This window comes from Rhinopithecus roxellana, chromosome 5 (assembly GCF_007565055.1).
Source record: "Rhinopithecus roxellana isolate Shanxi Qingling chromosome 5, ASM756505v1, whole genome shotgun sequence".
Lineage (NCBI taxonomy): Eukaryota > Metazoa > Chordata > Mammalia > Primates > Cercopithecidae > Rhinopithecus > Rhinopithecus roxellana.
This window is the reverse complement of record NC_044553.1, coordinates 6,629,632-6,917,989: the sequence shown is the minus strand read 5'-3', so window position 1 is coordinate 6,917,989 and position 288,358 is coordinate 6,629,632. Positions and strand designations below refer to the sequence as shown.

Sequence of the window (288,358 nt, the reverse complement as noted above, 5' to 3'; positions counted from 1 at the left end):
GATGTATAGAGTTGAGAGAAATAATTGATGGTCGTGGAGAAATTCATTGGCAAATTGATGAGGTGGGAGAATGGCTGGAATGGGAGGACTAGAATAAGTGAGCTGAAAGGATAGGAGGTAGTGATTAGGAAGGAAATATAATGTTAGTTAGGTCAGAGAATGAAAAGTCAGAGTAGTTCCAGATACAGAAGTCACTAAGAGTGGTAGAGGCAAGAGAAGGGATAGAGAGGAAACTGTGAACCAGGGGTCATAAAATCTTAAAGGAATAAGGATGACTGGCTAGGCACAATGGCCCACGCCTGTAATCCCAGCACTTTGGGAGGCCGAGGCGGGCAGATCACGAGATCAGGAGATCGAGACTATCCTGGCCAACATGGTGAAACCTCGTCTCTACTAAAAATACAAAAATTAGCCTGACATGGCAGCGCGTGCCTGTAGTCCCAGCTACTCGGGAGGCTGAAGCAAGAGAATTGCTTGAACCTGGGAGGCAGAGGCTGCAGTGAGCCAAGATTGCACCACTACGCTCCAGCCTGGGCAACAGAGCGAGACTCCATCTCAAAAAAAAAAAAAAAAGTATATGATACCTACAGGAAGATAGGGGGTGATACGTTCAGTCCTGAGCATCAAAGGAATCTTAACTTTCACCATTCCCTCTTTATACCTTTATATTCCCTTAATACAGGATAGTTTTGCTCCTTTAAACTGCCCATGTTTTCTCTTGTCTTTACACCTTTACCTGGAATTTTGCCATCCATAATCTCTTACCCACCTTTCCTCCCAGGAAAGTCTTCCATTAGGTCTCAGTTTAAATTTGCTTTCTCCTGGAAACTTTTTCTTCAGTCTAGTTTGACTGAGCTCAGAATCCTCCAAGGTTGACTTATATCATCTTTGAGAGCATTTTTCACACTATGTGGTATTTACTCTTCCCTTCTCTGTCTTTCTAACTGATAAAAGCTTTTGGAAGACAGAAACTGTTTTTGTTTCATTACATTCCTAGTATTAACATAGTACCTGGCACATAATTAAGTATTAAGTAATGTTTGTTGAATAAATGAACCAGTTAAAAACAGTATTTCGGTCGGGACTAGTGGCTCACGCCTGTAATCCCGGCACTTTGGGAGGATGAGGTGGGTAGATCACTTGAGGTCAGGAATTTGAGACCATCCTGGCCAATGTGATGATACTGTCTTTACTAAAACTACAAAAAAAATTAGCCAGACCTGGTAGTGCGTGCCTTAGTCGTGGCTACTCAGGAGGCTGAGGCACAAGAATTGCTTGAGCCTGGGAGGTGGAGGCTGCAGTGAGCTGAGATCACACCACTGCGCTCCAGCCTGGATGACAGAGCAAGACTCGGCCTCAAAAAAAAGAAAAATGAAACAAAACAATAACAGATAAAGCAATGTTCCATAAAGTATTGGGTATAGAGGTTTTACAGCCTATGACATAATTGACTTTTCACTTTTATTGTGAATGAATCAGCTTTGTATTTTTCAAACCTTATGTGTTCCTTCTTTTGTATTGTAGATCATGTTCTTGAATATGGAATACATAATTATGACTCTGAGAAGCAGTCACTGGCCACTGGAGATAGCTTGTTAAAAATATTGAGATGTCTGGATTTTCTGATGTTATGTTATAGAAGAAAGGGGCATGTTTAAAACGGAAGCCCACAGTTGGCTTAATGGAAAAGTTTTGTGACCCTAAAAATATGATGGAAGAAAGTTATCTGGGGTAGGATGAGAAGAACAGTGAAGTAGAATACAGGAGCTTTTTCATTTTTCTTCATGATGATGGTCTTGATTGCCATAGCTTTTAGATGGCTGTCCTTACTTGCCAGTTTTTTTTTTAGCCCCAGTTTATAAAAAATTACCTTTCAACTTCATGAATACTAGGATGTATTACTATGTATTGAGTCATATCTTCCAATTCTATGTTGAAACCTTGTAGGTAAAATGTTTAGACTTTTCCTCGTTAATTTTTAGTTTTCATTAAAAATTTTACAGCATGTAGAAAAGTTCATAGTTTACAAAACTGGCAATTGCATAATATTAATGAAGTAGAAATGGCTTAATTAACATCTTTCAATTTTTTGTTTGTTTGTTTGTTTAAGTGGAAATCCACAGGTAACTTTTAACTATTAGTAAGACTGAAGACTGGAGGGCTTTAGTTGAAATACTTCTTTAGTAGTAAATTGACTTGGAAATACGAATTAAGAGATGAAAACGAAATGCATTAATAATGTGAATAGAAAATTAATTTAATTGGAATGATTCTATTGTGGATTTTATAGTGATATTGATCCCTTTTATTGTGAGTTTATCTTTTCTACCTAATAATTTCAGTTCCTGATTAATAAGAGTTAAATAAGACCTGTAACTGTACTATGTTTTACTAGATTTCTAGGTGTTTAGTATATCTTAAGTCTGAGTATTAGTGTATACCAAAACCCTACTAACATGAATAGGAATCAAAAATACAGTCAGATCTTTTTTGTATAGTTGCCGTGGGACTCCAGTTAGTTCCTTTTGTAAATATAATACAAGATCTTTCAATTCTTGTGTGTTAAAGTTAAAAACAAAAATAATTGAGAGTATCATGTTTAACTTGTTGGAAAGAAATGTTGGATTTCAAAAACTGGTACTCCAAAACTCTTTTGGATTATAGGGTGAATTTGTGTAGTTAAATTTCTGAAAGCTCTCTTTAGTAAATTGAATCTGTAAGGTCTCTGTTTAGAAGATCTCTTTTTCTGAAAGCCTCTTTGCCTTTCATTATAAAAGAGCCTGGTACTGCTTTCTGTTTTAAAAATCCAGCTGGAAAATTACAGAGTACAAACATTTACCCATCAGTTCTTCACTTGGAGAAAACAGAAATGTGTCTTCAAAATAGAGGCTGACATTTAAGTATTTCTTCCTATCAGTGGGAGCTGTAGTTTGTATTTTTTGCTTTTTACTTCTGTAACTACATATAATATAACTTGGCTTCTGCGTAGTGTAACTGTAGAACACCATCTTTATTTTATGTCATTTTGTGATTGTTGTTCAAATCCTCCAATGATCTGTTTCTTTCTGAGCCCCTCAGAGTCTCTAAAAAAATCAAGGTATCCTTGCCTCTTCTTTTTGACTCTATTAAATTGAAACGTAATATAAATGGGTTGATTCTAAAAATAAAAATGGGCTCATAATTGTGTCTGAAAATGTATTCTTTTAAAAAATAATTTATCTTTAAATTAATAGGCTTAATTTTTAGTGCAGTTTCAGATTTACAGAGTAATAGAGCACATAGTACATAGAATTACATTTAGCCAACCCCTGAATTCTTGCATATAGTTTTGTCTTTTATTAATATCTGGCATTAGTGTGGTACATTTGTTATAATTATTGAACCAATGTTGATATTTTATTAACTATAGTTCATAGTTCATAGTTTACATAAAGATTCACATTTTGTGTTATATAGTTTTTTGGGTTTTGACAAATACATAATGACATGTGTCTACCATTACCATTTCACACAGAATATTTTCACTCTCCTAAAAATCTCCTGTGCTTCACCTATTTGTTTCTTTCCTGCCTCCACTAAACCCCTGACAACCATTGCTTTTTACTGTCTCTGTAGTTTTGCCTTTTTCGGAATGTCGTATAGTTGGAATCATACATTTTGTAAGGCTTCTTAGACTGGCTTCTTTCACTTAACAGTATGCAGTTAGGATTCTTCCATATCTTTTTGTGGTTTCCATTTTTTTATTATTAAATTTAATTTTTAAAAATTGAAAAATCATTGTACATATTTATGGGTGATTCATAATGACTCATAGTGATGTTTTGATACATAAAATTTGTAATAATCAGAGAAATTAGCAAATCTATAATCTCAAACATCTATCCTTTCTTGGTGTTGAGAACATTTGGTATTTCCCTAGCTATTTGAAACTATGTGTAGTATATTATTGTTAACTATAGCTATCCTGTAGTAGTGGTATAGAGCACTAACATTTATTCTTCCTGTCTAGCTATCGTTTTGTATCCTTTAACAAATTTCTCCCTATCTCTCCCTTTCCCCTACTCTTCTCAGCCTCTAGTATTCTCTGTTCTACTTTTTACTTTTATGAGATTAACTTTTTTTAGCTTCCACATGTGAGTGAGAACATGTGATGGTTAACTTTCTGTTCCTGGCTAATTTCACTTAACATAATATCCCCCAGTTCCATCCGTGTTTCCTCAAATTACAGCATTTCATTCTTTTTTATGGCTAAATAGTATTCCATTTTGTGGATATATATATAAAATCACATTTTCTTTATTCATTGTTGTTGGACACCCAGGTTCATTCTGTGTCTTGGCTGTCATGAATAGTGCTCCAATAAACATTCCACTGTATGGATTTACCACAGTTTGTTTATGCATTCATCTATTGAAGGACATCTTGATTGCTTCCAGTTTTGGATGACTGTGAATAAAGACTGCTTTAAACACTTATGTATAGGTTTTTGTGTGGACATAACTTTTCAGCTCAGTTGAGTACATGCCAAGGAGTGGGGTTTCTTGCTGGCTCATAAGGTAAGACTATGTTTAGCTTTGTGAGAAACTGCCAAACTATCAATGTTTGTGTTCTGTCCGTATGTGTTCTTAAGACTCAACCTAATTAACAGTTTGGAAGGATATGCTCTAAACCATTAACAACACTTATTTTGGGAGATGAGATTGGGATGGAGGGGTACTGTCATCTTTCACTGATTTGTTATATATTGTTTTAATTTTTCTACCACAAAATCTTACTTTTGTAGTAAATTTTTACAAATAATTTTCTTCAAAATACTTTAATTCATAATATGACTCAACATAAGTGAAAAAAGTAAGACTATTTAAAACAGTATATTGTCAGTTTCATAGCATTTTCTAGTTGAAGATTTTAATTTTTTTAAGAGAGCAGTAACCTTCCTACAACCATGATTGTCTATTCAACAAATTTGTAGAGCATCTACCATGTGGCACAGCTTTCAAAGGATCATGCCTAGAGCTAAGATGACAACACACTTAATCCAGCCTTAGGATACCAGGGAGACTTCCTAGAGGAGATGATAACTAAACTGAATCCTAAAGGACAAGTCAGAGTTAACCAGGCTAAACGGGGAGGGAGGCAGGGAAAGGAGAACGTAGCAGAATGAGGACAGTTTTCAGACCTGAGACTGAGCTATTCACTTCTGATTAATCTGACTAAAATCGGAATTAATTGTTCCAAACTCTCAGAGAAGCATATTAGATCTTTTCATGTTGTTGACTCTTGTTTAATAATTGGCAACCGAGAAGAATGGAGTCATTTTCTTATGATTTCTGAAAGTAAGTGGCAGTGAATGGCAGAATGCATTGCCCAAATGCCCGTTTTTTGCTTGGAATAATGAATTGCCTGAAGATATTTTCATGTTGGAAATGTGTTAGCATCAGTCATGTCATATGAGTTGAACATTGTATTCCTTACCTGAAATGTATAATCTTGAGTTTTTCAACCGTCACAATTTGTGAGTGTACTTTTGTAACTTTCTTGTTCCTTTGTGGTACTTATACTTAAATCTTTCTTCTCAATTTGTAAACTTATACTGTATGTCCAAAGATGTTTTTCTGTTTTCTATAGGATTCCAGTGAAAATTTTAAATGAAAAAAACAATGTAAATGATCACTTAGGTGGATAGGGAAAGGGGGAAAACCAGGGTGCTGACATTTAGGCATAGAAGTGGCTATTGTGTTTGCAAGATTATGACATCAGTGAGTTAAAAGAAGAGTTCATTAAATCTGCTCTTTTTTTTTTTATTCCAATTCTTTATGATGGATTTTAAGCATATTAGAAGGCTGCTGTTTTATTCGGTGTTTTTTTTTTCAGAATGTTTAGAATACTACTGTTTTCCTTGGATCAAATTTTAACTCTCAGATTATTTCTTTAAGACATTAAATGTGTAATAGTTCACCTTCTGTTACATTGAAAATTATCGTGGAGAAATTTAATGTGAAAGAGGACTAGTATATTGCTTTGTTAATCTGTTTTCAATATTTTGTTAGTCTGTTTCAACAAAAGTTACCACTGTTGCTGATCTGTTAAATATTACACAATTAATACTTTTCTCTAGTATCTGTTGCATTTAAAAATGAAATAGAGAATTCTCGAATTCTGAAAAGGAGCAGTGAAATATTGTCATCAGAATAAACTTGGATTCTAACTCTTTTTTTTTATACTTTAAGTTCTAGGGTACATGTACACAGCGTGCAGGTTTGATACATAGGTATACATGTGCCATGTTGGTTTGCTGCACCCGTTAACTCATCATTTACATTACGTATTTCTCCTAATGCTATCCCTCCCCCTGCCCCCCACCCCACGACAGGCCCCCATGTATGATGTTCCCCGCCCTGTGTCTGAGTGTTCTCATTGTTCAATTCCCACCTGTGAGTGAGAACATGCGGGGTTTGGTTTTCTGTTCTTGTGATAATTTGCTCAGAATGATGGTTTCCAGCTTCATCCATGTCCCTGCAAAGGACATGAACTCATCCTTTTTTATGGCTGCGTAGTATTCCATGGTGTATATACATCACATTTTCTTAATCCAGTCTGTTATTGATGGACATTTGGGTTGGTTCCAAGTCTTTGCTATTGTGAATAGTGCCGCAATAAACATACGTGTGCATGTGTCTTTATAGTAGCATGACTTATAATCCTTTGGGTATATACCCAGTAATGGGATCACTGGGTCAAATGGTATTTCTAGTGCTAGATCCTTGAGGAATCGCCACACTGTCTTCCACAATGGTTGAACTAGTTTACACTCCCACCAACAGTGTAAAAGTGTTTCTATTTCTCTACATCCTCTCCAGCATCTGTTCTTGCCTGGCTTTTTTTTAAATATATATATTTTAAGTTCTAGGGTACATGTGCACAACGTGCAGGTTTGTTACATATGTATACATGTGCCATGTTGGTGTGCTACACCCATTAACTCATTTACATTAGGTATATCTCCTATTGCTATCCCTCTCCCCTTCCCCCACCCCACAACAGGCCCCAGTGTGTGATGTTCCCCATCCTGTGTCCAAGTGTTCTTGTTGTTCAGTTCCCACCTATGAATGAGAACATGCAGTGTTTGGTTTTCTGTCCTTGCAATAGTTTGCTCTGAATGATGGTTTCCAGCTTCATCCATGTCCCTACAAAGGACGTGAACTCATCCTTTTTTATGGCTGCATAGTATTCCATGGTGTATATGTGCCACATTTTCTTGATCCAGTCTATCATTGATGGACATTTGGGTTGGTTCCGAGTCTTTGCTATTGTGAATAGTGCCGCAATAAACATACGTGTGCATGTGTCTTTATAGCAGCATGATTTATAATCCTTTGAGATGGAGGTATGGAGGAAGATCTACCAAGGAAATGGAAAACAAAAAAAAGCAGGGGTTGCAATCCTAGTCTCTGATAAAAACAGACTTTAAACCGACAAAGATCAAAAGAGACAAAGAAGGCCATTACATAATGGTAAAGGGATCAATTCAACAAGAAGAGCTAACTATCCTAAATATATATGCACCCAATACAGGAGCACCCAGATTCATAAAGCAAGTCCTTAGAGACCTACAGAGAGACTTATACTCCCACACAATAATAATGGGATACTTTAACAGCCCACCATCAACATTAGACAGATCAAGACAGAAAGTTAACAAGAATATCCAGGAACTGAACTCAGCTCTGCATCCAAGCAGACCTAATAGACATCTACAGAACTCTCCACCCCAAATCAACAGAATATACATTCTTCTCAGCACTACATCACACTTACTCCAAAATTGACCACATAGTTGGAAGTAAAGCACTCCTCAGCAAATGTAAAAGAACAGAAATTATAACAAACTGTCTCTCAGACCACAGTGCAATCAAACTAGAACTCAGGATTAAGAAACTCACTCAAAACTGCTCAACTACATGGAAACTGAACAACCTCCTCCGGAATGACTACTGGGTATGTAATGAATTGAAGGCAGAAATAAAGATGTTCTTGGAAACCAGTGAGAACAAAGACACAACATACCAGAGTCTCTGGGACACATTTAAAGCAGTGTGTAGAGGGAAATTTACAGCACTAAATGCCCACAAGAGAAAGCAGGAAAGATCTAAAATTGGCACCCTAACATCACAATTAAAAAAACTAGAGAAGCAAGAGCAAACACATTCAAAAGCTAGCAGAAGGCAAGAAATAACTAAGATCAGAGCAGAACTAAAGCAGGTAGAGACACAAACAACCCTTCAAAAAATCAGTGAATCCAGGAACTGGTTTTTTGAAAATATCAACAAAATTGGATTCCAACTCTTGACTCACCCCTGCCAGCAGGATGCCCTTGAGCAAGTCACCTTTACTAAACTAAGTCTTTTTGTATTTAAATAAATAGAATTAAGTAAAGTATATGAAAGTTTCTGCAAACTGTAAAGCATTACAAACATAATTGTCATCAGTATTGTGGAATTTGTCTTCTAACACACATTTTATGATTTACGGAACAAGATTCCCAGGAAGTCAATTATCATTGCTTGTTCTGGCCATATTTCTTTTATACCCGAGTCTCACTGGCATGTGAATTGGCTGAGAGGTGGACAGGCTAAATCTATGTGCACATATCCTTTTATGACCCAAGGGAAATTTTAGGAACTAGAAGAAGACCTGAGGCTAACAGACAATTCTTATGTCCAATGGCAGAAAGGGGAGAGGGTAGGAAGGGTGTGAAGCTTCTGGCTGACCATTGCTCCCCTTTTTGTAAATGTGTTCATGGTTAGGAGAGAACTAACTATAACTATGAAAGAGAAGAGTTAAAATGCCTGCTCTTCTTTCCTGAAACCCCTTCTTACCCTGTTCACTAGATTTAATGAAGAAAATGTGAACTTACCACAAAGTAGTTGCAACTTCTGCTGTTGAAAATTCTTTTCTTGCCAGGCCTGATTGTTCACTGTAATCCCAGCACTGCAGGAGGCCAAGGTGGGCGAATTACTTGAACCCAGGAGTTTGAGACCGGCCTGGGCAACATGTCAAAACCCGACTCTACAAAAAATACAACAATTAGCTGAGTGTAGTGGCAGGTGTCTGTCGTCTCAGCCACTTGGGAGGCTGAGGTGGGAGAATCACTTGAGCCCAGGAGGCAGAGGTTGCAGTGAGCCGAGATCCTGCTGCTGCACTCCATCCTTGGTGATAGAAGTGAGACCCTGTCTCAAAACAACAAAAAACAAATAAAAAATAGATTCTTTTATTTTTCTTTCTGTTTGTGTCTTTTCGTCTGTATATCTCTCCCCCATTCTATTCTTTATCTCACCCTCTGTGTGTCATCTTTAAAAGGATCTCTTTGAAGGCACTCTTCCCTACTTTATCATTCTTCTATTCCTTTCCCTTTTTCTCTTCTTTCCTCTGATAATTTGACTTATTTAATTTGGCAAATTAGTATAACTATACTTTTCTATTTTATCATGTCTTTTTCTTGTTTTTTCTGCCATTTGAAAGTTGATATTCAAATCTAATATAATAAATGAAAAAGGTCATAAATTAGTAAATTCCATTTCCACATATGATATACCACTGGGTACGATGAAAATTAGCACTCATATTAACGAAGAGAATATAGTGGTAAAATGCTTTTAGACTATTTGATGGTATGTGTTCATATTCACAACCTTTGACCTAGTAATATCATATCTTAGAATCCATTTAAAACAAGTATATCTTAAATAATGAAAAGACTATATATAACATCCTTCATGTCCAGCAATAAAGGACGATTATTATATGGACTATGTTATAATCATTTAATTTTTACCTACAGTAAGTCTTGGCAGACGTGGATTTGACATCCGAGGTCGATGACAATATAAATTTACACAGTGTTTTAGAGCAATATGGCAACATACCCATTATAAGTCCACATACCTTTTGATCTCACAATTGTATGTCTAGGTTGCCTTCCTTATAAGCTGATCTATGGTAAACTATTTGTAGTGATATTCATTGTAGTGCTAATTATAGTAAGTTTGTTGACCTTTTGTTAAATAGTAAATAGTTTCTCTTCTAGGCATTTAACTGAAGGAATTAAGGCTGTGGATAGATAACAAAGCTAAGATATATTTATCCCTATTTTTATAACTTGCAAATAATATTAAAATTGTAAATGTCCAACAATAGAGGGTTGGTTAAATTATATATCCTATCAGTGGAAAACCAGGCAGCATTCGCAATCATGTCATCAAAGACTGTGATGGGGTCATCTTCCATAATGCACATGCATATACATATGTGTACCAGGAAAGAGATGCGTATACACTGAAGTATTCACTGTTTTTCTCTAGGTAGTTAGATACAGATGATTTTTAGAAAAGTTTAATGACCTATGATTATGTTTTCTGATATAAATAAAAACCATGAGATTTTTAAAATTAAAAATATTAACCCAAGGCTGAAGAAAAGCCTTAGAGGAAGTAGACCAAATTTTAAACAGTAGCTGTTTTTGAGTGGTGGGACTAATGGTAATTTTTAAAACACTTTTGTGTCATATCTATATTTTTCTTTAATGGGAAAATGAGTACGCTCATTTTATTGGAAATATTTTGTTTTTTAGTTTTGATAAAAGTATGGTTGATAAGCAATTAACATAGTACCAAGTAATTTTAATGTAATTAACAAGCTTTTTAATTAACAAGATTTTTGTTTTCATATTATTTTTAGGCCAGAAATGTACACACAGGAGAGTTGGCTGCAGTGAAAATCATTAAATTGGAGCCTGGTATGTATTAAAACCCTCAAGACAATTTTTGAACAATTTTCTCATGCAGTTCATAACTATAGGTCTTAAAACTATTTTCCGTATTTCTTTCCTTGTTTCCCTTCTTCCCAAAAGAAGTCTTTATATGTTCTATCAGGTCAGTAGAATATCTTCAATTAAATTCCCCTGGAGGTGGTTAGTTAAAGGTGAGTTTGACATGACAGTTTTGTTGCCAAATAAAATTTGACATGTCCACATTCAAAATTGGAAGACACATTGACATTGTTAATTTGCTTTTAAGAAGATAGTGAAATGTTTGAACCTCAAGTTTAGCTTTTATGAGAATTTGGTTAGGAAAGTATTCAGTGATTTTTTTGGGGTGAATATTTGGTATAATGACATTTGTTTGTCAGCTATTCCCTTTGATTGATTTAGGTTTGTTAATTCTGGTTTTAGCTTAGTACTTATTTTATTAACACTTCTGTGTGTCAGAAGACTGCTTGTTTCAAAACACACTGAATAATTTGCTTTGAAAATAAAACTGTAATCTTGAAACGGTTTTATGATTTTGGTATCCTAAAAGTTTCTAATGAGTGCAATAGTAGTTTTTGACCAGGTAAGTGAATATTTGGTGATATGTTCATTTGCTGGTTCATAAACTTAGACATGTAGGGTAAGTTTATGACCATAGTTATGCCATTTTCTTAGTTTGAGCAGTTAAAATGACTTTGCTTTTGAAACACAGTATTTGAATCATTATACGTGTGACTCATTAAAGAGATAATAGTACTGAGGTAGCATATGCTGGAACACTAAAAATAAGCTTTCAGATATGTCCCAATGTCTTTTTTTTCCTGGCAAATAGAAATTGTTATTATAATACTCTTTTAGGATCCTCTTATTAAATGCCACCTAGTAAGTTTAAAATGATTTCCAAAATGTCACTAACACAAATAGGGAATATAACAGAACTATACAAGCATTTGCCTCTCCTGGAAAAGTCGCTACAGCAAATATTCAAATTATGTTCAAGGATGGTTATTCAAGTTATGTCCAAGTACTGGCCTGTGCTCTCAGAGAAAACGAAGATATTTATCCCTTTTCTGTCTTAAGTGAGTGCAGTGGGCTTGTTACAGCACAGTTTCACTTATTTGACTTGAGGGTATGGCTTATTTTTTATTAGGTTGATGCATAAGTAATTGCAGTTTTTGCCAACCTAATTTAATGTTCATTATAACAAATTAATGAGTATATTTTTTACATCCTGCAATTCTGAATGCTCAGTAAACCATATATTAGAACTAACATAAGAAGGCAATTCAGTAAAAAAAGAAAAATATGTGTATGATTACTTAAAATGTAAGGATTAAATGCAAGGATCATAAGTTAAGACTCCTTTGAAAGGCTAGAATTTCTCACTGCCTTGTTTTGTAAAAGCTACTGATTATTTTATGTTAGACGTGACCCATGTATTAAGATTGAGTAATATTTCAACTTGTCCCCCAAAAAAGAATAACATAGAAGTTCTGTAAATATTGATGAAGTGATCTTAGTATTTGGCTATTTAAAAATTTTGTTGGTTGCCTATTCTTATGCCTTGCCCCAGTCCTATCAGGTTATTTGTATTTTATTATTGAATTTTAGACGCTGTTTGCACTTTGAGGATAGTGACTCTTTATCGTGTATTTTACACTTCCCACAATTTGTCTTCTTTCACTCTGCTTATACTTCTTTTTTCCATGTGGAAGTCTTCTTTTTTCTCTCAGACAAATTTGTCAGTCCTCCTTTCTCTATTCCCCATTTCCCTGTACTTAGGCCTTTTCTCCTAGATAACTATAACAATTTAAAACTGTAATTTCTTCCAGTTTTTCCTATTTTTCTTCCAAAATTTAAATATTTGCTCAATCAGGAACGAGTTCATTCTAAGGGATGAAAGAGAAATCTCTCTATATATTTTTTCAAATGGCTGCTTTCCCAAAGCCATTACTATAGATTCAGTCTCTTATCCACAGATTTGAAGTGCCTTGGTTGTCATAAACTAAATTTCCATATAAGCATAGATTTTGTGTTCTGTTCCAGTGATTTTCTTTTTTCTATTCCTACTTCAATACTATCGTGGTCTTGATTACTATAACTTTTGTTGCATGTTATAGTCTTCATTCCTTTTATTTTTCAGATATTTCCTTTCTGTTTGTAAAATTTTTTTCTTCAGGAGAACTTCAAAATCATTTTTATCAAGGAGAAAAAAGGCACATAGATTGATGTGGGATATTTGGCATTTTGACAATAGTAAAGGTTTTTTCTTATTCAGGTCTTTAGGAAAGTTTTTGCCACATCTTCATATTTACGGTATTACTCGCTATTGGGGTGGCTTCCTTTTTCCCTCTTACACTGTCTAACTGGTTATCATAGATATTTACTTCAGACATTGATTTTATTGGTTATATTTTGTCTCTGGCAGTCTTACAGAATTCATATTTTTCTGGCAGTTTTCAAATGTTTTTCATTGTTTTTTGCAACTGTACAGATATATCATATAGAATGTTATTTTGGCCTGGACTTTCACATTGTAGGATAGTGCTTCCAGTGTTGTGTTTACTCATTAAGTGTTAACCCATTTATGCTGGAGTTTGCAGTTTTTTGAATTGCAGACGTGTGAAAAATCAGACCTTGGCAATGAACTTGAGCCATAGGATGTAAATAACTCTCACATGCTTAGCGTTCCAATAATGGAACACTGGGCATAAATGGGTTCTGACAGAAGTGTTGATCATCTTCCACTAGAGTGATTTTGTCCATTTCTCCTTCCATTTGTGGCACATCTGCTTAATGTATTATATGTGTATCAGTTGACCCATAAAATTCATGTTTACCTTATATTTTCATTTCTTAATAAATATTTATTGAATACCTAATATATGCCAAGCTCTATTCTAGAAGGTAGGAATGTAGAAGAGAACAAAAAGGCAAAGACCTTGTTCTCATGGAACTTGAATTTCAGTGGGGGAGATAGAATAATGGAATAAATGTATAATGCATTAGTCACTCATATTGGTCAATGGCTTCAGTCTTTCCCTTACTATTGTGACTTGTATCTTTCATCTTTAATCATTCACTCCCTTAATGATCTTCGATACCCTTTTTACCTTGAATATAACTTTATCCGACATTGATATTGCCAACCCTCCTTTCTTTTTGTTTATATTTATGTGGCATACAACAAATGGATAGACCTGGTGTACCTGGGCCTATCATTATACTTTAATCCTTTCTGGGTCATTGATGTTTCTCTTGTAAAAAATTATGTTTGACTTTTGTTTTACAACTCAATCTGAATCTTTCTTTTTTTTAAATATGTGAATCTGTCCACTATTATATTGTTTAGAGAGATTTTTAATTTTACTTCTGTTGTTGTTTTTGTTTTTAATATTTTCTTAAATTTTTAAAAAAATTATGGCTGGGGGTTTCTTTTATTTTTACCGCTGATAATTTGTAAGATACAATACTGTAGTTTTGTCAGAGAATGACTTGTAAGACCTTGAATAATATACTTACATTTGTGGGTGTTTTAGTTTATCAGTTTAAGAAATAAAACAGTCATCTATTGAATTCTTGGGTTTACAGATTTTGAAATTTGCATATTTATACTCTTCTTGCCTCATCATCCCCCCAATTTTCAACTGTTTGTTGGTTTATTTGGGGATTTTAGCCCAGAAACTTTCTGATTGCACTGGGGTATGAGTATGTATTAGTATGTGTACCTTCTTTTAAGAAATGTAATATTTATAATTTATAAATGCCACAACCAATTATTTAGATTTAGGTTTTTATTTAATAGATTTACTACCCACCACTGGTCTTTTTATGCCATTTCCTTTGCATTCTCACCTACTTAGTATCAGCTATCAATAGGCTAAATCATATTGTCAAAAAGATTTTCCAGTATTAGGAATATTGTAATTTAAATCCATAAATTGATTATTCTTCTCAAACCTGCTTTTCTTTCCCATTTTGCTAAGCGGTTAACCCATCCAAAAATGTAGGCATTAACCTCAATTTCTCTCTTATTTGTGCTCAAGAATCAGTCTGTCAGCAAGTTCCCTCAGCTCTACCTCCAAAACATATCCTGAATCCATCTACTTGTCTTTATTACCCATCTCCACCCTTCTAGTGTCTGTTTCCTCACCTACACTTCCCATTCCCCACCATCTGTTTTCAAGAAAGCCTCTGGAGTGAACTTTTTAAAACATATATCATGTATCATCGCACTCTTCTGCTTAACACTTCCCTGAAGCCTTCATATCAACTTAGAAAAATACTCAGATTTTTAGCCTTGTTTATAAAACCCTACATGATCTGCTCTCCCCACTTCTCTGAGCTCATCACGTATGTTTCTCCCTACTCTACTATGCCTCTATTTTCTTTTTATTTAAACAGTCCAAGATTAAAACAATTCTTCTCTTTTGCCTGAGGTAGCTGTTTTTCAAGACCTTTGGTCTGAAGGCTCCTGGTCATTCAGACTTCAGCTTAAATAAATATCATATCCCCAGAGAGGCCAATCCCCTTGTTATTTTAGTTCGCTGCATAGGACACATGAGTGCCTGATACTTTTCTTGTTTGTTTATATGTATATATTGTGTTTGTCTCTCTCCTAGAATGTAAGAGCCATGAGAATAGTGATTATCCTCACTGCTGTATTTCACCACTTGGGACAGTGTAAGCACATAACGGACACTGCAATAAATATTCTTCCTACAAAAGAATGTTGTAGATGTCTTTCTGTTGCCTTTGAATCAGAATGACAATTTGACTAGGTATAAAATGATTGCATCACGTGTTCTTCTCCCTCTATCCTCAAAAAACTCTATAGACATTTTTTTCCCTTGAATATTGTTGGAAAGAACTGTAAGGCCTACCTGATATTTTCCCCCTAGTAGGTAACTTGCTGTTACTACTTGATTGTAGCAAAAGCTGGCATTTCTTTCTTTGTCTTCAAAATTAGTAATCTCAACAGAATATAACTTGGTCTCAATAATTTTCTACAGATTTTTCTCCCTGAGACACAATGAGCTGCTTTTTTCATCTGCAGTTTTGATTTTTTCTCCATTTCAACAAACTTTTTTTTAAGATTCTTGAATTTTTTTATTTAATTACTTTGGAAAGTAATGAATTTTTAGTCTGCCATATCAGTTACTTTTTTTTTTTTTTGAAACAGGGTCTTTCTCTGTTGCCCCGGGCAGGACTACAGTGGCATGATCTGAGCTCACTGCAACCTCCACCAACTGGGTTCAGGTGATTCTCGTGCCTCAGCCTCCTGAGTAGCTGGAATTACAGGCACGTGCCACCACACCCGGCTAATGTTTATATTTTTAGTAGAGACGGAGTTTCGCCATGTTGTCCAGGCTGGTCTCGGACTCCTGGCCTCAAGTGATCTGCCCGTCTAGGCCTCCCAAAGTGCTGGGATTACAGGCGTGAACCACCCCACCTGGCCCCCAATACTGCTTCTATTCCTTGTTGGTTCCAGTGCTTTTATTAGTTCTATACAAGTATTATTTCTACACAGCTTTTCCCCCCTTAACTCTACCAGCATTCTGTTTCATTTTGTTGCCTTAATTTACCTGTACTCTTTTTTCTCCTTTCATATCCCTGAGAGTTTGAAGGACTTACTGTCTTAAATTTTCTTTCAAAACAAATTCTTCATATCTTCAGCATCCTGTATTTGTCTCTTTTTTGCCGTGGAATTTTTGTGGAAAATCAGTGGACTTTTAGCATTGTCAGTAAAGCCAAAGTAGATGGTATTTTTCACATTTTTGGAACAGACTTAAGGGAATCTTTAGATTAAAAATATGATGGTATGCTAATGAATTTTCCCAACATTCAGTTCAGATACTTCAAATAATTTTGGAGACTGCTGTATTTCAAAAATGAATTCTCAACTGTATTCAGCAGCTTTCAAAAACTTGCACTAAAGCCAGCATAATACAAAAGTGTTTTCTTGTATTGATTTAACAGATGAACTGGTTTAAAATTGTATTTAGACATGAAAAGATAATTATTTGCCAATATGACTTAGAAAAAAAAAGTCTAGTAAAACATAAACAAAAATTTTTTTAAGTAAGTGAAATTCCAGCTGTAAACTTAACGTGCTTTTCCCTGTGGTGAAAAATAGGATATTAAAGTTTATGGTAATTTTAGAGTCCTAGACTGTATTTACTGACTTGCCCTTGGCAATTTAATTTCATAATGTTGTATTCAAAATTTTACTGAAACAGATTGCTTTTGAAGGTCTTCCTAACCGTCAAGAAATGCTACAGTAAGCCTTAGAGTTGACAATAGGTTAGCACAGAAAATCGCTTTTATTAATTAGCCACAAAAATATTTGTAAAAGAAAATGAAGTCAGCATTCCTTCCTTTGTCTGTATGTTCTTGTTGCTCTTTGTAGATACAGGCAAAATGGTTATTTTCAGGAATGATTTAACCATTTCTTTCACATTTTTATAGTAGATAACTTACTAAATAAAGTCACCACCTTACAAATGGTAACATTAAATAGAGTTTGACTTACCAGTGATTAGCATTGAAAATAATACCACCAGTGATACCATTGTGAGTTTTAGTTGCATTTTTCATCTCTTTGGTCAGACATCCAGAGTGCCCTGTAAGACCAGGCAGATAATATGATGGTTCTTGCCACTGTGTTTTCCTGTCTTTTGTCTGAATTTCAGCCTACCATCTAACTCATTTTACAGGTGCTCAGTTTGCTGAACAAGTCTGTAGCTAGTGGTGGCCAACAGCCAGAACAGGAACAAAGTTTGTGGGGAAACTTACCATCAGAATCCTACTTTCCCTTCCCTCTGTCTTTCTTCCATTACCCCTCTTTTATAGTGAAACTACAAAATAATATTTTAAGCTTATGAAAATTACAGTTTGTTAAATATTGTCAGCCTTGCTTACAGGGATAGAATTTAATGCATCACTACCCAGGATGATTAATGCAATACCCTTTTGGTTTGTTCCCTTGCTTGTCTTTTAAAATGGCAAATTAGAAATACTTATAAAATAGTTTAGTATTTTTAATAAGTTAAATGTATTTCTGTAGACAGTTTTCAAAATAAATAGGAATCTTTAAATATCTTTCAATAGATGTTTAAAGCTTTCCTTGGACTTTCAGGGGATACTTTATCCTGTTTCCTGAAATACACGCAGAGAAAGTAGTGTAAATCTGAAAAAGTCAAGAAGTATACGGAGGTTTAAACCAGCCATTTGTTTGCCTTGTGAAAGTTCTTGAAAGAAATCCCAAGGTAGGTTGTTTGGCCAAATAGGACAAGTGACATCTATTCTGGTTAGGTGGTATGTTCTTTTCAGAATTTCTATTCAAAAATCTAACAACCTTGATTTTTAAAAATATTATGTAAAGTAAAATATTTGTACCCTGTCTTCACTGTTTGGACATTTCAAGTCTGAATTAATGGGAAATGTTAATTTGAAGGCACAAATACATGCCCCAAATGTCATTTTATTGGTTTTAAATAATAGATACAGAAAATGAATAAAGGTTAGTGTTGTTTACTAATGTCCTCTGTTTAACATTCTACATTCATTACACTCAATGAAAAAAAAAAGTATTGTTATGAACCAAAACAACCATATTCACAAGATTGCCACCATTGTGTCACTATATTTTTCATGATTGTTTAAAAATTAGCTGATTGAATATTTAGCATTGGATTAATTGATTTTCTGAAAAAGTACTACTAATTAATTCACTGTACAGTGAACTACCACTAAAATTAGTTTTCGTTTTGATACTTTAACATTATTTCATAAACTTCAGAAGTGGTATCTAGTACTTACTAGTACGGAAAACTTTTGCCATTGCACATATTAGGAGATCTAATTTTTACATTGTAATTTTGCTGTAAATGATATACAAATTTTTAGGTTACTGCATATTTATTTTAAATACTTGTTTTAAAAGTTTTTATTTATTTATTTTTGGTCTGGGAGTGGTGGTTCACATCTGTTGTTGTCTCAGCACTTTGGGAGGCTAAGGTGGGAGGATCTTTTGAGCCCAGGAATTTAAGACCAGCCTGGACAACGTGGTAAGACCCCGTCTCTACAAAAATTTTTAAAAATTAATAGACCATGGCAGCCTGCTTCTGTAGTCCCAGCTACTCAGGACACTGAGGCAGGAGGATTATTTGAGCCCAGGATGTCGAGGCTTCAGTGAACCATGTTCACATCACTGCATTGCACCGTGGGCAACAGAATGAAATCCTGTCTCAAAAAAGAAAGAGATTTATATATATATATATACATTTAAACATCCAGCTGTAGTGAAATGATTAAATTAGGCTATGTTCACATTTTAATATTTTTAAAATTTCAGTAAAAAACACATAAACTTTACCATCTTAACCATTTTTGGTTTTTTTGGTTTCTGTTTTGTATTTTTTTGAGACAGGAGTCTTGTTCTTGGCACCCAGGCTAGAATGCAGTGGCACAATCTCGGCTCACTGCAACCTCCAGCTCCCGGAATCAAGCCATTCCCCTGTCTTAGCCTCCTGAGTACCTGGGATTACAGGCTGCCACCACTACACCCGACTAATTTTTTTATATTTTTCGTAGAGACAGGGTTTCACCATGTTGGCCAAGCTGGTCATAAACGCCTGACCTCAGGTGATCCACCTGCCTCGGCCTCCAAAAGTGCTGAGATTACAGATGTGAGCCACCATGTCCAGCTGTCTTTACCATTTTTAAGCGCATCATTTAGGAGTTTTAAGTATATTTACATTGTTGTGAAACAGTTCTCTAGAATTTTTCATCTTGCAAAACTAAAACTCTATATTCACTAAACAACAACAACTCTTTGCTGCCCGCCCCTCCCCCACAGCCGCTGGTAACCACCATTCTGTTGGTATCTATGAATTTGGCTCCTTTAGATACTTTATATAAGTGGAATCATACAGTATTTGTCCTTTTCTGAGTAGCCTATTTCACTTAGCATAATGTTCTCAAGGTTCATCTATGTTATAGCATGTGGCAGGATTTCCTTTTTAAGTCTGCATATTTTTCATATACTACAGTTTTATTCATTCTTTTGTCAATAGACATTCTGTCAAACTGGGTTGCCTCTACCTCTTGGCTATTGGAAATAGTGCTGCTATGAACATGGGTGTACAAATCTCTCTTTGAGATCCTATTTTCAGTTCTTTTGGATATAAACCTAAAACCATGATTATTGGGATCATGTGATAATTCCACCTTTAATTTGTTGAGAAACTGTTACACTGTTTTCTGTAGCAGTCTCACTGGTTTGCAATATCAACAACAATGTACAAGGGTTCTGGCTTCTCCACATCACCTCTAACCAGTTTTATTTTCTGCTTTTTTTTTTTTTTTTTTTATTGTAGCCATCCTAATGAATGTGAAGTGATATCTCATTGTGGTTTTATTTTTCTCTGATTAATGATGTTGAGCCTGTTTTCATGTGCTTATTGGCTGTTTGCAGGTCATCTTTGGATAAATGTGTACTCAAGTCCTTTCCCATTTTTAAAATCAGATTATTTGATTTTTTGTTGTCCTAGAAGTCCTTTTGAGTCCTAGGAGTTCTTTATATATTCTGGGTGTTAAACCCTTCTTAGATACAGGATTTGAAAATATTTTCTCCTATTCCATAGGTTGCCATTTCAACTCTGTTCATTTTGTCCTTTGGTGAACAAAAATTTTTTTAATTTCATGTATAGTCTCATCTGTTTTTTGTTACCTGTGCTTTTGGTGTCATATACAAGAAATAACTGCCAAATCCAATGTCATGAAGCTTTTCTTCTGTGATTTCTTCTAGGAGTTTGATAGTTTGGGGTCTTACAATTATATCTTTATTTCATTTTAAGTTTTGTGTATGGTTTAAGGCAGGGGTCCAACTTCATTCTTTTGCATGTGGATATCCAGTTTCCCCAACACCATTTGTTGAAGAGACTGCCCTCTCCCCATCAAATAGTCCTGATACCCTTGTTGAAGATCATTTGACCATGTACTACATGAGAGTTTGTTTCTGGGCTCTCTGTTCTATTCCATTGGTTTTAAATATGTCTGTCTTTATGCCAGTACCCTGCTGTTTCTATTAGGGTAGCTTTTAGTAAGTTTTGAAATCAGGAAGCATGAGTCTTCCAACTTTGTTCTTCTTTTTCAAAATTGTTTTGGCTATGGAGAATCTTTTTAATTTTATACAAATTTTAGAATGATTCTTTTCTATTTCTGCAAAAAAAAAAAAAGTTACCAGAATTTTTCACAGGGATTGTGTAGCTATTTATATCACTTTGGGTAGTATTGACGTCTTAGCAATATTAAATTGGGTTGGGTGCGGTGGCCTCACGCTTGTAATCCCAGCACTTTGGGAGGCTGAGGCAGGCGGATCACGAGGTCAGGAGTTTGAGACCAGCCTGGCCAATATGGTGAAACCCGTCTCTACTAAAAATACAAAAATTAGCCCGGTGTGGTGGTGCGTGCCCATAGTCCTACTCGGGAGGCTGAGGCAGAAGAATCACTTGAACCCTGGGAGACGGAGGTTGCAGTGAGCCAAGATCGCCCCACTGCACTCCAGCCTGGGTGACAAAACGAGACTGTATCTCAAATAATGATAATAATAACATAATAATAATAATATTGGTTTTTAAGAAAAGATATTGGTACTTTAGGACATATTAAATGTAAGGTACTAGCAAGACATTCAGTAATAGGTATATAGTGAAAACTGAAGATAAGATAAGGGGCTCTGTGGTTCTCAACTAGTCTCATCCTTACATTGCCAGGGTGTGAAGAATAAAATTTCTCTTCTTTAAGCAAGTACCCTTTTTTTGGAGACAGGCCCTCACTCTGTTCCCCAGTCTGAAGTGCAGTGGTGTGATTATAGCTCACTGCAACCTCAAACTCTTGGGCTCAAGCAGTCCTGCCACCTCAGCCTCCTGAGTAGCTGGGACTACAGGTGCGTGCCACCATGCCTAGCTTATTACTTTGTGAAGACGAAGTCTCTATGTTGCCTAGGCTGGTGAGCAACAGGGCTGGAACCTACAAGCCTAAGTTCTCTGAACCTAGTGGATTTTATGCCACATCTCAGTGGAAAGTAATATTATTTTGGCTTATCACCCAATTAAAAGAATAAAACCAACTATCCAAATTTCAGATTATTTTTATGAGGCTGATATAGGCCATCAAAGAATAGCTACATCTATGATAACCATATTTAGCTTACCTACCTCTCAGGATAAACTACAAAAATATTACCTTTATGTAAGTCTCTTCCGTGGTATAATTTCAGTTCACAGAAGATTTTACTCTCTTTGCATTAAAGTTTCAAATAATATAATAGTGAAGCAGATATATGAAGAATGTATCTGAAGCTGGAGTTCAGACATCTGAGTTATTAATAACCTGTGCTTGGGAATTCTTGCTTCCAGCTACAGCTGTAAAAAGTTGTCATTCACTCTCACCAAGACCTCACCTTCCCTGGTAGAAACCTCACATACCTGCTGCTGGGAACACAGTTGTGGGTGGAACTGAGAACTCAAAACTACTACCAAGAGGTAGTAGTTTGTTACTAGTAGTATTAATTCAGCCATATTATTGACTTTTACAGGTCAGTTTAAGAATTTATACACGATTGAGAAGTTAGGCACCATATGTGAAGCTACTCGAGAAAATCTGTTCTAAATCCCAGACTTAACTGAAGAATTTTTCAGCACAGCTCAGATATAAGGCTTCTGTGCACATTTAAAAGTGAGTAGGTGGGAATCCAAAGAATAACATATTGATATGGTTAGGCTTTGTGTCCCCACCCAAATCTCATCTTGAATTGTAATTCTCAGGTGGCGAAGGAGAGACCTGGTGGGGGGTGATTGGGTCATGGGAGTGGTTTCCCCCATGCTGTTCTCATGATAGTGAGTTCTCATGAGATCTGATGGTTTTGTAAGTGTCTGACAGTTCCTGTAACACACACACTCTCTTGCCTGCCACAATGTGAGACTTGCCTGCTTCCCCTTTTGCAATGATTGTAAGGCCTCCTGAGCCATGCAGAAGTGTGTAAGTCAATTAAACGTCTTTTCTTTATAAATTACCCAGTCTTGGGTAGTTCTGTATAGCAGTGTGAGAAAGGACTAATACACATATGTTAACAAAATTATGTGCTGCTTTACTCTTCTTTCCTTTATAATTCATATTTTTTCAAACATGAAAGATGGGCTAGAATTTAGCCCGTTTGAGGGAAATCAGCATGTGTAAAGAAGAAATTATAATGCTATGATGGAAAAGGCTCAGATGGAGGAGTGATATAAAAGAAGAAAGTATTCTGGTTCCCGTGAGTGAACACAGAAAGCAGGGCCTTTCGTCTGCACCTAGGTAGGCAGACTTTCTACTGTTACCTCCAGGGCTTACTCACAGCTTCTGCCTAAGCTGATAATGAGTAACAGGAGATCATCTTCTATTTTGGATTATCTCCTTTGATCCTCTTTTCTTGTCAAACCTTTAAGAAGTACATTTTCAGTTGTAATAAGTTGCCATTTGTGCACTTATGTTTAGAGTATATGTGACCATTTATATAATACACGGTTTCCCAGTTTACAAATAAAAGCTAGATTATCTTTAAAGATTTTCTCTTAGACGTTTATTCAGTTAGAAGATTGTACCCTTGTTTGGCTTTCCTAACCCTTTAAAATTGTTAACATGAAATTCTGTAACTGAACTATCAGTTAATGTTTACATGAATTGACTGTTAAAAAAAATGCTCTAATGATTATAAATAAATGTGGCATATTAATAGTTAAACTAAATATATGTGTGGATTTTTGTTTTGTTTTGTTTTTGAGGCAGAGCCTTGCTCTGTCGCCAGACTGGAGTGCAGTGGTGGCTCTCTGCTCACTGCGACCTCCGCCTCCCAGGTTCAAGCAATTCTCCTGCCTTAGCCTCCCAAGTAGCTGGGACCACAGGCACCTGCCACTACACTGAGCTAATTTTTGTATGAAGCTAAATATATGTTTAAACCACATCAGTAGTGATAGGTTCTTTAAAAGCTTTTAATGGCATGGCAAAAATATTTAAAGCTCTATTTTGGTTTTGAACTGAAAAAGTTGAAAGTATAAAGGGAAAAAATATCTCTGACTTGTGTGAAGATTTTGTTTATTTATCTAAGACCTAATTGCTGAGTTTTTCATTCTTGGCATTGTATGTTTTTCCAAGATGACTTTGAGTTAGAGCCAGAGTCTGTCTGGACACCACTGAACTTTTTTTTAGTAGGGGGAAGAGAGGCTCACTATGTTGCCCACTGATTTTAAACTTGAAGTTGCTTTTCAAGTTTGAAGATTACAGGTGCCCACCACCACACCCATCTAATTTCTGTGTTTTTAGTAGAGACAGGGTTTCACCATGTTGGCCAGGCTGGTCTCGAACTCCTGACCTCAAGTGATCTGCCCACCTTGGCCTCCCAAAGTACTAGAATTACAGGCATGAGCCACTGTGCCGGGCCTAATGTAGCTTTTTCTAATTAACTTATATGGGTCTGTGATAGACTAATTGTAAAATACAGACCAAAAAGGAAGAAAGCAAAGTTACTTTTGAAATACTTTTTCTATATACTAAAATAATATATAATCTCCTTTTTCACATAATATAAACCTATTTTCATGTCACAACACACTGTACTGTAATTTATTTAACCATTCTTGCATTATTAAACCATACTGTAGTAAACATCTGTCTTTGTACATGTCTCCTTAAGAAAAAAAAATTTGTAAGTGAAATTGTGGGTTCAAAGATTCTGCATATTTTAAAGACTTCTGACTTTATGGAAAGATTCTACCGGTTTGCATTTTCACTGAAGTGTTAAGAATGCCTAATTCCTCATCTATAATATTTATTATAAAATTTTCCTTCCTTCTTTTCCTATGTAGAGATTTTGAGTAACATGATAAACAACTTATTTTGTTTTCCAGGAGATGATTTTTCTTTGATTCAACAAGAAATATTTATGGTTAAAGAATGTAAACATTGTAACATCGTTGCCTACTTTGGGAGTTACCTTAGGTAAGAGGGGAAAAAAAGCATCATCTCTCTCTGTATTTTATATACTCTTTGCTACTACACTCTCTCCCTTCCATGCAAGTGCTACTATATATGTATGTTTTTAAACACTGCAAAGTTCTAGATTTTTTAGAATCTTCCTATTTCTAGGGTTTTCCCCTAGTATATATTAATAATGGTACTCCCATTTTTACAGTTGTACCTTATCTGGCAATTTTAATGAAACATTATAAGTGATTACAAGTGTTTTAACTTATAAAACTGATGATATTCTAAACCACTTAAGTTGGGAACAAAGCTGAAATTAATGTGCTTTTCTGTATATTGTAGCAAGATTGCATGGCAGTTTCCTGTTGCACTTTGCAGTCCATCCTGAACCTTGGTGTGCTAAAGAGTGAGAGCCTTAGAGTATTTCAGTGATTGGGGATTACTAGCTAATAAAATTTTCTTTCTTTTTCGTATTAGTCGGGAAAAACTGTGGATTTGTATGGAATACTGTGGTGGCGGATCACTTCAAGATATTTACCATGGTACTGTTAATTTGACTTTACATTTTAAACAGACTTTGGTTTTAATGATTGTTGTTTGATATTTCCAGTTAACCACGGATATTAACAGGTAGACTTACTATTTTGTATTCTTCTGTTCCCGGAGCACTGCATAACAGAAATTGGTATTTATTTTTTATTGGTTAGTCAATTAAACTTGCCTGAGCCTGAACTGAGAAATGCAAAAGTATTTATATAATCCAGATTTTACTCTTTAAATATAATCTCTAGGAAAGTGTTTTATCTACAAATGAAACTTCCTAAATTTCCTTGTAAAAAAAAATTGAAATGCAAAGGGTAACTCACAGAAAGGAAGTTACATGTTTGTCTTAATAATTTAATCTGCTAACCAGAAAAACAATTTACTTGTTACTGTAATATTTTTGTATTAATATGTATTGTTTTAAAGTTTCGAGTATTTTATTTAGTATTCCATTAATTTAGGCAGTTTTCTGAGCTGAATTTGACATGACATTCTAATACTGTTAAGACAGTTTTAGTTTTGGCTCTACTGTTTAGCTTTTAATTAGTTTTGTTGCTGCTGGCAATTTCTTGAATTTCTAGAATTTATGAGACTAAACGTAGATCCTTATAATTTTTCTTCTCCTTGTTTGACATGGATATGGGATAGTAAAACTCCCATTGTAGCTACTCACTTTATAATTCGTTTTGAAGAATTATGTGAAATATTTTTAAAGTTTGTATGCTGAAATCTTTATATTGGAAACCTTATCAAAATTTAGTCATGCAGTTTACAAATGCAGCCACAGTAGATATAAAAACAGAAGTGCTATTTCATTTCAAATAATAGGTTGTAACTACAGAGCTTAGTTTTAAAATGTCAATCAATAGAGCACTGGTTAAATAAACTACTCTTCAACTTGTAATATGGAATACTGTGCGGCACTTAAAAAGATGAAGTTACTTCGTAATTATTGACCTGGGTATATATCCCTAAGGCTTGTTTTTAAATGGAAAAATTGAATCATGAAAGAATATGTATAACATACTTGGTCATACTTAGGCTTTTAAAAATTATGTTCTGATAAGTATAAATATACAATGTAAATGTATAGCAAAATGAAAGAATACCTACCAGTTGATTAAGTCATTACCACAGCAAAGGGAAAGCAAAACTCAGAAGTAAATTTTTAAATTATAATAAAAACTTATCAATATAGTACTTAATTATCAATTTTAAAATGTCATAATTATCTAATTTTGTCACAACAAATAATCCATAACAACAAAAACTCTGACTGATGCCTAAACACTGATCACTACCTCTTTATTAACAAAAATGTTTAACATCACAAAACTGTTACAAAGACACAAATTATTATGATTCAGGCTATCTCTTATGCATATGGATTTAAAATTCTCTGTGCCACTGGATTTAATTTTTTTCTGTGATTTTATAAAGAATTGCTATCTTCTCATGCCTGTAATCCCAGCACTTTGGGAGGCCGAGGTCAGAAGTTTGAGACTAGCCTTGCCAACATGGTAAAACCCCATATCTACTAAAAATACAAAAATTAGCTGGGCGTGGTGGCAGGCACCTGTAATCCCAGCTACTTGGGAGGCTGAGGCAGGAGAAATCACTTGCACCCGGGAGGCGGTGGTTGCAGTGAGCCAAGATCATGACACTGCACTCCAGCCTGAGTGAGAGAACAAGACTGTCTCATAAATAAATAAATAAATAGCTGTCTTTTCTATGAAAAGTTTTTATTCAGTAATTGTAATTTTATCCATTCACATTTTTATAAAATGAGAGCACTCATAAGACTATATGGATAAAATCAAACTATATAGCTGGCTCTTTTTTTTGAAACTTCTAAGTTTAAAGAATAGCTTTGAAACATTAATTTTATTTTTTCACGAAAGTTTGACTTTGTCTTATTAAACCTGATATTTGTTGAATTAAATTGAACCTAAGTAGTACCCATCCTGGTAGTTAGTATACTAGATAGCATAATAATCAAGAAAATCTACACTTATAATTAGATGTTGTTAATAAAGTGACTTTTCTTCTTTTACTACTATTTATCATGTTACTAAGAATCAGAAGTTTATTTTCCTGAATGAGTAAAGAGAGCCAGTGGTTAAAATATGCAGTAGAATATTTCTCTAGGTGAAGAATACACATGATTACCTGATTTGGTTGCACTGTCAGCAGATACTACCCCAGAATTACTCTCATGGTATTGAAAGGCATAGTCACAAAACCTCTGGTTGAGTTCTTGAAATAAGAATTTTATATTTCATATTAGGGAGAGATCTGGTTGCCAAAAGTGACATGGTTATTTTTTAAATTCTTAGGTAAGGTACTAGATCAAGCCTCTCTGTTTTGATAGGTGTGGTAAAGAATTATACTGAAGAAATAGCATCTTGATCTTTAAAAAAGTATATGATGCCTTTTAATATATTGGAACAGTCAATCTCTATGGTTCTCTGTTTCTCTATATAACTAATTAGTTATATGCATTTCTTCATTTTTGAAAAATTATTCAGGTTTGCTTTCTGTAGACCTTCCTATGATACATACCACTATGCTTTGCACATGAGTGCTTAATATTTTCACAGACCAAAGTTGTATGGAGTTAAATCTTTCATTTTTAAAGTACATTTGAAAAAATTCTCAGTGTTACCTTTCGTTTTTGTCTCTTGATGACAAAAATAATACATCCTCACAATCAGAAGAGAAGTCATCCAACTGTATAAATAGAAGTTGTTTTATAATAGTTCGTCTGTTTTGTTTTTTTTTTCCCGAGACTATGTCCCGTTCTGTTGCCAGGCTGGAGTGCAGTGGTGCGATCTCAGCTCACTGCAACCCCCACCTCCCTGGTTCAAGCAATTCTCCTACCTCAGCCTCCCAAGTAGCTGGGACTACAGGTGTGCACCACCACGCCCAGCCAATGTTTGTATTTTTAGTAGAGACAAGGTTTCACCATGTTGGCCAGGATGGTCTCGATCTCTTGACCTCATGATCCACCCGCCTTGACCTCCCAAAAGTACTGGGATTAGAGGCGTGAGCCACTGCGCCTGGCTTAGTTTGTCATTTTTTAAGTAGACTGTTTTTAATCTGTTAGGTTTAAATGTATAACATTGTGGTCTCTTTTTGTTTCTAGTTACTGGACCATTATCAGAATTGCAAATAGCCTATGTATGCAGAGAAACTTTGCAGGTACTGTATTTTCTTAATGTAGTTAGAAAGGCAATTCTAGGTTGACAATTGATAACTGTAAAATGATAGTCTGTCTTAAAGAGAAAGGGAAAGGGTAAAACAAAATGATTTTTCTGTTAATCTCTTATATTATAATTCTGTAAAACTAGTTATTTTTCTTTCATGAATGAATCACATGAATTCATTTAAACTGATGCCGACATATACAGTGATCATATGTGGACTTCCACTTTGATGCTGATGCACACCATGGTCATGTGAGGTATTCTGCTTTATAGCACTTAGCCTTCAGTTGTGTAAATTGGTTTTCAAGAATGAATCACCAGACCTCTCAATTGTAACAAGTTGTCTAAGCGTTCTTTTCAAGTTTATGGCAGTAAAAGGAATCTCTTCCATGAGACATAGGGGCTTTTACTATTTCTCTTGGAATAAAATAAATTAGCACAGCATTAACCCAAGGCATTATCTAAAAACCCTAGTTCTATGTGATATTAACAGGTGTTATTGATAGCAGAATCTCTTTTTGTAAGTTTGGTTAACATTGCATTAAACAGATTTCTTTACTTCAGGGCCTGTGAGAACTTTAAGTATGCTAAAATAGGTTATGAATATTCAATAAAGATATAGAGTATGTGGTATTTCTCCCAAATTATTTATTTTTTTCAGTGCCCTGAAAGACTACTCACTGAGAAAATTAGTAATTAACAATTTTGTTCATATACTTTAAGGCATTTAAATTAGGAGGAGGGAATAAGTAGTAGTGATTGTGGTTTGTATGTTTGTAATTTACAACTGATAATTGTTAATTAATGCTTCTATCCCTAAATTTCCTAGATTGTGTAGTGTGTTTAGAAATGAAATTGATACTCTATGCGTTGTTCTTTCATATTTTTCAAAATGGGAGAGTGGGCTGATCTAGGAAAAAGTTCTAGTCAGTTTTGAAGAGTTGGTTCCCACATGCCTTAAAAGACATAACAACTGCCAAATCTTAGAGATAAATCAGATTAATTTATCTGACATATATATATTTATATGTAGAGAGAGAGAGAGATAATATATATGTGTATATGTGTGTGTATATTCCTATAACATTTGCATAACATAGAAACCTACTTTATTTTATCTACATAAAATACAAACTTAATCATACACTCATAGTAGAGAATTATTGACAAATTCATTTTCTTTGTATTTTAATTTCCAGAGTTCATTGTTCCCCTAAGTATTAAACAAAGTACAGAGTGGAGGTGAAAAATTTAAAAAAAAAAACAAAGATCGATTTGTACTCTGGCGCTGGTATATGACCGTAACCATTTATATAGTTCTAGTTCCCAAAATACAATGCTGCACTACATAACATTTCGGTCAACAGTGGGCTACATATACAACAGTGGTCCCATAAGGTTTTAATACTATATTTTTAGTGTACCTTTTCTATGCTTGGATATGTTTAGATACACAGTAATTGCCATTGTGTTACAGTTCCTACGATATCAGTACAGTAATGTGCTGCACAGATTTGTAGCTTAGGAGCAATAGGGCTATACATAACACCCTAGGTGTTTAGTAGGCTATATGTATATACCATCCATGTTTATGCAAGTGCCCTCTATGATACTTGTACAACAAAATTGCCTAACAATGCATTTCTCAGAATGTATGCATCCCTGTTGTTATGTGATGCATAAGTATATAAAATGAGGCTTATTTGCAAGAACATAGATGGAACTGGAGATCCTTGTGTTAAGTGAAATAAGCCAGGGACAGAAAGACAAACATCACATGTTCTTACTTATTTGTGGGATCTAAAAATCAAAACAATTAACTCATAGACATAGAAAGTAGAAGGATGGTTACCAGAGGCTGAGAAGGGATTTGATATGGTGGGGGGGGAAGTGGGGATGATTAATGGGTACCAAAAAAAAGAATGAGTGAATAAGTCCTAGTATTTGATAACACAACAGGGTGACTATAGTCAGTAATAACTGAATTTTATATTTTAATATAACAAAGAGTGTCATTGGATTGCTTGTAACTCAAAGGATAAATGTTTGAGGGGAGGCCGGGCGCGGTGGCTCAAGCCTGTAATCCCAGCACTTTGAGAGGCTGAGACGGGCGGATCACGAGGTCAGGAGATCGAGACCATCCTGGCTAACACGGTGAAACCCCGTCTCTACTAAAAAAATACAAAAAACTAGCCGGGCGAGGTGGCGGGCGCCTGTAGTCCCAGCTACTCCGGAGGCTGAGGCAGGAGAATGGCGTAAACCCGGGAGGTGGAGCTTGCAGTGAGCTGAGATCCAGCCACTGCACTCCAGCCTAGGCGACAGAGCGAGACTCCGTCTCAAAAAAAAAAAAAAAAAAAAATGTTTGAGGGGATGGATACCCCTTTCTCCATGATGTGCTTATTTCACATTGCCTGCCTGTACCAAATAAATACCCCATAAATATATACCTACTATTTACCCATAAAAAATACAGAAAAAATTTTTTTAATAAAAACCTAATATGAAGCTTAGGAAGGGAATACCTCCAAGATTATTTCCAATTTTAAAATTCTGTTGCCGGGCGCGGTGGCTCACGCCTGTAATCCCAGCACTTTGGGAGGCCGAGGCGGGCGGATCACGAGGTCAGGAGATCGAGACCACCCTGGCTAACACGGTGAAACCCCGTCTCTACTAAAAATACAAAAAATTAGCCGTTTGTGGTGGTGCGTGCCTGTAGTCCCAGCTACTCGGAGGCTGAGGCAGGAGAATGGCATGAACCCAGGAGGCGGGGCTTGCAGTGAGCCGAGATGGTGCCACTGCACTCCAGCCTGGGCAACAAAGCGAGACTCAGTCTCAAAAAAAAAAAAAAAAAAAAAAAAAAAAATTCTGTTATGCAGATAAACTTCCATATCTGGTCAAAATCGAGTAACAAGAAGTAGATTTACCATGCCACCCAAAACAATCAAATAAAGTAGGCAAAATATATGAAACAGTGATTTTCAAGAAACTGAACGTCAGGTAATGAAGGACAGTGAGGCCTGAAAAATAGGAAACAAATCAAGGAAGCCATATAATTGCCCCAGCTTATGGCCTTTGGAAAGTTTTCAGGCCACAGTATAGGGAGAAGGAACCCAGGTGGGGTTCCAAGCCAGTTAGAGTATTTAACGTAGAGTATTGGAGAGTACTTTGGAATATTGGAGTATTTTTGAAAATTCAAAAATATACAGCCCCAACAAAGTAAAATGCACAATGTTGGGAGTGTACTCAAAGATTACCAGACAAGCAAAGAAGCATAATAAAATGAAAATCAGTAAAACCAACCCACACTGACAGAGATGCTAGAATTAGCAGACAAAAACTTTAAAACAGTTATAATAACTGTTGAAGATGCTTAACAACTTGAGATATGGAAGGTATAAAAAAGGCCCAAGTCAGACTTCTAGAGATGAAAACCACAGTGTCTGATGGAGTTAGCAAAGGACGAAATTAATAGATGATTAAATATTGCAAAAAATGTATATTAGTTTGAATTTGCGGGCATAGAGATGGAAAATATTCAAAATGAAACATGGAAAGAAAAAAAAATTTTTTCTAAATGAAGAGTATCATTAAGCTGTAGGACAATTTCAAATGGCCTAATATGGATATAATTGGTGTCTTTGAAGGGACAACAGAAGAAAAAGGGACAAAAATTAGGAAAAAAAAAAAAAAAAGAAACAGAGAGACAAAGAGAAAAAAGGAAAACGAAAGAGAAAAGGGAGACAAACTGAAAAGGGGAGATGGCTGAAAATTGTCCATATTTGATGATAACTGTTAATATGAACCCACAGATCCAAAGTGCTCAACAAACCCTGAGCACAAAAAAAAAAAAAAAGAAAAAAAAACTATACTAAGACACATGAATCAAATTGCTTATTTGATTAGAACATCTTAGAAGCATTCAGAACAGGACTCGTGATATACAAAAGAACAAAGACAAGAAAGATTTATTGTTAGAAATAAGTGAGAAGACAGTGGAAAATCTTTAAAGTACTGGAAAGAAATTGTCAACCTAAAATTCTATTCCTCAAGAAAATCTCTTTCAAAAACAAAGACAAAATAGAGTTTTTCAGACTTATAAACACTGAAAGAACAAATCACCAGCAGACCCATCCTACAAGAAATGTTTAAGAAAGTCCAACATTATGCTCAAAGAAAATGCTCATTGGAGCATTTTGTATTTTCTATTTTCTGATTAGGGATGCATAACCAGTAAATATTCTGCAAGTACTAAAAAATCTGAAATCTGGAATATTTCTGGTCCCAAGCATTTTGGATAAGGGATATTCAGTCTGTACTTACAGGGAAATGTATAGCACTAAATAGAAACTCTCAAATTAATATCCTCAGCTTCCACCTAAGAAGCTGGAAAAAGATGAGCAAATATAATGCAAAGTAAGCAGAGAAAGGAAAAAAAAAAAAGATCAGATTAGAAATAAAAGAAATGGAAAGGAGAAAAATAGTAATAGAGAATATCAATGAAATAAAAATCTGATTCTTTGAGACGAGCAATAAAAATGATAAACATCTAGACAGATTGATCAGGGAAAAAAGTGAAAAGAGAAGAAACAAGTGGTCAGCATCAGAAATGAATGATGGGGTATCAAGACAGAATTTACAAATATTAGATAACAAGACAGTATTATGAACAGTATTATGCCAATAAAGCCTACAACTTAGATAAAATGGGCAGTTTCAACAAGAGATACAAACTACCAAAGCTCACTCAATTATGAGTAACCTGAATAATCCTATATGTATTCTCACAAAGAAAACTCCAAGCCAGGTGATGCCATACAGTCAATTCTACCAAACATACAAGAAAGAAATAATGCCAATCCTATATATACCTTTCTAGAAAATTGAAGAGTGAGGAATAACTCCCGAATTATTTTGAGTCAGCATTATTCTGACACCAAAATTAGACAACAATCTTATAAGAGAACAAAACTACAGACTAATGTTCTTCATAAACCTAGGTGTAAACATTAAATATAAAAGGTTTAGCAAAGGTAATCCAGTAATATATTTTAAAAGTTTTTTTTTTTTTTTTTTTTTTTTTTTTTTTTTTTTTTTTTTTTTTTTGAGATGGAGTCTCGCTCTGTCGCCCAGGCTGGAGTGCACTGGCCAGATCTCAGCTCACTGCAAGCTCCGCCTAAACAAGTGGAATTTATTTCAGAGTGCAGTGTTGGTTTAATATCCAAAAATCATTTTGTCTTAACAACTAAAAAAGAAAAACCACATTATCATCTAAATACGCACAGAAAGGACATTTAGCAAAATCCAGCAGTCATTCCTGATAAAAAATTCTGAACACGCTAGGAATAGAAAGGAACTTGGTCAACCTGATAAAGGGTACCTGTGAAAAACCTATGACTAAATCATACTTAATGGTAAAAGACGGGATGTTTATTCCTCCAAGCTCACTCAAACAGAGTGATGAAGTCTGCCTTTATTACTACTTTTCAACATTGTCCTAGAGGTTTCAGCCAGTGCAAAAAGAGAAAATAATGAAATAAAAGGCATCTGGATTAGAAAGTAGGAAGTACAACTCTCTTTATTCACATACCACATCATCATCTAAATAGAAAATGGAATAAAATCTATAAAGTAGCTACTAGAACTAATAAGTGAGGCTAGAAAGATTGTAGTATTCACTACCAATATACAAAAATCAATCAGATTTCTATATACTAGCAACGGACAATCAGAAGTTGAAATAATACAACATATAATAACATAAAGAATATGACATTCTTTGGGATAAATATGACAAAAGATGCATAAACTCCTGCATATAGAAAACTACAAAACTGCCAAGATAAATTAAAAACCCAAATAAATGGAGAACTATACCATGTTCACAGACCAGAAGACTCAATACTGTTAAGATGATAATTCTTCACAAATTGATCTACAGATTCAGTGCAACCCCAATCACAATTTGAGGAGGCTTTTTATTAAAGAAGTTGGCATGCTGATTCTGAAATTGCTGTGGAAATGCAAAATACCTAGAATAGTCAAACAACTTTGAAAACCTGATCTATAGTGCCAGAAAGCAGATCAGTGTTTGTGAGAGTTGTGGGGAAGAATGGGAAAATTATAAAGGAGCATCACATAAGGAAACTTTTAGGGGTAATGAATATGTTCGGTATCTTGATTGTGTTTAGTGAAATATTTCTGATGTTTATCAGAAAATAAATTAGAAATCTTTAGGCCGGGTGTGGTGGCTCACGCCTGTAATCCCAGCACTTTGGGAGGCCAAGGCGGGTGGATCACTTGAGGTCAGGAGTTCAAGACCAGTCTGGCCAATATGGTGAAACCCCACCTCTACTAATACAAACATTAGCCAGGCGTAGTGGTGCATGCCTGTAATCTCAGTCTCTTGGGAGGCTGAGGCAAGAGAATTGCTTGAACCCAGGAGATGGAGGCTGCAGTGAGCTGAAATCGCTGCCGCTGCACTGCAGCCTGGGCAGGAGAGTGAGACTGTGTGTCAAAAACGAAAACAAATCTTTAAAATACAGTAAACATTGATTCACTTACCTAGGTTTTTTCTCTCCAAAAAAGACAGTCTAGTTTTTCTTATTCGATAAGAATTTAGGAGTCACATTTACAGTTTTGCTGATACATTCTTTTCTTTTTTTTTTCTTTTTTTTTAACTTTTAGGGTCTTGCCTATTTGCATACTAAAGGCAAAATGCATAGAGATATCAAAGTAAGTTCATTTAATACATTCAAATTGCCAATTCTATTGGAAGAAATTTTATGATGCTAATTTAATAGTATTTGTGTTTTTTGTTCTAGGGTGCTAATATTTTATTGACAGACCATGGCGATGTAAAATTAGGTATGTTAAATTTTTATAAAATTTTATTTTATTTTATTTTTTTTATTATTTTATTTTATTTTTTTTTATTATACTTTAAGTTCTAGGGTACATGTGCATAACGTGCAGGTTTGTTACATATGTATACTTATGCCATGTTGGTGTGCTGCACCCATCAACTCGTCAGCACCCATCAATTCATCATTTATATCATGTATAACTCCCCAATGCAATCCCTCCCTCCTCCCCCCTCCCCCCTCCCCATGATAGGCCCCAGTGCGTGATGTTCCCCTTCCCGAGTCCAAGTGATCTCATTGTTCAGTTCCCACCTATGAGTGAGAACATGCGGTGTTTGGTTTTCTCTTCTTGTGATAGTTTGCTAAGAATGATGGTTTCCAGCTGCATCCATGTCCCTACAAAGGACGCAAACTCATCCTTTTTTATGGCTGCATAGTATTCCATGGTGTATATGTGCCACATTTTCTTAATCCAGTCTGTCACAGATGGACATTTGGGTTGATTCCAAGTCTTTGCTATTGTGAATAGTGCCGCAATAAACATACGTGTACATGTGTCTTTGTAGTAGAATAATTTATAATCCTTTGGGTATATACCCAGTAGTGGGATGGCTGGGTCATATGGTACATCTAGTTCTAGATCCTTGAGGAATTGCCATACTGTTTTCCATAATGGTTGAACTAGTTTACAATCCCACCAACAGTGTAAAAGTGTTCCTATTTCTCCACATCCTCTCCAACACCTGTTGTTTCCTGACTTCTTAATGATTGCCATTCTGACTGGTGTGAGATGGTATCTCATTGTGGTTTTGATTTGCATTTCTCTGATGGCGAGTGATGATGAGCATTTTTTCATGTGTCTGTTGGCTGTATGAATATCTTCTTTTGAGAAATGTCTGTTCATATCCTTTCCCCACTTTTTGATGGGGTTGTTTGTTTTTTTCTCGTATATTTGTTTGAGTTCTTTGTAGATTCTGGATATTAGCCCTTTGTCAGATGAGTAGGTTGCAAAAATTTTCTCCCATTCTGTAGGTTGCCTGTTCACTCTGATGGTAGTTTCTTTTGCTGTGCAAAAGCTCTTTAGTTTAATTAGATCCCATTTGTCAATTTTGGCTTTTGCTGCCGTTGCTTTTGGTGTTTTAGACATGAAGTCCTTGCCCATGCCTATGTCCTGAATGGTACTACCTAGATTTTCTTCTAGGGTTTTTATGGTATTAGGTCTAACATTTAAGTCTCTAATCCATCTTGAATTAATCTTCGTATAAGGGGTAAGGAAAGGATCCAGTTTCAGCTTTCTACTTATGGCTAGCCAATTTTCCCAGCACCATTTATTAAATAGGGAATCCTTTCCCCATTTCTTGTTTCTCTCAGGTTTGTCAAAGATCAGATGGCTGTAGATGTGCGGTATTATTTCTGAGGACTCTGTTCTGTTCCATTGGTCTATATCTCTGTTTTGGTACCAGTACCATGCTGTTTTGGTTACTGTAGCCTTGTAGTATAGTTTGAAGTCAGGTAGCGTGACGCCTCCAGCTTTGTCCTTTTGACTTAGGATTGTCTTGGCAATGCGGGCTCTTTTTTGGTTCCATATGAACTTTAAAGCAGTTTTTTCCAATTCTGTGAAGAAACTCATTGGTAGCTTGATGGGGATGGCATTGAATCTATAAATAACCTTGGGGAGTATGGCCATTTTCACGATATTGATTCTTCCTATCCATGAGCATGGTATGTTCTTCCATTTGTTTGTGTCCTCTTTTATTTCACTGAGCAGTGGTTTGTAGTTCTCCTTGAAGAGGTCCTTTACATCCCTTGTAAGCTGGATTCCTAGGTATTTTATTCTCTTTGAAGCAATTGTGAATGGAAGTTCATTCCTGATTTGGCTCTCTGCTTGTCTGTTACTGGTGTATAAGAATGCTTGTGATTTTTGCACATTAATTTTGTATCCTGAGACTTTGCTGAAGTTGCTTATCAGCTTAAGGAGATTTTGGGCTGAGACGATGGGGTTTTCTAAATATACAATCATGTCATCTGCAAACAGGGACAATTTGACTTCTTCTTTTCCTAACTGGATACCCTTGATTTCTTTCTCTTGCCTGATTGCCCTAGCCAGAACTTCCAACACTATGTTGAATAGGAGTGGTGAGAGAGGGCATCCCTGTCTTGTGCCAGTTTTCAAAGGGAATTTTTCCAGTTTTTGCCCATTCAGTATGATATTAGCTGTGGGTTTGTCATAAATAGCTCTTATTATTTTGAGGTACGTTCCATCAATACCGAATTTATTGAGCGTTTTTAGCATGAAGGGCTGTTGAATTTTGTCAAAAGCCTTTTCTGCATCTATTGAGACAATCATGTGGTTCTTGTCTTTGGTTCTGTTTATATGCTGGATTACGTTTATTGATTTGCGAATGTTGAACCAGCCTTGCATCCCAGGGATGAAGCCCACTTGATCATGGTGGATAAGCTTTTTGATGTGCTGCTGAATCCGGTTTGCCAGTATTTTATTGAGAATTTTTGCATCAATGTTCATCAGGGATATTGGTCTAAAATTCTCTTTTTTTGTTGTGTCTCTGCCAGGCTTTGGTATCAGGATGATGTTGGCCTCATAAAATGAGTTAGGGAGGATTCCCTCTTTTTCTATTGATTGGAATAGTTTCAGAAGGAATGGTACCAGCTCCTCCTTGTACCTCTGGTAAAATTCAGCTGTGAATCCATCTGGTCCTGGACTTTTTTTGGTGGGTAGGCTATTAATTGTTGCCTCAATTTCAGAGCCTGCTATTGGTCTATTCAGGGATTCAACTTCTTCCTGGTTTAGCCTTGGGAGAGTGTAAGTGTCCAGGAAATTATCCATTTCTTCTAGATTTTCTAGTTGATTTGCGTAGAGGCGTTTATAGTATTCTCTGATGGTAGTTTGTATTTCTGTGGGGTCAGTGGTGATATCCCCTTTATCATTTTTTATTGCATCTATTTGATTCCTCTCTCTTTTCTTCTTTATTAGCCTTGCTAGCGGTCTGTCAATTTTGTTGATCTTTTCAAAAAACCAACTCCTGGATTCATTGATTTTTTGGAGGGTTTTCTGTGTCTCTATCTTCTTCAGTTCGGCTCTGATCTTAGTTATTTCTTGCCTTCTGCTAGCTTTTGAATGTGATTGCTCTTGCCTCTCTAGTTCTTTTAATTGTGATGTTAGAGTGTCAATTTTAGATCTTTCCTGCTTTCTCTTGTGGGCATTTAGTGCTATAAATTTCCCTCTACACACTGCTTTAAATGTGTCCCAGAGATTCTGGTATGTTGTATCTTTGTTCTCATTGGTTTCAAAGAACATCTTTATTTCCGCTTTCATTTCGTTATGTACCCAGTAGTCATTCAGGAGCAGGTTGTTCAGTTTCCATGTAGTTGAGCGGTTTTGATTGAGTTTCTTAGTCCTGAGTTCTAGTTTGATTGCACTGTGGTCTGAGAGACAGTTTGTTATAATTTCTGTTCTTTTACATTTGCTGAGGAGTGCTTTACTTCCAATTATGTGGTCAATTTTGGAATAAGTGCGATGTGGTGCTGAGAAGAATGTATATTCTGTTGATTTGGGGTGGAGAGTTCTATAGATGTCTATTAGGTCCGCTTGGTGCAGAGATGAGTTCAATTCCTGGATATCCTTGTTAACTTTCTGTCTCGTTGATCTGTCTAATGTTGACAGCGGAGTGTTGAAGTCTCCCATTATTATTGTATGGGAGTCTAAGTCTCTTTGTAAGTCTCTAAGGACTTGCTTTATGAATCTGGGTGCTCCTGTATTGGGTGCATATATATTTAGGAGAGTTAGCTCTTCCTGTTGAATTGATCCCTTTACCATTATGTAATGGCCTTCTTTGTCTCTTTTGATCTTTGATGGTTTAAAGTCTGTTTTATCAGAGACTAGGATTGCAACCCCTGCTTTTTTTTGTTCTCCATTTGCTTGGTAGATCTTCCTCCATCCCTTTATTTTGAGCCTATGTATGTCTCCGCATGTGAGATGGGTCTCCTGAATACAGCAGACTGATGGGTCTTGACTCTTTATCCAGTTTGCCAGTCTGTGTCTTTTAATTGGAGCATTTAGTCCATTAACATTTAAGGTTAATATTGTTATGTGTGAACTTGATCCTGCCATTATGATATTAACTGGTTATTTTGCTCGTTAGTTGATGCAGTTTCTTCCTAGCCTCGATGGTCTTTACATTTTGGCATGTTTTTGCGATGGCTGGTACCGGTTGTTCCTTTCCATGTTTAGGGCTTCCTTCAGGGTCTCTTGTAAGGCAGGCCTGGTGGTGACAAAATCTCTAAGCATTTGCTTATCTGTAAAGGATTTTATTTCTCCTTCACTTATGAAACTTAGTTTGGCTGGATATGAAATTCTGGGTTGAAAATTCTTTTCTTTAAGAACGTTGAGTATTGGCCCCCACTCTCTTCTGGCTTGTAGAGTTTCTGCCGAGAGATCTGCTGTTAGTCTGATGGGCTTCCCTTTGTGGGTAACCCGACCTTTCTCTCTGGCTGCCCTTAAGATTTTTTCCTTCATTTCAACTTTGGTGAATCTGGCAATTATGTGTCTTGGAGTTGCTCTTCTGGAGGAGTATCTTTGTGGCGTTCTCTGTATTTCCTGAATTTGAATGTTGGCCTGCCCTACTAGGTTGGGGAAGTTCTCCTGGATGATATCCTGAAGAGTGTTTTCCAGCTTGGTTCCATTTTCCCCCTCACTTTCAGGCACCCCAATCAGACGTAGATTTGGTCTTTTTACGTAATCCCATACTTCTTGCAGGCTTTGCTCATTTCTTTTTCTTCTTTTTTCTTTTGGTTTCTCTTCTCGCTTCATTTCATTCATTTGATCTTCAGTCGCTGATACTCTTTCTTCCAGTTGATCGAGTCGGTTACTGAAGCTTGTGCATTTGTCACGTATTTCTCGTGTCATGGTTTTCATCTCTGTCATTTCGTTTATGATCTTCTCTGCATTAATGAGTCTAGCTGTCAATTCTTCCACTCTTTTTTCAAGATTTTTAGTTTCTTTGCGCTGGGTACGTAATTCCTCCTTTAGCTCTGATAAGTTTGATGGACTGAAGCCTTCTTCTCTCCTCTCGTCCAAGTCATTCTCTGACCAGCTTTGATCCGTTGCTGGCGATGGGCTGCGCTCCTTTGCAGGGGGAGATGCACTCTTATTTTTTGAATTTCCAGCTTTTCTGCCCTGCTTCTTCCCCATCTTTGTGGTTTTATCTGTCTCTGGTCTTTGATGGTGGTGACGTACTGATGGGGTTTTGGTATAGGTGTCCTTCCTGTTTGATAGTTTTCCTTCTGACAGTCAGAAGGACTGTCTGTTGGTCTGTTGGAGATTGCTTGAGGTCCACTCCAGACCCTGTTTGCCTGGGTATCAGCAGCAGAGGTTGCCGAAGATAGAATATTGCTGAACAGCGAGTGTACCTGTCTGATTCTTCCTTTGGAAGTTTCCTCTCAGGGGTGTACTCCACCCTGTGAGGTGTGGGGTGTCAGACTGCCCCTAGTGGGGGATTTCTCCCAGCTAGGCTACTCAGGGGTCAGGGACACACCTGAGCAGGCAGTCTGTCCGTTCTCAGATCTCAACCTCCGCGTTGGGAGATCCGCGGCTCTCCCCAAAGCTGTCAGAGTCGTTCGCGTCTGCACCGGCTCCCGCTACTTCCCCTGTTGGTCTTCAGCTGTGCGCTGTCCCCAGAGGTGGAGACTACAGAGACAGGCAGGCTTCCTTGAGCTGCTGTGAGCTCCCATTTTTATAAAATTTTAAATGAGAATTAACGTTATACACTTTTCATTTTCATATCAAGAGTCGCAATAATGTTTAACTTTTGATCCAGTAATTTTACTCCCAAAACTCATTTTAAGGAAATTAAACCTAAAGATGGAAAATCCATATTCACTGAAGCATGAACCATAATATTACTTATGGTAGAAAAAAATGCAAACATAAGTCTAGCAATAGAAAAACTGTTAAACTGTGATAAATGTATTCAATCATTGATATCTATGAATGTGTAAGAGTAAAATCTGGTGTGTTAAATGACAAAAATGAACTGTATATTTATTTAGTATTTTACAACCACGTGTTTCTGTGTGTTATTTTGTTTGTTTTGAAAGAGATGGTCTCTGTCATGCAGACTGGAGTACTGTGACTCAGTCATAGCTCACTGTATACTTGGACTCCTGGCCTCAGGCGATCCTCCCACCTAATCCCAAGTAGCAGGGATTATAATACAATCATGTTTAACTACAACAGTTAAAAAGTTTATATATAGAAAAAATGACTGTAAAAAAAATAGTACCAGAATGCTATCCTTGTTATATTAGGATAAAAGGAATTTAGGTGTATGTTTTTCCCATGTGTTTTATTTTTTGTGCTTTTTTTTCTCTTTTTCCCAAATTAACTTCATTGTGTGTATAACAAAAATATTTTTTGTTAACTTCATTCTTAATAAAGTACATTTTCATTCTAATAAAGTGCCAATAAATTTTTTTTAATAAGTGTGTTGTGAACTAAGCAAGAAGAGATTTCAGTATTCAATTTATGCACATTTTTCTAACATTAATATTTGAATTATTAATACTGCCATGCCTAAGGGTGAAAGTAAAAGTGTTATTTGATGTATTGTAAAGAACTAAAATTTTCTGGTTTTTTCCTCACCAGCTGACTTTGGTGTGGCTGCAAAAATAACAGCTACCATTGCAAAACGAAAATCTTTCATTGGCACCCCTTATTGGTAAGACATTACTGTGATTGAATTTGATCCATTTTCATTTCTTCATGGTTTAGTGATCGACCTCGATACTTGATAATAGAAGTGATTATTAAAAGTAGGGAGATTTGCATACTCCTTGATACTGTCATAAGTTCTGGTTGGGTTAGGGAACTTTGATGCTCATATTCATGGTTCAGCCTTCCCTCTGTTGAAGTGTTAATAGTTTTCACTATCCGTTTCATTTTATATTGAGAGGACTCTTAAGTATGAAATTTTCAAAAGATTTGCCTCCTGTAATTTTCTTACCCTTTTTTCTAGCGTTGATTCTGTTTTAATCTAGGACTTTTCCACTTTATTTTATTTTAAGTTCCAGGGTACATGTGCAGAATGTCCAGGTTTGTTACATAGGTAAACATGTGCCATGATGGGTTTGCTGCACCTATTGACCCATCACCTAAGTTTAATCTAGGATTCTTCTTCCTGGTTGTTAAAACTCTTACATCCTACCTACTATTAGTCTTACCAGCCACCCCACTCTTAGTGCATTCCACTGATTACTGACAAAATAATCTTTCTAAAACACTGCTTTCATTATTGACAGATGATAGAAATAAAAAGCCTCATAACAAAACCTTAATATTTAAAATAGTGAATGTTATAAAGGTGACATTTGCAGTTTGTGTGAAAGGTTGGATTCTTTTCTTTTTTTTATTTTCTTCTTTTTTTTCTGAGACGGGGTTTCGTTCTGTCACCCTGGCTGGAGTGTGGTGTCTGTCACAATCACAGCTCACTGCATCATTGATCTCCCAGAGCCAGATGATCCTCCCATTTCAGCCCCCGAAAGAGCTGAGACTACAGGCATGCAACATCACAGCCAGCTAATTTTTTGTAATTTTTTTTGTAGAGACAGGGTTTCATCTAAAACTCCTGGGCTGGTCTAAAACTCCTGGTCTAAAACTTAAGTGATCCACCTCCCAAAGTGCTGAGACTACAGGCTTGAGCCACTGTGCTTGGCCAATTTGGATTCTTTAATGTGCAGTGTTTGGATAATTTATTATTTGAAAATAAATTTAAGTAGCTCTGTACCTCATACCTGATGTCAAAAAATGGTATGTGCAAATAGTTAAGTATAAAAGTGAAACCAAAAGAGCCATCAGTAACTATCTGCTCTAAGAGCTGAGGAAGCCTTTCTAGCCATAAAGCATAAAACCTGAAAAGGAAATGCTGATAGATTTAACTGCATGAAAATTTAAAACTTATGTATATCCACCGGCTTAAACAAAATTAAAAGGCAAGTAAAAAAACAGGAAATATTGTCTAAAATATGCCAAACTAGGTTTAATATTTTTAATATATAAGTTCTTTTAAGTCGATAAAAAGAATGTCTCATTAGAAGCAGTTAGTAAAATAATACATATTAGGTATCATAAAGTATGATAATGGATCACAAGAAGTTACAGATTTTTTTTTTTTCTAATACCAACTCTATTAGCCAGAAAAGTGGCATAGACTTATTTGTGTCAAAAGAGAGTACTTTTTCCATAAAAAAGAAAGGTAGAATATATCTAATAGGTGAGGGGTAACCAAAACTTTTCACATGAGGCCGGTAAGAAAATCCCCAAAATTAACAAAGACTCAGTTTCCAATGACACATTAATCACAGACCAATTAAAAAGCTACATAAAAATCTTACCTACATATTAGAAATACATTTTTAATTCATCCATACATAGATCCAACAACCTTTTAGAAAAATAAAGAAAAATTTTTATTAACTGACAAGAAAACACTACATATTGAATTCACTTAACTGTCATTTAAAGGGTGTCTACAGAATTCTCACCTCAATATTTTCATGGAAAATAAGTGGAAATCAATAGTCCAGAGATCCTCATTAAGAATGAGCCACTGATAAACACAATATATTTATAATTTGTATAACATTTCATTCATGTGCATGTTTTGAGCATTAGTCAATGTTTAATTTGCATCAGGCTTTCTAAATTAAATTTGTAAGATTTCTTTTCAATAGGCATTCTCAGATGACTTTTGAAATAATTATTAAAATGGAAACTTACCTGTTTTGCCAAGTACTAGGATTTAGATGAAGAATACATTCTTGTAAGATTCATCTCCAGTGTGCACATATCATGTGTCTTTGAATGTACCTGAGAGAAACAAAGGCATCCCCACATTCCATATGTTTACAGGGTTTTTCAGAAATGACTTCTTTCATGTCTTCAACTAGAACTGGAAACACTGAGGACATTACCACATTGTTTACGTGCATATTTTCCCCCGAATATGAGTTTTTTATATTTTCAAAGGGAAGTGGCAAAAATACATGCCTTCCCATATTCTTTACATTCATAGGTTTTTCTTCAGTATGAGTTTTTTTATGTGTTCAAAGGGAACTAGAACATGCAAAGGCTTTACAACATTTCTCATATACATATGGTTTTTCTCCAGTATAATTTTTTTCATGTTTTCAAAGATAGCTCAGATAATTGAATGTCTTCCCACATCCCTTACATTCCCAGGATTTCTGTGAAGTATACGTTATTTCATGTTTTACGTACAGAACTGGAATATCTGAAGGCTTTATTGCATGTCTTACAATCATAGAGTTTCTCTCCAGTATGAATTCTGTCATGTGTTTCAAGGTAATTGAAATGATTAAAGGCTTTACCACATTTTTTTTTTTTACCTTTTTTTTTTTTTTTTTTTTGAGACGGAGTCTCACTGTTGCCCGGGCTGGAATGCAGTAGCCAGATCGCAGCTCACTGCAAGCTCCGCCTTCCGGGTCCAGGCCATTCTCCTGCCTCAGCCTCCTGCGTAGCTGGAACTACAGGCGCCCGCCACCTCGCCCGGCTAGTGTTTTGTATTTTTCAGTAGAGACGGGGTTTCACTGTGTTACCCAGGATGGTCTCGATCTCCTGACCTCGTGATCCGCCCGTCTCGGCCTCCCAAAGTGCTGGGATTACAGGCTTGAGCCACCGCACCCGGCCTTTTTTTACCTTCTTAGAGTTTCTCTCCAGTATGAGGTTTTTCATGGGTTCGAAGGGAACTAAAATGTCTGAAGGTTTTACCACATTTTTCATATTCATAAAGTTTACCACCAGTATGAGTTCTCTCATGTGTTTGAAGGCAACTGAAAGGACTGGAGGATTTACCACATTTTTGACATTCATAGGGTTTCTGTCCAGTATGAGCTCTTTCATGTCTTCTAGGGGAACTATATTGATTGAAGGCTTTACCACATTTTTTATAGTCACAGAATTTCTCTCTAGTTATGTGTTCTTTCATGTCTTCACATGGAGCAGAAATGACTGAGACTTTACCACATTTCTTACATGTATAGGGTTTCTGTCTAGTAGTATTTCTTTCATGTTTCTGAAGGGAGCTAGAAAGAATAACTCCCTTACCATATTTCTTACATGTAAAAGATTTTTCACCAGTATGAGCCCTTTGAAAGCAACTAAGACAACTTAATTATTTCACATATTCCATACGTTCATAGGGTCTCTCTCCAGTATGAGCACTTTTGTGGTTATGAAGATAACTGGAATATCCAAAGGCTTTATCACATTTCTGACATTTATGAGATTTTGCTCCACTATGAGTTCTTTTATGTTTTTGAAAAGAACTGCAGAATCTCAAGGCTTTACCAGATTTCTTCCATTCATGGGGTTTTTCTCCAATGTGAATTACTTCATGTCTTTGAAGTAAATAGGGAAATGTAAATGTTTTCTCATGTTTCTTACACTAAGTAATGGCCTACAGGTCATGGCTAGGGGCATGCAACCCCTACAGACTTCTTTGTTCCTTCTTTGCTCTCAGTGCTTCACTTGACTAACCTAAAAATATATATATTCTGAATAATGTTTCCCTTGATGAACAAGTTAAATGACTTTTTTCTATCAAATTGGAAAATGTTTGGAATTATGGGCATACTTATTATCACTAAATATTTGGCAGTGAGAGTAGAAATTGGTAGAATGGGGGTTGGGAGGGAGAGCATCAGGAAGAATAGCTCGTGGATGCTGGGCTTAATATTAATACCAACGTGATGGGTTAATCTGTGCAGCAAACCACCAAGGCACACATTTACCTGTGTAAAAAACCTGCACATCCTGCACAATTACCCTGGAACTTAAAAGTTGAAGAAAAAAAAAAAGAAATTGGTAGAACAATTTTGAAGCATAATTTGATGGTAATGTTTACCAGTAACTTTAAGCAATGTTTATCTTCTTTATTCTCAGTAATTCCACATCTAGTAATTTATTAGAGAGGCATACAGATTTATATATGATAAGCTTTATCACACTATTTTAGTGATAAAACTTGAGGGAAAATAATATACAACAGGAATTAGTTAAGGGAATTACATTTATTCAGTTCAGTGGAATAATATGCTGCTGCTCATGATATGTTGTTAATTTTAAAAAGCAAGACTCCAAGTAGTATATGCAATATGATTCCATTTTATAAAAGGGGTGTGTGTGTGTGTGTGTGTGTGTATAAAAATCATGGATGAAAATATGTGAAACAGGAACTCTTTTTGAGTGGGATCATGCTTAACTTGTTTTCTTCCATATTTTTTCATATATTCCAAATTCTTTTCAGTCAACACATATCACTTTAACAGAAAAAAAGCCTCAATAAGTATCAGTTAAATAAAAGTTAAATGAAGATATAAGTGAGTTAGATAACCTATAGGATTTCCTTCGTCACATCAGAGTCCCTCACTGTCTATGACTGTCCTTTTTGTGAATACTCTTCTAGTCTAAATTGTCTATTTTTTGTACCCTGACTGTATCAGGTGAAATACTACTGCTTTAGCTTTCTTTACTGCTTCCCTAAGTTACCCTTTTTCTGTGTTTATCTTAAGGTCTCCCCATTCTTAAGAGGGCCACGCTTCTACCTTTCTATACCTATGGCCAACTGATTGAATACAGTTTCCCCCTGAGCCAGGAAGTGCAGTAGTCGTAGTCAACTTGACATTCTGGTTAGCCACCACCACTAACTGATTCCAGTGGATAGAGGAGATGAATCCTGTTTGCTTTCTCTGGGCTCCACCTCAGCCTCTTTCCTCTGTGAAACTTGCCTTCAGTTATCTTGCTCCATAGTAATTGTTTACTTCTCCTTACTCCTATATCTATTATTATGTATGTAGCACTTGCATATAGTACACATCTACATGTTCACATTTTTAGTATACATACTTTATATCCTAACCACACTTAATTTGAGAGACAGTGTGTTAATATAACTTTTTGTAGCCTAAGTACATATAAAAGCAACTTGTCCCTTATGGATATTTAATTCAAATTAATTGAAGTTAAGTTAGTAAACATTTGAAAAGATAAAAGAATATTTCCCCTGAACAGTATTATCTATACTTTATAACTTCAGATGCCTTCTACAGTACTGATTCCCAAACATATAACTCCACCTTCAGTCTTTTGTATATTCAGCAGTTGTTCAATAATAGCTCTATTTCAATATCCACAAGCATTTCCTCCTCAGGTCTATATCTTAAGTTAACCCCTTTCATTCTGTTCCCTTTGCTACTGCTTTTGAAAAGTTCTTGGGGGTTTTTTTCCCTTGTATATTTGAAACAGACTTCTAACATATCTGCCTGACTGGTTTCACCTGATTTCACACTATCCTTCATCTTGCCATGAAGTTTTAGATTGTTTGCCCTTGTAATTAAATCTTTCACTGGGTCCCATCATTTTCATGATAAAGTCTAACCTTTTTTGTATAATCAGTAGATGATTTATAATCTAGCCTCTACTTCTGAGGTTTCTTTTCCAAATACTTTCTAGACTTTCTCAAACCAGGTGTTACTTCCTGTCCATTACAGACTTATTTGTAAAATAAGATAAAAATGAATGTATGCATTTGGACAAGCATAAATGCTTACTCTCCATTTCTGTATTTACTACAGACTGGTAGCCAGCAATGTATGGCCCCTTATCAGTTTGCAGGTGATACATTGAGCACTGTCCTGTCAGCTTTCCTGGTCTCCCTAAATTTGTACTCGTTTCCTCTCACTGAAATGTCCAGGCTCCCCACCTTACTTAGAAGTCTCACCTCCTTTGGGAACTTTTCTTTGACCTTCACAAGGGATTTAAGTATTCTTTTTCTTTTTGCATGTTATATAACAAGATTCACAAAAACAGAAACTAAACTAAAACAAGGTTTTTTCCTTAGAACATAAACATTCAGAGGAGGGCATTCAAGATTCTTAATTAGTTTTAAAAGTGTGTGTGTGTGTGAAATAGAGATTTAAGCCTTTACTTAGTAATGTTTCTTCTTTCCTGGTAAACACCTCTCAGCCTCCTTCCCTCCAACAAGCCTAGTGATTATAATGGGAAGTAACAGATTCAGATCAATATTTAACAACAAAAATGTTGTATTCATTGATTCCTTCTAGGATGGCCCCAGAAGTTGCAGCAGTAGAGAAGAATGGTGGCTACAACCAACTCTGTGATATCTGGGCAGTAGGAATAACAGCAATTGAACTTGGAGAACTTCAACCGCCTATGTTTGATCTCCACCCAATGAGGTGTTCTCATTATTTATAATTATCCAGTTATTGATCAAGTCTATGGGGAAGTGAAATGCTGATAACTCAGCATCAAGCTCATTTTTAAGAATGAAAAATAGTAAAGGTCTTGTAAGGGATTTAGGGATAATCTCATCCAAAACCTATTGTGGGCTAGTCCGAAGATTCATCTCAATTCATTTTTCACAATTACAGGTCAAGCTCCTTGTTCTGCTCTTCTTCTCCTTCTCACTACTGTACTTGACTAGTCTTTAAAATAAATAAATAAAACCTGTCTTGTATTGCTGCTCCTAAAACAACATAAGAGTAAATTGTCCATACTGTTTGAAGCTTTTCCATAAAACAAATTTCCTTTAATAATCACACTAGGATATGACAGTTAACATTATTTTAAGACTTTTTGAGACTTCCTGTTCATTCTTTTATCAATTCATCTTTTTTTTTTTTTTGTCCTATGTGGAATTATAAGTAAATGATAGAATGCAGGTGAAACTTTTCTAGTTATATTTGATTTTGTTTCTTTTTATTTTGTCCAGGAATAGTGAAGAGGTATCTGTGCTGAATATAATTATCATTTACATTCTAGGATGTATTGTCTCAGAAAAAAATATTTGAGGGCTTCTGAAAAGTTTTTTGATACTTTGAAGGAAAAGATAGATTAGGCTAAAATTGACACTTTAAAAGTAAATGATATGAAGCTAAAAAAAAAATTAACAGAATGGTGAAAGTGTTTTGCTAACATAATCGGCAACTGATTAATATATACTATATAAGGAAATAATTCAAAGACTACAAGCAAAAGATAGATTAAGGTTTATGAGCAAGTACCAGATATGGGAATCTGTTTGACCTCATAAGCAGCTAAAGATAATACATGTTAAAAGATACCTACTTTTAGCTAGAATGCTGATACGTACAGACCTTTTGGAAAATACTTTGATGTTATTTGTTAAGGACAATACAAATGTTTCAGTGATTCCACTGTTTAGGGGATTATACTTCAGAAATAATCTAAGAAAATGCTAAGAATTATGCATTTCAGGATAACAAGAGAAAAAATCTAAATATGTAGTAGTTGGTCAATTGCTAATCTAATTATTTAACAGTTAAGGGTAGCCGTTACATATATATGAACCAAAGCAAAATGGAAAATTGATTATTAGTGAAAAAAATTATAAATACTAATGTAAATACAATGTAATTGGTAAGCATTTAGATAAAGACTAAAAACATTAGAAACATTTTTTTTAAAGATTAGAAAATTTTAAATAATGGTGGGAATATAGATTTTTTAAAATTTTTCCTTTGAATCATTTAATTTTTAAAAAGGAAAAATGTATTTGTTATACTAAAAAAGAATAAGGAATTTGCTTAGAAACCTGGGATTTTTGTAGGAAATGCTGAAATAGAGCATTTTAGAACTACTTCTTAAATCCTCTATCATACTACCCCCATAGCCCACAAGAAAATGGGTCACACGTGAGTTTATAGACAAAGTTCTCTTGTAGATTGGTTTATGTATTTAATATACCAAGAGAATATGGGAAACCATTGTCCAAAAAAGGAAAACAATCAGGAAATGGATATAATTTGCCTGTACATCCAAAATAAATATGGAGGCCAGTCTTTGGTTAAATATGCAACCTAATGTTAGGGGAACGTGTCATCTCTATGTATTAGATAATTATATACAATTATATAGACATGTGCTTAAGATATAATACAGGTTACATATGTAACAGTATAGTAAGAAAATGCTTTTCCAGTATTTGATAGGTTTGCTTTGTGAATAAGGGCTTGTTGGAAATTTTAAAATCTTCCCTGTAGTCAAGAGAAATTTTTTGTAGGCTTATAAAATATTAAAAATTTAATTTCTATATCCCATAGTAGTTTTTATCATTGCCCACTTATGTGGTAGTCTTGTATAAATTCATTACAGAGTATTCATTCTAATTGTTAGATGTAGTAAGTTTGATATTGTTCTTTAACTGTAATTTTTATTTCAGGGCTCTCTTCTTAATGTCAAAAAGTAATTTTCAGCCTCCAAAACTAAAGGACAAAACAAAATGGTGAGTTAAAGAATATATAGTTTTATAGAATTTTATAATCAAAAGAGTATAGATTCAGTTCCCATATTTTATAGATGATTAAACAGAAGTCCATAGACATTAAGCAGTTTTCTCAAAGCTACACAGCTGATTTGCTTGCAGACTTATGGCAAGGATCTAGATTTATTTTCTGGTATTTCTTTTTTTTTTTTTTTTCTTTGAGACAGGATTTTGCTGTGTTATCCAGGCTGTAGTGTAGTGTCATGATCATAGCTCACTGTAACCTCAAACTCCTGGGCTCAAGAGATCCTCCCTCCTTTGCCTCCTGAGTAGCGGGGACTATAGGATGTGCCACCACACCTGGCTAAGTTTTGTTTGTTTGTTGTAGAGACAGGGTCTCACTATGTTGCCCAGGCTGGTCTCAAATTCCTGTCCTCAAGGGATCCTCCCACTTCAGCCTCCAAAAGTACTAGGATTACAGGTGTGAGCTACTGTGCCCAGCCCAGTGTTTCTTTCTTTCTTTTTTTTTTGGAGACAGTGTCTCTATCGCCAGGCTGTAGTACAGTGGCGCAATCTCGGCTCAATGCAACCTCTGCCTCCTGGGTTCAAGCGATTCTCCTGTCTCCGACTCCCAAGTAGCTGGGACTGTAGGCACATGCCACCACACCCAGCTAATTTTTGTATTTTTAGTAGAGATGGGTTTTCACCATGTTGACCAGGATGGTCTCGATCTCTTGACCCCGTAATCCACCCACCTCAGCCTCCCAAAGTGCTGGGATTACAGGTATGGGCCACCTCACCCGGCCCAGTGTTCTTTATAATCCAATATTCTCATAAAATTCAATACTTAGCTCTTTGGCAGATTGGGTGAGAAGTGTGGTGAGGAAAGAATTAGAAGTGAATACGTGAAGATTTTGAAGAATCATCTATTTTTGCCCTGTATTCCTTTACTTCCATTAATTTCACATTGACTTTCATGGAAGGTGATATGAAAAGGGTTCCCAGATACCACGACACTTAAAATCAATCTCTGATGGTTTTTCCCTCTCTTCCTTCTGTAATACTCAAAAAGATTATTACTTATTTTCATCTTGATCTCTTCTTTCTCTTACAAAGTAAAGCAGTTTACCTATCTTTATAGTCCAAAAGGATGTCATCAATTGGTTAATACAAATTAAAGATTGTTTTTCTGGTAATATCTTCCCCATACATTTAATAAAAGAAGCCGTGCAAGTAAGTTTCTGAATTCTTAAATTCTGAAATTCTTTATCTAGATTACATGGATCTTTGAGGATCTGTGAGCCCCCAAAATTCTGTATATATATCCATTTTTCTGAGAAGACAGTCCATAGCTTATTTCAGCTTATTTCTAAGAGGCCCCTCCCCACAAACAGGTTCTCAACCACTGCTTTATGTTTCAGTAGTCTGTCTTAGCATAGTTTTATTTAGGACTCAAGCCATTCTGGGGATGATGACAGGAAAGAACGGCAAATCACACTGTGTAGAGAAAGGAGTTTATGTTCTGCTACTAACAGTATTGACACTGGGTCCTTCCTATTCCCTGTTGCCCTAAGTTCCTAGACATCTGGAACTGAATGGTTTTATGGCAGAAATGACTGATATTCATTCAGGAATGAATGTTTGCTATAAATGCTAAATTCACAGTTAGATTTCAGAGCAGTTGTTACCATTGGAGAATCTTTGCCAGTCCCGATACTGTCTGACTCCATGTTATCTCTGTCACAAGCCATCAAATGTGATGTAGTGATTTGATTTCTCTGCAGAGAACTGCTGTGTGGTTGTTGTCATTGCTGATAACTATGGTTATTTCATCCCTTTAGTTCTTGTCCATTCTCTCCAGTGGAATCTTGGCAATGGCAGAAATACCTTTTTGTGTCATTTATCAATAATCAAAATGTGATACCTTTAATTTATGTCTTCTCTCTTTCCCCACTTCATCAGTGAAGGTGGCCAAAAACCCTTCTGGTTGCTAAAATTGCCCCCTCCTCTTTGCCTTTTTCTCTAAGAAATTAATTAGCCTCTTTGGGATTTAAATAGTCTCTTATATTACCCCGTGCCTACCTTTTGTGCCATCCAACTCTTTTGGTATAGCACAACATTTACATACTAGGTAAATTATGCAATGAGAAGAGGACATTTTGACTCCTAAGTAGTACCTAGAAAAGAAGGTCATATATAAATGACACAGCCTATCCATTTCTGATTGTTAGTATAATTTTTGTGGTTGTATATTACTGTTCTATTACTTAATCGTATTTTATTTAAAAGATAAAACTGACACAGATGTTTCCAGAGAATATATTATACTTTAACTAAGTGACTCAATAAAAAAAACATGGTGTTTTAGACTTACTAACTGTTCCTAAGTTAATGTTATTTACTAACACCAAAATGTAGTAGTGAAATATTTTTGTACATCTCTTTTTATTTGAAGGTCATCAACATTCCATAATTTTGTCAAAATAGCACTAACCAAAAACCCAAAAAAAAGACCAACTGCTGAAAGACTTCTGACTGTAAGTCATTGAAATTACAAGGGGATTTCCTATAGTCATAAATTAGACATATCAGTAGAACAAAAGTATTTAGGTTTTTAATGTAAAAGTGTTAGCAATCTCTTACAGCAGGGGTCAGCAAACTTTCTGTTTTTTTTTTTTGGAAACACGGTCTCACTCTGTCGCCCAGACTGGAGTGCAGTGACACGATCTCAGCTCACTGCAACCTCTGCCCCAGCTACCCGGTATCAAACTGTTCTCCTGCCTCAGCCTCCCGAGTAGCTGGGATTACAGGCACGTGCCACTACCACCTGGCTTATTTTTGTGTTTTTAGTAGAGACAGGGTTTCACCATGTTGGCCAAGCTAGTCTTGAACTCCTGACCTCACGTGATCCACCCGCCTCAGTCTCCCAAAGTGCTGGGATTACAGGCATGAGCCACCATGCCCAGCCAGCAAATTTTCTATAGGCAGTTCACATAGTAAATATTTTAAACTTTGTGGGCCATACAGCCTCTGCCACAACTACTGAGTTCTGCCATTATAGCCCAGAAGCAGCCATAAACAGTGTACACATGTGGGTATAGTTTTAATACTCAATAAAACTATTTACAGAAAGAGGTGGTCAGTGCACTAGATTTTCCCCATGGGCTGTAGTTTGCTCACCCCTGCCTTAGAGAAAACTAAAATGTTGCCCTTAGCTAAAATGAATTACTTTTCTTGGCTTCTAATATGAATTTATAGAATACTCTGCATGTGTATGTGTATAAAACACTTTTATATTAGAAATAGTCAATGATTACAACAACCTAAGAAAGCTTTACTGAAATGCCATTATTCAATTATATACGTCTTTGTACATTAACATAATTTTACAGAATTAAATGTATGCAAATATAAGATATACATGCTTTTTTCTTATTGTGGTTATGGACCATACCACAGTATTCATTTGCATCCGTATAGTGATATGAGTAATGAATGTCATTGATATAGCCATATCTAATCTATATAATTTTAGAACTTAATATAGATTAGATAACTTTACAAAAAGAAATTACTTTCTAAATTTACCCTACAAAGGCTCTTCAGTTTTGTATAATTTGTAACTATGGATTCTCTGATGAGTATTTTTACTAATACAGTTTATTTATAATAGTAGACTCCCATATACTTGTCTCTGCCAGTTACCGAATGAAAAAATGAAGATAGCATTTTCTTTAAACCATAGATGTAAAGGCATGCTCATGAAATTTCATTTTGTTTTCTTTTAGCACACTTTTGTTGCGCAGCCAGGTCTCTCTAGAGCCCTAGCAGTTGAACTGTTAGACAAAGTGAACAATCCAGATAACCATGCACATTACACTGAAGCAGATGATGATGACTTTGAGGTAAGGAAGTGTTTGCAGTCTCATTGTTGAAAACAAATGTTTTATAAGGACTTAAAGTTTGCTTTTTTTCTTTGTTTTCTGAGTCCATCTTTTCGCTTAGTTAAAACAGGCTTAGCTACAGAGATTAATAGTGTAAACTACACTTTTCCTGCACATAATTATCAGTGATACTTTTTTTATCCTAGTTCTCTTCAGAAGTAACACTATCTCTTTTTATGTTCTTAGTTTGGTTAGCCTGAAGTTTTGGTAGCTGAGATTGAAATCAGGTGTCCCTCTGCAGAAATGCAGAGGTGCTTTCCCTTTTGGTGATTGCCCTTCTCTCTAGACCTCAGCTTCTGTAGTGAGTTTGATCTTTCTATGGGATATATATAAAGAACATCTGTTTCCAAGGAAATAAAGGTTTTAAGAGCCTTGCTTTCAAGTAAGGGAAAAAAAGCATAGCCACAACACATATACGTATTATTTTTCCTGAAAAAGACTTCTTAGAAATCCAGCTGCTCATTTTTGTAGTTGAATTTGTATTAACAGAATACAAATAATTTTCAAGAATGAAGCTGAGGTTCCTGTTGGAAAATGTTATCCTTTTCAGTATTTCAAAACTATTATTTCTTATATAATTAGTTGTAGGGCTATTCATAACTATGCTTGCCTTCTGTGAAAACATTATAAAATTATTTTTAATGTATTTTCTTTTTTCTTTTTTTTTTTTTTGAGATGGAGTTTCGCTCTGTTACCAGGTTGGAGTGCAGTAGTGCAGTGTCGGCTCACTGCAGCCTCTGCCTCCTGGGTTCAATTGATTCTTCTGCCTCAGCCTCCTGAGTAGCTGGGACTGCAGGCTCCTGCCACCACATTCGGCTAAGTTTTGTATTTTTAGTAGAGACAGGGTTTCACCATGTTGGCCAGGATGGTCTCGATCTCTTGACATCATGATCCACCCACCTCAGCCTCCCAAAGTGTTGGGATTACAGGTGTGAGCCACCGTGCCTGGCGCGTAATGTATTTTCTATGACCAACACAACTTGTCAGGAAATCAGGAATGAGAAACTTCCTCTTCATTAACAGGTGTCTACTTATGACTGTATATAGCACAACTATATTTTTTCACCAGTCTCTTTCTCTCCTTGTGTTCCTTCTTCTCCTTTTATGATTCCATTTTTTTTCTAAGTTTTTCTGAATCTGTCTCTTCATGTCCTTTTTAGCCTTTATTTCCCTTATATCTCTACCTTCACTAAAGGGGAATTTTCTATTTCCTGTTCTTCAGTTTTAAATTATTTCCTATAAATATCATACTATGGGCCAGACACGCCTGTAATCCCAGCACTTTGGGAGGCCAAGATGGGCAGGTCACTTGAGGTTAGGAGTTCAAGACCAGCTGGCCAACGTGGTGAAACCCTATCTCTACTTGAAAAAAATACAAAACTTAGCTGGGTGTGGTGGCAGGCACCTGTAGTCCCAGCTACTTGGGAGGCTGAGGCAGGAGGAGCTTTTCAACCCAGGAGGCAGAGATTGCAGTGAGCTGAAATTGTTTCATTGCACTCCAGCCCGGGCAACAGAGTGAGACTTTTGTCTTTAAATAAATAAATAAATATTATAGTAACTACTAGCACTCATTGGGTACTCAGTGTGTGCCAAGTATTAGGCCAAATAATTTCTATGTTAACTCATCTAATATCAAAACAGTCCTTTGTAGTAGGTACCATTAATGTCCCTGTTTTATAAATGAAACGAGGGACAAAAAATGGAAGTAATTTGCCCAGCATCATATGGCAAATAGGAAATGGAACCAGGATTTAGATCCAGGCAAACTCCAGAGCCTACTCTCTTAGTTAATACACCATCATATCTATGTATGTATTTAATAGAAATAGTCATTAAACAATCTTTAAACTCCAATCTATATTTCCCCGTTGCCTGGTATATAGCATAATCCTGTCATGTTCTGAGTACCCAGTGCATATTTAGTTGAATGTTAAATGAACTTGAAGTAGAAATATTAAATAAACCAGCCATACATAAAATTGTTTTCTACTTGAACCATTGTTTGCAACTTGGGATTAATAAGTATTTTAATTGTTTAAAGGTCCATTGTTTAAAGAAAGTAAAGTTATTCTTGCATAAATGTAGAGTTAGATATTAATTCTCCAATTTGCCTTTCACTGGTTATGTAAATAACCAAACACCTATTTTTTACCACATTTTGCTGGGCTTCCCAAATCTACTCTACTTTCTGAATTCTCTATTTCTGTTTAATGATGTCACCGTACTTTTCATTTCTTGAAATGCAAAATCACGTGCCAGGCAGTTGGGGGCACAATGGTGTATGAGACTAACATTATCCCTGCTTTTATAGTGCTCATAGTATAGTCTCAAAGGAAATTCAGAAATACCAATGACTAATTTACACATGTGATGGAATGGGAGGTAAAAGGTGCTATGGAGGGATATTATAGGGGCAGGAGAAAACTCATATTATAGAAGTGACATTTAAGCTGAAAACCTGAAAGATAAATCAGAATTCGAGGAAGAGAATAAATGTAAGTGGCCTGAGCAGAGGTGTTAATAACATGTTTGAAAGCCTGGTGATAAGGGAGAAGGCACTGTACATAAGGAACTAAAGAAAAGACAGTCTGGGTCGGACGTGGTGGCTAACATCTGTAATCTCAGCACTGTGGGAGGCTGAGGCGGCTAGATCACTTTGAACTCAGGAGTTCAAGACCACTCTGGGCAACATGGCGAAACCCCATTTCTACAGAAAATACCAAAAAAATTAGCTGGGCATGGTGGCACACGCCCGTAGTCCCAGCTACTCAGGAGACTGAGTCTGGAAAATTGCTTGAGTCTGGGAAGCAAAGGTTGCAGTGAGCCGAGATCGCGTCTCCACACTCCAGCTTGGGTGACAGGATGAGACCCTGTCTCAGGGGAAGAAAAAAAAGAGAGAGAATGAGAGAGAAAGAAAAGTCAGTCTGACTAGAGCAGAAAACAAGGAAGAAGGAAGTGGTAGAAGATAACGATACAGAGCTAGATACCGTCTACCAAACCATGTTTAAAATGTTGGGCTTTAGTCTAAGGGTAGTAGAAAGCCATTAAAGGGTAAGGGAGTGACGTAATCAAAATGTACATTTTTTAAAGATCTCAGTGACTTCAGAATGGTGAGTTCATTACTGAAAACCTGTTAAAAGACTGTTGAAATTATACAAGATAAAAATAATGGTAAACTAGGATGGTAGAGCAAGGATGGAGATAAGTGGATTAATTTAAGAATTGTATGAGAGAGTTAATGATTGGATGAAGACATGAAGGTAAGGAATAAGAAAAGAGTTACTACCAGATTTTGACTTGAGCAGTTGGATGGATATAACCATTTACTAAGATAGGAACACTATGGTAAAATCAGGTTTGGGAAGAAAGATGAGTTACATTTTATACTGAAGAAGATGTTGCATAGAACTTCCAAATGGAAATGTCTAGTAAGGAGCTAAATATGTCACTGTAGCTTGGAGAGAAAAGTTTGGATTAAAAATACAAGTTTGAGGTTGGGTATGATGGCTAATGCCTGTAATCCCAGCAGTTTAGGAGGGCCCAAGATGGGAGGATCACTTGAGCCAAGGAGTTGGAGACCCACCTGGGCAACACAGTGAGACCCTGTCTCTACAAAAAAATTTTAAAAATTAGCAAGGCTTGGTGGCGGGTACCTGTAGTCCCAACTACCTGGGAGACCAATGTAGGAAGATCACTTTAGTGCAGGAGATTGAGGCTGCAGTGAGCCATGATTGTGCCTCTGCACTCCAGCCTGGGTGACAGAGCAAGACCCTGTCTCAAAAAAATAAAAGTAAATAAAATAATAAAAATATAAATTTGAGAGTCATTAGATATACATGTAGTTGATGCCTTAAGAGTAAATGTGATCACCCAAGGGAAGCATATAGAATGAGAAGAGAGCCTAGCACAGAACCTGAGATTTCTCCCAAAATTTAAGGATCAAGTAGGCAAAGAGCAATAGCAAAGGAGATTGATACGGAACATTGAAGGAAGAAAGGAGAGTTTCAATGAGAACATAGAAATTAAGTTAAACTAGTTTTTGGCTTTAGGTGGTTAGTGTTTGATGAGTTTAACAGGGATAATTTTCTAATAGAGGAGGGGGAGCTAGATTTAGTGGTTTGAAAGATATGTATTGCAATTCATTTGTGAATTTGAGCTGTGAAGGGAGGGATAGGGTAGAGCGGTAGCTGGAAGAGAATAAGCTGGAGAAGGATTTTTTTTTCATGTGTTTTTTTTTTTTTTTTCATTAAATGCTCATAATACTGTCCAATAGATAGAAGAGTCAAGGGAAGCAAGATGGAAAGGCAGAGTCCATGAGAAGAAAGCAGGGAGACGCAACCCTGCTCTTCCATTAGAGAAAGGGATGGTTGGTAATGCAGTGTAGCTGGTGATTTCTATTTTCTCTGTGAAGTAAGTGATGAGGTGATCTGTACGGGTGAAGGAAAATGGGCAGGTTTGAAGAATGTGAGGAAGGTATGGAATAGTAATTGAGGGGAATGGAGGGTTAAATGACTAGAGTCGGAGCTCAGATTAGATGAATTTTCAGTGTGTTCTACTGTATAATTTTCCTCCAGCATGATTGATACCCCAGATGTGTAAACGCAAAGGTAACCAGTTGAATTTATCCAGGATTGGCATTTTGCCGTCACAGTCTACTAAAAGACAGTGGGGCAAAGGGAATTTAGGATTTTTGCAAGAAATCACTTGAAATTATGTGCTACCAGACATAGACTGGATAAGGAGAGATGTTGATGGAGAGTGAGAAAGTAATGGATCAATGGACTTGATATTCCATTGGGAACATTGAACAAGTGTAATGGGAGTAAGTGAGAGAGGAAACTCAAAACACTGGAGATTTGTAATATAGAGGAAATTCATGCATCAGAGTTGATGACAGGGTCTAAGATGTGATTTTTAGGAGTTGAGAGTGCATTGAAATATATGAGAGTGTCTTTGAAGATGGGGTCAGAAAATAAGTCTAGAACAATGGATCCTTCTGGAGCTTTGAATTTATTTGGTGTGTTGGTGGCTATTGAAGTAAGGGGTGAACAGATGAGCCACTTTCAGAGCCATCAGTGAATGAGAGTGAGTCATCAGAAATTTGGTAAACAGGGGTTGAGCTGAAGGCCTAACTTCAAAAGAGCAGGAGGTTCTGCACAGTGGGTAGAAGTAGTATGCTTCTCACTTGGCTTACTACAATATTCTTACTCAATCTCCCTGTATCCAATATTTCTCCCCTCCATAGTCTCATACATACTTAATAGATAACTCTTAAAGCTGACACTGGCGATGCCATTTCCTTGCTGTAAAGTCTCCAAAAAAATTCCTTTTGCCAAGAAACTGAGGTGAAGAGCCCCAGACTGACATTCAGAGCCTTTGATGATCAGGCTCACCCTCACGGTCTGTCTTTCCATCTTTGTCATCTCATCACCTAATCTTCACTGCAACCAAATAATAACCAACCCCCACTCCCTACAAACACTCCACAATTTCCTGTTACTTCTTACCTCACTTTGTTCATATTCTTTCTGCTGTCTAGAATGCTTTTCCCACATTGCCGCATATTCAGTGCCTACTGGTACTTCAGGGCCCCAGATGAGATTACAGCTTTCGTGAAGAACTATACCCCTTCAGGTCAAAGTCATTTCTCCCTCCACTGGGCTTTACGAGTAGTCCATTTATCCTCTTAATGAAAGGTGCTTGCCATTTTCTTATCTGTGAGTATTTGTGTGTCTTACCTTCCTAGACTATAAGCTCTTTGAGGACAAGATGTGTGTCTGTCTTTGAATCTCTTCAGTATTTTATACAGTATAAACATGGAACAAGTGAAAAAACTTTCAAAGTGTTTTAGCATTCATTGTATTTGTTTTATGTTTATCCTATAATTTACTAGTAGATATTCATATTTATCAATAAATGATAAGAGAGTTTGACCTTTTAACTTTATCACTGAAATTTGTTAAAGTATATATATTATGCTTATATTCACAGCCCCATGCAATCATTCGTCATACCATTAGATCTACAAACAGGAATGCCAGAGCTGAACGGACAGCTTCAGAAATAAATTGTATGTGTTTGGTTTACATTTTCCGTTGGTGGTCTTGGAGGGTTGTGCTGGGTGTTCTTGTATGTTTTGTAGAATAATAAAATTTCAGACTAATTAAGACTACATACTTCAACATATCAGAATACTTCTAAAATAGGGGTTGCTTTTCTGGTTTCAATGGAATTCCCTTAGTTTGTAATTTTTGAATAATTTTTATTTTCCAATTATGGACATAATCATGCCCATTGCTGAAAATCTGCAAGAAAAAAATAGAAAATTAACATTGCATACAATCACATCACCCAGAGCCAACCCATAGTTAATATTTTGCCACACTTCTTTCATTTTCCATGTGTATTTTTACATGGATGAATTTATACTATGCATAAAATTTCACTTAATAATATAATTAATTTCCATATATTAGCATAGACTTTATAACCGTTCTGTTTAGCGATTGCATTCTGTTTCATTAATTGATATATTGTAGTTAGCCAGTTTACTCTCACTGCACATTTGGGTTGGTTTCAGGTTTTAAAAATCCGATTAGCACTAAGATGAATCTTTTCTAAAGGAAATATTTCAAAAGAGAGATTGGTTTTTAATTTAATAAATTAACCATTGACAGATGAAAATTTCCTATCAGTATTTGTCACCTTAGCCAAATTAATTTAGAACAACAGATTCGTAAAGAAGTTTTAGTTCTTCTCTGGTTTATTGCCTTAAATGAATACTTGTTCTGAGAGATTTAAAGTAGTTTACAGTAAAATAAGGTTTATGACTAACAAAATCAATAAAATTGTAAACCATACTAGAGGAAGATAATTCATTAAATATTTGAACTATTTAGAATTATTGGCAGTGTGCATTTTGTTTAAGTCTGAGTTTTCATAAACCCAAACATCTCTAGCTTTCTGGACGCAGCTTTAAAACTCTTAGTCACTGGAGAGCATCTTTCCCTTCTCAGTTGTTTCATAATTAAGCCATAATTAATGTCTTTGTTAGTGCCTAGGTCGATGATATCTTCTTATGCTGTTCTCTCCTTTTATAGTCTGAGATGAAGTCTGTGGGCCTCAAATATTAAAGAGAAAAGTAGCAAAGTTGATATTCCATTGTAACATATTCTTTATTTTATGTAGTTCTGTAGTATTCCATTAATGTAGTCTATTTTATCTGTCTTTTCTCGTATAGTTTTGGGGTTTTGTGTCATATGTAGAAGGCTTTCTCGATTCCAAAGTTATAAAATAATTTTCCTATTGTTTATTGTGTTTTTAGTTTCTTTTTTAATATTTAAAAATCTGATACAAATTATTTGGTAGAAGGTATGAGTGTGGATTGCAACTTGAGTTTCTTTCTAGATGACAACTCAGTTTCATTATTTGTTGAAAATGCAGTCTTTCTACTCATGGATTTGACATGCTATCTTTATACTGAATTGCCATACATATTTTAGGGTTGTTTCTGGAAATTCTATTCTGTTGCATAAATGTCTGTTTTTGTACCAGTAGCATACTTTTGATTATTATATCTTGATAATATCTGTTAGAACTAATCCTACTCCTACTCTCTGCCCCTCCCCACCACACACACATGTACCTTGTCACACTTATTTTTCATTATGACATTTGGCTATTGTGCCTTCCCCACATAAACTTAAACAGCTTATGTGGTTTTAAAAACAAAAAACAAAAAACTGTTTTTACAGAGATCTTATTACTTTGGAAGAGTTGACATATTTATGATATTCAGTCTTCTTAACCAAAATAGGCTTTTTCAGAGATAAGATCAAGATTTAGTTCTTTTATATTCCATGATATTAGCCCAAAATACTAATATCCTCATAGAGTGAGCTCCATGTGCTTAAAGCACCAGACAGAAAGTGGTAGAGTAGAAGGTCACTTTATTAATGACTTGTCTTTAAAACTTCTTTGTATTTATCAGGAGTGTTTTATCACTTTGCTTTTGTTTGTTCAATAGATTTTATGCTATTTATTTCTACTCTGTTTTTGTTTCAGTGTTTTAAACTGAAGTGGTAACTTACATGTAGTAAAATGCTCAAATCTTAATACTCAGGATAAATTTTTAAATATATGCACTCATATAGCTACCACCCAGCTAAAAATACGAATGTAGAACATTATCAGAATCTCAGAAGTTTCCCTTATGAGAGCCTTCACAATCAGTATTCTTAAATTCTATACTCGCCTGCCCTCCCTCTCCCCAGGCGAGTTACTATTCCGATCTCTGTCACATAAACTGGCTTTTACCTGATCTTGACCTTCAGGTAAATGAAATCATACAAAAAGCACCCTTTTGTTCCTGGCTTCTTTTACTCAACATTATGTCTGTTAGAGTCATTCGTAGAAGTAGTTCAGTTTTCACTATATGGTAATACTCCATTGTATGACCATACCATAATTTATCCATTCTTCTGTTAATGAGCATTTGATTTATTTCTGGTTTTGGGCTATTATGACTACTGTAAGCATTCTTACCATGTATTTTTAGTGGACATAAATGATTATTAGGAATCACACCCAATCAGTCTAAGACCACCAGGGACAAACATGTAGTCCAACAAAGTCAGGTTTACTGACTCCTTGCAATGAGAGAGAACACACACCAGAGGAACCAAACCATTCAAGATTTCATCAAACAAGGGAAAAGAAATACAGGATTTTGGAAAGAGTGGAATTCCGGTGAATTTTAAGTGATGACTTAACGCAAAGTAGGGATGTGTATGAAAGGGTGAATATCAGGTCTCTGCTCATACTCCCCAGGAGTATGTTTCCTTGGAAACTTTTTGAAGTGTTGTGTTCAAAAATGCCTTTATTTGAAGCTCTGCATCTGGATTGGAAATTGAGTTCTGTTTCTCTGTGTCAGTGATTTAGTCCAGGCAAGAATAGGATGATTCATTCTTTTTTTTTTTTTTTTTTTTTTTTTTTTTTGAGGCGGAGTCTCGCTCTGTCGCCCGGACTGGAGTGCAGTGGCCCGATCTCAGCTCACTGCAAGCTCCGCCTCCCGGGTTTGCGCCATTCTCCCGCCTCAGCCTCCCGAGTAGCTGGGACTACAGGCGCCCGCCACCTCGCCCGGCTAGTTTTTGTATTTTTTTTTTTAGTAGAGACGGGGTTTCACTGTGTTAGCCAGGATGGTCTCGATCTCCTGACCTCGTGATCCGCCCGTCTCGGCCTCCCAAAGTGCTGGGATTACAGGCTTGAGCCACCGCGCCCGGCCGATTCATTCTTAATGTGATTTCATATAGCAATGTTTCTGGCAGTCAGTGATTTTAGAGAGAGAGATTTCTCAGAAAGCAAAATAACTCAGAGGGGGTCATTGTATGAAACTTTACATGTACAAAATATCCTTGGGAGAAACGTTGTTTCTTGTTGACTTTGCATTTGGATTTGTGTCTGTCCTTTCAGCCTCATGAATGGCAAGAAAGATTTCTTACTTTCTCAGTCTGATTCAGGTATGAGTGTATTAGCTAAATTACCTAATTTTTTTTTTTTTTTTTTTTTTTTGGTTTGTCATCTGAAGAGTGTATTAGTGGTTGAGCCCAGTTACCTAGGAAACCAACTGATTACAAGGAATTGGCACCAAGGGAAGATAGGAGGTATTCACAAAGAGTATAAGCCTAACAGTTAGTTTAGTTGTATAATTTTAGCTGACTCACAAGTAAATTTCAGCCAGGTGTTAGACTCATACTCCAGACTGACTAAGGCTGCAAAGGGCAATAGTAAGAATAGGGACTCTACAGGTATCTTAATAAAGAAGTAACAAGTATCTGTCAACAGTCCAAAACCTCCAGCTAGCAAAAAGCTGGGGGAAATGTGACTAAGAAAATAAAGTACTGTTGTTGCAGGTTAAAGTAACCAGCAGCTCCCGTTATCTTTCCATGGGTCTTGGGCAGACTTTCCACTTCATGTAATTATCAGTTTTGGTACGACTGACTTGGGTGGAGGCTCTCTTCTTTTTGTAGTCATCTGCTTCAGAAGGATTCCTTGTCACCTCTTTTTGAGGTGCCCTGCTGGGACAGTCTTCCAGCAATTTAAGATTGGCATATGTCTCTATATTAGAGAGACATGAATACAGGGATCAACACCCTGTTTTACCATTGCATTAGTTATTAACAATACCTGGCAAAATTCTATGTATTGAGTTTAGAGGGCAGTTTTCCAGAAGACAGTCTCTGAATTTTAATGTAAAGGTTGTTTCAGAGGAAATGTTTCCTGGACCTGTTTGAATGGAAAACTGTGTGTACTCTGAGTTCCAGTTAATAACTGGAAACGTAATAAACGTGGTAACTTGAGTTAATGGCAGTATTCCCAGATGTATAGGATGCCCAGATTTTTTGGTTCATAGAGTTAATGAGCTCCAAGGGGAACTGCTGTCACTTGACATTCAGGCAAAGGAGAAAAACAACAACAACAAAAAACCCTTTAGGCTAAAGAAGTCTAAAGGTTTCTGAAAGTTTAACCAACTTCAGTTTGAGATTTCTATTTGTCCTGTTCATCTTACCTGAAGGCTAAGAGTGATAAAGGCAATAGAGATTTTGAGTAAGATGTACAGATGCGCCCCGATTTACGGTGGGGTTACGTCCTAATAAACCCATTAAAGTTGAAAATATCATAAGGCAAAAAAATCATTTAACACACCTAACCTACCAAACATCGTAACTTAGCCCAGCCAGCTTAAACATGCTCAGAATATTTAATGTTAGGGTAGCTGACTGGGACCTGCGGCTTGCTGTCGCTGTCCAGCATCTCTCGAGAGAGTATCATACCATATATTGCTAGTCTGGGAAAAGATCAAAGTTCAAAGTACAGTTTCTACTGAATGCATATCACTTTTGTACCACCAGAAAGTCAGAAAAATTGTAAGTCAAGCCTTCGTCGGTTAGCAAGCATCTATATTGTCTTACAAATCTGTTTAGTAACAGTTCTAGGGAGGTAAGTGTTTCTATCTCCGGAGAAGTAATCACAGATTTCCCAAGTAGGAAGCACAAACTCAAGACACTTTTTTTTTTAACCATTGGTATAGTTGAGGCTTTTTGACAAGCTATATTCATCCTAAAAATAGACATATAACTGCCAAATAAAAACCTATATTGACAGAATAACTATTTTTAGGAAAAAAAAAAAAAAACCTGAACTGTAGCATACCTGTATGTTCTTCTACATGAGTATTTTTTAAAGCTGCCAGTTACAACCCAATTCATGACATCAACTCAGCTTTTTTAAAAAAGGTATGAGGTACTGCAGTATGGAACTTTTGTGGGTTTTGGTTTTTTTTTTTAAGCAATTTGTGATGTGTCTAACTGCATTTTTTCGTGGTGTTCTGTCTTGGGCTCATTGAGCCTCTTAGATCTGTAGGTTAATATTTTTTATCAAATTTGGAAAATGCTTGGCCACTATTTATTCAAAATTTCTGCCCCAGTCTGTCTCCTCTGCTTCTGGGACTCCAATTATATATGTAAGAACACTGAATGTTGTCCACAGGTCATGGAGGCTTTGTACTCCCACTCCATTCTTCTCCCTGTATCCACACATAAGTTTGTTTTTTTTTCTTCACTGTACTTTCAGTTTTGTTTTTCTTGCCGTGACTTGAAGCTCATTGATCTTTTTTATAGTATTGAGTCTACTAGTAAGCCCATTCAGTGAATTTTATTTCAGGCAAGCATTTTTTGGATCTAGACTTTCAGTCATATATGTAATATACCTGTATATACACATACATCCATATATATAATTTCTGTTTTTCTACTGAGCTATTCCATCTGCTTACTTACTGTGTTTATCTTTTCTCTTAAATCCTGGAACATATTTATAATCGCTGTTTTGAAATTCTTGTCTGCTGATTTTAACATCTGTGTCACCTCTGGGTCTGTTTTTAGTAATTTGTTTTCAGCTGGTTATGGGTTCCTATTTCCTAGCTTCTTCAGTTGTCTTTTTTATTGTATCTTGGACCATGTAATACAATGTTGAGCATCTGGATTTTATCCTCCTTCTTTAAAGAGTTAATTACCTGGTATGTCTACTTAATCCTTTCAAGGCTTGTGTCAGGTTTTAGTAGAGTATTCAGCAAGGTCTTTCCTCTGGTAGAAAGCCAAATTTTTCCTGGTACAGTGGGATCTCCAGAAGCTCACAGTGCTCTGTTAGCCATTTTCTGAGATACCTTGCATACTCTGGGTTTGCTCTTGGTATTCAGCCAAAGACTTAAGAAAACCTCTTTGCATATTTTTGGAGTTCCTCCTTTATACAGCTTTCTTATTTTGGGGACTGTGCCCTCTACCTAAGCAGCGCCAAATTAAAATCCTTGTCCCTTCACCTGTTGAGACTGTTATTTTCTCTTTGGGCTCCATTTTCTTGTGTCCTAGTTTGGAAAGTGCCCCCAGGCAGAAAGTCAGGGTAAATATGGCTCTTACCACCATGTATTTTCCTTCTTTTAAGAATCACAGGGCCGGGCGCGGTGGCTCAAGCCTGTAATCCCAGCACTTTGGGAGGCCGAGACAGGCGGATCACGAGGTCAGGAGATCGAGACCATCCTGGCTAACACAGTGAAACCCCGTCTCTACTAAAGAATACAAAAAACTAGCCGGGCGAGGTGGCGGGCGCCTGTAGTCCCAGCTACTCAGGAGGCTGAGGCAGGAGAATGGCATAAACCCGGGAGGCAGAGCTTGCAGTGAGCTGAGATCCGGCCACTACACTCCAGCCTGGGCAACAGAGCGAGACTCCATCTCAAAAAAAAATAAAAAACCCAAAACTTGGGTGCAGTACACCAACATGGCACAAGTATACATATGTAACAAACCTGCACATTATGCACATGTACCCTAGAACTTAAAGTATAATTAAAAAAAAAAAAAAAAAGAATCACAGCCTTATGGTGTCTGTGGTGCATTGCCTTCAAACAGTTGCTTTAGTTTGTACACACACAAACATGCAGACATGTATATGTATTACATGTAGATAGTTGTTTATACAGAAGGGTAAGTCCAATTTCTGTTATTTAAAAATGGCCAGGCGTAGTGGCTCACACCTGTAATCCCAACACCTTGGGAGGTTTAGGCAGGCAGATCACCTGGGGTCAGGAACTCCTGAGGTCAGGAAACCTCATGAGATGGTGAAACCCCATCTCTACTGAAAATAGAAAAACTAGCCAAGCATGGTGGCATGCACCTGTAGTCCCAGCTACTTGGGAGGCTGAGGCAAGAGAATAGCTTGAACTCGGGAGGCGGAGGTTGTAGTGAGCTGAGATTGCACCACTGCACTCCAGCCTGGGCAACAAGAGTGTGAGACTCCATCTTAAAAAAAAAAAAAAGTAATATATTATTTTCACATTTATGCCTTTTATAATGCAGCTCTAGACCTGCTTGCCAGTGTTTCTGGTTGTCACAAAAATAAACCTTAGTTCATCCCTGTTTCAAAAGACTAAAGAGGTTCTTTATGAATTATAGTAGTAGTTCTTGAATTCAGATGTTTTTAATTATGTTAAATAAGTCATTAATGACCAAGGACTTTTTATTTTAGATTATGTTTTAAAGTAGATACTATATTTTATGGAATATCTTCCAAACTTTTATTGAAAAATTTATGACATACTGTTTTTGTTTAATGTGATGAGTTATGTCAGTACTTTGTATTTGCTTTTTACAAATCTTGTTTTTAGAAATAAGGACAACTGGATCCTATTTGAAAGTGCTTTTTAAAAGTATTTTGTTTGCTAAGATTGTATTTAGGAATTTTGCATCTCTATGATGCAAGTATGAGTGTTTAAAAAAATTTGGAGGGCTTTTAGTCACATTAGATTTTAGAATTTTTAAATTTTAAATACTTTATGAGGAAGTAATAAGCCCTCCTTTTCTCTGTTTTAGAATATTTTATACAAAAGAAGTTACTCTTTGAATATTTTGAATAATTCTGAAGTCAGTATGACTAGGTCAAATAAAATACATATTTAGCAAAATATATCAGATTCCTTGTGACATTTAATTTAATAGAAGTCATTTGTTCTTTTTAGATAATTTATAGGTAGTTTTTCTTAGTTCATCTCTGTTATGAAGCTGTAGCTTAAACTGTCTCAAAACAGAGTCTACAGTGTAGAGAAAATCTTTAAAGTTTTCACTTAGTCATTTACTTTTGATGAATCTTTGAAAATCTCTTTTATACAAAAAGAACTGTTTGTTTAATTTCCTGATTCCAACCAAGAATTAAGTAGAGATGTTAGGAAGATCCCAGTTTGTTACTTACTTTTGGTAAGCATAACAAAGGGATACTCTTGTAGTCAAGAAAGAAGATATTTTTTGTCTTCTCTTCTTTCCCCTCTTCTTTCTCCCTCCCCCACCCCATATACAAACTTGCCATTACATTTCTGAGATGAACCCTGAGATGCTGAGTTTGTACATACCTGTTATATATTTTGCAGTTGACAAATTACAATTTGAACCTCCTCTGAGAAAAGAAACAGAAGCACGAGATGAAATGGTAAGAATTAATTTTTAAAGCATTATTTTCACATTAAGATTTGAGAAAACTTTTTTTTGAGTTAGTTGTACTTTGATTAGAAAACAAAGTAATACACTCTTTTAAGCATTAATTTTGATTTTTCCCATATTAAAGTTTTTAAAAGTTTATAGTTAGTTGTATTTTTACTAGAGTACAATGTAATACACTCTTTCAATCATTCATTTTAACCTCGTTAGTCTTTTGAAGGTTTTACATGATGTCATTAAATACACAGAATTTGATTCTCAGCTTTAAGCTCTCAGGACCTTTTTTTTTTAAAAAAGTGATTCTGTTTAGTTTATAGTAAATTCTACATTCTGTATTGCCTTACTGTTTTTTAAATGTATTTTATTTGTTAATATAGTTTCTTTTTTAACCGTTGCTCGTATTTTGAATTTACTGTTTAGTTACCTCTTTCCTTATCTAAAATGAAAAAAGTGGTTGGGCACAGTGGCTAATGCCTGTAATCTCAGCACTATGGGAGACGGAGGTGGGTGGATCACCTGAGGTCAGGAGTTCCAGACCAGCCTGGCCAACATGGCAAAACCCCATCTCTACTAAACATTCAAAAATTAGCTAGACATGGTGGCATGTGCCTGTAATCCCAGCTACTCAGGAGGCTGAGGCAGGGAGAACTGCTTGAACCCAGGAGACGGAGGTTGCAGTTAGCCAAGATCAAGCCACTGCGGTCCAGCCTGGGCAACAGAGCAAGACTCCGTCTCAAAAATAAATAAATAAATAAATAAATAAATAAATAAATAAATAAATAAAGGAAAAAGTAATGAAGCAAGATATTATTAGAGTTAGCCTAACCTGGCCTATTGAGTTCATCCTTAACGTTTGAAAGTAGTGCTCTTCTTACTGTAAATGTTGCTGTATGATAAAACACCAGTTTCCATGCTAGTAGGAAAAAGTAGTAGCACCAATAAATTCATGACAGTTTAGTAATATGATATTTAGTTTTCCATGCTAATGGAGTGATGATGTAGATAATTCAGTTGTTTATTGTTTGCTTTGGAATATACTCACATATTGATAGAGAAGGTTTGTCACATTTGAAGCTACATTTAGTATGTTTATGGAATTTCTTAAGTTCAGGTCAACTGATAATGAGTCATTGACTTAAATATGTCAAATAACAAAGCAAATCTAGCTAGAGATTAAAAAATTGATTGAATGCTGAGATGATTAATAATCATGATACTGGAATGTTTTCTTGAATCAAATAAAATGGTTAATACCTGTTACAAAGTCACATTTTAAACTATATTTTTATCTTTACAGGGATTGTCATCAGACCCAAATTTCATGTTACAGTGGAATCCTTTTGTTGATGGTGCAAATACTGGCAAGTAAGTTGTTTTCTAATTTAATAACTATATTTTATTTGATTATATAAGAACAGTATGGGGTGTGTGATTTATTCTAGTAAGTTTTAATTTGCATTCTTGAAAATGCCTTTAATGAAGGTAAAGCTTTTGACTTTTACCAAAAAGCATCATATATTGATCATTAAGGTTTTTTATTTGTTTTTGTTTTTAGTCAGAATATATTATGTAATGATAATATACTGAAAGGTGAGTCACATGATGTCATGGGAAAAAATACTGTAACAGAGTTAAAAAGCCCCAGTTTCATCTCTCCAGTATAGTTACCTCAACAATTAAGTGAGGGGGCTGGCCTTCATGAGTTGTTCCTAACCTGTCTGTGCACTGCAGTTACCTACAGAACTCTTTAGAAATGCAGATTCCTAGGTTCCCACATTAGGCCTATACGTTTGGGGTTAAACTATGGCAGCCCACAAACTAAGAATAGTAATTACATTTTTAATGGTTGAAGAGAAATCAAAAGAATAATATTTTATTACACATGGAAATTACATGAAATTCGAACTTCAGTGTCCATAAATAAGTTTGTTAGAATGTAACTATGCTCATTAGTTTATGTATCGTACATGGCTGCTTTCACACTGTAACAGCAGAGTTCCATAGTCACAACCACTGTATGCCTCGCAAAACCTGCAATATTTACTCTCTGGCCCTTCATAGAAAAAGTTTGCCAACCTCTGGTATAGATAGAGTCTTTGGGATTGGATCTAAGAATCCTGAAAGCCACATGATTGATTTCAATGACTGTGGATAACTGTGTGGGACCAGTGGACTGGATAAGTGCTTCTCAAACTTCTTGACCTGGAGAACTTATTAAAAGGAAGATTCTGACTTAGTAGGTCTGGAGGGTGCATTTAGAAAAGTTCCCAGATGATGCCAGTTCTGCTGGTTTGAGGACCTACTTTGAGTAGCAAAAGGTTTGATGGTATACCCACTTGAATCTATGGGTCCGAACTCTAAAATTCTGAATCAATTTTTTAACCAAGAAGTTAATTTAGTTTTTATTACCTATGAAATATAGCAAAGCCTGTAATCCCAGCACTTTGGGAGGCCGAGACGGGTGGATCACGAGGTCAGGAGATCAAGACCATCCTGGCTAACACAGTGAAACCCCGTCTCTACTAAAAAATACAAAAAACTAGCCGGGTGTGGTGGCGGGCGCCTGTAGTCCCAGCTACTCGGGAGGCTGAGGCAGGAGAATGGCGTAAACCCGGGAGGCGGAGCTTGCAGTGAGCTGAGATCCGGCCACTGCACTCCAGCCTGGGCGACAGAGCGAGACTCCGTCTCAAAAAAAAAAAAAAAAAAAAAGAAATATAGCAAAGCATAACCATAAAGTAAAATAAGACTTTGTGTCCACTTTTTTACATCTTTATAGACATACTAATACAATTTGACAATATGAGTGAGGTCTTAGGCCTTCCTAAAGATTTTATACTCTGCATTGTGATCTGTCTTTTATATCCTCTGTATAGGAACTGATTTTAATACATATTTAACAGTATCTGTGTTTTCGGTTATGGTCATTTATCATCATCTAAATTGCATTTCTTCTTTGTATTAGATCAACCTCAAAACGTGCAGTACCACCTCCCCTACCTCCTAAGGTGAGCTACTTAATGATTTTGAATGCTAAATCCTTATTTAAATAATAAATTTGTAAAATAATTTTGAGTTTTTTCAGAATTTTCTTAAATGTGTTTTAGATGAATACAGTTTTCTTCAAAAGGAGCGTATGATGGTATAAAATATATAGTAAAGAAGATTTCATGAGGAATACAATATTTGTAATAGCTATTTTAAAAAGGCAGTCAGGCGTGGTGGCTCACCCATATAATCCCAGCATTTTGGGAGGCTGAGACAAGTGCATCACTTCAGATCAGGAGTTCGAGACCAGCCTGGCCAACATGGTGAAACCCTGTCTCTACTAAAAATACAGAAATTAGCTGGGCGTGGTGGCGCATGCCTGTAATCCCAGCTACTCAGGAAGCTGAGGCATGAGAATCACTTGAACCCAGGAGGCGGAGGTTACAGTGAGCTGAGATTGCACCACTGCACTCCAGCCTGGGCGATAGAGCGAGACTCCATCTCAGTAAAAAAAGAAAGAAAGAAAGAAAAAGACAAAAATAGGTTATTGCTTATTGAAGAAAATTCTTCACTACATGGAGGGGAAACAAGAGTTCATTTATCATTCTTATGACTACAATTTGACGTGTTAGTGGAGTCATTTTTCTTGATTGTTTCTAGTTGTTTTGTGGATTTTTATATAATTAGTTATAAAATTTTTATGAGTTTTGAGTTAGGGCTGATTAAAAATCACATGGCAAGTCGGTAATTGTGTTGGGGCAGTAACTCACCTCTTACTTTGCTCACTTAGCCCAGTGAATTGAACTGTATAGAAGTAAGAAAAACGGTGCATTTCCCTTTCCCTAAAGACTCTGATGTGTAATGATAACTGTTAAAGTGCTTTTTTGTCTTTGTACCACTAGCCAAGGATAAGCAGTTACCCTGAAGACAACTTTCCGGATGAAGAAAAAACATCAACCATAAAACATTGTCCTGATTCAGAGAACAGAGCTCCCCAAATTCTCAGAAGACAGAGTAGCCCAAGTTGTGGGCCTGTGGCAGAGACTTCCTCTATTGGTATGGCTAGCAGTATCAGCAGCCATGGAGTACATATGGCTAGATATTGTTATCTGGGTGAATAAATCAAAGTGAAAACTGATACGGGAGTCATTTGTTCCTATTTCAAAAAATGTCTTTTCTATTTAGTCAGTCCTATTACAGCTTAAAGCTTTGTAAAGGCTCTTTAATTCCGCATGGATGGGCTAGAAATAGATTCAGTTCACTTCAATTCTAATTTGAATCCTTACTAAATGTTTATTATAGGATCTAGAAGGGTGAATGCATGTTTCTGCCCTCCAGAACTTCAGAGTCTATAGCCGAAGGTATACCCACAGAAACATAACATTAGGAAAGACAGCCTATATAAGTGTCTTCTGAAATAATTACCTGGATGTAACAGAAGACCAGAGATTTCTGAGGGAGATAAAGATAGGGAATAAAGAAAGTAAGCTCTTGCAGGAATTTTTTTTTTCTATAGAGACGGGGTTTCGCCATGTTGCCCAGGCTGATCTCGAACCCCTGAGCTCAAGTGATCCGCCTGCCCTGGCCTCCCAAAGTGCTGGGATTACAGGCATGAGTGACCGCACCTGGTCCTTCCTGCAGGATGTTAAAGGGCTTGATGAGCCTTCAGTGGGTAGATCAAGTGCACTAAAGCTGGGAAATCTGAATTATGCAGTCTATTATAATAGTTTTAAAGGGTATATACTGGAAGATACAACTCAAAAGGTGAATTGAAGTTCAATTATGAAAAGCCTTGCATATCAGTGCCAGTAGGTCAGATTTTTTTTCTTCGTGATACAGAAAAACATGGATGAAGACCACTGCTAAAGATGCAATGCTGCCTCTGTAGAATCTAGAGAAGGGCACCAAAGATAAATTAACTTACCTGAGAGTAGAGAATATTCTCCAGTAAAGGATCATCCAAGTGGGAGACAAATAGTGGGAGAAAGGGGAAATAATTTTTCAAAGAAAGTACTTATTTGTGTGGTCATTCAACTTTTAACATGATTCTCTTTAGGAAATGATGATGGTATTTCAAAACTGATGAGTGAAAATACAGAAGGATCAGCACAAGCACCACAGTTACCACGAAAAAAGGACAAACGAGACTTCCCTGTAGGTATAACAGGAATTTAGCGATTAGTTGTAAATAATACTATATTTATCATGCAAGGGTCATGGTCTGTTTAATTCGGTAATTCAAGTAGCCAAAGTTCTAAATGTCTCAAGTTTTTCTTTAAGACTTAGGAGGTCTTACACTATTAAATTTTATTTTTCCCATAGAAACCAGCCATCAATGGCCTTCCACCCACCCCAAAAGTTCTGGTAAGGAATATTTTTATGTGAACTGTTTGCCATTTTTTCTCTCTTTAGAAGCAGCAATATATTGGCTATCAGTATACTTGAGCCTTTGAAAGTTACGATATCATAAAATACAAAGATATTGGATGCATTTGGATATCTCATAAATCATATCATGCATTCTAATTTGAGTGCATGAATTCGAATTGGCAGTGTTTCACTTTTTGTGAATACTGGCAGTTGAGTCATCAGATTAGCCTACAAAGGCCTATTTAATTTTAATGTGATGATATTAATAGTACTGTGTCCTTTTCTTGATGTGGATTAAATATCTTTCTACCTCTAAAGTGATTTTCACATTGGACTATATACAATGAAAAGGAAGCAGGGAAGCTTATATTAATGCTTTCTTCCTGGCCAGTCAGTGGAACTTATCTGTGAATGGGAACCCCATTGATCCCATGAATAGGATGGAAACCAATCATGTGAATGGGATGCTTTATACATTGTCCTTTTTTATTCAGTGAAGGTCTAATGTATAATATAAATATCAACCTTTTTGTCCCTTATGACTATTAAAGAGTTATACTGCAATTGTAATCACTATAATGTTACTGAATAAAATTATCCATTGTGTCACATTAATAATTGTCAGTCCTAAAAAATAGTATTAACTTAAAATTCCTAGACTATATCATTCATGTATGTAGATCTTTTGGTAAATTTGATATTTTTGCCATAAAATAGTAGATTACAAAAGGAAAGAATATGAGACTCTCTTTGGTAGTAGGGGTTTAATGATGTCAAAATATTAATTTTGTTTTGGAATGAAACAACAAGCATAGGCAAATAAGAGTAAATTTAGTATTTCAGTGATGTTAGCTATTTTCCAAGAATATATGAAATTTTCTAATCAAATAAGTCAACATTTCTTTCTTTATAAATAAGATGGGAGCATGCTTTTCAAAAGTTTTTGATGGCTGTCCTTTGAAAATTAATTGTGCAACATCCTGGATACATCCTGATACAAAAGGTAAAATGTTTGAATTTTATATACATCTCCAATAAAATATTTATTATGGGAAAGATCTTTATGATCAGTGACTCAAAGTTGTTTATTTTAAAAATACGACTTTAGAGACCTAATGGTATAGGAACCTGCAGCAACCTAAATAGGTTGATAGGGTTTTGGTTTAAAGGCATTAAAATTTAGGAGTGTATAGGAACTATTCTTAAAGGACTAAAGAGAAATCACAACTGATTGCATCCTTAATTTAGAATTTTCTTTTACTATAAAAGGACATTATTGGGACAATTTATAATCTCAATTAGTAAGGATTATAGATTAGATAACATTGTTTATTGTTTAAGTATTAATGTCTTGTGGTTATATGACTTTTTTTTCCTTAATGTACACAAATACTTCAAAGTAAAGAGGCATCATGCTCATAAGTTATCTTAAACAGCTCAGAAAACAAACATTTACATAAGGAGAGAGAAGGATCAAACAGAAGTAGTCAATGTTCAACATTTGTGGAATTTGTGTTCCAGGTATTTAGGAATTATTTGTACTATTACAACTTTTCTGTAAGTCTGAAATGATATTAAAATAACTTTGAAACTTTAGACTATGTTTTTGAAGTAAGGAAACATTTTTAGAGGCAAAAATTTGGAATCAAATAGATCTGGGTTTGGATTCCCACTCTGTCATTACCATGTGACTTCGAAAACAAACTTAACACCTCTGCTTTTCGGTGTGATCCTTTGAAACACAAATCACTCCCAATATTTACTTTGTTGCAAGGAAGGAACAAGCCTACCCCAGTGTCTGGCAATTAGCTATTAGGCAGTAGAGGATTTCAGGAAATGTGTGTTTCTACTTAAACATAATAGTAAAGGCAGGTTATAATGATTGGCTTTACATGCCGCTATTAAACAGTATGACAGAGGGGGAATATATATATATAAAATAATTTTTATTAGAGACAGAGTCTTGTTCTGTTGCCCAGGCTGGAGAGCAGCGGTGCGGTCATAGTTCACTGCAGCTCAAACTCCTGGGCTTGAGCAATGCTCCTGCCTCAGCCTCCCAAATAGCTGCGACCATAGGTGTATACCACCTCTCCCAACTGATTTTTTATTTTATTTATTTATTTATTTATGTATTTATTTATGTATTTATTTATTTTTGTAGAGACAAGGTCTCATTATGTTGCCCAGGCTGGGCTCAAGCAATCCTCCTGCCTTGGCCCCCCCAAAAGTGCTGGGATTACAGGCATGAGCCTGTGCGTAGCCTGAAAAAAATATTTTTATTGAGGAATTTGTTGTTGTTCATAACCTTTTAATTGATATGATTTCAAACATACAAAAAAATTATAAAAATAGCATAAGAAACTCCTGTATATTCAATCATCAGGCAAAAATCATCAAATTTTGCCCCATTTGTTTTGCCACTTTCTATCTATATATACTTTTTTTTTTAATACTTGAGAATAAGTTGGAAATATGTTCCTCTCCTCTACTCTTTGTACTTCAATGTGTACTTCCTAGGATCAAGAATCATATAACTGCAGTACAATTATAAATATCAGGATATTTATCATTGATATACTACTACTTTCTAATCCAAAGTCCATAGTTGGATTTTATTAATTGTCCCAATAATATTTTTTATAGTCTCAATCCCATTTGTATTTTTCCAGTCTAACATCCAATTCAAGATCATATGTTGCGTTTACCTTCCATAGCTCTTTAGTCTCTTTTAGTGTAAAACAGTTCCTCAACTTCTGATCTCAACATTTTTGAGGCCACTTATTTTGTAGAATGTCCCTTAATTGGGGTTTGTATAATGAGTCCTCATGCTTGAATCAGGTTATGCATTTTTTATGGGAATAACACAGAAATGTTACTGTGCATCTTCTCAGTACATCATATCAGGAGATACATGATACCAGCTTGTGCAAATACTAGTGATATTAATATTGATGTCTTGGTTAAGGCAGTGTTCACTAGCCTTCTCCATTCTCAGGTTACTGTTTTTCCCTTTCTGATTTATAGGTAATTAATATGGAGATGCACTGAGATTTTGTTTATAAATATTCTCTTGCTCATCAGACTTTCACTCACTCAGTTTAGCATCCATTGACAATCCGTTGATATCCATTGACAGTTTCTCTTCTTTCCTACTTATTCATTTGTTTGTATCAGTTTAAACTTATGAATTCTTATTTTATTCTGTGAGATATGATCTATCTCTATTATTTATTTTCACACATAAATTGTCCCAGAATTTTTGAGCAGTGGGAATGCCTGTGTTCTTTTGTTTGAAATGTCCTCATCATTTTTTAACACTACTTTCTGCCACAGCAAGATTTCTAGGCTCAGCATCTAATTTTATTGCCCCAGAATTGTAAGCAGTCTTTCTCTAAGAAGCCCTGGTTCTTTTTAGTGGAAAGTAATATTTAGAAACCAAGATCTGGATACTAGGTGTGCTCATTGTTTCTGGTGTGTTATGATTTATAATTTATTTAATTTTTTGTTTCCTTGGTCAAAATATTTGAGGTGTCTTGCAAAAATGTGTAACTATAATTTAAAAATCTTAAAATACAAAAATTATATTGAAAGGCAGGGTTATATAGTAAGATAAAGTCAGAGTGAGTTAGTCTAACATAGAATATATCTGCTTTTAAAAAATCAGAAAGGAACTGGGGAAAGAGGTAAGGTGACACAAATTTAAGAAAATAATTTTATTTTGGATGGATAGGTGGCTAATTCTTAATGCCATTAAAATGCAAAGTCATTATTTTAGTGAATGATTTCAGAAGATGATAGTAAATTCTGGTAATTCATCTCAACTCTTTTAGATCAGTACATTATTTTTGGAACTGAAGATGGCATTTACACACTGAATCTCAATGAGCTACATGAAGCAACGATGGAACAGGTAATTAGGCATTTTAACTCAAGAAATTAAGCAAATTGAATAAAGAAGTGTATTAATTTTAATTCAATCTGTGTAGGCCCCAATTTTAATTTTTATGACTTAAATATTTAAAGGGATAAAATTGTACTCTTTACATGTTCATGTTGAAAGATTTTTTTTCCTAAGGGTTTAGTAATTACCTGAAAGTTAGAAAATAGTTATTGTTATACAATTTCAAAATGTTGGAATTTGGAGCTTTAAGAGATTAAAATAATGACAACGAGAGAATCTTATCTTCTTTTTCTTAGTTATTTCCACGGAAGTGTACTTGGCTGTATGTTATCAATAATACTTTAATGTCATTATCAGGTATGTATGTGATGATGAAAAATAAACCATAGATAAGCAGAGAAATGTAATTTTAATATACACCATTTTTAATTGTTATTTGTAATTCTGGATGACTATAATCTAATATAGTAACACTGGGACTTATGGATATTTGTTACCCACCTAGAATGGGAAGAAACTTTGGGAAGGGATCCTGTCTTCACTTAGGGCTGCACTTTCCAAACCCACCCAGCATCTGAATACCTGAAGGATATCACAGTGCTTATCACTAGAGGCCGTTCCTTCCACTCAGCCTCCTCCACCATCACTATCACCACTCCTGGCCTCCTTTAGGAATTAACAGGAAAGAAGCAGAGGATCACACTATTTTCTTTCTCTGCGATCTTGAGCAAGTCACTCTCTCTCAGCCTCATTTATCTTAATTATAAAATGAGGATGATGGGGTAACAGTACAGCCTCATGAGGTTGTGAGAGTTAAATGAGATAATATCCAGAGTGCTTAGTAAACTGTATAGTCTTACACAGGTGTTTGCTGGTGAAAATCATGTTGTTCTGGACACCTGTTAACTGTCTTGGACTGATTCTTTAAGGTTTTCTGAACAAGATTCCAGAGTAACCTAATTTTGTTCTTTCTTGGTTATTATTAGGGGTGAATGGGTAGGTAGGTGGTGTTTTAGGCTTTTTTTTTTTTTTTCATTCTTACCTATGAAAAGAATATTTTCTTATATTTTAGATTTAAATGACTACCAAGAAGTTTGCTGATTGCTTTCATTTTGGTAGTAGAGTACAAGATAAGTTAATTATTATTTCTCTCTAGTAGAGATTTTTAAGTGTCTGTATATTTGAGATAATGACACTGTTCATGGAGAGTATATTATTTAGTTGTGTGTTAAATGGCTTCTAAAAAGTTGGGGTCCTCAAAAGAATATTTAATATCTTTTAATTATGCTTCCCCCGAATCTTTTTTACTTTTGTTTGGTAAAATATTAATATATTAATATTTTATATTACTATTATGAAAATAAAGCCAATTCTGTTTAACAGTTATGAATTGTATACATATAAACTTACTTTTCTCTAACTCTCTTTCTGCTTTTATCCCTACTTATACTTGTCTTTGGAAATAAGCTTAAAAATTACACAGGGTACATCTTAGGTAGCAATGCTCTATAGGAGGCATGTACATGTGTGTTTAGCTGCCTGGCTAGCTGGGTAGCAAACTATGTAGAATAGGGAAATGGAGAAAGGAAAGGTGTTTAATGTTTAGGCAGAATATTTCTGTTCTGAGAAAATACAGATAATTTTGTTGAGGATAAAACTGTGTATAGGCCGGGCGCGGTGGCTCAAGCCTGTAATCCCAGCACTTTGGGAGGCCGAGACGGGCGGATCACGAGGTCAGGAGATCGAGACCATCCTGGCTAACACGGTGAAACCCCATCTCTACTAAATGCAAAAAAAAAAAAACTAGCCGGGCGAGGTGGCGGGCGCCTGTAGTCCCAGCTACTCCGGAGGCTGAGGCAGGAAAATGGCGTAAACCCGGGAGGCGGAGCTTGCAGTGAGCTGAGATCCGGCCACTGCACTCCAGACTGGGCGACAGAGCAAGACTCCGTCTCAAAAAAAAAAAAAAAAAAACTGTGTATATGTGTGTGTATATATGTATTCTAATAATAAAAAGATAAATATTGTTTTGTATTGTTATATTATACCATATATAATGAGAAATCAGAAGATGTTTACCATATCCATCCCTCTTACTTAATACAGCCATATTTTTTATTATATGGAATTGTAGCCCTGTTATCCTTATATCATGGCTTATAATATTGGTTGGTTTTACTTTTTTAAGTATTTCAATCTGTTATATTTAAGACTTCATTCACAACGATTTTTAATCCAGGGTAATTTGCTAAGTTCTTGATAAATAGGTCTATCCCAGAGAAATAATGATAATATAGCTTTATAGAATTTTCCATATTGTATTAAAATAATCACATGTATGTCATTGTAACTCAATCAATAACATAAGATTTTGTACAACAGTTTCTCTTTTTATGTGCTGGCATCATTAAGATTTAGTCTGCCCAGATCACCTATTAGTACCTATATATTATGAATTAAAATTATCTATTAATTTAAAAAACATTTTATCTATTGTCTTTCAAAATAGTATTAACTGAGGGTTTTTTGTATGTGTTTTTCTATTTTGCTTGGCTTTTTGAACATTACTGGACTCCTCATTTTAGAAGGTAATTATGTTTTCTTTTTCTTGAAAATTGTATTTCTTTGCTGTAAATGATCCTTAAAAAGGTAACATGTTTTTCTTTTATAGGAAAAACCTTTCAGCTCTATTCTCACAATCTTATAGCTTTGTTTGAACACGCCAAAAAACCAGGATTAGCTGCCCATATTCAAACTCACAGGTTTCCAGACCGCATACTACCAAGGTATAAAACATCATTTTGATTCTACGGGGAATTAGTGTTTATTTCTAAAATAGCCAGTATTTCTTGCCCAGTAAAAAACTTTGTCTTAATTTTCAAAGGTAGTTTACACTAAAGTGTATTATATCTGGAAAAGCTGAATGTTTTCTGAACTTGACCATGAGAATCAACTGTGGAAGTTTTATAATACAGACTATCAGGCCCTTCCTCAGTCCTATAAGATCAGATAGTGTGGTGTTAGGATCCAAGACAGTTTTTTAAGCTCCTTTCTGTCAGATTCTGATGCAACTGATTTACAAATCACTGTAGTGTAACCACTACTATAGAGTACATTTATATTGTCTTACGTTTTCAGAAAATTCGCTTTAACAACAAAGATTCCTGATACAAAAGGCTGCCACAAATGTTGCATTGGTGAGTAAATGGTATTTCTCAAACTCAATGGTTAGAACTGTTAAGATCTTTAAAATTATCTGAAGCATCTTATGGAAACAAATAGGAAGGAGGGTGGGTTTTTAAAGTTTGTTTTTAGTAAGAAGTTAAGCTGCCACTGAAGTACAAGAATATAGACAGACATGGCATAGAAACGCTTAGAGATAAAAACCTTAGTGTTTTCTCAGAGCATAGTGTTCCTAGAGTTTTGTAACCATAGTTCCTGAGACTGTTTCTTTGCTAGTATTCTAACTTTCATTTATTTAGTATTTGCCATCTACCAGTTACTACCCATGTTTTATGAACATGTTTACAGGAGTTGAGCCAACTATGCTGTTAGAAGGAACAGTTCACACAAAAACACCCTCACTTATGATACCAATTGCAAATTGGGGGATTCCCAAAACTACGCCCAGAATAAAAAAATTCACTAGAAGGTATCACAGAACTGGAAGCAGTTATAGTTACGATTACAATTTAGAACAGGGAAAGAATACAAATTAAAATCAGCCAGGGAAGAAGTACATAGGGCAGAGTCCAGGAGAAGTACCAAACATGGAGCTTCTGTTGTCCTCTCCCTGTGGTTAATGGGTAGCATTACTTTTCCAGCATTGGTATGTGACAGTACACACAACCATTGCCAACCACAAGCTTATTCGAACCTCAGTGTCCAGAGTTTTTACTAGGGCTTCATCCACAAAGGCATGATTGACTGACCACCTTGCTGATCTCAGTATGCAGCCCCGCTAGAGGTCATCTGATGTTGCATGATCCAAAGCCCTCACCCAAAATCACATTTTTGGTATTTCTGGCATGACCAGCCCTCATATTAAGATTATCCAGTGTGGCCAGTCCCCACCCGAAATCATTATTGTTATATTATCCAGTGACCAGAGTCCCCCAAAAACAGTCCTATCAAGCATGACGTTCCAAAGGCTTAGCAGTTACCTCCCAGAAGCAGGACAGAGACCAGACCTCTTTTTGTGTGAAGTTAAATTCTTTACTACATAATTACCTCATTTAACCATTAAACAATTCCGTAATACTAATTATGTCACTAGTAAGTAACAGAACGTAGGAATCAGATTCAGGTTCAATGACTTCAGATCTTGAGTTCCTAACTTCCTATTTATTCTTTTGTTTATCAATGAACTTGCACATTGATCTTTGTGCCACATAATAGTTTCACAGCATAGTCCATACTGTAAAACAAAAACGTTTAACCACAGATGTGCTATAAATATAAGCACATTGTATGATTGTTTTTCTGGGGAGAATCATGTCAGTATCTATTATCAGATTCCCCAGATCTGTGATGCACAAAAGGCCTAGAAGCTTATAATCTAAGATATAAACTCATAAATAATACTTTAGAGTTTAATACAAATAACTATTCTTATAATCAATGATTATAATTATTAATGGAAATCAAATTTGGGAGAAGGAAAGAGCAATATGAATTTTTATAGATTTGAGTCAAGGACATTATATCAAGATGAATTAATACATACAAGATAAATTATTTTCATCTGGAGTAGACATCTGTACCCTACTATACCAAAACGAGGTGCTTTTCAGTTGCCTCCTAGACCTTGTCAGAACTCATTCTTGTAAATTTTCTTAGTAAATTCAATTTGAATTTACTAAGAAACAGCTTTTTGGGGAGGCCAAGATGGGAAGATTGGTTGAGCCCAGGAGTTCAAGACCAGCCTGGGCAACAAAGTGAGACCCCACCTCTTAAAAAAAATTGAAAAATTAGCTGGGCATGGTCGCATACACCTATAGTCTCTGCTACTCAGGAAGCTGATGTAGGAGGATTGGTTGAGCCTGGGAGGATGAGGCTGCAGTTAGCCGTTATTGTGCCACTGCATTCTAGCCTGGGTGACAGAGCAAGACCCTGTCTCTTTAAAAAGAAAAAGAAAGAAGGAGGACGGTAAGGAGTGAGGAAGGGAAAAAAACAGCTTTTTAGGTTGCATATTAGGTTGTTATTGTGCTTGTAAAAAGTTCTTATGTATAAGAACCTAGTATATGAAAGTTGTTTGGAAGTAAACGTATATAATTTAAAATCTAGATAAGAAAGTAAAACGGAAAAGGCAATGAAGCCAAAAGAAAAGACACAATCTTTTTTTTATTTTCCGCCCACTCTTGTCATCCTAGTTAACAGATACAGTAAAAGTATTCAGTATTTTGAGTGTGTCTGGGTTTTTTGTTTATTTCTTTCCAGTCAGAAACCCTTACACGGGACATAAATACCTCTGTGGAGCTTTACAGTCTGGAATTGTTTTACTTCAGTGGTATGAGCCAATGCAGAAATTCATGTTGATAAAGGTATTATTTTGTTCACATTTTTCTCCTTTAGAAAACACTAGTGTATAACTGAAGCTAAAATTAAAAGATCCCAATACTACTATCTAGGGTCAGAACATTTATAGTTATTTGTAGTTGTTTATTTGATTTAGGGCTTTTTGTGTTCTTAGGATTTAATGTTTAACTGATGTTAATAACTTCCAGAACCATCAGTCATAAAGATTAATATGGCCAATTCTCTAAGACACATTTTTATAGAACATTTATCCTTCTTATCATCTTAGAGGTAATCCTTTTTAGAACTAGATAAATGAAGAAGATGGGAGTCTTTCTGTTGAGTTTATTCAACAATGGTATGAATGGGGAGATTGTTTCTGAATTATGGCTCTATTGTTTATTTTTTTGCAGCACTTTGATTTTCCTTTGCCAAGTCCTTTGAATGTTTTTGAAATGCTGGTGATACCAGAACAGGAATACCCTATGGTCTGTGTAGCGATTAGCAAAGGCACTGAATTGAATCAGGTAGTTCAGTTTGAGACAATCAATTTGAACTCTGCATCTTCATGGTTTACAGAAATTGGTGCAGGTAAGTATTTTTTACCTTATGTTAGAATATTGATACTTTTGCGTATAAAAGAAGCAAAACACCAGTGTGGGCTCTTTTAAATATTCAAAACCGTTTCCCAAGTAAGCCCATAGAATCGTGTACATATATTTATGATGTCTATTTGCCAGAGGTAGTTTGATACAAATTATTTAGACAAAGGAAATTTTTAATGATTTCTGACAGTGAAAAGTCTTAGTTGTTACCAGTGAATCTTTGGACTTGCTAAGTAAATACATTTTCTAAGCAGTTCTTAAAATTTTATCAACTTCTCAAGCAAAGAGCGTCACTTATCCTGTTTTATCCTGTCTTCCTCCCTCACTTCTTAGAATCAGTGAATGTGGCTTTCAGACTTGAATAGAAGCTTCTTGAATAGAAGCTTTCAGACTTGAATAAGCAGCTCTTAGTTGTTGCTTCTGAGCCTTTCCATTTAAATGAGACATATCTCAGTGAAAGATCTGAAAAAAAATGGGAAGTTTATTCCTAGACTTTAAAATTAGAACAAATCATTCAATAAATCATTTTTTAAATCTGCATAATATGTGAAGTGGGTGGGGAGGGGTCTCCATTTTGCTAGTTTCCTGTTTGTTGTGCTGGTGTATTTGGTCATTTATAATCCAGGTTTATTAGGCCATTTTTACATGTGCCAAGCAAGCTTTAGTTATGGCTATTTCATTACTCACCACTGTTGTATTCTTTACCGCCTTTTGAAGAAGTCTGTTACATGTATTATAAGTTTGATGCTTAATGCTTCTTATTAAATAACCTTTGGCTTTTGATAATTTATAAGCTAAGTTACAAGAACTCGTTATAATATAGAACCTACACTAAATTCACTTTCAAAATAAGAATCAGTAAGAACCAGTGATATCCTGGTAAATGTCTAACAACAGGCTCTTGAGGTGCAACCATTTATTACAGTTGCCTATTTTTGTGGTATAAATACTCCACCCATGGCCAATTTCGAACAACCAACCTGATGTCATTTGGCTCACCAAATTCCTGAAAATTTAACTCAGTACAAGCCAGCTCCAGCATGCACTATTCTATAAACATATTCTTTATGGACCAGGTCACATTCTGTACCCTTCTACCTCCACCTGCACTCTGCCTTTTAAGTCTGTTGATCAATGCTTTAGGTTGAGTTGGATGTATGCCCTGCTGTTATAGCTAACAGAAAGGTACAAATGTATTGCTTTATTATCATGAGCTGTAAACTGCCCAAATAGAAATATTTCCGCAGGCCGGGCACAGTGGCTCACACCTATAATGCCAGCACTTTGGGAGGCCAAAGTGGGTGGATCACCTGAGGTCAGGAGTTCGAGACCAGCCTGACCAACATGGTAAAACCCATCTCTACTAAAAATACAGAGTTAGCCGGGCGTGGTGGAGCATGTCTGTAATCCCAGTTACTCGGGAGGCTGAGGCAGGAGAATCGCATGAACCTGGAAGGCAGAGGTTGCAGTGAGCCGAGATCGCACCATTGCACTCCAGCCTGGGCAACAAGAGCGAAACTCCATCTCAAAAAAAAGAAAAAGAAATATTTCCCTGTTCTTATCTCTCAAAGGAAAGGTTATGGGTCAATTTATTTAAGGACAAGTTTTGGCTGACAGCCCAACTTCTTTTTTTTTGCTCATTAGCATGGTATAAAGCAGGTCATTTAATACAACTATGTAATGTATATTTGTGACCACTTTCTTCTGAATGATACATTAGAAGGTTACGTTGTTCAAGGCAGGAGTTCAGTGAGTCCTCTTTTCAAGTTTTGGGGTATGTTTGAGTTTGGGGGTTTTTTTTGAGAGTTTTGTTTGCTTTGTTTTTTAATGCGTGAGGCGTACTATTCTACCTACTTTTAACATTGTCTTGGCTAAAATTAAAGTAGACCCCCAACTACTGTCTGCCTGGGATCAAGGCTCTTTAAAGACCCAAATTACTTCCTGAGGGAGGGACAGAACTCTGCCTGAGGGTAATCATTGAGGTCACCTTCAGGCAGAGGTGAGGCAACCTTTCTAGTCCAGCACTTTGTCCTCATTAGGTTTCCCCATTTTTACAAGTGATTTGTTAATCCAACTCCCAGCTGTGTTCATTGTTGAACAAAGAGGCTATGCCTTGAACTGGCAAGTTTTAACATTAAAATAAACGCCTATTCAAGACTCTTTTAGGCTCAGTCTGATTTATCATTGCTATATCCTCGTCTCTAAGGATGGTGCTTAGCTTATGGTCAGCGCTTAGTAAATATTTGTTGAATGAATGCCTGAACATAGAGTAGCTAAGAAAAACTATTTTTGAAGTGTTACATGAGGGACAGTTTATCGATTCTGTAGATCTGGATTCTTCACCATGTATAAGCTTTAGAAGGTCCACAAACACCCCAAAATATTATATGAAATTCTGTGTTTATGTTTGAATGTGCAGTTTCCAAAGGAGACAATGCATAGGCTTCCCAAAGAGGTATAGTTAAGAAGGACTGCTCTAAATAATCTAAAATATTTTCTTAGATTCAGCTAGACCATTGACACAATCTGAGTGCTTAAAATGCAGTTTTATCAGAAATTTTTTTTAATGTTATTACATCTATCAGCAGATGTTAGAAGCAGCCCATTAAATATCAGCAAAATGATGAGAGTTGCATCCTGCAAAGATGTTCTTGACAATATTGTTCATCATGTTACTCAGTGTCCTCTATGTAAAAGACCTCCCACCCACCTATAAACACATACCTATACCAGGAAAATGTCTCTGTTATTACAGATTCATTAATCCTGTGCCCTTTTGAATCACTGGCTTATTTTTAATTTAGGTTTGCTGTGATTCACCCAGCTGATCTTGTTTCTATCTCCCATTGGCTATATAAAGTGCAGAGCAAAACCTAGCCATTGTATATAGCATGCATCTTACTTTTCCTCCTCATATTTTACCTTTGCTTCATTTTATTTTTGTAACTCACCTTTCTAGACCTAGCTGAGGTATTAATTAAAGGTAATACTGACGTTTTTTTCAGCTGAGTTAGCCATGCTTAGGACATACCTGTCGTCTTAAATTGATTTACATGCATTTTTTGAAAGATAACATCACAAAATATAAATTGTGTTAAATTTCAAAGATCAGTTTTAAGTCACAGCAAAAGTCAGAATTTGTTTGTTTTCTAGACTCTAGGTTTTAAAAGTATAATTGTAACCTTGTTTTTTACTCCCTAAGGCAGCCAGCAGTTAGATTCCATTCATGTAACGCAGTTGGAGAGAGATACCGTTTTAGTGTGTTTAGACAGTAAGTACTATTTTTAATTTTATTTTGCATATAGTACTTGATAAAGCAATTTTTTATTCTATTAAACCATAATTCAAGATTTTCACTTTGTTTTACTGAAAGTGTTACTTATGTGTAATTTATAAAGGAAAAAAAAAATCACCTCTTACGGCACCAAGGTAGCCATTTTTAAAGAAGTGTACATTTTTAAAAATGAGTGTTAATATTCAATATATACTGTAAAAAAAGAAAAGAAAATAATAGCAGAATTACCATTTACCAATGGAGGCACTCTTACAGTATTTTTTGCCATTTGGCATACTTGACTCAAGATAAATAGTTGAACGTTATTAAGAATATTATTTGATATCCATGTAAAATCCACATATATCAAGTTGCATTTATTTTAGCAGATTTGCATGTCCAGTCTTGACTTGTTTATTTTTTTTTTTTAAGAATTTGTAAAAATTGTAAATCTACAAGGAAAATTAAAATCAAGTAAGAAACTGGCCTCTGAGTTAAGTTTTGATTTTCGCATTGAATCTGTAGGTAAGTCTGCTTTTTTCATAAATCAGTTTGTGGTACTTATGATTATTAAAATTCATTCTGTACTTAGGGTTGTCTAGACCAGCACTGTCTAACAGAAATTTCTGTAAAGATAAAAATGTTCTACACCTGTAATCCCAGCACTTTGGGAGGCCAAGGTGGGCGGATCACAAGGTCAGGAGCTCGAGACCAGCCTGGCCAACATGGAGAAACACCGTCTCTACTAAAAATACTAAAATTAGCTGGGTGTGGTGGCGGGCGCCTGTAATCCCAACTACTTGGGAGGCTGAGGCAGGAGAATCACTTGAACCTAGAAGGCGGACATTGCAGTGAGCCGAGATCATGCCATTGCTCTCCAGCCTGGGCGACAAGAGCAAGACTCCATCTAAAAAAAAGACAGAAATGTTCTGTATCTGTGCTCTTAAATACATTAGTGATTAAACACATATGGCTGTTAAGCACCTGAAACATGATTAGTGCTACATTTTTGTTTTTTAGATTTTATTTCAAATTTTAATGTAAATAACAACATATGGCTAGTTGCTCTCATATTGCACAGTGCAGGTTCAGACCATCATAAATCTTTTATTGTTTCCTGAATATTTAAAACTTGTAATCACTTTTAAAATTTCTGTTCATTATTCCCTTTGCTGCATTAAGTGAATTATACTTCCCTGATTCTTTCCCAATCAGGAAGGTATTTGTGTGATGTGATAACAGTGTTAGATATGCCATAATTCTTTGCCATGTAAGATTGTGGGTGGTGGGTGTTGATATTACTGCTTTTGGATCTATTTTTATGTAAATAGCTAGTTCTCACAGGACTTGTAAACTTTTATGCCATTTAATTTGCTTCCTTGTCAATGAATGTTTTACTCTCTAATACTCATTGGTTTTATGATGAAAGTTTTTACTGTTTATTATTGTTTGCATGCTCATTGATCATATGTCAGTATTTTCCCCAGGAGTGACAGAACTTGTGAAAAAAATCATGAGTGGAAATATTTTTAAACATTTCATGACGTAAGTCTGCCATATATCAAAGGCACTAAAATGAAGTTGGCAATTTTTATTTGGGCCATAAAAAATAGCATGTACTTTATAATTACATACTTTTAAAAACACGATTTTCATTACTTAGAAAGTTTTTTATTTTTAAAAAGCATTTTAATATGTATTTCTCAATTGGAGTTTTACCCTATCACAAAATAAGTTTGTGCCTCTGTGTGACATTTTACATGAAAAATAGTTTACTTATGATTGGGAAATTTAATTCATTAAAGCAGAAAACCTAAACATTTCTGTAAATGTCCAGACAAAAGGAATTTTGGAAACTAGTTTTTCCTTTTACTCCTTGTATTACATTTTTGTAATATAAATTTTTTTGAGAGAGATTCTGACATAGGAATCCTTAATTCCTCTTCACTTTCATTGAAACACACTGATACCTCAACTTTTTCAGATGTGCCAAATTATCTTCGTAATTTTAATTGTTACACAAAAGTTTGTTCCTAGGCTACCATCTTTTCTTGCCAGTAAACCTTGGAATAATTACAAGCATCCTCCTGGGGAAAAAAAATGGCTTTACAACACCTCTTAAAAATAAAATCAGTAACTGGGTTTTTTATTTGTCACAGTTAGTGAAACACATGTGATTTGTCATTGTCAAATACTTTCATTTTTATTGAGATTAATTATGTTCCCAGAACATTCATACATTAACTTTTTACAAAAAGTCAGTAGTCTAAAAAATAATTAATTTTCAGTTACTTTCTTCAATCACCTTTAATTATGCTTTTCTAAATCTGTCTGTAATACTTACTTATAATGGTTAAATACTAAGAATTTTATGTAAGAATTGACTCACAGATCCTAAATATTCAATGCGTGGTAAAATGTTGGATTGTGGGGCAGGTTTATTTTATTTTATTTTTTATTTATTTATTTTGTTTGAGATGGAGTCTCACTCTTTGGCCCAGGCTGGAGTGAAGTGGCGTGATCTAGGCTTACTGCAGCCTCCACCTCTGGGGTTCAAGCAGTTCTCCTGTTTCAGCCTCCTGAGTAGCTGGGACTACACACACAGGCCACCATGCCTGGCTAATTTTTGTATTTTTAGTAGAGACAGGGTTTCACCGTATTGGTCAGGCTGGTCACGATCTCCTGACCTCAGGTGATCCACCCACCTCAGCCTCCCAAAGTGCTGAGATTACAGGGATGAGCCACCGTGCCCAGCCAGGTTTATTTTTTAAAATTTCTTTTGTTACAGGGAAAATGTGAACATAAATTAAAAATGCTTGTTTAAAGCTACTTCTGAATATGTAACAGTATTTAAACAACAATGTTTTTAATGCAAAAACCCAATTATATATGTTTTTATGATTTTATTAATTTAAGACAAAAGATACACTGTATGAAAGAAATGAATATGCCAACATCCACCTTATCTGAAGTTAGTTCATGTTTAAATGAATGGCTTTTGTATGTATCTTCGAAGACTTGCATAACCCTACCTCAGTAAATGACTTGAGCTTAGGCATATCTTAGCCACAAAAATGTTGAGAAATAATGGTCCAGACAGTGGAATTTTGCACTAGACACTCAAATAGGCTTATATTATCATTTATTAAAAATAGAGAAAATTTATAGTGAAATGCTCTGTGGTTTATATTAGTTTCACTTCTCCCTTATCATTTTTAGTATGCCTTCAAGACAGTGTGTTGGCTTTCTGGAAACATGGGATGCAGGGTAAAAGCTTCAAGTCAGATGAGGTAAGCCTTCTCAGATTACCTCCACTGACTCCCACTAACAATTTTAAATGTTGAAGCACTCATTGTATGCATTTCCTCTCTGAACCTACATTACTGTGTTTAGTGCTTTTCATGCTATGAACTGGTAGAACAAAAGAGCCAGTATTTTCCCTTCAAATATGTTCACTTTTGTATCATAATTCAGAATTCTCAGTGGCCACCAGGAATTGCAAAATATAAGTGCACACAATTTCATTTATCTAATTTGTAATTTGTAAATGTGATTGCTAAGTTTGTAAAACTTTTCTAAATTTAATATGTGTTTTCCATAATGTATAAATATGTAGCTGCTTTTTAAATATATTTTTAAATCTACATGCTGGAGCATAGGACTAAGGGAAATCTAAGAAAATTGACTCATTTAGTAACTATTGAGTACCAGCTATGTTCAAGACACTTATTGTAAACATCAAATAAAACCTACTGTGTTCCAGGTACTTTACAAATATTTGCTTATTTCAGGCTGAAAATAACCCAGTAGAGGTAGATACTATTCATATTGCCATTTTTACAGATACAGAGTGGTTAAGTAACTTGCCCAGAGTTACATAACTAGTGAAGTGGAAGAGTCTGGATTTGACGGGTCTCTTTTAATCACTTCTACCTGAGATAATTAGGATACATTTCATGCAGCAGATGGGATTTGGGCCTCCAACTTGAGGAATGAGTCCTACTAGCTAAGATAATACTAACAGAGACATTTCCCATTTATGTGAGTACTTCTGTGATTCTTCTAACCATACTTAAAGCTCAAAAACTTCTTCTCTTTGCTTTTACCTTTAGTTTTATCCACACTCTTATTTATATATAAATGAATATTCCTATCTCTTATATGAATGCAGAATTAGAATGCTTCCAGGAAGAAATGATATAAATCAGCTGTCTTTGAATATATAGGTTTATCTTGTTACTGATACATGTCACTAAATGTCACCAAGTCTCTTCACTTGATGAAACCTACAGTCCTACTTATTATCATACAGTTAATTATTCTTAAATGCTATTTTCATTTTGTCACTCCTGTGGTTAGAAATCTACAGAAGGTCCTTGTTTCTTACTATATCAAATATTGATTCCATTTCCTAAATATCTATTTTTAACTTATCTTTTTTTTTTTTTTTTTTGGAGATGGAGTCTAACTCTGTCACCCAGGCTGGAGTGTAGTGGCACGATCTTAGCTCACTGCAACCTCCGCCTCCTGGGTTCAAGCGATTTTCCTGCCTCAGCCTCTTGAGTAACTGGGATTACAGGCATGCACCACCACACCTAGCTAATTTTTGTATTTTTAGTAGAGACGGGGTTTCACCGTGTTGGCTAGGCTGGTCACAAACTCCTGACCTCAGGTGATCCACCTGACTTGGCCTCCCAACATGCCAGGATTACAGGCATGAGCTCCACGCCTGGCCTGTTTTTAACTCATCTTGTTTACCCTTTTTTCAGCTTATGTTCTCATCCTTCAACTTGGGTCTAGCTGAAGTCTTGACCTCTTTCATAAAGTCATACTCAGTCGTTCCAGTCCACAATGATTAGAACATCTCTGAACTTAATACTCTGAAAAATCAGCTCCAACTAGTATAACACCTAATTTACTTTCTGATTCAAGCTTATTAATTCTATTTTCCCAGATAGACTGCAGATTCCTTGCTAATCAGACTTTTTTTTTTTACTTATTTTATATCTAAAATAATGTCTTAGTGTGGGTTCCTCTAAAAGTAGACCCTAAGACAAGGACTCAAATGCAGATAGTTTATTTGGGAATAGATTCCAGAAAACAAGTGATGGAATGAGGAATGGAGAATAAAAAGGGGCAAAAAGCCAATAAAGAACACATTAATAAGCTAGTGCCCACAAAGAGCAACTGGGGCTTAATCCAGTAGGGACCACTGAAGAATGGGGTAAAATACACCTCAGAATTGACTCATTTGTAGGTGAGGAGGCTGGAGCATTTATGCAGCAACTGCTACCCCATGTTGGTTAAGGCCTGCCCCCCGGTATACAAACTGCGGGCACTTTGGGATAGCACCTGCACATGGCTGAGCACGCTCTGCAGCTTTGCAGAAAACAGACTATAGAGGGTCTTGCTCTGTTGCCCAAGCTGGAATGCAATGATGCAATCATAGTTCACTGTATCCTTGAACTCCTGCGCTCAAGCGATCCTCCTCCTTCAGCCTCCTGAGCAGCTAGGATTACAGGCATGCACCACTATGCCCAGCTAAAATTTTTTAATTTTTTTTTTTTTTTTTTTTTTTTTTTTTGAGACGGAGTCTCGCTCTGTGGCCCGGGCTGGAGTGCAGTGGCCGGATCTCAGCTCACTGCAAGCTCCGCCTCCCAGGTTTACGCCATTCTCCTGCCTCAGCCTCCCGAGTAGCTGGGACTACAGGTGCCCGCCACCTCGCCCGGCTAGTTTCTTTGTATTTTTTAGTAGAGACGGGGTTTCACCGTGTTAGCCAGGATGGTCTTGATCTCCTGACCTCATGATCCTCCCGTCTCGGCCTCCCAAAGTGCAATTTTTAAATATTTTTGTAGAGACAAGGTCTCACCGTGTTGCCCAGACTGGTCTCAAATCCTGACCTCAAGCCTTGTCCCCCAAAGGAGCTCTGCAGTCCAACAAACCTGTATTCAAGTCTTGAGTCTACCCATTATATGACCTTGAACAACTTATTTAGCCACTTGGAGTCTTAGTTTCTTCTTCAATGATACGAGAATTATAATGCATATCACAGAGTTCTTCTAAGTAGAGTGCCTGACCCATACTAGATGTTCCATAAATGTGGGTTCATTTCTGATAATATGCAGTCAAAAAAACTTAACTGAAATTTCTTTTATTTGAGGAATTAAGTCTACCAAAAAGTATTTATTGTGTTAATAATTGCTCTATCTAAATTAATTTTAAATTATTATTAAGGCAATATGAAGAGTAAGATGTTACTGATAGGTATTTTTCTTTCCTAGGTTACCCAGGAGATTTCAGATGAAACAAGAGTTTTCCGCTTATTAGGATCAGACAGGTAATAGTTTGGTTGTATTAATTTAATTACCAAAGAGGTTCAAAGATCATACTCTTAATTATACTGTCAGTCTGTAATTGTTTCAAACAAAACTCTTAGAAGCTCATTGACTTAGATAAATTTCTCAGTGTCTTTACTGAGAGAATTAGTAATATTTTAATAAGTTGACTAGCAATCTTTTATCAGTATAAGGATTGTCATTCTAGAGACATTTATATTCAACTGAGACAAAATGTGTTGGTATAAATGTTGATGTGTCCCTAGTACCATGAGAGCTATTCTGGGCCCCTTTGTTTTCATTTCTTCCTGGTGTGCTACCTTCCGTCAACTATTAGGAATATGTACCTCCTGATGATACTTGCTTTTATATTGGAAAATGCCTGATTCAGTTTCTAAAGTTAATCTAAATTAAAAAGAATTATGTGGTCTCTTTATACCCCAAATAAAAGACAAGTTGCAAAACTGTCATCTTATGAAAAAAATGTAGTAGCTGTAGCTTTTGATATCCAAAATCTACTGCCTACTTTTTTTTCTTTTTTTTTTTAAAGACGGTTTCACTCCGTCACCCAACTGCCTACTTCTATAACTAATAAAATATCTATTCCTTCCTCTTTTCCCACCAAAAGTTGTTACTAAAACAAAATTGGCTATAGTGGTATGCATTAGTCCTGAGACAAGGATTGGGAACCTCTGGTCTTCAGGTTCACATTGCTTCAGTTTTAGATACTTGAGGAAGGAGGGGGAAATGGAGTCATAACTCCAAAAAAATTGTGGAGAGAGTTTTATAGGAGAACAGAAATTTTTCAAAAAATGATGACTACCTTAGTGAATAGAAAAGGTTAGCCCACAAAGCATGGCAACTTAGTGAGTAGTCCAGCCAACAAAAAGAGTATTTGAGAATCATCTGGTAAATAATTCTAGAACTAGAATGAGAGGCTCTTTGCTTTTCCAGGAAGGGCTGAGAAAAGAATTGTGGGCTGAGCGCGGTGGCTCACGCCTGTAATTCCACCACTTTGGGAGGCCAAAGCAGGTGGATCACCTGTCTCTACTAAAAATACAAAAAGTAGCCAGGTGTGGTGGCGTGTACCTGTAATCCCAGCTACTCGGCAGGTTGAAGCAGAATTGCTTGAACCCAGGAGGCGGAAGTTGCAGCGAGCCAAGATCACACCACTGCACTTCAGCCTGGGCAGCAGAGCAAGACTGTCACAAAAACAAAAACAAAAAAAAAATTGTGGATCATCCATTGATGCTGGTGTAGATAATCCTTTAATGAGACCACGTGTGAGAGAATTCAGCTTGGTAGAGGGTTGGCATTAGAGGCCATTTCTCTCGGTTCCTTTTTTCCTTCTACCTTCTCCACCCAGAGCTTTCTCTATCACTTTCCCTTGCCCGTTCATATTCTCTGTCCACTCTATCACTATTTGCTCCAAAAAACTATTTCCTTCAGATTATTGCCTTGCTCTGCTTGTCTTCTTACATGGGCATCTCCTTGATTTTAAGATACATATCTAAACAGAGTTTTTGTTTTATCTTTAAAAGTGTTTAAAAATTTATTTTGTTGCCAGGCACAGTGGCGCATGCCTATAATCCCAGCACTTTGGGAGGCTGAGGCAGGTGGATCACCTGAGGTCAGGAGTTCGAGACCAGCCTGACCAACATGGAGAAACCCATCGCTACTAAAAATACAAAAAAATTAGCCAGGGTTGGTGGTGCATGCCTGTAATTCCAGCTACTCGGGAAGCTGGGGCAGGAGGATTGCTTGAATCCAGGATGTAGAGGTTGCAGTGTGCCGAGATCATGCCATTGCACTCCTGCCTGGGCAACAAGAGTGAAACTCCATCTAAAAATAAAAAAAATAAAAATAAAAATTATTTTGTTGCTTAAGTATAGATATTTATGTCTAGGAAAAAAAAAACTAAGCATGTCAAAATTTTAATAGCGGTTAACTCTGGGCAGTTGGATTATAGGTAATTATATTTTTCCTTTCTACTTTTCTGTAATGCCTAATATAAAGTATCTATGACTTTTTAAAAATGTTTTCATTATTAAAGTAATAACATGCTAATTATAGAAAATTCGGCCGGGCGCGGTGGCTCAAGCCTGTAATCCCAGCGCTTTGGGAGGCCGAGACGGGCGGATCACGAGGTCAGAAGATCGAGACCATCCTGGCTAACATGGTGAAACCCCGTCTCTACTAAAAAATACAAAAAACTAGCCGGGTGAGGTGGCGGGTGCCTGTAGTCCCAGCTACTCGGGAGGCTGAGGCAGGAGAATGGCGTAAACCCGGGAGGCGGAGCTTGCAGTGAGCTGAGATCCGGCCACTGCACTCCAGCCCGGGCGACAGAGCGAGACTCCGTCTCAAAAAAAAAAAAAAAAAAAAAAAAAAAGAAAAGAAAATTCATACACTAGAAAAATAAGTGTTATGTGCAAATTTTTTCTCCCATTCCTCCTCTAGAAACTTTTTTCTCTGCATGGGTATATTATTTTTTATTTTGTTCTCAAACTCTCTTCCCCACAATTAAAATGTTTGGAATAGCACTTGATTTTTTTTTTTCCTATCAGTCCTTCGGACTCTTTCTCCACTTTTGTTCCAGCAACTAGGGAGAGGGGCCCCATTTCATACTTTTTTTAAAAAGCTATTTCAAATACCTTGAAGAACAGTTTGGACGAGTGTCTCTTAAGAGTCCTATTTTATTCTCTTGGCTCTTCTTCCATCCTCTTCCTGTTAGTGTAAATTCCTAAAGTATTATATTATACCTTTTGTTGGCATAAATGAGTAAGCAAATTTTGTTTGTTGTTTTTTGTTTGAGAAGGGGTCTCACTCTCTCCACCCAGGCTGAGGCGCAGTGGCACAATCACAGTTTACTGCATCCTCAAACTCCTCGGCTCAAGGGATCCTCCTGCCTCAGCGTCCTGAGTAGCTGGGACTACAGGCGCAGGCTTCCACACTCAGCTAATTATTTTATTTTTTTGTAGAGGTGGGGTGTTGCCATCTTGCTCAGGCTGGTCTCAAACTCCTGGGCTCAAGCGATCCCCCTGCCTCAGCCTCCCAAAGTCCTGGGATTACAGGTGTGAGCCACCACACCCAGCCCAGATATTTTAGTTGGAATAAGATAATGAGACTATCCCAAAATGTCTTCAATATTTTATATTAATCAATTCTTATTGTGTTTTAAAGCTGTAAAATGTAAAGCTGAATTTGATTATGCATCTGTGATCATTATGTAATCTCACTGAAATGTGAACAATTATATTCTTTCCTAGTTTGATGTTAGTATTTGACGTATGAAATCTGTAGTTACTCTTAAACAGGCCCTTTGTTTTGGTTTAATTACAGGGTTGTCGTTTTGGAAAGTAGGCCAACAGAAAATCCTACTGCACACAGCAATCTCTACATCTTGGCTGGACATGAAAATAGTTACTAAGCAACACAAACTGATCTCAAATGACAGGAAAATGAATATACTCCACTGAAAGGAAAAATAAGGAAACTCAATACAAACTGCACTATGATTTGCTTTAACTGTTATGGGTTATATTGCAAATGATCTGTACTTTAGGGTAGAATTCAATATTTTCTGCAGCTGGAAACAGCTAGTCTATCTCTTGCCACTGTGTGGTGGTTATATCAAGTTTGCTTAATAAAAGCTAAGAGACAAATAGTCCTCTAGTTCCAGGAAACACAGTCTTTTTTTTAAAAAAAAAAAAAAACAATAATGTTTGGAACAAGGGTGTCATGGTATTTTTAGATAACTCATGATTATCTTAAGAGAGAGAAATTTAGTGATCATTTTATACCATGTCTTATTCCTTCTTAATGAACATAATTTGATAAATTCTCAAGCAAGGTTTTCACTTTTATATTGGCCATTCTGTATGTTTTTGTAAAATAGAATATTTAATCCTTATTTATTAATCTCTTGCTGGAGTGGTGTAATGTATCTAACTTTTGGCAAAGGAGGGTTGCAGAGCAGCTTAAATTTTTTTATAATGTATAAGAATTTTGTTTATCTTTTAAGAGTAGTAAAGTACTTTGAGTGTTTGGGGTTCAACACACACATGCAATTTTGCTTAACAAAAGTATTTTATAATACAGTTTCATACAGAATTACCTTAAAAGGGAGTTTTATGTTTTCAACTACAGATAGTTGTAAGGGATCATACAGAAGATATTGATGATAGTTGAAATATTCTTAGAAGGGGTGTGTATATCTAGGTGTGTCTACCATGTGTATGTATTCTTGACAAGCAGTATAAAATACCTGTGATTTTTCTTTACATTAGGGATAATGCATAAGGAATTAATCTTCATATATATTATCATCCCTAATGTAGAGGGGAGAAGTATTTAACTGCCCATGATATGTATTTTACTTATACTATGCCAGAGAGGAAACTGTAAAGTAATTACACATGTAATCTTGGGTTTTTCACATACGTAGGTATTCATTTTGAGTAGGTTTAAGAAGAAAAAAGATCTTTAAATGAATTGAATTCCTGATGGGATAGTATCATTAAGTATTTAAAAGCCAGTATTCTAAAAATAATAAAGGGTAGGGTCATTTTTGAGTTTGTTTTTCTTTTGCTATTGTTAATATTCAAAATTAAAGTGTTACATTGGTACCTGTTGTCTTAATGCATTTATTGAGAACAGCATTGAGATGATGAACAAGGGGTTAGCAATAGCAAACTATAGAATTATTTTGACTAATTAAGAGGAAAACAGTATAAGTATCTCATTCAGTATTTAGCAATTCTGTAAAATAAGTATTATCTCCATTTTTCAGATGAGGAAATAAGGGTTTAGCAAGGTTAAGAGATCTACCCAATTTACACAGCAAGTTAGCAGTTGAGCCTGACCATGAGTCTTCTGACTCTGTTCTTTTCACTATGCAATATGCAAACAATAAAATGTTATACAAATGGAATATAAAGGTATTTATTCTTTTAAAATGCACATATGATATGATTTCACTAAGTGTGTGGCTGTTTATTTTGGATATGTTAAGAATACTGGATACGGTAGATGACAGGGGGACCATCCTCAAAACAGAGGACATTTACATGATGGATAAGAAGGCCAGCATCCTCCTTTTCTTACTGAATCCTGGAGCCAGATCTTTAACATTCCACGACGGAATACTGAAGAGTCTTCTCTGTGAAACCTGACCAATGCAAGTGAAGAGGCCTAATTAAGATCTTGATGTCAGCCATGTCCCGGCTAACCTGCCCAGCTACAAAACACTACAGTGAAAATCATAGTTGGCATGCCCACTAGCCCACGCATTGTGTCTAGACCTTGCAGTTAGTCTTTTAGTCCTGTGCTCTTAAAAATGAGCAAACAACCAAGGATTATAAATAAATGAAAGAGAAAAAACAGTCTAGGGAAAACACTTAGAGGAAACAGACTATGAAGGGTAAGGAGAACATCAAAAGAAAAAGTATTTTCAGAAGGATGTTGCAACCATGAGTCAAGGGCAGGGGACTTTTAAAAAGTTGGGTTTCAAAAAAACAAAAAGAGCTCTTAGAAAATAGTATGATAGCATAGCTGAATAATTCAATTAGAAGACTTAGAATATAAAGTTAAAATTCTCAAAAAAATTTAAAAATGGAAATGTCAAAGAAAAAAGTTAAGAAAATTGACAGCCCAGGAGACCTAATATGTAATCTTCCAGAGTTCCAAAAAGAAATCATTGGAGTGTGTCAATCATTTTTTCAGTATTAAAAGAATATCAGATTCTAGATTGAAAGAACACAGTGGATGAAAAAGACCTTTACCAAAGCACATCATTATGAAATTTCAAGGACACTGGAGTCAAAAAGAAGATCTACATTTCCAGAGAAAAAGGTCAGGTCAGATACCAAGAAATAAGACTCAGGATACCTTTATTTTTATTTTTTGAGGCAGGGTCTTGCTCTGTCACCCAGGCTGGAGTGCAGTGGCACAGTCTCGACTCACTGCAACCTCCGCCTCCCAGGCTCAAGCCATCCTCCTGCCTCAACCTCCCAAGTAGCTGGGACTACAGGCGCCCATCACCATGCCCAGCTAAATTTTTTTGTATTTTTTATAGAGACAGAGTTTCACCATGTTGCCCAGGCTGGTCTCAAACTCCTGAGCTGAAGCATTCCGCCCACCTCAGTCTCCCAAAGTGCTGGGATTGCACGTGTGAGCCACTGCATCCAGCCCCGAATAGCTTTAAATTTCAACAGAAGCAATGCCTTCAAACTTCTGAAAGAAATGTCCAACCTAAAATTCTATATCTGACTAAATGTAACATAAAGGTCAAATGAAGAGTATAAAAAAATGTTCCTCCTATATATCTTTTCTCAGGAAGCTACTAAAGGATGTGCTTCATAAAAAGGCATAAACTAAACAAAATGACACAGGATGCAGGAAATGGGATTTAGCACAGGAGAGAAATGAAAGAAATCCCCAGATGATGAGGAGTGAATATCCAAGGATGACCACTACACCAGGCTCAGAGAGTACATTGAAGCACATCAGAAGATCCTGGTGACACGTGTTTAGAAAGATTAATAAAATATCCGATGTATCTTAGATCTTAAGAGTGAGGCAACCAGCAAAGTAAGAGGTTCCTCCTGAAACAACGCCTGAGTCAAAAACATGGGTTAGTTTATTTTAGAGATCCCAGAAACTAGGAGTGAGGGACTTGTGATGCTGCGAAGGAGAAAAGGGAAAAGTCAATATAAAACATGGTGTATTACTGAGGTCATTTCTGTGTAAACAGTGGGAGCTTGATTCCACCAGGTCCTCAAGCTATGTGATAGCTCCCCGAATTGCCTCCTGAAAGACAAGTGGCTGGAGCATTTATCTATACACTGTCATTTTTCACTCATCAAGTTGCTGCCAAGGGCATTATCTCCTTGCACATGGGGCAGTTTGCACATGGGCATAGTGGGCTCCGTGTCAAAGAAGACCCTGAGACAGAAAGCTGAAAGAGAGGAAAGGGGTCTTCAGTTCCCACGGAACTGTCCACTGATACTGGCTGGAATCAGAAGGTGGGTGGAGGAGATGATTTTCAAGGCTCCAGGGTTCAATCAGAGATGACAGTGATTCTGAAGAAAAATTAGCCAAACCAAACAAAAAACTGGCAGTTAACTCCAGGAAAGCAAAATGGGCAGAAAAGAAAAATTATGACCAGTGGTTGAATGGCATAATAATGTTAACAAAATATTCATCTAATCAAAATGACAGCACCTATATTGGGAGAGGACATGGTATTGTGGAGGTTAGAAAAGTTATCAAATTCTCATTTTCCACAGTAGGAAATCAGTGGATAATATGTAAAAATTGAAAATCAAGGGATTACATCAATCTAAAAATCTGCACAGCAAAGGAAACAGTCAACAGAGTGGGAGAAAATATTTGCAAACCATACATCTCAAAAGGGGTTAACATCCAAAATACATAGTGAAGTATACTCATGGCAAGGAAACGTCCCAATTTTAAAATGGCAAAGCCAGGTTGGGTGACCCACACGTAATCACAACACTTTGGGAGGCTAAGGCAGAAGGATCTGTTGAGACCAGCCTGGGCAACATAGCGAGACCCCATCTCTACAGAAAATTTTTTAATGAGTTGGGTGTGGTGGTGCATGCAGTCCTAGCTACCCAGGAGTCTGAGGCAGGAGAATCACTTGAGCCCAGGAGTTCGAGGTTCAATGAGCTGTGATTGTAATACTGCAACGGAAGCCTGGGCAACAGAGCATGAAGACCCCCGTCTCCAAAAGTAAAAGCAAAGGACCTGAATAGACATTTCTCAAAAGAAGACATACAAATGGCCAACAGGGCCAGGTGCTGTGGCTCACACCTGTAATCCCAGCACTTTGGGAGGCCAAGGCGGGTGGATCAGGAGGTCAAGAGATTGAGACCATCCTGGCCAACATGGTGAAACCCCGTATCTACTAAAACTACAAAAAAATTAGCTGGGCATGCTGGGCGCACGCCTGTAGTCCCAGCTACTAGGGAGGCTGAGGCAGGAGGATCACCTGAACCTGGGAGGCAGAGGTTACAGTAAGCCAAGATTGTGCCACTGCACTCCAGCCTGGCAACAGAGCAAGACTCCTTTAAAAAATAAAAATAAAAAAAAAAATTGCCAACAGATACATGAAAAAATACTCAATGTCACTAATCAGGGAAATGCAAATTAAAACTACAATGAGATATCACCTCACACTGTTATTATCAAAAAGATGAAAGAGGCTGTCTGTGGTGGCACATGCCTGTAATCCCAGCACTTTGTGGGGCTGAGGTGGGAGGATCGCTTGAGGCTAGGAATTCGAGACCAGCCTGAGCAAATAGCAAGACCCTGTCTCTATTTAAAAAAAAAATTAAAAATTAGCTGGGTGTGGTGGGCATGCCTGCACTCCCAGCTACTTCGGGGACTGAAGTGGGAGGATCCTTTGAGCCTGGGAGTTTGAGGCTGCAGTGAGCTATGACTGCACCACTGCACTCCTGCCTAGATACCAGATGAAGACTGTCTAAAAAAATAAGTGCTGAGAGATCAGGAAACCCTTGCACACTGTTGGTAGGAATATAAATTAGTGCAGCAATTAAGGAAAACAGTATGGAGGTTCCTCCAAAAAAATTAAAAATAGAATTACTGTATTATCCAGCAATCCCACTACTGGATATGTGTCCAAAGGAAATGAAATGAGTATGTTGAAGAGTTACCTGTGCTCCCAAGTTCATCACAGCATTATTCACAGTAACCAAATGTGGAATCAACCTAAGTGTCCATCAGTGGATGAATGGATAAAAAAAAATGTGGTATATATACACAATGGAATACCATTCAGCCTTGAAAAAGAGAAGGAAATCCTGTCATTTGTGACTACATGGATAAACCTAGAGGACATTATGTTAAGTGAAATAAGGCACTGACCAACAAATACCACGTGATTTCACTTACATGTGGAATCCGAAAAAGCAGAATTCATGGAAGTAGAGAATAGAAGTGTGTTACCAGGGCCTGGAGCTGTGCTGGGGATCTTAGTTTGGGGATGGGGAGATGTTGGTTAAAGGATACAAATTTTCACTCAGGAGGGTTTTTTGTTGTTGTTGTTTGTTTGTTTTTCTTTTCTTTTTTGAGACGGAGTCTCACTCTGTCGCCCAGGCTGGAGTGCAGTGGCTCGATCTCAGCTCACTGCAAGCTCCGCCTCCTGGTTCACGCCATTCTCCTGCCTCAGCCTCCCCAGTAGCTGGGACTACAGCCACCCACCACCACACCTGGCTAATTTTTTTGTATTTTTAGTAGAGATGGGGTTTCACCACGTTAGCCAGGATGGTCTCAATCTACTGACCTCGTGAACCGCCCATCTTGGCCTCCCAAAGTGCTGGAATTACAGGCATGAGCCACCGCGCCAGGCCAGGAGGGTTTTTTTAATCAAGAAGATTATTTAGTGGCATGGGGATAATATAATCTGCCAAAATAATGAAAAGCTGTTTTTGAGGAGAGAGGTGGAAGGGCGTGCTTTGTAGTAACAAACTTTTACGGGTCTGTTTGATTATCTATGCGCATGCATACATTTGATTTTTTTCATGTTAAAGAAAAATGTAACTTTAAATAAAAGCATGAACCCCTGCATGACCAAAACGGTGTGACAAAGCCAGCTTCTTACACTGTGCTTTACACACAGTAGGCATTCAATAAATATCAATTGAGTGTAGCTAATGTATGCATCATGTGGAAGGAGGCAAAAATAGCTGGGGACAAAAAGCTAGGTGAAGTAAATCCCATAAGGTCTTGTGAGAAAACGTATTTTCATCAAACTTCTTTTCTTTGGCTAAGCCTCCTCTCCAGCCTTCTCTCCCACTATTCTGCCAAGCACCCTAGGATACTGGCACATAGAGGCCATGATCACTCCAGCTTCATTGCTGGGCTCATAATGGCTCTTCCATTCTGCAGTTCTGATTTATTTTATCAAAACTTAAATCCTTTACCTTAATGATACTCAGTTCAAGCCATAACTTTTCTATGACAGCTCTGACCACTTAATCCAAACCGTTTTCTCTTTCTCAGAATTTCTACACACATATGGATTGTACATTTCATTGTAACATTCAATTCTTAATTATTAGCCAAACCACTCAGCACTTAGCACTTACCTTAGACAACTTACTCAAACCTGTCTAGGCCTCCATCTTTTTATCTGTTGTTGGAAATAATGGCCACTTCATTGGTGGTTAGGAGGATTAAAGGACATAATGTAGATTAGTTTCCTGCTCATAGCAGTAACTCAAGGAAAAAAAAAAAGTTGGCTTATTTATTTTTCATCAAGAAGTTCACTAAGGGCATAGGGTATATTTTCATTCTTTAATTGTTCCTTTCAGTATGTCACATATTGGTGGACTTAGCATGGAGCTTTTAAATTTTTTTTCTAATTCCTTATATGCCTTTTTGTTGGGAAAATAACCAATATCTATGTCAAATGTTCAAGAAACACTCCCATACCACCACTAGCAGAAGGGATCATTCTAGGTTTTACTGAGAATTTCAGACTGTTCCAAATGGATCTCATTTAGGAGAAAAGCAAGAAATATTTGTTAAGGATTTATTATGTTGGCATTGAGAACAAGTCAAATATTCACATTCTGACCACTGATTAGTCAACATACTAAAAGTCCTACTCAGTTCAATAAACAAAGAAAGAAACAAAAAAACTTAAGAAAAAGATAAAAGATCAAAGGTTTGGAAAGGAATAAAAATGCCATTATTTGCAAATAAACTGTTAGCAATTAAGTAAATTTGGAAAAGCAGCTGGATGCACCATCAAAATTTAAAACCATATATACCAGCAATAAACAAAATGCAACTTTAAAAAGAATACCATTTACAGTATAGAAACCTATCAAATAAGAATAAAATGAAAGATGCAAGATCTCTACACTGAAAACTGCAAAACATTACTGAAAGAAAGTAGACCAAAATAAATGGCAGATTATGCCATATTAATGAATTAGAAGCTTTGGTATTGTAACGATGTCTGTGCGGTCCCAACAGATATTTTGTGGAAGTTGACAAGTTGATTCTAAAATTATATAAAATGCAAAGGACCAGGAGTAGTCAAGGCAATCTTGAAGAAGAAAAACAAACTTAGGAGTCTTAGGCTACCAGATTTCAGGAGTTATTATAAAGCTACTACAACAGTTAAGAGAGTACGACTTTGGCACAAGACAAATGCAATACAGTCAAGAGTCCAGAAACAGACCCACATTTCATCACTTCATGGATGACTAAGGTACCCTGCAGTGGAGTGAAAGAAAAGATGGCCTTTTCAGTAAATTATACTGAAAATTTATTGAAAACAATAATGGAAAAATCAAATGAATTTTGACTGCTCCCTCACACAAAAGTAAATACCAGATGGATTGGAAATAATCTCAAGTATAAAACTAAAGCACTTCTTTTTTATTATACTTTAAGTTCTAGGGTACTTGTGCAGAACAAGTGCAGGATTGTTACATAGGTATACACATGCCAGGGTGGTTTGCTGCACCCATCAACCCATCATCTCCATTAGGTATTTTCCTAATGCTATCCCTCCCCTACCCCACCTTCCCCCTGACAGGCCCTTGTGTGTGATGTTCCCCTCCCTGTGTCCATGTGTGCTCATTGTTCAACTCCCTCTTATGAGTGAGAACGTGTGGTGTTTGGTTTTCTGTTCTTGTGTTAGTTTGCCGAGAATGATGGTCTCCAGCTTCATCCATGTCCCTACAAAGGACATGAACTTACCCATTTTTATGGCTGCATAGTATTCCGCGGTGTATATCTGCCACATTTTCTTTATCCGGTCTATCATTGATGGGCATTTGGGTTGGTTCCAAGTCACTGCTATTGTGAATAGTGTCACATTCATAAGTCTTTATAGTAGAATGATTTATAATCCTTTGGGTATATATTCAGTAATGGGATCACTGGGTCAAATGGTATTTCTGGTTCTAGATTCTTGAGGAATCGCCACACTGACTTCCACAATGATTGAACTAATTTACACTCCCACCAACAGTGTAAAAGTGTTTCTATTTCTCCACATCCTCTCCAGCATCTGTTGTTTCCTGACTTTTTTTTTTTTTTTTTTTTTTTTTTTTTTTTTTTTTGAGGTGGAGTCTTGCTCTGTCGCCCAGGCTGGAGTGCAGTGGCTGGATCTCAGCTCACTGCAAGCTCCGCCTCCCGGGTTCCCGCCATTCTCCTGCCTCAGCCTCCCAAGTAGCTGGGACTACAGGCGCCCGCCACCTCGCCTGGCTAGTTTTTTGTATTTTTAGTAGAGACGGGGTTTCACTGTGTTCGCCAGGATGGTCTCGATCTCCTGACCTTGTGATCCGCCCGTCTCGGCCTCCCAAAGTGCTGGGATTACAGGCTTGAGCCACCGCGCCCGGCCTGTTTCCTGACTTTTTAATAATCGCCATTCTAACTGGTGTGAGATGGGAAAAGCATTCCCTATTTAATAAATGGTATTGGGAAAACTGGCTAGCCATATGCAGAAAGCTGAAAGTGGATCCCTTCCTTACACCTTACACAAAAATTAACTGAAGATGGATTAAAGACTTAAACGTAAGACCTAAAACCATAAAAACCCTAGAAGAAAACCTAGGCAATACCATTTAGGACATAGGCATAGGCAAGGACTTCATGACTGAAACACTGGCAAGGCAGTGTTTCAGGCAACACTGAAACAAGGGCAATGGCAACAAAAGCCAAAACTGACAAATGGGATCTAATTAAAGAGCTTCTGCACATCAAAAGAAACTATCATCAGAGTGAACAGGTAACCTACAGAATGGGAGAAAATTTTTGCAGTCTATCTATCTGACAAAGGGCTAATATCCAGAATCTACAAAGAACTTAAATTTACAAGAAAGAAACAACCCCATCAAAAAGTGGGCAAAGGATAGGAACAGACAGTTCTCAAAAGAAGACATTTATGCAGCCAATAGACATGAAAAAAAGCTCATCATCACTGGTCATTAGAGAAATGCAAATGAAAACCACATTGAGATACCAACTATAGCATTTTTAAAAGAAAGTATCTTCATGAACTTGAGGTCTGAAAGATTTTTTTGAACAAAACATTAAGTTTTGACTATAAAAACGTTGGTATGGTGGCTCACGCCTGTAATCCCAGCACTTGTAGGAGGCCGAGGTGGGCGGATCACTTGAGGTCAGGAGTTCGAGACCAGCCTGGCCAACATGGTGAAACCCCGTCTCTACTAAAACTACAAAAATTAGGCAGGCGTGGAGGTGGGCACCTGTAATCCCAGCTACGCAGAAGGCTGAGGCAGGAGAATTGCTTGAACCTGGGAGGCGGAGGTTGCAGTGAGCCAAGATCACGCCACTGCATTCCAGCCTGGGCAACAAGAGTGAGACTCTATCTTGGAAAAAAAAAAAAAGTCGGTAGAACAGACATCATTAAAATTAAGATTCTCTGCTCAAGATGAGTAGAGAAAATCTTCATTTTATAAAAATGAAGACAAACCACAGAATGGAAAAAGAGACTTGTATTACATATAGCCACAAAATATCTCCCAGAAGACATAAAGAACTACAATCAATAAGAAAAAGGCAGACAACCCAGTAGAAAAAGGAGCAAAAGATTTCGAGCAGGCATTCCACAAAAGACAGCATCCAAGTAATCAATAAATATGTGAAAATGTATTCAACTTAATTGGTTATCAGATAAATGCTCCCTTCAAATCGATGCTGGACTGCTAAAAGCACCAGATGTCCTGTATACTATAAACAACCACTCGGTGAAGCTTAAAAAAAGCAAAACCACTCGCCGCATTTGAGTGAAATGGTTCATTAAATCATTATGATATTCAACCACATATTCTTTCCTCAGTAATTTTGCTAAGTGTAAGATTTAGCACACTATAAATGTGACATTTGATTTTGGGTATATGACTTTATCCTGGTCATGTTTCTTAAAGCTAAGTCTGCCTGGACTAGTTACCTCACCATGATTATCTTACAATAACTAAAAGACACAAGAGAATCCAGAGATGTCTGTTGATCATGGAGCACCTGTGAGGGTGCCAGGGCATCTTGGCCATTTGACATGTAAGTGATCTACATAAAGCACTGACTCTGTGTCAAGCTTTCAAGTGCATAATTACTTCTCAGTTCGTGGTTTCTGAAAACCCACAGTGAATAACAATGTCCATTTAAATTCCTTAAAGTCCAGTTCGCAAATCTCCTCCAGTGTTTCACAACCTTGATATGGTTTGGCTGTATCCCCAACCAAATCTCATCTTGAATTGTGAATTGTGGCTTTGCAACTTCTAAAGACCAGAACTTAAGCTACAGTAATAACATGGAATTTTATGTTAGACTATTAGGGGGGTCATAGAGCTTCCTTGAGGTTCCTAAAATTGTATTATACAGCTGCCTACACTAATAGCCTTATGTCACATCAGGAAGTGATGCTTACATTTTATTGAGAGAAAAGAGAAAAACAACATTATTGGCACCTGCTCTGGGCAAGGCACTGTGTTAAACATTTTACCTGAGAGATCTCATCTCATCTTCAAACTGAGTCAGTGAGGCAGCTATAATTATCCGTATTTATAAATAGAATAGAAAAATACAGCAGATGCTTCTCATGCTTTGTGTTTGTCTTTGAAAACCCTTCCAATATAGAGTAATTTCCCACCTTGTGACTCTCGTGTCTCCAAAGAGGAAGCTCAACTCCCTTTCCCAGCACCTAGCAGCTAGGGTGCAGGCTCCTCCAACCAGACTTACACAAGTCTCGGTCTGAAACAGAGCAGCACAAGGAAGCAAGTGCTGTCCTGAACCATTTTTCTAGCATGGCTGGTGGAGAGGAGTCTGGCCTTTGTAGGTAGGAATGATGCAGAGTCATGTGTATGGCACCCATCATTAGCAGAGCCAAGTGCAGTGCCGGCAGCAACAGTGGCAGCTCTAACGTCTGGCTGAGGCAGTCTTGCAGAACAGTTTTGTTATTGTTTCTAACTGTGTAGGCTCCACATCTGGCTTTCTGACCCTTCTGGAGATTCCTCAAGCTATTTAATATCCTTGAATAAATCCCTTTCTGCTTAAACAAGTTGAAGAGACTTCTGCAGTTGTCAACTAAGATCCCAGAATATACAAATGAAAACCACATTGAGATACCAATTCACACCCACTAGGATGGCTACTATCAAAACAAACAGAAAACAAATGTGGGTGAAGATGTGCAGGAATTAGAATCCTTGTATACACTTTTGGTGGGAATGCAAAATGGTGCAGCTGCTGCATAAAATAGCAGGAGTTCCTTTAAAAATTAAACACGGAATTACCACATAATCCAGCAATTCTACTTCAGATATATACCCAAAAGAATTGAAAGAGGGTCACAAAGACATTTGTACACGTGTTTATAGCAGCATTCATCAAAATGGGTAGCTTGGGTGGAAGCAACCCACGTGTCCATTGGCAACTGAATGGTTAAAGAAAATGTTGTATGTACATGCAATGGAATGTTGTGCACTCTTAGAAAATAAGGAAATCATACGCTACCTGTGTATACCTTGGAAAAACACAGTTGATCTTAAGGACATTAGGCAAAATGAAATAAGCCAGTGACAAAAGGACAAATGCTGTATGATGCCACTTACAAGAGGTACCTATAGTAGTCAAATTCATAGAGACAGAAAATAGAATGCTGGTTCTCAGGGGTCAGGAGAATGGAGAATTTTCTTTAATGGGTACAGAGACTTAGTTTTGCAAGATGATAAGAGATCTGGAGATGAATGACAGCGTTGGTTGCACAACAATGTGAAAGCATTTAATACCACTGAACCGTACACTTAAAAATGGTAAAAATGGCAAATTTCATATTATGTGTATTTACTATGTTTGTTTGTTTGTTTGTTTTTGAGACAGAGCCTCACTGTCTCCCAGGCTGGAGTGCAGTAGGCAGTGGCACAATCTCAGCTCACCACAAACTCCGCCTCCCGGGTTCTCGCCATTCTCCTGCCTCAGCCTCCCAAGTAGCTGGGACTACAGGCGCCCGCCACCACACCTGGCTAATTTTTTGTAGTTTCAGTAGGGACGGTGTTTCACCATGTTAGCCAGGATGGTCTCGATCTCCTGACCTTGTGATCTGCCCGCCTCGGCCTCCCAAAGTGCTGGGATGACAGGCGTGAGCAACCATGCCCGGCTAACATATTTTTTTTTAAAATAAAGGTTGACAGTACCAAGTGCTTGCAAGGATGCGGAGCAACTGAAACTCTCATATGTTGTTGATGGGAATGCAAAGTGACACGCAATTTTGAAAAAGCATATAGCAATACCTTAGAAAGTTAAATATCTATTCACCATTCAATCCAGCCATTTCAATTCTTGGTATTTACCCAAGAGAAAAAACACATATGCCTACAGAAAGACTTCTTCAATAGCCAGGGGTCAGGGATGGGGGACAGGACAACACGTGGTATGCTTGTGAGGGAATGGTTCTACATCTTGACTTTATCAATGCGAATATCCAGTTATAATACCGTACTCCAGTCTTGCAAGATGTTATTACTAGGCGAAACTGGGTAAATAGTATACAAGATCTCTATGTGTGATTTCTTTTTTTGTTGTTGTTTTTTGTTTTTTGAAACAGAGTCTCTCACTTCCCCCCAGGCTGGAGTGCAGTGGCGCAATCTCAGCTCACAGCAACCTCTGCCTCCCAGGTTCAAGCGATTCTCCTGCCTCAACCTCCTGAGTAGCTGGGATACAGGTGCCCGCCACCATACCTAACTAATTTTTGTATCTTTAGTAGGGACAAGGTTTCACCATTTACCATGTTGGCCAAACTGGTCGCAAATTCCTGACCTCAGATGATCTGCCTGCTTCAGCCTCCCAAAGTGCTGGGATTATAGGTGTGAGCCACCATGCCTGGCCCTCTATGTGGGATTTCTTACAACTGGATGTTTACAATTATCTCAAAATAAAAGTTTAATTAAAAAAAAAAACACCTTAAAAGCCAGGTGTGGCAGCACACACCTGTAGTACTAGCTACTTGGGAGGCTGAGGCAGGAGGATTATTTGAGCCCAAGGATTTCAAGGCTGCAGTGAGTTGTGATCGCGTCACTGTACTCCAGCCTGGGCAACCCAAGCAAGATCCTATCTCTAAAAAAACAACAAAATTTTAGACATATTCTTGACCAACACACAAAGTAACTTTCCTGATTTCACTCAGCCAAGGAAGGGTAGAACCCAGATATGAGCCCGGGTCTGGTGGGCTCTCCGGCCCTTGCTCCTCCACCATGTGCTGTCTCCTTTCTAGAGATTCCCCCTTGAGCAGATGCATGATGTGTTGGCAAGAGTACTGCTCTGGCATGGGAAACATTGGGTTTCTCCAACAGAAACCCTGGGAGTGTGGATTAGGACTCTGAATGACTAAATAAATGTTTTTCCTTGATTGCTAAGCCTGAAATGAATCCCTAAACTTAAAATTTACATGGTTTTCAGTGGAGTAGGGAATACATTTTAGTAGTAAATAAATTTCTTATCTGAGCAGAAAAGAATACACAGGGATTATCATCGTCATGACGATAAAAGCTAACATGGGGCTGGGCGTGGTGGCTCATTCCTGTAATCCCAGCATTTTGGGCGGCCAAGGTGGGCAGATCACAAGGTCAGAAGATCGAGACCATCCTGGCCAACATGGTGAAACCCCGTCTCTACCAAAAATACAAAAATTAGTTGGGTGTGGTGGCACGTGCCTGTAATCCCAGCTACTCGGGAGGGTGAGGCAGGAGAATCGCTTGAACCCAGGAGGCGGAGGTTGCAGTGAGCCAAGATGGCACCACTGCATTCCAGCCTGGGCAACAGAGCAAGACTCCATCTCAAAAAAAAAGCTAACATAGATCTAGCACTGAATCCTCACAAGAACATGAAGAGGTAGCTCATTTCAATGTTGCAGACGACACATATGAAACATCAGGATTCAAGGAACTTGCCCAAGTTCTCACAGTTACTAGCAGAGCTGGATTTGAACCCATACAGTCTGGCTCCAGAGTTCACACTCTCATTGGCGGAAATCAGGTCAGACGATATTGTAGAAAAATTAATAGGCTGTTGTTTAAGGTGAAGGATTTATGTTATTATTTTGGAGGAATACTGTTTAAACGCGTATTTTTTACAAGGACCTACATGTGGATTCACTTTAGATGCCTCACAATAAATATCTCACTACTAATATTTGACAATGAGCCATTCTTATGAAAGCTATTTACAGTAATAGAACTTTCACATGTGGTTTTAACTATGATCTTCACAGAATCCTTGGCATGCATGCAGTTTAGAGATAATCTTATGGAACTACGTAGACTTTTTTGATCAATACATGCCTAAAAATTCAATGGCTGTCATGGAAAATGTATCTTGGGCACCAGAGGTTTTTGTTTGTACAACTAGTTATATAGACACTAATGAATAAGTATCATGGAGTTTCTGAAAGGGAGGAGAAAGGTGATAGGACTTACAGTATTAACTCCATTTGAAAAATAGATACATTTCTTAGAAAAAGAAATCATCCTAAAATTCCCAGGGAGTCTCAAGGGGCCCTAAATAACCAAAACAATCTTGAAAAAGAAGAACAAAGTTGGAAGCCCCACACTTCCTGATTTTATAACTACAAAGCAACAGTAATTAAGAAGGTGTGGTACTGGCATAAAGATAGATGGATTCGTTCGTTCTGACACTGGTATAAAGATACTACCTGAGACTGAGTATAAACTACCCGAGGCCGCGCGCAGTGGCTCATGCCTGTAATCCCAGAACTTTGGGAGGCTGAGGCAGGTGGATCACCTGAGGTCAGGAGTTAGAGACCAGCCTGGCCAACATGGTGAAACCCCTTCTCTATTAAAAACACAAAAATTAGCTGGCCGTGGTGGCGGGCGCCTGTAATCCCAGCTACTCGGGAGGCTGAGGCAAGAGAATGGCTTGAACCCAGGAGGCGGAGGTTACAGTGAGCCGAGATTGCGCCACTGCGCTCCAGCCTGTCGACAGAGCAAGACTCCGTCTCAAAAAAAAAAACAAAAACAAACAAAAACAAAACTACCAGAGACTGAGTATAGGCTTTCTTTATAAACAAAGGATGTTTAATTGACTTACAGTTTCACATGGCTGGCGAGGCCTCAGGAAACTCACAATCATGGTGGAAAGCAAAGGGGAAGCAGGGACCTTCTTCACAAGGTGGTAGGAGAGAGAAGAAAGTGAAGGGGAAAGAGTCCCTTATAAAACCATCAGATTTTGTGAGAAGTCACTCACTATCAGAGGAACAGCATGGGGGAACCACCTCCATGATCCAATCACCTCCCTCCCTTGACACATGGAGATTACGGGTTCTTCCCTCGGCATGTGGGGATTACAATTCAAGATGAGATTTGGGTGGAGACACAGAGCCAAACTGTATCAATAGACATCCATAGATCAAGCGAGCAGAAGAGAGAGCCAGAAATAAACCCTTGCATATCTGGACAAATAATTTTTGACAATAATCCCAAGACTACAAAATGGGGAAAGGGCCGGGCGCAGTGGCTCACGCCTGTAATCCCAGCACTTCAGGAGGCCGAGGCAGGTGGATCACCTGAGGTCGGGAGTTTAAGGCCAGCCTGACCAACATGGAGAAACCCTGTCTCTACTAAAAATACAAAATTAGCCGGGGTGGTGGCGCATGCCTGTAATCCCAGCTACTTGGGAGGCTGAGGCAGGAGAACTGTTTGAACCTGGGAGGCAGAGGTTGCGGTGAGCCGAGATCGCGCCATTGCACTCCAGCCTGGGCAAAAAGCGAAACTCCGTCTAAAAAAAAATAAAAATAAAAATAAAAAATGGGGAAAGAACATTCTCTTCAACAACTGCTGTTAAGAAAACTGGATATCCACAAGCAAAAGAATAAGGTTGGAACATTATCTTACACAATATACAAAAAGTAAGCCAAGATGGCCAACATGTAAGCCCTTCATGTAAGATCTAAAGACCTAAATGCAGATCTTCAATTATCAAACAAAGACCTAATGTAAGATCTTCAATTATTAAAATTCCAGAAGAAAACATAGGAGAAAATCTTTAGGACATTGGATTTGGCCATGATTTCTTGGATATGGTACCAAAGGCATAGGCAATGAAAGAAAAACTAGACAAATGGGACATCAAACTTAAACAAACTGAGTCCAAGGAATCAGTCAGCAGAATGAAAAGGCAGCCTACAGGAGCAAGTAATTGTAATCTGATAAGAGATTAATGTGCAGGGTATATTAGGAATTTCCACAACTCAGTAACAACAAAAACAAAACCAAATAACCCAGTTAAGAAATGGGCAACAAACTTGAATAGACATTTCTCCAAAGAAGATAAATGAATGGTCAGTAAGCACATGAAAAAATGTTCAACATTACTAATCTTTAGAAAATGCAAATCAAAACCTCAATAGAATATCACTTCACATCCATCAGGATGACCACTATCAAGAGAACCAAAAATAACAAGTGACGGCAAGGATGCAAAGTTAGAACTCTTGTATACCGTTGGTGAGAACGTGAAATGGTGCAGCCACAGTGGAAAACAGTAAGGCAGTTCTTCAGAAAATTTAAAATATGAGGCCGGGCACGGTGGCTCAAGCCTGTAATCCCAGCACTTTGGGAGGCCGAGACGGGTGGATCACGAGGTCAGGAGATCGAGACCATCCTGGCTAACATGGTGAAACCCCGTGTCTACTAAAAATATACAAAGAAACTAGCAGGGCGAGGTGGCGGGCGCCTGTAGTCCCAGCTACTAGGGAGGCTGAGGCAGGAGAATGGCGTGAACCGGGAGGCGGAGCTTGCAGTGAGTGGAGATCGCCCCACTGCACTCCAGCCTGGGTGACAGAGCAAGACTCCATCTCAGAAAAAAAAAAAAAAAAAAGAAAGAAAAGAAAATTTAAAATATGGTCACCATATCATCCAATAAGTCCACTTCTGGGCATATACCCAGAAGAATTCAAAGCCAAACCTTGCAGAGGTGGAAGCAACCCAAATATCCATCCACAGATGAATGAATAAAGAAAACGTGGCCGGGCGCGGTGGCTCACGCCTGTAATCCCAGCACTTTGGGAGGCCGAGGGGGGCAGATCATGAGGTCAGGAAATCGAGACCATCCTGACTAACATGGTGAAACCCTGTCTCTACTAAAAATACAAAAAAAATTAGCTGGGTGTGGTAGCGGGCGCTGGTAGTCCCAGCTACTCAGGAGGCTGAGGCAGGAGAATGGTGTGAACCCAGGAGGCGGAGCTTGCAGTGAGCCGAGATCGCACAACTGCACTTCAGCCTGGGCGACAGAGGGAGACTCCGTTTCAAAAAAGAAAAAAGAAAAAAGAAAAGAAAATGTGGTGTATACACACAATGGAATATTAAGCAGCCTTAAAAAGAAGGAAATCTTGTCACATGCTGCAACATGAATGAACCTTAAGGACATTATGTTAAGAGAATTAAGCCAGTCACTAAAGGACAAGTACCATATAATTCCATTCACACGAAGTACCTAAAGTCATGAAAATCATAGAAACAGAAAGTATGAAGGTTTGGGTTAGAGTAAGCAAGAGCTAAGGGGAGAGGGAATTCCTGTTTAGTCAGTATAGAGTTCCACTCTTGGAAGACGAAAAAGTTCTATAGATCTATGTATGACAACGTGAGTGTAGTTAAACTATAAAACTATACACTTCAAAAGGTTAAGATGGTAAATTTTGAGCCTGGTGCAGTGGCATGTACCTATAGTCCCAACTATTCAGGGGGCTGGGATGGGAGGATCACTTGATTCTAGGAGTTCAAGACTGTAGGCTGGGAGCAGCGACTCACACCTATAATCCCAGCACTTTGGGAGTCTGAGGCAAGTGGATCACCAGAGGTCAGGAGTTTGAGACCATCCTGGCCAACATGGTGAAACTCCGTCTCTACTAAAAATACAAAAAATTAGCTGGGCAGTGGTTGAGGGCACCTGTAATCCCAGCTACTGATGAGGCTGAGGCAGGAGAATCGCTTGAACCCTGGGGGTGAAAGTTGCAATGAGCCGAGATCACGCCACTGCACTCCAGCCTGGGCGACAGAGCAAGACTCTGTCCCCACCCCCCGCCAAAAAAAGACTGTAGCGAACTATGATCTTGCCTGTGAATAGCCACTGCACCTCAGCCTGGGCAACATAGTGAGACTTCATGTCTAAAAAAAAAAGGTAGTAAATTTAATGTTACGTGTTTTTCACCACAAGAAAATATAATGAAAGCATTTCAAAGAAAAAAAAAGGAATGGATAAATTTCTAAGATAATTTGTATGAAAAGAAATCTAAGTGTATTTTATGTAAAGTGAGAAATATTTTTAAATGCAAATAATTCATACTTCCTGCCCTTTCCTCCCCTCCTCCCCATTTCATCATAGAATATTAAGGATGTTTCTATTTTAATATTGGGTTCCCTTAAGGTGGATTTATATTTCTTTAACCAAAATTAGAGCTACCTAATTTGAAGTCAACAGCACAGTAGTGTGAGAAGAATACAACTTGAAATTGAGACCCAGGTTCTAGGCCTGTTTGTTGTCGCAAATTTGCTTTTGGACTCTGAATGAGTCATTGAAATTTTCTGTATCTGTTTCCTCAAATGCCAGATGTGCCCTCTCTCCTTCACAGACTCTTGCGAAGTGTTTTTCAAAACAAAAAGTACAATGTAAACACCAGCCCTCTAAGTCTTCCTATCTAGTTTCCTCCATGGAGGAACCCCTCTGAGGGGGAGGCAGGAGGGTTTGCTCTGCAAGGAAACACAGTGTTTCATCTCTACAAAGTGACTTCTGAGTCTCCAGTGCCCAGCATGGTGTCAGCAGGAAAAGTTGGCTTTCCAAACTGCTGATTCTGTGTTACAGTTTTAAGCTAAATTCAGAAAGTAATTAATATTCTTTCCTATTTATTCAATCTCAAAAAGTTACCTTTTGCAGGGCTTTTCCCTAGAATATAACGATGCCAAGGTCATGATAATGCAGAAATGTTCGTTGATAGCCTTATGATTAAGTATGGTTAGCAACCAACTGTCCAAAGTGGCAAATAGATGTGCAACTTGAGGTTTTGAGACTTATTTCCTGGAGAGGATCATATTCATTGACTCACTCACTGGGAGCCCAGGGCTAGCCACATAAGCCTTCCAGGGCTTTAGTGTTAATATTGCTGAGCTCTCCTGGCATGTGGGTTTGTTGATGAAAGTACTGGGTGGTTCTTTGAAAACCTGGAAATGCAAAAACAGTGTTAATAAGACTCAGAAAAGAGGCCAGGTGTGGTGGCTCACATCTGTAATCCCAGCACTGTTGGGAGGTCGAGGCAGGCAGATCACTTGAGGTCAGGAGTTTGAGATCAGTCTGGCCAACATGGTGAAACCCTGTCTCTACAAAAAACACAAAAATTAGCTGGGTGTGGTGGTGCACACCTGTAGTCCCAGCTACTTGAACCACTGTACTCCACCTTGGGTGACAGAGTGAGACCCTGCTCAAAAAAAAAAAAAAAGAAAGAAAGAAAGAAAGACTCAGAAACAAAAGATTTTAGGAAAAAAGTTGCTTTAAAAGCTCACCATATATAAAGTACCATAAAGGCCAGGCGTAGTGGCTCATGCCTATAATCCCAACACTGTGGAAAGCTGAGGCGGGTGGACAGGAGTTTGAGACCATCCTGGCCAACATGGTAAAACCCCATCTCTATTAAAAATACAAAAATTAGCCAGGCATGGTGGTGCATGCCTGTAATCCCAGCTACTCTGGGAGGTGGAGCTTGCAGTGAGCTGAGATTGTGCCACTGTACTCCAGCCTGGGTGACAGAGCGAGATTTCATCTCAAAATAAATAAATAAATACAATAAATATTTAAAAGGAAAAAATACATACAGAATAACTAAGGTTAATCAGAGAATGGAGATATTTTACTTTACTATTGGCTGAGCCTATTTATAAAATCAGAGATGATAGGTTCCTTTTATAATTTATTTTCCCATATTTACATTGATTCAGCAGTCTTTTTTTTTTTTTTTTTTTTTGAGATGGAGTCTTGCTCTGTCACCCAGGCTGGAATACAGTGGTGCAATCTCGGCTCACTGCAACCTCTGCCCCCTGGGTTCCAGTGATTCTCCTGCCTCAGCCTCCCAGGTAGCTAGGACTACAGGCATGTACCACCATGACTAGCTCATTTTGTAATTTTAATACAGACAGGGTTTCACCGTGTTGGCCAGGCTGGTCTCGAACTCCTGACCTCATGTGATCTGCCTGCCTAGGCCTCCCAAAGTGCTGGGATTACAGGCATAAGCCGCTGTGCCTGGCCAATTCAGTATTATTTTCTATCTCCAGGTAAGGGGAAAGTTATTTGCATGCCTGGCTTTGTAACATTCTAGCAGTGACTGGTCAAGAAGAATGCAGCTGACATCTAGCTCTCTTCAGGATGTTGTAAATTTGGATTGGACCAGTAGGTCTGCCCCGCTGTTAGTTCTCTAGGGCATCCAAGGACAGAGGATCCTTCTCAAGGCATTCTTAGTTGTTCTAACTCCATTCACCACCGCAAGAACATGGGCTTTGGAACTAGGCAGAGTTGGGCTTGAAACCTGTGTTCAGCCCTTGATAACAGGGTGACTTTGTCTCTATTGATCAATCTCTCAGAGCCTCAGCTTCTTCTTTCATAAAATAGGCCAGTTAATAATCCCAGTCAGTTAACAAATCCATGTAAAATTGTCATAAAGATCAGAGATAGGCCGGGCGCGGTGGCTCAAGCCTGTAATCCCAGCACTTTGGGAGGCCGAGATGGGCGGATCACGAGGTCAGGAGATCGAGACCATCCTGGCTAACACGGTGAAACCCCGTCTCTACTAAAAAAATACAAAAAATTAGCCGAGCGAGATGGCGGGCGCCTGTAGTCCCAGCTACTCGGGAGGCTGAGGCGAGAGAATGGCGTAAACCCGGGAGGTGGAGCTTGCAGTGAGCTGAGATCCGGCCACTGCACTCCAGCCTGGGCAACAGAGCGAGACTCTGTCTCAAAAAAAAAAAAAAAAAAGATTAGAGATAATGTGGATACTGAGACTGAAATGCGTCCCTAAATGGTACTTATTAGCTTTTGTCTGTATGGACTCTGGAATCAATTTCTTTCCCAATTCCACTTAAAACAGAGATAGTAAATTCAAGTATTTCCTCAAGCTGCTGTAGAGTGTCATTTTAAGATGACATTGACTCAACTCCCCTTTCCTTACAACATAACTGGGAAAAAAAATAAAAGCTGTCCAGGCGTGGTGGCTCACGCCTGTAATCCCAGCACTTTGGGAAGCCAAGGCAGGTAGATCACGAGGTCAGGAGTTCGAGACCAGCCTGGCCAACATAGTGAAACCCCGTCTCTACCAAAAATACAAAAAATTAGGTAGGCTTGGTGGTGTGTACCTGTAATCCAAGTTACTTGGGAGGCTAAGGCAGGAGAATCGTTTGAACCCGGGAAGCAGAGGTTGCAGTGAGCCAAGATCGCACCACTGCACTCCAGCCTGGGCAACAAAGCGAGACTCCATCTCAAAAAAAAAAAAAAAAAAAAAACCACGCTTCAAGCATTGGCCCTGGGTTCTGCACTCAGATGAGGCTTCAGTGTTCTGCCCAATCTCATGGAAGTTCATTCTCCTGGTGCTGGAGCTGCACACACATGAAGTTGCTGAGCTACCATGAGAAGGGAGCATATAGACAAGACTCATCTTCCCAGTAGCCTAAAAACAAAGAAGGAAGGTGCCACACTGTGCATCATTTTAAGTGCTTTGCGCCAGCTCTCAATGTCCTACACATTAACTCAATAATCCTGACAACCACCCCAATGCATTAGATACTATTAGTAAAATGGTTAGGAGAAAAGATTCTGGAGTCAAACTGCCTGCATTCCAATATTGACTTCACAGTTCACTAGCTGGGTGTCCTTAGGCTAGTTACTTTTCCTCTCCGACTCAATGAGAGTCATCTGAAAGCTCAGGATAATATTACTGCCTATCTCCCGGGGTTACTGTGAGGCTCATGGGTCAAATATTCTTAGCATAATGCCTGCCACAAAGTAAGCACTCATTAAATAATGTTGTTGTTGTATAGGCAATAGTAATTATCTTGCACAAGATCAAACACCAAGAAGAAGGTAGAAATTCTGGTCTTCTGACTCCAAATTCCAGGCTTTTTTTATGACCATGTGTTACTCTACTGAATGTTTATTTTTCTTTAAACGATTAAAATACCATAGAACGGTTTGTGCTGTTCTAAGAACACTGAAGTGTTCTTGCTAATTATACAGAACTGCAAAGAAAAGATCACTGTTAGCAGAATATAATGCTGTTTCACTTTGCACTGGCTTGAGAAAAAGCCCCCACAGAACGGACCATTTCTGAGATTCCCAAGAGCTATACTTTCCAGGATATACTTCTTTGATATCAAAACCAGTGTCGCACCTGCCAACAGAAAGGACTGTCAGTTTGACTAGTCTAGAGGCCACGTTACCGTCTGTCTTTTGTGCTGAGTGGTGACAGCGACTGTTTATCTCCTTTTTAAAGTTGTTCTCTAATATTTTGTTTCAAATTCCTCCAAACAAAATAATTTGCAGCTGCAACTCATGCTAGCTTTCTGGTTCACTGCCTACTTGGGCATAAACAACCAGTACACTGGCTCCCACTTTAACTACCACTAGGCCTGGCACAGTTCCAGGCTCTTTGGGTACTGAACCTTGTGGAGTCCATAAAGTTAATTTTCCAGACAAACTTGATTTAACCTGGTATGAACTTCAGACAATGCAGCTCTGGGGAAATTCACACTGACATTCTCACTTCATTTCAAAATATTTTTTTTTAATTGTCAAAAAGAAACATTCTTTCTGGGTCATAAAACAAAATAAAACATTTCAAAGAATTTAAGTCATATAAAGTGAATTCTCTGAAAATAATGGAATTAAACTGAAATCAATAACAGAAAGATATCTTTAAAAATCCCCAAATAGTTAGAAATTAACACACTACAAAAATAACCCATGAGTCAAAAAGGAAGTCAAGGAAAATATTTTTGGGCCAGGCACAGTGGCTCAGGTCTGTAATCCCAGCGCTTTGGGAGGTCAAGGCAGGAGGATCATTCAAGGTCAGGAGTTCGAGCCCAGCCTGGCCAACATGATGAAACCCTGTCTGTACTAAAAATACAAAAATTAGCTGGGTGTGGTGGTGCGTGCCTATAGTTCCAGCTACTTGGGAGGATGAGGTGGGAGAATAGCTTGAACCTGGGAGGCGGAGGTTGCAGTGAGCTGAGATCGTGCTATTGCACTCTAGCCTGGGTGACAGAGTGAGACTCCATCTCAAAAAAAAAAAAGAAAGAAAATATTTTGAACTGAATGAAAATGATAATACAACATATCAAGATTTCTGTGATGTATTTAAAGTGGTGCTTACAGGAAAAAATGTGGCATTAAAGGCTTATATTAGAAGGCGGGGTACAGTGGCTCATGCCTGTAATCCCAGCACTTTGGGAGGCTGAGGCAGGCAAATTACCTGAGCTCAGTAGTTGGAGACCAGCCTAGGCAATATGGTGAAACCCTGTCTCTACAAAAAATGCAAAAATTAGCCAGGCGTGGTGGCACACCTACTTGGGAGGGTGAGGCAAAAGGATCGCCTGAGCCTGGGAGGCAGAGATCGCAGTGAGCCGAGATTGCACCACTGAACTCCAGTCTGGGTGGCAGAGCAAGACTGTCTTAAAAAAAAAAAATAAAAGCTTACATTAGAAAAGGAAACTGGTCAGTCATGGTGGCTCATGCCTATAATCTCAGCACTCTGGGAGACTGAGACAGGAAGATTGCTTGAGGCAGGAATTTGAGACCAGCCTGGGCAACGTAGAGATACCCCCATCTCTACAAAAAAGTAAAAAAATTAGCTAAGTGGGGTGGTGCGAGTCTGTAGTTCTAGCTACAGGAGAGCCTGAACCCAAGAGTTTAAGGTTGCTGTGATTAGGCCACTGCACTCCAGCCTGGGCAACAGAGTGAGACCTCTACACACACACACACGCACACACACACAGACACACACGAAGATCTAAAATTAATGTTTTAAGCTTACATCTTAAAAACAAACAAACAAAAAACCTAGAAAAAGTATCTAGGCCAGGTGTAGTGGCTCACACCTGTAATCCTGGCACTTTGGGAGGCCGAGGTGGGTGGATCACCTGAGGTCAGGAGTTTGAGACCAGCCTGGCCAACATGGCGAAACCCGTTTTCTACTAAAAAATACAAAAATTAGCCAGGTGTGGTGGCGCACGCCTGTAATCCCAGCTACCCGAGAGGCTAGGGCAGGAGAATTGCTGGAACCCTGGAGGCGCAGGCTGCAGTGAGCCAAGATCTTGGCACTGCACTCTAGCCTGGGCAACAGAACGAGACTCCATCTCAAAAAAAAAAAAAAAAAAAAAAAAAGAGAGAGAAAAAAAATGAAAAGCTAAAACCAAGCAAGCAAAAGGAAGAAAATAATAAAGAGATGAAATTAATAAAATTGAAAAAGAGATAAACAATAGAGGAAATCAATTAAATCAAAAGCTGGTGTTTCCTTAAAAGATCAATAAAATTGATAGGCCTTAAAGGAGACAAAATTTACCAATATCGAGAATAAAATCTAGAACACTACTATAGATCTTACAGACATTAAAATAGTAATAATGTAATATTATTATATTGAACAACTTAATGCCTGTAAATTTAATTCTTTAGGTGAAACAGATACCTTGAAAGACACAAACTACCAAAGCTTTCTCAAGAAGAAGTAGACATCCTGAATATTTTATTTTAAAAATAGAATTTGTAATTAAAACTATTTCAACAAAGAAAACTCTAGACCTAAGTGACTTTACTGGCAAATTCTTCCAAATGCCAGGCACAGTGGCTCACACCTATAATCCCGGCACTTTGGGAGGCCAAGGTGGGCAGATCATCTGAGGTCAGGAGTTCAAGACTAGCCTGGCCAACGTGGTGAAACCTCATCTCTACAAAAAATACAAAAAAAAAAAAAAAAAAATAGCCGAGAGTGATGGCACATGCCTGTAATCCCAGCTACCTGGGTGGCCAAGGCAGGAGAATTGATTGAACCCAGGAGGCGGAGGTTGCAGTGAGCCAAGATCGCACCACTGCACTCCAGCCTGGGTGAAAGAGCAAGACTCTGTCTCAAAATAAAAAAAATAAAAATAAAAAATTCTTCCAAACATTTAAGGAATTAATAATACCAATTTAATGTAAACATCTCTAGAAAATAAAAGGGAAGATAAACACTTCCCAACTCATTTTTTGAGATCAGCATTATCCTGATGCCAAAATTAGCAGACATTACAAGAAAACTATACATCAATATCTCTCAAAACATGAATGTAAAAATTTCCAATAAATATTACTGATCAAATCCAGCAATATATATATATATGTATTTTTTTTTGAGACGGAGTCTCACTCCGTTGTCTAGGCTGGAGTGCAGTGGCGCAATCTGGGCTCACTGCAAGCTCCGCCTCCCGGGTTCATGCCATTCTCCCGCCTCAGCCTCCTGAGTAGCTGGGACTACGGGCACCCACCACCAAGCCCGGCTAATTTTTCGTATTATTTTAGTAGAGATGGGGTTTCACGGTGTTAGCCAGGATGGTCTCCATCTCCTGACCTCGTCATCCGCCCGCCTCCGTCTCCCAAAGTGTTGGGATTACAGGCGTGAGCCACCGTGCCCGGCAATATATTAAAATGATGAAATCATAAATAAGTTGGGTTTATCCCAGGTACAAAAGGTTGGTTCAACATCTAAAAATCAATGTAATTCACTGTATCAACAGACTACATAAAAACAATTAGGTGGTGAACACCTATAATTCCAGCTACTCAGGCCTGGCAGAAGTAGGAGGATTGCTTAGGTCCAGGAGTTCAAGGGTACAGTGAGCAGTGATAACACTACTGCACTCCAGCCTGGGTGACAGAGCGAGACTCCCTCTCAGTTAAGAAAAGAAAAGAAAGAAAAAGTGAATTATCATCTCAATAGATGAAGAAATGCATTTGATAAAATTCAACATCCATTCATAATTTTAAAAAGCAAACAAAAACACATCTAAGCAAACTAGGAATGAAAGTGAACTTTCTCAGCCTCCTATTAATAAAAGGCTTCTGTGTTAGATATATATGGCTGCATAACAAATTACCCCAAAACATAACAGCAAACATATTTCAGTTTCTAGAGGTCAGGAACCCAGGTATGCCTTAGCTGGGTGCTCCTGGCTCAAGGTCTCTCACAAGATTGAATTTACATTGTCATCTGGGGCTATAATCTCATCTGAAAGCTCACTGGAGTTGGGGTGGTGGGGAAGATCCACTATCCTCAAAAGGCTACATACAGTCTGATTCCATTTTCATGACATTCTGGAAAAGGCAAAACGATGGAGACAGAAAACAGATCAGTGGTTGCCATTTGCAAACAATTTCTGTTCACAGACCACCTCTAGGCCATCCCTGTACTGGGTTTCCAGGGCAACCACCAGCCCTCCCTCCTCAGCTCCAGGCTCCTTTCTGAACCCTACCTGGGTTTACATTTAGTAGCATGCTGCTTGACACGGGATTGACCCATGTTTCATAGACACTGTGTTAATTTTCTCTCCTCGGGTACTGCTTCCAGGGCAAGTACCCGCATTGATGCTGGCCCCGGGAACGGGGCGGATGACAAAGTGTGAGGCAGTCTGCCCACTGGCAACTGACACGATTTCATGATTTCCACAGGTCCATCCGCTTCCTGCCAGTGTGCTCAGATCAGAGCAGCAGGAGTCCGTTGGGAGAAGGATGGGGGAAAGGAACCGAAAACAATTAAGGCAGGCTCTGTAAGCTTCCACCTCCCACACCAGAAGGGTCCCACAGCAGAAGACTGCAGTGGAACCTTCCCTGCTGTAGGAGGAAAGTGCTGACTTTAACCAATTTCTGCGGTCACGCCTTCCTCTTCTTTCCTTTCTCCCTCTCATTCATTCATTGACGCCGCAGCACTGATCAGCACAGACATAGAAGCTGCCTCCAAGGGACCAAAGGGAATAACCGCGGTTCTGAGGTGTGGGGACGGCTGTTCCAGGGAAATGTGGACGGCTCAGGAGGGGCTCCTAGCGCTGGCGTCTTCCCCGCAGACGCGGTTACAGCTGCGCTTTGCACGGCCTGCGGAAGTTTGCAAATCTAGCAGGTCTGCTCGGCCCGCGGTCAGGACAGCTCCAGTGGACTAAGGGCGGCCCCCCGGGGCCCTTCCCTGCAGCCGGGACGGCGGCGGGGCTGGGCCGGGCAGGGGGTGGGAAGCGGGGGCGCTGCGGCCCCGCCCAGGCCGACCCGGGGCGGGGGCCGGTTCCCATAGGGATCTCGGGCCGAGTCACGCCGAACCGAGACGAGCCGGGCGCAAGAAGGCGAGGCGGGAGCCAGGCCCGGCCCAGACTGCCGCGGCGCGGTGAGTCCCGGGCGGGCTAGGAGGCGCGGGCAGTGCCGGGCCAACACGTGGCACCGCTCCATGCTGCGCGGCGCCGCTGGGGTGCACGTCCGGGCGCGGGAGGGTTTTCCTGGTCCCGCGGACTAGGGGCGCGTGGTGGTCTCCTGCGGCCCAGCCTCGCCGCCGTCCCCGCGGAGAGCCGGGAGGTGTCTTCTTGCCGCAGGGAAATGAGACCCGAAATTAGAACCGGGGAAACCCTTAGCTCTCCCCGTGCTCCAGCCAGCTCAGGTGTCTTAGATCGGATGAACGATAACGTTAAAAAGATAGATTATCTTACAGCTCGGCTAGTTTTAGGATGGCAAGTTACATTTTAACTTAACATTTAACGGGTGATTAAAATTGGGTTATTGGAGGCAGCTAACTCTAGGCTGTTACTCCTGATCGCGTTGCCATTGCCGACACGGGTCCACTCTTCATTCCTTAACATGTCCTGTTCTGTTCTAGGCCCGTGACAAACACTTATCGTTGGGTGGGGCTCTAGTGCAGTCCGTTCGTGCCAATATTTTATAAGCGACGTTTTCAAACTATGTGAAGATCTGTTTTTTGTTCGTTTGCTTTTTTGACGGAGTCTAGCCCTGTCGCCCGGGCTGAAGTGCAGTGGCGCTGTCTCGGCTCACTGCAAGCTCCGCCTCCCGGGTTCACGTGATTCTCCTGCCTCAGCCTCCTGAGTAGCTGGGATTACAGGCCCCCATCGCTACACCCGGCTAATTTTTTGTATCTTTAGTAGAGACGGGGTTTCACTATGTTGGCCAGACTCGTCTCGAACTCCTGACATCAGGTGATCTGCCTGCCTCAGCCTCCCAAAGTGCTGGGATTACAGGAGTGAGCCACCACTCCCAGCTGAAGATCCATTTTAAGAAGATTTATTCCTCTATGATGGAGAAGTATGAAAAAATTGGGAAAATTGGAGAAGGATCCTATGGAGTTGTTTTCAAATGTAGAAACAGGGACACGGGTCAGACTGTGGCCATCAAGAAGTTTCTGGAATCAGAAGACGACCCTATCATAAAGAAAATCGCCCTTCGGGAAATCCGAATGCTCAAGGTAATTGATTCACTTTTCCTTTTTTCTTTTTCGAGACAGGATCTCACTCTGTCACCCAGGCTGGAGTGCAGCGATGTGGTCATAGCTCACTGCAGCCTGGAACTCCTGGGCTCAAGCCATCCTTCTGCCTCAGCCTCCTGAGTAGCTGAGATTACAGGTTTTAGCCACTGCTCCAGGCTCCACTTTTTCTTTAAAGTGAATTTTTAGGGATGAAAGAAATAAAGTGAGTCATGTTATGTTAAAAGAATGTCATGGGACATGGTTACATCTTACTTCATAGCCTTTTGACTTCAGTGACGCAAATGGGATATCTGTGCACAAGTCACTAATTATATAATGAACTAGAAAGCAGAAACAAAAGTGCCAGGTAAGGTGGCATTTGCTTTTAGAGATGCTATGGTATATTTTATTTTTCTTCCCAATAGTTTCTCTCCCACCTGTAGACCTGGGTTTTCAAGGACCATCACAATTTGATAGTATAGGAATGTAAGACAATTCAATTTTGCTAGCATTGTTGATTTTTAAACTTCTAAGGTATTTTCTATTGGTATACTTAGTCTTTTAAGAGAATTAATCATTTACCTGTTTTCAAACTGCCAGGAAGCTCACAGGTTCTCATTACACCTCATATATATTTACTGCTGAGCATCATCGTGTCCCCTTTCTAAAAAGAAGCATTCTTCTTAAAGAAATGAAATGATCACTTTGTATTTTTTTTTTTAACGTTTTGTAGAAATGGGATCTCGCTATGTTGGCCAGGCTGGTCTGGAGCTCCTGGCCTCAAGCGATCTTCCCACCTTGGCCTCCTAAAGTGCTGGGATTACAGGCATGATCCATCGAGCCTGGCCTGATCACTTTTCAAATGTTTATTAGTTAACCCTAAATATACCATGATATCGGAGGGGGAAAGGTATTTATTACAAGCTAAAAGTGTGTTTGCCTCTAATGGAGAGACTTCTTTACAGAACTTCTGTGAAGGTGAAATCCAAATCAAAATGTGAAAGGTGACATGGAATGAATACCGTGGAGGTCAACTTTGTTTCAGTTATGGCCTCTGTGTTCTGACCTGTATAACTAACTACATGACAAGGGAAGAGCAACATGGTGAGAGACAGATGAATGAAACTTCCAGGGGATTTACTATTATTCTTGCTTCTGCATTTTCTCCAGATCACTCTACAAATCTTTTACCTGTGGATAAGTGTGTGGGGTCACTTCTAGATAAGGAACCTAAATGGAAAGTAGCAAGCTTTGGACAAATTGAAATGGGTGGATAACAGGGCAACTTCTGTATTTAGGTTTGGAATGTTCTTAGCCAACAGGATATTATCTATTGAGAGGAAATGCTTCCAAAGCCCCCCAGGGGAGTGCTCCCATAGGCAGGGGTGAGACTTGCAGTGTTTGACCATCCCCCTGCCCGGGTCACTCTACCCTTACCCTCTCTGTGCACAGGGAGAGGCTGTTAGGCATTTTCACTTCCTCAGGCTTTCCTAGGGGAGGAGGTGATCATTACATTTCAAAGGGTTCATTGACCTGAAAGAAAATCTGTTTCTTGCAGAAAGATACTTTTTCTGATTCTGAAGATTACTTTTGTGAATACTCCTTTCAAATCTCTCACCACACTTTATCAATACTACATTAACAGTGAGAGCTCCCCAAATTAATTGAGTTCTTCCAGGATGGAGACCTTGCCTCTGTAGCTCTGTATCCCCAAAGCACACTAGTTGGCACATCTAGGCCTCCCAAAAATGTTATTGTTGGATTGAAAAAAAAAGTTAACAAAATAAGATCTTAAAAAAGGTGGATGTTGCCAATAAATTGGGAAGTCAAATGTGTTCCCTGAACTGAATATTGATATCCTCCAAAGGATGAGGTTGTGTGCACATGAGCCTGATTTCAAAGCATGCAGCACCCCACTCTCCAGATTAAGTGCACAGATGTAGACACCCCTGATCTCTATGAAGTGGTGGGACTAGATTAGAGGTAGAGTCTGTTCTTTAAAGCTATAACTTTTTAGAGTTGTGTGATATTCCTAACACATAATACATACTGGACTGGGCATAGTGGTGCATGCCTGTGGCCCTAGCTACTTAGGAAGGAGGCCAAGGCAAGAGGACGGCTTAAGCCCAGCAGTTCAAGGCTATGGTGAGCTATGATTAGGCCACTGTACTCTAGCCTGGGTGACAGAGTGAGACCCTGTCTGTTATAAAATAAAGATACTTAATAAATATTTGCTGAGTAGGTAAATTGAGGGTATGGTGAATGAACATTTTATTTTCTCCATTTATGGATTCAGTAAATACTCACAGAGTCCCAGTTGTGCCTACAATGATATTTATGCAAAATTGTACACCCTGTCTTTCAGAAGCTTGGCTCTTGGAAGGGAGGTAAGATGAGTTGCCCTTTGGCTCTCACTCCTTATAGACTGGGTTCCCAGTGAGCAGGGCATGTGTACCCTTGTCTGGTAAGAACTCTTTAGGTGCTTGTTGAATGGTGAAAATAAAGTGACTGGGGGCATGTTTGAGCTGAACTTTGAAACGTTTAGGGAAACGTGGAATGAGAGATAAGGCATTCCAGGCAGACACTCTATCCTAGGAAAAGGTGCATAAGTGGAAAGCACAGTACATTGAGGGAACACAGGTAATAACCCCAGTGTCTTGACCAAGATGCCCAGTGGGTGCTAACAGGCCAGGGAGAGAAGGAAGGGGGAAGCCAGGGTCCAGCAGGATCAGGTCATATTCTAGATTTCTTCTGAAAGAAGAGCACGTAGGAATCTAATGATTGGATGAGAAATCAGGAACAATTTCAAGGTTGTTGACTGAGTGACTGGAAGAGTGAAGAGATCGTTCACTGTGATAGAGAGACCCAGGTGCAAAGTTGGTGGAAAGGAAATAAAGAGCTCTGTTTTGGACAGGTTAAGTTTGAATTGTGAACCCAAAGAGACTTGTAAAGTAGGCAGTTGACTACACAAGTCTGGCATTCAGAGGAAGTCCAGGTTGGAGACAGATAAAGTTGGGGGACATAAGCTTATCGATGGTATTTAAAGCTGTGGGACCGAAGGTGGTCACCATGTGGGATGGAGGGACAGGTACTGAAGGTGGAAGCTTGGTGTACCCAGCCCTTGGGGGTCAGGAAGATGACAAGGAACCAGCAAGGGACGCAAGAAGAGGCGATCTGCATGGTAGGAAACGCCATAGAACAATGTTCTTTCTTTATTATCATTATTATTTCTTTTTTGGAGACAGTCTCACTCTGCCACCCAGGCTGGAGTGCAGTTGCACAATCTCAGCTCACTGCAAACTCTGCCTCCCAGGTTCAAGAGATTCTTCTGCCTCAGCCTCCCAAGTAGCTGGGATGAGAGGTGCCTGCCACCACACCTGGCCACTTTTTGTATTTTTAGTAGAGATGGGGTTTCACCATGTTGGTCAGGCTGGTCTCGAACTCCTGACCTCAAATGATCCACCTGCCTTGGCCTCCCAAAGTGCTAGGATTATGGGTGTGAACCACTGCACCTGGCCACAGTGTTCTTAAAAGCTTAGTGAAGAAGATCGTTCAGAAGTGAGGGGATGCTCTGTGGTGTCAAAGGTCTCCATTAGTAGATTTAGGATTAGCCATTGGCTTTGATAATGTGAGGGTCTTTGGTGACCTTGACAAGAGCTGTGTGAGTGGAGAGGCAGGAATGAAACTTTCATCAGCAGAGGTTTAAGAGAGACGAGAGGAACGAAGTGAAGATAGTGATATGGGCAACTGTTTTGAAGAGTTTTATTATAAAAGGAAGACAAAAATGGGGCAGAGGTGTTTGTAAAGATGTGGGCTGGGCCGGGCGCGGTGGCTCAAGCCTGTAATTCCAGCACTTTGGGAGGCCGAGGCGGGTGGATCACGAGGTCAGGAGATCGAGACCATTCTGGCTAACCCGGTGAAACTCCGTCTCTACTAAAAAAAATACAAAAAACTAGCCGGGCGAGGTGGCGGGCGCCTGTAGTCCCAGCTACTCGGGAGGCTGAGGCAGGAGAATGGCGTGAACCCGGGAGGCGGAGCTTGCAGTGAGCTGAGATCCGGCCACTGCACTCCAGCCTGGGCGACAGAGCGAGACTCCATCTCAAAAAAAAAAAAAGATGTGGGCTGAAGACAGGTTTTTTTGTGGTTGCTGTTTTTAACTACAAGTGAGAAGTACATTTGTATGCTAAAGTTGTAAATAAATCCAGTAGAGAAAAAACTTGATGTTGGAGGAGGGAGAGAATTACTGGACCCATGACCTTGAGTTACTAACCCGAACCATACCAAACTTAAATATCATTGCATAAAAAAAGACAATTTAGGCCGGGCACGGTGGTTCACGCCTGTAATCCTAGCACTTTGGGAGGCCGAGACGGGTGGATCACCTGAGGTCAGGAGCTTGAGGCCAACATGGTCAATGTGGTGAGACCCCATCTGTATTAAAAACACAAAAACACAAAAACTAGCCAGGCGTGGTGCCAGGCGCCTGTAATCCCAGCTACTCCTGTCTGAGACAGGAGAATCGCTTGAACCTGGGAGGCACAGGCTCCAGTGAACCGAGATCGTGCCCTTGTGCTCCAGCCTGGGTGACAGAGTGACACTGCTAGATTCTTTACATACACTCCCCTTAATCTTTCTGTACAGGATCCACAGCTGGCTCCAAGCTATGGGGTGGAACTTGTTCCACCAGGGTATTCACCGTCTTCTAATTTGCATGTGATACATGGACCCTACATGAATTCAACTCCTTTCCATAACTCAGGTTTAAATATATTAAGGATTTATTGGATGGGAGGTAGGGTGGTCATAACAGAAGTCAGATTACAGAGAGAGACAATGTAACTGAAAGCAAATCACCTTAAATCAAGAAGTCAGGAGCTGGGTGTGGTGGCTCACGCCAGTAATTCCAGTATTTTGGGAGGCCAATGTGCAGATCTCTTGAGCCCAGGAGTTCAAGACCAGAGGGGGCAATGTGGTGAAACCCTATCTCTACAAAAAATAGAAAAATTAGCTGGGCGTGGTGGCATGCACCTGTAGTCCCAGCTACTCAGGCAGCTGAGGTGGGAGGATCACCTGAGTTCTGGGAGTGAAGTCTGCAGTGAGCCGTGATTTGTGCAGCTACACTCCAGCCTAGGCAACAGAGTAAGACACTGTCTAAAAAAATAAAAAAAAAAATCAAGGTCAGGCATGATGGGCTGGAGCATCACAGGCCCTGTGGTGGAAAGTGGGCAGTGGTTCTGCATAAAGCAGGCGGATGCACTTGAACTCCACGCAGCCCCTTAGGGGAATATCTGTTTGTCCAGCAAGGAGCAAGGAAAGGGCTATGTGTTTCAAAACAAATACAAACCATACAAATACAAAGTAATACAAACCAAAACAAATACAAACCATACAAATACAATGTAATACAATAGAATAATTGTGTTACTAAGTCCCCAAGCCCCTATGCTGCTGAATCTTCTCTCTGTGGAATGAAAATGGTAGGAAGAGGAAAGAAAGAATTTCAGCCAGCAGTGGCAGAAAAAGTAGATGCTCCTAGCGGAGCTGGAGGTTAAGGACAGGACAGTATCACTGTGGGATCTCCGGGCAGATGTTCTACCTATGGCAGGTGGTATGGGGGCATTAAAATATATTAGACCAGCATTGGTCAAGGGCTGAAAGCAGCAGCTGGGACATTGTCCGTGACAGGTCTCCCTCCAGAAAACAAGAAAAACAAGAGAGACAAGGAGAAGGAATCATCTACTGCTGTGTGGCAGGTAGGGGCAAGGGACCTAGTAAATCTGGACAAACTGCCAAGTGTCATTGTTACCTAGGATGCACAAATTACACTACTAACAACCTTAGAAGGTAGATATTGTTATCCCATTTTACAAATGGATTCAGTGTGGTTAATGATTTGCCAAGGTCTCCCGGTCAGTAGGCTGGAATGCAGAAACAGTTCTCTCTGTCCCCAAGTTCATGCCATGTGGTTTGCCCATACCAGAACCATCCATCACTTTATACCAAACACCATACTCTGAAGTCTCCCCATGACTGGTCCTCAGAATTTATACTGCCCATTCTCCAGCAAGGCCTTAGCTGTGAGATTCGTGGCTTCTGTGGAGGCCTGAGTACAGATTCTAGCTGGAGCAGCAGTTCTTTCCATCTCTCATTCCATAACCCTATGGACTATTTTAGAAGGCTAAAAGTTATGGTTTGCCACCTACAGAGATGAGAACAAGCATGAGGGGAAATGTCCATTTGAAAATTAATTATAGGCCGGGTGCGGTGGCTCAAGCCTGTAATCCCAGCACTTTGGGAGGCCGAGACGGGCGGATCACGAGGTCAGGAGATCGAGACCATCCTGGCTAACACGGTGAAACCCCGTCTCTACTAAAAAAAATACACAAAATTAGCTGGGCGAGGTGGCGGGCGCCTGTAGTCCCAGCTACTCGGGAGGCTGAGGCAGGAGAATGGCGTGAACCCGGGAGGCGGAGCTTGCAGTGAGCTGAGATCCGGCCACAGCACTCCAGCCTGGGCAGCAGAGTGAGACTCCGTCTCAAAAAAAAAAAAAAGAAAAGAAAAAAAAAGAAAATTAATTATAAATATCACAATGTAATGCAGAGATTAATAATGAGAACAAGGTCATTCCTAAAGGGGGAAAATTGGTTCTTGGCAGATGACAAAAAAATCTAACTTTTTTATTGTTTAAAGCACAGATATACATATGGTTCCTATACAGATATACAGTATATTTGTGATATTAAAATTTCATTGGTAAGTGATTAGAAAAAATGTGTAAAATGACTCTTTGGAGGAGAGAAATGAAAAAAGGTGCATGGGGTGTGGGCGAGTGGGACTGTTGAGTGTATCCTAGATGCCAGAAGTATGCTCTCATTTGATTTTAATTCATCATGAATAGTAGTAACCTGCTGAATGTCCAGAACATCCCTTTTTTCCCTGCTGTCCCCTTTCATCAGTAGCCTTCTAGAAGGGACAGGGGCTGTGTGACTGCATGGGGACAGGAGCTGCAGTCAAGGACTTCAGTCTGGTCCCCTCTCCTCCCCTCCCCTTCCCTCTTTTTTTTTTTTTTTTTTTTTTGAGACAGTCTCACTCTGCTGCCCAGGCTGGAGTGCAGTGGTGCAATCTCGGCTCACTGCAACCTCCACCTCCTGGGTTCAAGTGATTCTCCTGCCTTAGCCTCCCCAGTAGATAGGATTACAGGGGCATGCCACCACGCCCAGCTAATTTTTGTATTTTTAGTAGAGACAGGGTTTCACTGTGTTTTCCTGGCTAGTCTCAAACTCCTGATCTCGTAATCTGCCTCTCTTGGCCTCCCAAAGTGCTGGGATTACAGGGATGAGCCATCACACCCGGCCATGGGACTTCAGTTTCTGATCATGCTTGAAGCTGTGGAGCGACCTTGGGCAAGCTCTAATGCTTCCTGGAGCCTGGCCCACCTTATTGCTAAGATTTATGTCCCTGTTTGGCATTGCTTTGCTGAATTTTTGCTGAGGAGAGCAGAGGGCTCTTGGGTCAAACATCTAACAGCAGTCAAGCAGCCTCAAGGATGCAAGGGCAGGAAAGTAGAAGGTCAAAGGGAATAATAGTATAGAAGAGGAAAGCACAGACGGAAAGGCAGAAGGTGAGATTTTAACGTGGTGCTGCGGCCAATGGAGGCGCTGGAGATAAAGCTCTTCACACAGCACCCCCAAGAGGCTCACTGTCTTCAAAGAGCAGACCAGAAATCCTGCTGGGCACATTACCATCATGGTGACAGGCACATGCTCTAAGAAGCAGGACTGTCAAAGTTGCCTGTTATCCAAAGTATTTATTAAGTGCTTAATTGAATGTGCTCTGTGCCAGGGCCACATCCACTAAATGCTAACAGAGTACCATATAAATGCTCGCTAGCTTTAGAATCTAATTAGAACTTTCACAGTTGGAAGGGCTTCTGCTCCTCAAATATTAGCTGAAGGAGTGTTTCCTAACTCAGTAAAAACCTTGGCCAGCCGCAGTGGCTCATGCCTGTGATCCCAGCACTTTGGGAGGCTGAGGCAGGTGGATCATGAGGTCAAGAGTTTGAGACCAGCCTGGCCAACATGGTGAAACCCCATCTCTACTAAAGATACAAAAAATTAGCCAAGTTTGGTGGCGTGTGCCTGCAACCCCAGCTACTCGGGAGGCTGAGGCAAGAGAATCGCTTGAACCCGGGAGGTGGAGGTTGCAGTGAGCCAAGATAGAGCCATTGCACTCCAGCCTGGGCAACAGGGCGAGACTGTCTCAAAAAAACAAAAAACAAAAACAAACAAAAAAAACCTAGTGGAAAATCCTGTAACATCTTTAAGAAATTAGTCCTGCTGTTGCTAATAGGGGTCATTTCTAGGGTCCCTCTCTTTAAATTGTTTAATTGGCTTGTTGAGGTGGATTAATAACATTTGTCTATTGTTTTAGCTGAGGTCAGCATTTTCTGTTACGGATTATAGATGAACAAACTCAAATGTCTGTGGAATCACACTGTTAACGTAAACGAGGGAAGCAGCCTGAATATAGGGCAAGATGGAGAGGTGGAGACTGGGGCAAACTGGAGTCCTCATGTCCAGCAGTACTGGACAGCCACTGCTCAGTACCACAGACTGCAAGCCTAGGGTGCTGGGTTTTCAGTATTTTTTTTTTTTTTTTTTTTGAGATGGAGTCTTGGTCTTGTCACCCAGGCTGGAGTGTAATGATGTGATCTGGGCTCACTGCAACCTCTGCCTCCCAGGCTCAAGCGATTCTCCTGCCTCAGCCTCATGAGTAACTGGGATTACAGGCACTCACTACCATGCCCAACTAATTTCTTGTATTTTTAGTAGAGGTGGGATTTCACCATGTTGGACAGGCTGGTTGTGAACTCCTGACTTCAGGTGATCCACCTGCCTCGGCCTCCCAAAGTGCTGGGATTACAGGCGTGAGCCACCGCACCAGGCCCACCACCCCCCTCCATTTTATTTTTGTAAGACAGGATCTCACTCTGTTGCCCAGGCTGGAGTGCAGTGGCACAATGATGGCTCACTGCAGCCTCAATTTCTGGGGCTCAGGTGATCCTCCCACCTCAGTCCTGAATAGTTGGGACTACAGGCATGCATCACCACACCAGGCTAATTCTTTGTATTCTTTTTGTTGTTGTTGTTGTTGTTTTTGAGATGGAGTCTTGCTCTCTCTTCCAGGCTGGAGTACAGTGATGCGATCTTGGCTCACGGCAACCTCCACCTCCCAGATTCAAGTGATTCTCCTGCCTCAGCCTCCCGAGTAGCTGGGATTACAGGTGCCCACCACACCTGGCTGATTTTTGTGTTTTTAGTAGAGATGGGGTTTCACCATGTTGGCCAGGCTGGTCTCAAACTCCTGACCTCAGGTCATCCACCCACCTCGGCCTCCCAAAGTGCTGGGATTACAGGCGTGAGCCACTGCACCCAGCCAATTCTTTGTATTCTTTGTAGAGATGGGGTTTCTCCATGTTGCCCAGGATGGTCTCAAATTCCCGTGCTCAAGCAATCCTCCTGCCTCGGTCTCCCAACATGCTGGGTTTACAGGCATGACCCCCCCATGTCTAGCCAGAGTCTTTTTTTAAAAATCCAGAAATCAGAATTTTATGTAAAGTGTCCTAGGGGTTTTCCTACAAACTTTTATTCTGAGAAAAACTCAAGAGGTACAGAAGTACAGAGAATAGTGCAATAAATACCTGCATACCCTTAGCTAGATTAGTTCATCAACTGTTAGAATTTTGCTGCATTTCCTTTCTGTCTTTTTTTCATTCTTTCTTTTTGGAGACAGTCTCACTCTGTTGCCCAAGCTGGAGTGCAGTGGCACAATCATGGCTCACTGTATTCTTGAAATCCTGGGCTCAAGTGATCCTTCTGCCTCAGCCTCCTGAGTTGCTGGTATTACAGGCATGTGAGCCATAGTGCCTGGCTAATTTATTTGTTTTTTGTAGAGATAGGATTTTACTGTGTTACCCAGGCTGGTCTCAAACTCCCAGCCTCAAGCAATCCTCCCACCTCAGCCTGCCAAAGCCCTGGGATTACATGTATGAACCATTGTGCCTGCACTTCTTTTGTTTCTGTTTCTGCCTCTCTCTCTCTTTCTTCCTCTCTCACATGCACTTTTTTGGCTGAGCCATCTACCTAAATATTTAGCTTAATCTCCTGAAGCAAAGATGTTCTTCTATATAATCACATTATGATTTCCATACTCAATAAATTTATCACTGACTCAATACTATTATCTAATATATACTCTATGTTCAAATTTCTCATATGATCCTAATAATGGTTATATAACTATATATATAATGAAATAACTATATATATGTGTGTGTATAGTTATTTTTTAATCCAGGATCTATTCAGTGACTGTACATTGCCATGACTCTTTTTTTTTTTTTTTTTTTTTTTTTTTTTTTTTGAGACGGAGTCTTGCTCTGTAGCCCGGGCTGGAGTGCAGTGGCCAGATCTCAGCTCACTGCAAGCTCCGCCTCCCGGGTTTACGCCATTCTCCTGCCTCAGCCTCCGGAGTAGCTGGGACTACAGGCGCCCGCCACCTCGCCCGGCTAGATTTTTGTATTTTTTAGTAGAGACGGGGTTTCACCGTGTTAACCAGGATGGTCTCGATCTCCTGACCTCGTGATCCGCCCGTCTCGGCCTCCCAAAGTGCTGGGATTACAGGCTTGAGCCACCGCGCCCGGCCTTTTTTTTTTTTTTTTTTGAGACAGAGTCTTGCTCTGTTGCCCAGGCTGGAGTGCAGTGGTGCAATCTCGACTCACTGCAACCTCCGTCCCTTGGGCTCAAGTGATTCTCCTGCTTCAGCCTTCAGAGTAGCTGGGATTACAGACACCTGCCACCGCGCCCGGCTAATTTTTGTATTTTTAGTAGAGACAGGGTTTCACTATCTTGGCCGGGCTGGTCTCGAACTCCTGACCTTGTGATCCACCTGCCTTAGCCTCCCAAAGTGCTGGGATTACAGGTGTAAGCCACCACGCCCGGCCCATTGCCATACCTCTTTAGTCTCCTTTAATCTGAAAGTTTTCCACCTTCTTTATTCTCTTATTTCATCTTTCATGATGCTGACATTTTTGAAAAGTCCAGGTCATCTGTTTTGCGGAATGTGCCTTGACTTAGACTAACTGGCTGTTTCCAAATTATTTGATACAGGTTAAATGTTTTCAGTAAGAACACTGCATGGGTGAAGCTGTGTTCTTCACACTAGCTCCCATCAGAAAGGATATGATGTCATTTTTGTCCCCTAATTGGTTCTATCAGTTTTAATTCCTTAGTTAAGATGGGTCTGCCATATTTCTCAATTGTAAAAATGATTTTCTGCTTTATACTTAATAATCTGTGGGGTGATATTTTGAAACTGTGACGACCTTGTTCCCCAACAACTTTCACCCAATAGTTCTTTTTTTTTTTTTTTTTGAGACAGAGTCTCGCTCTGTTGCCCAGGCTCAAGTGCAGTCGTGCGATCTTGGCTCACTGCAACCTCCACCTCTGGGGTTGAAGCAGTTCTCCTGCGTCAGTCTCCTGAGTGGCTGGAATTACAGGTGCCCGCCACCATGCCCGGCTAATGTTTGCATTTTTAGTAGAGATGGGGTTTCATCATGGTGGCCAAACTGGTTTCAAACTCATGGCCTCAAGTGATCCACCCACCTCGGCCTCCTAAAGTGCTGGGATTATAGGTGTGAGCCACCATGCCCAGCATCAACCAATGGTGATGTAAAAAAGTGATTGTAAAATAGTTATTTTTCTATACTTCTTTCTATACTCATTAGTTATCATTTTTCTGTTAAAAAAAAAAGAAAGATATTCTTCCCCTCTCCCCCAACCCCTCCTTTTCGTATCACTGTGGATTCATGGATTTTTAAAAATTCAATATGTGACATACCATCACTGTCAGTATTCTTTTTGACTCTGAATTGTCACACATTTAGCATTTGCGGCTCCTTCCATCTAACTCCTGCCCCAGCCCTGTATCTGCCATTTCTCCAGAGACCCCTGGTTCCTTTTACTGAGAATGAAATCTCTTGACCTTAAAATGTTGACAAATAGTTTTTTAAAATTTTAAACATCATTTAGGCCAAGTAAAACGCATCTGCAGATAATGTTTGCCATATAAGCTGCCAGTCTGGGGCCTTAGGGATTGGACAGTTTTCATTCTCTGCAGATGTTCTCATTAGAGACTCACAGAGATCTGGCCCATTGATGTTCATTACTAATGTATAGATAGATGCTGGGAGTTTATGTAAACTGGTTGTCAATAGCATAGGAGACAAAACAGAGCATTCCCTTGCCCACAATGATAGAAACCAAACAATCCTCTTATCATTATCTCTCCCTATTTGTTCAACAAGTGGAGACCTGTTTAATTTTATTTTTACAAGATAATATACTAACTGCAAATAGTAACAAGCTGTTTTGTTTGCTTATTAGAAGATTTTTTGGCTTAGCTCTTGACGTGTTTATCTAGAAAGATTATATTCCTGCTGTGTAGTGAACTCCTAAGTGATAAAGCTGCCACACAAATACTTTCACAACAACAGAAGCAGAAATCAACAAGCTGGCTCATTATCTTCTTAAAGACTCCTGGTTTGCAAGGAGATTAAGCACATACCACCATCTGTCAGTGTCCTGCTGCCACTACACACACCCTGCCACACAGCGTAGACTAGAAAACAAAATATCACAGAGCAAGAGGAGGCAGGATAAGTGATCTTTATAATTTACATTGATAAAAGGCATAATTTATGCTATTGCTTTTTTGCGACTTAAATTATTTTTATTTCTAACCTGTAAAATTTCTAGGTGGACAGCATTTTTGTTGTTGTTGTTGTTGTTGTCGTTGTTTGTTTGGTTTTGTTTTGTTTTGTTTTGAGACAGAGTCTCGCTCTGTCGCCCGGGCTGGAGTGCAGTGGCTAGATCTCGGCTCACTGCAAGCTCCGCCTCCCGGGCTCCCGCCATTCTCCTGCCTCAGCCTCCCGAGTACCTGGGACTACAGTCGCCGCCACCTCGCCCGGCTAGTGTTTTTGTATTTTTTTTTTTAGTAGAGATGGGGTTTCACCCGGTTAGCCAGGATGGTCTCCATCTCCTGACCTCATGATCCTCCCGTCTCGGCCTCCCAAAGTGCTGGGATTACAGGCTTGAGCCACCGCGCCTGGCCTGTTTGTTTTTTTTTTGAGACAGCCTCACTGTGTTGCTCAGGCTGGAGTGCTGTGGCACAATCTCAGCTCACTGCAACCTCCTCCTCCCCCCAGGTCCAAGCAATTCTCCTGCCTCAGCCTCCTGAGTAGCTGGGATTACAGGCCCACATCACCATGTCCAGCTAATTTTTGTATTTTTAGTGGAGGTAGGGTTTCACCATATTGGCCAGGCTGGTCTCGAACTCCTGACCTCAAGTGATCCTCCCGCCTTGGCCTCCCAAAGTGCTGAGATTATAGGCGTGAGCCACCACGCCCAGCTGACAGTGTGTATTACATATCGCTATTATAAGACTCCAAACCAGCCAGACGTGGTGTCTCACACCTGTAATTCCAGCACTTTGGGAGGCCAGGGTGGGTGGATCACAAGGTCAGGAGATCGAGACCATCCTGGCTAACACGGTGAAGCCCTATCTCTACTAAAAAATACAAAAAATTAGCCAGGCATGGTGGCACGCACCTGTAGTTCCAGCTACTCCGGAGGCTGAGGCAGGAGAATGGTGTGAACCCAGGAGGCGGAACTTACAGTGAGCGGAGATCGCGCCACTGCACTCCAGCCTGGATGACAGAGCAAGACTCTGTCTCAAAAAAAAAAAAAAATAAATAAAATAAAATAATAATAATAATAATAAAGACTGTAAACCACACTAAAAGGAAATAATTATTGGCCAGGCATGGTGGCTTACTCTTGTAATCCTAACACTTTGGGAGGCCAAAGCAGGCAAATCACTTGAGCTTAGTAGTTCAAGACCAGCCTGGGCAACAAGGTGAAACTTTGTCTCTACAAAAAGTATAAAAATTTCCCAGTTGTGGTGTGCACCAGTGGTCCCAGCTACTCAGGAGGCTGAGATGGGAGGATCACTTAAGCCTGGGAGGTCAAGGCTGCAGTGAGTGTGATTGAGTCACTGCACTAGCACCTGGGTGACAGAGGGAGACCCTGGCCAAAAAAAAAAGAAAGAGAGAGAGGGAGAGAGAGAAAGAGAGGAAGAGAGGAAAGAAGGAAGGAAGGAAGAAAGGGAGGGAGGGAGGAAGAGAGGGAAGGAAGGAGGGAAGGAAGGAAGGAGTAATTTTTATATGGAATGAATGGAAACATTCTTAAAGGGGCAAGGCTTGTGTCTTTCACTTTAAATTTTTGAAAAATGTTTTAATCCACCTTTTTACTTGGCAGAATTGACGTTTTAGGCCACAAATTTCCTTTCAACAAGCATATTTTCTTGCTAATTATTAACTTTCTTTATTGCTTATTAACCTTAAAGTCCCTCTAGTAAAAATACTCTTGGGTAAAATTGCCTGGTTGAAAATCTTTGAACTCCATCTATTTTTTTGTTGTTGTTGGAATAATGAAAGGTTAAGCATTTCTAAGCTGGCCAGGCACAGTGACTCACTCCTGTGATTCCAGCGCGTTGGGAGGCTGAAGCAGAAGGATAGCTTGAGCCCAGGAGTTCCAGGCTGCGGTGAGCTATGATCGCACCACTACACTTCAGCCAGGGTGACAGACTGAGACCCTTTCTGTAAACAAACAAACAAAAACCACACAGAATTTCTAAACCAACAGATGTTATCAGCCACACATAAAAACCAATGAAATAATTGACTTTATAACTATCACAAGGTTGCTGCATTAATTCTTGGCTGTGTCAGTGCCATTTTTCATTTTCCTCACAATGGTACTATTCCTTCTCTCATCGTCCTTTCCACCTGCTGTGTTAGTCAGTAAAACAGGTCAAGCATCCATGGTGCACATCACTGGCCTGTGCTGAGTCTGGAGAGGAATCCAGAAGAGACCTGTGAGCCAGGCGTGAGGCTTTGTTCTTCACACATGTAAACTGAAGGAGAGGCGACAGGGCAGCAACGCAGATGACTTGGGAAAAGGGGCTACCTCTTCTTGTCACTTGCTTGTTCCCTCCAGAATTGCTCCAGGCTGATTCCAGATGTTTTCTGAGGACGGTGGATAGTAGATCTCTATTATCCAGCTCACGGTGGGCGGCTTCGGGTTACTCAGTCACTTGGTGTCCTACATTTGGGTGCTCGCTCTACCAGGTCCCAACGACATGCCAGGAGCTGGTCACCTCTACACAACTGGGAATGCCGAGTCATATGGCCTGAATAGTAGGGCAGTTTTGACCTGCTGTGCCAAGTTCCCTCTTGTCCTGGGTCCTACTCAGTGTTAGCAGCCTTCCATATCACTTGGTAAATTAGGCAGAGCAGTGCCCAAGGGCTGTATAGCTGCCTCCAAAATCCAAAGAGACCCACCAGGAGCAATGCCCTTTTTTAAATGGTAGGGGATACAAGGTGCAACAATTTGTCCTTTAAAGAGGATGCAGCTGGGCATGGTGGTGCCCACCTGTAGTCACAGCTATTTGGGAGGCTGAGGTGGGAGGATCACTTGAACTCAGGAGTTGAAGGCTACAGGGAGCTATGATCATGCCACTGCACTCTAGCCTTGAGACAGAACAAGGCCCTGTCTCAAAAAAAAAAAAAAAAAAAAAAAAAGGAAGTGACAGCATGCCCCAGGCCACTGGACTCCTAGAATATCACTTATATGCCATTCCCCAGATGGTTTTCTTCCATGCTCCGGTACATACATAGCTTAACTGGACATCCAGAGTACTTGCCATTTCTGTTCACCAGGAGATCCAGTTAACATGATGTCATCAATACAGTGGAGCAGCATGATATTCAGTGGAACGTCAAGACAATTAAGGTCCTTGTGGATTATATGGTGACAGAGCACAGGAGAGTTAACTTAGGCTTCAGGCAAGACAGTGTGAACTGCTGTCCATCCCACACAAGATGAACTGCTTTTGATCTAACTTACTGATTGGAATTGGAAAGAATACATTCAAGTCAGTAGTTGCATGTCAAGTGCCAGAGCCTGTGTATATCAGTTCCAGGAAAGATACCATATCTGGCCCAGCTGCTGCAATTGGAACTACAGTTGGGTTGAGTTTATAGGAGTCTACCAGGTGAGTTGAGGGAGTTAGCATGGGGATGGCTACCTCGGCATTCCTAAGTCTTTGATGGTGGTACTTATCCCTGTGTTTTCTCCTGGGATGCAGTTTTGCTTTGGATTTACTATTTTGACCAGGGTTGTGTTGCAGGGAGGAAGAGCAGTTTCAGGGGCTTGTATTTGGCCCTTTCTGCCATATTGGCTCTTACTGCACAGGTCATAGAACCAATGTGAGGGTTTGCCGACTGCTAAGCATACCTATTCCAATTTTGCACTTCTCAGGTGGAAGAAATGATCTCAAGAATGGATTCATGGACCTGTTAAGCCCACTGTGAAACGGTGCTCTAACCTGAGGCCATGGTAGCATTTGGGGTCCCCACATATCAGTGCCAGCTCAGACCTTGTAGCCACAACCCTTGAAAGGTCTGAGTATTTTCCTTTCCCAGGTACTCTGGTAAATGGCCACAGATCCCTTTGAAAAGTGAAGAATACTCACAGTGGCATTGCAGGATCCTCCTTCAAGGTGACTCAGTCAGCAACACTTTGGACTGGAACTGACTTAGATCTAGAAACTGGGTGAGGAGCTGCAGTTTTCCACTCTAGCAGTTGACACCAACCTTCTGCTTGCTCAGTTTCTTCTGGCAATGCAAGTCAGGTGACACACGAGCCAGCTGCCCTTCTATCTCACCTATAGGAACTCCATGACGAGATCCCATCTGTGCATTATTAGCACAGACTTCTGTGAAATAAGGTGTTCTGGTTGTGCTTCCCATTATGGTAATTTTATGTACCTTGCCACTGTTAGCATCTGGTCTCTGCCACTCTGGAATCTTATCACTTTCATCAGAACCAGAAAGCCTAGTTCCGTGGTAGCATCTCCAGCCTACTGAGGACAAGCCCATCTACCCCACCCACAGAGGACAGCTGTTGATGAACTCTTGAAGATGCCACTGGGCTCCTTTCTGCTCCTTTCTGCTTTAGTGGAGAGAGTATCCTCTGGGCCTTCCAAAGAAACATAATCAGGCAGTGGGTCCTGCAGTCCCACATCACACATCGTTGCTAACATTTCCACCTCCTTGAGTCCCCAGGCCCCTTCCTCAATACTCTGCCAAGGCAGTTCCAGCACGTCTCCCTTATCTACTAAAAGCCCAACTTCAAAGAGCTTTGCCAGCAGCACATTTAAGACTGTCTTCTGTGCGCTGTGACTCACACCTGTAATCCCAGCACTCTTAGAGACTGAGGCTGGCAGATCACTTGAGGTCAGGAGTTTGTTACCAGCCTGGCCAATATGGCGAAACCCTGTCTCTACCAAAAATACAAAAATTAACTGGATGTGATGGCGTGCACCTGTAGTCCCAGCTACTGGGGAGGCTGAGATGACAGAATCTCTTGAACCCAGGAGGCGGAGGTTGCAGTGAGCCGAGATCACACCACTGCACTCCAGCCTGGGTGACAGAGTGAGACCTTGTCTCAAAAAAAAAAAAAAAAAAAAGATTGTCTTGACAGGCACAGTGTCTCACAGTATCTCACATCTGTAATCCCAACACTTTGGGATGCCGAGGTGGCAGAATTGCTTGAGGCCAGGAGTTTGAGACCAGCTGGGCAAGACAATGAGACCCTGTCTCTACAAAAAAAAATTTTTAAAATTATCCAGCCATGGTGATGTATGCCTGTGGTCCCAGCCACTGGGGAGGCTGAGGCAGGAGGATCACTTGAGCCTAGGAGTTCAAGGCTGCGGGGAGCTATGATCATGCCACTGCACTCCAGCCTGGATGACAGAGTATGATCCTGTCTCTATAAAAAATAAAAGTAAAATTTAAAAAAGAACTGTCTGCAGGTATCCTTGTCAAGAATTAAGTCCCAAGTTATGGGACGGTGCAGTGCTCCCATATCAATGAATTTCTCCTTCTCCGGCCTTACATTTTACTACTGTCATGGCCCAGCTCCTTCGAGACTGCTGCTGGTACCTATGAGGTAGGTCTTGTCATTCTTGAGTGCAGTTATTTCCTCGCAGAGCAAGAACCTTATTCCCCTACACAGACACTGCTACAACCTCATCCTATTACAGGTCCGTGGGCCCTAGAAGGAGGTGGGGTAGAATCTAAGGAGGACAGGCATCCCCCGCCAGCCCAAGGAGGCACCTGCATCATGTGAGGGATTTTTAGTGTCTGCAGGTAGAGGAAGCAGCTCACCTACAGCAATGGAACTGAGTCGCTTTTCCTAGCCCTGAAGGTTCAGGGAAATTTGAGAATTTCAGATTCTCAGGCTCTTTCTTGTAGATGTCCCTATCCCAGATCTCAGGATTCTTCTCTTTTCTCACCATAGCCCTGATTTAGACATGAGAGACCAGTTGAGGCTGGATATTATCCCCTTTGTAGCTCTGCTGCTCTTTAAGTCCTGAGATTGGTTTTTTGGCACAGTCTGTCTTGTCTGCAGGAGATAAATGTCTGAATACTGCCAGCAAGGCCTTCTGACTCCCACAGTTGACTGTCGGTGGCTAACCTGACCCTGTCATTTTCTCTATTCTTTTTTCAATGATTTAAAGGTGCTAACAAGAGCCAGCTTATTCAGTACTCCCCATAATGACCATTGCCACATACCACTCATGTGCTACTGCAGTGCCTAAGCAAACCTACACCCCATTCAAAACCAGCCCTGACAAAAGACTTAGTGACTGTGTTGCTACAGCTCCCCAGGCTTCCTCCCACCCCACTTATCACCAGCAGTGGGGTCCTTGTTGCCATCTGTCCCATGATTGATCCAGTTCCAGAATTCCATTCTGAAGGTCTGCTAACTAAGGCCACTTATGATACCAATGGTCTTAACCCGTGCACCTCCGAGAAAGTAAAATCTGAGACAAAAACTGTGTTCGGAGTTTATTTTGGGAAGTGATACCAGAGAGCAGGAGTAGGAGACAGGAGAGAAAACAAGGAAGGAGGAAACCCAGTGTAACCTGGAACGGGGACTCATCCTGCCAGGCCGCATTAAGGAGCCCAAGGAACGGAAGAGAGGACATTGAACACCCTGTTCCCCATTGGTCCAAGGCTCCCCAGTGGAGTGTTAACTCCCTCAAGTACAGAATCCCAGCAGCATCCCACACCTCAGCATCACACAAGGCCTGGGCAGAAAGCAAAAACCGAGGGCAGCTGGGGTGAGGCTCTGTCAGGCTACAGGCGCAAAAAGCTGGCTGCTGCAGCAGTTTCAGCAAATCTTCAATTAAAAGATGGACTGAGAGAATGGGAAACGAAACAAGAGGTGACTAAAACACTGACCTTGCTGTTCTAGAAACACTCCAGGTGGAATCCCACATAAAACCCTTTGGAATGATTGCTCCTACTGCTTGGAACGTTTTCCCAAACATCCTTACGACCTTTACCTTCCTCAGATCTTTTTAAATTTATCGCCTTCTCAGTGAGGGCTTCCCTCATTTAAATTTCACCGCTCCACCACGCTATGCCCCTACCCACCTTGTTTCTTTCCATAAGACTTATCAACATCTAGGTGCTTGAATATAAGCTCACGAGAGCAGAGATTTTTGTCAGTTTTGTTAAGTAGATAATCCCAGATCTTACAGTAATGTCCAGCAGAGCAGAGGGCTCAGTATACTGTTCTTAACATAATATATGACAAGATATGAAAATGGAAGGATTTTAAAATATTTTTTCATATATTTCCTATTTTCATGTATTTTAAATAAAATTTATTTTCATATGTTTTTTATAAAATTACTCAGTAGCTTGCCTTCTTCACTCAACACCAATACATCATGGTCATCAGTCAATAGATAGGCCTCTCTTAATTGCACTCTCTTAATACCTGCATAATATTTATTATTTCCTGGTCTGAATATAGCACAGTGTATTTAGCCGTCCTCTTCTGTTACAGGATGTTCATGTTGTTTCATATTTTTTGCCTCCACAAGCAGTGCTGGAATCTTGGTATGGATATTTTTATGCAGTGATGCTTTTATTTATAGAAAGTATATTCTCAGAAGTGGAGTGTTAGTAAGAGGACATGTCTGTGTGTGTTTTCAATAAATTTTATTTTTAGAATGGTTTTAGACTTACAGAAAAACTAGAAGATAGTACAGAGTTCCCATATACTGTGCTCTCAGTTTTACCTATTAGTAACATCTTATATTAGCATGGTGTACTTACTATAATTAATGAACCAATGCTGGTGCATTATCATTAACTGAAGTCCATCCATACTTTATTCGCATTTCTTTAATTTTTTGTTGAATTTCCTGTTTCTGTTCCAGAATCCCTTCTAGGAAACTACATTACATTTAGTAATCATGTGTCTGCAGGCTCCTCTTGGCTGTGACAGTTTCTTAGGCTTTACATGTTTTGATAACTCTGGCAGTTTTCAGGAGTACTGGTCACATATTTTGTAGAATGTGCCTCTATTGGAATTTGTCTGTTTTTTCATGATTAGAATAGGGTTATGGGCTAGAAGACCATGTCCCATCCCATCAAGTGTACATACTATCAACATGATTTACCGCTATTTTTTTTTTTTTTTTTTTTTGAGACGGAGTCTCTCTCTGTCGCCCAGGCTGGAGTGCAGTGGCCGGATCTCAGCTCACTGCAAGCTCCGCCTCCCAGGTTTACGCCATTCTCCTGCCTCAGCCTCCCGGTAGCTGGAACCATAGGTGCCCGCCACCGCGCCCGGCTAGTTTTTTGTATTTTTTTAGTAGAGACGGGGTTTCACCATGTTAGCCAGGATGGTCTCGATCTCCTGACCTCGTGATCCGCCCGTCTCGGCCTCCCAAAGTGCTGGGATTACAGGCTTGAGCCACCGCGCCCGGCCTGATTTGCCGCTATTTTTTTGTTTGTTTGTTTGTTTTTGAGACGGAGTCTTGCTCTGTGGCCCAGGCTGGAGTGCAGTGGCACGATCTCGGCTCACTACAACCTCCACCTCCCGTGTTCAAGCGATTCTCCTGCCTCAGCCTCCCAAGTAGCTGGGATTACAGGCGCCTGCCACCATGCCCGGCTAATGTTTGTATTTTTAGTAGAGACAGGGTTTCACCATGTTGGCCAGGCTGGTCTCAAACACCTGACCTCGTGATCTGCTGGCCTCAGTGACTTACCGCTATTGATGTTAACCTTGATCGCCTGGCTGAGGTAGTATTGTCAGGTTTCTCCACTGTAAAGTGACTTTTCTTCTGCCATTCTATTCTATACTGTTTGGAAGGAAGTCACTACATGCAGCCCACTCCTAACAGAGGGAGAAGTTAGGCTCCCATCCTTGAAGGTGGAGTGTCAACATAAATTATTTGGAATTCTCCAACGTGGGCGATGTATCTATTCTCTTCCATTTACTTATCTTTTTATTTATTTGTTTATTCATTCATCCAATCAATCGTTTATTTATATTAGTATGGATTTGTGGATATTGCATCCCTTTGATATACCTCCATCCGTGTAGGGTTTGCTTTGGTTTGGGTTTTAGCACTTTATTATTTTCTGGCACTACAAGATGCTCCATGTTCATCTTGTATATTTCCTGCCCAAGTTCTAGAATTGGGTACTTCTTTTTTAAAATTTTTTTAAAAATTCACTTTAAGTTCCGGAATACATGTGCAGAATGTGTGGGTTTGTTCCATAGGTGTACATGTGACAGTGGTTTGCTGCACCTATCAACCTATCATCTAGGTTTTAAGCCCTGCACGCATTAGGTATTTGTCCTAATGCTCTCCCTCCCTTGCCCCCCAACCCCCAACAGGCCCCAGTGTGTGATGTTCCCCTCCCTGTGTCCATGTGTTCTTATTGTTCAAGTTGAGTATTTCTCCATGGATCCCTGGTTCCTTTTATTAGAGAATAGTATCAAAAAACAAGATCTAATCACTTGATATACATATTGCTACTGGGGTGTGGTTTGTTCTAGGCCCTTTCAGCTGATAGAGCAAGGTAAGATATGTGTGTATACCAACCTGTGTACATACACATATCTAGAGTTATTTCTATATGTAATCATCTTTATCTTTATTAAGCTAAACAAGAGTTCATACTGATGTCTTCAACTATAATCTGTGGACAGATGAGATGGGTTTAGCTCACGAATCTCATGGGTTATTCTAGCCTCATCTCCTTGCTTATCTGGAAACTCGTATCAGCTTTTCCTCTACCCTCTTTGGTGAGGTTGTTTCATACATTTGTAATATAGTTAGATTCTTTTTGTCATAGTCTTCATTCTATCCTAGGATTCCCCAACCTCCTAAATGATTTTTTAACACTTTGCATACCTTAAGGTTCACACATTGTGTTGTAAAGTTCTATGGATTTTGCCCAATGCATGATGTCACATATTCACCATTACAGCATCATACAGAATAGTTCCACTGCCCTAATAAATCCTGTGTGTTTCACCTATTCAACCCTCCCCACATCCTCTGAACCTCTGGCACCTCTTATTCTCTTTACTGTCTGTGTAGTTTTACCTTTCCAGAATGTCATAGAATTGGAATAGTACAATATGTAGCCTTTTCAGATTGGCTTCTCTCACTGAACAATATGCATTTAAACTTTATACATGTCTTTTATGGCTTGCTAGCTTATTTTATTGCTGAATGATACTTCATTATATGAATGTAACACGATTTTTTCATCCTTTTAGGAAGACAACTTGGTTGTTTCTAGGTTTTGGTGATTATGAATAAAGCTGTTAAAAACATTTGCTTGTAGGTTTTCATATGGACATAGTTTTCAACCATTTGGGTAAATACCTAGGAGTGTGATTACTGGCTCGTATGGTATAGCTATGTTTAGCTTTGTAAGAAACTGCCAAACTCTTTCCAAAGTGGCTGTCTGATTTAGCACAACCACCAGCAGTGAATGAGAGGCCCTGTTGCTCAGTATCCTCACCAGCATTTGGTATTATCAGATTTTTGGGGGATTTTAGCCATTCTAATAGGTGTGTAATGGTATCTCATTGTGGTTGTAATTTGGAATTTCCTAATGACAAAAGATGTTGATCATCTTTTCATATGTTTAATATTCCCCATTTGTATTATATCTTCTTCAATGAGGTATCTGCTCAGATCTTTTGCTCATTTTTTTGGTGCATTTGGTTTTCATATAATAAATATTGCTAGTAACTTTCCCAAAAAGTTTTGCACTCTAATTGGCCATGTGTGAGAACATCCCTTTCCCTATGCCCTTGTCAGCCCTGGATACTGCCAATCTTATATGTGTTTGCCTGCTGGTTAGGAAATAAGTGGCATCCGCTGTTTCTCTAATTTGACTTTCTCTTACAACCAGTGAGACTGAGCATCTTTTCATATGTCCCTTTATCATTTATATTTCCTCTTCTGTGTATTACCTATTAATATTTTGCCCACTTTCCCACTGAGTTGTCTTTTCCTTTCTTTCTTTCTTTTCTTTTTTTTTTTTTTCAGACGGAGTCTTGCTCTGTCACCCAGGCTGGAGTGCAGTGGTGCGATCTTGGCTCACTGCAAGCTCTGCCTCCTGGGTTCATGCCATTCTCCTGCCTCAGCCTCCCGAATAGCTGGGACTACAGGCGCCCACCACCACGCCCAGCTAATTTTTTGTATTTTTTAGTAGAGACGGGGTTTCACTGTCTCGTTAGCCAGGATGGTCTTGATCTCCTGACCTCATGATCTGCCCATCTTGGTCTCCCGAAGTGCTGGGATTACAGGCATGAGCCACCATGCCTGGCTGTCTTTTTCTTAACAATACATAACAAAGACTTCTTTGTAATATTAGGAATATAACCCTTTAACAAATATTTCCCAGACAATTATTTGTCTTTTGGCATTGTTTATAGTGTTTTTTAAAACATAGTGAATTAATATTATTAAAATGTCCATACTACCCAAAGCAATCTACAGTTTCAATGCAATCTTGATCAAAATTCCAATGTTATTTTCCATTGAAATAGAAAAAACAATGCTAATATTCATACGTAACCACAAATTTCCCATATAGCTAAAGCTATCATGAGAAAAATGAACAAAGCTGGAGCCATCACACTACCTGATTTCAAACTATGTTATAAAAATATAGTAATTAGAACAGTATGGTACTGGCAAAAAAAAAAAAAAAAAAAAAAAGTAGACACATTGACCAGTGGAACAGAATGGAGAGCCCAGAAATGAACCCACACCTGAATGCTCAATTGATCTTTGACAGAAGCATCAAGAATACACAATGGGAAAAGCATAGTCTCTTCAATAAATGATGTTGGGAAAACTGGATGTCCACATGCAGAACAATGAAAATAGACCATTATCTCACACCATATACAAAAATCAACCCAATAGATTAAAGACTTAAACTGTAAAACTTCTAGAAGGCAACATAGGGGGAAAATTACACTACATTGATCTGGGCAGTGATTTTTTTAAATTTGACCCCAAAAGCATAGGCAACAAAAGCAAAAATGGACAATTGGGATTACATGAAATTAAAAAGTTTCTGCACAGTAAAGAAAACAACACTGAAGAGACAACCTATGGACTAGGAGAAACTATTTGCAAGCCCTACTCCTGATAAGGGGCATATGTATCCAAAATATATAATGAACTCGGGCTGGGTGTGGTGGCTCATGCCCATAATCCCAGCGCTTTGGGAGGCTGAGGCAGGCAGATCACCTGAGGTCAGGAGTTTGAGACCAGCCTGGCCAACATGGCAAAACTCTGTCTCTACTAAAAGTAGATAAATTAGCCAGGTGTGGTGGCGCACACTTGTAATCCCAAATATTTAGGAGGCTGAGGCACAAGAATTGTTTGAACCCAGCCAGGAGGCAAGGGTTGCAGTGAGCCGAGATCTCTCCACTGCACTCCAGCCTGAGCAACAGAGTGAGACTCCATCTCAAAAACAAAACAAAACCAAAATACCCAAAACATGTAATATACTCGAACAGCTCAAAAACTAGATGTTCCCCTCCCTTGGTCTCCCTCCTATGCTCGGTGGTGCCCAAAGTCCAGAGGGGTCTGAGGCAGCAGGGGACTGGTGTGTCAGCATGTCCCTCAGCATGCTTACACCTGGCCGGGTCATGACTGTCCCTGGGCTTGGCCATAACTTTGCTCTGAAATTGGAGCGGGCACCAGGAGTGGGGAGAGGTCAGGCAGTCGGAGCAGGCATGGAACTTCTGAGCCTGCAGGGGCAGGAGTGCCTCCCAGACCCCAAGTGTGCAGAGATGCCCAGGTCTGCAGCCATGGCTGGGTGGCTGCAGCTGTGCCTGGGAGGGTGGGGCTCCTGCTCCTCCAACCTGAGGCTCCCATCTGTTCCCAGCTCCTGCCAGCTCCAGGGAGCACACAACCATGGCTGCGTCTCCCCCACTGCAGCCGGCATCATGGCAGCAGCTGCTCCAGATGGGCCACTGGTGCCATCACTGTCTCTAAAAGAGGGGGAAAAAATGAGCCTGGGATCTGAATGGATGTTTCTCAAAAGAGGACATACAAATGGCCAACAGATATATGGAAAAATGCCCCACATTTCTAATCATTAGGGAAATGCAAATGTAAATCCCAATGATATATCATCACACACCTGTCAGAATGGCGGTGATAAAAAAGATGTAAGATAAGTGTTGGTGAGGATATGGATAAAAGGAAACCTTTAAGTTGTTGATGGGAATGTAAATTATGGAAAACTGTATGGAGATTCCTCACAAAACTAAAAATAGAATTACCATATGGTCCGGCAATCCCACTTCTGAGTATTTACCCAAAGGATTGAAATTTGAAATGTCTGCACTCCCATGTTCATTGCCACGCTTAACCTAAGTGGCCATCAGTGGATGCATATATAAAGAAAATATAGTATATATACACAATAGAGTACTATTCAGCCTTAAAAAAGGAGAAAATTCTGACATTTGTGACAACATGGATGAAATTGGGGAACATTATGCAGCTAAGTGAAGTAAGCCAGGCACAGAAAGATAAATGCGCATGTTCTCACTTATATGTGGAAATCTGAAACAAGTGAACTCATTGACATAGTCTGGATATTTGTCTCCACCTAAATCTCATGTTGAATTATAATCCCCAGTGCTGGACATCGGGCCCAGTGGAAGGTGTTTAGGTCATGGGAGCAGATCCCTCATTACTTGGTGTTGTCTTTGTGACAGTGAGTTCTTGTGAGATCTGGTCATTTAAATAGGTGTGCCTCACCACCAATTCCCTCTCTCCCTTGTTCTTGGTTTTGCCATGCGACATGCCTGCCCCCCCTTCACCTTTTGCCATGATTGTAAGCTTCCTGGGCCTCCCTAGAAGCTAAGCAGATGCCAGCCCCATGCTTCCTGTAAAGCCTGCAGAACCATAAGTTAATTAAACCTCTTTCCCTATAAATTAGCCAGTCTCAGGTATTTATAGCAATGCCAGAACAGCCTAATACATTCTTTGAAGCAGAGAGTAGAATGGTGGTTACAGAAGCTAGAGGAGGAGGAGAATGGAGAGATGATGGTCGAAGGGTACAAAATCTTAGACAAGAGGAATAAGTTTCATTTCCAAGATCTGTTGCACAACATGGTGAATATAGTTGTTAATTATGTATTGTACACTTCAAAATTGCTAAGAGAGGCCAAGTGCAGGGTCTCACACCTATAATCCTAGCACTGTGGGAAGCTGAGGCAGGTGGCTCACCTGAGGTCAGGAGCTTGAGGCCAACCTGGCCAACATAGTGAAACTCCATCTCTACTAAAAATGCAAAGACTAGTTAGGCATGGTGGCAGGCACCTGTAATCCCAACTACTTCGGAGGCTGAGGCAGGAAAATCACTTGAACCCAGGAGGCAGAGGTTGGAGTGAGCCAAGGTCGTGCCACTGCACTCCAGCCTGGGTGACAGAGCAAGACTCTGTCTCAAAGAAAAAAAAAATTGCCAAAAGACTAGATTTCAAATGTTCTCACCACAAAAAAAAAAAAGGTAAGTATTTGAAGTGATGGATATATGTTAATTAGCTAGGTTTAATTATTCCACATTATAGTCATAAATCCTAACATTAATTTGAACCCCATAAACATATATAATTAGCCAGGCATGGTGGCTCACGCCTGTAATCCCAGCACTTTGGGAGGCTGGGGTGGGCGGGTCACTTGAGGTCAGGAGTTTGAGACTAGCCTGGCCAACATGGTGAAACCCTGTCTCTACTAAAAATACAGAAATTAGTTGGGGGTGGTGGCTGGTGCCTATAATCCCAGCTACTCAGGAGGCTGAGGCAGGAGAATTGCTTGAACCCGGGAGGCTGAGGTTGCAGTGAGCCGAGATCGTGCCACTGCATGCCAGCCTGGGCAACAGAGCAACTATATATATATGTGTGTGTGTGTGTGCGTATTATATATAATTATAAATTATATATTTACAATAAGTTTACAATTTACAATAAAGTTTTAAAAGAGCAACAAAAAATTAAATATGCCTCTATTGCTTATACATTTTTCCGCTTTTGATAGAAACATGGACATATTAAATATTTCACTTTTAACTCGTTTTATTTCACTTTTAATATTCATCACAATAAATATCACAAATATTTCACTTTTAACTCTAGTACAAGAAAGTCAATATTGCAAGAGTGATGATAAAGAGCAACTCTCACTTGGCTTCATGATCAGGGAGCAATAGGGAGTGGTGGGGACTGTGGTGAACTAAAGCATACAAGCCTTGTCTAAAGTGAACAGCCGGTCTCAGCCCTAGCTCATTAGTGCCACAGAGTCTACAGGCCTAGACCTGCTAATCTCCAGCATTTGCAAGAGACTCCTGGTAACTAGGATTTTAAAGTAACATTTCCTGGTTAAGAGTAGTGGCTGGGTGCAGTGGCTCACACCTATAATCTCAGCACTTTGGGAGCCCAAGGTGGGCAGATAACTTGAGGTCAAGAGTTTGGGACCAGCCTGGCCAACATGGTGAAACCCTGTCTCTACTAAATATACAAAACCCGGGCATAGTGGTGCACATCTGTAATCCTGGCTGCTTGGGAGGCTGAGGCATGAGCATTGCTTGAGCCCGGGAGGTGGAGGTTGTGGTGAGCCAAGATTGCGCCACTGCACTCCAGCCTGGGTGACAGAGTGAGACTCCATCTAAAAAAAATATATATATATATATATATATTGGCAACTGGCACAAAATTCTTCAAAATCTTATGGGCTAAACAGGCCAAGCAATTAACCTTAGAAGATGGAGGGTCTGAACTTATCAGAACAGATGGGTGTCCAATGAAGACACAGGGCTGATGACAGAGACAGCTGCCCAAGTCGGATATGTAGCATTCTCAGCTCTGCAGGGAAACCAGGTAGGGCTCTGGCTAAATTGAACCTCAGAAAAATGAAGTATTTTTTTTTAGTGTCACAGAAAATACTTGACTTGGCAACATAATGTGGAACATCAGTATTTGAAACACAGAGAGAAGGCTGGGTACAGTGGCTTACGCCCACAATCCCAGCACTTTGGGAGGCTAGGGTGAGAGGATCGCTTGAGCCCAGGAATTTGAGGTCAGCCTAGGCAACATAGTGAGACACTGTCTCAAAAAAAAATTTTAAAAAAACCCAAAAAACTAGCTTGTTATGATGATGTGTACCTGTAGTCCCAGCTCCTCAGGAGGCTGAGGGAAGAGGATCACTTGATACTGGAGTTTGAGGCTTCAGGGAGCCACGATCACGCCACTGTACTCCAGCCTGGGTAATGGAGAAAGACCCTGTCTCAGAAAATAATAAACAGCCTTGGCGCAGTGGCTGACTTCTGTAGTCCCAGCATTTTGGGAGGACGAGGTGGGTAGTTGGCTTGAGCCCAGGATTTTGAGATCAGCCAGGGCAACATAGCAAAACCCTGTCACTACACAAAATTTAAAAAACTAGCTGGGCATGGTTGTACTCATCTGTAGTCCTGGCTACTTGGGAGGCTGAGGCAGGAGGATCACTTGAGCCAGGGAGTTCGAGGCTGCCATGAGCTGTGATTGCATTCCCACCTGGGTGACAAAGTGAGACCCTGTTTCAAAAAAGTAATAATAATTTAAAAATTTTTTAAAAACACAAAGAGAAAATAAAAGGAAGACTAAAATAAAATAGCAGCAGCAAAAGTGGAAACTTTTGTACATGAGAAAGTAAATCTGAGTCTGAGAAGGCCCCTGCTTCTAGATAGAGCATAGCTGAAGGACAGTGATACTGGCCTGGTAAGGAGCACCAAGAGCTTCAAGATTAGCCCAGCACAGACGCCCCAGACCTGAGGCTTTGGCTTCACAGACTTGTACATAGGAAGGAATTGCCATTAAATGAGCCCCAAACATCTTTGTGGTATATATGGTAATGTAATCTGTTCTGTCTATTAAGTTTACTTGTATGTACTGTGAACATGTTGGGTAAGCCTGTAAACAGTTTGTCCATCATGTTGCTTGGTTCTTCTCATCTAATTCCTTTGTATGTCCCTAAAGAACTCCATTCAGCATTGAAGCAGAAATATCCAAACCCTTGTGAATGCAAACATTCACAATGCTGGGGCTATGATGGACATCTCCAGCTATTCGCTGCAGACTGGTTTGAGGATCGGAGGTGTCCCTTTGAGTTCTACCCCTGAGGTCAGTGGGGTCAACAGAGAGAGAGAAGTAATGAAGTTTGAGATGTTAAGTCCACATAATCTGGCTTCTGGTCTCACCACTGCACTGATACTGTTTCCAATAAGGTCAGTCGACGCCAACCCAGGGAAGCCCACCAGGTACCTCTCAGCCCTCTGTTTCCATCTGAACTTTCAGCAGCTTCTGTCAACACTGACCACTTCCTCCTCCCATGATGCCCCCATAGAGCCTGCTCTGCTGTCTTCTCTCTTATCTTAAGGGGCCTTCTTCCCTTTCCCCTTTTGTGTTTCCTCCTCGTCAACCACACATCTAGGTGGGAGGGTTCTTTAGACGGCTTTCTCATATCACTCTCGCTCCTCCGGGGCAATCTCCTCCCTCTGTCTATGGCTTCGCTTACACACATGCGGACTCCCTGGCTTTTATCTTCAGCTCAGACTCTGGCTGACATAACAACTCAACTTTGGTGTCTTAGATCCCCACCAATTCGATGAGACAAAGCTAGTGACTTCTTTCCCCCAGTCTCACTCCCCCTCTCTGGGATGGCATCACCATCTACCCCAGTGTGTAAACCTTTGTGTCATTTTTGACACTTCCTTCTCCCCTGTCCCTCACCTCCAGCCGATCACCACATCCTGATTATTCTGATAACAAAATACATCTCACGACAAAGGTTCTCACCAGCTCCCCTGCCTCTGCTCTGCTCCAAGTCACCACAATCTCAGCTATCAACAGCCACTTCATCCATTTCGCCTCCTCCAAGCCATTCTATATCCTGCTGCCGTAGGGAGATTTTAAGAGCCCCATGGTGGCCGGGCGCGGTGGCTCAAGTCTGTAATCCCAGCACTTTGGGAGGCCGAGTCGGGCGGATCACGAGGTCAGGAGATCGAGACCATCCTGGCGAACATGGTGAAACCCCGTCTCTACTAAAAAAAATATATATATATATACATATACATATATATATACATATACATATACATATATATACATATACATATATATACATATACATATACATATATACACATATACATATACATATATATACATATATATACATATACATATATATACATATATATACATATACATATATATATATATACATATATATATATATATACACACACACACATACAAAACTAGCCGGGCGAGGTGGCGGGCACCTGTAGTCCCAGCTACTCAGGAGGCTGAGGCAGGAGAATGGCGTGAACCTGGGAGGCGGAGCTTGCAGTGAGCTGAGATCCGGCCACTGCACTCAAGCCTGGGTGACAGAGCGAGACTCCGTCTCAAAAAAAAAAAAAAAAAAAAGGGGGCCCAGGGTATCATCTCGCTGAAATTCCTTCTAGTGGCTTCACATCGCACTAGGATAGAGTGTGAATTGCTTGGCAGGGCCTGCAAGGCCCTGTAGGATCTGCCTTCTGACTGTCTGGCTGGCCTTGATTCCACGAGCTTCACCCAGCAGCCACACTGTCTTTCAGTTGCTGAAGTGACCCAAGTTCTCTCCTGGCTCAGGGCCAGTCACTGCCTGGAAAGCTGCCATCCGTGCCTTTACCACCACCCCTGCCCTTGGTCTGGTCAGACCTTTACCCTCTAGACTCAGCTCAAGGTCACTTCCTCAGGGCCAGTTTCTCTGGGACAGCCTAATTTCATAGATTTTTTATGGCACTTCTTTGTTTAATGCCTGAGTCCTCTGTCTCATTCACCAATGCCTGATGCAGAATAGGTGCTTATATTAGTCAGGGTTCTCTAGAGGGACAGAACTAATAGGATAAATGTATATATGAAGGGGAGCTTATTAGAAGAATTGGCTCACACGATCACAGGATGAAGTCCCACAGCAGGCTGTCTGCAAGCTGAGGAGCGGGGAAGCCAGTCCGAGTCCCAAAACCTCAAAAGTAGGGAAGCCATCAGTGTAGCCTTCTCTCTGTGGCCAAAGACCGGAGAGCCCATGGCAAACCACTGTATAAGTCCAAGAGTCCAAAAGCTGAAGAACTTGGAGTCTAATGTTCGAGGGCAGGAAGCATCCAGCACGGTAGAAGGATAAAGGCCAGAAGACTCAGCAAGTCAAGTCCTTCCAACTTCTGCCTGCATTATTCTAGCTGTGCTGGCAGCTGATTAGATGGTGCCCACCCAGATTGAGGGTGGGTCTGTCTCTCCTAGTCCTCTGACTCAAATGTTAATCTCCTTTGGCAACACCCTCACAGACACACCCAGAAACAGTACTTTGCATCCTTCAATCCAATCAAGTTGGCACTCAATATTAACCATCACAGTGCTCTAGGGATATTTGTTGAATGTATGAACACAGCCGGACGGGGACTGGCTTCATAAGGGTGCTATGCCAGACCTCATATCTGCTGCTCTGGAGTATTTTCAGGTCACCTGGAATCCTGGCAACCCAGTGAAAGTTAATAATTTATTTAAAAATATTTATAATTTAATATGTATAACCCCTAGTTAGGATTTAGTATTAATGATCATCTTTCTATATTAAAATTATTCTAAAAACAGGTTGAGAGATAAGTTATCCGCTGTTTGCAATTATTTGAAGATAGTCTCATGGAGGAAGATGAGAGAGACAAGTTACACCTTCCTGTGTTGCCAGAGGCACTGTAATCCCTCAAAGGAAGCCATTTGGCAATATATATCACAAGCCTTAAATTGTCTATATGCTCCTTAAAGCTGGCTATAATATGGTAAAAATACTTTCTCCTGGCCAAGGGGTAAATATGCACAATCCTTTTGGAAAGCAATTTGACTGTATCTAGTTAGAGCCATAAAGCTATATTTCTGGGGCTCTAGATGGTGCCCAGTTAACTTCAGGTCATTTTCAGTTAATGAGTCATTAACTTAATGGCCACTTCCTCAAAGAGATTTTCCCTGAACCACACCTCACCCTCAAACCAGGTACTCTTTACCTCATTTTTATAACATTTATTGTATCTGTAATGACTTCTCCAACATCTGTCTCCTTTCCTAGGTTCTAAGCCCCAGGCGGGTAGGGACAGTACTTGCTTTATTTATCTTTATGTCCTTAGGGCTAACACAGTGCCATATGCACCTTAAGGTCTATAAATAATTGTTGAATAAAATGAATAGAGAAAAATCATTCTAAATAAAAATAAATTTAACCCAAAGGTAACAATATCAATAATTAACGTTTATAGAGAGGTTAATATTTACCTGACCCTGTTGTATGTGCCTGTGTGAAATGGGCACTACAGCCCTTGCACTTCTCTTACAGATGGAAAACTGAGGCCTAGGGAACTTAACTAACTTGGTCCAAGTGAGGCAACCAGCTAATAAGTTGTTTATCAATACCTTATTTATGTAGTGAAAAATTGGAAAGAACCTACATGTTATTTGAATATTTAATACATGCAGTTATCAGAAACTCAGTTTTCCTTCCTTTTTTAAATAGACAGATTTATTTATTTTTTATTTTTTATTTTATTTTATTTTATTTTCGAGACAGAGTTTTGCTCTGTTGCCTAGGCTGGAGTGCAGTGGCACAATCTGGGTTCACTGCAACCTCTGCTTCCTGGGTTCAAGTGATTCTCATGCCTCAGTCTCCTGAGTAGCTGGGATTACAGGTGTGTGCCGCCACGACCAGCTAATTTTTGTAGTTTTAGTAGAGACAGAGTTTCAACACGTTGCCCAGGCTGGTCTTGAACTTCTAAGCTCAGGCATCTGCCTGCCTTGGCCCCCAAAGTGCTGGGATTACAGGTGTGAGTCACCATGCCTGGCTAAGAACTTTGGTTTTCAAAAGATGTATAGTAGCATAGCAAGATGGGTGCAATATAATGGTTACTGGTCCCATTCAGACAAATGGATATGGCTGTGACAGTGTCCTTTACTGGCACGTGCTACTCCTTGCTTGAGTGCCAAGGTCATAGCTCTTGCAGTGCATACCAGCTGTGTCAGGGTGGGGCAGAGGAAGCTGAACAGAGAAAGTAACATCTGGAGGTAGGGAGTGCTTTAGAGACAGGAAACTGAACACGTCCTGAAATGAGAGGGAATGTGAGCCTTCTAGGAAGTGGGTCCAGAAGGAAGTTATAAGCGATGAGGCTGGAGAGGTAAGCAGAAGCCAAATGGAGAGGACCTTTGGGCCTTGTCCTGGGGCAGCAGTGTCCTGCTGTGATCACTGCAGGATTGGACGTGGCAAGTGGGAGGCACCCGCCTTGGCATCCAGAGAAGATGGAGGGATTTGTTTGGGTAGAATTGATGCATTTCTACTTTTGTTAGAAGAGCCGGCTGGAGACATGAGGACTAAATATGGAATGTGGAAAATGGAAAGAGAATTCTAAGATTCCAAGTCTTGGCCTCAATATCACATCCTGTCAAGGGAGCAAATAGTGTGAAAATGAAAGTAAAGCCTAAGGATGATTATTTTTCAGTCTGAAAGAAATCCTCCGCTTTCTGCGAATTCTGTCATAAAGTTAGCATTTGGCCCCTTTTAACCTGGTTGTTTGCTCTCTGTTTGAGACGTCTTAATCAATCCAGTTCAGAGGTTTAAGACAGTAATTATTCTACTGTGTTTGGAGAATGTTAGTTCAGGCTAAGGGTTTTTCAGGTATGATAACAAATGTGGCATTTTATAACTTGGAGCACCCTCAGTTCTAAGATCCAAAGGTGATTAATGGGCTGCTCTGTTTCAATGGTGGTGGTGCCCCCTCCAAAATTCATGTTGAAACTTTACCCCCAGTACAACTGTACTAAGAGGTGTGGCCGTTGGGAGGCAGAGCCCTTATGAATGGGATTAGCACCCCTATAAAGAGCTCAAGGTTGAGGGGGGTGCTCTCTTGCCCTTCTGCCTTTTGCCATGTGAGGACACAGCAACAAGGTGCCATTTTGGAAGCAGAGAGCAGCCCTCAGCAGACACCAATGCCAGCACCTGAAACTTGGATTTCCCAGCATGCGGAACTGTAAGAAAAAAAATTCTGTTCTTTATAAATTACCCGGTCTCAGGTATTTTGTTATAGCAGCACAAATGGACTAAGACATGGGCTTTAGAAATGTCTTGAATTTTTTATACTTGTTCATCAAGTATAATATCTGGAGCAGGAATTTCACGTCTTGAAAATACAGAGAGATTTTACAGAGAAAATGAGGAAAGAAAAAAGAACTGTCTTCTTTAGTATCTCCTTGCAGGCTGCTTTTATTGTCACTGCCCACACAAATGTGCTATAGCATGCAGTTCAAGAACTTCCATTTTCCTCCTTCTACCTTTTATTACTTATGGAGTGCCTGCTTGTCTGTGATTAATACCTCCGGATACACATTGAATCACCTGGGGAATGTAGGTGAAACAAAACAAAACAAAACATATGCCTGGCTCATTCCTACAACCAAAAGAATTGAAAGTAGAGTCTCAAAAACATATTTGTACATTCATGCTCACAGCAGCATTATTCACAATAGCTCAAAGGTGGAAGCAAGCCATGGCCATAGATCAAAAGACGGATGGATAAACAAAATGTGGTATATTCATACAATGGGATATTATTCATGCTCAACCTTGCTACCACCTGGGTGAGCCTTGAGGACATAACGTAAAGTGAAATAAGCCAATCACACACACACACACACACACACACACACACACACACACACACTACTCTTATCATTCCACCTGTAGGAGGTACCTAGTCAAAAATCAGAAAGTGGAGGCTGGGCGTGGTGGCTCATGGCCGGGCACGATGGTTCAAGTCTGTAATTCCAGCACTTTGGGAAGCTGAGGTAGGTGGGTCACCTGAGGTCAGGAGTTTGAGACCAGCCTGGCCAACATGGCGAAACCCTGTCTCTACTCAAAGTACAAAATTAGCTGGACGTGGTGGTGTGCACCTGTAGTCCCAGCTATTCAGGAAGCTGAGGCAAGAGAATCTCTTGAACCCAGGAGGCGGAGTTTGCAGTGAGCTGAGATCTTGCCACTGCACTCCAGCCTGGGCAATAGAGTGAGACTCTGTCTCAAAAAAAAAAAAAAAAAAAATAATAATAATAATAATAAATAAATAAATAAATAAAAAGGAAGTGGAATGGTGTTTGGCAGGGACTAGGGGGAGGAAGGAATGGGGAGTTAACAGGGGAAACTTAATGCGATAAAGCAACACTTGATTGTAAAATTCTTATGGAAAATTATCTGGTGGCACTATCAAAGAATATTTGGAAAAAGAGGAGCAATCCACCAACTGTTAAACTGTACAACAGTAGGTAAAATGGACTGTAATTGTGATCTGATAGTGAATGGGCACTGCAGAAGGGACTCCATGATTGATATGTTTTCCTGTGACTTTTTTTGTCTTTGTTAGTGTAAGTCTTTTATTTTCATCTGCAGAAAAAAAGAGACCAGTGCCTAGTTGTAGAGTTTCTGATAGGATTATGTCCAGAAAGGGCCAGGAAGCTAGGTGCAAGATTTATCTCTGTCAAAGCTCACATTCATTCTTGGGCTTTTTTTTTTTTCCCTAGACACACATTTTCAGGCACATCAGATTGGAGAGTAAATAATGACGGAATGCCTGTTATATACAGGGCCTGGCGCTGGAAGTACAACACCACAATTTTGATAAACAAAAGAACGTAGACCCTGATGCCGTCGTTCGTATATTCTATTGAATTTATCTATTGTAGCTATTGATACCAGAGGACATTAAACAATTAACTGAACAATAATTACTAAGGATTACATATTATTTATTAATTACTTAGTAATTCTGAAAGAGTCACACTTCAGAGGGGCTTTTAGACATACAAGGCACTGAACCAGTTTGAGGAGATTAATGGAGACCCTAGGAAGGGACATTTGATCTGAACCTTGAAAGCTGAGTTTGTATTACCATCTCCCGTCTGTCTTCATTCTTTTTTATTTTCCAACCTTCTTATACCTCTCTTTGCCCTCACCAACCACCTGGGTTATAATCATCTTTCACTTACAAGCTACTGAGAAATAGCTTGTAAAGAGTGGTAAGATGACACTGTTCACAGCCTCCTTCAATCCAAGAATGAAACTCTTAAAGGACAAACAACTTACTTTTTATTGGATCAAGATTAGAGAAAGCTGTCTTTCACAAGTCAAATTTAGTACCTCATTTTTTTGTGTTTTCAGCAACTCAAGCATCCCAACCTTGTCAACCTCCTGGAAGTCTTCAGGAGGAAACGGAGGCTTCACCTGGTATTTGAATATTGTGACCACACAGTTCTCCATGAGTTGGACAGATACCAAAGAGGGTGAGTGATCCACCCCTTACAAACAAAACAAAGACACACTGGGATTTGTCAGTGAAAAGTGCCAATGACTCTTTTTTAAGACTCGGTAAGGCCGGGGCGGTGGCTCATGCCTGTAATCCCAGCACTTTAGGAGGCTGAGATGGATGGATCATCTGAGGTCAGGAGCTCAAGACCAGCCTGGCCAACATAGTGAAACCCCATCTCTACTAAAAACACAAAAATTAGCTTGGCATGGTGGTGGGTGCCTGTAATCTCAGCTAGTCGGGAGGCTGAGGCATGAGAATCACTTGAACCCGGGAGGCGGAGGTTGCAGTGAGCCGAGATTGCGCCATTGCACTCTAGCCTGGGCGACAGAGCGAGACTCCGTCTAAAAAAAAAAAAAAGACTAGGTAAAAACAGCCAGTGTTTGTACAATATACTCTGCTGCTGAAGTGGACAGCAGAAAAATTACCAAACATGTTAACAAAAGAGATAATAAATAGTCATTTTAATGAAGAAACCAGCAGAAGCATCATTAGATTGAAACTATCTCTGCATAGAAGTGATCTCAGTCTCAAAGAAAAGGAAGGATATTAGTTAGTCTGTGCCTGACCAGGGAGGTAGAAGGGCTTGGAGAGTGAAAGGAAGATTCCAAAAGCAATGGCTACTAGGAAGTTTGAGACTAAAACATAGTATTTCATCAGAAACAATCTGGGTGTCTAGTCTGCTGTATTACTCAGGATTTCTTTGGTTTCAAGTGACAAAAACCCAACTGAAGCAAGCATAGGTGAAAAACAATTGTGTTGTGACTGTAACTGGGAAGGGTGGGAGTGACTCTGGGGGCTCAGCTGATTTTACCACACATCTCTCTCTAGCATATGCAACATCTTTGCATGCATTGGAAGAATACTTGGCGAACAGACAGAGGCTTTGTCCGAGAAAAAGAAAAAAGGAGGAGGGGGTCCCTTCCTGCAGTTGAGGGCAGCCTTTTGCAGGGTGAGAAGACTGGATTCCAGCTCCCACCCACTCTTCATCTAGGTGTTTTAATATGGGAGTGGGAGAAAACAGAAAGACCTATAGGTAAATGTGTGGTTAATTAGAAGCAACGTCATTTCCAAATGGTAAAATGCTATGGTTTGCCAAATATAAGATTTCCTTAAGGAAATCAGCCCCGACAGGCCTCAGTGTGCATTGTTCCCCTCCAAGGGTCCATATGTTCTTTTTTTTTTTTTTTTTTTTTTTTGAGGCGGAGTCTGTCGCCCAGGCTGGAGTGCAGTGGCTGGATCTCGGCTCACTGCAAGCTCCGCCTCCCGGGTTCACGCCATTCTCCTGCCTCAGCCTCCCGAGTAGCTGGGACTACAGGCGCCCGCCACCTCGCCCGGCTAGTTTTTTGTATTTCTTAGTAGAGACAGGGTTTCACCGTGTTAGCCAGGATGGTCTCGATCTCCTGACCTTGTGATCCACCCGCCTCGGCCTCCCAAAGTGCTGGGATTATAGGCTTGAGCCACCGCGCCCGGCCCATATGTTCTTATTGTTCAGCTCCCACTTATAAGTGAAAACATGTGGTGTTTGGTTTTCTGTTCCTGCATTAGTTTGCTGAGGATAACAGCTTCCAGCTCCATCCATGTCCCTGCAAAGGACATGATCTCATTCCTTTTTCTGGCTGCATAGTATTCCATGGTATGTATGTACCACATTTTCTTTATCCAGTCTATCATCATATGAAAACTTTTTAATTTAGAGACATCATACTATAAAATAAAATTTTGAAAGCACATTCACAGTAAAGGTGAGTTAGCATTATCTGTGTGACCTTGGGCAAATTGCTTACAGGTGTCTTCACCTGTAAAAATGAGAGTTTAGGACTAGGTAAAGTTTAAGGGGACTTCTAGCTGTATAATGCTATGAATTGGTGATCAAGTACCCTAGGGGTCAGAAGACTTCGGTTATCTTTCAGTTTCATATTTGATCTATTAGACAATATCAACAAAGGATAAGCTACTGATGCTGGTGTTGCCAGGTTGGCTTACCAGCCTGCTTGGTGCCAGGTGGGGTCCCCTTAGGTTAGTATACTCACCCTCAGAATGCCCTGTGATCACTTCTTATATTTCTAAGTACAGATTTCTAAAATACAAAGTTGAGCATGCCACCCTCTACACAGAATCCTTTAATAGCTCCCCAAAGCTTACTGGTATGGGGAAATGCCCCCAGCATGAGATACAAGATCTTACTCTACCACCCCACTCCCCACCAGTTTGCCCATAACACATGGCCTGTCCTACCAAATTGCTTGCATTCTAGGGTTCAGGACATGCTGTTTGCTTAGCAAGCATGGGTTTCCCTACTTCCTCTACTCTGCCTGGAAAACTCCTGCTGTCCTTAAAGCTCACATATGACTCCTTTATGATGCCCGCCAGCACACTGGCCTCTATAACATCTTCTGGGATTATTTATTTACATATCCCATTTGCCCAGTAAACTATACAATCCTCAAAGGCAAGAGCTGGGCCTTCCTCACCTGTGTATTCTCAGTGTCTTCTAGCTGCATATTTGGCACTTGGTACATACTCAGTACTTGTAAAATGACTGAATTAGCAAACCAATAAATTGATAGTTACAAAATGATTTTAAAGAAGAATAATCATAACAAGGTTTGGATTTTCATTTTAAAAGTTACTTTGATTTAAAATTTCTAAAGCCTAATATTGTCAAAAGAGATTATAAAGTACACTGCTAGAGCAACCTGTCCAGAAGGCAATTTGGCAATCAATGTATGATATTAAAAGTCTTAGAGGCATTATCTTAAACCCAGCAAGTCTACTTTGAATGATTTACCATAAGAAAATATTTGAATGTATGTGCAAAAACTTAGTTACAAAAGTATTTATTGTTATGGGATATTTTAAAGTATTGTTTATAAAGAAAAAATTGCCATCAACTGAAATATCCAACAATAGAGAATTAGTTAAGTAAATTATGATAAAGTTTTATGATAGAATACAGTGGACCCATTAAGAATGATGCTTATATTAATAGATAAAACACATATTGACATAGGAAAAAGTTCATGAGTGCTTGTCAAATGAAAAAAAATTATACTATAATAAAAATATATATCATTTCATTTTCATAGAATTTATATGTAGATGGGAAAAAAGTAATAAATCTGAACATTACTAGTGATTAGTTATGATTGTTATTGATATTTTTCATTTTATTTGTGCTTTTATATTTTTCATGTTTAATTTATTACTATAGTAATGTTTTAATGTTTAATTATTAAAAATAATTCTTGCCAAATCAGACTCAAAGACTTCTCATTTGAACCTGAAATGGACACTAATTTATCTTCTTATTAACATGCTTGTAACTTCTGGTACTCCCTTGGAAAGCTTTTGGAGAAGATCCAACTTCATGTTGCTACTAACACAAGCAAGTTTACACCACAAGATATGTATCCTGTTACAGTAACATGAATACATGTCAATTATAATTCCCAGTGCTTAGGTTTATGTTTTTATAATTGTCCCCAATCACAACCATTTCTTGTCTTATATAGAACTTAAAAAGCTTTGAATCTATTATTCTATAAATGATTGATCTCCCTGTGTCAAAGTTTTACAAATAACTGGTTTGGATATTTTCTCCTCATTTTTCTGCCTACCTGTGTGTTCAGCCAGACATAAGACTTCATTGATTGTTTCCTGCACAGATTTAATTACCACCAGTTCCTTCTCTGAATAACATAGTTTGTTCAAGGAACATCTCCTGGGTAATGTACATTACCGCGAGTTTTCAGTTTCTGACAATGAAATTCCAGAAATATTATCTTTTATAGATTAAAAATGATATGTTGTTTGTTGCAAATTTTTAAAGCAACACAGACATTGAAATGAAGGGCTGGGGGTGGTGGCTCACACCTGTAATCCCAGCACTTTGGGAGGCCGAGGTAGGCGGATCACTTAAGGTCAGGAATTCAAGACCAGCCTGGTCAACACGGTGAAACCCCGTCTCTACTGAAAATACAAAAATTAGCTTGGCGTTGTGGTGGGCGCCTGTAATCCTAGCTACTTAGGAGGCTGAGGCAGGAGAACTGCTTGCATCTGGGAGGCGGAGGTGGCAGTAAGCTGAGATAGCGCCACTGCATTCCAGCCTGGGTGACAAGAGCAAAACTCCATCTCAAAAAAAAAAAAAAAAAAAATTGAAATGAATAAAATCAATAGCTTTACATACTGTTCTGCATTTATTTTGTTTTTTTTATTTAGTTAAATAAATTAGTTAATTTTAGAAACAGGGTCTTGTTGCTATGCTGCTCAGGCTAAACCTTAACTCTTGGCTCAAGCGATCCTCCTGTTCCAGCCTCCTGAGTAGCTGGGACTACAGGTGTCTGCCACCACACCAGGCTGCATTTTTTAAAAATGTACTCTGAAGCTTTCTCCCTATCTGTACATATCTACCTTTATATTTTTAAAATGGCTGTATAGAATTCCATTGTATGAATATACCATGATTTCTTAGTTCAATCTCCTGTTGATAAATATTTAGATTGTTTCCAGTTATTTTCTATTACTAACCATGCTACAGTGAACAACCATTTTCATAAATATTTCTTTAGGATAAATTCCTAGTAATATATTCTTTTTTTACAAGAGTTTGGCCAGACCCCCAGCCCTTCCCATCTTTGTGATAGCCTTGTGTAGAAATGAAGTCTTGATGAATGCCAACTAGTTTGATGATCTGTGTCACAAATATTAGACAAGCAGCAGTGGAAAGAATGACTTCTGTAATTGAGAATGCTAGAAAGAGATACATGTTATTTCTTCATCATCTCAGAAGAATTTCACATTTCTGAAGAATTTCTAAAAATCGGTTTGATGTCTTCACTTTCATACAGTAGTCATTTACATTTCTCTCTGTCCAATTTTGTTATTAGGATATTAGGGTCAAAATACAGCCTCCCCTAAAAACTTGGAGAGACAGAGATTGCTCTCTGAAAGTTATTTTGTGAAATGAACACATAATGCATCAGGGCAGAGATATGTAAAGCAACCTTAAAGAGACAGAATGACTGCTACGCTTGTAAGATTTGACTGACTCTGTGTTTTATTTAATGATAAATTCTTCCTGATGTGCAGATGGATGCAGTTAAGTACTCTCAGTTTAATAGCAATAACCAGTCATATTGCCAACTTTCCCTCATCCAAATTCTTTGCTCATCATTCTGATTATAACTTGACTTTATGAAATTGTCTACAAAGAAAGCATGAGCTAGTACTCAGAATTTGGGCATGGGTGAATATGATGGCACTCTAGTTTTATATGTCAGGCTAGTTAATTTGTTTAATGTTCACTTGCCCCTTTGAAATGGATACTGTCTTGGTGTGCTGACAAAATTGAATGTCTGTGTCTGCAAGCCTGAAGACGGTAAAGGCAGCCAAGCTTTTCCAAACGAAGCACCACATTCTCTGTGTTCTGTGATGAGATGGCTGGTTTTCCCCTCAATTCTATTCTTCGCTTAATATTCTTTTCTATGTATTTTCTATATATGTTGCATTATAATCTTTAGATCTATTGTCAATGACTATAAAATATTACATTAAGTTTATTATGTCTCACCATTCCTCTCTGGTTGGATACCGAGGTCATTTTCAGTGTTTGGTTTGATAATGATTCTGGTACAAAATTTTCCTACAAATAGATTTTTCTTCTTTTGTAATTTTCCTTTAAAAGTTCTCAAAGTGGTACTCTTGACTTGTAAATTTTGCCAAATGGAACCAATTTACTTTCTCACCAAAGATATGGATTTATATATATATTTTTCCTTATAGTCGTGCTACCTTAGGTTCTATTATTAAAATATTTGATGGATGAATTCTATCAAACATATAAGGAAGAAATAATAGTAACCCTACCCAAACTCTTTCAGAAAATACGAGAAGGAACATTTCCCAAATCATTTTATGAGGCCACTATATGCTGATGCCAAAATCAGACAGACATTTCTAGAAAAGAAAATGACAGATGAGTATTACTCAAGAATTTAGGTAAAAAATCCTTAGCAAAATTATTAGCAAATCAAATCCAGCAGTATAATGTAATATAAAAGAGTGATTAATGTCTCAAAATATCAATTTTTAGACATCAAAGGCTTTCTATTATGACAGATGAAAATTTAGCTCCCTGAAATCACTATCCCCTCTACTTCCTGTTCTAATCCTCCAAAATAGTTACATTAATGTTCACTGTTCCCATTATTGTGCCTATGTAAATATTACTTATAGCTGAGCATTGTACCATACTATGGCTTCCTTTTTTACTTTTTCCTCAAATTAACACTTGTCTTATTTTAAAATGTGCTTAATACTCTTTAATCCTGTTGCTAATTCCCTCCCCTCACCATTTTTAGGTTTTTTTTTTCTCTCTCTTTCTCTTTTTTTTTTTTTTTTTTTTTTGAGACAAGGCCTCACTCTGTCACCCAGGCTGGAGTGCAGTGGCCCAATCATAGCTCACTGCAACCTCCACCTTCCAGACTCAAGAAATCCTCCCACCTCAGCCTTCTAAGTAGCTGGGACTACAGGTGCCTGCCACCATGCTTGGCTAATTTTTTGTATTTTTTGTAGAGATGGGGTATCACCATGTTGCCCAGGCTAGTCTCAAAATCCTGGGCTCAAGCAATCTGCCCACCTCAGCCTCCCAAAGTGCTGGGATTACAGGCATGAGCCACTCACTGCGCCCCACCCTCACTCATTTTAATAGCCTCTCAATGTACATTTTCACAGGATAGTTATATCAGGTAATCCATCAGTTCCATTTTTTTCTTGGTAATGTCTGGCCTTTAAGCCCCCTTCTCCTTCTGTCTGGCTTGTTGTACTCAAGACCTGCTGTCCAGCTGGGTCCCTTGGATTTCCCTTTGCCATCGTCCTTGTAATTCCTGCTGCATTTCTCTGTGGTCAGATTCATTACTTCCTGGATTTCTTGTCTTCCTGTTTCTGGGTTTACTTGCTTATTTTGACCAAGTACATCCATCTCTAACTGGTTTAAAAATGATACAATCACACAGAAATCTAGACTCCAGGGATTTCAAATGATACCACCCCTCTCCCCCCGGCCCACACCCTTCCTTAGAATCAAGCAGTTGGGAGCCCTTTATGTTCCTGAGGGGTGAAATAAAATTCCCAAAGCAGGCAGGAAGAATGCCACGAGGTCACACCAGTGGAGATCTCAGCAGTGTGTCTGTTCTCCATATCTTCCCACTAGCAAAAGATGGATTCCATTCCACCCTCCCCAGAAGGAGTGCCTCTGGGGAGCTGGGCAACAGCCCAGTGGCCTCTGGACGGGCAACTGGAGCTCTCAACAACGCAACTGAACTGAAGACCTCAAGGAAGACCACCTGACTACCTATGGAAGTGCCTTCTTGAGCCCCTTCCATCTTGGTGTGGGACAGAAAGGAAAAGGAGGATCCTTGCCTTGATTTTCTCATACCTTGTCCAGACTCTCATATCTAGGTCTGGGGAGCTGACATCTTCAGGAGTTTAAAGTCCACCAGACCAGGCCCAGCTGACTGGGAGTCCAAAAGGCCCGAGCTGGATCCTGTCCCACTCCCTTGGAGCACTATTTACTAGGAAGGAAAGCTGGGGATATACATGGCTCATCTAAAGTTCAATCACCTAATCCCATGGCAGAGAAGAACCAGGCCCAGGAGAACAGCTCATGCCCCTTCTTCTCTCATAAGTTAAGGTTGAGCTTATGTATGATTGCTCTGAAAGGAGAGCTTGCTTTTGAGCTAGAAGAGCTATTAAAGGGAGTAAAGAATGAGAGGGAATTGAGCCCCTTCTCTTCATGCCTGTTCTAGCCCTTCCCCACTCTGCCCTAGAGCTCAGCCACAACCACTATTTACCACCAATGTGGAAACAAATACCTTAAGATGGAATGAGTTCCCTAGCCTTGCTAGCACAAGCTACAATTTTAAGAACATCTTCCTTAGGCCAGGCATAGTGGCTCATGTCTATAATCCCAGGGTTTTGGGAGGCCAAGGCAGGAGAATCACTTGAATCCAGGAGTTCAAGACCAGCCTGGGCAACACAGTAAGACCCCCATCTCTACAAAAGTTTAAAAAGTATTGGCCAAGTGCAGTGGCTCACGCCTGAAATCCCAGCACTTTGGGAGGCTGAGACGGGCAGATCACCTGAGGTTTGAGACCAACCTGGCCAACCATGGCCAACATGGTGAAACCCCATCTCTACTAAAAATACAAAAATTAGCTGGGTATGTGGACATATGCCTGTAATCTGAGCTACTCGGGTGGCTGAGGCAGGAGAATTGCTTGAACTCAGGAGGTGAAAGTTGCAGTGAGCCAAGACAGCACCACTGCACTCCAGCCTGGGTGACAGATGGAGACAACGTCTCAAAACACCAAAAAAACAAAACAACAACAACAACAACAAAAAGACGAGAGAAGAACAAAGGACATCAAAACATCTGCCTAAGCCTGAAGGGTAGAGCTAGTCACCCAGACTCTTCCAGAGCTGTTAAGTCTGTTGAATATATTCATATTTATTTGAGGTGGCATGAGGCAGAGGGCATGGCAATGACATCCCTCACTGTGCCTGACTCTTGTGTCACGCTGTCCTGTCCAGATGGGTTGCTTTTGCCACCTGGAGTGCAGTTATCCTGTCATCTCCCTCTGCCATCCTCCCAGAGACTCCTGCTGCTTCCTTCCTGCATTGGGTCTCCATCCCATATAATCTTCTTTGTAATGGACTGCTCATTTTTGGTGGACTGCATCCATGAGGGGCTTCTTGAGAAAGAATAGATGAGAGGTACAGGAAGAAATAAGAAGTTGAGACCTTGCCCTTGCATGCTTTATTCCATCCTCACACTGGATTGGTATTTTGTTTGGGTATAGGCTTGTTTGTTGGTTTTTGGTTGAAGATAATGTTCCTTCAAAATTTTGAAGTCATTATTTTAGTGTCTTCTATCTTCTAGTGCCAAGAAGCCTGATGCCATTCTATTTTCTGAATGAAGTCCTGTTTTTTTTTCCTCTTTTGAAGTCCTGTTTCTTTTTCCAGAAACTTGTAGGAGCTTCTCTTTGTGCTCAGTGTTCTTGATTATGAAACTCATGAGTGGGTCTTGATTTTCATCCATTATCCTGGCACTTGCTGGGCCTTTTCTGCCTCAGAAAAAATTTTTTGAATTGTTTTATTATTGACTTCCTGTTCATTGTTTTACCTATTTTCTTTTTCTCAACCCTCTATTATTTGGGTATGGACTCTTAAACTGGTCCTCTCATTTTCTCGTAGTATCATGTTCTTATTTCATGGATACAACAGCTTTCATTTTCTCTCTGAGGATATTAATGGTATTTTTAAAAGTTCTCTTCACCCTCCATAATTTCTGTTTCTTTTAAGTTGCTTTTTTTGTTTGTTCTGGTCTTCCACTTTCTTACTAGAGGCTTATCTTGGGCATCATATAATCTCTGGTTGTATGCTCATAGTTTAGAATAAGGAACTACTGGAAGCTTTGAGCTTCACTATGGTTTTCTAGCTGGGCCATTTGCTGGCGGAACTCCAGTGTCAGAATCTTCAGATCTTTCTCTCTGAGCTTCTCCCAAAGAAGTCTTTAAATATTGTGCCTGGAGAGTGAAGTCTGCCTGCCGGATTTCTCAGAGTCCAGCGAGGGAAGAGGGATGGGGAATCTCAGCATTCAGCATTTTGCATGTGTACAGTCCTTTAATCCCATTTTCAGAACAGTATCCACATTTTCAGAACAGTATCCACAATCTCACATATGCCAAATGTCCTCTGCTTTATCCTCTCCAGAAACAAAGCTCCAGCCTTCTGCCTGGTAGTGGAGAGTGTTTCCCTATGGGCAAATAATGGAAGAGGGGATCTAGGGATTTAATTATTTCCTAAACAGTTTTTTCCATACTCCTTAGCTCCTCGTTCCATAGAGACCTTGGCTGCTGCTTCCTGAGCCTTTTGAGGATTCTTTCTGGATAAATTGGTTGGTTCTCCACCTTCCCTCTCCTGGCTTAGATTTTCGCTTTCTATGATTGTTAAGTTAATTATCTTTCATTCAGTTGCTTTCTGGATTCCACATTGTGTTGCTGTTATCTCTTCTCCTGTCATCTCTGACCTTGTGAGGTTTTGTCTTTAAAAGTCTTCAGCGTGGTTCTAGTCAGGTTTCGGGATGGAACGAAATTAACTGGGCTTGCTCAGTCCATCACCTTAATTCAGAGGTCCTTTGACGCACTTTCTTCAGTTGGTTCTGTGACACGGTATTCTCCTGAGTGTTGTCTTATTCACTTGATGCTCTCAACTCAGGTGCCCTTGTGGGGTCCCCTTCCTCTTTCTGCCCTCTCTGTAGTGAAGGGTCACAGCTTCCTTCCGAGCTCCTCCTCTTTAGCTGAATTCACCCTTAATTGGCTTCATTCAGTCCTAGGCCCCAAATACCACCCATATGCTATGCTTCTCAAACTCACATTTCCAGCCCGACCCTCCTTCTGAATGTAGAATCGCTGACTCAGAGTCTTCCCTTGGGTGTCCAGTAAGCATTCCCTTCCCCCAAACCAGTTTCTCCTCCAGTGTTCTCCTGAGTAGAAGGCACTACCGTGTACCAGTTACTCAAGCTAAAAACCTGATGTCATTCCTTGATTCTTCTCTTTCTCCCACATCCAATCCCTCAGAAAATCCTGGAAGCTCTATTTTAAAAATATAGCCCCAATCTGGCCACTTCTCACCACCTTAACCACTATTTTAGATGTTCCCTTAACCAGAGAAGCTTTCTGGGCCACCCTATATAAGGTGGTCCACCCCTTCTAGCACAGCACTCTCACGCTGTCTCTCTCTCTCTCTCTTTCTGTCTCTCAATCCAACACCACAGAACATATTCTATCTATTTTTTTTTTTTGTCTTTTTATAGTTGTAACTCTCTTCTCCAACAGTGAAAACCTGGCCCGTCTTATTATCTGAGTGTTTCAGCTAAAAGGGATCTCAGAGGCTGAGGCCTCTGCATTCCAGAAAAGAAACTGAATAAAGAGTCAAGTGAGTACCCAATTCAAGATGATGCTAAGTAGTTTGTACAGAGCTTTTACATTTGAGAATTTTGTAACTCTGGGGATTAAATGTGCTGGGGATTAGAGGAGCAATAATGATATGCAACTATAACTTACTTTTATATGCTCCTTTTATATAATTTATCTGGGGAAATGTTTGTAGGAACTAAAGTTGCCTGGTACTGGTAACCCTATATTAATACTTAATTTGCAGGAGGGGCATGGTGGCTTATGCTTGTAATTCCAGCACTTTGGGAGGCTGAGGCGGGCGGATCACTTGAGGTCAGGAGTTTGAAACCAGCCTGGCCAACATGGTGAAACTCCGTCTTTACTAAAAATACAAAAATTAGCCAGGCGTGGTAGCACACGCCTGTAATCCCAGCTACTCGGAGGCTGAGACAGGAGAATTGCTTGAACCTGGAAGGTAGAGGTTGCAGTGAGCTGAGATTGCACCACTGCACTTCAGCCTGGGCGACAGAGCAAGACTCTGTCTCAAAAAAACAAAACAAAACAAACACCCAAAAACCTAATTTATTGAATAATCAAGATATATTCCATTTTTCTGGATAAAATGTAGAGGCTACTTGGAAGGCTGAGGTGGGAGGATCCCTTAAGTCCAGGAGTCCAAAGTTCAGTGAGCTATGATAGCACCACTGCCTCCAGCCTGGGCAGCAGAGCAAGACCCTGTCTCTAAAAAAAAGTAAAAAGTGGAGGCTAATGTCTCATCTTAGTTGCATTTTTCTAAGCCTTTTTTCTCGACAGTGACTTTTTCTAGTGTCTATGCCTATATGCTGCTCAAACAAGGAAAAGAGAATTTGGAGAGAAGCAACTTCAAGCCCAGGGACACAACCCTGGTCCAGCAATGTCCCGACTAGCCTTCCTGGAAATGGCCTCTTCCTTTCCTTCATGTGATCCCACTCTTTGCTCAAATACCCCCTGATCTGCCTGAAAGGATTTCCTGAACTTCTGGCCTGTGACAACAGTGGCCTTGTAGCTTCTCTCAGAGGCTGGAAGTGACTTTTTGTGGTCCCATTAACACAGCTACTCAAGAATTTCCTCCCTGATTTACTTATTCGTTTTGGCTGAGGACCACAGCAACACTGTGGAATGTTTGATTTATCAAAACAGTAAGTCCAGCCAGAGGGTTGGGGTCTCAGAAAATAAATGCACTCTCTCTGTGGTGCATTTCTTACACTCCGTGCCTTGGTTTGTTGTTGTTGTTTTAAATGCTTCCAGGCGACGTGCCTCTTTCTAATTCACAAGAAGTACCTGCTGGGACTACTGATTGCCCTGGTAATATAAGATGTGAGTCAGGGAAGAAGTACTGGGAGCAGTGGCTTGGAGTTTAGCTGCTGTGATGGAGAAGAGAGTAGAAAGATGTAAGTGGGGTGCAGCTGGCTGCCATGGCAGCATGGGGAAAGAACCAGGATGCCTCGGGTTATTAGATTATTATTAACATTTGTTACATGGTTTGCAATGTAAAGCTCTTCGCTATAATCAGTAAAGTCTTCATTATCTAAACAAACAAACAAACAACAGCAATGTTGCTCTGAGAGACCATGTGCCCACACATGGAAGATGAGTCCTGCTTCAAGGCTGTCAGTTTGGGGCAACTTGAGAAAATAAACAGCATCTTTTGTGCTGAATAGTAACTAACTTTATATCAACAAAAAATTCCCTGTAGAAATGGAGCTCAAGTTACCAGGCAGTTTCCTAGTGGTGTCACAGATGTTTGAGATAGGTGGTTATAAATACTTGTTGAAATCCCTTGTAGGTTTTCATATCCTTACCTATAGAAGTAGATGTTTGCATTTTTGTTAACCTGTTGTCCCTAGAATTCAGCGGTGTGCTGGTCACATATTTTTACATTTTGGGCTCATAGAATGACTGTTTGATGAGTAAGATGACTATGTGTCACCTAGGGTTTTTCACTACTAAAGCCTATCTTGGTTTATTTTTTCTTTTCTTGAGCTGAATTCCATAGCTACACTAAAGAATGTGTTTGTGCTGCTTTGTTTTTATTAGGGTACCAGAACATCTCGTGAAGAGCATAACTTGGCAGACACTGCAAGCTGTCAATTTTTGCCATAAACACAATGTAAGTCTCATAATCTCTTTTGAAAAGCGAGAAGGCTCCCCTTAAGCTGAGGTGGAGTCTTGTACAAAGTTTATATCACACTTTTGTGGGTAAAATTTTTTACCCAAATCTTCATAAGCCTGGTTGGGTAAGTAGAGGCTAAAAATGCCAACCTAGCTATTCCTTCTTGCTCAGTTTATACAAAACATGCATTTTTATGGTTTTAAGAAACTAGTGCCAGGCATGGTGGCTGCTGCATGTAATCCCAGCACTTTGGGAGGCCAAGGTAGGCAGATCACTTGAGCCCAGGAGTTCGAGACCAACCTGGACAACATGGCAAAACCCTGTCTCTACAAAAAATAAAAAAAATTAACTGGGCGCGGTGGTGTGTGCCTGTGGTCCCAGTCACTCAGGAGGCTGAGGTGGGAGGATTGCTTGAGCTGGGGAAGTGGAGGCTGCAGTGAGTCAAGATCACACCACTGCACTCCAACCTGGATGACAGAATGAGACCCTGTCTCAAAACACACACACACACACACACACACACACACACACCACCCAAAAAATTATTCATATATTTATACTGCTTAGAAACTACTCAGATTTAAGGTAGAACCCCATTCACTTGGAGGCTATGTGATCTTGTACTCCCAAAAGGCTGTGAAATTGGGGGAAACCCCAGGTGATTCATGCCTGCTTGGCTGCAGTATGCCAGTTGCAGTAGGTGGAACCCCAAACCCAGTGCAAAGTGCTAGTGTCTGCTTTGGTGAGATAAGAGTGTTGAGTCTGGAACCAAGCAACCCATTGAAAGCTTGTGACACTCCTGGCCATAGGTGGCTGGTAGAGGCACAGTAGACTATCACCCAGGTGACGTGACTTCACAGAGGCTGGGAAGCCTGCTGCTCCATCCAATACAACACTGCCCACTGCCTGTGCATAGAAACCAGATTTCAAAGTTAGAGCTTCATTTTGACCATGAGTGCAATTTCACTGCAATATTTTATCCTACTCAACTGCCAGGGTCAATTTAGGTGATAGGGCTAAATCTCCTTCTTTATATTGTTCCAGATGATTTTTCCTGATGCTGCATTCCTGGAAGGAGGAAGTATGAGAGTAGACAGCACTTCTCCCTGAGGAGCCTCCAACTAGCTAAAGCTATAATCCTTGTCATACACGGGAGAGTAGACACCCATATTGTTAGTTACTGTGACTTAGCACTCTCTCGAGAGCAGGTTTTAGGATTGGGGAGCAAGAGAGACTGCACTAAGACCCTGGTAAGGCAGATCTGGGATGCTAAAAACAAATATAATGCATACCACAGTTCCCTGGAGAGCCCCAGACGCCCTGTTTGGCTCCATGTGCTGATGGGGGTGGGTGCAGAAACTTGTAAAGAATTCCCAGAACAGAATAGGAGCACATACTTGCTTACAAGTACTTCTGACCATATGTCATCATGATATTCATGGTGTACCCATTTATAGCAGTATGTGAAGCCAGTGGTAAAAGAATAGAGATCTCAGGGATGTTAATTGCTAAGAACCAGATAGATTGTAATAAAATCCCAAAGTTGTTTTATTTCAACCCAAATTTTCCAGAATAATAAATACCCATGGGCAAACATTGACACTGATCTCTCACCCTGAAGGTCGTTTGGAGTGAGAACTGGTCATGCCCAAGAAGAACCCCAGTCCTCTCCAGATTCTTAAGAATAACCCCAGGGTTTCAGGCTGCAGGCCAAAGAGGGTCTCTCGGGTTGCAGAATGATCTAGCATTCTCCTCCTGAGAGGAAAACACTTGGGAAAGAGGAAGATTATTAGGGACCCTGAGCAGTATTTTGACCCAACTTAAAAAAAAAAAAAAAAAAAAAAAAGGAATTGTTAATTAGGTTGTCGATTTGTTCTTTACCAAAGAAATTGTCATGTAATGAGAAAATCATGTGAAGATTCTCAAACGTTCTTCTCTCTAATATCACCCCGTTAAAGAATGTTGGCTGTGGGCTGGAAACCACAGGTGATTTGAGTCTAAATTCTGGAGGGGGGGCCACATCCTGAGGGGTGGCTGCAGCTCTCAGAGCACTTGTGTGTGGGACAGAGCTGACATCTAGCGACTCTCCCCAGAGGGTGAAGGGCTGCTGCCTACTCTTGTTTATCTTGTCGGGATGAATGTCAGAGCTGGAAGGGAGATCTCTTGGCAAGCTGTGGTTGCCGCCCTTCGCTTCCCAGCTTATCTCAGCAGGCTCAGGGCTTGTCCTGTTTACGAGGCCAACTGTATTCTGTTCACAGTTAAACAACTGAATTGTGAATTCTGCTTATGCACCAATGTGCAGCTCCTGCAACCGTGATGCAGCCTCACCCGGACCTTTCAACATTTTCCCTTTCACCTAGAACTGTTAATTTAAATACAGGACACCCAGTTACATTTGAATTTCAGATAAACAAGCATAACTTTTTAGCATAAGTACATCCCAAGTGCTTCACGGTATGTATTATACTAAAAATTATTTGTTTATCTGAAATTCAGATGTAACTGGGTGTCCTGTATTTTTCTTTGCTAAGACTGGCTCCCCTACTTTCATTTTCCTTTCACCCTTCTTGGTTCTTTTGGGCCTTTTAGGAATTTGGGATGATTCAGGCTGTGACAGGCTTGGTACTAGATTTATTTTAGGCTGCTCTTTTGCTGTTGTCCAGTAGGCCAAGGAGAGATTTAAATGATTTATGCAATATTTGCTAAATAGTCATGTGTTTCATTTATCTCATATATAGTTCAGCCTTAATATTGTTTTTGTTTTGATTTGTTACACTAGTGCATACATAGAGATGTGAAGCCAGAAAATATCCTCATCACAAAACATTCCGTGATTAAGCTTTGTGACTTTGGATTTGCTCGGCTTTTGAGTGAGTATTGACATTTTCTTTTGTTAAGTATAAAAGATGGAAAAGTTCTTGATACAATAAAGGATCTAAATGCTCTAGAAGTATACAAGCTAGTACTTGTATATTTAGGGCATAAGCATGCTATAAATTATCATTTTGTAATTACTGAAAACGTGTAGATACATACAGTGGTTTACATATGTATGCTATCCATAAATTATACCACAGTAAAGTGGTTATTAAAAAGTATCTTACCTCCCTGATTTCTACCATTTCTTGCTAAAATAATACTTTTCAGAAGTGCTACTTTAGAATAGCGGCTTTCAACCTTGGAGGCAGATTAGAATCACCTAGGGGAACTTTTTTTTTTTTTGATACAGGGTCTCCCTCTGTTGCCCAGGCTGGAGTACAGTGGCACAGTTCACAGCCCACCACAGCCTCGACCTCCCCAGTTCAGGTGATCCTCCCACCTCAGCCTCCTGAGTAGCTGGGACTACAGGCATGAGCCACCACACCTAGCTAAGTTTTGAATTTTTTTTGTAGAGACAGGATTTTACCATGTTGCCCAGGCTGGTCTTGAACTCCTGGGCCCAAGCAATCCACCTACCTCGGCCTCCCAAAGTGCTGGGATTATAAGCGTGAGCTGCCGTGCCCAGGGAACTTTAAATTCTATGCCCAATAACCCCCCAGACCCTCCCGAGGGATTCTGTTTTAACTGGACTGAAGTGTGGCTTGAGCATCAGTAATTTAAAAATATATATATTTAAGTGATTTGAATGTGCAACTAGAATTGAGAACCAGCGATATAGAATAAGGCCACAAGATTGGGCGCAGGCTTGACTTCTGAGATCTCCCTCTCCCAGTTTTGATACCAGCCTTCCGCTGCTCTTTGTTTTCCATGTTCCATCACTGGCCAGCTGGACCGAGTGACTACTATACAGACTACGTGGCTACCAGGTGGTACCGCTCCCCTGAGCTGCTGGTGGGGGACAGGCAGTACGGCCCCCCAGTGGATGTCTGGGCAATTGGCTGTGTCTTTGCTGAGCTGCTGTCAGGAGTGCCTCTGTGGCCAGGAAAATCGGATGTGGATCAACTCTATCTGATTAGGAAGACCTTGGGTAAGTGGTGTTTTCGTCCTGCCTTTTGGAAAACTGGGTATTTCCCCAGGTTGGGGCAGGGCAGAGCCAAGTTCCCTGTCTCACCTAATGCCCTTTAAAGCATTAGTTAGGAAAGAGGAAAACTCAAAGCCTCATTTAATGACTCCATTAATGGTGGCCATATTTGTTTTAATTAAAATAGTTAACAATTATTGAGTACTTACTCATTGTCCAAAAAAACCCAAGATTCTTGAGCAGTTTGGATCAAGTTAAAATGTTAATAATGGCAATAACAACAATAAAAACTCACATTTCTGTAAGGGCTTAGCAGTTTACAGAATGCTTTGATGGTTTACCTCATTTACGACGATTTGTGTAATTCATTTGGATGTCCTTAACCCCAGCCTGCCTGACTAGTTTGGATTATTCAGACTCTACGGAGGATGATTCCCAGCCTTCTAAGTGTCAGGAGGAAGGCTAGTGCTAATGTCACACAGCCTGTCTTGCTTTCCCGCCCCAGTGCCCTTTCCTTTCTCTCTAACCTCGGAGGCGGAGGGGAAGGGCAGGGGAGGAGAAGGGAGGGAAGGTGAGAGGAAAAAAAAAACAAACCGTCAGTACTGATTGCCCTCTTCCAAAGTCAGGGAGTTTAGACATAAACTCCCCTGACTCCCCTGAGTATCCCAGTTTAAAGTAAACTTTTCCTCCTCTAAACTCTTGTAGCAACTGCCATCACCATGCCTTCCCTTGTAATCTTATCTTCCCAAAGATACTGTAAACTTCCTGATGGTGAGATCATGTCTTATATTTCTACTTACCCTCCACCAGTGTCTGCACATTGTAGGCAATAAATGTTTGTTGATAGCTTGACTTTGTCGAGTGACAAGGAAGGTGCTCTGTAGGCCTTCCAGGGGCACTCAGCCTTTCTTGGCTGTGTTTCCTCTAGTGCTTTTAGGACAGCCTTCCCATGTCACCCCTCTGGCACTGGAGGAAGAAGGTTATTAAGGTACAAGGAATTGTGCTCATGATGCAGCTCACTGAGGTCTGGGGCAAGGCATTAGAGGGTGTGCTTTTTGGTTGCTCACCCAAAATGAGGTGAGGCAGCAGTTTTTGCATTTGAGTGCGGGGTAAATTTCTAGGATGCATCAGTAATTAGATAATTTGATACCCCAGAGTTGGAACTCTCACAGTTCCCTGGGAAATGGGTCTGGTTGTGCCCCAGGAGAACACTTTGAGTATCTCTCTATATTCTCTGAACAAAATCCCTCTTCAAGTATAATATAGAATTTTACATAAAGGCGATTTTAGCTGATGTGACAGAAATGTGGGCAGGAGGAGCTTCCTAGAGTCCCCTGAAATATAGAAATACTCTTTTTGTTTCATGGTGTCACATTGTAAGTGCTTCTAAACAGTAGATGAAATGGCACTTCCAAGTGATCGCTAATTGGTGAAATAAGAAAAGATGGTCCCAAATGTGAAAATGCATTTCTTCTAGCTAGAAAATCCATGATTTCTTCCCTCCTTCCCTTCCCCTCCCCTCCCTCCCTCCCTTCCTTCCTGCCTTCCTTTCTTCCCTCTCTTCCCTCAAGTATTTATTGAGTGCTTGCTGTATGTTAGACAGTTATAAGTGCTAGGGCAATAACATTTTATATTGACCTATCGGGATTCAGTTAGTATGATTTTGATTTGTGGTTGTTGCCCTTTTGCTGTTTTTTAAAAGGCATTATTTTATTTGTGTGTATGTGCTTCTGAGTTGTTTGGTTTGGGTTCCTTCAGGACACTGTAGGCTCTGAGAACAAGAACCTGAGAGCAAGAAGCTGTAGCCCTCAGTTTCTGTTGCTTGCCTCCTCTGTGCCTAACACAGGGTGCTGTCCACCGTAGGGATTGATACAGGTTGCTGTGGGTTGCCTGAATGCCTCTCCTTCTGATTGCCCGAGAACACTGCAGTGTCCATAGACATGGGCAAGACCAACACAGCATTGATGGGAGAAAACCATAGATCAGTGTTTGCTAACCAATTTCACTTACCTTTTTTTTTTCTTGTCCAAAGGGGATCTCATTCCTAGGCACCAGCAAGTGTTTAGCACGAATCAGTACTTCAGTGGAGTGAAAATTCCAGACCCTGAAGATATGGTGAGTGACGCATTTTGGAGAGAGCTCTGTAGGCCAGGCTAGCTAGGCTTTGGTCGTTAGTCACCTCCCTGAGCCCCATGGCTCACCCTGCATTGGAGGTCAGTCTAAGAGAGAAAAAGAAAATTGGAGCAAATTGGCTAGCGAGACTTTAGCCTTAATGCTAATTTAGAGGCTGTTGATAACAGAGTCCAGCCAGCCTGTTGCACAGGAATGCAGAGCTGCCTGCCGGAGTCACACCTGTCCTTTATCATTTTTTAGCAGTTGAACCTAGGTAGCTGAGAGCCAACCAACTTTTAGACCTAGACCTATCCAGATAAAGTTAACTAGTTTTTCCCCAGCATTGTCCAAATTCCCTACTCTACTATGCCTATGGTCTCCAGACCATGGGAAAAATCATAATGAACTTAACTTGGATTGGGCACAATGGTTCACGCCTGTAATCCTGGCACTTTGGGGAGGCCGAGATGGGCTGATCACCTGAGGTCAGGAGTTCCAGACCAGCCTGGCCAACATGGTGAAACCCTGTCTCTACTAAAATTACAAAAATTAGTCGGGCATGGTGGCACATGCCTGTAATCCCAGCTACTCAGGAGGCTGAGGCAGAACTGCTTGAGCCCAGGAGATGGAGGTTGCAGTGAGCCGATACCACACCACTGTACGCCATCCTGGGCGACAGAGCAAGACTCTGTCCAAAAAAAAAAAAAAACAACAACAACTTCCTTAGCCAGTCTTACTCTGGTGCTTGCCCTTTATGGCCAACCCAAATGGGGGAAGCCCATTTTTTAAGAACAGAAAAATTTGAAATGTTTACATCCCTAATCCACTTCCAACAATTTATTCCTGTGAAACCGTTATCCAAGAGCATAAAGATGTGGCATTATTTAATAGAAATTATTTCCTTTGGTATGCTATCAGTAGGGGTTAAGTATGGTACATCCTTACAACAGAAATACCTCATCAGGCCAGGTGTGCTCATGCCTGTAATCCCAGAATTTTGGGAGCCTGAGGCAGGTGGATCAGGGGCTCGAGACCAGCATGGGCAACACAGCAAAACTGTCTCTACTAAAAATACAAAAAGTTGGCCCAGCATGGTGGCACGCACCTGTAGTCTCAGCTACTCAGGAGGCTGAGGTGAGAGGATCACCTGAGCTCAGGAAGTTGAGGCTGCAGTGACCTGAGATTGCTGCACTCTAGCCTGGGCGACAGGAGTAAGACCCTGTCTCCAAAAAAAAAAAAAAAAGAAAAAAAAAAAGAAAGAAAAAAATACCATATAGAGTCAGGTGCGGTGGCCCACACCTATAGTTCTAGCGACCCAGGAGACAACTGAGGTGAAAGATGCTTGAGTGCAGGAGGTCAAGACCAGCCTGGGCAACATAGCAAGACCCTGTCTCTACAAAATATTTTTAAAACTAACTGGAGTTGGTGGCACATGCCTATAGCTCCAGCTACTTGGGAGGCTGAGGCAGGAGAATCACTTGAGCCCAGAAGTTTGAGGTTACCGTAAACTATGATCATGCCACTGCACTCCAACCTGGGTGACAGAGAAAAACTCTGTCTGTAAAAGTAAGTAATATCATGCAGTGAAAAAAAAAAAAAAAAAGACAGAAAACAGTGTAGGCTGGGCATGGTGGTTCATGCCTGTAATCCCAGCACTTTGGGAGGCCAAGACAGGTAGATCGCTTGAGCCCAGGAGTTCAAGACCAGCCTGGGCAACATGATGAAACCCCATCTCTACTAAAAATACAAAAATTAGCCTGGCACGGTGGCACACATCTGTAGTCCCAGCTACTTGGGAGGCTGAGGTGGGAAGATGGCTTGACCTTGGGAGGTGGAGGTTGCAGTGAGCCGAGGTCATGTCACTGTACTCCAGCCTGGGCAACAGGGCCAGATTCTGTCTCAAAACAAAAACAAAAACAAAACAAACAAAAAAACAGTATGAGTAATTCGACCAAGTTTTAATAAATATGTAATATGTACACAATGCATATATATATATATATTTACATATATAAATACAAAATAATATGATATCATCTGGGAAATCACAAGCTCTTTTTTGATATCTGTGAAATAAATGGCTACAAGGATATATATCAAAATACTAACAGCAGGTATCTCTTTTGGGTGGGATTTTGGGGTAACTTTATGATTTTTTATATTTTTGAATGTCTTCTAATGAGTCTGTATTGCAATCAAAAACATTTCAGAGCATAATTAAGGTTTGTGAAATCTTGAGTTTCCACTGTCTGAGGAAGGTATCTTAAAAATGAAACTAACTCTCCAGTTGCTCGCTAAACCCTTCAGTTTCCAGATGTAAGTTCTGTCTCTACCACTTGTGTTTTGTTTGTTCCCTAACCTCTTGGCTTGTCCCACAGTGAAGGTTTCTGCATCTCCATTGCCTCTTCCTCCTGCAGCACTAGCATTCAAAGTGGGTCTTGCTGGGACGGAGGGGCAGGAATGACACCTGACATATGGGAGGTGACCCATCTGGCTTCCTTGTGATCTGGACATTCCCAGTTCTGCACTAAATATCCCTAGTGATTTCCTGTTCGCTTGTCTGTTGGTGAAGCCTCAGAAATAACCCAGGTTTCATAAATGTAGAAAGCTTCCCATGGTTTCCCAGACATTGTCCTGCAGATTTCCTGTTGACAGAAACACAGGAAGAAGCAGTGCGGGGGCTGCACTGGTTGAACATCTGTGCCCCAGTCCCTCTGCCTGTCAGTAATCCTGACAGAGGGAGGCCTGCCTGCTTCTGGGGCTGGGAAACTAGCTCAGCCGGCAGGATGGGCTCCAGCGTATCACAGGCAACTAGTCAGCCTCATCCAGACATTGTTGCTGGGACAGCAGAGCTCGATGATGTAGCAATGGCACGTCAATCCCCAGTGATGCTCAGATTCAACCGACAGAAAGAACAAGAGAATTGAAGCTATGGAGCATGAGTGGGAGTATGGGGGTGCAACAGGGAATACTGTCAAGGGCTAATACAAATCTACTTTAGAATTTTTTTTTCTCCTGTTGAACATAGGGAACTAAAACAGAGACTCTTCTCTCCTACTCTTATCAATGTGTACAATCCAGAATTGGTTATTGGGAGCTGGTTCCCTGTCCAAAATAATACTGTACTGTGAAGGTTGGCCACAGCACCAGGACTGTGTTTGATTAGATGAGCCTGGCCAGTCACTCCAGCCGGCAGCTCACACACTGCCACTTTTATACACACAATGCACTGCAGTCATTTATTTTGCTCAGCTTGGCTGGCTCTTATTTTCTCAGCCTCTCTGCTCAATTAGCCTTTGTCAGTGGTACCTCTCTTTAACTGGCCTGTTTGTCTGCCTGACATTCGGCATTCCTCCCATTTATAGTGTTATTCCTGATTGTCTCCAGCACATGACTGGAGCAAAATAGCCTTACATGGCCAAAAGGAGACTGATGAATGCCCCACAGGAGACTCTTTAAACAGTAGGCTGATAAGGGAAGCAGCAGGCTCTAGTGGGAGATGACGGTGTTTATACCAGAAAATCAAGAAGCATCTGTTCACCTGGGTAGGGGAAAAACATCTATTTTACAGCTCCCTTTATATAATTAGAGCTGCCTTTTTTTTTTTTTTTTTTTTTAAGGCAGGGTCTTGCTCTGTCGCCCGTGCTGGAGTGCTGTGGCACATTTATGGCTTACTGCAGCCTCAATCTCCCAAACTCACACCATCCTCCCACCTCAGCCTCTCAAGTAGCTGGGACTACAGGAGCACACCATCACCCCTGGCTAGTTTGTTGGTACATTTTTTTTTTTTATAGAGACAGGGTTTCATGTTGCCCAGGCTGGTCTCAAATTCCTGGGCTCAAGCCATCAGACTTGGCCTCCCTGAGTGGATTATAGGCATGAGCCACTGTACCCAGCTGGCTGCCTTTTTATAAATGCCACTATAAATGCCAAAAATTATTCTCACGAAAGGCAAGTTATATAAATTGAGGCCAAAAAAAAAAAAAAAAAGAAAAAAGCTGCTCAGAAAGTTTTTTGTTTTTCATTAGTATTTTTATTTATAATTTGCTAAGTGAAGGGAGTGGTTAGGAAGCAAATTTGAAAAAGCATTTTGGAGATGGGGAGAGAAAGCTTATGAAAAAGGCAAAAGGAGATTGTTTTAGGCAGGAGGTGGGGTGGGCAAAGGGTGGAGGAGGTGAGGAAGGTGCCGAGAAAATGTTTCTATCCAAAGATTTAATTTGAGGTAACCTTAATTTGAATACATGCTGTAAATTAAAAATCTCTTTTCTTTTCAACAGGAACCACTTGAATTGAAATTCCCAAACATCTCTTATCCTGCTCTGGGGCTCCTAAAGGTAAAATCGTGGCTTCCAACAGACCAGGAGACACACAGCAGTTGTCATCAGTTGGGGAATCTGAATTACTTATGTCAATCCATGCAATGAAAAGTGTTCCTTTTAGAATTCTCCTGGCTGTGCGGTGGCTCACACTTGTAATCCTAGCACTTTGGGAGGCCGAGGCAGGCGGATCACTTGAGGTCAGGAGTTCAAAACCAACCTGGTCAACATGGTGAAACCCCGTCTCTACCAAAAATTAAAAAAATTAGTTGGGCAAGGTGGCACTCGCCTGTAATGTCAGCTACTCGGGAGGCTGAGGCAGGAGAATCGCTTGAGCCTGGGGAAGCAGAGGTTGCAGTGAGTTGAGATTGCACAACTGCACTCCAGCCTGGGCAACAGAGCAAGACTCCGTCTCAAAAAAAGAAAACAAAAAAATTATCCTTGGAAAAGTGTATTCTCAACTTTTAAAATGGATCACATTCTATTAAGTGAAAACATTTGCAAGTATTTTTCACTTTAAACCTAACATTATATTTGAAGTCTAAATTTACACAAAACAAATTTCAGAGGGGTGGTGATAGTTTTACAAAGGGAACCTTTTCTTCAGAAAATGCTTGGCTGTAGGATCCTTTTAAATAGCTAACTCCCTGGTACATTTGAAGTACATTTAAAAACTTGATTTATATATATATATATTTAGAAATATAGCTCTTATGTAAAATGAGGTATGGTATCAACTAAAATGTTTGCAAGTTATAGTCAATGTCCCACATGGTTTAAAAATTATTTATTTACTAATGTATTAAATAATGAGTTAATATAAATGATAACTGTTACCTGAAAGGGTCCCAATCCAGACCCCAAGAGAGGGTTCTTGGACCACGCACAAGAAAGAATTCAGGGCGTGTCCACACAGCAAAGTGGAAGCAAATTTATTAAGAAAGTAAAGGAATAAAAGAATGGCTACTCTATAGGCAGAGCAGTGCTATGTCCTGCTCAACTGAGTATACTTATAGTTATTTCTTGATTATATGCTAAACAAGAGGTGGATTATTAATGAGTTTTCCAGGAGAGGGGCAGGGATTTTCTGGAACTGAGGGTTCCTCCCCTTTTTAAGACTATTTAGGGTAACTTCTGGGCATTGCTATGGTATTTGTAGACTGTCATGGTGCTGGTGAAAGTGTCTTTTAGCATGCTAACACATTATAATTAGTGTATAATGAGCAGTGAGGACAACCAGATGTCACTTACATCGCCATCTTGGTTTTGGCTGGCTTCTTTACTGCATCCTGTTTTATCATCAGGGTCATTGTGACCTGTCTTTTGTGCCGACCTGCTCTCTCATCCTGTGAGTAAGAATGTCAAACCTCCTGGGACTGCAGCCCAGTAGGTCTCAGCCTTATTTTACCCAGCCCCTATTCAAGATGGAGTTGCTCTGGTTTTAACACCTCTGATATAACCAACAAAAATTGAGTCAATTCCTTGGAGTATGTAGTTGTGAAATTTAATCTATCCAAGAATGAGCTCCATGGCCTACTTAGTGGCAACAAAAATAGTTAAGAATGATGTAATATAAAGGCATGTACATTATGCTTCTCCTTATATACATGCTCATATATACTTATAATGCATAAACTATTTCTGGAGGGATACACCAAAAAAAAAAAAAAAAAAAAGAGTAGCTGATTTTAGAAGGGTGAATGGAACACCTAGAGTGGTGGAGACTTTGCTGTATGAATTGTATTTGTTATCATGTGTAAATATCATTTTTAACATAAAAACACTAGTTTTTACAAAGTACATGCAAGGGACCAAACTAGCTAAATGGATTACCCCATTTGGCCACTGAGGTAAACTCTAAAATTACATCTTACTCTCCCAGGGCAGAGTATCAATTGCCTCAAAAACAGAATAAGGTGGAGAAAATGATTTTTCTTTTTTCTTTTTTTTTTTTTTGAGACAGAGTCTGGCTCTGTCGCCCAAGCTGGAGTGCGGTGGCCGGATCTCAGCTCACTGCAAGCTCCGCCTCCCGGGTTTACGCCATTCTCCTGCCTCAGCCTCCCAAGTAGCTGGGACTACAGGCACCCGCCTCGTCGCCCGGCTAGTTTTTTGTATTCTTTAGTAGAGACGGGGTTTCACCGTATTAGCCAGGGTGGTCTCGATCTCCTGACCTTGTGATCCGCCCGTCTCGGCCTCCCAAAGTGCTGGGATTACAGGCTTGAGCCACCGCGCCCGGCCGAGAAAATGATTTTTCATTCCTACTTCTAGAAATTGCTTATTTAATATGTGAGTGAGTGCCCATTTAGGAATGACTGGAAGGAACTAAAATCATGACTGGTGTGTTCTTCTGGCTTTTCCCCCTTATTATTGCAACTGAAGAGTTTCATCTTTCAAAGAAGAAAAAAAAAATGACATTAATAAGTTAATACAATTTTAAAGAAGTAAGAAGGAATTTTCTGTTCTTTTAGGGCTGTCTCCACATGGACCCTACTGAGAGACTGACATGTGAACAGCTGTTGCATCACCCATATTTTGAAAACATCAGAGAAATAGAGGATGTGGCAAAAGAACATGACAAACCAAGGAAGACCCTAAGAAAGAGCCGAAAACACCACTGCTTTACAGAAACATCCAAGGTTGTAATTTCAAATGATCTCCTACCTGCCACCCGGTAGACAGTGGTACGACTCCACCTAGACTTGAGGATGGCAGTTGTGGCTTTCAGCTCCAGCATCCTCATTCCAGCACTAGGAGACAGGTCACAGGGTCTATCAGCCAGGGACCCAGGGATATGTCTCCTGAAGCCCCCTCTCCCTGAATCCTAAAGGTGCTCTTGTCCTGCTGTCACATAGGGACCAGGGTTTCCGGTCTGCATGAGCACAGGTCTCAACAAGGTACATGAGTATGAGTCCAGCTGAGCACACTTCTTGTGCTTTGGAAAACGAAATCAGATTTTCCCCAGGCAGTTCTGTGTCATCACGTACACCTTCAGTATTAACTAACTCTCCAGGTTTGTCCAAAAAAGGAGCGTTTTCTTCCCTGATCCTTTGTCAGAGTTGGCTAGGGCAAATACAGTGATGAGTGCTTTTGGTGGTATCAGCTGAAAACATTTAACCAGAGAACAGCATCCAAACTGCACACGGGGAGTCTGTGAAGAATCCCGATTGGTATAAAATGGCCTTATATTAAGCATCTTGTGATAAGCCAAAAGCTGTAATAATTTAGAATGAACTGTAGGTGGAACCACAACTGATCCTGGGTAACCTCTGGATCTACTTAGGTACTCCTTAAGTTATACATTATCTTGCCTTTGTCTTTCCCTTTGCAGCTTCCACTGCCCAGCATGCTGAATGGTACCAGGGTGTTGTGTGTGAGGCTGGGAGGAGGGAAAAGGGTGAAGAGTCCATGAGGAACAAGTACATGAACATGAACTCCAGGGCCCTAATGTAGATCACAGTTACAAAATTAATAATGTTTTAATTTTATTCTCCATCATGTATGATCCAGGTAGCGAAACAGGCCAGAAACAGACTCCTCCACCCCCACCCCCGAATTATTCCTTATCTCAGTATTACTTTGTATTCAAGAACAAAAGGTTTTGATGGAAATATTTCTACTTGAAAAAATAGGGAAACTCCACTATTTGGTGTATTGCTTTTTTTTTGAGACCGAGTCTCACTCTGTCGCCCAGGCTAGAGTGCAGTGGCGTGATCTTGGCTCACTGCAACCTCTGCCTCCCGGGTTCAAGCATTTCTCCTGCCTCAGCCTCCCCAGTATCTGGGATTACAGGCACGCGCCAGTATGCCCAATTAATTTCTATATTTTTAGTAGAGACGGGGTTTTGTCATGTTGGCAGGCTGGTCTCGACTCCTGACCTCAGGTGATCCATCCGCCTTGGCCTCCCAAAGTGCTGGGATTACAGGCATGAGCCACCACAGCTGGCCTGGTGTACTGCTTTTAAATCCTGAAAGAATCAACTGATTTAAAAGTACTAAAAAGTCCTTTTCTGAGGAGAATGCCTGAAAAAATTTTTTCTAAAAAGTAAAAGTACTAAAACGTTCCTTTTTAGGGATACCTAAGGACATATAGTGCAATACAAAAAATACAGGTGTGTTCTGACTTTCATTTGACATTGACAATAAATTCAAACATTTTCAGGAAGCTTGAAGGAAGCAGTTTTGTCTTTTTTCTTTAGAGATGGGGGTCTTGTTATGTTGCTCAGGCTGGTCTCCTGGGCTCAAGGGATCCTCCCACCTCAGCCTCCCTCGTAGCTGGAACTACAAGTGTGCACTGTGCCATGCTTGGTTTGCCTTTTTAACTAAGGAAAGAGAGTAAATAGGCAAATTGCCTAGGTGCTCTGGTTATCAGTTTTCTCTGCCATAAGACAAGGCATTGGCTTAAATGATCCCTAAGATCTCAGCAAGCTCTCAACTCCTGTAAATCTATGTTTTCTTCTCAATAATGTTAACATGGAGATTTTCCCCTTTTCATATTATCTAAATCTTCTTTAATGTGCATGTTTTTCCTTTTTAATGTAAAATAAACATTTAAAAGGAAAAGCAAAGACCAAATTGAAACATTTAATCCTCTCTCAAGTCCTGGATTCTGTGCCAAAAAAGTATTTCTATACTAACAAGCTTAATTACCTCTTTTGTGATATATCCTAAATAATGAAAAAAAAAAAAAATGCATGGCACAGTTTTGAACCTAATTCTGTGTTTTGCATTTTCAGTTGCAGTACCTACCCCAGCTAACTGGCAGCAGCATCCTTCCAGCTTTGGACAATAAGAAGTACTACTGTAACACCAAGAAACTTAACTACCGTTTTCCAGACATTTAAAGGAGCTAGGAGACATGATTTTAAAAAAGGAATCAATAGATACTTTGAAGAAAATAAAACTTATACAGTTGATCGAAAACAATTACAATGTTGAAAACACACCAGGAGAAAACATAAGCAAGAAACTGGGAGGCCAATTGGCAAGATATGAAGGGAAATTCCAGATCCAGTCTTACATGCTTGATGATGGTGTCCAGAAAAGAAAGCAAAAACCTGTTTGGAGTTGCACTTGTATTTCAGTTCCTGTAAGCAGCTGAGCTTATGGACAGAATATGAACTGTCCCATACCTCTGGCAAAATTAGATGATACCAAAAAGATTTATGCTTCAGTTGTACCACATGCCACACAAGAAAAATGGACTACAAAATGCCCATATATATTTCCTCGGATCTGTTGCCTTGAGTCCTAGCTCCTGTCTCTCAGATTGTTTCAGCATCATATTTAAGGAAAGTTCTATTTCTTTTTTTTTTTTTTTTGAGACGGAGTCTTGCTCTGTCGCCCAGGCTGGAGTGCAGTGGCCGGATCTCAGCTCACTGCAAGCTCTGCCTCCTGGGTTTACGCCATTCTCCTGCCTCAGCCTCCCGAGTAGCTGGGACTACAGGCGCCCACCACCTCGCCCGGCTAGTTTTTTGTATTTTTTTTTAGTAGAGACGAGGTTTCACCATGTTAGCCAGGATGGTCTCGATCTCCTGACCTCATGATCTGCCCGCCTTGGCCTCCCAAAGTGCTGGGATTACAGGCTTGAGCCACTGCGCCCGGCCGGAAAGTTCTATTTCTTGAAATCAAAATGTTTAAAATCCCATTTCCTGCTTGCTCTATTTCTTGATTTTTATATTTTAAAACATTTTGAGGGTAACAGGTTCGAAATATTTAAAAGCATACGAATTATCACAAAGACTTGGTAATTTATATATTTAATTATATGTTTATACATTTCATCCTTACTTTATCAGTAAAGGATGCACCTTAGTCACTTTTGCAGGCAAGATGAATTTACTGTAATCTGTCTACATTTATTCACCCAATTCCCCTTGCAAACCATGGCATGAAGCCTGGCAGTTGATTAAGGCAGTCAAAGGGTAGAGCAAGATCTACAGGCTTTGCAGGAACTGAACCTGTCAGCCTGAAAATAATTAGTACATCATTCTCTCTGGCACAGCCTTTGACCTGGTACATCTATAGGCAAACCTGTAATACAGTGATCTGGGTTTCAGAAGAAATTGCTTGTGAGCTTTTACTTGAGTCATGAAAGACATTACGTTGTAAACTGATGTTTTCCCTGAAACATCTTTTTGCACTATGTTTGTATGTTTTGTATGTTTATGTGTGTGTGTGTGTATATATATATGCGCTATTCTAACAACTAATGTATTACACTAAGTAGTCCAAAGTATTATTGAGGACTCATAGCCTTGCACAGTGAGACTTAAAATGATGACATATATATATGTCGATCCTCCCACCTCAGCCTCCCAAGTAGCTGGGACTACAGGCATGTGCCACTATACCTGGCTAATTTTTTTGTATTTTTTGGTAGAGGCAGGGTTTTGCCATGTTCCCCAGGCTGGTCTTGAACTCCTGGGCTCACATGATCTGAGCACCTCAGCCTTCCAAAGCACTGGCATTACAGGCATGAGCCACTGCGCCTGGCCAAAATGACATAATTAGCTTTGATTTGGCCTACTGCTCTCAATCAAAAAGCTTTTTCATCCTTGTTCCCCAGACACAAGGGCAATATGAAGCCTGATGTCTGTTTCTTACAGCTCAACACCATTTCTGGTTGATGTGCTGCCACTATTCCTAGCACTTCTCAGTCATGGTCTTCGAAGTTGTATTTCACTCTATTTTCAAAACAATTCTTCTGTACTCTCATTTTCTTCCTGTTAATTTTCTTCACGATGACATCTGACCCCATTTACTTAAGTAATCCACTGAGGTCTGGTGTGTGTTCAATAATTTTGACTCTAGGCAGTTTAATAATATCCTAACGCTTCCTAATGTATGTCATTTCTTGCCTAGACCTGATATGGGTTAAATGCTAGTCCCTGAATTACTCAATTCCTGTTAGACAGCTTTGATTCAAATGACAAGGAAGAACATCCAGCTTCCATGAATAGTTAAAATTTTTTTTTCCCTTAACCCAAGAAAATGCACTTGACGGAGGCAGATTACTATAACTGCCTGATAATTCAGCAAATAGTTTTACCAAAAACCATTCGAATAGAAAAGTAGTTCTAGACTAAATCGTGGTGAATCAGTTGTCTCACTATACAGTAATGAAACAAACCTGAGAAAAAAGGCTTATTTTTCTCTAATGAGTTCCATTACATTTATGCTTATGTTCAATTTAACCATATTTATAATCCTTTTATTCAGCATGAAATCTCCACTGTATCATGAGACTCTTCCACATCCTTTTATTTACTATTTTCTGATTTTTAAAATGACAGCGGCAATTACCGTTTATACTATGTGTTATTTGTATAAGCTGGTTTTTAAACACAACGAAAATTCATTTTTCTACCTGAAAACTGTATCATAGAAAGTGTTTATTTGAAAATTATTTTCAAGTTTATATTCAACAGCTCAATAATGTTCAAACTAGGCTGGGCACAGTGGCTCACGCTTATAATCCCAGCACTTTGAGAGGCTGAGGCGGGTGGATCCTGAGGTTAGGAGTTCAAGACCAGTCTGGCCAAGATGGTGAAACCCTGTCTCTACTAAAAATACAAAAATTAGCTGGGCGTGGTGGCGGGTGCCTGTAATCCCAGCTACCTGGGAGGCTAAGGCAGATAACTGCTTGAACCCGGGAGGCAGAGGTTGCAGTGAGCCGAGATCACACCACTGCACTCCAGCCTGGGCAATAGAGTGAGAGTCTGTCTCAAAAAAAAAAAAAGTTCAAATCAAACACACAGAAATCTATAAACAAACTGGCATATAACAGTAATAGAATCAGGGCCATTTCACACAGGTAACAGGTTATACGTTTATATAGACCTGTTTTATCTATTTTTGACTTTTTTTTTTTTTTTTTTTTTGAGACAGGGTCTTAATCTGTTGCCCAGGCTGGAGTGCTAGAGTGCAGTGGTGCCAGCATGGCTCACTGCAGCCTTGACTTCCCAGGCTCAAATGATCCTCCTACCTCAGACTCCTGAGTAGTTGGGACTACAGGAATGTGCCACTATACCCAGCTATTTATTTTTTAATTTTTTGGTAGAGACAGGGTTTTGCCACGTTGCCCAGGCTCATCCTGAACTCCTGGACTCAAATGATCTGCCCGTCTTGGCCTTCAAAAGTGCTGGGATTATAGGCCGGCCTTTTTTTTTTTTTTTTTTTTTTAAGAGACAGGGTCTCCATCTTTCACCTAGGCTACCACGCTGGTGTGTAGTGGCCGTGATCATAGCTTACTGCAGCCTCAAACTCCTGAGCTCAAGCGATCCTACCACCTCAACCTCCCAAGTATCTGAGATTACAGGTGTACACCACCACGCCTGGCTAATTTTTAAAATTTTTTATAGAGATGGGGTCTCGCTGTGTTGCCCAAATTGGTCTAACTTCTGGTCTCAAGTGATCCTCCCACCTCAGCCTCCCAAAGCACTGGGATTACAGGTATGAGCCATGGCACCGAGCCTACAGCAGTTTTAGGTTTTAAGAAAACCTAAGCATAGCCTACTGGTTTTTATTATTGTTTCCTTTATTATATTGCAATCTGCAAAACTATTTGCATTCAGCCAAGTATCTGTCCAGTTTTAATAAAATAGTAGCCTAAATTTACAAAATAGACAAATTAAGCCGCGACTGTTGATTCTGAGAAAGTCTGTATTTCAAGAACACAAGAATGCAGGATCATGGGAAATGCATGCAAATCCTGGGAAGCAATATGAAATGCATGCTTCAACAACCACTGACCACTATGCATAATTGACGCCATCAATGAATCTGTAATTTAGCTTCTAATTTTTCATAATTTTGCATTTATGGTAGTATGCTTCAATAACTTTAAAGTTAAATTTAATGTAAATTACTAATAAAAACATCTGTTGTACAAATAACTTTAAAGGATTCTAAATAAATATCTACATCAAGAGATATCTATAGATTTACATATTAAATGAATATATTAGAATTAAAATGTTACCTAGTTTGCTTTTTTTTTTTTTTTTTTTTTTTTGAGACAGAGTATTGCTCTGTCGCCCAGGATGGAGTGCAGCAACCTCCACCTCCCAAGTCAAGTAATTATCCTGCCTCAGCCTCCAGAGTAGCTGGGATTACAGGCGTGGACCACCACACCCAGCTAATTTTGTCTTTTTAGTAGAGACGGGGTTTCACCATGTTGGCCATGGTTGGTCTCGAACTCCTGACCTCAGGTGATCTGCCTGCTTTGGCCTCTCAAAGTGCTGGGATTATGGGCATGAGCCACCACGCCTGGCTGCACTCTTCTTAAAATGAATTAAGGTACATAAATTCTCACTTCCAACTTAGTAACATTAGTGAGTCATGTCTGAATATTTATTTTCTAAATATAATGCACTCTCTACTTCTAAAATGTCATGATATGGCATCCTTATAATTCTACTGATGACTATATAATATTAGTTGATGTTTAGAATCAACAGTTTCAAATGATCCTTTATACTGAAATAAGACACATTATTTTACTTCAATTGTAATTTTAGTTCCAGAGAAGGCAGTGCTGTCTCAAAGACCTGGACAAGATTTTCTTTTTCTTTTACTCCGGGAAGATCACTTAACAACAAATATTTGAGGTTTCTGCAAATAAAGAAAAAAGTCACTTCAATTTAGCCAAGAGCATTAAAAATAAACTCAATTTACTAGCTTAAAGAAAGAAACTTATATAGAAAATTAATCTATATCACCCTATGCTTTCAAAATGACTTTTAGAGCAGTAGCCTTAGAGATGAAATTCATGCCAGGAAGTAACACAGACTTTAGGTTATGTCAGTATTTCTAGCTGAATCATTCTAAATAAAAAATATATTTATAATGATGTAGATATCCTTTGCATGTGAAACATGAAATGTGAATCTCAACCTCAAAAGGGCAAAAACTGGGAAAATTCTTAGAAATACTCGAGTTTCTACTAAGATGAAGCTCTGAAGCCTCAAGTAATATAAGAGATGAACAATCTACTACTTGTGGTCCTAATGTTTAAAATTTCTCAAACTTCCTGTCATACTGAGGTTACTGGCAGATCCATTATATATTAAAGCAGAACTACATTCATTAGATTTATAATTTGAATGTTGGGATCTCTAACACAGAGATTTGATTAAACAAACTTCTATTCTTTTTTCATCACGCTGATAAGACTCAGAACCTTACAATTTTAGAGTTAAACATTCCTTGCTAGTATTATCTGTTTTTGCATTTGGAATTAGGTGAGTTGCTCCAGGCCATGGCATGGGTCTGGTTGGTGTCATAAGAGGATGTAGAACAGCTTTCCTAACCAGTGGATGCGTGCTTTTGATGATTATTATAGTGTCAGGCAGTGTTCTAGGCTCTAGACACAGAAAGGTGAATATTTCAAGGTTTTTTTCCCCTCAAGTAACATAATTACAGGGTAAAATGCTAATAGGTATATACCAAATGTCCTGAAAATATCAAAAACATAGGGGAAATTGCTTTAAAAAAAAAGGAGAGAAAGCATAATCATTGAAGCTTACTGAGGGCTTACTGTGACAGGCACCATGTTAGGTGCTTAACGTAGATTTAATTTTTAAAAACATATAAAAAATTCAATAAAACATTAATGTATTAAGATTGATCATTTTAGCTCTTTTAAAGTATTACAGATGGAAGTGAGGTCATTTTTAAAAATTATCTTTTTCAGAACTAAAAATAGACACCAGCCCTCACAGTCAGTTAAATTCTAACTATTCACCTTAACAGCAAAATTTCCACTTTGGCTTTGATCATCTACCTTAAATGACGCAAAGCAATGATGCCTTTGTCTGTGACATTCCCACAGGATATTATTTCCATTTCCAATATGCTTTTCTGTAAATTTTCAAGTTGACCAAGTCTCACCAAACAGTCATCCTCGATATAATGACACTTACACAGCCTTATTTTTTCAACATGCTGTAGGCCCTCTGGGGAGAAAAAGTACAGATTAAGAATCTGCTTTACCACTAAGATAACAAACTGTCCTGGTTTGCCCAGGACTGACATAGGATTGAAAGTCCTATGTCCTGGGAAACCTCTTAATCCCATGAAAACTGGAATGATTGCTCACCCTATTAGCCATATAAGGCCCCCATAGAAAGGGGCCATTCTACAGTCAGATGTCCACACACTGGAGGAAAGAAATGCCCACATAGGGCCAGGCCTGGTGACTCCCAGCACTTTGGGAGTCTGAGGTGGGTGAATCACCTGAGGTCAGGAATTTAAGACCAGCCTGGCAAACATGGCAAAACCCCGTCTCTACTAAAAATAGAAAAATCAGCCTGTCGTGGTAGTGCACGCCTGTAGTCCCAGCTACTTGGGAGGCTGAGGCAGGAGAATCACCTGAACCCAGGAGGTAGAGGTTGTAGTGAGCCAAGATCGCACCACTGCACTCTAGCCTTGGAGACTAGCCTTGGTGACAGAGTGAGACTCTGTCTCAAAAAAAAAAAAAAGAGGCCGGGTGCAGTGGCTCACGCCTGTAGTCCCAGTACTTTGGGAAGCCAAGGCGGGCAGATCACGAGGTCAAGAGATGGAGACCATCCTGGCTAACACGGTGAAAACCCATTCTCTACTAAAAATACAAAAACAAAATTAGCCAGGCATGGTGGCGGGCGCCTGTAGTCCCAGCTACTCAGGAGGCTGAGGTGGGAGAATGGCATGAACCTGGGAGGCAGAGCTTGCAGTGAGCCGAGATCGTGCCACTGCACTCCAGCCTGGCCGACAGAGCAAGACTCTGTCTCAAAAAAAAAAAGAAAGAAAAAAATGCCCACGTAAGCAGAAGCTGTGTGGATATAATTATTCCTGCATTACTGAGGGCTTCTCAATGACAGAAGTTTGACAAAGATAGTTTGACAAACAAGGCCCTGAATTTTAAGTCAATAAACCAAAGACTAGAGACATGTAGAAACAAGCTTAGTGAGAGGAGGAAGGAGAGAAAGGTGTCTGTAACCTCAATTTAATTTGAAAATAAATATCAAACCCAGGAAGAAATAAACTTGACTGTACTGAAATGGGCAAAAAGGACATACCTATGACTATAATTGTGAGTCAACTGCAACAAAATGGTCACTGCAAAATCACCTGCATTTCCTATTAGCAAAATGATAGGGTAGTTACCCATGTGATCAAATCCAATGCTCATGATACAAGAGTTGGTGGCGTCAATAGCCTGAATCTTGTATTTGTCCAGAGGGCCTGTTGGAAGGTGGTTGTAATCCATCTGCCACCTCTCCTGGCCATGGTAGCGCACCATGGCCCCACAGCGCAGCAACCACTCGGATGCCGCCCTGTCAGGGCCAACATCCCTGATGCGATCATAATCCACCCTGTTGGCAAGTGAAAAAAAGCAGTTTGCTTTTACAATAATAACTAGCTTGTTAACTATATTAACTGACATAAATAATACAGAACGCAACAAATTTTCATTTCAAGTGACTGAGGAAGAAGATAAATGTATTAGTGAGATCCATGCAAAAACCAAAACCAAAAACAAAAAAAACAGTAGTCTATCTGCAGTTTTAGTTTTCTTTTTGTTTCCAAGTGAACACTGTCAATGCATATTATTTTTATATGAATTTATCAGACACAACTTTTCATTGATTCACATATAGTAGAGTGCTTGACACCAGAGATATTTAGTAACCATTCTACGAATGACTATACTTGGTTAGAATTTGTATTAATAACAAAAGATTAAAGAGAAAATAATTCTGAATCCCGTATTCAAATTAATCTCATTAAGTGATATTTATTAATTTCTACATATGCTTTTTTCACAAGCCAGGGATCATAATGCTGTATTAAGTAATCAGAAGGAGGTTAGTTTCATCAGCTTCAAAATGCTATTTCTTTTTTTCTCTCTCTTTTTTTTTTTAGATGGATTCTCACACTCTAGCCCAGGCTCGAGTGCAGTGGCGCAATCTCGGCTCACTGCAAGCTCCACCTCCCGGGTTCACGTCACTCTCCTGCCTCAGGCTCCCGAGTAGCTGGGACTACAGGTGCCCACCACCACACCCGGCTAATTTTTGGTATTTAGTGGATACAGGGTTTCACGGTGTTAGCCAGGATGGTCTCGATCTCCTGACCTCATGATCTGCCCCCCTCGGCCTCCCAAAGTGCTGGGATTACAGGCGTGAGCCACCGTGCCTGGCTCAAAATGTTATTTCTAAGTGTGCCACCCACTAATTTTGTGAAAACCTGAGTTACTTTGATAGAATTCAAAAGGTTAACTACATTCCTTTAAAAAGCCATAAAAATAAAATATTTTAAAATTATAATAAGTTTTTCTGATTATAAAATAAATGTTTATTTTAGAAAACTTGAAATGTATCAAAAGGACAGACAAGTAAGAAAAATCACTGAAATCCTGCAACCCAAACAGCCACATTTAATATTTTGTAATCCATTTTTCTGGTGTTTTTTCTATGTTTGTGTGGGTTTTGTTTGTAAACAAAATCAGGATCACACCACACAAATTGTTAAAATAACATTTGAAATACGAGAAATAGCCAAATGAGCTACTGGGAACTTATTTCACCATAACCATCTCCACATTTCTTCACTTTATTTAGAATCACTTACTTATTAAACACTGCATTCAACCAGCCCCAGAAGTATCTGGAATCACATGACCATGGGAGTTTCTTTATGCCACACAACTGCTGGGAAACTTTTCCAAACAGCATCATTTGATCTAGACACACAAAACAGTACTTACATTAGATCATCATGAGAGTCCCATACATATAGCAACTTACTTCACAACCTCAGAGTCAATGCTCTTGTACTGATAAAGCTAATGACTCACTTGCCACTCAACACTTATTGTGCAAGTCACTCCTGTTTCTTGTTCTTGGGGTTATTTGTTTGCTGAAAAAAAAGTGAGGGGTTGGACTGGACGGTGTCTAAGGTTCCTTCCGGCTTGCACATTAAGTTCCACTGTTGAAACCTCAATTGGAGTCTTGTCTGTCGTACTGCCTTCTAGTGTCCATTCAGGCGCTGTAGCTATGAATTTGCTGAAGCTGGCTCTACTCCCCATCTATATTTCCAGTATCAAAATGACACACTAAAATCACCGAAAGAGCAACGTGTCGAGGTTGAGATGCTTGCATCCAGGAAAGAAGAGGAGACATGAAAATAGATATACCTATGACAAGGCTGCAAGTGCTGTTACCAGAGCAGTGTAAACAAAAAAACTACTTAAGGGCAGCTGGGAAAGACTGGGCAAGTAACTTCACCTCTCTGACCTCTGGTTTTCTCATTTGTAAAATGAGATGATTTGCTTAGATTATTTCCAGTTGTCAAAATCTATAACCATAATTTGAGAACGTAATTCCTGGAGGAGGTTTCGATTTGATTTACCTCAATTCAAGTTTCCCTAGTAGTGTGCTAGGTGTGTGCAGGGGACTGGGTGCGGCGGGGAGTGGGGGGATGGGGAGACAAAGATAAATGAAACATAGTGTTTGCTTTGAGCATCTGACAGTGTAATGCAGGATGGAGTGGGCTAAGACATGTTACCAAGTAGTTAAAATAAATGACAGAACTTGATAAATGCCTGAAAAGAGTTAAAATAAGGACAGAAAGGATTTCAACCAACAAAGGTCCAGGAAAAATTATGCCAGATTATATTAGCTGAAGTAGGAACATTTAAGGCATGTTATTTTCAGTTTCACTAGCACATGTGAGTCATGAGAAGAGGCAGACAACTTGCAGTCAGGTCATGAAGGGTTTTGCATGCTCAGCCAGGGAATTTGGACTGTATTCTGTAGGCAGCAGGGAGTCACCAAGGTTTTTGAACAAAGCACTGGCCTTTGGGAGGCCGAGGCAGGCTGATCACGAGGTCAGGATATCGAGACCATCCTGGCTAACATGGTGAAACCCCGTGTCTACGAAAAAAAAAAAAAAAAAATTAGCTGGGCATGGTGGCACGCACCTGTAGTCCCAGCTACTCAGAGGTTGAGGCAGGAGAATCGCTTGAACCCGGGAGGCGGAGGTTGCAGTGAGCTGAGACTGCACCACAGCGCACTCGAGTTTGGGCAACAGAGCGAGACTCCGTCTCAAAAATAAATAAATAAATAAATAAATAAAAATAAATAAATAAATAAAAATAGAACAAAGCATTGGCATTGTTACAGTTGTGCTTCAAGAAATTTACTCAGACAGCAGCATCAAGATGAAGGGTAAACAGAATGGGACAGCCAGCCAGCAAGGGCTTCAATTACATGAGGCCATAGGAAAGGGTCTAGTTGAGGAAGGATGGGAATGACATTACAGAGTTGGTTCCATATGACTTAGTTAAGAGAGATGTAAAGGCATGGGCTACAGGAGTTGAAAATGACACCAAGTTTTGGCCCGGAGTCACTGGTAGTAGGATGGTGATGCCATTAAAAGAAATCACATCAGGAGGACAGGGTTATAGGCTCAGCTTTTTTTCTTTTAGTTTTTCATAATCTACATATTAAGTGTTAGCAGGATTTCTAAGTGCAGATGACGAAAAATCATTGGAATCAGAGGTCACAAAATGTTAGAGCTATAAGAAATTTAGATCATCTGGATGAAATCTCTCATATAGAGGTGAGGAAATTGAAGCCCTGATGTTAAGTAACTTCCTGACACCCTAAATCCTTTCTTGAACAAGGTGGGGTATTAATAAATTCTGTGTTTAAATGCTCAATGTTTCATGACTAATGGTGGTAGTGTTGAAACTTGAACCCAGTTCTCTACCAGCCCAGGGTCCTTTCCTCAATCATTACAAGGTTCTAGAATTCAAGAGAAAGAAGAGGGCTAGACAGATGCCTGAGTGGGAAACACCTTAGAGCTGAGGAAGTGATTGAGGATGCTGAGGCTGTGGAATAGTGAGAGATGTGAACTGAAGACAGAACCAACTACCCTTTTCATCTCTTTTCTACCATAGCCATCTTCATTACTGCAAACCTCTGCTCCACTACCTCTTATCATGTTCTCAACCCTTTCCAGCTTTTTGTTAAACACTCTCTGCCTGTGCCCACCTCAAATAACTCTATTAGTTGTCAATCTTATTTACAAATAAGGGCTTTCCCAGCTTCTACTCAGGCTGTTTTCTCTTAAGCCTCCCTCCCCCATCACCATCAATCTGTGGAAATCTCACCCAATTTCAAGACCTTACTCAAATGCCATGTCCATTCATTCATTCGTTCACTCAAAAAATATTTATTGAATGTCTGCTATACTTAGGGCAAAGGCAACAATGGTAAGACAAAACAAACAAGAACAAAGGAGAAAGAGACACACAGAAAGACAAGGTTCCTGACCTCATAGAATGTATAATTTAATAGAAACAGATGACATATAAAGAGATAAGTAACACCCAGTGTGGTTGGCCAGTAGAGGTGTGAACAAATGCCATGAGAACCATGAGAAGAAGGCTTCACACCAGAGGTGTCTTTTGAAATGGGTCTTAATGATTAAGAGTTTTCAGTTAGTTTAAAAGCAGAAGCAGAATATGCAAAAAAAAAAAAAAAAAAAAAAAAAATCCAGTTAGAACGAAAACAGAGTATGAAAAGTAAAAGAAAGAGCAAGGATGACATCTTATTCATTTCAATTTTTCTCAGCATAATGCAAACGTTTAATAAATATTTGTTTATTAATAGTCTTCAATGGTTGACATGTTTCCATGGAGAAAGGTAAAACCAGTTAAACTGTTATTAAGCAGGTGAATTAGAGTGATCTTTGAAAACTGACTACTTTTGCTTGATTCATTTTGACCCATCTTATAATTTAGTGTAAATGAAAGGCCAAATTTACTTCAGCTGTAATCTCTAAAAACACAAGATATTAGATTTAAAATGTTTTAAACATAAAAATTAAATTTATATTTGGCAATAGAGTTAACAAAAACTGGTAGGTTTTTACATTCTCAACTCCAACTTTGCTAATGATTTTGCAAATTCTTCCTACTTGAGTACAAGCAGTTGCCTTTGGGAACACTTTCTAAAGGGAAAGAGGAGACCTCTAGTGGTAAGTTAGTGAATCTAGCTCTAATAAATTAAAAGTACCCAGTTAAATGCAAATTAGAAAATAACCACTACTAAATTACTGCTGCCATAGATAATCCACCATGATTAAGTGGGTTTCGTACCAGGGATGCACAAATGGCTTACCATACACAAGTCAATAAACGTTATACGCCACATAAACACAATTAAAAACAAAAATCACATGATCATCTCCATAGATGCAGAAAAAGCATTTCACAAAATCCGGCATCCCTTTGTGATTAAAATCCTCAGCAGAATTGGCATACAAGGGAAATACCTCAAAGTAATAAAAGCCATATATGACAAACCCACAGCCAACATAATATGAACAGGGAAAGTTTAAAGCATTCACTTCAAGAACTGGAACAAGATAAGGATGCTGAGTCTCACCACCCCCCTTTCTTTTTTTTTTTTTGAGATAGTGTTTCACGCTTGTCGCCCAGACTGGAGTGCAATGGCACGACCTCAGCTGACTGCAACCTCTGCCTCCTGGCTTCAAGTAATTGTCATGCCTCAGCCTTCCAAGTAGCTGGGATTACAGACACCAACCACCACATCCGGCTAATTTTTTGTATTTTTAGTAGAGATGGGGTTTCACCATGTTGGCCAGGCTGGTCTTGAACTCCTGACCTCAGGTGATCCACTCCCCTTGGCCTCCCAAAGTGCTGGGATTACAGGTGTGAGCCACTACACCCAGCCTCATTCTCATCACTTCTATTCAACATAGTACTGGAAGTCCTAGCCAGAGCAATCAGAAAAGAGAAGAAAGACAAGGCATCCAAATAGGTAAAGAGGAAGTCAAACTGTTGCTATCTGCTAATGATATGATTGTGTACCTAGAAAACCCTAAAGACTCCTCCAAAAAGCTCCCAGAACCAATAAATGAATTCAGCAAAGTTTCAGAATACAAAATTAATGTACAAAATTAGTACCTTTCCTATATACCAACAGTGACCAAGCTGAGAATCAAATCAAGAAACTCAACCCCTTTTATAATAGCTGCAAAAATAAATAAATAATTAAATGCTTAGGAATATGCCTAACCAAGGAGGTGAAAGACCTCTAAAAGGAAAACTACAAAACACTGCTGAAAGAAATCACAGACGACACAAACAAATGGAAACACATCCCATGCTCATGGATGGGTAGAGTTAATATTGTGAAAATGATCATACTGCCAAAAGCAATCTACAAATTGCTTCAAGTTCATTGCAGATTCTGGATATTAGTCTTCCCATCAATACAATTCCCATAAAAATACCATCATTCTTCAGAGAACTAGAAAAAACAATCCTAAAATTCATACAGAACCAAAAAAGAGCCCACATAGCCAAAGCAAGACTAAGCAAAAAGATAAATCTGGAGGCATGACATTACCTGATTTCAAACTATACCATAAGGCCATAGTCACCAAAACAGCATGGTACTGGTATAAAAATAGGCACATACACCAATGGAACAGAATAGAGAACCCAGAAAGAAAACCAAATACTTATAGCCAACTTATCTTCAACAAAACAAACAAAAACATAAAGTGGGGAAATGACACCCTATTCAACACATGGTACTGGGATAATTGGCAAGCCACATGTAGGAGAATGAAACTGGATCCTTATCTCTCACCTTATACAAAAATCAACTGAAGACGGATCAAGGACTTAAATCTAAGACCTGAAACTATAAAAATTCTAGAAGATAACATCAGAAAAACCCTTCTTGACACTGGCTTAGGCAAGGGTTTCATGACCAAGAACCCAAAAGCAAATGCAATAAAAACAAAGATAAGTAGTTGGGACTTAATTAAACTAAAGAGCTTTTGCATGGCAAAAGGAACAGTCAGCAGAGTAAACAGACAACCCACAGAGTCAGAGAAAATCTTCACAATCTATACATCTGACAGAAGACTAACATCTAGAATCTACAATGAACTCAAACAGATTAGCAAGAAAAAACCAAACAATCCCATCAAAAAGTAGGCTAAGGACGTGAAGACAGTTCTCAAAAGAAGATATAGGAATGGCCAACAAACATATGAAAAAACGCTCAACATCACTAACGATCAAGAAAATGCAAATCAAAACCACAGTGTGGTATCACCTTACTCCTACAAGAATGGCCATAATCAAAAAATTAAAAAAAAATAGATGTTGGTGTGGATATGGTGAAAAGGGAACACTTCTACACTGCTGATGGGAATGTAAACTAGCACAACCACTATGGAAAACATTGTGGAGATTCCTTAAAGAACTAAAAGTAGGACTACCATTTGATCCAGCAATTTCACTACTGGGTGGCTATCCAGAGGAAAGGAAGTCATTATACAAAAAAGATACTTGCACACGTTTATAGCAGCACAATCTGCAATTGCAAAAATGTGGAACCAACCCAAATGCCCATCAATCAATGAGCGGATAAAGAAGCTGTGGTATATATATGATGGAACACTACTTAGCCATAAAAAGTAATGAATTAATGGCATTCACAGTAACCTGAATAGGATTATTATTATTATTTTTTTGTGTGTGTGAGACAGAGTCTTGCGCTCTGAAGTGCAGTGGCTCAATCTCAGCTCACTGTAACCTCCGCCTCCCAGGTTCAAGTGATTCCCCTGCCTCAGCCTCCCAAGTAGCTGGGATTACAGGCACATGCCACCATGCCTGTTTAATTTTTTGTATTTTAGTAGAGATACGGTTTCACCATGTTGACCAAGATGGTCTCAATCTCCTGACCTCGTGATCCGCCTGCCTTAGCTGCCCAAAGTGCTGGGATTATAGGCGTGAGCCACCGTGCCTGGCCTGGAGTTTACTATTCTAAGTGAAGTAACTCAGGAATGGAAAACCAAACATCGTATGTTCTTACTCAAAAGTGGGAGCTAAGCTGTGAGGATGCAAAGGCATAAGAATGACATAATAGGCCGGGTGCCGTGGCTAACACAGTGAAACCCTGTCTCTACTAAAAATACAAAAAATTAGCCGGGCGTGATGGTGGGCACCTGCAGTCCCAGCTACTCGGGAGGCTGAGGCAGGAGAATGGCATGAACCCGGGAGGCAGAGCTTAAAGTGAGCAGAGATCGAGCCACTGCACTCCAGCCTGGGTGACACAGCAAGACTCTGTCTCAAAAAAATAAATAAGCAAATAAAAAAGAACGACACAATAAGCTAGATGTGTTGGCTCACACCTGTAATCCCAACACTTTGGGAGGCTGAGGCGGGTGGATCACTACAGGTCAGGAATTCGAGACCAGCCTGGCCAACATGGCGAAATCGCATCTCTACCAAAAATATAAAAGTTTGCGGGGTGTGGTGGCATGTGCCTGTAGTCCCAGCTACTCAGGAGGCTGAGGCAGGAGAATTGCTTGAGACCAGGAGGCAGAGGCCACAGTGAACTGAGATTGTGCCACTGCACTCCAGCCTGGGCAACACAGCATGACCCTGTCTCAAAAAATAAAAATAAACACGCACTTACCATATGACCCAGCAATTGTACTCTTGTGCATTTATCCTAGAGAAACAAAAACAGGTTCACACAAAAGTCTGTACGCTCGTGTTCACAGCTGCTTGATTCACAATAGCTAAAAACTAGAAACAACTCAAATGTCCTCGAATGAGTAAACAGTTGAATACACCTGTATTAGTCCATTTTCACACTGCTGATAAAGACATACCCAAGACTGAGAAGAAAAAGAGGTTTTAATGGACTTACAGTTCCACATGGCTGGGGAGGCCTCACAATCATGGTGGAAGGCAAGGAGGAGTAAGTCACATTTTACACGGATGGCAGCAGGCAAAGAAAGAACTTGTGCAGGGAAACTTTTTAAAACCATCAGATCTTGTGAGGCTCATTCACTATCTGGAGAACAGCACAGGAAGAACCCGCCTCCATAATTCAATCACCTCCCATCCAGTTCCTCCCACAACACACGGGAATTGTGAGTTACAATTCAAGATGAGATTTGGGTGGGGACACAGCCAAACCATATTAATACTGTAGTACATCTACATTATGGAATGACACTCAGTAATAAAAAGGAACTACTGATACATGTAACAGTTTGGATGTATCTCAAGGGATTATGCTGAATGAAAGAGTCAATCTCCAAAAGTTACATACTGTATAATTACAATAATTACATTTATGTAACGTTCTTGATATAACAAAATTTTGGAAACAGAGAGTAGATTGGGTGGGGCTGCAAAGGGAAGTTGTGGTTATAAAAGGGCAACTGGAGGGACCCTTGTGATGATGGACCTGGGCTGTACCTTGACTGTAGTGGTGGATACAAGAATCCACACACCTGATAACAATATATAACTAAATATACACAGAGAACACTAATACAAAATGAGGAATCTGAATGAGATCAATGGATTGTGTGAATGTCAATTACCTGGCTGTGATATTGTACTAGTTTTGCAAGATGCTACCACTAGGAAGACTGGGTACAGGGTACACAGAATCTCTATTCTTACAGTTGCATGGGAATCCATAATTACCTCACAAAGTTGAATAAACATCTCTTTTTTTCATCTGTGATGGAACAAGCAGGCAATATTCTACATTGTTTAAACAAATAAAGCAAACTATGTACCACTGTTCTGGTAGTAGAACCCTTTAACCATAATAAATGCCATCACGTAGCAAATGCTTCGCTGTGCTAAACACCTTATCTCGTGTAATCCGCTCAACGGCCCTAAGATTAGGGAGACACTGCTATCACTCCTAGTTCACAGAGGATGGTCGGAGGCAAAGAGGTGAAGTGATTTCCTGGAGCCACCTGACCAAAGACTGGAACCAAGATTCTAAGAGGCACACGAAGTCCTTCTGGTAATAAATTTGTGTCATTCTATTATGTTCAGCTGTGCTAACCCTAAAAATTAAAAACTGCCATCAAGCATACAGAATGGGCGTTAGTAACACCCGTGTCAGCACGGTGATAGTGAATCACATAATTTTAAGGAGTTAGAAGGTCCTTCAGCGATTACGCAGCCCACTACCCTCATTTTTACAGAATGGGAATCAGGTGAAGTGACCTGTACAGGTGAGTCGCTGCTCAGAGCCCGCACAGCACATTTAAAACTGTATTTCGGTTCAGTACTCGAGAAAAGGACACAGACTGATAAATGGTGGCAAAGACCAAGCTGTCTGGTTCATCCGGTACCCAATGCCGGGTCCAGTACAGAGCAGGCGCTCGATATTTACAAGACGAATCAATGAATGAATAGCACCGCCAGGAGCCCCATAAAAGAAGTCCAGAAGACTACGGGCTGTCAGCCTTCGCTGTGACAAAGAGCTTCCGTGAGGACCGAGGACTAAGGACAGACAGGAAGCGCCCTTCCAGTGGACGCTCGACTTGGCTGGGGCCGGGACGGAGACGGTGGGTGCCCAGGCCCTTGGCCTCCCGCGGGCCTGAGCGGGGGCGGGGCGAGGCGAGGGCGGGGCGAGGCGAGGGCGGGGCCGAAGCCGAGCCGGGAGAAAGAAGCCGCTGGGCCCGCCCAAACAAGCATTTTCACCGTAATCCCGCCCAAAGTTTCTCCCGCGGCCCCATGTCCTCATGGCGGTGAAGGTCGAAGATGCGCGACCTAAAGGGCCAGGTTTCCGGTCAGCCCAGCGTTGGCGAAGGGCGAGGGCGGAACACAACCACCACCCTAGTACCGCCCGCTTAGGGGCCTAGCTCTTCTACTCACAGCATCGGAGGAAGGGAGCGAGCCAGCGTCCGCGCGTCTGCGGCGCCCTGGCCTGCCCTTCGCCCTCCGCCCTCCGCCCGCCGCGCGCGCCCATTGGCCACCGCAGCCTCTCCCACGTGGGGCGAAGGTGCGCACTTCATTGGCCCTCGCGTGAGGGGCGGGGCTAGAGGACGCCGGTCCCCGGCCGTGGGGGGTCAAGCGGCGGCTTCTGAGCGCCGAGGAAAGGGAGCGTGCGTAGGGGATGGTGCCGGCGCTGCGTTATTTGGTTGGTGCCTGCGGACGGGCCCGCGGGGGTTTCGCCGGGGGCTTCCCTGGGGCTTGCGGGTCGGCGTCTGGGAGGCCCCGACCGCTGTGTGGAGGTGGCCGCAGCGCCAGCACCAGGTGAGTGACCGCTGGTTCTCCCCGTCGCCTGCACTGCTGCCTCTCGCAGAGGCATCTGGTGGTGGACCTGTGCCCCTGTTCCTATTTCCCTGTCCCGGGGTGAGAGCAGGTTGGGGTCTTGTGGCGCTCCAACCTCGGATCCCAGGAGCTACCAACCTGCAGGTTCATTCGTTGTATTTACGGGCTGGGGGAAAGGCAGTGTATAGAGTAGAGGTCAAGAGTAGCTCTGGCTTTGAGCAACCCGTTCACTTTCTGCTGAACTCTGGGCTACTTAACCTCCTTAAGGGCTCAGTTGTGAATGGGACCTTAGTCTCTCCTGTAGGTGGTCGTTTGAAGGATAAAAGGACCGAGCACACAGTGTAAGCAATCAAATATGCTGTTTATTAGCTGGCGTCTTTGGCGTTGCTTGGAAGATCTGAATACAGCCTTAAATCAGTTCCTGGCACACCCCGCATAGAGTTTCCCCCATCGGAAGCAGCTCTTATGCTAATCAAAGCCCGCAGAATTCAATGTCCTGTGTGATTTACTGTTTGGACGTGACTTTCGAAACCGCTGTCTTTGCCCTCTGTAGAACAAACAGTTTGTCTGAAGGCTGTAAGGCTTGGAGAGGTTTTGGCTATTTTGAGGACTAGAAGGTGGGCCATATGAGTGTGACTGAAGCTTAGTGAAAGACAGATGGTGTGGAATGACCCGGGAGAAGGACTACAGCGAGGTTTTTATTTTATTTTAACCACACGTTAACTTTTATTCTAAGAGCCACGGGAAGCTGTTTAAAAGGGTTTTAAGAAGAGGCTACACTTTGGGAGGACGAGGCGGGCGGATCTCCTGAGGTCAGAAGTTGGAGACCAGCCTAACCAACATGGCAAAACCCCGTCTCTGCTAAAAATATTTAAAAAATTAGCCTGGCGTGGTGGTGGGCGCCTGTAATCCCAATTACTTGGGAGCCTTAGGCAGGAGAATCGCTTGAACCTGGGAGGCGGAGATTGCAGTGAGCCGAGATCGCGCCATTGCACTCCAGCCTGGGCAACAGAGCGAGACTCTGTCTCGCAAAAAAAAAAAAAAAAAAAAAAAAAAAAAAGAAAGAAAGAAGAGACTAGCGATTAAATGTTGATGTTGTAAAAGTTGACTCTGGCTGCTGCGTGTTGGTGGATGGGGGGAGTAGAGTGGGAGACCAGTAATAGTGATTGTGATTTTTTGTGGGGCATGTAGACAGTTCTTTTGGGAAGCTTTTCTTAAGGAAAGAAAAGTAGGGCTAGTGAAAGTTTTGTTTATACTTAAAATGTTTTTTAAAAAAATTTTTGGCGTCAGGATCTCACTCTGTTACCAAGGCTGGTTTGCAGTGGCACAATCATAACTCACTGCAGCCTCCACCCTCTTGGGCTCAAGTGATCCTCCCGCCTCAGCCCCCCTCCCCAATTCTTCCTGCCCTCCAGAAGCTGGGACCACAGGCAGCTAATTATTTTCCTATTTTTTTGTAGAGACATCGCCCAGGCTGGTCTCGAACCCCTGACCTCAAGTGAACCTCCCTCTTCAGCCCCCCAAAGAGCTGACAGTACAGGTGTAAGCCACTGTGCCTGATCTATACTTCTATTTTGAAATAATTATAGATTCATTGGAAGTTGCAAAAGTAGTACAGGCCAAGCATGGTGACTCAGGCCTGTAATCCCAGTGCTTTGGGAGGCTGAGGCAGGAGGATCACTTGAGCCCAGGAGTTTGAGACCAGCCTGGGCAAAATATGAGATCCCATCTCTACAAAATAAAAAATAAAAATAAACAGTACAAAGAGATCCCATGTACCCTTCACCCCATTTACCCCAATGAAAACGTCTTACATAACTGTAGTACAATATCAAAACCAGGAAATTGATATTGGCAAAATCCATGGACATTGTTCAGCTTTCATCAGTTTTACATGTATTCGTGTGTGTGTGTGTATGTGTGTGTGTAGTTCTATGCAGTTTAATCATATGTATGAATTTGTGTAACTACCACCTCAATTAAGATATGAAAATGTGTCCAGGCATGGTGGCTCAGGCCTATAATCCCAGCACTTTGGGAGGCCGAGTTGGGAGGATCAGTTGAGCCTGAGTTGGAGACTAGCCTAGGCAACAAAGGGAGACAGCAAAACCCCTGGTCTACACAAAAATTAAAAAATAATTAGCCAGGTGTGGTGGCTGGCTCCTGCAGTCCTGGCCACTTGTGGAGCTGAGGCAGGAGGATCACCTGAGCCCAGGAGGTTGAAGGTGTGGTGACCTGTGGTTACACCACTGCACTGAAGCATGGACAACAGAGCAAGACTCTCTTAAAAAAAAAAAAAAAAAGGTGGTATAAAAATATTCTGTTGCCACAAGGTTATCTGTTGTGTTACCTATCTCTTTATACTCACACCTTCCTCTCCATTCTTCCTAACTCTTGGCAACTGTGAATCTAAATTTTTTTTTTTTTTTTTTTTTACGCAGTCTCGCTCTGTCACCCAGGCTGGAGTGCAATGGCATGATCTCGCCTCTTTGCAACCTCTGTCTCCTGGGTTGAAGTGATTCTCCTGCCTCAGCCTCCTGAGTAGCTGGGATTACAGGCATGTGCCACCATGCCCAGCTAATTTTGTATTTTGAATAGAGATGGGGTTTCACCGTGTTGGCCAGGCTGGTCTCAAAACTCACCTCAGGTGATCCATCTGCCTCAGCCTCCCAAAGTGTTGGGGTTATAGGCATGAGCCACTGTACCCGGCCTGAAATTTTTTTTATCACCAAATATTTACTATAAAACTTTTAGAAAAAGGACAAAATCTTTGGACCTCGAGATGACATCAAAAGCGTGATCTCTAAAAGAAAAAAATGGACAAAATGGACTTCATCAAAATGAAAAACTTTTGCTCTGCAAAAGACTCTGTTAAGAGGATGAAAAAACTACCAAGAGATTGGGAAAAAATACCAGCAACTGCATATCTCCCAAAGGACTATTACATAAAATACCTAAAGAACTCTCAAAACAAGCCTTTGGAGACTGGCTTTTTTCGCACAGCATAATGTCCTTAAGATCCATCCAAGGTGTCGCCTATATTGATAGCGGGTTTTTCAAAATTGTTGAATAGAATTCCATGGTATGGATACATCACAATTTGTTTAACCATTTAGCATTGGTTGAAAAACATCTGAGCTGCTTCCAGTTTTTGGCTACTATGAATAAAGCTACTATGAACATTCATGTTCAGGTTTTTGTATGAACATAAGTTTTCATTTCTCTGGAATAAATGCCCAAGAATGCAGTTGCTGAGTCATGTAGTAAGTCCATGTTTAGTTTTTTTTTTTTTAAGAAACAGCCATACTCTTTCAGAGTGGCTGTACTATTTTACATTCCCACCAGCTATGTGTGAGTAATCCAGTTTCCCTTCATTCTCACCAGCATTTGGGGTTATCACTTTTTAAATTTTAGCCATTCTGATAGAGATACAGTGATATCTCATTGTGGTTTTTATTTACATTTCTCTGATGCAGTGGTGTTTGAACAATGCAGTGACTAATGGTATTGAACATCTTTTCATGTGCTTCTTTGCCATCTGTATATCTGTCCTCTTTGATGAAATGTTTGTTCATATCTTTTGCCCATGTTTTTTTTTTTTGGAGAAGGAGTTTCGGTCTTGTTGCCCAGGCTGGAGTCAGTGGCGTGATCTCGGCTCACTGCAACTTCTGCCTGCTGGATTCAAGCGATTCTCCTGCCTTAGCCTCCTGAGCAGCTGGGATTACAGTCATGCACCACCATTCCTGGCTAGTTTTGTATTTTTGGTAGAAATGGGGTTTCTCCATGTTGGCATGGCTGGTCTCAAACTCCCGACCTCAGGTGATCTGCCCGCTGTGGCCTCCCAAAGTACTGGGATTAAAGGCGTGAGCCATCGCGCCTGGCATGCCTATGTTCTAAATAGCTTGTTTCGAGAGTTCTTTCATGTATGAGTCCTTTGGGAGATATGCAGTTGCTAGTATTTTTTTCCCAATCTCTTAGTTTTTTTAATCCTCTTAACAGAGTCTTTTGCAGAGCAAAAGTTTTACGTTTTAATAAAGTCCATTTTATCTATTTTTTTCTTTTATGGATCATGTTTTTGATGTCAACTCTAAGTCCCAAGATCTTGCCCTATTTTTTCCTGAAAATTTTAAAGTGAATATTTGGTAATACAAAAAATTTCGTGTTAATGTTTTTAACTATAATGGTAGTGTGTGTTTTTAGAGATGCCTTTTAGAAATAACATTGAAATATTTACAGATGAAATAATGTGGTGTTTAAGATTTGCACCAAAATAATATACTACAGGAGGGGATGAAATAGAGTATAGAAGAAGCAAGATTTGCTGTGAGTTGATAATTAGTGAAGCTGGGTGATGTATATATGGGGCTTCATTGAACTATTTTGTCTAAGTTTGTGTAAGTATGAACTTTTCCATAAAAAGATTAAGAAAATTATCTGTTAAACCATTCATTGGGGTTAACCTAAGATTAAGTGAGTTGTAGAGAAAGATGTCCCTTTCAGCCTCCATGGTTAGCTTGGCCTGCAACTGCCCTCCAGTATTCATCTATGACTGTTGTTCTGTTCATCTTTCTCCGTAGTGGATGCTTGGAGATTTGTGCTCTAGTTTGTGAAACATATTTCAATGATTTTGTGTCACTGGATAAAACAGTGATTCTTCAGATTTGAGGAGGGGGAGTGAAGGGTGGCACATGTAATTGAAAAAAGCATACTCAGTATGATAGTTTTATGTTTGAAAATAAGAAGAGTTTATTGATGGTTGTAATATAATCTGCAAAACCAATATATTGGCTGGGAATCTGTACCAAGGTAATAATTCTAAGTGGAAGGTCTACCTCCCCAAAAGCTTTTGTGTTATAATTATCAAAAGGCAGCAAGGGGCTAGGTGCAGTGGCTCATGCCTGTATTCCCAGCATTTGGGGAGGCCGAGGCGATTGGATCACCTGAGATCAGGAGTTTGAGACCAGCCTGACCAACATGGTGAAACCTTGTCTCTACTAAAAATACAAAAACTAGCCCAGCATGGTGGTGTTCACCTATAATCTCAGCTACTAGGGAGGCTGAGGCAGGAGAACCGCTTGAACCTGGGAGTGGGAAGTTGCAGTGAGCCGAGATCATGCCGCTCCACTCCAGTGTGGGCAACAGAGTGAGACCCTGACTCCAAAATTTTGTTAAACATTTTCAGTATAAACAAAACTTACACTAGCCCCGCTTTCTCTTACCTTAAGAAAAGCTTCCGAAAAGAACTGTCTACATGACTCACAAGAAATCACAATCACTATTACTGGTCTCCCACTCTACTGCCCCCATCCACCAACACACAGCAGCCAAAGTCAACTTTTAGAACATCAACATTCAATCACTAGCCTCCATCTAAAAAAAAAAAAAAAAAAAAACCAAAAAACAAAAACAAAAAAAACCAAAAAAACAAAAGGCAACAAGCATGAGAAACATTATGATGGAAGTCAAGACCACCCGTGTAAGTGCCAAGGTTATGCTACCTTTTACAGAAAAGTGAGGCTTGAAGGCAAAGCAAAGTATCATAGTTGAACTTGAAAGTAAGAAACAAAAACAGTATGAAAGTTGTCTCTCTTATATACACACTGCCATGTAATTGATGTAGATATCAACTTGATAAATTAAAAAAATACAGCCAGGTACAGTGGCTTATGCCTGTAATCCCAGCATTTTGGGAGGCCGAGGCGGGCGGATCACGAGGTCAAGAGATCAAGACCATCCTGGCCAACATGGTGAAACCCCGTCTCTACTAAAAATATAAAAATTAGCTGGGCCTGGTGGCACACACCTGTAGTCCCAGCTACTCAGGAGGCTGAGGCAGGAGAATCACTTGAACCCAGGAGCTGGAGGTTGCAATAAGCCGAGATTATGCCACTGCACTCCAACCTGGTGACAGAGCCAGACTCCGTCTCACCAAAAAACAAAACAAAACAAAACAAAAACAGTCGGTCAAAACAGTCGGTCCTCGTTTTTGTGGGTTCTGCATCTGCAGATTCAACCAACTATGGATCAGAATATTTGGAAAAAACAATAAAAAATAACACAATTTAAAATACAGTATAACAACTATTCACATAGCATTTACATGGTACTATGTACTATAAGTAATCCAGAGATGACTTAAAGTATATTAGAGAATGTGTGTAGATTATATGCAAATACTGTGCCATTTCATATAATAGACTTGAACATATGCACATTTCCCATGGTATCCATGGGAGTCCTGAAACCAATCCCCTGTGGGTATTGAGGGATGACTATATATAAAATACGATTAAGTAATACACATACAAATATCTTAAGTATTTGTAAATGTTTTGAATACCTACCTTAGTGGAAGATTATAGAGGTTTTGAAAAATAAAAAGCCTATCTTAACAATAGTTATTCTTCTGGAATTCTTAAAAGCCAGGATATTTTAGAATCCATAAAACATCTGTTTATTGTGACAGTTGTGTAAAGGGTCAATGGCTGTAAATCAGTGAAGTAACTCTAGTGGAATGTGAATGCTTTACCTTTTATCTACTGAACTTATGTTTTTAAAAACCTGTTTAAAGGCTTGGACTTCCAAATACACTCTGATCATTTAGTAATTTTTTAGTTGACCACTGTAAGCATTTGCCAATAACTAGTATTAATGTAGTGGACCCAGAATCCCATTTTGCTTATGCTGCTCTTTTTATACCCTCTCTTCTTAAATGTGGGTGTCATTCACCATCCTTGACAACCATTTTATCCTATCTAAAGCTGCTGCAGGAGAACCACCTGCTGAGCATCACCTGGAGGTTCTCCCTGTTTAAGTTATGAGGCTTATGCTCTGACCGAGGGAACTTTATCCACTTATGACCCCCAAATTAATTTAAGATGTAGGATTTGATTTATCAAGCTTACATGTTAGTTCCTAGTTGTCTAGGTATCTGTTTCTGGTTCCAGATGTAGCCATAGATGTGGTAACAATTCTAATCAAATTGATGTGCTTTGCTAAGGATTTTGAAATTGAAACTTGGGTCACTTTTCAAAGAAAGGCCCTAATCTCTGAAATTTCCCTCTATCTGCTGTTCCTAGAAGATCCATATTTGTTGACCATCAGGTCAGTGTTAAAGGTAATCTTTTAAGCTTCTAATTGCAGAGTTATATAAATTATACATGCCTGTTCTAAATTTTGTAAATGGTTGTATAATCAGGGTTTGCCATGGCAAAGATTGTGGTTCCTAAGCTCATTTCTGGACCAATTATTGCCCCAAGGTTTATTTTCTCAGAGTTGTTTCCTTCTCAAAGAAAAACATGTAAAAATTCTTGCACACTAAAGTGTTAAAGCTTTAATGTGTTAATGCATTGTCAAGAATACTACATTGGAATTTTAAAAGGATAAGTAGTAGAATCATGACTATGCTTAACACAAAATATACTCATGCACTGCATAACAACGTTTTGGTCAACCGCAGACTGCATGTACCGTGGTGATACCAAAGATTATAATACCAGTTTTTTTCTGTACCTTTTTTATATTTACACATTTTTAGATGCACAGATACTTACCATTGTGTTACAGTTGCCTTCAATATTCAATATAGTAACCTGCTGTACAGGCTTGCAGTCTAGGAGCAATAGGCTATACCATATAGCCTAGGTGTACAGTAAGCTATATCATCTAGGTTTGTGTAAGTACATTCTGTGATGTTGCACAATGAAATCACCTAGCAATGCATTTCTTAGAACCTATCTCTATGGTTAAGCAATGCATGACTGTAGTCACTTATGTAACCAGCCCGGCTGCTGTGCTATGGAAATATAGAGCAGATTGGGCAACCAGCTATCCTGCCTGCCAGTAAGCCGTAGTTGATTACCCTGCTGACCAGCGATGTGTATAACTTTTGAGGGTTTTTTTTAATGCGTATAACTTTTTTTTTTTTTTTTTTTTTTTTTTTTTTTTGAGACAGGGTCTGGCTCTGTCTCTCAGGCTGGAGTGCAGTGGCATGATCTCGGTTCACTGCAACCTCTGCCTCCCAGGTTCAAGCAATTCCCCAGCCTTAGCCTCCCAAGTAGTTGGGATTGCAGGTGCCTGCCACCACACCCAGCTAATTTTTGTATTTTTAGTAAAGATGGGGTTCTACCATGTTGGCCAAGCTGGTCTTGAACTCCTAACCTCAAGTGATCCACCTGCCTTGGCCTCCCAAAGTGCTGGGATTACAGGCATGAGCCGTCACACCCAGCTTTGATTCGTATAACTTTTAAGGGTTTTATTTTATTTTATTTTATTTTATTTTTTAAATACATGTGAAACCAAATAGCACAGGGCCCAATACTTTTTTTTTTTCTTTTTTTTTTTTTGAGATGGTGACTTGCTCTGTCACCAGGCTGGAGTGCAGTGGTGCGATCTCAGCTCACTGCAGCCTCCGCTTCCCAGGTTCAAGTGATTCTCCTGCCTCAGCCTCCCAAGTAACTGGGACTACAGGCGTGCGCCACCACACCCAGCTAATTTTTGTATTTTTAGTAATGTTGGGGTTTCACCATGTTGGCCAGAATGGTCTCGATCTCTTGACCTCGTGATCCACCAGCCTTGGCCTCCCAAAATGCTGGAATTACAGGCATGAGCCACCACGCCTGGCTGCCCAGTACATTTTAATGATTACAAATTAATAGTTTAATTGTCCATTGATGATGAAAATTATGCATGTGAAGTTTGGCAAGGTCTACTGTAAATATACATTACTTTAAAGATGACTTTCTTTTGAAGCTCGTTTGATATAGTCATTGTTGGTGGCGGAATTGTGGGGCTTGCCTCTGCCAGAGCACTCATCCTGCGACATCCATCACTTTCTATTGGTGTTCTGGAAAAGGAGAAAGATTTAGGTATGTATATAATCAAAGTTGTTCTTTGGGCTTACTTGGGCATCTGCTCATTTTGTCTATTCTGAATCTTTCATGCTGAATGTCAGTGTTAGTATCTTAGTTTGTGTTCTAAAAGCAGAGTGTAGGACAAGGACATGGCTATAGGTTGTTTATTTGAGAGGTTAAAGCACAGTGTGGGACAAAGAGGACATGTTTATAGGTTATTTATTTGAGATATTATCTGAGGAAACAGGAGTGAGGGGGTGAGAAAAGTAAGACAGGGAAGGAGGAAAAGACATGAGAACACATCAAGATTGCTGTGGTGAGCTTGATTCTACCGGAACCTCTGAGGAGCAGTATAATGTCTCCCAGGATTGTGCTCACGTATCCATCAGCTCCTGTCCCTATTGGTTGAGGATTGCTGCTGGTGATGTTGAGCACCCTGTGCCCTTCTCTAAAAAAGTTAGCAGAGGCCCCAAGGCAGAGTGCAAAGAGACATAATGGGCCCCTGAAGTGTGGTGTGCTGGTAATGAGAGGTAAGTTTGTGCACCAAAGGTGTAGTTGAAATCAAGAGACGGACTGGAGGGATGCGACATGGATACCAGGGATGGCTGTGAGAAGAAGCTACCAGTGATCTGAACAAATTCAGGCAGAATTTTGCATGATGTGGTCTCTAACAGCTTCAACTATGAGTTCGTTCTCTTACCTCTTATGTTTTGTATGAATCATGTACTTACTCTTATACCCTGTTTGTCTTGTTCTGTAGCTGTTCACCAGACTGGACATAACAGTGGTGTCATACATAGTGGAATTTATTATAAACCTGAGTCTCTGAAAGCCAAATTATGTGTACAAGGTGCAGCCCTTCTCTATGAATACTGTCAGCAAAAGGGAATTTCCTACAAGCAGTGTGGCAAGGTATGGCATTTTACCAGAGCCTTGACTAATTTCCAACTAGCATTTTCTTAGTGATGTTTAATATTACATTTTTTTTAAATGTGGTATTTTGTTTCTTTGTATCTATGTAATTTTTGAAATCTAATCTTAGGGAATAACTAAAAAAAGATGATGTGACTTTATGTAATTTTCTAAATAAAAGTTTTATTGACATATAATTTATGTACCGTACATTTCGCCCTTTTAAAGTGCACAGATCAGTTTTTAGTATACTCACAGAGCTGAGCAATCATCACCACTATTTAATTTTAGGCTTTTTCATCACCCCAAAAAGAAACCCCATATCCATTAACAGTCACTCCCCATTTCCACCTCCCCTGATGCCCTAGCAACCACTTTCTGTCTTTGTGGATTTGCCTATTCTACACTTTTCATATAAATACTTTCATGTACTATGTGGTCTTTTGTGCTGACTTCTTTCACTTAGCATAATGTTGTCAAAGTTCATCCATGTTATAGCATGAATCAGTACTTCATTCCTTTTGTGGCTGAACAATATTCCATTGTATGGATATACCACATTTTGTTTATTTGTTCATCAGTTGATAGACATGTGGATTGTTTCCACCTTTTGGCTACTATGGATACTGCTGCTATGAACATTCATGTACAAGTTTTTGTGTGAACATATGTTTTCATTTATGTTGGGTATATACCTGGGGGTGGAATTGCTGGTTGTCAGGGTAACTCCATGTTTAACATTTTGAGGAACTGCCAAATGGTTTTCCAAAGCTCTGTACTATTTTACATTCCCACCAGTAATTAATAAGGATTCCAATTTTCCATGTTCTTGCCAACATCTATTTTGATTTGTCTTTTTTATTTTAGCCATCCTAGTGGAAGTTTTGATTTGCAGTTCCCTAGTGATAATGATGTTGAGTGTCTTTTATTTCTTCCTTTTTAGAAAACAGTTCTATTTGCTAAATATTAGCCAGATACTGTGGCTAATGCCTGTAATCCTGGCACTTTGGAAGGCCAAGGCTGGAGGCTCACTTGAGCCCAAGGGTTTGAGACCAGCTCAGGCAACATAGTGAGACCCCATCTCTACAAAAAATTTAAAAAGTTAGCCAGGTGCGATGGTGCACACCTGTAGTCCCAGCTACTTGGGAGGCTGAGGTGGGAGGACTGCTTGAACCTGGGAGATCGAGGCTGCAACGATCCGTGATCGTGCCACTGTACTTCAGCCTGGGCGACAGAGCGAGGCCTTGTCTTAAAAAAAAAAAATTAAAATTATTACTTTATAACTTTATTTCTTATTTAAAAGTTGAGACAGGATCTTTCTTTGTTCCCCAGGCTGGTCTCAAACTCCTGGCTTCAAGCACTCCTCCTGCCTTGGCCTCCTAACGTGCTGGGATTACAGATGTGAGCCACTGTGCCTGGCCTAAAATTATTTTTTAATTGACAAAAACTGTATATATTTATCATGTACAACATGTTGTTTTGAAGTATGTATACATTGTGGGCCGGGCACAGTGGCTCACGCCTGCCTGCAATCCCAGCACTTTGGGAGGCTGAGGCAGGTGGATCACGTGAGGTCAGGAGTTTGCGACCAGCCTGGCTAACATGGTGAAACCCCATCTGTACTAAAAATATAAAAATTAGCCAGCTGTGGTAGCACACACCTACGATGCCAGCTACTCGGGAGGCTGAAGCACGAGAATTGCTTGACCCTGGGAGACAGAGGTTGCAGTGAGCCGAGATCGCACCACAGAATTCCAGCCTGGGCAACAGAGTGAGACTCTGTCTCAATAAGTATGTGTACATTGTGGAATGGCTAAATCAAGCTCACCAACATATGCATTACCTTCCATACTTATTTTTTTTTTATGATGCAAAGTCTTAAATCTACTCTCTGAGCAGTCTTCAGAAGTATAGTCAACATTTTGTGTAACAGATATCCTGAACTTATTCCTCTTACTTAACTGAAATTTTGTGTCCTTTAGCAAGTGTCTTTCCATACCACCCCTGCCTCCCTGCCGCCCCCAGCCCCTGGTAACCACCATTCCACTCTACCTCTGTGAGTTCAACTTTTTGAGATTCTACATATAAATGAGATCATGCAGCATTTATCTTTCTGTGCTTCGTTTATTTCACCTAAGATAATGTCCTCCAGGTTCATCTCTGTTGTCATTTGTGGCATGGACCATTTGTGACAATAAAGATGAACATGGAGGATATTATCTTACGTATTTCTCATTATCTTAAAGATTTTCTCCTTTTTTAAGGATGACTGGTATTTTGTTGTTTATCCGCCTAACCCGGCCTCCCACAGTGTTGGGATTACAGGTGTGAGCAACCACGCCTGGCCTGATCATGTGGTTTTTGTCCTTCATCTTGTTGATACGATGTGTCACATTGATTCATTTACATATGTTGAACCATCCTTTGCATCCCTGGGTTAAATCCCACTTGGTCATGATGAATGATCTTTTAAATGTGTTGTTGAATTTAGCTTGCTAATATTTTGTTAAGGATTTTTGTATAGTGTTCATTAGGGATATTGGCCTATAGTTTTCATTTTTTTGATGTGTCTTTGTCTGGTTTTGGTATTGGTAATACCAGCCTCATGGAATGTGTTTGGAAATATTTCCCCCTCTATTTTATGGAATAGTTTGAGTAGGGTTTGGTATTAGTTTTTCTTTAAATGTTTGGTAAAATTTAGCAGTGAAGCCATCAGGTTCTGGGCTTTTCTTTACTGGGAGACTTTTTATTATGGCTTCGATCCTATTGCTTGTTATTGGTTTGTTCAGGTTTTGGATTTCTTCATGGTTCAATCTTGGTAGGTGGTATGTGTCCAGGAATTTATTCATTTCTTGTAAGTTTTCTAATTTATTGGCATATATAGTTGGTCATAGTAGCCTTTAACAATTTTTTGAATTACTGTGGTATTGATTGTAATGTCTCCTTTTTCATCTCTGATTTTATTTATCTGAGTCTTCTCTTTTTCTTAGTCTGACTAAAGGTTTGTCAATTCTGTTTATCTTTTCAAAAAACCAACCTTTCATTAATCTTTTGTATTGTTTTCTTTGTTTCGATTTCATTTAGTTCTGCTCTGATCTTCATTATTTCTTTTCTTCTACTAATTTTGAATTTGGTATGCTCTTGCTTTTCTAGTTTTTTAAGATGCATTGTTAGATTATATGAAGTTCTACTTTTTTGATGTAGGTGCTTATAGCTATGAACTTTCCTGTTAGTACGGCTTTTGCTGTTTCCCAAAGGTTTTGGTATGTTGTGTTTCTATTTTCATTTGTTTCAACAGATTTTTAAATTTCCGTCTTAATTTCTTCATTGACTCACCGGTCATTTAGGAGCATATTGGTTTTGTTTGCTTGTTTGTTTATTTTTTGAGATAGAGTCTCGCTCTGTCACCCAGGCTGGAATATAGTGGCACTATCACAGATCACTGGAGCCTTGACCTCCCAGGCTCAAACAGTCATCCCACCAGCCGGGTGTGGTGGCTCATGCCCATAATCCCAGCACTTTGGGAGGCTGAGGCAGGGAGGATCACCTGAGGTTGGGAGTTTGAGACCAGCCTGACCAACATGGAGAAACCCCGTCTCTACTAAAAATACAAAATTAGCTGGGTGTGGTGGCACATTCCTGTAATCCCAGCTACTTGGAAGGCTGAGGCAGGATAATTAATTGCTGGAACCTGGGAGGCAGAGGTTACAGTGAGCTGAGATCGTGTCATTGCACTCCAGCCTGGGCAATAAGAGTGAAACTCTGTCTCAAAAAAAAAAAAAAAAAAAGTCCTCCCACCTCAACCTCTGGAGTAATGGGGATCACAGGTGCACCACTATGCCTGGCTAATTTTTTTTTTTTTTTTTTTGAGACTGAGTCTTGCTGCCACCCAGCCTAGAGTGCAATGATGCCATCTCAGCTCACTGCAACCTCCACCTCCTGGATTCAAGCAATTCTCCAGCCTCAGCCTCCCAAGTAGCTGGGACTACAGGTGCACACCACCACGGCTGGCTAATTTTTGTATTTTTAGTAGAGATGTGGTTTCACCTTGTTAACTAGGCTGGTCTCAAACTGCTGACCTCAAGTGATCTACCTGCCTCAGCCTCCCAAAGTGCTGGGATTACAGGCGTGAGCTACCATGCCCAATCATTTTGTTGTTGTTGTTGTTGTTGTTGTTTTTAAGTTAGGATCTCTCTCCATTGCTCAAGTTGGTCTCAAACTCCTGGGCTCAGGTGTTCAAGTGATTTCTCACCTTGGCCACCTAAAGTATTGGGATTACAGGTGTGAACCACCGTGCCTGGCCAGCAGCATATTGTTTAATTTACATGTGTTTGTATAGTTTCCAAAATTCCTCTTGTTATTGATTTCTAGTTTTATTCCATTGTGGTCAGAGAATATACTTGATATAATTTCATTAAAAAAATTTTTAAAGACCTGTTTTGTGGCCCAACATATTGGTCTATCCTTGAGAATGAGCCACGTGCTGGAGAGAAGAATATATGTTCTGTGGCTTTTGGATGAAACTCTCTGTAAATATCTATTAGATCCATTTGGTCTGTAGTGCTCAGTAGTTTATTCTTTGTGATGCTTTTGTGAGAATTGTTCTCCTAATTTCATTTTTTATAATTCATTGCTAATGCATGGAATATGATTGATTTCTGTATGTTGATTTTTTTTAATCCAGTGACCTTTCTGAACTCATATTGTTCTAATTTGTGTGTGTGTGTGTCTGTCTGTCTATGAATTCCTTAGGCTTTACTATATGCAGGATTATGTCACTGCAAATAAGTTTCTTTTCCAATTTAGATGTCTTTTACCTACTTATTCTGCTTACCTGATTTCCACGGGTGGAAGCTCCAATACTGTGTTGAACAGAAGTAGTAAAAGTGAACCTTCTTGAATTGTTCTTGATCTAATGGAGGAAGCATTCAATCTTTTACCCTTAAGTTTGATGTTAGCTGTGGATTCCCTTTATCAGATTAAGGAAGTTCCTTTCTGTTCCTAGTTTGTTGAGTGTTTTCTATCATGAAAAGGTGTTGAATTTTCTCAAATGCCTTTTCTGCTTCTATTGAGGTGATCATGTGGTTTTTATCCTTTATCCTGTTAATGTAGTGTATTAATACATTTTTGGATGTTAAATTGGTTTTACATTCCTGTGATAAATCCCTCTTGGTCATGATGTAAAATCCTCTCTATATGTTGCTGCATTCAGTTTATTAGTATTTTGTTCAGGGTTTTGCATCAGTATTTTTAAGGGATATTGGTTTGCAATTTCTTACGATATTTGGTTTTGGTAAAAGGCAAAATATTTTTTCTTTCTGAAGAGAAACCAGAGCACTGATTGTAGTATCAAACTAATATTGGCCTCACAGAATTAGTTGGGAAGTGATTCTTATTCTTCTGTTTTTTGGAAGAGTTTATGGAGAATTAGTATTTTTTTTTTTAACATCTGGTAGCATTCGTGAATAAAGCCTGTCAGCCTGGGCTTTTTTTTTTTTAATGTGGGAAGTTTTCAGTCACTTCATGTGTTATAGGTTTATTAAGTTTTTCTTGTCGAATCAGTTTCAGAACTTTGTGTTTTTCTAATAATTTGTTCATTCCATCTAGATTTTCTAATTTGTTGCCATACAATTGTTCATAGTGTTCTTTTATAAGTCCTTTTATTTCTGCAATGTTGGTAGTCATGTCCCTTCTTCATGTAAGTTTTTTTTTTTTTTTGGAGACAGGATCCCACTTTGTCACCCAGGATGGAGTGCAGTGGCACAATCTTGGCTCTTCTGTAGCCTTGACCTCCTGAGCTCAAGTGATCCTCCCACCTCAGCCTGCTAGTAGCTGGGACTACAGGTGCACACCACCACACTCACCTAATTTTTTTGTATTTTTTTTTGTGTGTGACAGGTTTTGCTGTGTTGCCCAGGCTGTTCTTGAACTCCTGAGCTCAAGCGATCCACCAGCCTCAGCTTCCCAGAGTGCTAGGATTACAGGCGTGAGCCACCTTGCCTGGCCCTTATAATTTTTAAGAATAAAAACTAATTGTCACCATTAAAGATGCTGGGTGTGGTAGCTCACGCCTGTAATCCCAGCACTTTGGGAGGCTGAAGTGAGTGGACCACCTGAGGTCAGGAGTTCGAGACCAGCCTGGCCAACATGGTGAAACCCCATTTCTACTGAAAATACAAAAATTAGCTGGGCATGGTGGCGGGCACCTGTAATCCCAGCTACTTGGGAGGCTGAGGCAGGAGAATCATTTGAACCTGGGACACAGAGGTTGCAGTGAGCCGAGATCCTGCCATTGCACTCTAGCCTGGGTGACCAGAGTGAAACTAAAAAAAAGATGCTTTGAGAAAAAAAAAATTGTAGGGCTGGACTCAGTGGCTTATGCCTGTAATCCTAGCACTTTGAGAGGCCGAGGTTGGCAGATTACTTGAGCCCAGGAGTTCGAGACCAGTCTGAGCAATGTGGTAAAACGCTGTCTCTACTAAAAATACAAAAAATTAGCTGAGTGTGGTGACACATGCCTGTAGTCCCAGCTTCTAGGGAGGCTGAGGTGGGAGAATCACTTGAGCTTGGGAAGTCGAGGCTACAGGGAGTCATGAATGGGCCACTTCACTACAGCCTGGGCAATGGGAGTGAGACCCTCTCTCAAATAAATAAATAAGTAAATAAATAAATAAATAGAAATTTAAAAAATAGAAACAAATTTTTTTAAGAGACAGAGTCTTGCCCTGTTGCCCAGGGTGGAGTGTAGTGGCACAATCACAGCTCACTGCAGCCTTGAACTCCTGGGCTCAAGTGGTCTTCTTGTCTCAGCCTTTGAAGTAGCTTGGATTATAGACATGAGCCCCTGTGCGTGGCCACATTTTAAAAAATAATTCAGTAAAATGGGCCTGACATAAGTGAAAAAGACAAGATATAAAAGTCTAGTTTCAGTTTTTCTTATTGAGTTGTAAAAATTCTTTACATATTCTAAATACGAGATCTTTATCCACTACGTGATTTGCAAATATTTTTTCTCATTGTGTGGGTTATCTTTTCAATTACTTGATAGAGTCCTTTGATTCCACTTCTGTTTTTAAGGTTAATTATTTATTGATTTAAGCCTTTACACCTTGATTAAAAGTGTCATCTCATGAAATTCTGTTCCCTCTTTGGTATGAAATAATGACTTGTGAATTCTAATAAACCTTCAAATATGCACCTGTGTTTTCCTTTGCCCCTTTCCTTAAGTAAAAAAGAAACTGTACCTCAAACAGATATTTTTCCCATAAATAAATAGAAAATAAGTTGATGAATTTACTGTTTTTCCCCTTGCAACAGAATGTATTAGTAAATACTTTATAATGTATTCCAAAAATAAAAGGGATTGTCTTGTCAGTTATATTCCATTACATTCAATACCAGTTGTCTTTCTGATGTGCTGATATTTTACATTTTCCTGAAGAAATAAGGAGGCCATTCTGTTTTGTGGGGGTGGGGAAGTAAAGTCCAAGCGACTTATGCTTCTCTCCCTTCTGGGATTGAGAATGTGGTAGTGATGAGTTGCTTATGGCCAAGATGCACATAGAGACTGTGGTAACAGAAGTGGAAATTGAGGCTACATTTCACTTTTAGGGAAAATTTGTTTTTATGCCATTTTCTTAAGACAACTTTTCTTGGTGGAGGAAGAAAATACTCATGAAGAAAGAAAGAATTAGATATGTGAAGAAAAAATAATTTAAAACAATTAACCTCGTTTGGGTCATACAATAGTTGATGATTTTCCATTGACTTTATCTTTCATCACTGATGATACATTGACCTCTATCAATGCTCCTTACCTTTTTTTTTTTGAAGCTTATAGTAGCTGTTGAACAAGAAGAAATTCCCAGACTTCAAGCCTTGTATGAGAGAGGCCTCCAGAATGGTGTCCAGGGCCTGAGGCTGATCCAGCAGGAGGATATAAAAAAGAAGGAGCCATATTGTAGGGTAAGTGATTAACCAGCTTCAAAGGGATGTTTTTATTTAGGGCTTAGTCCTGTGACATGGAGGCTGAGGGTGAGTTTATAGGAGGCAGGAATAATGTAAAATCAGTCAGATAATCCTGTCACAGAAGTAGTGAAATGACAGACACAAGAGGGCATTGCCACAAACTCTGGACACCTGATTTCTTTCTTTGTGAGAAAATACCAGGTCTGACCAACATGAACAAAGACAGGAGGAGGCCTGAGACCACATGGCATATTTGGAAAACACTGAGCAGTGAGGTGTGATTGGGAGCATTGGGTATATAGGGAAAGATAAGAGATGAGACTGAAAAGGCAGGGTTAGGCCCACATAAAGGGCTTGGCATTCATGCTAATAACATTGAAGTTTATCTAATAGGCATGGGGAGCCATTGAACATTTTTGGAGGAGGGCAGCTGTAGTGTCTGATCTATATCACAGGCGGATAAGGCTGGCATGAGTTTGAAGAGTAGCTTGTAGACTATCTTCCTTAAACTTGCCATAGGGAAAAAAACAGATCTTTATTCATGAAAGAGACAGGAATAGTAATATAATAGTTATTCTGCATGTTAACTTTCACTGATAGCCTTTCAGAGACTATTAGTCCAACTTCGCAGTTTCACTGACTGTTCCAATGAATGGCTAATTTTCTCCTGTGGGTAGAAATTTAACTGTTCCAATAGCTGGACTCCTGGAACGTGTCTCAGAGAATGTGACCTTGAACTCGCTATCAGGCAATGCTTTTTAACTTAGTTTAGAGAAACACTATGGGAAATAGGCTGGAAAATGTGTAGACTATTAGACCAGTTTATTTGTTCATCTACATCTCTCAGAGTGGCATGCCTGCACTGCAGTGTTTTGTCTTCCCCATTCTACTCCTTGACCCCAGTTACTGTCTTTGAATTGTGCTTTGGTTTTATGGCATCAACTTGTGGAGAAGGTCATTGTGTCAATCACTGTGACCTCCATTGTGAGGATGTGATTGAGGACATAAGTTATTCACTCTGTTACACAACATCTTGCTCTGAGAACCTGCAGGAGACATTTCTCTCAGATCTTAGTTCTGAGAATAATTTTATTCTTCCTGACCACAGTTGGCTTGTTTCTATCTTATGGACATTGAGTGATTTAACTGATTGCATTGCCCTGTGTACTTTGGCTGCAAGGAAGCTCAGAGACACATTTGTGCCCTACTCCCGCCAGATATCTAGGGCCTTAAACATACATTTTTATTTTTGTATACTAACTTCCCTCTTCATTTCATCTTAGCTTTCCACCCTCCTTTTCTGTCTACCCTAATTTCTTGGAACCATAACGTACAATGGAAATTATAAATGGATAGCTTAGTGAATTTTCACGAAGTGTGACCAGCACCCAGGACAACAAACAAATGTTACCAACCTCCCAGTACTCCCCTCATGTCCTTCCACTAGGACATTTCCCCTAAGAGTAACCACTGTCCTGACTTCTTACATCATAGGTGATTGAATTTTAGGTAAGTAGAATGATATAATATGTGTTCTTTTGTATCTGAGCTTTTTTTTTTTTTTTAGACAGGGTTTTGCTCTGTTGCCCAGACTGGAATGCAGTGGCACAGCATTATTATAGCTCACTGTAACTTTGAACTCCTGAGCTCAAATAATCCTCCCACTTCAGCCTTCCAAGTAACTGGGACAACAGGTGTGTGCTACCACATCCAGCTAATTGTTTTTAAAAAAAATTTTTTTTAATTAAATTTTTTGTTAACCCAGGCTGGTCTTGAATTCCTGGGCTCAAGTGATCTACCCATCTTGGCCTCCCAAAGTGCTAGGATTACAGTTGTCAGCCATCATGCCCAGCTGTATCTGGGCTTCTTAACTTCAATATTGTTTATTAAATTCATCCATATTGTTACATATATTTGTAGTTTATTTGTTGTCCTTGCTGTATACCGTATCATTCATTCTATGAATGTAGCATGATTCATTCTACTGTTGATGGGCATTTGGATAGTTTCCAATTTGGAACTCTTCCAAATATTGCTGCTATGAAAATTCTAGTACATATGTTTTAGTGAGCACATGTACACATTTTTATTGGGTATATACCTATGAAGGAACTTGCTAGTTTGCAATTTGTGGATATGTTTAGCTTTGGCAGGTATTGCCAGGGTTTTCCAAAGTGTTTGTCCCAATTTTTACTCTCATGAGCGTTCCAGTGCTCCGTATCCTCAACCAACACTTGGTATTGCTTATTGTTTTTATTTTAGCCATTCTGATGGGTATGTAGTAGTATCATATTATGATTTTAATTTATATTTCCCTGTGGACTCACACATTTATGCACCTTTGTATGTATTTATTGACCATTTGGTTATTTTATTTTGTGAAGTACCTGTTTGAGTCCTTTACCCACTTTTCTATTGGGTTGACCGTCTTTCTTATAATTATTAATTATTATTCATTTTAGGACATATGTAGTCTGGATGTGAGTCTTTTGTTGGATATATATATATATACACACACACACACACATATACACACACACACAAACTGCATATCACAAATATCTCCTACTACTCTGTAGCAGGCCTTTTTTTTTTTTTTTTTTTTTTTTTTTTTTTTTTTTTTTTTTTTTATGACGGAGTCTTGCTCTGTCGCCCAGGCTGGAGTGCAGTGGCCAGGTCTCAGCTCACTGCAAGCTCTGCCTCCCGGGTTTACGCCATTGTCCTGCCTCAGCCTCCCGAGTAGCTGGGACTATAGGCACCCACCACCTCGCCCGGCTAGTTTTTTTTTTTTTTTGTATTTTTTAGTAGAGACGGGGTTTCACCGTGTTAGCCAGGATGGTCTCGATCTCCTGACCTCGTGATCCGCCCGTCTCAGCCTCCCAAAGTGCTGGGATTACAGGCTTGAGCCACCGTGCCCGGCGCATGTCATTTTATTTATTTATTTTTTTTGGAGAAATAGGGGGTCACTCTGTCACCCAGGCTGGAGTGCAGTGGTGTGATCACAACTCACTGCAATCTTGAACTCCTGGGCTCAAGCAATCTTCCTGCCTCAGCCTCCTGAGCAGTTAGGACTACAGGTGTGTGCCACCACACCCAGCTAATTTTGTATTTTTGTATTTTTGCAGAGATGGGGTGTTGCTATGTTGCCTAGGCTGGTCTCAAGCTCTAGGGCTCAGGTGATCCTCCTGCCTCGACCTCCCACAGTACTGGGATTGCAGCATTTCACTTTCCTAATATTGTCTTCAGATTAATAGAAATTCTTAATCTTAATGTTACCAATTTATGCCTATGTTTGTTTTTTATGGTTAGTGTTTTTTGCACTTTAGTTAAATTTTCTGGATGCATTCAAAGACTTTGTAAGAGAAATAAAATAAAATAGAAAAAAAAAAAAGAAATCTTTACCTAGCCCAAGATCTAGAAGATATTCTATGTGTTTCTCTAAAAGTTTTATTATTTTACGTTTCACATTTAGATCTGCAGTCCATTTGGAATTGACTTTTATATATGGTATAAGTTAGGGGTCAAGGTATATTTTTTCCCCAAACAGATATCCAGTTGAGTCAGCATCACTTATCAAAAACCATTGTTTTCCCACTGTGCTGCAGAATTGCCTTTATGATACCAGGTATGTGGCGGGTCTATGTCTGGACTCCATTCTGTTCCATTGCCTCTTCTGTGCTACTACCATAATGTTTAATTATAATAGCCATTTTATTTAAATGGGGTTTCACTCTGTCACCCAGGCTAGAGTGCAGTGACATGATCACAGCTCACGATGGCCAGCTAATTTTAAAATGTTTTGTAGAGACAGAGTCTCATCATATTGCCTAGGCTGGTCTCGAACTCCTGGGCTCAAGTGATGCACCTGCCTCGGCCTCCCAAACTGCTAGGAATACAAGCATGAGCTATAGTAGCTTGGCCTATAGTAGTTTTTTTTTTTTTTTTGAGACGGAGTCTCTCTTTGTCACCCAGGCTGGAGTGCAGTGTCACCATCTCGGCTTACTGCAACCTCCATCTCCTGGGTTCAAGCAATTCTCCTGTCTCATCCTCTCCAGTAGCTGGGATTACAGGCACCCACCAACATGCCTGGCTAATTTTTGTATTTTTATTTATTTATTTATTTTGAGACGGAGTTTCACTCTTGTTGCCCAGGATGGAGTGCAATGGTGCAATCTCAGCTCACCGCAACCTCTGCCTCCCGGGTTCAAGTGATTCTCCTGCTTCAGCCTCCCAAGTAGCTGGGATTACAGACATGCACCACCAGGCCCAGCTAATTTTGTATTTTTAGTATAGACGGAGTTTCTCCATGTTGGTCAGGCTGGTCTCGAACTCCCGACCTCAGATGATCCTCCAGCCTCGGCCTCCCAAAGTTCTGGGATTACAGGCATGAGCGCCTGGCCCTATAGTAGCTTTTTAATAGGCCTGGATATCTGGTAGAGTAAGGACTTCAGTTTTTTTCTTCAACGTTATCTTGGCTTTTCTTGGATCTTTACATTTCTACATGAATTTTGGAGTTAATTTGCTATACTCCACAAGATAACCTGTTATGATTTTGATTAAGGTTGCACTGAATCTGTATGTCTATGTGGAGACAATTTACATCTTTGTAGTATGGAGTCTTCCAATCCTTGAACTTCATATATCCCTCCCTTTGCCTGGATCTGTTTTATTATATAATGTATTATAATTTTCAGGATAGAAGTCTTACATGGCATGTCTCTTACATTTATGTCTACAAATAATTTGTATTTGATGTTTTCTGATACTCATTAATAGTATTGTTATTTAAAGTTCATTTTTTATTTGTTTATTGCAGGTGTATGTGGATATATAATTGATTTCTGACCTTGTATTCAACTTTCTAGTTAAGTTCACTTATTGGTTCTAAATAATTTGTCTAGAAATTCTTTTGGATTTTTTATACCCAAACATTTTATCTGCAAATAATAACTATTTTATTTCTTCTTTTCTAATTCATATACTTGGTTGATCCAATGGTTAATCCTAGTTTGTATAGTTTTATATGTGTTTTTTTATTTTTACAAACTGCTTCATCCTTTCTGCAAAAAGACAAGATAGAAATGTATTTTTTCAAGTTCAGGACAAATAAAAGCTTAAAGAAAAAAAATGTATTTTTTCCCTTTATCTCTGGTTGTAAAGTTAAAGTTGGGTCAAAATATGCAAGATTTTCTGACTTCATGTAAAACTCCTAAGATGCTGATAGTACCCAGGAGTCTAAATAATGTTGAATGAGTTCTTCCTGCAGAGAGAAGGTGATAGCATCTTGGTCTCCAGTAAGCCACCTATTCCTTTCCTGGCACCCAGTCAGGATAATCAAACTGTTTTGTTATGGGATACACTAGGTCTTGTTACTTCCCTTTTCTCTCCTCAAATATTTCTTATTTCTCTGAGATACTGAACTAGTGACTGATTTTTTTAAGTAGAATGTTTTCATTGACCGTCTTATTTTGGCCACCTGCTTATTTCACACTCTGAGCAAATCGTAAATGGTCAAAGTCAAGGTTGGCAAATTCTGTCCTGTGGGCCAAATTCATCCTGCCACCTGTTTTTGTATGGCCTGAAAGCTAAAAATGTTTTTTTTTTTTTTTTTTTTTTTTTTGAGATGGAGTCTCACTCTGTCACCCAGGCTGGAGTGCAGTGGCGTGATTTCTGCTCACTGCAACCTCCGCCTCCCTGGGTTCAGCAATTCTCCTGCCTCAGCCTCCCATGTGGCTGGGATTACAGGCACATGTCACCACGCCTGGCTAATTTTTGTATTTTTAGTAGAAACAGGGTTTCACCATATTGGCCAGGCTATTCTCGAACTCCTGACCTTGTGATCGCCTGCCTTGGCCTCCCAAAGTGCTGGGATTATAGGCGTGAGCCACTGTGCCCGGCCATGCTAAAAATGTTTTTTACATTTTAAGTGTGTTAAAAAAAAATTAAAAGAAGAACATTATTTTGTGATGAATTAAAATTATATGAAATTCATCCAGGTATGGTGGCGTGTGCCTGTAATCCCAGCCACTTGGGAGGCTGAGGCAGGAGAATCACTTGAACCCAGGAGGCGGACATTGCAGTGAGTGGAGATTGGGCCACTGCACTCAAGCCTGGGCAACAGAGCGAGATTCCATCTCAAAAAAAAAAAAAATTATATGAAATTCAAATTTCAGTGTCCATAAAGTTTTATTGAAATACAACCGCAAATATTCATTTATGTATTGTCTGTAGCTGTTTTTGTGCTGAACAGCCTCATTGAGTAGTTGCAACAGAGATCATAAGCCTAGATAGTCAAAAATATTTACTATCTTGTCTCTTATAAAAAAGGTTGCCTACCCTTGATCTAAATAGCAGGTAGCTACTGAAGGACTTGAACAGAACACTGAGAGTCAGAATGTACTAATTTAGCAAAGTTTATCAAATTTGAATATGTAAGATGGAACTGAACATGCGGAGAGGAGAACCAAAGCCACTTATTGTTATTTTTGAATTATCTGATTCCAGTAATTCTCAGACTTAAGGGAGTTTTGACATGTTATCCTTTAGTTTATCTTGTTGCATCCTTCCATGTTTTAAAATTAACTTGGATCTAGCATAAGGTGAGCAGTATAATGTGGCTGTTGATAAGTCAAACAGACATAAGCTCTACTCTCACATCTGCCTCTTTAATGGCTGTTAACATTGAGTGGGTTATAATCTTTGTAATCCTCAGACTCCTCATTTGTAAAATGGAGATTATTTTGAGAATTAAATGAAATACTATGTATAAGGCATTCGGCTTATGTTAATCCCTTAAGAAATGGTAGATATTATTATATGCTTATTTAAACAATCCTAGTAAATTCAAATTGGTTTTGTTTGAAATATTTGGGGATAATCCCTTAAGAAATGGTAGATATTATTATATGCTTATTTAAACAATCCTAGTAAATTCAAATTGGTTTTGTTTGAAATATTTGGGGATGTTTTCATTTCTGCTTTCTTCAGCTTTTTTCTGCCAGCCTCCTCTAAAGCCATAAAGCCAGCCTCCTCTGGTCAGCTCATTAGAGTGCGCTTTCTAGATCTTTGAATGAGATGCTCCCTGAATCATGAATTGTTAGTAAAGCTAATTAGATCTTTAAACTAAATTTGTTGTAATTTTGTCTTTCAACACACTCAATGGTTTTGTAATGCACTGTATAGATAAGAAACAGGATAATAGATTATCCTGTTAAGTTAATTAAGAATATTTAATTATATGTATTCTTCCCCCAGTTTATATTTCCCCTTTTCCTGATGTGTTACATTTATTGTTTTATTCTTTTTATTTTCTTTAAGGCATATCAGTCTTTTTTAGAGTGAGATAGCCTATTTTAAAACAATGGAGAGAGATCCTGGCATATTATAAAACTAGGGTTGTGAATAATTGATATAAGGGCTGGTTGTTTAGACTGATGTTATGCTTCAAAGGAAAAAAATGCTAGTATTAAAATTAAGAAATTAGGAGGCTGTTACATATGTGGGAGCAAAGAGTATATGGGAAATCTCTGTACTTTTGCTCAATTTTTCTATGAACTTAAAACTGCTCTTAAAAAAGAGTCTACTTAAACAATTTAGATTAAACCCACTTCCTGTTTCTTAGCTATGCAGTGCATTACAAAACTGTTGAGTGTGTTTAAAGACAAAATTACAACAGATTTAAAGACCAAATTGGCTAAAAAAAGCTTGTGATTCATGAATCAAGGAGCATCTCATTCAAAGATTTAGAAAACGCACTCTGATGAGCTGACCAGAGGAGGTTGGCTTTATAGGCAGAAAAGAGCTGAAGAAAGCAGAAACAGAGAACCACTGCACTCCAAATAATTTAATTGTAGAGTCTGAAAAACAGGATTACTGGTATCCTAGTGGTACTGACATTTGGAGAATTGGTCTATCTGGTTGTTATCTGTTGTGTATACTTGTTAAGGCTTTAGAGATAGAAAAAATTGGAACAGGAACCCATGATATTTTATATTATGCGTTACTGAAATAAAAACTTCAGATGTTGTAAAGGTTATGGATGAGTCTGGATATTGTTTTCTGTACCTGATGATGTGATCATCACAGGTCCTTGGAATGAGGTCAGTGAGATATGTGTGCATAGGTAATGAAATTATATGTATTACACATACTTTTGTGTCTTATAAATGAAGAAACTGTTATTTTCCCAGGGTCAAACAGCTCCCAAAGAGTTCTCACCCCAAGATCTGACTCAGAACTGGTATTTTTTTCTGTTTGGTTCAACCAAAGGTTCTTTGATTACTCTGTGCCAAATACTGTGTTAGGCACTGTAGATAGATAAGAAGATGAATAAGGCATGGCTGTCAACCTGAAGGAGGTTCTAGTGTCAAAGAAGATATAACTTAATATAGTGATAAGTATTCTGATAGAGCTGGTACTCTCTTGTACCAATATTAAGGGAATGCTTTTAGCTTAGTACAATTGTTTAAGAAAGCCTCAGAGACAACCCCCCACTTGAAAGATGAATGAGTAAAATAACTTATAAAAGAGGCATATTCTGCTTCTCTCTGAGGCCTCCACGATATACTTTATATGATTCTAAGTTGTAATCATTAGTGTTTACATGTGTTTAGGGATGGCAATATGTAGTAGAGCATGTAGTTTGATTATTTTCTAAAGATGTTTTGAATATAGTCCTTCCTTCCTCACCAACCTCACCACTGCTATATGATAAAATGTCACCACTGCTATATGATAAAATAGTGGATAAAGTGTCCATGGTACAGGGTCACTTCTTTTTTTTCCAGGTCCCCTAGAAAGAAGTTTACCAGGGCAGCTCTAAAGGGTTTCTTAGACGAGGTCCCTTTAAGAAAACCAAGTATCATCAGGGAGAGGCCCTTGGAAAATTTTAAACTGCCGCTGTAAACTTTGACTTGGGAGGATAACTCTTTTTATTTTTTTTTAAGTGCTTCTTGCAGAGCATGGCTACCCCATAAGCAGTACGTCCAGAGTAGCTGAAGATAACTCTTGACTGCTCCCTTTCTGGGCAAATCCTCACTGCTACTCTGACCTCTGGTCTGCTTTTGCCATTTTATTAACACTGTTGGTCAATCACATGTTCATCTCTTCCTCTGTATCCTGACTGAGATCTGCTCTCAACTTTTCCTGTCCTGCTTGCCTGGTTCTTGCCTGATTCTGATCTGCCAAGGCCTCAGATTTCAATCTCTGACCTGCTGACCTGGACAGTTCATGCCCAACCTCCTGGGTGACAGACACAGCCAGCCTGTCCACCAATACCACCCCAACTTGGCAGCCTCTACCTTGCAGCTAGTCCCAGGCCAGAGCATTGGATCGCTTGGTGATGATGACTTTTTTCACCTTTCTACAACACACATGTATAGGTGGGGCACACCAACATCTTATGAGGAGGGGGAAAGCCAAGACTAGAAAGAGAAAAAAAAGAAGGGACACCTTCTAGGGAAGGTCTGGAATGGAGTAAGGGGGATCTTGTGTGTTTAAACACAGCCCTCAAATTCAATCCTTCAGTAAATGTTTGAGTGTCTTCAGTGTGTCAGATGTTGTGCTGGGTAATGGGAGCATAAGATGAATAAGGAAGCTATTTGAAATTGTAAAAAACTATTGATTGAGAGTGAAGCACTTTTACAGAGTGTTTTTATCCCTCTGTTATACTTGTCACATAATTTTATGCTAGGTAAGGAAGTTTTCATGGACTAATCTCTTGGTATTATCCTAAGTGAGCGTCTAAGGTTATTGTACCCAAAATATTGTTTGTAGGTTGAAGTTGAGTTATAGTTACTGACATGTGAATTTAGTCAATGACTAAGTCTTATGTTTATTGACTGTATCAAAACAGAAGGAATGATTTCCTATGCTTGGCAAATACTCTCGTATTCTAGAATTGAGACTGTCAGGAAAATGATGAAGTTTGCCAAACATTGCTTTTAGTTTGTTAAAAAGAGACTGTTTTAAACAGAGTCTCTCTCTGTTGTTCAGGCTGGAGCGCAGTGGCGTGATCTCGGCTCACTGCAACCTTCGCCTCTGGGGTTCAAGCGATTCTCCTGCCTCAGCCTCCCGAGTAGCTGGGTCTACAGGTGCCGGCCACCACGTCTGGCTAATTTTTGTATTTTTAGTAGAGATGGGGTTTCACCATAGTTGGCCAGTCTGGTCTCGAACTCCTGACCTTGTGATCCACCTGCCTTGACCTCCCAAAGTGCTAGGATTATAGGCGTGAGCCACCGCACCCAGCCGCAAAGTGAAAATCTTCTAAGGGCCAAGCAGGTGAATGTGTTGGGGGTAATGGTCAGGTGGTGAATACAAGAGTGAGATCTTTACAATAGTATTATATCTGATATTATTTTAAAACCACAACAACGATAGTGCTGTGCTGGCCAAATGAGAGGATGGCAGAATTTGTCAATAGCATTCACCTTCTGGATGTTATCCTGGATACTAGACTACCCTCTTGGGGAAATTGATTGGGAGAACTGATATACTGATACGCAAAAAAAGGCAACAGAAAATGGTGCTATTAACAATGATCACCAAAGGCCGGGCGCGGTGGCTCAAGCCTGTAATCCCAGCACTTTGAGAGGCCGAGACGGGTGGATCACAAGGTCAGGAGATCGAGACCATCCTGGCTAACACGGTGACACCCGTCTCTACTAAAAATACAAAAAAAAAACTAGCCAGGTGAGGTGGCGGCGCCTGTAGTCCCAGCTACTCGGGAGGCTGAGGCAGGAGAATGGCGTGAACCCGGGAGGCGGAGCTTGCAGTGAGCTGAGATCCGGCCACTGCACTCCAGCCTGGGTGACAGAGCGAGACTCCGTCTCAAAAAAAAAAAAAAAAAAAAAAATGATCACCGAAATGTAGTCAATACTTAGTGTGTGAAATTCTCCTCTTATCCTTTTCTTTAGAATTAGAAAAGGTCAATGACATGTTCAACATTTATTCTAAAAAAATAAAATAAGCATGTGTTATATAGGTCATTCACCTGCAGATTGATGAACGTTGATTTGGACATGTCTTTAGGGACAAAAACAGAAACAAACAAACAAAAACCAGTCTATTAATTTCTTGTATTACCTGAAGAAAAAATTTGAGTTAACCACATAAAATCTCCATTCCATATTTGTAGTCTCAAATATAGGGTCTGGGCAGCAAGTCAAAGCAATGCTCTGGAAACATTGTGAGTTGCTAGAACAGCTCTTGAGTTCTTACTAAGTATGCACAACGTAGTATGTACTACTGGGAAAAATCTCACTTGAGCTTATTTAAAACATAATTGTTTGATGATACAGAATTCAACTCAGAATCAGGTATGAATCAAATCAGAATCAGGTATGGTGAGGGATAAATAAATGGAAAAACTCATTGTAGCAGCAAGAAAAGCTTGGCAAAATCAACTCCTCTAAAGGACAAAATTGTTTCTTGATTATAGAGACTTTGTTATTTAGCAAGTATTATTTCTCTTATCTGTTATCTTTTCATAATTCTGTTTCAGGGTCTAATGGCCATTGATTGTCCCCATACTGGCATTGTGGACTATCGGCAGGTGGCTTTGTCATTTGCCCAGGATTTCCAAGAAGCAGGTGGCTCTGTCTTGACCAATTTTGAAGTAAAAGATATTGAAATGGCTAAAGAAAGTCCTTCAAGAAGTATAGATGGTAAGCTGTTCTTGTCCTTTCTATTGAATAAATCAGCCCTCCATATCCATGGGTTCTGCATCTGTGGTTTTAACCAACCGAGGATTAAAAATATTTGGGAAAAAAAAAAAAAAATAACAGTAGAACAATACATAATACAAATAAAAAATGTAGTATAACAAAAAATAGCATTTACATTGCATTAGGTATTGTAAGTAATCTAGAAATTATCTAAAATATCCAGAGTCTGTGCACAGGTTATATGCAAATGTCATATGCATTTTATATAAGGGACTTAAGTATCCTTGAATTTGGGTATTTGTGGGGTTCCTGCAACCAATCTTCCTTGGATACTAAGGAACAGCTGTACTTACAGTGATTTTTTTTTTAATTGGGATTTTTTGGGGGTAGTGCTGGTGGGAGGGCCACAAGGAGCTAGGCTAGAGTACGGTGCAGAACCAGAGGCAGGGAGAGAAGGGACAAGGATGAGACTGAATGTGAGAGAACTGGGACTCCTGGAGGGTCTTGTGCTGGTAGAACCAGACCCAGGTCCGACACTTCTGACTGGTGCTAAAATCTGAACTGCCAAGGCTGTTTATGGAAAATCCGTCTCCAAACACTTCCCTACCCTGTAGGTTAGAGTCAGCATCTCTTGACAGTGCTTGTTAAAAATGCATATTTTCCCCCTTGGGGCAGAGTCTTGCTCTGTCGCCTAGGCTGGAGTGCAGTGGCACGATCCCAGCTCACTGTAACCTTCGCCTCCCAGGCTCAAGTGATCCTCCCACCTGAGCCGCCCAAATAGCTGAAACTACAGGTGCTTGCCACCACCACACCAGGCTAATTTTTGTATTTTTCCTTTTTTTTAATTTTAATTTTTATAGAGATGAGGTCTCACTGTGTTGCCCAGGCTGGTATCGAACTCCCGAGCTCAAGTGATTTTCCCTCCTCGGCCTCCCAAAGTGCTAGGATTACAAGTGTGAGCCATCGTGCCCTTCCCAATTTTTGTATTTTTTATAGAGACAGGGTTCCACCATGTTCCCTATGCTGCTCTTGAACTCCTGGACTCAAGTGATCCATCCACTTGACCTCCCAAAGTGCTAGGATTACAGGTGTGAGCCACTGTGCCTGGCCAATAGCTAACATTTATTAAGCACTTAGTGCTTTCCAAGTATTAACTCATTTGACTCTTAAAATTCTCTGTGGCAGGGTACCATTATTACTCACATTTTTTTAGGGTGAGAAAACTGAGGCACAGAGAGAGTAGGAAACTTGGCCATGGTTGTACAAGTAGTAAGTGGTGGAGTCTGGATTTCAACTCAGACAGTCTGTACCTAAAGCCCACATAGTTAATTACTGAACTATACTGGACCCACACCATGTTCCCCACAAGCTGAATAATGAGCAAGAATTTCAGTTTAACAAAGATGTCAGGTGGAAAGCTTCATTGGTTTAATGAAGACAGAAGAGTTTGAGAAATTGGTGGTTAGAATGAAGGAAAAAGACTGGCTGTGAAGCACAACAGGAAGGTGGAAGCTAAGAGGCTGGGCTAGGAAAGTAGGATACCAAGGTAATTGCAGAGGGGAGGTCTAGGAAAGGGTTTCTTAATTCTGACGCTATTGATATTGGGGCCAGATCATTCTTTGTTGTAGGGGGCTATCGGTGCACTGTAGGATGTTTTGCAATATCCCTGGCTTCTGTCCACTAGATGCCGGTACCATCACGCCCCCAAGTGATTACAATTAAAAATGTCTCTAGGCCGGCCACAGTGGCTCACGCCTGTAATCCCAGCACTTTGGGAGGCCGAGGTGGGTGGATCATGAGGTCAAGAGATCGAGGCCATCCTAGCCAACATGGTGAAACCCCATCTCTACTAAAAATACAAAAAATTAGCTGGGCGTGGTGGCTTACACCTGTAGTCCCAGCTACTCAGGAGGCTGAGGCAGGAGAATCACTTAAACCCGGGAGGCGGAGGTTACGGTGAGCCGAGATCACACCACTGCACTCCAGCCTGGGCGACAGAGGGAGACTCTGTCACAAAAAAAAAAAAAAAAAAAAAAAAGATGTCTCCAAACATTGGCAAATGTTCCCTTAGAGTTGGGGGTGAAGGAATCACTCCTGGTTGAGAACCATTGCTCTAGACTTACAGTTAGACTAGTTTGAACAACCAGGAATAGAAATAAACCAGTAGACTAAGAAAAGGACAAAGAACCATGAACTGAAGAATTTTGAAAGTTCCTGTAAAACCAGAATTTTGTAACTATGAATGATAATTTATTTTTACTTTATTTATTTTATTGATTTTTTTTTTTTGAGGCAGAATTTCACTCTTGTCACCCAGGCTGGAGTGCAATGGGATAATCTTGGCTCACTGCAAACTCTGCCTCCTGGGTTCAGGCGATTCTCCTGCCTCAGCCTCCTAAGTAACTGGGATTACAAACACGTGCCACCCCATCTGGCTAATTTTGTATTTTTAGTAGAGACATGGTTTCACCATGTTGGCCAGGTTGGTCTTAAACTCTTGACCTCAGGTGATCTTCCTGCCTCAGCCTCCCAAAGTGCTGGGATTACAGGCATGAGCCACCACACCCAGCTTGAATGATAATTTATTATACTCCTGGAAAGGAGAGAAAAAATGTTCATATGACATGACATTTCCTTTTTGGCTTGTCTATATATATCAACATGTAAATTAGTCTTCCAGTGTGCTAGACTTTACCACTCCTAAGGAACATATACCATTCTGGAGAATTTTTTTTTCCTTTTTTTCTCCCTTAGAAGTCTGGACAGCAAATCTAATTGTGAAGTTAAAATTTTCAGAAGTACTTTGAGAGGCCAAGGAAGGAGGATCACTTGAGGCCAGGAGTTTAAGACCAGCCTGGGCAACATAGCGAGACCTGCCTCTACAAAAAATTTTTAAAAATTCCCTGGGCATAGTAGCACACACCTGTACTTCCAGCTACTTAGGAGGCTGAGGCAGGAGGATTGCTTGAGCACAGGAGTTTGAGGCTGCAGTAAGCTATAATCGCATCACTGCACTGCAGCCAGGGCAACACAGTGAGACCTTGTCTCAAAAAAAAATTTTTTTTTTTTTAGGACTGGGGGCAGTGGCTCATGCCTGTAATCCGAGCACTTTGGGAGGCCAAGGTGGGTGGATCGCTTGAGCTCAGGAGTTCAAGACCAACCTGGGCAACATGGTGAGACCCCATCTTTACTAAACATAAAAAAATTTGTTTTAATTAAATAAAATAATTTTTTTTTTAATTTGCAAAATCCTGTGGGACTCAGATGTCCAGCTTACCGATATAACTATTCAGGTTCTGTATCTCTAAATGGCAAACGTAGTCAGTAGGAAAATTGGCAAACCTTGTGTCTATGTGAAGAGTACAGGACTGAATTGATCCTTTTATTGACAGCTGTAAATATGTCTGTATAAAGCAGTGACCTGGGAGGCACAGTGGCTCATGCCTATAATCCCACAGTTTGGGAGGCCGAGGTGGGTGGATCACCTGAGGTCAGGAGTTCCAGACCAGCTTGGTCAACATGGTAAAAGCCCGTCTCTACTAAAAATACAAAAATTAACTGGGTGTAGTGATGCGTGCCTGTAACCCAGCTACTCCGGAGGCTGAGGCAGGAGAATCGCTGGAATCTGGTAGGCAGAGGCTGCAGTGAGCTGAGATTGCACCAGTGCACTGCACTCCAGCCTGTGCAACAGAGTGAGACTCCGTCTCAAAAAAAAAAAAAAAGCAGTGACCGATGTGGCTCAGTCTTAGAGAGGTGTCAGTACCACCAAGGAGTAATTTCAAAAGAACTCCTTTACTTGTATATTTCTTTTTTTTTCTTCTTCTTCTTTCAAGATGGAGTCTCACGTTATTGCCCAGGCTGGAGTGCAATGGCGCGATCTTGGCTCACTCCAACCTCCACCTCTCAGGTTCAAGCAATTCTCCTGCCTCAGCCTCCTGAGTAGCTGGGAATACAGGCATGCATCACCATGCCCAGCTAATTTTGTGTTTTTACTAGAGATGGGGTTTCATCATGTTGGTCAGGCTGGTCTCAAACTCCTGACCTCAGGTGATCCACCCACCTCGGCCTCCCAAAGTTCCGGGGTTACAGGAGTGAGCCACTGTGCTCAGCCTGCTTGTGTATTTCAAGAACCACGAAAGGGATCCAAGCTATCTTTTTAAATACCCTTTTTCTTCTTTTCTTCCTTCCTTCTTCTTCTTTTCTTCCTTCCTTCTTCTTCTTCTTTTTTTTTTTTTTTTAATTATAAAAAGAGACGAGGTCTCACTATGTTGTCCATGCTTGTCTTGAACCCCTAAGCTCAAACGACCTGCCCACCTTGGCCTCCCAAAATACTGGGATTCCAGGCATGAGCCACTATGCCTGGCCCAAAATGCAAATGTTAGCATCACCCAGACTTACTGAATCAGACTGTCTGGAAATAGCACCTAGTAATAAGCCTTTAGTGATTCTTAGACACACCCAAGTTTCAGAATGTCAGAATGACAGCCTAAGGTCACAAAATGACCTGGCCATTTGGAACTCCCCCCCACCTCATGCCCAGCCCCCCCACAGTTTAAGAGTGCACTTAAGAGTTTGTCTTGTTTTGCTTTGAGGGCATTGATATTTTTTTTTGTCCAAATGATAGATTTTTGAGGCTTCTATTTGCTGTTGAGAAATTTGAAGGAGAAAAAAAGTAGTGTTCTGTTCTTTCTTCCTTGACAGGTTTTTAAGAAGATCTAAGCCATCTGAATCATTCTGTCTTTCTGAATTCTAAAATGATGAGCAAAATTGTTAAATAATTAAGGTTTTTTTAGGTAGGTAGCATAATAAACCAAATTTATGGTACAAGTAGATTATATTTATCTGCTCTATGTATGCTTTATAAAACTTTGAGATCCCATGTATCTGAGTGGGAACTAATTTTAAAAATGGTCAGTTTTTTATTGGAAGTTTTTGTCTTGTGAGAACTCTTGCTTCTCTAAACAATATAGAACCTGCAAAGAATCCAGTAACCAACACTTCGATGACAAGGTTTCTCATATCATAGCTTTAGTTCTGTGGGAAAATACATACTGGTTTATGATGATCCATTTTACAGTGTGGTTTCCAGGATTATAATAGCTATGTCTATGTTGGAGATCAGGTGGGGTATGGTTTATAAGCATAGATTAGATGAGTTAAAACCAAGCTAAAAACATGCTGGAGTTTTATATGTTGTTAAGTATGAACTAGTTTTATTGTTATTTGGTAAAAAGTTTCAGAATGAACTGTAGGGTACAATCATAGTAATGACAGAAAAAAGTTATTTAAGTTTGTTGCTAGTGTAATATTTCAAATAATATTGGCCTTTTGCTAAAAATAAATTTTTTACTTTTTTTTTCAGGAATGCAATATCCAATTGTTATAAAGAATACAAAGGTAAAGATTCTTAAGCAAAATCGCTGGCTACTTTATTTCCCTCCCCTTTATTAAAAATTAAATTAACCCACAAGGCTGTATTTTAAGTTATTGAATGACATTTATCTAATGTAAAAGTAATTCTGAGATAATTTCTTTTAGGGAAGTTTAACAGCTTTTATTCTAAGGAGAGTTTCAACTTGGGAATGTCCTAATTAAGTGGCTCTGCTGGCAAAGAACAGGATTATAAGCATATAGAGTGTTTAATTTTAAGGCAAAACTGATAGATATTTTATCACTCTGCCTACTGATCTCCACTAACTTATTAACTCTCTATAAATTAGAAGACTTCGGTAGAGGGAGTATGCAGGTTTTCCAGAGGGAGAAGGACTGCTTTTTTTCATCTTCACATAGACCTAGAGCAAGAACCACTGAATGGCATAGAAGCAGTGGATTCCCTGTAGGTTCACTGCATCAGGTTGTACTCAAGGGAGCAGAGTCATTAATGAGTGCTATAGGATTTATTATAGAATAAGACCTTACACAATTGTGGAAGTTTCTGGGAAAGTGTAGATTCAGAAGAGAGTTGATGGATCAGTAATTGGGAAACAGAGCTGAATATGGAGCTGGAATTCACTGGACAGTGGGTATCTGTCTGTCACCTCGTTGGACTAGGATGACCTTCAGAGAATAATACCTGCTGATTTACTTCTGCTGCCAGATTATTATTAATTTTTTTTTTTTTTTTGAGATGGAGTCTCACTCTGTCACCCTGGCTGGAGTCCAGTGGCGCGATCTCGGCTCACTGCTAGCTCCACCTCCCAGGTTCACACCATTCTCCTGCCTCAGCCTCCCAAGTAGCTGGGACTACAGGCGCCCGCCTCCACGCCCGGCTAATTTTTGTGTTTTTAGTAGAGACAGGTGTTTACCATGTTAACCAGGATGGTCTCGATCTCCTGACCTTGTGATCTGCCCACCTCAGCCTCCCAAAGTGCTGGGATTACGGGTGTGAGCCACCGCGCCCGACCCTCTGCCACCAGATTATATGCAGCTCCTGTTTTGACCAACTTTAAGTTGGAACCATGAAGAGAAGGGGATTCTGTCAAGCATAGTTCCTAGCTTAACCAAATGGACACAGTACAAACCCCTACAGTCTAGCCTTTGTCAACCTGACATCTGTCCACACCCCTTATAACCTTATAATGATATTTAGCTTCCAAATAAAGACAGAAGTAAAAGTATGTTTCCACCTAACAAGGTGTAACTATCTTTCATAGGACTGAAGACATGCTAACTAACTCTCAAAAAAACAAACAAACAAACAAAAACAAAAAAAACAAAGTCTACTTTATCCATCCTGGGTTATGTTTAATTTTTACTAGCTGAGTTACACTCCCCCTTTGAGATCCTGTAACTTAAATACCAAGATAAAAGGTTAACCACTATTTAAGCATTTTGTATTAGATGAGTATTTCTCAATTAGAGGCAGTTTTACTCCTCAGGGAACATTTGGCAATGTTTGGAGACATTTTTGATTGTCACAACTGGGAGAGAGGAGGGGCACAGCAACTGGGATTTGGTAGGTAGATACCAGGAATGTTGCTAAACATCCTTCAGTGTGGGGAATAGGCCCCCAAAACAAAGAAATGTCTATCCCCCAAAGTCAGTAGTACTGAGGTTGAGAAACCCTATGTTAGATAATGTGAGAATGGTAGAGATGAGTATATTAGTCTTCTCAGACTTCCATAACAAAATAGCACAAACTGGGTGGCCTAAAAAGCCCACAGTTCTGGAGGCTAAAAGTTCAAGATTAAGGTGCTGGTTGGGTTGATTTTTGGCTTGTTAATGGCTGCCTTCTTACTATGTCTTCACATGGCCTCTTCTCTGTGTGCACCCGGAAAGAGAGAACATGATCTTGGGTATCTCTTCCTCTTGTAAGGACACCAGTCCTATTGGATTAGCCCCTACCCTTATGACCTAATTTAACTTAGTTACCTCCCTAAAGGCCCTGTCTCCACATAAAATTCACATTAAGGGTTGGGGCTTCAACATATGAATTGGGGTGTGGGGGGGCACAATTCAGTCTATAGCAATGGGAATAAATGAAGAATTAGGTAATGTATGGAGAAATGTATTTATTATTTTAAAGTAAGATATACTCAGATTACAACATCCCTCATTTCTGTAACTAGTCATGTGGCCATAGCCAATATTTATGATTTCCTTCCCCTACTATGCATTTCATATTCTCTTTGCCTTTGGCAAGCATCTTAGCTGGTCATGGTTTCTAGTTTGGTGGTGTAGCTCACACTTTCCTTCCTGAAGTCTATGCCATTAGCAGCCCTGACTGTTTTGGGTCAAGGTAGTTTCCAATAACTTTTATAACAGTATATGGGAATACTAAGAGAAGCTTCAGGAGATATGTATTCCAGACATATTCCTTTTTATCATCCCCAAGACTAGTTGTGGTAGCAACTCATTTTCTTGAGAGTCAAGATTAGTTATCCAATTCAATATAGCAATCCCTTCTTTGATTTACTGGCAAGGGAACCCAAAGTGGCCAGGTGTTGCAGTATCAACCTCCAGTTTAATGGAACCACTGTCATTCTCTAGTAGAAGTACTTCTCCCTTGGGAACTAAGACCTCTAGATCATAAGACCAAAGTTGTGAGGACAGAATGCAAAAATTTCATGTAGTGGATGACTGGGGTAATAGTAAGGAACCACCGTCATTTCTACCTCAATTTCCAGACCTGTGAATACTGGCTGTGGGACAAACAATACCATATATTAGTCACTGGTTTAGAGCACATAGAGCATCCTGGAGGAAATTGCCCCAGCCCTTCAAGGAGTTGCCAGCCAGCTAGTGCTATTACTTCTAAAGCCCATTCCAGTTTCTGTCACCCAGTGGCTTCAGGGTGATGGAGAAAATGGTAAAATCAGTGAATTCCGTGATCCTGAGCCTATAGCTCCATTTCATTTGCTGCAGAGTAAGTTCACTGACCAGAAGTAATGATTCTCTGTAAAATACCATGATGGTGAATAAGACATCTCATAAGTTCACACATGGTGGCTTTGGCAGAAGCATTATAGGCAGAGAAGACAAATTTATATTCCGAGCAAGTGTCTATGCAAGTGAGAAGTAAGTGCTGCCTTTTCTATGATGGAAGTGGTCCAGGGACCATATCAGTGGCTCTTTTGGTCTCTACTATGGCTGATTGAGCACTCAGCATTAGCTGTAGACAGATCAGCCTTGGTGAATAAGTCCATGTTGCCGATCACCTCCATCCTTGCTACCATAACTATGTTTTGCAGCTTTATTTTTACATTGTGAAATGATTATCACAATCAAGTTATTTGATATCACATCTGCCACCTCACAGTTACCATTTATGTGTATGTGATGAGAACACTTAGATTTGCTATCTTAGCAAATTTCAAGTATACCATACAGTATTATTACCTATAGTCACCATGCTATATATTAGATTTCTAGAACTTATTCATCCTGTAATTGAAAGTTTGTACCCTTTGACTAATATCATCCCATTCCTGCCCACCTCCTCCCAGTCTGTAGCAACCATCATTGTACTCTCTTTTTCTATGAATACAACTATTTTAGATCCCATATGTAAGTGAGATCGTACAGTGTTTGTCTTTCACTGTCTGCCTTATTTCACTTAGCACAGTATCTTCCAGGCCCACCCATGTTGTCACAAATGGCAGAATTTCCTCCTTTTTTATGGCTGAATAGTATTGCATTGTATGTATATACACTCACTTATATATATACACACACGCATATCTATATACACACATGCATATATATATACACACACATATATATATCACATTTTCTTTTCTTTTTTTTTTTTTTTTTTTTTGAGACGGAGTCTCACTCTGTCGCCAGGGCTGGAGTGCAGTGGCCGGATCTCAGCTCACTGCAAGCTCCGCCTCCCGGGTTCACGCCATTCTCCTGCCTCAGCCTCCCGAGTAGCTGGGACTACAGGCGCCCGCCACCTCGCCCGGCTAGTTTTTTGTATTTTTTAGTAGAGACGGGGTTTCACCGTGTTAGCCAGGATGGTCTCGATCTCCTGACCTCGTGATCCGCCCATCTCGGCCTCCCAAAGTGCTGGGATTACAGGCTTGAGCCACCGCGCCCGGCCTATCACATTTTCTTTATCCATTCATCTGTCAATGGACACTTAACGTTGTTCTCATGTCTTGGCTGTTGTGAATAATGCTGCAATGAACATGAGAATGCAGATATCTCCTTGAGGTACTGATTTTGTTTTATTTGGGTATATACCCAGAGGAAATCATGTGGTAGTTCTATTTTTAATTTGGATCATATGGTAGTTCTATTTTTAATTTTTTGAGGAATGTGCATACCGTTTCCTGTGATGGCTGTCCAATTTACATTCCCATCGATAGGGCACCCTACATCCTCACCAATGTTTGTTTTCTTTTGTCTTTTTGGTAATAGCCATCCTAACAGATGTGAGATTATATCTTATTGTGGTTTTGATTTTCCTGATGATTAGTGATTTGAATGCCTTTACATATATCTGTTGGCTATCTGTATATCTTTGAAAAAAATGCATAAAAATACATATTCAGATCCTTTGCCCTCCCCACCTCTGGCCTTTTTTTTTTCTTTTTCTTTTTTTTTTTGAGACAGGGTCTCTGTCACCCATTGGCATGACCATGGCTCACTGCAGCCTCAAACTCCTGGGCTCAAGCTGTACTGCCTCAGCCTCCAAAGTAGCTGGTATTATAGGCACGTGCTGCCATGCCCAGCTGCTTTGCCCATTTTTATTTATTTTATTGTATTTATTATTATTATTTTTTTTGAGATGGAATTTCGCTCTTGTTGCCCAGGCTGGAGTGCAGTGGCGCAATCTCGGCTCACCTTAACCTCTGCCTCCCGTGTTCAAGTGATTCTCTTGTCTCAGCCTCCTGAATAGCTGGGATTACAGGCATGTGCCCCCACGCCTGGCTAATTTTGTATTTTTAGTGGAAATGGGGTTTCTCCATGTTGGTCAGGCTGGTCTCAAACTCCTGACCTCAGGTCATCCACCCGCCTTGGCCTCCCAAAGTGCTGGGATTACAGGCGTGAGCCCCCGGGCCTGGCCTTTCTTTGCTAATTTTTTAATCAGCTCATTTGTTATTTTGCTATTGAATTATATGAGTTTCTTACTTTTTTTGGATATTAACCTGTTATCAGATATATTTTCTCCAATTCTGTAGGTTGTCTCTTCATTTCTGTTGCTGTGCAGAAGCTTTTTAGTTCGATATAGTCACATTTGTTTATTTTTGCTTTTGTGTCTGTGCTTTTGGTGCCTTATTAAAAAAAAAAATTCATTCCTAAGACCAATGTCTTCCCTATGTTTTCTTCCAGGAGTCTTAGTTTTTAATCTAAAATCTTTAATCTTTTAATCTAAATATTTAATCCAGTTCAAGTTAATTTTTGTGAATGGTGTAAAATAGGAGTCCAATTTCATTCTTTTGCATGGGGCTATCCAGTTTTCCCAGCACCATTTATGGAGACTGTCTTTACACCTAATCACGTAGTTCGTGAGACGGGTGCCTGGAGAAAGAGGCTAACTAACATCCACAGAGCAGGTCAATTTTTTCTACTGATTATTAAAATTGTCCTTGTCCAAGATTCTCTTCAGTGAGCATTCATATGGAACTTGAATATCTTTACTCTCTGAAACTGTTTTGAAGTGGTCCATTCATATACCTTTCTCCACAGGTCCTTTCCCTGTCCATCTAGCCAAACCATTAGTTGTTGCACATGAAAGAGTGTAGATCCATACCTTTAGCCATCTGTCCCTCTAAAATAAGATGAACAACTAGGTGTGGTGTTCAGAGATCTGCCCACTGAGAATATTTTCTTCACCACAGTCCTTAGGGCCACTCATGAGTGGGGCTCTGGTGCTATGGCTGTTCAGTTGTGTGCGGTACCAGTATATTGTGCAGAACTATTTCTAAACCTGGCCTCTATTTTTTCTTCTTTGGTCAACTGGTCATAGAGAACTCCCCGTGGGGCTATAGAGGCAGGTTGATAGGAAGGAGGCAATTTAGCAGGCATAGGGGCCATGGTAATTTGAACCACTTGCCTCTGCAACTTATGTGTGCCAGCAGGACCTGTACAACCCTATCTTACAATTTTTCTTGATGATGGAATGCTGCTATATACACCCAATTTTGTGACTTGATGAGTCAGACAACAATACCCAGTTAATAATGGGTAGTTCATATGGTAACTTAGTGACCTGTGGTCAAGTGTTCAGTCAAAGCCAGAAGCACTTTCTCAAAAGGAGGTTAGTTATGTGCAGAGGATGGTATAACTTTCCTCCAAAAGCCGTGAAGTTCTGTGCTGTGATTTGCCTACAGGTGCCTTCCAAAGGCCCTATAAAGTGTGACTATCTGCTGCAGACAGTTCGATTACCATCAGAGTTGCTGGGTCATGTGACCCAAGTGGCAGGCTTTCCATTCAAAGAAGAATTGAAAATCTATTTTTGTGCCTGCCCTCATCTAAGGGACATTTTCACTAGAGTATAGCATCATATGATAGAATATATACAGGGGCCTATGGCATACCAGTGGATATAGATTTTACCCAGAGTTGCTGCTCTTTATTTTGGCATTTTCAGTAAGTATAATTTTGGGGTTCAAATTCAAATTGAGGGGTCCACTTACCAGGTTGAAATAGGTTTATGAAAAGTTAAAAGAAATTTTGTCTTTTTGAGACAATCTCGCTCTGTTGCCTAGGCTGGAGTGCAGAGGCATGATCTTGGCTCACTGTAACCTCCGCCTCCCAGATTCAAGTGATTGTTGTGCCTCAGCCACATGAGTAGCTGGGATTACAGGTGTGTCTCACCATGTCTGGTTAATTTTTGTTTTTTTAGTAGAGACAGGGTTTCACCATGTTGACCAGGCTGGTCTTGAACTCCTGGCCCCAAGTGATTCACCCACCTCAGTCTCCCAGAGTGCTGGGATTACAGGTGTGAGCCACTGCGCCTGGCCAGGGATTTTTAAAATAAATTTTTGCAGGTAGGATTTGCTAATTAAAGATTTATACATTGGATATTGGGGGAGTGGAGAGAAATCTGCTTCACTTATGAAAGAGCAATAGACATGCATGGTTTATTTCTTCTTTTTAATTTCTTTTTTTTTTAATTAGAGACCAGGCTGGTCTTGAACTCCTGGGCTCAAGTGATCCTCCCACTTTGGCCTCCCAAAGTGTTGGGACTACAGGCGTGAGCCACTGTGCCCAGCCTAAAAGAAATTTATGTTGAACAGATGTATCATTTGATGGTTACCTAAATTTTAATGTGGAAGTAAAATTAATATGTTACTGAATTTAATTAGTGTTTAACATATAGCATAAAATGATTTCAGAAATCTGTGATAGTTTTTGATAATTTTCTTGGGAACTGTTGCTTGAGTTTTTAAAGAGAATTATTAGGTTATTGCGTGCTGGTACCATTTTATAAATTCTGTTACTATCTTTACATCTATCATAAGACTTATCTGCATTTTTTTTGTTCCAAGAACAAAAGAACTGCCAATCTTTTATGTAGGAGCTGATGATTTATGTCGCAAAAATACCTCTCATATTTCTAGAATATAACTCTAGATGAACAGGAAAAGTATTAACCTATTTAGAAAAAGTTATTTTTGGCTGGGTGCGGTGGCTCACGCCTGTAGTCCCAGCTGTTTGCTTAGGCAAGAGAATCACTTGAACCCAGGAGGTTGAGGCTGTAGTGAGCCAGGACTGCACCATCGCACTCCAGCCTGGGTGACAGAGCAAGACCTTGACAGCCCTTTTGACTTCAAAGGTCTCAAAACAATCATGGCTTAGTCTAGCTAATTTGAATTCATTATGGAGAAGTTTCATCTAAGTTTTCTAAAAACGATGACGTGTATAACTCCTGAAAAGAGGCTTAACTTTCTAGCAAGGGCAAAAATAGGATATATACAGAGGTGAAAATTTAGCTCAATAGAGTAAGGCTAAACAGTAAGGCCTGGAAAGAAAGAAAATGTTGAGACAGGTGAGAATTCTGAGGCTTCAAAAATAGGTCATCTGGGAAGAAGATCTAAGAATAAGAACAGAATTGCTAGGTGTTTACTCTGTCAGAAGTAAAGAGATGGGAATTTGAGTGTGGTGGTGAATGCGGGATAAATGAAGTCATTTAGGAAATAGGGTGGCAAATTGGCTAAACTTGGTGAGTAAAGTTAAAAATGAGCAGATGATAATCACAAAATAAAATTTATAGGAAATCATAACAGCCTAACATTAGCAGTCTCCTAGGCACTAAAGCAAACCTTGAATGTAGTGTGTGCTCTCAGTAAATGTGCATTGAATGAATGAGATTTCTAAAGTGTCCTCAGTTTGCAAAGTAGATATTGATTAGGAAGGAGAAATTGCTTGGTGGGTAGGTTACAGTTTGCAACTGGGCAGGATTATTGAGTGTGAGGCAACCGAAGAGTAACACAGTAATTGCTCAGATACAGGAGAACCTGGTTGCTATACAGAGGTTGCCTTTAAATGAGAGGGTTACAGGCCCTTTGACTTCAGTGCCAGAGATGTTATGGATATAATTATCAATAGGTAACAACTTTATTTTTTAAAATGATTTTATATGCTTACATTTTTAATGTAGGAAGTTTTGTCTTTCTTGATATTCTACTAATTGGGTAAATCCTCGTATTTGTGATTGGTATATTGAATTTTTAATTAATCCAAATTAAAAGCTGTGGGGTGGGTGGGGTAGCAAAAAAAAAAAATTGGTGGAGGCTAGCTAAATGACATTTGCTTCTTCATGCAACAAATAGTTAAGAAGCTCCCCGCTAGGTCCTAATAAACAGATTTGTATGTATTTGTGTGCATGTATGTATACCTTACTACGTATCCTTGCTGGGTTGACCATTATTATCTTTAAAGTACAAAATTTAAGGTGACATCCTCTTGCATGCCACTGTCCTCAGTTTCTAGCTGCCACCTCAATGCTAAAGAACATATTTTGCTGATACCTGTATTGAATATCCTCTTTTAGAAAAAATTCTATTTCTCTACCTTGTTTTCTATCACCTGTTTTTCCCCTCTTGACCTATTCTCCTCCACTCTATACAAATAACTATTCTTTTATTTTGCACTAGGGAGAGGAAATTCGATGTCAGTATGTTGTGACATGTGCAGGACTTTACTCAGACCGTATTTCAGAGTTGAGTGGCTGCACTCCTGATCCTCGAATTGTACCATTCCGGGGAGATTACCTGCTCTTGAAGCCAGAAAAATGTTATCTTGTTAAAGGAAATATTTATCCGGTAGGTAATGATGCTTCCTACTTCTAATTTTTTTCAAGCAGGTGGTGGTCATAAAGGAGATGAAAACAACTTTCACTTGGGTCAGAAATAAGAGCGATTTTGAAGGACCGTTTATGTAAGCATTTCATCAGTTTCTCTTGCGGTTAAATCCCTAAATCTTTATCCTGGTATCGTGGTTATTAAATTGTGATTAATTGCCTGCAGGTACATGTCTCCAGAAAGCATGAGTGCACTATGGGAAGTGCTATCAGGAAGGAACTGAATTCTTCCTTCTCTCTGGTGGAGGGAAAGGGAAAACTTTCCCTTATGGAAGTCCCTGATACCCAACCCTTTTCCACAGTTCACTATCTATAGGAAAAGGGATGTGGCCACTCTGTAGTTTCAGGGAATAGAAGACAGAGGTATTTAAATGAAGAGTTCATTTTTCTGTCTGGAACTACCCTGGAAATGAATGAATCTCTTAAAATATATTAGGTTGAACCAGATGAAATAGTCAGTATTTGGCTATTTGCTGTTTTTGACCTTGCCGAAACATGAATTTCATCTGCTTCAATCTCATGTATTTGTACTTTGCAGAAGCCTGTGCTATGAATGTGTATTTTTTTTCTGGCAGCTCTGATTTTACTTTCTAGTCATAGACATCCCTTGTGAAAGACAGAGAATAACCTGAAGTAGGACAGTTCATCTTTTTTTTCCCCTTTACCCAGAAAGATGCATAGATGGAACAATGTATTAGTGTTAATAACATCAGAGTTTCTTTTCTTTTCTTTTTTTTTTTTTTTTTTTTGAGACAGAGTCTCACTGTGTCGCCCAGGCTGGAGTGCAGTGGTGCGATCTTGGCTCATTGCAACCTCCACCTCCTGGATTTAAGCAATTCTCATGCCTCAGCCTCCCAAGTAGCTGGGATCACAGGTGCACACCACCATGCCAGGCTAGTTTTTGTATTTTTAGTAGAGACAGGGTTTTACAATGTTGGCCAGGTTGGTTTTGAACTCCAGATCTCAAGTGATTCTCCTGCCTCGGCCTCCCAAAGTGTTGGGATTACAGGCGTGAGCCACCACGCCTTTCCAGCATCAGGATTTCTTGTGTGCATTTCTAAGCAGAAGCATGTTAATGGAAAAGTATATCTGAGTACAGCTCACAATACAAATTAAATGCATGGGAAGAAAGTGTTTTATGTTACCAATTGAATGTTTGCATCTCTGATAACATGGAATGTGAAATGAGGCTGTTATTTACTATGTTAAATTTATAGGTCCCAGATAGCCGGTTTCCTTTCCTAGGAGTTCACTTCACACCAAGGATGGATGGCAGTATTTGGCTAGGTCCTAATGCAGTTCTTGCCTTTAAACGAGAGGGTTACAGACCCTTTGACTTCAGTGCCACAGATGTTATGGATATAATTATTAATAGGTAACATTATTTATTTTTTAAAATGATTTTATGTGCTTATATTTTCAATGTGGGAAGTTTTGTCTTTCTTGATATTCTACTTATTGGGTAAATCCCCATACTTGTGATTGGTATATTGAATTTTGTATTAATTCAAATTAAAAGCTTTAGAGTGGATAGAGTCACCAAAAAAAAAAAAGCTTTGTGGAATAAGCATAACATTTTAACTACTTCAAGAAAATTCTGATGAGCCAGGGTAATGTCTTGGTTAAAAAGAAGATAAGACTGGCTAGTCATGGTGCTCACATCTGTAATCCCAGCACTTTGGGAGGCCAAGGCAGGCGGATCACAAGGTCAGGAGACCGAGACCATTCTGGCTAACACGGTGAAACCCCGTCTCTACTAAAAATACAAAAAATTAGCCAGGCATGGTGGCGGGCGCCTGTAGTCCCAGCTTCTTGGGAGGCTGAGACAGGAGAATGGCGTGAACCAGCGGGGCGGAGCTTGCAGTAAGCTGAGATCGCTGCCACTGCACTCCAGCCTGGGTGACAGAGCAAGACTCTGTCTCAATAAATAAATAAATAAATAATAAAAAAATTTAAAAAATGAAAAGAAGATAAGGCCAAGAGTCATTCATATATCTGGCAATCTAAATCTTGCATTGCCAGCTTTCCAGTTTTATTGGGGGGTGGAAAATAGATTCTCTCAAAATCAGTAGACGGCTATTTTAATAAAATCATTTAGAGCCAGTCTCCATCATTTTGTAAGCCACTGGAGAAATTACTAATGACCAAAGTAATTTCCTTGTGTAGGAAACTAACAATACAATTGTGTTGACCTAAGATACAGATTCTTTACTATTATAAGAAATAACTGAATTAGGTGTTTTGTTTGAATTAGGTATTTTGTTTGGTCCTTTTAGCAATGTTTCTCTCTAAAGGGTTTCACATGAAAATTACTAGATTTTCATGTTTAAATCACTAGATTTAAAGCTATATTTGAGTTTCACCCTCCATGGATTCTGAAACAGAAAGTTTAGGATGGAGCTTCCTGGCATGTGTACTTGTAAAAATATATACATATATGCGTCTAGGCTTTGCAGAGTGTCACTTGAAAATCACAACTAAAGGTTTTTTTGTTTGTTTTGTAATTTTGAGACAGGGTCTTACTTTGTCACTCGCTGCAGCCTCAACCTCCTGGGATTGATCAGTTCTCCCACTTCACCATCCAAGTAGCTGGAACTACAGGCAGATGCTACCATGCCCAGATAATTTTGTGTTTTCTGTAGAGACAGGGTTCGCCATGTTACACAGGCTGGTCTTGAACTCCTGGGTTCAAGCAATCCACCTGCCGTGGCCTCCCAAAGTGCTGGGATTATAGACATGAGCCACCACACCCTGCCTCAACAACTAAAGTATTTTATCTCTGGCTGACTAAGGAAAACTAGGGTAGATGTCCCATTTCTTTCATACACTACCTTTTAGGTGTGTTGAAGGCATGTAATATTTGCATTAGGGAGCTTTGATGAGTTCTAGTTTGAAACCAGCACTCCTTGGGAATTTGAGTTCAGAAGGTGTTTACCTCTGTTTTTTTTTTTTTTTTTTTTTTTTTTTTTTGAGTCAAAGTCTCACTGTTGCCCAGGCTGAAGTGTAGTGGCACAATCATTGGTTACTGCAGCCTCAAAATCCTGGGCTTTAACAAGCCTCCCACTTCAGCCTCCCTAGTAGCTGGAACTACAGGCGCACACCACCATGCCCAGCTCTGTTTACCTCCTGAGTTGATGAGGTTTGCTTCTTATATTAGCCAAAAGTTGATTTTCATTGATTGATTGATTGAGAGAGGGTCTCTGTGTTTCCCAGGCTGGAGTGCAGTGGCATGACCTCAGCTCACTGCAACCTCTTCCTCCCGGATTCAAACAATTCTCCTGCCTCAGCCTCTTGATTAGCTGGGATTACAGGCGTGCACCACCATGCGTGGCTAATTTTTGTATTTTTGGTAGAGACAGGGTTTTGCCGTGTTGGCCAGGCTGGTTTCGAACTCGTGACCTCAAGTGATCCGCCTGCCTTGACCTCCCAAAGTGTCGGGATTACAGGCGTGAGCCACCACTCCTGGCCTTGATTTTCTTTTAATCTGTAGTTTTTCTGACTTTGCCTAGATTTTTGTGATGACATAAAAAAAAGAATCTAATAATTGTAAAGGTATTTTACAGTAATAAAGAATTCCTTTCTCTCATAAAGATTTGTTTTTCTCTGTTTTCAGTGGCTTGATTAAACTGGCATCCCAGAATTTTTCCTATGGAGTTACTGAAATGTATAAAGCGTGTTTTCTTGGTGCAACAGTGAAGTATCTTCAAAAATTCATCCCTGAAATTACTGTCAGTGATATACTTAGGTAAGGAAAAGTGGTAAGGAGTGTAAATACAGTCCTGACCTGTGTGAATTTGGGGATGGGTCTGACTTGGTGATTAGTAAGCATCATTTCAGAGCCAGTCTGCATTGCACTGAATTTTCATTTGCTCTCTTTCCCAACATGTTGTTGAATTCCCTTTGCAGTGCATTTATTGGTCATTGCTACATCATGGCCCTTAGTGCCGGTCCATTTATAATTATCTAGACTCCCTTACAACTCTAATCTGAAATCTCCACGACAGCTTTATTGTGATGCTACCTTAGCCTTCTTGTCTAGCTATCACTCATGACAAAAACAACTTGCCTGAATTTTTAAAAATCTCTCTGGCCAGTTACTCTTGTGATTCCAAAGACTTTTGGCTTTAATTTTATATAGATTTTATATAGGATTATTGATCAGTGTGTTAACTAATTAGGTGATAAGCACATTAAAACATTATATTTTGATTGATTCTTGAAACTTAAAAAAAAACTTTTAGGTTTGGGGGTACATGTGAAGGTTTCTACATAGGTAAACACATGTCATGGGGCTTATTGTACATGTTATTTTATCACCCAAATATTAAGCCCATACCCAATAGTTATCTTTTCTGCTTCTCTCCCTCCTCCCTCCCTCCCCACTTAAGTAGACTGCAGTGTCTGTTGTTTCCTTCTTTGTGTTCATGTGTTCTCATCATTTAGCTCCCACTTATGAGGGAGAACACGTGGTATTTGGTTTTCTGTTCCTGTGTTAATTTGCTAAGGATAATAGCCTCCAGCACCATTAAAACCTGTTAGAAACACACTCCTAGACCTGGCATCTCACTTTGCTTCTTCTCTACTTCTTTTGTTCTTTCTTGGGCCTTATTGTACTCAGGGACTCTACTTTGAGGATAGAAGTGGAAAGCAGCATGGTAACAATCAGAGTCCTTGCTACAAGGGTATGGGGCAAAGTAAGAACAACTTACATCTTTTTTTTTTTTTTGAAATGGAGTTTCGCTCTTGTTGTCCAGGCTGGAGTGCAATGGCACCATCTCAGCTCACTGCAACCTCTGCTTCTTGGGTTAAAGCGATTCCCCTACCTCAGCCTCCTGAGTAGCTGGGATTACAGGCATGTGCCACCATGCCCGGCTAATTTTGTATTTTTTTTTTTTTTTTTTTTTTTTTTTTTTTTTTTTTTGAGGCGGAGTCTCGCTCTGTCGCCCGGACTGGAGTGCAGTGGCCAGATCTCAGCTCACTGCAAGCTCCGCCTCCCGGGTTTACGCCATTCTCCTGCCTCAGCCTCCCGAGTAGCTGGGACTACAGGCGCCCGCCACCTCGCCCGGCTAGTTTTTGTATTTTTAGTAGAGACGGAGTAGAGACGGGGTTTCTCCTGTTAGCCAGGCTGGTCTTGAACTCCTGACCTCAGGTGATCCACACGCCTCAGTCTCCCAAAATGCTGGGATTTCAGGCGTGAGCCGCCACACCCAGCCACATCTTTTATTCTTAAAGATAAAAGACTTTTTGCATGGCGGCTCACGCCTGTGAGGTGGGTGGATCACCTGAGGTCAGGAGTTCGAGACCAGCCTGACCAAAATGGAGAAACCTCGTCTCTACTAAAAATACAAAATTAGCTAGGCATGGTGGCACGTGCCTGTAATCACAGCTATTTGGGAGGCTGAGGCCGGAGAATCGCTTGAACCTGGGAGGCGGAGGTTGCAGTGAGCTGAGATCACGCCATTGCACTCCAACCTGGACAACAAGAGCAAAACTCCGTCACACACACACACACAAAAAAAAGATAAAAAATTTTCTAGACTTGATCTGTAGATTAATCTTAATACTACACAAACCTATTTTTTTTCCGTCTTTGGTAATGTGTTTAGTGTTCACCTTTTTTCCTGAGCAAGCCATTCGTTAGGCCTAATCAGCAGTGTACTTTGAGGTACTCTCACCCTGCATTTACAATCCATCCCTCCCTGAATCTTCTGAGCACTAGATATCTGCTTTCTCTGTAACAGCTGCTGAACTAGCCTGGTAAAAAATGTCAGCAGGCTTGACTGTGTATCTGTGAAGAGATCAATAATCATGTCAGCTGTCTCCCTTAGGGGAGCATCCTGGTTTAAATCTGACTCTAATGTACCATTCTGAGACCAGCATGTTTGAATCCTTAGAAGAACTATTAAAACTCAGCTGATGTTTTTACTCTTATCTCTTTCACTCCTCTACTTACCTTCTGAAATAGAAGGGATAAAAATATGTAGTCATTATTTTCTTTCACTCACTTATAAATAAGGGCTTTTATGTTTTCGGTGATCTGCTTTAGCAAACTTGTGATGTTTTATATCTGAAAATAGACTGGTCAAATCTGGTTTCTATTACTGCTATTAATATTCCTTGGAAAGCAAACGAGGTGAGCATAGTGAATTCTGTGTAAAAATAGTTGCAGTGAATTCACTGCCTGTATTCAGTTACCACCCTTTCATAGAAGCCTGAGGAAAACTTTTTAGACCACTGGATTTCATATGGTAGCACTGGACTTTGGGCTTGTGGATATTAGTGAAGTCTCCTGTCTTTGGCTGTACGAGTGTGAATTTCAGTTACCAGTTTCTTTGGCATGTAGTAGAAACGGGCACAGCACTGTAGGCAGGTGCATTTGGGGACAAATTCAACCCAATCACAGATGAGTTCCTCTTTAAAGAGAGAAAAACTGACTAATTCAGCAATTACTTTCGCTTTGTCTCTTGATTCCTGTAGTTATTAAGTGCAGGAAATTATTAATAACAAATAGGAAGTTGTAGAAGATACGTTTTTGGGTTTCTCAGGGGGAAGATATGTTTGATACCATTTGTATAAGTTTTAAAACAAGTATAGCAAAACCATATATTGCTTACAGATTACACATGTAGTATGAAAATAAAAACGAGCAGGGGAGTGATAAACACCTAATTCAGGAGAGTGGTTACCTCTGGGGAGGGAAGAGAATGGGATCTTGAGAGTTCTACAGAGGCTTCTATCATATTGGTAATGCTTTATTTCTTAAGCTGTTTGAGAAGAAACTGGGTGTTCATTGTGTTATTCTCTGTTCCTTATTATAACCTGAAATATTAAATAATAAAAATAAGATCAATAGACTTTTTTTTTTTTTTGACACAGAGTCTCACTCTGTTGCTAGGCTAGAGTGCAGAGGTGCGATCTCGGCTTAGAGCAACCTCCCACTCCCTGGCTCAAGCGATTCTCCTGCTTCAGCCTCCCGAGTAGCTGGGATTACAGGCATGCGGCACGACGCCCAGCTAGTTTTTGTGTGTTTTTTTTTTTCCAGACGGAGTCTTGCTTGTCACCCAGGCTGGAGTGCAGTGGCGCAGTCTCGGCTCACTGCAAGCTCGGCCTCCCGGGTTCACGCCATTCTCCTGCCTCAGCCTCCCGAGTAGCTGGGACTACAGGCGCCCACCACTATGCCCGGATAATTTTTTGTATTTTTAGTAGAGACAGGGTTTCATCGTGTTAGCCAGGATGGTCTCGATTTCCTGACCTCGTGATATGCCTGCCTCGGCCTCCCAAAGTGCTGGAATAATTTTTGTATTTTTAATAGAGACGGTTTCATCGAGAGGCCAGGATGGTCTCGATCTCCTGACCTCATGATCCTTCTGCCTCGGCCTCCCCAAGTGCTGGGATAATTTTTGTATTTCTAATAGAGACGGTTTCATCGAGAGCCAGGATGGTCTCAATCTACTGACCTCGTGATCCTCCTGCCTCGGCCTCCCAAAGTGCTGGGATTACAGGGGTGAGCCAATGCGCCTGGCCAAGATCAATAGACTTTTCCACAGCTTGAAGCCTAAGTCTTGCCTTGTCTCATTTGTCTTGCAACCAGTATACTAAACCATAAATGCCCTTAGTATTGCAGTGAAAGCACATCAGGCAGCAGTAGATAGTAAAAGATAGTTGAAGCAACACTTTCAGTGGGGTTTGTTTCCCAGGATGGCGTCCTTAAATTTCAGTAACTACTAAAGGGCACCCAGGTTGACTTCTCATTGCTTAGCCAGAGCATTTTGGGCAATAATTTACTGGTGAACATTAGATTGGAATATAAAGTTATAATCTGTTAAATATTTGCGTTAGATAAACTTCTCATTTTTAAGAGTCTCTGAGACTCTTTTTTTTTTTTTGAGACGGAGTCTCGCTCTGCCACCCAGGCTGGAGTGCAGTGGCCGGATCTCAGCTCTTAATGTTAGCTCTAGGCCAGGCACAGTGGCTCACGCCTGTAATCCTAGTGCTTTGGGAGGCTGAGGTGGGAGGATCACTTGAGCCTAGGAGTTTGAGACCAGCCTGGGCAACATAGTGAGATGCCATCTCTACCATTTTTTTTTAATTAGCTGGGCGGGTGGTACACGCCTTTAGTTGTAGCTGCTAGAGAGGCTTAAGTGGGAAGATCCCTTGAGCCCAGGAGGCTGAAGCTACAGTTAGCCATATTGCACCACTGTCCTCCAGCCTGGGAACAAGACCCTGTCTCGAAAAAAAAATGTGTGTGTGTATATATATATAGCTCTAAACTTTAAAAATTTGTTCTGTGATTAATTTTGACATGTTAATCTAACAGCAGTTTGTATCTGTTAGCACTGTACAGATGTAAAAGACGAAGATATATATGTTACAATTTCCCCTTTTTCAATTTGGAAAACGTCTCCTATGGGGAATTCTAGAGTAAACTTTCAGGCAAGATGTTTTCATAGCAAGTGATAACTAGACTGTGTGAAACACAAAGGTGCAAAACTCAAACATTTCTACAATAAAGTTGTAATGGCTTATGGTGGTCTAGATTAGGGTTTCTCAGTCTTGATGCTATTGACATATTGAGCCAAATAATATTTATTGTGGAGGACTGTCCAGTTCATTGTATAATTTTTTGATTTTTTTTTTAGACGGAGTCTCACATTGTTACCTGGGCTGTAGTGCGGTGGCGCCATCTCAACTCACTGCAACCTCCGCCTCCTGGGTTCAAACGATTCTCCTGACTTAGCCACCTGAGTAGCTGGGATTACAGGCACCTGCCACCACGCCTGGCTAATTTTTTGTATTTTTAGTAGAGATGGGGTTTCACCATGTTGGCCTGGCTGGTCTCAAACTCCTGACCTGAGGTAATCCACCTGCCTTGGCCTCCCAAAGTGCTAGGATTATAGGCGTGAGCCACCATGCCTGGCTGTTGTAGAATGTTTAACAGTATCCCTAGCCTCTACTCATTCTCCTAATTGTGACAACCAAAAATGTGTCGACATTGCCATATGCCCTCTGGGGGCGAAATCTCCCTTGGTTGAGAACCACTAGTGTAGAGAATTTGGTAACCTTCACACTACAAAATACTAATAAGAGTCTGGAGGAAATATGATAAACATCCTTGAAGTACATATAGCTGAGAGTAAGGGAAAGTAAGGGGCATCCCAGTGCAAAAAACAAAAACAAAATTAAAATTCATACTAAAAGGAGTTGGTGCTGATGCTGACTTGGAGAGGTGGGGATGGTTTGCTAATTTTAATAACTGAGAGGCTTGAGTTATATTTTTAATTTATGTGTGACTCACATATAAAATATATAGATCTTAATTGATTAGTAAATTTTGGGAATTGTACAAACCATATCCATCACACAAAACAAGATACAGGACATTAGGAACTTGTATTTTAATTGCCACTCAAGTGCTGAAAAAGAAATCTTGGGTGTATACAAGGTAGAAAGTTGGAACTGAGACTCTAAGTAAGGCCCCCAGGAGACTCTTGAAAGGCTATACCCTCAGAAGAAAGGAAGTCTGGAAAAAAAAATATTCCCCTTGGCACTGGGAAGTATTAAGGAACTTTGTCTGTCTTGGTGGTGGGGAGTAGGAGGAATCTTCTCAGAAATCTGGAATCCCTCGAAGTGCTTAGATTTTGAATGTATACCACTAGCTTTGTTTAGGAGCTATAAGCTAACAAATGAACTGAAAAAGTGGAGCCAGACATTTCTGGATCCTGCTTCAATCAATCTCTCTCTCTCTCTCTCTCTCTCTCTCTCTCTCTCTCTCTCTCTCTCTCTCTGTCTGTCTTCTCTCTCCTTCTCTCTCCCTTCCTCCCCTCCCTACCCCCTCTAATTCAAATAAATTAGCGAGACTAAAAATCAGGTAATTTGACCACAAAGTGACTACTGACACTAAACAATTATTGGTTTATAATTATTTTTTTAAAAATTTTGTTTTTTAAGAGTCTCGCTCTGTCTCCCAGGCTGGAGTGCAGTGGTGCAATCTCAGCTCACTGCAACTTCCGCCTCCTGGGTTTAGGTGACTCTTCTTCCTCAGCCTCCCAAGTAGCTGGGATTACAGGCATGTGCCACCATGGCTGGCTGATTTTCTTTTTTCCTATTTTTAGTAGAGATGGGATTTTACCATGTTGACCACGCTGGTCTTGGACTCCTGACCTCAAGTGATCTACCCGCCTTGCCCTCCCAAAGTGCTAGGATTACAGGTGTGAGCTACCGCGCCTGGATAATTTTTAAGAATCTTTTAAAAATAAATACACATTGAGGCTGGGCAGGGTGGCTCATGCCTGTAATCTTAGCACTTTGCGAGGCCAAGGTGGGTGGATTGCTGGGCCCTGGGCAACATAGTGAGCAACATGTTGGTCACTATGTTGCTTGGGCAGCCTGGGCAACATAGTGAGATAAGACTGGCAGAAGAATCGCTTGAACCTGGGAGGCAGAGGTTGCAGTGAGCCGAGATCACACAATTGTACCCCAGCCTGAGTGACAGAGTGAGACTCCATCTCAAAAATAAAATAAGACATGGAAAAGAAAACTGAGAAGATTCCAGCCTATCTCTCATAGCTGTTACAAAGAAATTGAGAAGAGGCAATCCTTTGAGGAGAGAGTACTTAAAAATTTTCGAGAATTGACAGGCATCAAATTCAAGATGTACGGTGCATCCCATCTGAGTAAATAAAACTAAATACAAGATGGAAATAGACTTCCAATTCAGTAGAGAAGGGAAAAAGAATATAGAAAACTCAATAAGTGAAGAAAGAGGAGATAGAAACCTTAGAAAATCAGGTTAGATAGCATAAAATAATATGGTAGAAATCAAGCATATCAGTAATTACAGTAAATGTAAATGTATTTAATAGTTAAGACAGATTATCAGGCTGGGTTTTAAAAAATCTATGTGCTAGAAAAATGCTTTTATTATTATTATTTTTTTAAGACAGGATCTCGCCCTGTCACCCAGGCTGGAGTAGAGTGCAGTGATGTGATCATAGCTCACTGCAACCTTGAACTCCTGGGTTCAAGCCATCCTCCTGCCTCAGCCTCCCAAACAACTAGGACAACAGGTGTGCACCACCACACCTGCCTAGTTATTACTATTTCCCTAGAGACAGAGTCTCCCTATATTGTCCAGGCTGGTCTGGAACTCCTGGGCTCAAGTGATTCTCCTGCCTCATCCTCCAAAAGCATTGGGATTATAGGCATGAGCCACTCTGCCTGGTCTGGACTTACATTTTTAGATTAGCAGTAGAGTTTTATAAAATACTAGATTGTTCCATCATATTTGGAACTGGCTAAAGATGCCTGTTACAGCTTTCATAGCTGTTTTCCCAACCTGTAGTGAAATGCTTGACATATGACAATAATATAATACAAGACTTCTCATGAATGTGTGTATTTAATTACACATTCACCTGTTCTTGTTTCTGGACATATTTTTTTTTTTCTTTTTTTGAGATGGAATATCACTCTATTACCCAGGCTGGAGTGCAGTGGTGCAATCTCGGCTCACTGTAACTTCTGCCTCCCAGGTTCAAGTGATTCTCCTGCCTCAGCCTCCCAAGTAGCTGGGATTACAAGCATGCACCACGATGGCTGGCTAATTTTATATTTTTAGTTAGAGAGGAGGCTTCACCATGTTGCCCAGGCTGTTCTCGAACTCCTGACCTCAAGCGATCCACCCCTCAGGCCTCCCAAAGTGTGGGATTGGGCTTGAGCCACCCTGCCCAGGATATATTTAAGCATTTAGGATGTACATTCCCATTAAGTTTAGCTAAAAACATAGCAAAATACATGGCTAATATGTAACACATTAGCTGTATTTGTAGCTAAATTAATGATATGTTAAATGTAGCTGAATTGAGTGGGAGTAGGGTGAAGGATGGGAAATTACTTTTTAGGTACAATGTACACTATTTGGATGATGGTTACACTAAAAGCCCAGACTTCACCTCTAAGTAATATATTCCTGTATCAAAACTGTACTCAGACTGGGCACGGTGGCTCATGCCTGTAATCACAACACTTTGGGAGGCTCAGACAGGTGGATCACCTGAGGTCAGGAGTTCAAGACCAGCCTGGCCAACATGGCAAAACCATGTCTCTACTGAAAATACAAAAATTAGCCAGGGGTGGTGCTGCGTGCCTGTAATCCCAGCTACTCGGGAGGCTGAGGCAGGAGAATCGCATGAAACCAGGAAGCTGAGGCAGGAGAATCATGTGAACCCGGGAGGCAGATGTTGCAATGAGCTGAGATCACACCACTGTACTACACTCCAGCCTGGGTGACTGAGCGAGACTCTGTTTCAAAAAAAAAAAAAAAAAAAAGCACTTGTATCCCCTAAATTTATACAAAGTTTTAGAAAGAGAATTTGCTGATATTAACTTACTGAGTCACTGGCTCTTTCAGTTGTTAAAACAATTAAAAGTTAAAAGAATTAGAAGTTAGCTTGTCACAATGGTGTGTGTCTATAGTCCCAGCTCCTAAGTAGGCTGAAGTGGGAGGATCACTGGAGCCCAGCATTTCAAGGCTGCGATGAGCTGTGATTATGCCACTGCACTCCAGCCAGTCTGGGTGACAGAGTGAGACCCTATCTCTTTAAAAATAAAAATTTAAAAAGTAGAAATTTTAAATTTTAACTTAAAGCTGAAAGTTTCTAGCCTTATTATGTGCAAGATATGTGCAAGACACAAATCTACGCATGTGGGCGACGTAGGGGTGTTGACGCCATACTTGCCCTCAAGACATTTATGGTTTATGTTACCTGAGATTATTTTTTTCTTTTCTTTTTCTTCTTTTTTTTTTGGAGATGGAGTTTCGCTCTTGTCGCCCAGGCTGGAGTGCAATGGTGCAATCTCGACTCACTGCAACCTCCACCTGCTGGGTTCAAGCAATTTTCCTGCTTCAGCCTCCTGAGTAACTGGGATTACAGGTGCCTGCCGCCACGCCCAGCTAATTTTTGTATTTTTGATAGAGACATGGTTTTGCCATATTGGCCAGGCTGGTCTCGAACTCCTGACCTCAGGTGATCCACCCGCTTTAGCCTTCCAAAGTTCTGGGATTACAGGCGGGAGCCACTGCGCCCAGCTGAGATTTCAAATAATAATACTTATTTCAATTTGAAGTATTCTGCGGGGTAAGCATAGTAATTCTACAAAGAAAAACCCTGAAGTAGCCTTAAGTGCTGAAAAGGGAACATGAAAAATTTGGTAGTTTAAACATTTCATGTTAAAAACTTGTTTGAACTAAAATGAGATCCTAAGAAAAACATCATTATCATTTATTTATTTATTTGAGAGGGTCTCACTCTGTCCCCTAGACTGGAGTGCAGTGGTGTGATCACAGCTCAACTGTAGCCTCTACCACTGTGAGTTCAAGGAATCCTCCCACCTCTGCCTCCCAGGTAGCTGGGACTACAGACACTCAGACACTCACCACCATGCCTGCCTGATTTTTTTTTTTTTTTAACTCGTAAATATGGGGTTTCACCATGTTGCCCAGGTTGGTCTCAGACTCCTGAGTTCAAGTATCCGCCTGCTTTGGCCTCCCAAAGTTCTAGGATTACAAACATGAGCCACCGTGCCTAGCCAGAAAAACATTATTATTAGTATTATTATTTTAAAATTTGGATTGTCAGATTTTGAATATGTGGACAAGAGTATAGGGGACATTGAGAACATAATTTTTGTTTATAAGAAAAATAAATAAGTGTAGACATTTTTAACTGTGGTTAATCACTTGTAACCTCTATGTGCTTAGAAGGAGCAAAGGGAATGCACTGACTATCTATACAGCAGAGTTTTACATTGGACACTCAACATCAGTGGCTGGTCCTGATGTTGAGGGGATAAATGCTACTTCGATGACTTCAGATAAACTATAAATAGTGTATAAAATAGGCCACGTACCAGCTGATAAACATATGCATCTCTACCCCAAAAAGTTTCAGCTTTCAGTCCTGTCCCTTCTTTTTGTGTTCTATGTGGTATATCTGATTCTTTAAGTTTTTTATTTTTTATCTTTTTTATGGGTGCCTAGTAGGTATATATATTTATGGGGTACATGAGATATTTTGGTACAGGCATGTAATGCATAATAATCACATCATGGAAAATTGGTTGTTCATTCCTTCAAGCATTTATCCTTTGTCTTACAAACAATTCAATTACACTGTTAGTTATTTTTAAATGTACAATTAAATTATTATTGACTATAGTCTCCCTGTTGTGCTATCAAATACTAGGTCTTATTCATTTCATTCTTTCTATTTTTGGGGGGAGGTATCCATTAACCATCCCCACCTCCCCTGTAAAACCCCACTCCACACTACCTTTTGCAGCCTCTGGTAACAATCCTGCTCTCTTATCTCTATGTGTTCAATTGTTTTGATTTTTAGATCCCACTAATAATCGTGAACAGATGATATTTGTCTTTCTGTGCCTGGCTTATTTCACTTAACATAATGACCTCCATGTTAATGCAAATGACAGGATCTCATTCTTTTTTATGGCTGAATAGTACTCCATTGTGTATAGGTACCACATTTTATGTATTCATTCATCTGTTGATGGACACCTAGGTTGCTTCCAAACCTTGGCTATTGTGAATACTGCTGTAGTAAACATGGAAATTCAGATGTCTCTTTGATATACTCATTTCCTTTCTTTTGGGTATATATCCAGCAGTAGGATTGCTGGATCATATAACTCTATTTTCAGCTTTTTGAGGAGCCTCCAAACTATTCGCCATAGTGGTTGTACTAATTTACATTCCCATCAACAGTGTATGAGGGTTCCCATTTCTCTATATCTTCACCAGCATTAGTCATTGCCTGTCTTTTGAATAAAAGCCATTTTAACTGAGGTGAGATGATACCTCATTGTAGTTTTGATTTGCATTTCTCTGATGATCAGTGATGTTGAGCACCTTTTCATATGCCTGTTTGCCATTGGTATGTCTTCTTTTGAGAAATGTCTATTCAGATATTTTGCCCATTTTAAAATTGGATTATTAAATTTTTTTCCTATAGAGTTGTTTGAGCTTCTTATATATTCTAGTTATTAATCCCTTGTCAGATGAGTAGTTTGCAAATATTTTCTCCCATTCTGTGGGTTGTCTCTTCACTTTGTTGATTGTTTCCTTTGCTGTACAAAAGCTTTTTAACTTGATGTGATCCCATTCACGACCTTATTGTTTAATTTCTATGTGTTTATATAGTTTCCAAAATTCCTCTTGTGATTGATTTGTAGTTTTATTCCATTGTGGTCAGAAAAGATGCTTGATATTATTCCAGATTTTTTGAATGTTTTAAGACTTGTTTTATGAACTAACATATGGTTTATCCCTGAGAGTGATCCATGTGCTGAGGAGAAAAATGTGTATTCTGCAGCCATTGGATGAAATGTTCTGTAAATATCTATTAGGTCTATTTGTTCTGTAGTGCAGATTAAGGCTGACATTTCTTTGTTGAGGTTCTGTCTGGGAGATCTGTGCAACACTGAAAGTGGGGTGTTGAAATCTCCAGCAATTACTATATTGGGGTCTATCTCTTTAGCTCTAATAATATTTGCTTTATATAGCTGGGTACTCCAGTGTTGGGTGCATATATATTTGCAATCGTTATGTCCTCTTGCTGAATTGACTCCTTTATCATATTATAATCTTCTTTGTCTCTTCTTACAGTTTTTGTCTTGCAATCTATTTTGTCTGATATCAGTATAGCTATTCTAGCTATTCCTGCTCTTTTTTCAATTCCATTGTCATGGAATATCTTTTTCCATCCCTTTATTTTTAGTCTGTGTGTATCTTTATAGGTGAAGTATGTTTCTTTTAGGCAACAGATCATTGGGTCTTGTTTTTTCATTCATTCAGCTACTCTATGTCTTTTAAGTGCAGAGTTTAGTCTATTTACTTTCAGTGTTATTATTGGTAAGTAAGGACTTACTCCTGCCGTTTTGTTATTTGTTTTCTGGTGGCTTTACAGTCTTCAATTCCTTTTTTGCTTTCTTCCTATCTTCCTTTTAATGAAGGTGATTTTTCTCTGATGCTATGTTTTAATTTCTTTCTTTTTATTTATTTAATTTTTTGGTATCCATTGTATGTTTTTCTATTTGAGCTTACCATGAGGCTTGCAAATACTATCTTATAACCCACTATTTTAAACTGATGACAACTTAATACTGATTGCATATGCAAACAAACACACAGAAAGAAAACTAATAAAAACTCTACACTTTAACTTTGTTCCTTAGTTAGCTTTTAAATTTTTTATTTCTCTTTATGTCTTATTGTACTGTCTGTGTCTTGAAAAGTTGTTGTAGTTGTTTTATTTGATTGATTCATCATTTAGTCTTTCTATATAAGATGAGAAGTTTACACACCACAATTACAGTGTTATACTATCCTGTGTTTTTTTGTGTGCTTGCTGTTACCAGGAAGTTTTGTACCTTTATATGATTTCTTCTTGCTCATTAGCATCCTTTTCTTTCAGATTGAAGAACTCTTTTTAGTATTTGTTGTGGGACATATCTAGTGTTGATGAAATCCCTCAGCTATTGTTTGGGAAAGTATTTCTCCTTCACACTTCAAAGATATTTTCACTGGATATACTATTTTAGAGTAAAAGCATTTTTTCCTTCAGCACTGTAAACATGTCATGCCACTCTCTCTTGATCTGTAAGGTCACCACTGAAAAGTCTGCTGCCAGACATATTGGAGTACCATTGTATATTATTTGTTTCTTTCTTCTTGCTGCTTTTAGAATTCTTTCTTTATCCTTGACCTTTGGGAGTTTGATTATTAAATGGCTTAAGGTAGTCTTCTCTGGATTAAATGCACTTGGGGTTCTATAATCTTCTTGTACTCAAATGTTGATATGTTTTTCTAGGTTTGGGAAGTTCTCTGTTATAATCCCTTTGAATAAACTTTTTACCGCTATATGTTTCTGTACTTCCTCTTTTAGGTCAATAAGTCTTAGATTTGAGAATGTTTTCTAGATCTTGTGGGCATACTTCATTGTTTTTTATTCTTTTTTCTTTTGTCTCATCTGACTATGTATTTTCAAATAGCCTGTCTTTCAGCTCACAAATTCTTCTGTCTGATCAGTTCTGCTATTGAGACTCTGATACATTCATCAGCATGTCAGTTGCGTTTTTCATTTCTAGAATTTGTTTCTTTTTAATTATTTCAATCCCTTTGTTAAATTCATCTGAAATAATTATGAATTCCTTTTGTATTGTCTTGAATTTCTTTGAGTTTCTTCAAAGCAGCTATTTTGAATTCTCTGTCAGAAAGGTCATATATCTCTGTTTCTCCAGGATTGGTCTCTGGTGCTTTATCTAGTTTATCTGAGGAGGTTATGTATTCCTGGATGGTGTTGATGCTAGTAGATGTTCTTTGGTGTCTGGGCATTGAAGAGTTGGGTACTCGTTGTAGTCTTCACAGTCTGAGCTTGTTTATGCCTGTCCTTCTTGGGAAGGCTTTCCAGGTAGTCAAAGGAACTTGGGTCACAAGCCCAATAACACTGTGTTTTTTGTAGACTTGTAGAGGTACCACCTTAGTGGTCTTGGATAAGATCCAGAAGAATTCTCTGGATCACCACGCAGAGACTCTTGTTCTTTTCCCTTACTTCCTCCCAAATAAATGGAGTCTCTTTCTCTCTGTGCTAAACCCCCTGGAACTGGGGTTATGGTGATGCAAGCACTCCTGTGGCCACCACAACTGGGAGTGCACTGGGTCAGACCTGAAGCCAGCCCAGCACTGGCTCTTGCCCAGGGCCCTTCCCTTCAGGGCAGTAAGCTTCCTCAGGCCCCAGGCATGTCCAGAGATGTTGTCTGGAAGCCAGAGATTAGCGTCAAATATCTTAGTAGTTTACCTGATGTTCTGTTCTACTGTGGATAACTACCACTCACACCACAATACAAAGTTCTTCTCACTCTTCCCTCCGCTTTCCACAGCAGAGGGGCCACTCCCTGTGGCTGCCACCACCTTTGGTCCACAGGGTTTCTGCCAGGCCACCACCAATATTCACTTAAAGCCCAAGGGCTCTTCCATCAGCTTGTGGTGAAAGCTGCCTGGCCTGGGACTTACCCTTCAGGGCAGTGGGCTCCCCTCTGACCCAGGGTAGTTCTAGAAATGCTGTCCAAGAGTGTAGGCCGGGGCCACACACAGTGGCTCATGCCTGTAATCCCAACACTTTGGAAGGCCAAGATGGGCGGATCACCTGAGGTCAGGAGTTCGAGACCAGCCTGGCCAACATGGCGAAACCCCCATCTCTACTAAAAATACAAAACTTAGCTGGGTGTGGTGGAGTGTGCTTGTAATCCCAGCTACTTGGAAGGCTGAAGCAGGAGAATCGCTTGAACCCAGGAGGTAGAGGTTGCAGTGAGCCGAGGTCATACCACTTCACTCCAGCCTGGGTGATGGAGTGAGACTCCATCTCAAACAACAACAACAACAACAACAACAACAACAAAACAAAAGAGTGTAAGCCTTGACTTGGGGACCCCAAGAACCTGCTTGTTGCTCTACCTCACTGTGGCTGAGCTGGTACCTAAGGTGTAAGACAAAGTCCCCTTTACTTTTCTCTCTGCTTTTCTCAAATAGAAGGAGTCTTTCACTGTAGCCACCACAGCTGGAAATGTGCTGGGTCACACCTGAAACCAGCACATCTCAGAGTCTCATCCAAGGCCCATGACACACTCCTTGGTTATCACTGCTGGTTATTCAGGGCCCAAGGGCTCTTTAGTCAGCAGGTGATGTATCCTGCGAGGACTGGGTTTTTCCCTCCAAGGCAGTAGGTTCCCTTTTGGCCCAGGGTGGGTATAGAAATGCTGTTCAGGAGCGGCTGGGTGCAGTGGCTCACGCCTGTAATCCCAGCACTTTGGGAGGCCACGGCGGGTGGATCACGAGGTCAGGAGATAGAGACCATCCTGGCTAACATGGTGAAACCCTGTCTCTACTAAAAATACAAAAAAAAAAAATTAGCCAGGCATGGTGGCAGGCGCCTGTAGTCCCAGCTACTCAGGAGGCTGAGGCAGGAGAATGGCATGAACCCAGGAGGCGGAGCTTGCAGTGAACCGAGATCACGCCACTGCACTCCAGCCTGGGCGACAGAGCGAGATGCTGTCTCGAAAAAAAAAAAAGAAAAGAAATGTTGTTCAGGACCTAGGGCCTATAATGCGGGCCTCACAACTCTGCCCAGTGCCGTATCTTACTGTGGCTGAGCTGGAATCCAAGATGTAAGACAGTCCTTTTTACTCTTTGCTCTTTGCTCCTTAAGCAGAAGAAAGGAGTCACTTCTATTGCAGCTGCCTTGGTTTGGGGCATGGATGATGCAAGCACTCCTTTAGCTATGCCAGCTGGTATCTCCCTAGATCACAGGCCACCCTAGTCCAATTACTATAAGCCCAGCCTAGTGCTAGTAGCCTAGGAATTGGAGTCCTTGTGCCCTAGACTGTTTTTCAAGATTATCTAGGACCCCAGAGTATTTCAGCCCACGGTGGTGAGGCTTGCAGGGAAACTCAAGTTCTGACCACTGGGATGGATGCTTTCTGTCTAGCTAGGGCAGGTCCAAATGCTCCCTCCATGTGCTGGCGCTGGCTGAGCCCAGCACGACTTTATTCTCCACTGTGACAGGGCAGCACTAAGTTCAATGTAAAGGCCCCCAGCCACTGTGCCCTCCCTTTCCCAAGTGCATAGGTTCTCTCTCCACACCGCATGGCCGCTGCTAGGGGGTGAGGAAGGGGTGGCATTGGCGATGCAAGACCATCTTTTCTGCCCTCCTCAATGCCTCTTTCAATGATATGAAGTCAAAACTAGCCACTGTGATTGCTCACCTGATTTTTGGTTCTTGTAATGGTGCTTTTCTGTGTGCAGATAGTTAAAATTTGGTGTTCTAGCAGGAGAACCAATGTTTGTAGGCTTCTGTTCCACCATCTTGCTCCGCCTGCTCCCATATCTGATTCTTACTCGGAAATTCTTACAGCTGAAAAATCTCCTGTCCAGATTCCCTGCAGGATTCTATAGGGAAGATCACTTATCTTTATCATACAACCTTTCACTCTTATTGTTATAATTCTTATTTACCTCTCTAAGAATGAGTAGTATAGCTCTGTGATTCCAGGCAAGTTACTTAATCTCTCTTTGTTTCTTTGCTGTTAAATATAAACTGTGTCAGTTGTTTTGAGGATTAAATGAGGTAATTCCTAGCACAGAGTAAGCACTTACTAAATAATAGCTATTACTATTATCTCTCTTCAGCCAGCTGAAGTCTTAGAGGGCAGTGCCCTCACAGTGTTCTTTGCATCTTCTGCAAGCACTTGCTGGTGTGTATAAGATAGAATTTTTCACACTGGGCTTCCTTGGACAAGTTTCATAAGAGGTGATTTTTTGTAGTTCAAAAACATTGGATTCAAATTTCATCTGTAAATTTTAACTGTTTTAAAAAACAACAAAAATCTGTGAGCTCAAATGTTATAAAATAGAATTTTAAGTAATAAAGATTATCAGTGTCTTTACAGTTGTTCACACCTATAATCCTGGCATTTTGGGAGGCTAAGGTGGGAGGATCACTTGAGGCCAGGAGTTTGAGACCAGCCTGGGTGACGTAGTGAGACCTCGTCTCTACAAAAAAAAAATTTTTTTTTAAATTAGCCAGGCGAGGTTGTGTACACAACCTGAGCAACAGATCAACACTCTGTCTCAATTAAAAAAAAAAAAAAAAGATTCTCTTTTTATTAATATGCTGCTAAATTAATTCATTTTTATGCTTTTCCTATCATCCTTTTTAATTGAAGATGATCCTGATATTGAAGGGTAAACTGTTAAAAACAAACTGCAAAACAAGAACTTGTTGCCATTTGCAAATATTTCTGTCCATAAATTTTAATCGTGTGAATTTTAAAAATACAAAAATAAGTAGAATAGGATACAGGAATGCAACTGACACATAACCTCTGCTTTCATTGATTTGTATTACTCAGATGAGGCTCGTTGTAGCCATTGATTGATTTTTGTAATAAATTCATTCTATAAATTTAAATAAAAATATACATGTTCTAGTTAAGTGTGGATTTACCTACTACCTTTGGAAAGAGGAGACATTGATAAGTAACTTACTTGTTTTTATGTATTTCTTTGATAAGCATTTATTACACTATTGTTATATAAATAGGTTTTAGGCTCTAAGCTAACAATATAGATTTGACAGGCTACAGATGACAGCCTTTGGTTAAACAGAAGCTCATTAGGTTTCCATGTAATTGTGCATTTAGAAGAATATTGCTTTAAGACTCTTTGGAAACACTGATGTGTAAAGTATCCTATGTCTTTGAGTCAGCTGACTCCCATCTTTCACTTTTGCAGGGGCCCAGCTGGAGTAAGAGCCCAAGCCCTGGATAGAGATGGAAATCTGGTAGAAGATTTTGTATTTGATGCAGGAGTTGGGAATATTGGAAATCGTGTTCTTCATGTGAGAAATGCACCTTCCCCTGCTGCTACTTCTTCCCTTGCAATTTCTGGAATGATTGCAGATGAAGTGCAACAAAGATTTGAATTGTAAATAATGAAAGGAGCTAGGTATGCACTGTAATCTCCATGTCAGCAACAAGAATGTACTAATTGCATTCTTTAATTTAAAAAATGGTTTTTAAAATTTCATGTTTTGGTCAAAGATAACCACTGAATTGTTAAAATGATGTTAACATAGAAATAATAATTTTCTACAAAAATTAGCTGGGCATGGTGGCACGTGCCTGTAATCCCAGCTACTCGAGAGGCTGAGGCAGGAGAATCACTTGAACCGAGGAGGCAGAGGTTGCAGTGAGCTGGCACTCCAGCCTGGGTGACAGAGCAAGAAAAAACAATAATAATTTTCAAAATGTTAGGCTGGGGACTGTGGCCAGCACTTTGAGAGGCCAAGGCAGGTAGATTGTAGCCTAGGAGTTTGAGACCAGCCTGGGCAACATGGCAAAACGCTGTTTCTACAAAATAGCTGGGGGTGGTGCCTCTGTAGTTCCAGCTACATGGTAGGCTGAGGTGAGAGGATCACTTGAGCCCAGGAGGTCCAGGCTGCAGTGAGCTATGTTTATGATACTGCATTCCAAGCTGGATGATAGAGCAAGATCTTGTCTCAAAAAAAAAAAAAAAAAAAAAAAAAATCCAGCCTGGGCAACATGGTGAATGAAACCCCATCTCTACAAAAAATACAAAAATTAGCTGGGCATGATGGTGTGTGCCTGTAGTCCCAGCTACTTGAGGAGCTGAGGCAGGAGGATCACTTGAGCCCGGGAGGTCAAGGCTACGGTGAGCTATGTTCGTGCCACTATACCCCAGCCTGGGCAACAAAGTCAGTCCCTGACTCAAAAAATAAAAACAACAACAAAAAATAAATTCCATGCTTATTTACTTTGTGAATAAAGAGGCAAGATACAGTTTTATCTGTCCTGAATCCCTGACTTTCTTTTTTTTTTTTAGATGGAGATTCACTCTTGTTGCCTAGGCTTGAGTGCAATGGTGAAATCTTGGCTCACTGCAACCTCTGCCTCCCAGGTTCAAGCGATTCCCCTACCTCAACCTCCCGAGTAGCTGGGATTACAGGCGCCCACCACCATGCCTGGCTAATTTTTTTGTATTTTTAGTAGAGATGGGGTTTTGCCATGTTGGCCAGGCTGGACTTAAATTCCTAACCTCAGGTGATCCACCCGCCTCAGCCTCAAAGTGCTGGGATTACAGGTGTGAGCCACTGCGCCCAGCCCTGAATCCCTGACTTTGTTAATGACCTGTCCTTACCAACCATGACCTAGAGAAGATTTGGCTTTTCAAGAATTTTGGAGAAAGATGACATAAAAATGGGTTTTTCCTTAAATCAGTTTTTTAGCATTATACTACCTAAGCTCGTGTGGTCTCTCACAGACAAGGAAATACATCATATTGTAGGTTGCATTCTTTTAATTCTGAAGAGTCACAAAACTCACATTATTTAGAGCAACAATATTTGTATTTAGAAATTAAAAATTCATGATTTCAAGAAAATACATAAAATTTACATTTTTGAGTAGTTTGAATAAGTTTCTATCTTAGTTATAATATTTGTCAGAAATAACAAACTCAAAGCCTTGATTATTTTCAGTCGCTTTGTAACTGATGTGGTAGCATCATGAACTCTAAACAGTGGCGCACTGAGTAGTTGTCTTGCTCTTCAGTCTCTGTGGCTGAGAACTGAAATAACTTAGAAGAGACAGATTTTTATGAGAGCAGTTTTAGAATCCTGACACTGATGTATAGAACTCTAATTTTAAGTTTATTCATCTATTATATCTCTGATCTTTAGTCACACTAAGACTCTCAAAATGTTGGCCAAGATTGCTAATGATTCATACCTACTTGATTTTTCAGGGCTCCTATAAAGTTGTGTAGGGATATTTTTCCATTTTTGATAAATATCTAACTTTGAGGCATTCACTTTTGTAAACCGCGAAAGTGCCTTACATTCATGTGTACCTCATGAGTATTTTAAGTTGATGCCCAGTGCTGTACTATATCCTGTATCTATGTGTTGTGTGGTATCTGTTGAAATGATTCTTATAATTTAGAAAGTTAGAAAATAGAAATGTAAATGAAAATGTGACGACCTGACTGCAGAATTTTGAGTACTGAACCACATTTAAGTGAGGCATTTTCATCCGTTCTCTCTCATTTGCTCTCTCAGGAATCATCTTCTAGTCTGTATGTCTTTTTTCCTCTTAGCTCTCCAAAGCTGTATGATGGATGGGTGAGAAGGATGTGCATTTTGCTTGATAGGAAAAATGCTTCTGTTTTCTTCCTTTTCCCCTCACTTCAAGCATTGATGATTACATTGGTCGAGCTACCTCATCCATTAATTTGAAAGGCTACACATCATCAGCTCGTGTTCAAGAAGTAGCACATCCCAGGTAAACAGAGTAGGCCATTATTCAACACTTGGGATGAGCATATTAAAAGCATTCAGATATCAATGACAGAAGAAACAAGCCCTAATGTTTCTTTATAACAGCTGATTCCTGCAAGAAATGCAAACACACCATAGTTTTCTGTTCCATTACAAGATTACTAAGAGATGGAAAATATTATCGTTTTCTATTTCATCAACAGTACGATTGCATACATACTAAGTTGTAAAGACTGGAATTATAAAAAATGATTGTCCTAATTGAAGCAATCCTCAATCCATTCAAGTCTGTACAATACCCCCCCAAAAAAGTGAAAAATTTGTTGAAAGTGTTTTGAATATGTAGGTTATTCTGTTTGCAAAACATTTTATATGTATGTCAACAGGGTTTTGTTGTTTAATACTGATATAATAAAGTTTTATTATTTCTGACAGAAGAAATTTATATTAATATTTAAAATATTTTAATTATCCTTGGTGGTGTAGAGAACATATTTTTTAGTTCCATAAAAACTTCTATGCAAATAAATTTTTTATGTGTAAAACATAAACTGTTTGATTTAGATAGCAGCCACCCTTTTTAATAAACTCATTTCTGTGTTAGTATATAGCACAAAATGAGGTTGAGTAGTTTATATTTTGGGTAAAAAATGGAGCATTTTGAGCATTTTAGATTTTAACTTCAGAGTGTTTGTGAGAAACTCTTGATGTACCAGCAAGTGTATTTTCGGTGTTTCATGTTACATAGCTTAACTCTTTTATCCATGCATATATGTGCATATCAAAGTCCTTCCCTTGATCCTCTCAGCGTTAGCACTGTTTGGGGAGTTGCCTTTACTGTTGGCAGAATTCCACTTTCCCTGAGGCCATTTGGAAATCTACCTGGTAGCCTGTGGGATAACCTTAACTCTTAGAACTTTCTTCAAAGGATGGTGGTGAGAGTGGGGTATACTGCCAGGCCCTGTCCTTTGGGAGTTTGTAGGACCTGCTTTCGGAGGCAATCCAACCCTGATGGCTGTAACTATGAGCTATCCCTGTAAACACAGGAGGCACGGTGTCTATATTTAAGGACTGGCTCTGCCCTCCTGGGCACTTGATCTGTGTCTAGACTTCTTGGTCAGAGGTTTCTTCATCTTTCTGCACATACACTGTTATCTAAAGATCTTGTAAACGTTTTTGAGTTGTAATCGTAAAGTCAGTTACTAAGCTTTTCTAATACACTCAAAGGGAGTTTTTGAAATCTCTTCATCAGGGCTTAAGGTAGAAGGACAGGATGAAATGGTTGGGAAAGCAAAATCTGCCTCAAGATGTTTTCAAATAGTTTGCACTCATTAAAGAGTTTAAGAATGGAAATAAACCCTGAAGCCCTGAAGGGAAGAACTGTGTTGATACCAACCAACTCTACTTTTCTGGCCTCAAATCCTAGAAAGTATTGTGGGTTTTTGTTGTTGTTGTTGTTAATTGCTTTTATTTTCTGCTTATGGGAAGGGTCTCACATTAAAGTTATCTTAAGTTTCTTTTGTCCCTGGGATAAAATGAGAAAATTCACCTTTTAGATATGGCAAGAGATGGCAGGTCTTGGGTTGCTCAGGAAGCCCAACTTTGAATATTAGGAAAGACCTGAGGGACAGTGGTAACAGAGGGACGTCTCTCACTAGAGAACCTTGAATTTTAGCCAAATTCTGCTTAAAACTGTATCTTTAGAAAAACTTCTTTTAACTTGGTTGCTCTGAAACAGAATGAAATGGCTCCAGCAGTGGTTTTTTTTTTTTTTTTTTTTTAACACTTTTCAGATTTAATTTTCCTTAAATTTGTCCTCTGGGAATGTAGGAGATGTCTTTTAGGGATATCAGTTTATTTTTTAATTTTTATCTCCCCTTCCCTCTCCTTTCCCCCTCCTTTCCCCCTCCTTTCCCTCTCCTTTCCCCTTCCTTTCCCTCTCCTTTCCCTCTCCTTTCCCCCTCCTTTCCCCCTCCCTTTCCCCTCCCTTTCCCCCTCCTTTCCCCCTCCTTTCCCCCTCCTTTCCCCCCTTTCCCCCTCCCTTTCTCCCTCCTTTCCCCCTCCTTTCCCCCTCCCTTTCCCCCTCCTTTCCCCCTCCTTTGCCCCTCCTTTCCCTCTCCTTTCCTGGACAGGGTCTTGCTTTGTTGCCCAGGCTGGAGTGCAATGGCACTGTCTTGGCTCACTACAACCTCCGCCTCCTGGTCAAGCAATTCTCCTGCCTCAGCCTCCTGAGTAGCTAGGATTACAGGCACATGCCACCACACCCAGCTAATTTTTATGTTTTTGGTAGAGATGGGTTTCACCATGTTGGCCAGGCTGGTCTCGAACTCCTGACCTCAAGTGATCCACCTGCCTTGGCCTCCCAAAGTGTTGGGATTACAGGCGTGAGCCACCACACCTGGCCTTTTTATTTTATTTTTTTTAAGACAGAGTCTCACTCTGTCACCCAGGACCCAGGCTGGAGTGTAGTGACATGATCATAGCTCACTGTAGCCTCAACATCGTGGGCTCAGGTAATCTTCCTGCTTTAGCCTCCTGAATAGCTGAGACTATAGGTGTGCATCTCCATGCCCAGGTAATTTTTTTTTTTTTTTGAGAGACAGGTTTCACTATTTTGCCCAGGATGGTCTGGGACTCCTGGCCTCAAGCAATCTTCTTGCCTTGACCTCCCAACGTGCTGAGATTACAGGCATGGGTTGCCACACCTGGCTGTGATACCAGTTTATAATAATAGCAGGTTCTTTTGTTTGTTTGGGTTTTTGTTGTTGTTTTGGTCTCTGAGTAGCTTCCCAAGTCACCCGCGCCACGTACTAATTGCTCTTTCCCAGAATGCCTAGATCCTTAATCTTTGCCTATGTTTTTCTTAGATGCTTTTTTTTTTTCCTTTTTTTTTTTTCTTTTTGAGACGGAATCTCACTCTGTTGCCCAGGCTGGAGTGCAGTGGCATGATCTCAGTTCACTACAGCCTCTGCCTCCCGGGTTCAAGCGATTCTCCTGCCTCAGCCTCCTGAGTAGTTGGAACTACAGTGACACACCACCATGCCCAGCTAATTTTAGTATTTTTAATAGAGACGGGGCTTCACCATGTTGGCCAGGCTGGTCTCGAACTCCTGACCTCAGGGGATCCACTTGCTTTGGCTTCCCAGCGTGCTGGGATTATAGGCATGAGCCACTGCGCCCAGCCTTTCTTAGATTCTTGATCAATCATTCCAGCTGGGACCTCCTGGATCCTTCTAAATACTCAGAAATAAGCATGTTGGTTATGTTACAGGCTAATAGGAAAATGTTGTCTTCTGACATCCAACTTTGTGCTTTGGAATTTAGGGATATAAAGATGTTTTTGCTTCTACTTTGCATGTTAGAATTTTGTGGTTGGTCGTGAATTTTTGAATATACTTTTATTTTTGGATTATCCCCAGAATTACTTGGTAAGTTTTCTGGAATTAAAGAAAAAGCCTAATGTTAAATGTTATTTTAAAAGGGTTGATGCAACATTGAGGATTTCAAGGTTCTACCAGCATTCCTAATTGAGAGAAGGGTAGTTTCCTCTGGAAGGAAACTTCCTATGAAAGTCATATAGTGATGGCATTTATTCTAAGAGTGGATATGGTAGGTGAGAACTACAGAGTTGAAGGGAATCTGGAGGGTCATTCCAAGCTATTCAGCTTCCAGAAATCATATCAATGGATAACACCAAAGAATCACACTGTTTTTCCAAGTAGAGAGTAAATGATTATATATTTGGGTCAAAAAACTGAAGTTTGGTTATTGGTGAATATAGTAGTCACAGAACAAAACAACACTTTGTTGTGAGTTAGTAATATAAACTAACAGAGTAGTATAAACCTACCCAAGAGGGAGGGGGTTTGCCCTGTTTGGTTTATTATTTTGGGTTCAGTTGGTAGAGAATAGAATCCATTCTCGCTAAACAAAAATAAACGTATTTTGAGCCAGGTGTGGTGACTCATGCCTGTAATCCCAGCACTTTGAGAGGCTGACGCAGGAGGACTGCTTAAGGCCAGGAATTCGAGACCAGCCTGGATGGCATGGCGAGAGTCCTAGCTATCTTTTTTTTTTTTTTTTTTTGAGACATAGTCTTGCTCTGTTGCCCAGGCTGGAGTGCGGTGGTGCAATCTTGGCTCACTGCAACCTCCGCCTCCCAGGCTCAAGCAATTCTCCTACCTCAGCCTTCTGAGTAGCTGGGATTACAGGCATGTGTCACCATGCCCGGTTAATTTATTTTGTATTTTTAGGAGAGATAGGATTTTGCCATGTTGGCCAGGCTGGTCTCAAATTCCTGACCTCAAGTGATCCACCCGCCTCGGCCTCCCAAAGTGCTGGGATTACAGATGTGGTGAGCCACCTCGCCCAACCAGTCCTAGCTATCTGAAAGGTTGAGATGGGGATCCCTTGAGCCCAAGAGTTCAAGGCTGCAGGGATCTATGATTGCACCACTGCACTCCGGCCTGGGTAACAGAGTGAGACTCTGTCTAAAAGTAATAATAACAATAATAATAATACATTCATTCAGAGAATACAGAATCATTGGAAGGCTAATGAAGTAGATTCTGGTTGAGCTTTCAGGAACAAGTCCCAAAGTCACACCACAGAATCAGGACACTAAGAGAGTAATTTCAGGCCGGGCGCGGTGGCTCAAGCCTGTAATCCCAGCACTTTGGGAGGCCGAGATGGGCGGATCACGAGGTCAGGAGATCGAGACCATCCTGGTTAACACAGTGAAACCCCATCTCTACTGAAAAATACAAAAAACTAGCCGGGCGAGGTGGCAGGCGCCTGTAGTCCCAGCTACTCGGGAGGCTGAGGCAGGAGAATGGCGTGAACCCGGGAGGCAGAGCTTGCAGTGAGCCGAGATCCGGCCACTGCACTCCAGCCTGGGTGACAGAGTGAGACTCCGTCTCAAAAAAAAAAAAAAAAAAAACAGTAATTTCAAAACAATTATGATCCACAGAGAACTGCTACACCATGCATGAGTCTAGCCATTGTTGCTGCCACATAAAACTAGTGACTGAATGGTGCTTGCTAATTCACTTCTGCAATTTTTTTTTTTTTTTTTTTTTTTTGAGACGGAGTCTCGCTCTTGTCCCCCAGGCTGGAGTGGTGCAGTGGTGCGATCTTGGCTTACTGCAACCTCTGCTTCCCGGGTTCAAGCTATTCTTCTGCCTCAGCCTCCTGAGTCTCTGGGATTGCAGGTGACTCACCACTATGCCTGGCTAATTTTGTACTTTTAGTGGGCGGGGTTTCGCCATGTTGGCCAGGCTGGTCTCGAACTCCTGACCTCAGGTGATCCATCCACCTTGGCCTCCCAAGGCACTGGGATTACAGGTGTGAGCCACTGCGCCCGGGCTCACTTCTGCCTTCTATATCTCACTCCAATGTATCTGATAGGCTGAGAGCTGTACTGAAGAGATTATGAATACATTCGTTGTTGACAGCTCAACTTTATAACTGTCAGGAATTTGAAGGCTTCTATTGTGATAACACAAATAACAAAAATTTGAATGATGCTTTGCCCTCTCTTTCTTTTTTTTTTTTTTTTTTAGAGACGGAGTCTCGCTCTGTCTCCCAGGCTGGAGTACAGTGGCACGGTCTCGGCTCACTGCAAGCTCCGCCTCCCGGGTTCACACCATTCTCCTGCCTCAGCCTCCCACGTAACTGGGACTACATGCGCCCGCCACCACGCCAGGCTAATTTGTGTTTTTAGTAGAGACGATTTCACCGTAGCCAGAATGGTCTCGATCTCCTGACTTCATGATCCGCCTGCCTCGGCCTCCCAAAGTGCTAGGATTACAGGCATGAGCCACTACGCCCAGCAATAATTTGCCCTTTCACCTTTATTATAGGAGATGGTGTTTGGAACAGCTACTTCCCCCACTTACAGTGACTTTCCACCTGGTGGTGGTGGCAATATTTGGATGACCTCAGTGGCATCTTCATACCCTGGAGAACCAGAAAACCCTCTTATTTGTTCAATAGCAGGTTGTATGTAACATATAAACATACAATGCCTTTTTTGTGGGGCGTGCGGAGGCATATTAAATCAATCTTTTGGAATTTCATACAAAATTACAGTTCCTTTTGGGAAGACCTAGGTATGCTGTCTCTTACAGGGGGCTGGGCATAAGCCACCCATGAGGGTCAGAGGACAAAGGCCTGTCTGAGGGCCTGCTTCAACTTCTTTCAGGCAGGTGGCTGTGAGAGGACCGAGCTTACTACTACTTTGGTAGTACTTACTACTTTGGTAGACCAAGGAGGGAGGCTCTCTGGAGCCCAGGTGTTTTTAGACCAGCCTGGGCAACAGAGCAAGACCCTCATCTCAACAACAACAAAAGTCACAAAAAGGTACACAGTGAAAAATCTCCCTTTCATCTCCAGCCACCCAGTTTTCATCCTTGTGGCAGCAAAAATCTTTGTAGCCTTGCTGATATGGTTTGGCTGTGTCCCCACCCAAATCTCATCTTGAATTGTAGTTCCTATAATCCCCACATTTGTGGGAGGGACCTGGTAGGATGAGATTGAATCATGGGGGCGATTATGCCCATGCTGCAGTTCTCATGACAGTGAGTTCTCACAAAATATGAAGGTTTTATAAGGGGCTTTTCCCGCTTTTGCTCAGCACTTCTCCTTGCTGCCACTATGTGAAGGACATGTTTGCTTCCCCTTCTGCCATGATTGTAAGTTTCCTGAGGCATCCCCAGCCCTGTGGAATTGTGAGTTGTTGAAACCTCTTTCCTTTATAAATTACCCAGTCTTGGGTATGTCTTTATTAGCAGTGTGAGAACAGACCAATACAGTAAATGCAGAGAAATTGAGTCAAATGCTTATATAATAAAATTATGTAAAATACAGTATTTTATATAATAAAATACTGCCAAGAAGCCTCCCTCCTTGGCCTGCCAAAGTATAAGATTATAAGTGTGAGCCAACATTGTCCAGACCCCTTATTGTGACTTTTGAATTTGCAACCACATGAAAATGGTACTTATTCAAAACACTAATTAAGAGGTATTTTTAATGAAAAATTTCCAGTCTAACTATAAACATTTGCTTAAAGTGTATGAGGAGCCATACTTTAAGTAGTATACATCCTGTACTTTTCACTTGGCAGCATATCTTGGATAATGTTCCACAGAGGCCTGGTTATTTTAAAATAACTTTATGGGTCCCACTGTATGGATTTACTATTATTTATTGAACTAATCCCCTATTCCTACTGATGATTATTTAAACTGTTTATTTCTAGGACATTTTTTGTTTTGTTTTACTTCTGGTATAATAAACAACACTGCAATGAATAACCTTGTCTCTAAGTGACTTCATATAAAAGCAAGGATATCTATAGGACATATTCCTAGAATTTGCTAGGTCAAAGGGAAACTTTGATGTTATCTAGTTCCCCTTGACGAAAGTTGAAACAATTTACAGTCCTAATATACTTACAACATATTAGAATGCTTGTTTCCTCATATCTTCACCATCATAGTGTGTAATCAAACTTTTTCATCTGTGCTATTCTAATAGGTGAAAAATGCTAACAGTATAACCCCCAAAAGAGGATTATCTTTTTCTCCACATCCTCAACAGCATTTGTTATTACCTGTCTTTTGGATTTAGGCCATTTTAACTGGGGGAGATATTTTATTGTAGTTTTGATCTGCATTTCTCTAATGATCAACGACGTTGAGCACCTTGTCTCATTTGCCATATTTATGTCTTCTTTTTTCTTTGTTTTAAATTTTTTAAAAAGTTTTTTTTTTTTTTTTTAAATAGAGATGGGGTCTCATTATGTTGCCCAGGCTGGTCTTCAATTCCTGGGCTCAAGGGATCCTCCTGCCTCAGCCTCTCAAAGTGCTGGGATTACAGGTGTTGAGCCACTGTGCCTCGCCCCTTTGTTTTTCTTATTGAATTTTAGTCTTTTAATTTGTAGGAGCTCTTTTATATTTTACTGAAAATAACTACAAAAATGAATTGCACCAGCTTGGGCAACATGGTGAGACCCTGTCTCTACCAAAAATACAAAAAATTAGCCGGGCATGGTGACACATGCCTATGATTCCAACTACCTGGGAGGCTGAAGTGGGAGGATCACTTAAGCCCAGGAGGCGGGGGTAGTAGTGACCCAGGATCATGCCACAGCAATCCAGCCTGAGCAAGAGAGTGAGACCCCATCTCAAACAAACAAACAAAAAACCCACAAAAATGAGTTGCAGATATTTTTTCCAGTTTGTCATTTTCCTTTTGGCTAATCTGGTGATTTTTTTGCCTTTTTTTTTTTTTTTTTTTTTTTTTTAAGAGACAGGGTCTCACTGTGTTGCCCAGGCTGGTCTCTAGCTCCTGGCCTCAAGCTGTGCTTCTACCTCGGCCCCTGGAGTTGTTGGGATTACAGGCATGAACCACCATGCCTGGCTCATACATTTATAAAAATTGAATTCATCAGTCTTTTAGATCTTGTGTCATAGTGAAAGTGTCTTTTTCTGCTCTGAGGTTATAAATGAATCATTGTATGGTTTTATTGTTTACATTTAAATCTTTGACATATCTGGAGTTTGTGCTAGTGTAGTGTATGGGGTATGGATCCAACATTTTTTCTAGATGGCCCATTTGTCTGAATGGGAACCTTTTTTTTTTTTTTTTTTTTTTTTTTTTTGAGATGGAGCCTTGCTCTTGTTGCCCAGGCTAGAGTGCAATGGTGCGCTCTCAACTCACCACAACCTCCACCTCCCGGGTTCAAGTGATTCTCCTGCCTCAGCCTCCCATGTAGCTAAGGATTACAGGTGTGTGCCACCTTGCCCAGCTAGTTTTGTATTTTTAGTAGAGACGGGGTTTTTCCATGTTGGTCAGGCTGGTCTCAAACTCCGGACCTCAGGTGATCCGCCTGCCTCAGCCTCCCAAAGTGCTGGAATTACGGGTGTGAGCCACCTTGCCCGGTCCTGAATGGGAAACTTTTTACTGCTGTCATTCTTGGACTATCCTCCACATGCACGTGGATCACATTTCTGTTTGCTCAGCCCAGAGATCACAACTCAGATGCCTGTACAGACTAGGCAAGTTACATAAAAGGGTGAAGAGTGCCAGGTGGGAAGTATAGCCAACTGGAAATGGATGGCATACTTTTGTAAAGAGGGCAGCCACTACCCAGTGCCTGCTGATTACTCTCTTGCACGAATGCAGTAGGCCCCAGTGTTGCCAGATCTTTGTCAAGAGAAGCTGAAAATACAGATTTTTATATGAAGCCCCTTGATTTTAAAATGTTAACAATTAAATTTAAATACAGCCTTAGCTAAACAAAATATGTCTTCAGGCCTGACTTGGCCCAGAAAAGCCTTCTGATATTTCTGGCCAAGGATGAGATTTCTAACAACTTTACTCTCCTATGAGTAAAGAGAACATACATGGTCTAGTAGTTTGACAGAATAGTTTATAGCTGGAGTCTGGGAACAGGAGAGAAAACTAAGGACCCTCTATATAAGCCAAAGTCTTTGCTCTCACAGACTGAAACATTAATGGGAGAAATACAAGCATTTTACCATCCCACCTTTTATCCCAAGTACATGTGAATAGATATGGCCATTTATTAGAGGATATTCTTGATTTAGTGGATACTTGGATTAGAAAAATAATCTTATTTTCCAACTCTGCCATTCTGATTTTACCCAAATGAAAAAGTGGTGCATGTTTTGGGGAGAATAATTGCTCAGCTACTGATGCTGGAACTGAATTGTAGTACTGACTTATTTTTTGTACCCTGTTCGTCTTTTCCCTTTCTCACTGCTGGTGGCTAGAGACAGGGAGTAAGGTATCTTCTTTACAACCTGTTAAAAGTAATGTGCTCAGCCTCTTTAGTGGGATGAAATTCGTGGTAATGATAAAGTTACCAGAGCCTATGCCTCTTTGAACTGAAAAGCTTG

General features: G+C 39.8%; 4 protein-coding genes across 12 annotated transcripts in view; 3 read left to right on the top strand and 1 right to left on the bottom strand.

Moving 5' to 3' along the window:
- MAP4K5 (mitogen-activated protein kinase kinase kinase kinase 5) overlaps positions 1–99,174 on the top strand; it is a 115,349-nt gene extending 16,175 nt beyond the window's left edge. For 2 of the 5 annotated variants that reach the window (XM_030930003.1, XM_010389472.2), the window contains exons 3-33: positions 10,738–10,795; positions 24,757–24,847; positions 25,310–25,374; positions 28,521–28,576; positions 35,266–35,313; positions 35,403–35,445; positions 42,103–42,175; positions 48,597–48,728; positions 50,735–50,797; positions 53,232–53,313; positions 54,565–54,681; positions 60,712–60,790; positions 69,194–69,252; positions 70,558–70,625; positions 72,223–72,265; positions 73,148–73,301; positions 74,302–74,399; positions 74,568–74,609; positions 75,534–75,618; positions 78,446–78,525; positions 78,813–78,873; positions 81,099–81,101; positions 81,185–81,299; positions 81,652–81,710; positions 83,953–84,056; positions 84,444–84,621; positions 87,838–87,906; positions 88,342–88,434; positions 91,129–91,199; positions 94,191–94,246; positions 97,584–99,174. In XM_030930003.1, the coding sequence (XP_030785863.1) occupies positions 10,738–10,795; positions 24,757–24,847; positions 25,310–25,374; positions 28,521–28,576; positions 35,266–35,313; positions 35,403–35,445; positions 42,103–42,175; positions 48,597–48,728; positions 50,735–50,797; positions 53,232–53,313; positions 54,565–54,681; positions 60,712–60,790; positions 69,194–69,252; positions 70,558–70,625; positions 72,223–72,265; positions 73,148–73,301; positions 74,302–74,399; positions 74,568–74,609; positions 75,534–75,618; positions 78,446–78,525; positions 78,813–78,873; positions 81,099–81,101; positions 81,185–81,299; positions 81,652–81,710; positions 83,953–84,056; positions 84,444–84,621; positions 87,838–87,906; positions 88,342–88,434; positions 91,129–91,199; positions 94,191–94,246; positions 97,584–97,671 (2,433 nt within the window). In that variant the 3' untranslated portion in view covers positions 97,672–99,174. Of the gene's footprint in view, positions 1–10,737; positions 10,796–22,409; positions 22,550–24,756; positions 24,848–25,309; positions 25,375–28,520; positions 28,577–35,265; positions 35,314–35,402; positions 35,446–42,102; positions 42,176–48,596; positions 48,729–50,734; positions 50,798–53,231; positions 53,314–54,564; positions 54,682–60,711; positions 60,791–69,193; positions 69,253–70,557; positions 70,626–72,222; positions 72,266–73,147; positions 73,302–74,301; positions 74,400–74,567; positions 74,610–75,533; positions 75,619–78,445; positions 78,526–78,812; positions 78,874–81,098; positions 81,102–81,184; positions 81,300–81,651; positions 81,711–83,952; positions 84,057–84,443; positions 84,622–87,837; positions 87,907–88,341; positions 88,435–91,128; positions 91,200–94,190; positions 94,247–97,583 lie in introns of those variants that run through there. The other 3 variants (XM_030930005.1, XM_030930004.1, XR_004057227.1) reach the window with 3 other exon arrangements.
- A 27,329-nt stretch (positions 99,175–126,503) lies between these two features.
- CDKL1 (cyclin dependent kinase like 1) lies at positions 126,504–192,572 on the top strand. The gene is made up of 9 exons (XM_010389479.2): positions 126,504–126,795; positions 163,591–163,712; positions 176,770–176,842; positions 179,625–179,715; positions 180,612–180,812; positions 182,839–182,921; positions 187,196–187,252; positions 189,703–189,870; positions 191,967–192,572. Exons 1-9 carry the CDS (start codon positions 126,625–126,627, stop codon positions 192,072–192,074), a joined length of 1,074 nt encoding a protein of 357 aa, XP_010387781.1. The 5' UTR covers positions 126,504–126,624; the 3' UTR covers positions 192,075–192,572.
- A 1,903-nt stretch (positions 192,573–194,475) lies between these two features.
- DMAC2L (distal membrane arm assembly complex 2 like) lies at positions 194,476–210,060 on the bottom strand. Of its 3 annotated transcripts, XM_010389477.2 has the most exons (6): positions 209,960–209,976; positions 201,068–201,129; positions 200,842–200,953; positions 199,378–199,586; positions 198,017–198,188; positions 194,476–196,845 (listed from the first exon to the last, which is right to left on the bottom strand). In XM_010389477.2, exons 3-6 carry the CDS (start codon positions 200,946–200,948, stop codon positions 196,731–196,733), a joined length of 603 nt encoding a protein of 200 aa, XP_010387779.1. In that variant the 5' UTR covers positions 200,949–200,953; positions 201,068–201,129; positions 209,960–209,976; the 3' UTR covers positions 194,476–196,730. The 3 variants fall into 3 exon arrangements, with proteins under 3 accessions (XP_010387779.1, XP_010387778.2, XP_030786990.1); XM_010389476.2 differs by lacking the exon at positions 201,068–201,129 and having other exon boundaries at positions 209,960–210,060; XM_030931130.1 differs by lacking the exons at positions 201,068–201,129; positions 209,960–209,976 and adding an exon at positions 209,855–209,901.
- A 61-nt stretch (positions 210,061–210,121) lies between these two features.
- Positions 210,122–284,984, top strand: L2HGDH (L-2-hydroxyglutarate dehydrogenase). Of its 3 annotated transcripts, XM_030931128.1 has the most exons (11): positions 210,122–210,340; positions 219,110–219,225; positions 219,971–220,122; positions 227,956–228,087; positions 239,591–239,753; positions 245,116–245,150; positions 254,300–254,467; positions 255,723–255,880; positions 258,119–258,250; positions 275,870–276,082; positions 284,294–284,984. In XM_030931128.1, the coding sequence occupies exons 1-10, from the start codon at positions 210,201–210,203 to the stop codon at positions 276,063–276,065; spliced, it is 1,392 nt and encodes a 463-aa protein (XP_030786988.1). In that variant the 5' UTR covers positions 210,122–210,200; the 3' UTR covers positions 276,066–276,082; positions 284,294–284,984. The 3 variants fall into 3 exon arrangements, with proteins under 3 accessions (XP_030786988.1, XP_010387783.1, XP_030786989.1); XM_010389481.2 differs by lacking the exon at positions 284,294–284,984 and having other exon boundaries at positions 275,870–277,687; XM_030931129.1 differs by lacking the exons at positions 210,122–210,340; positions 284,294–284,984 and adding an exon at positions 213,602–213,621 and having other exon boundaries at positions 275,870–277,687.
- Positions 284,985–288,358: the final 3,374 nt, after the last annotated feature.

Coding starts and splice junctions, on each gene's coding strand:
- L2HGDH (XM_030931128.1), top strand. CDS start 210,201: ATGGTGCCGGCGCTGCGTTATTTGGTTGGTGCCTGCGGACGGGCCCGC. Junction 210,341..219,109: donor GGCCGCAGCGCCAGCACCAG/GTGAGTGACCGC, acceptor TTTCTTTTGAAG/CTCGTTTGATATAGTCATTG. Junction 219,226..219,970: donor GGAAAAGGAGAAAGATTTAG/GTATGTATATAA, acceptor CTTGTTCTGTAG/CTGTTCACCAGACTGGACAT.
- DMAC2L (XM_010389476.2), bottom strand. CDS start 210,053: ATGGGCGCGCGCGGCGGGCGGAGGGCGGAGGGCGAAGGGCAGGCCAGG. Junction 198,189..199,377: donor CATTGGATTTGATCACATGG/GTAACTACCCTA, acceptor TTTTCTCCCCAG/AGGGCCTACAGCATGTTGAA. Junction 196,846..198,016: donor ATTGCTTTGCGTCATTTAAG/GTAGATGATCAA, acceptor CTTTATTTGCAG/AAACCTCAAATATTTGTTGT.
- CDKL1 (XM_010389479.2), top strand. CDS start 126,625: ATGATGGAGAAGTATGAAAAAATTGGGAAAATTGGAGAAGGATCCTAT. Junction 176,843..179,624: donor ATTTTTGCCATAAACACAAT/GTAAGTCTCATA, acceptor TTGTTACACTAG/TGCATACATAGAGATGTGAA. Junction 187,253..189,702: donor CTGCTCTGGGGCTCCTAAAG/GTAAAATCGTGG, acceptor CTGTTCTTTTAG/GGCTGTCTCCACATGGACCC.